This window comes from Triturus cristatus, chromosome 7, assembly GCF_964204655.1.
Source record: "Triturus cristatus chromosome 7, aTriCri1.1, whole genome shotgun sequence".
Classification (NCBI taxonomy): Eukaryota; Metazoa; Chordata; class Amphibia; order Caudata; family Salamandridae; genus Triturus; species Triturus cristatus.
This window is the reverse complement of record NC_140590.1, coordinates 175,722,808-176,011,165: the sequence shown is the minus strand read 5'-3', so window position 1 is coordinate 176,011,165 and position 288,358 is coordinate 175,722,808. Positions and strand designations below refer to the sequence as shown.

The window sequence follows — 288,358 nt, the reverse complement described above, 5'->3', positions numbered from 1 at the left end:
ATAATCAATCACTTATTGTCAAAGGTGCTTTACCGTGATCCTGATTTATCCCATATTCCAATTGTCAAACCTTGAATGAAATAATTGTTTAATTTCTCTAAAATGTCATCACCTTCCATAGTGGATAATTTGTCGTAGTCATTTGATTTAAATCATGTTTTACTTCAAAACGATATAATTCAATGACCGATGCAATTTTGTCCAGTATGTTTTCACTTTCTATTATCGTAATGTTTCTTTAAAAATACACTCTGGACACTGAGACTCTATGGTCCAGTCGAAGGCCGAGTGCCGAAACGCGTCGACCGTCTCTTGTGCGTGTTTACTCATGTTTATTTGAAAATAAACACTAATCGAGTGTTACCTGTGGTGCTGTGTTTCTTGATGCGATGAACCTCCGGACTCGAGGGTGAAGCGAGAGAAGTTTCGTTACATATATATATATATATATATATATGTATATATGTTTCCACAAGTTTTCCTTTAAGCTTGAAGGCGCACTCGACTGCAGGCATAATAAAACCAAACCGGCAGAAAGTTCGTCAGATTTCATTTATTTTCCTCCTTACGCGTTTCGAGGCCGCAAGCCTCTTGTTCACAGGATTTATTCAGTCCGAGCAAAAGCACTGCAGGCAACACGTGTAACTATTCCTCATTAGCAATTTATAGCCCCCTGGTGGGCAAATCCATCAGTATGCATTCTGGGACACGTAGTTACTCACAGTTCAATTTAACCCTCTGGTGGGGTCCCTCTGGTGGGTTCTGCGCAGACCGAATTTAATTAATTGATTTTGTACCCTCCGGTGGGCCTCCAATTAAACCACTGTCGGCACCTTTAGATTCACTTCTGCAGTCCCGTGTCAGGTTTCAGGAGCAGTTCCAAACCTTCGGACTCATTTCATTTAATTCCGAGTGGTGCAACCTTCCCCGACAAAGGAGGCCGGGTATAATTGTTTCCACAAGATTTCCTTTAAGCTTGAAGGCGCACTCGACTGCAGGCATAATAAAACCAAACCGGCAGAAAGTTCGTCAGATTTCATTTATTTTCCTCCTTACGCGTTTCGAGGCTGCAAGCCTCTTGTTCACAGGATTTATTCAGTCCGAGCAAAAGCACTGCAGGCAAAACGTGTAACTATTCCTCATTAGCAATTTATAGCCCCCTGGTGGGCAAATCCATCAGTATGCATTCTGACGGAACCGCTCAGTCACGGCCCCGCCCGCGCAAGAACCCTTCAGCACAGCGCGGTAATCCGTGCAGCGCTGAAGGGGTTAAACAATGGCAAGTGGAAGCAGTACAAAGATTCATAAAAAGAGGTTATGACAGCAACATTTAAATATAGTATTATTGAAGGTGCACAACAATGAGGTCCTACCTTTAACAATCAGTCAATTTGACTTTGTTCCCACCAAACGTGATCCGGCCGACAAAACTACGAGCCGCACGCGTGTTTTCCGGCTGACTCGTACAGCTGTACGAGCGAGCAAGTACGATGCGAGCTACATGAAATTCACCGATCGAGTAGTTTCCGGGTCCGAACCGCTCCATACGTCTCAGTCGTAAGCTAACCACAGCGTGCAATGGATGCGATTCACGACCGAGCCAGTACGATGCACGCGTCGGACAGCCTGTGCGATCCGAAGTGTCCGGCTTGCAAATTGTCCGGGTGGTTGCCTTTGGGGGTCCGCGTCAGACCCACTGTCGCCCGCAGCCCTACGACTCGGACACAGGGGGAGACCCATGGTTCTCCCCAACACAGGCATGTACGGTGCGGATGGCACCATCGTGTACCCACTGTAGGGGGCGCACTTGTCCGCGACGTACCCATTCAGTCAATGGGAGCCCATGTACGCGTCGTACGACTGGCTCCCATTGACTTCTATGGGAGTCTGACCGAACCGAGTCCAACAGCATACGGCCGCATCGTACTCGCTCGGACGGACTGCAGGACTCCGGCTCGGTCGGAAAACACTCCGGATCCGGCTCGGTTGGAGTGCTTTCCGACCCAGATCGGAATCGGCCCCATAATGTAACGTTACAAATACATGTAGTACCAACACCATTAGGCTTATAATTACTTTTAGTGACCAAGAAAACAATTTAGGTAGGTTATACAAAACAATTGGCATATTGTAAAAACATATCTAACATATTTAGTTAGAACTGGTTTTGAAGTTATTACACCTACTACATGGTTGTCTTATGGAACAGGTTTTTACAAATGTAATGTTTGTTGAGCCTGTAATGTTTGTTGAGGCAGTAAGTACTTTTGTAATACATACTGTAACATATATTGCTACAAATAAATAAGTTGTTTAGCATTTAAAAAAGAACATATTTATTAGTTGTATAAGCATAAGGTTATTGTATCACTCTGTTTAGGTATTATTGGCAAAAGTAACATTAGGCAAGAAATGCATAAAAAACATTAAGGTATTTAACTTACCTCTGTGATGGACCCGGAAACACTTAATAGTGTCTTTATGCTCGATTCTCTCACTGCCTTTATTGGAGACAATGGTGGAGTGGGTGGCTGTAAAATATATTCAGCTTCCTGAATTGTAGATTGGGGTACAGTAATTGGTGGCATTCTTGATATTTTCATTTGTTTTGTCATAATTATAACATTGTTTTTGAAGAGATAATTGCGAATCAGCAGTCCATTTTGTTCTTTTGTTTGGTTATAAAAGTCATCATTATAACAAGTTGCTTTTATGGAGCCACTTTCATCTGCTAAAGCCATATGATACAATATCTTATTTTCTTGCTTTGCATTCCGATCATTGGTTTTTGTTGAGCACTTTATGATATTCACTCATATAGCCTTTTGGTATGGCTTTGTCTCTTCATGCTTCAATTCTTTTAGTTCTTGAATGGAAATCATCTGAAAAGAGAAATACATTGGTTAAATACATAATTTATTTAAATAGCTATCCATATTGGTTTGTGATCACTGTAATCTGATTCTAATGTTCCATAATGTGAGACATCTTCATTTGTGTATATATGGTCTAGCAAAGAATTGTAGTCTGTTGTAAATGAGTCTATTTTTTGCGTACAGTTAAAGTGTGATTTCATGACTTCTAATAAGACTGAAGTAGATGGTGTTGTTGTATGTAAGTCTATGTTAAAATCTCCCATTATTACATAGGTATAGTCAGGATATTCATTTATTATTGTTGCTATTTTTTCTAATAATGTTTGTATTGGTTCATTTGGTGGTTTGTATAGATTTATTATCAAGTACTTTTTGTTATTGATATGCTTTGTAAATTGTAAAATGTCAAGTTATTGGTGTGCTGTATATAATGGTTGTAAGAGGTGTTTTTGTTGTAATATATTGCAATGACATGGTTTGTATGTTCATTGTGGAATTTGTCAAATATTTTTAAATGATAATGATCAATGAGAAAGCTGTTAATATGTGCTTTGCGTGTTGTGTTTTTTCTTTTAGGCATAAAATATCAGCATTTAATATAATAGTGTCAGCTAATATAGATTTGTAATTTTTCTGTAAGGATCTAACATTATGTACTATAACTGTAAAATATTTTTTACATTGTGAAATTTGTGGTAATGTTATTTCTAATTACATATATGTTTGTAAGTGTATCATTTCTTCATGCACTTTGGGATGTACTAATATTTTTGTTTCATCAAAGCTTTTATATATGTTTTGTAAGGATGTTGCTATACTTATAGCTACATAATGTAAATTATGTATTTTGCTATTGTTAAAATGTATATATGGGGGCTCAATCGTCTTGTGTTCTATGTATAGTTTGTGCAGATGATTGCCTTAATGGGAATTGTTTTTGTATTATTTTGATACATTGTTTTGTAAATTGAAAATGTCTTGATATAGGTAGTATTGGTGTCCAATCCTTTGAAATGCTTACATGATACAAGTGGTTCTTTTGTTGTCTAGTACATTTACCTACATTGGAATTATCAAATTGTATCCATACTATAATAAGTGTGTTGTTTGTATGCTCAACATATTCTACTATTCCTGTAGCGCCATTAAGTTAATCCATCATTGACATTGATATTAGAAGTTAAATCATAACGCAGGTTTATTGCAATATGTATGAAAGGCCCATTGTTTTTGTGGGATATGTTGGCAATTTGCATAAGATTGTTTCTTTTACTTCTTCACTTAAATCTGAAGCAACTGTATCATTTGCTATTGCTGTGAAAACAGGATTTTGTTGTATGTGATGCATTAATACTTCATTATTTAGTGAGTTTACTTCTTTGTAGACATTATATATGGTATAGTTTTGCTAATACTGGGTGTGGTTCTATTTCACGTAACTTAATGTTTGCTATATCATCATGTGTATGTTCACCTATTCTTAATCTATTTAGCATTTGTGCAAAAGGTAGGTCATTTAGCTGTCTCATAAGTTTTGTGAGTTCATATTATTCAAAATGTGTTTGCCAAAAGTTTGTACTTAATGGTCCATATAAATGTTTGGAATTGTCAAATATATATATGTCAAAAACTGGTTTCAATTGATAACAAATCTCCAATGGCTAAAATAGATATTCCTCTAAAGGGCTGGTTTGATGCTTTTATTTCTTGCAAGATATTATGTATGAAATTGAACTACCATTGATATTTCATCTATTATTAGTACCTTCAGATGCATTAGTTGTGTTTGAAGTGTACCTCTGTTTTCATGAGTTAGCTGTTTATATGTTAATGTTTGTGAAACTGGAATTTTGAATGTACTATGAAGTGTTTTTCCATTTATATTATGTGCTTCTTTTCCTGTTGGTGCTGTAAGTAATATATAAATGTTGTTAGGATTTTCTCCCGCTTTAGTATTGTAGTATCGTAATAGTGTTTGATAAAGTGCAGTTATAAGGAAGCTTTTTCCTACTCCTGCACCACCAGTACAAAAAGTATAGCATGGTGTTTCTTTTGTTTTTATCCAATTTAAGTGGTGATGTATAAAGTTAAGCTGTTCAGGTGTTACATTTTGCATGATACCATTGTATTTGTCTTGTGGTAGTATATATTTATTTATTATTTCTTCTTCAGTAGTGCTTCTAATACATCATTGTTTGTATTATCAATTGTTACAACTGTTAATGGTGATACTGGAGGTGTAAGCATTGGGTCATCGTTTGTAGATATATTAGCATGAGCAAGTATTTCAATTTGTTTATTGTATGTAATATGATTTGTATCAACTATGTTTTTAACATGCAGGTATCTTTCATAGTATGTGTCTTCAGTATTAAGTATATTAGTTTCTGTTCTCCATGGATAATAAAACATTAATCATTTTCTGTAATAGTTCTCAGAGTCATTAATTTTGTTAAATTTACAATATCATATTATTTTTGTTTGCTTTCGTTTTTTATATATGGTGGTAGTTTTGTCATTAAGTAATTTTTTTATTTGAATTTCTTCTTCATCTGAACTATAAAAGTCAGTTTCTAAAAGTAAATTGTCATAGGTGTTTTGTATATTTGTGGTTTGTTTTTATTGGTTATATTGTAATTAGAAGCATAGTCAGCTAAAGTACATTTTTCTAATGTTTTTGGGCGACGGCTGTATTTGACAATTATATTGTCAAAATGTACATCGCTTGAAGTGTCTGGCAATCAATTTATTGTATTCATGTCTTTCATTAAGTATATGCGCTTATCTGGTGTGTTTGTATTAATGAATACAAATGATCTTGAACTTTTGCGCAATGGAATTTGCAAAATGAGGTAAGCTGCTTCTTGTGCGCCTATTTCAGTGCAGTTTACGAATTTGTTGCCTATGTGCTTTAATTGTTCCTTTATATTTGGATTATGATATACTTCTTTAGTAGCCTGTGCAATTAGTTAATTGATCCACGTTGTGATTTGCTAATATATGAAACAATATATACAGCACAAGCATAAGCATCTAATATATACTGTAAGTCTATGTTTGCTTGCCATGCTTGTAAAATTATTGGAATAGTTATTGATAAAACATTCAGCAGGTGTTCTTTGTAAAATTATTGTTGTTTTTTGCATAACATATTGTATGTATTTTATATATTAGTCTTCAGTTAATTGCATATATTGTACAAACTCATCAAAAGTATAAGTATTAAAATGTTGACTATTCATAGTTGTATGTATTAATTCTATATGTCTCTTTAACATTTTATCTGTTTTGTCTAGCTGTAATGGTTCTAGTATAATAGTATGCCGCATAGGATACTTTGGATATTGATATTTACATGTTTTCTTATGTTTTATGTGACAATTTTTAGTATGCTCATGTCTTTGTAATGTAGTAAAGATTCTATGTGTGTGTCTTGTGTTTTTGTACATGTTATGTGTGTGTTTATAAATTGTATTACTTCGTTATCTTCTGATTTGTTATATTGTGGAGCATTTTCTACCCATAATAAAGCATGTATTTGTGGTGATCCTCGTTGTTGAAATTCTACTCTGTAAAAGTAATCTGTTATGTTGCCTATGGGGTTACTTTTGTGTAATAAAATACAATTAAACAATTTTCTTACTTGATAGTCAAAATGACGTGCACATGTAATAGGGTTTTGTTGAGTGTGCATTTAGTTTAATAACAATGCCCTTAGAAGAATAGGGTCTAAGGGATATTTTAACGACCTGCCCTAGTTCTAATCCCCAAAACTAACTATATAAACCACAAAAAGAACTGGGTGTCCAATGTTAATAGAAAGAAGCACATGAAAAAGATAGGAGTGTGTATAGAGAATCAAGACATGGAATTCTAGAGCAGAGGCTGGATTCCCATCAATCTTTTGTTGTGATTAGTATTACCATTTAGTTATCCACCCGATTGAAGAATATATCTCTTGATCATAGAGACTACCTTCACGGGGAGCTTTCTTGCTCAGGTAGACTAAGTGATTGTTGTGTTTGTTGTTGCACTTGTGGAGCTATTAGTTTTTATTGCTTGCTGGTAATACATTCTGTAGAGTATTACTTTTGGGTACTATTTTGTGAGTATGTGTAATAGTGTTTTTGGTATGTGTGTATGTGAAATTGTATTACTAGATTGTGTATTATTTATTGTTGTACTGAAGTGATATGTGTCTGCTAAGTTATTAATAGTTGTTAATGGTATATTGTGTACTTGTGCAGGTAATGCTTGTGTATTTTGAAGGCTATATGTATGTGTTGCATTACTTTGTATAGTACTTAATAGCAACTTTTCATCTAGTGTTTTTGTTTGTTTGCTTCTTTTGGGTGTACTAACATTTGCTGTGTGTGTAATTTGTCGTTTCCTAACTGTGTTTTCATGCATTGTTGTTTTATGTGTGGTATTTAATTGTGAACTTGTTAGTTGTATATATTTTTTAGTATTAGTATCTGGTTTTTGTAGCTGTGTTGGAGATGTTTGTTTACTACAGTGAGCATAGGCTTTAGTTTTATGTACATAAAGTTTGTTTATTGTTGTAAACATTGTTTTGTGTTCCTATGTTGTGCTTTTTGTAGGGAGCCTTTCCTAATAGTGTTTATAGTAATTGAAGTTAATTCAAATGGAATATCATCTGCATGATGTTCTTTTAATATTTTACCTAAATATACATGTTCCATTTGGGTGCGGCATCCCATTGCTGTCTCGACTGTGTGAGTCAAAAATAAGATATGTATTGTTATTGCTTATAACAGAAATAACATAGGCACCCATACAAAGTAAAGTTCCTGAATGAGAAGGTAAAGACATAGGGCCCAATTCACAGAATTAACTTATGACAAAATCCTAAACTTACTACTTTTGGTATTCACAGAATGGATTTACGACTACTAACTTTACGTCCGCACTCGGGCCGGAAATTCTGGCCCAGAGGCGGAGCTTCTGGCCCAGAGGTGGGGATTCCGGCCGGTGGCAGAGATTTAGCCATGGCCGAAATCTCCACCTCCAGGCCGGAAGCTCCGCCTCTGGGCTGGAAGCTCCGCCTTGTCACAAGAAAAGGTGTGGCAGCTACAGTGTGAGGTGAGGAGGATATGAGGAAGTGGAGTGAAGTGCGGTAGGTAAAGGAAAGAGAAGGTTGGGAAAGGCGAGGGTAGCTGTGGGGTTATGTGTTAGTGTATATTACATATTTTGTGCGTGGTGTATGTAGTCCCGAAGTTTTTGGGTGAGACGTTTGTGAAAGCAGGGGAATTTTGTTTAAGGGAAGACGTGCGGTGGCTAAAGAGTGAGGTGAGGAGGGTATGAGTAGGTGGACTGAAGTGCGGTGAGTAAAGAATAGAAAATGTTGGTGAAAGGCGAGTAGCAGCTGGCAGGTTATGTGTTAGTGCGTATTAGGTATGTAATGCGCGGTGGATATAGTTTAGCAGTTTTGGGAGAGATGCTTGTAAAAGCAAGGGAATTTTGTTACGGGAAAATGTGCGGCGGCTACAGAGTGAGGTGAGGAGGGTATGAGGAGGTGGACTGATGTGCGGTAGGTAAACAAGAGAAAACGTTGGGGAAAGGCGCGGGGCGGCTGGCGGGTTATGTGCTAGTGCATATTAGATATTTTGTGCGTGGTGGATGTACTCTAGCAGTTTTACATGAGACGTTTATGAAAGCAAGAGAATTTTGTTATGAAAAGAGGTGCGGCGGCAACAGAGTGAAGTGAGGAGGGTATGAGGAGGTGGACCAAAGTGCGGTGGGTAACGGAGAGAGAAGGTTGGGTAAAAGCGCGGGGAAGCTGGCAGGGTAGGTATTGGGGACCGGTAGTGCGGAGATTGCAGAATAAACTGTAAGTTTCCCTGAACAATATTTATTAAGTATTTGTTTTTTATTTAGGAAACGGATGTTAAATAATATAGCGCGTGACGTTATGTAGTTTATTATAAAAAAAGATTTAAGGAGTATGCACATATGTAATTATGTTATGTTCGTAGCGCGTGCTGCATCGCAAAATGCGATGCAGCGCGTGCTACGAAATTCGTTTTATTTATTTAATTGTTTACTTACCTGCAACTATCCATATTCCGGATTTTAGAACCCCCCACCCTGCCCCTCCCCCGCCCCGCCTTACCGCCCCACGGAGCTCCCTCCATGGGCCGCGGCTGGTTATGTATGAGCAGTAACTTTAGAGTGTGGTGTTGGGAGGCAACGTGTAGAGTGAAAGTGGTTAGTTTGGGGGGTGCAGGCAATAAATAATAAGTTAAGGTTGCTTTATACGGAGGAAACATATAGTAAATAAATAGCATTTTATTGAACGTAGCGTATTGTATTTGTAAATGCACTATATGCTAAGAAATGTTTGAAGTGCTGCTACTAAGTGGAATAGGTAGAGAAAAGTTAAGTGAGCAGGAAGGAGGAGAGTAGTAAATAATGGTTAGGAATTAAGTAATGTGGAGGGGGAAAAGGCAAGTGAGGTAAGGATATATGTTAGTATAAAATGGCTAAGAATCGTATTGTAAAAAAACGTAACATAAATAAAATGTATTGCATTGTTGTGTTAAGTGATGTTAAGCGGCGGCTTGTACAGAAAAAGAAACAATTAAGAAAGAGAAAAGAGGTCGCAAATAATAGGTGTATATTGTTTGTATGAAGGAAATACACTGTAAATAAAATGCATCTTGTTGCTAGCGCATGCTATTTATAAATGCAGTATTTGTTTAAAATGTTGCTCTAAGTGTTGCTAGGCAATTACATGGATAGTATTAGTAGTAAGTATATAGGGAGGGGGGATTAGCAAATTGCGGCTAAAGGCGTTCGCGAACATTTGACCTGGAAAATACCTTGCTTTTAATGAAAACTTGTAAAGCAGCACATACACGTGCAAAACTTTATTGAAAAGTATTGTGTGCACAAAAGGAGTATTGTGCATACAGTAAGAAATAGAAAGGGAAACAAAAGGCATGTGTTATGTTACTTAAGTACTGCTGGGCAATAAGTAAAGTAAGTATGTTAAACATTGTATACAAAAAAGGTATTTTATGTAGTGTGGGTAAGTGTAAAGATTAGGTTTGAAGGACTAGGGGCCTCATGTAGGAAGCCAAATACCGGTCGGTAACGGCCGAAATTCGGTAAATATCCCGTTACCGACCGGTATTTAGGCATTTGCGATGTAGGTGGCAGATTTTCTGGATTCGGTATTTACCGATTCGGAAATTAAGAAATAGGTAAAATACCGATTCGGTAAATACCGAATCCAGAAATGCTATGTAGGGGGCACTCAAGTGAGTGCATCATTGGTGTCTGGATTCGTTATTTACTACCAACTACTAGTTGATGGTAAATGACAAATACCTTTCAAAAATCATTTTTGTGCTATTTGAAAAGTGCAATGTGGCAGACATACATGCCCTTAGGGCATGTATGTGCGCCACATGTGCACACATGCACAAATCAGGGGTGCAACAGGGTGTCACTGTGACACCCTGCCACCCATGATAATGCCTCCCCTATTACCGATTCGGTATTTACCGAATCGGTAATGGTAACATGCTTCCCATTCTTTCCTATGGGCCTCCAGGCCCATAGGAATGAATGGGAAGGGATGCATTATTACCGATTCGGTAAATACCGATTCTTAAATACCGATATTTACCGAATCGGTAATAATTACCGATTGGTTACCTACATTACATTTAGCGATTCATAAATACCGAATCGGTAAAATTCGGTATTTATGAATCGGTAAATGTGATGCTACCTACATATGGCCCTAAAAGTACAAAACGGATGCGTCCTTGTGAGTTGTATTACGAGCTGTTGGGAATGCGAGTGTTGTGAGGTAATGATGTGTGTGGGAGAATGACAAGGTGCCGCTGCGTCCTTTACCTTATTTCTGCTCTCTGTGCTGGCTGATCTGCTGCTGACCTAGGAGGGGCTCCGCTGCTGCCCGTTGCTGAGTGGAACGACACTGACGCGGGGAGAAGGCACTACACGGGACTCCAGTTACCAGGAGCCCGTGCGTTGCTGCACCTGTGCCTCGCCACGCCCACCCGCTACAGTCTTGTGACGCCCCATAAAGTTTTAACGGCATCCGCTACGCGGTACGCGTGCGGTACGCGTGCGGTACGCGCCGGACGAAGCCCGGACAAAGGGCGGGCCGTCTACGGCTGTCAGAGGCCGAAGGAGGCTGGGCTGAGCCACGGATCTTGTTTTCCTGCACTGGATTTCATCCCTGTTCGTAAGACATTATTATTGTTGTTATCGGAGTACTTTTATTATTGGTCATTCTCTGTATTATGCTTGTTGGCTCAATTGATATTACAGTCCTAAAAACTTATCTAGAGAAGCTACTGTTGTTCCATCTAGTTTGTAGCTATTAATTGATAGTCTGACCATGTCCAAACTTAGGTCCTCAAAATCAGTGCCAAGAAATGAAATGATGACATTGGATAACTACCTCGTTAAGGTTGTCAGTAAGATAAATAAGGACAGGAGACTATCATTAACCAGGGCTAGCCCAGAAAGGTCACCTACAAGGGCAGACATGTCCACCACACTGTCACCCAATAATGGCTTGGTTAACTTGGGTAATGTTGAAACTTACAACGACGTATCCATGGAACAGCGGGAAATCTTATCTGATTCTATTTTAAGTCAGACACCGACAGCCCCCCTAACGCTCTCATCTACTCAGTCTCCAGTACGGAGAATGGTGCGTGCATGCAGGAAGGCCCCTGTCAAGAGGGCTGTTGGACGGAAGACCAAAAAGACAGCCATAACATCGGCTAGCAAGGGAGACACCCCTGAGTCCACAGATAAGGCTGAGGGTAGTATCCTGCACTGTTCCCAGATTGATCTCCTGACAACTATCTTTGAGTCTAAATTAGAGGTATTGATTAGACCCTTGGTTACAAAGTTAGAATTAGTTGCCTAAAAGGTTACAAGACTGGAAGGTTTATTACAATCCCATATGACAAAGCCCTTTAACGGGATCAGCCCCCAATCAGGTCTATCGGGGGTTGTGGGTAATGGTACAGAGGAACTGGCAGTACATGCTCCAGCTAATACCATGGTTATTCATACTAAGGCCACTGCCCAGTCTCCATCAGTTATAAATACTTTAAATACCTTACCATTGAATATATCAACAGTAGGTCCTGTGAATGTACAAACACCAGAACAATCAATTTGTACAAATAAACACTCAGAATAATGTAGCAGGGAGAGAACTTGTCGGTAGAAACACTCTTAAGTGGAAGAATTGTGTTAATCTCCCACCAGACTGTGTTCCTTACACCGTTGTATTAACGAATGTTCCGGAGATCGATCCCTGTCGCTCAGATCCCAGGCTAGAAACCTATGCTGCCTTAAAAAATAAAACGCTTGCCTGGTTGAATAAGAATTGTGGTTTTCTGTGCTCCATGGCAGAAGATATATTATTTACCCGTAGAGTGAGTTGGATTGGAAATGGCAGAAAAAACATAAAAGGGGATTGTATTATCATAAATTTTAAATACCCACAACATGTGGCAACAGTCCTCCTTAGAGCTGCCTCTTTACCAACTCTGGAAAATTCGGTCTGTGTTAGACCCCTTGGTTTCTTTTATAATCATTTAGACAATACCCAATACCGATTGACTGCTCAGCAAAGGTACCCTGTAAACGACCATGGATGGGGGTTACCTGGTCATGTTTCGAACGTAGTTGTGAATACACCTTCCTTTGAAAATAACAGGGTCCTATATCGTCATCAGATACCTATTAGATATTTGGACAACACTTTACCGCTTCATAATCGTTATACTGTCTTATCATCTCTGGAGGAAAATGACTGACTGTCTGTTGCTCCGGAGAACCTCATCCAGTCATCAGTACCGTCTCTTAAAATTGCTACATGGAACATTGCGGGCATAAAGAATAAAAGTGGGATTGCGGAATGGCTAATGTTTTTAAAATCTTTTGATATTATTGCCCTAGAAGAAACCTGGGACCAGACGAACAGTTTCTCTTTGGATGGCTATTGCCATTTCTGCATCCCAGCAATTAGTAGTGTGGCAGGTAGGCCTAGGGGGGGCCTGCTAAGTTTATTTAAATTGGATATTAAAGGTACATTAACCCAGTGCCTGTCGGGATCGGAAAATTGCCTGATTGTCGAACTTTTAGCCCTAGACAAGGCTATAATTCTCTTTGTTAATTTTTATAACGCACATGCTAATGAAAGCACCAGTCAAAATTTGGAAGTACTGGAAAAATTTTTGTCAGTCTACAGTGTCAATGTAAGCACTTTTGAATTAATATTACTAGGGGACTTTAATATACACCCATGTACCTTTCCTTGTATCAGTCAGGAGGACGAAAGTCCCTCTCTCTCCACGCCTGTTCATTTGGAACATACTAGATGTGGGGAGTATCTTGAAACTTTTCTTGCAAGATGGAATTTGTATGAATCAGGATGCGGGGAGGGGAAAAATAGATCCCCTACGTTTAAGGGAAAAGACACGGGCACTATCATAGACTATATTTTTGTGTCTTCTTTTTTGTTGAATAATGTGTTGAATTCTTATACAGAGGTATCAGTTTTTAGCGATCATAATCCCGTTCTACTTGTTGTGAGGCAATCAGACTTAATTTCTTTAAACACATTAAAAGCTAGATGGGGTGTAAATATCAAGGTAAAAGACCAGAATCGTAGGCTGCAATGGGCAAAAATTGTCCCGGAAAACCTTTCTTAAAGATGTTTTGTCAAGAGGAGAGGAAGAAGTTACACTATGTTTAGCGAGTAGCTCACAACCCAATGATGTATTAATGGCATTTGATAATATCTGCAGGGAAATTAATCTTGGTCTCCAGAACAAATCCAGGCAGAAGCCCCAAATGGGGAAAAGGTGGTTCGATAAGGACTGTTCAAAAGCACATGGAGTACTACTAAAAGCATTGAAAGCTACTCCTAAAATCCGTGCAGACATACTCAGCGCTAGGACTGTGTATAAAAAAACTATTTTAGAAAGAAAGAGGGTTTATGAAAGATAATGCTCTGGATCAACTCCTTGAACCAGAAACCCTAAAAAATAGTAGTCTCTTTTGGAAAATAATAAATCAGCCACTTTTCTCTGATGATACAAACGCCCCCCTAGAGGCAAATATCCCCGACGAGGGATGGATCAAGCATTTTAGCCAGATATATCTAGAAACTAATAGTGTAGCCGTACATGATGGCATTTTAGAAGCTGATGAAGGGGAATTAGGCACTACCGATGCTGTCGTCACTTTTGATGTAGCAGATGTAGAAAGGTCTATTGGCCTAACCCTGAAAAATAAAGCTCCAGGCCCGGATGGTGTTCCAGGGGATGTTTTTAAAAGTGATCCGAAATTCTGGAGTAAGGTTCTAGCTAATGTTTTTAATGCTCTCCCAAATGCTAAAGTCCCAGATTCCTGGAAAAAATCTATCATCACACCGGTCTTTAAAAAGGGTAACAGGCAAGATCCATCCTGTTACAGACCTATTTCACTGATTGACACTTCGGTGAAAATACTGGGTAGGGTCATTCTAACAAAACTGAATGACTGGTTTGTAGATAAAGGGGTCCTGTCAAACGTTCAGTACGGTTTTAGACCAAAAAGGAGCACAATGGATCAAGGGCTTAATCTGCACCTACTAGTTGAAAAATATACGAGGGCTAAAGAGGGGTTCATGTACCTGGGGTTCATGGACCTCTCGTCAGCTTTTGACCTTGTAAATCTTTCCAAATTATGGAAATTTTGCTTGATATCGGTCTGGATAGGGCCCTCGTTAGTCTTCTAGCAGACTTACACACAGATCTAATAGCCTCGGTTAGAGTAACCCCGGAGGGGCGCTGCACGAGCCACTTTAAGTCAGAAAGGGGAGTTAGGCAGGGGTGCATTTTGGCACCCCTCCTATTTACTGTTTACATAAATGCCTTGGAACCCACCCTAAAAGAGGCAACTCGAGACATCCCACGTGTAGGAGATCTTGGAATTCCAGTTCTCCTATACGCTGATGATGCCGTTCTGCTTTCACGAACCGGGGTAGGCCTTCAAAGATTATTGGATGTATTCGAGAAGTTTATGGGTTCCTTGAACCTAAAGATTAATGTTAAAAAATCTCAAATTATGAGAATGGGTAAGAGTAAAAATAGCAAGCTCTCCAAGACATTCACTTGTGGGAAGCAAGCGTTGTGCAGAGTAGCCATGTTTCCCTATTTGGGGATCACATTTGATGAAAGAGGCACGTGGGGTCCCCAGATAAAAAACAGAAAAATTGCCCTGGCTAGATCATCTTCTGCCCTTCAGGGATTTAGTAAAAAATTAGGAGCAAGGCCAATAGCAACACTAATACAAATTTACAAGGCGAAATGTCTTGCTGTCGCCACATATGGAAGTGCTATCTGGGGCAACTGTCATACGGAAAGTATACAGACCACTGAGAATAAATTCCTAAGATCTGTACTTTCGGTACCACAGTCTTCTCCAACATATCTTATTCATACAGAACTTGGAGTAGGATATATTTCAGACTTGATTAGAGTTGCCCCTGTTTTGGCCTGGATAAAGACCTGGCTGAACAAACAAATCCCCCTGAATCATATTATTTTAAAAGATTGCTTACAGTTGGATAGAGCAAATAAAATACCGTGGCTAGCTTACATCAAAAATTGTTTGGCTAAGATAGGGAGACCAGAACTTTTCTTTTCCCCGGAATTGATAATTGCCAAAGATATTGGTCTGATTAAGGGGATGATGGGAGATCTGCTAAGTTCAGAAAGGGAACAAGTGGAACTCGAGAAACCATCAGTCCAGTATAGTTTTATTCTGAACACTGGTGTGGGCCCTGAACTATATTTAACCATTGTAAATCAACCTTTTCATCGTTTTCTTTTAACCCGTTTTCGGTTTAATATGATCCACTTAATCCTTGGTCATTTTCCTATTTGGAGTACTCTCAAAAATGCTATGCCGTGTAAATGTGATCATTTTGCGATCCAGAACACAACGCACTTTCTGATGTTTTGTGATCATTACACGGCACCAAGGAAGAAATACCTGATTCCAATTTTAAAGGAGACAGGGTTCATACAGGTTAAGCCTGCAATCCTGTTTTTGCAGCTTTTACAGACCCCTAGGATTATGTTTCATGTCGCTAGTTTTCTAGTGGGTGCTGTTAGGATTAAGAAAAGGATGTTGTCTAACAATCACACAAATATGGTCTAAAAATGGTTAAATTGTAAATATTGTTCACAGGAATTGGCTTCACCAGGAATCATTGTTTATAAATGTATATATATGTGATGTTAATAGATTGTTTTATTTCACTGACCTCTTTTTAAATATTTTTAATAATTGAGTCCTCTTTATGAAATGATGTTTGTATGATATTGTTGTGTAGTGCTTTTATGTCTTTTTATGATATTTATTTATCGAAATAAAGTATTTTGACTGACTGACTGACTGACAAGGTGGGTGAATAGGTGGTAGTAAAAACTTTTTAATAAGCCTTAGCATAAGTTAACGCAATATGAAATGAAATGATTTATGTTGCATATTTTGGTGATACATGTAATGCATTGCTCGCAACTTACATTTTAATATGCATTGCATTATAGAAATACATATGTATTGTGTGTGTGTGATATAGAAGGATTCACAATAGTATGCGTGTGCTCTGCAAATAGAAATAGACAGCTATTATGTGGTAGACGTTTGCGTACATATTTCTTGTTATTGGAGTGTTGCTGATGACGCTGTGCATGGCGTGGTAATGCATATTAAGATATTTTGTACGCGGTGGGGGTAGTCCAGCAGTTTTAAGTAAAATGTTTGTGAAAGTATAGTAAATAGTAAGATTCCCCGAACTATATTCAGTAAATAAAGTTTTTTTAGAGTTATATGAGGGTCCTCTTATAAGCAAACATTTAATATAAATAATGACAATTACAATATTACGAGCAAGTACGGAAAGGTTTGCAGGTATACGTAAATAGGTATATCGCAACAAGAGCTGCAGTTTGTACTAAAGAGTTTTAAATGCAGTCGTACATTTAGCATGTCATCTATATTATAACCGTATTAAAAAAAGCATTATTGCGGTACAACGATATAAATAAAAGATTGCGCATGTAAAATATTTGTGTACTTACAGTTGTTTTGATCAAGTTGTAGTTTCCACAGCTAGCACTTCAGATTTTTTTTGCAAAAATTGTTTTCGATGGAAAGATTGCAAGTATTTGTAGATTGTGTGCATAGGAAGCAAAAAAGTGCATTAGTATTTTAAAAAACAACTTGTAATACAAGCAGTAGCCGAGTCAGCATATTGGGCATACTAACTATAGAATACGAAGTGTTGTTTTAATAAAGACAACTAATGTAACGTGAGCTAGATAAGAGTCAGGAAAAGCGTATAAAATACGTAGGATACAAGCTTTTAATAAAGGAGCAAACATAGGCAATATATGTTGTATTGACAGTAACAAACACAAGGTAAGCATGGAAAAAAGTGTATTTAGTCATACTTACTTGTTCGAAAGAAGTTCTCGAAAGGGAGACGTAAGGCTCCAACGATGTATGGGACAGTGTCGCTGAGGAAGTCTGTGAATGTTTACGGCATCGGTGTTAATTAGAAGACTAAGGGCAAAGATAGCGATCTTTAGGAGTAATAAAATAATAAAATACACGTGGCACTTGAAATGCATAGCAATAGTGTGAAAATGGCTGAGTGTTGGTATAGTGTGGGAAACTTTAATGTAAATAAAGGTGCTTGGACAGACTAATTAGGGTAGGTGCATTTGCAGAATGTACGGAAAGAGAAATTTTGTAAAGTTGACATTTAATGCGTATAGGATGAAAAAGTGTTTCGTAGCAAAACGTATTTGTTTGTGTTAGTGAATGAATGAATGAAAGGTGAGCTTATACAGCGCAGCTGTCACTCCAGACGGAGCCTCCTGGCGCTGAAGATAACCGGGTTGACTGTACTGTACTAACTAGATAAGGGCAAGAGAGTGGGCATCGGAAAGGCCAAATATCCAGGTCTTCAGGGCTCGTTTAAACGGATTAAGCTGTTGTATTGCCCTAGTGTGAGACGCAATGCAACGAAAATATTAGTTGCGGCTTAAGTAAAAAAAAAAAGCGTAAATTGTTAGTGTATGGCAAGGCGTTGTATTAAATGTATAGATTTTGCAGTTTGTTTAACGACAAAGAGCTCGCATTGATAAAGCTTGTACGCTTGCGCGTGCATATTAGAATTTTTGGGTGTTTAGAAGAAGCAGAAAGCGTGCCAACATGCCGCCATCTAGGCAATGTGTACGTAAATATGTTGTTTTTTCTTTTGGTAGCATTGGCATATTAGGTGGCATATGTAAGAATAAAGTTACATGTGTGCATATTGTCTGCCTAGGGAAAAAAGCACAACAAGAGTATGTATATAACTTGTAAGTAGTAGTAGTAATAATATTAGGTCCCATAAATAGTGTAGTTCGGATTAGTTTGCATATTGAATTGTAAGCAGCTACATCGAGTAAAGAAAGTACGCCACGAAAAGGTTTCAAAAAGTGCAAACTAAAAAAAAAACCATTGTATTAATGTGTGCCACATCAGGTGCGCACGTATAAATGCTATTAATTTCAAAAGTACAACCATGTCATGCATATATTTGTTCTTTGTTTAACGACAAAGAACATGCATTGAAAAAACATGTAAGCTTGTGCGTGCATATTTAAATTTCTAGTGTTTAGATGAACTTGAAAAAGCGCGATAACATACCACCATGTACACACATGCATATATTTTATGTTGTGAACCACTGTAGCATGTGGGCAATTTCTGGGTGCGACATGTTGAGCAAGAAATAAATAGATGTAAGCATTTAGTGCCAGCTACAAAACTGCTATATACGTTAAAATTGTATAAACCTACGAAAGAGTTGAGGAAAAGGTAACAAAAATGGCATAAGCATCAATAAAAGGTATTTTAAAAAAACACTATATTATTGTGCATTGACTTGTACGCGCGCACAAGTGCTATTATTTATGCTGCAACTGTTGCGTGTAGATTTTAACTTGTTTTGGTGTTTACAGTAAAAAGGAAGCAATGTAAAAACATGGCGACATTTAGAGGCGTCCTCATTTTGTACTTGTGACATAAGGTACTGAGTAAATAAGTAGAGGTGTTATTACAGGCGCCAACAAGATGCACACTTATTCCGTAGCTCTAAGATGCGAAGCTACAAAGCATGAGCAAGGAAGAAGAGGTGCAATGACTTGGCACCAGTTTAACGTATTCGCGTCTCTTGTTTATGAGGCGCTAAAACGAAGGAAAGAAATTGCTAATGTGGCACCAGTTGTACACGCCTACATTGTCTGCCCTAGAAAAAAAGCATAACACCACAAACAATTAGCAACAAAAAACACATTTATTGTGGCAGAAAAGAATATGTAAAAGCCAAAACCTCAAAAGAAAAACATGTCAATGCGTGCACCACAACCGGCACGCACGCAGAAGCGATAGCATATACACACGACTCGACTAATACACGTGCACATAGGCTAACATCATTTTAATGCAGGCGCCACAGCCAGTACGTAAGCACAAGTGCTATTATTTCTACTACTACAAAGACGCAGCAGCAAAGAGTACATTAATTAAGCCGCCTAAACAATATTTGAAATGTTTTATAAATGCTATAAATTCTAAAAGTACCACTATGACATGCATATATGTCGCATTTGTTTAACAATAAACAACATGCATTGGTAAAACTTGTACGCTTGAGCGTGCATATTAGAATTTTTGGTGTTTAGAAGAACTCGAAAAAGAATGCCAACGTCCCCGAACTATATTCAGTAAATAAAGTTTTTTTAGAGTTATATGAAAACACATTGTATAAAAGGGCAGTGTGTGTAAAAGCTGTACACAGGATAGAATGTTGTTAAACTGCTGCTACGGCGTGATGCTACAGTGGTAAAAGCAAGTATAGGTAAGCATATATAAGTAATTATAGACAGATAGTAAGAGATTATGGGTAAATACAAGTGCTTTATGTATAAGCGGTAAGTTGTTAGATTGTTGTTCATTACATACGTAAAGTAAGAAAGGGAAAAGTGAGAGGAGGTAAGGGTAGGAGGGATAGAGGTAGTATATAATAAGGTAGGGTTGCTAAACTGCAGCACGTATGTGGTGAATAAACTGTATTTTTTGTGTTTAGTGCAATGCAGTATATATTGCAGCACACACTATAACGTTTGCTTTAAGTACTGCTGAGCGGCCACATGTAAGAAATAGCATGTTAGAATACTTTTGCGAAGAATATATTACATAAATAAGACATATTATGTTGCCTGTAATGTATTGTATTTGTGAACGTTGCCTGCAGATAAAATGTGCTTTAAATCCTGTAGGGCAGTAAGTTGAGAAAGTGCTGTGTGTTGCCTGCGCGGGAAATGTAAAAGGAAAAGTGAAAAGGTGGGTGGTGGGGGTTAAAGAAAGTGGGGAGAGAGATTGTTATAGTAAGGTAGTGTTAGTAGTATGAAGCAATGCTTATGTAAATAAAAAGTATTTTGTGGTAGTTAGCGAATGTATTTTCAGATGTAGCATGCATTATTAGGTTACCTTTAAGTGCTGCTAGGCAGCAATGCACAGGAAAAAAAAGCAAGTACGTAGTGAGGAAAGTAGTAATAGATTAGTAAATTGGATGTATGAAAATACATTTCATAAAGAAAACGTATGGTATTGCCTATAAGGCATTGTGCTCCTCAAAGCTCTATGCCATTTAAAATGTGCTTTAAGGGCTGCCGGGCGGTAACATAAAAGCGTAAGCAGCAAGTATAAGGAGAACGGAGGTAGCAAATAATTGCTAAGGGTCCTTTTATATGCAAACATTTAATATAAATAATGACAATTACAATATTACGAGCAAGTACGGAAAGGTTTGCAGGTATACGTAAATAGGTATATCGCAACGAGAGCTGCAGTTTGTACTAAAGAGTATTAAATGCAGTCGTACATTTAGCATGTCATCTATATTATAACCGTATTAAAAAAAGCATTATTGCGGTACAATGATATAAATAAAAGATTGCGCATGTAAAATATTTGTGTACTTACAATTGTTTTGATCAAGTTGTAGTTTCCACAGTTGCACTTCAGATTTTTTTGGCAAAAATTGTTTTCGATGGAAAGATTGCAAGTATTTGTAGATTGTGTGCATAGGAAGCAAAAAAGTGCATTAGTATTTTAAAAAACAACTTGTAATACAAGCAGTAGCCGAGTCAGCATATTGGGCATACTAACTATAGCATACGAAGTGTTGTTTTAATAAAGACAACTAATGTAACGTGAGCTAGATAAGAGTCAGGAAAAGCGTATAAAATACGTAGGATACAAGCTTTTAATAAAGGAGCAAACATAGGCAATATATGTTGTATTGACGGTAACAAACACAAGGTAAGCATGGAAAAAAGTGTATTTAGTCATACTTACTTGTTCGAAAGAAGTTCTCGAAAGGGAGATATAAGGCTCAAACGATGTATGGGACAGTGTCGCTGAGAAAGTCTGTGAATGTTTACGGCATCGGTGTTAATTAGAAGACTAAGGGCAAAGATAGCGATCTTTAGGAGTAATAAAATAATAAAATACACGTGGCACAGGAAATGCATGGCAATAGTGTGAAAATGGCTGAGTGTTGGTATAGTGTGGGAAACTTTAATGTAAATAAAGGTGCTTGGACAGACTAATTAGGGTAGGTGTATTTGCAGAATGTACGGAAAGAGAAATTTTGTAAAGTTGACATTTAATGCGTATAGGATGAAAAAGTGTTTCGTAGCAAAACGTATTTGTGTTAGTGTGAGACGCAATGCAACGAAAATATTAGTTGCGGCCTAAGTAAAAAAAAAAAAAGCGTAACTTGTTAGTGTATGGCAAGGCGTTATATTAAATGCATAGATTTTGCAGTTTGTTTAACGACAAAGAACTCGCATTGATAAAGCTTGTACGCTTGCGCGTGCATATTAGAATTTTTGGGTGTTTAGAAGAAGCAGAAAGCGTGCCAACATACCGCCATCTAGGCAATTTGTACGTAAATATGTTGGTTTTTCTTTTGGTAGCATTGGCATATTAGGTGGCATATGTAAGAATAAAGTTACATGTTTGCATATTGTCTGCCTTGGGAAAAAAGTACAACAAGAGTATGTATATAACTTGTAAGAAGTAGTAGTAATAATATTAGGTCCCATAAATAGTGTAGTTCGGATTAGTTTGCATATTAAATTGTAAGCAGCTACATCGAGTAAAGAAGGTACGCCACGAAAAGGGATCAAAAAGTGCAAACTAAAAAAAAAACATTGTATTAATGTGTGCCACAACAGGTGCACACGTATAAATGCTATTAATTTCAAAAGTACAACCATGGCATGCATATATTTGCACTTTGTTTAACGACAAAGAACATGCATTGAAAAAACATGTACACTTGTGCGTGAATATTTACATTTCTAGTGTTTAGATGAACTTGAAAAAGCGTGATAACATACCACCATGTACACACATGCATATATTTTATGTTGTGAACCACTGTAGCATGTGGGCAATTTCTGGGTGCGACATGTTGAGCAAGGAATAAATAGATGTAAGCATTTAATGCCAGCTGAAAAACTGCTATATACGTTACAATTGTATAAACCTATGAAAGAGTTGAGGAAAAGGTAACAAAAATGGCATAAGCATCAATAAAAGGTATTAAAAAAAACACTATATTATTGTGCATTGACTTGTACGCGCGCACAAGTGCTATTATTTATGCTGCAACTGTTGCGTGTAGATATTAACTTGTTTTGGTGTTTACAGTGAAAAGGAAGCAATGTAAAAACATGGCGACATTTAGAGGCGTCCTCATTTTGTACTTGTGACATAAGGTACTGAGCAAATAAGTAGAGGTGTTATTACAGGCGCCAACAAGATGCACACTTACTCCGTAGCTCTAAGATGCTAAGCTACGAAGCATGAGCAAGGAAGAAGAGGTGCAATGACATGGCACCAGTTTAACGTATTCGCGTCTCTTGTTTATGAGGCGCTAAAACGAAGGAAAGAAATTGCTAACGTGGCACCAGTTGTACGCACCTACATTGTCTGCCCTAGAAAAAAAGCGTAACACCACAAACAATTAGCAACAAAAAACACATTTATTGTGGCGGAAAAGAATATGTAAAAGCCAAAACCTCAAAAGAAAAACATGTCAATGCGTGCACCACAACCAGCATGCACGCAGAAGCGATAGCATATACACACGACTCGACTAATACACGTGCACATTGGCTAAAATCATTTTAATGCAGGTGCCACAGCCAGTACGTAAGCACAAGTGCTATTATTTCTACTACTACAAAGATGCAGCAGCAAAGAGTACATTAATTAAGCCGCCTAAACAATATTTGAAATGTTTTATAAATGCTATAAATTCTAAAAGTACCACTATGGCATACATATATGTCGCATTTGTTTAACAGTAAACAACATGCATTGATAAAACTTGTACGCTTGCGCGTGCATATTAGAATTTTTGGTGTTTAGAAGAACTCGAAAAAGCCTGCCAACGTGCCGCCATTCACACACATGCCTATATTTAATTTTCTTAACCACTGTAGCACGTGGGCAATTTCTGTGTGCGACTTGTCGAGCAAGGAAGAAATAGATGTACGCATATAGTGCCAGCAGCAAAAGTGCTATATATGTTAAAATTGTACAAATATACAAAAGAGCTGACAGGAAAAGACAACAAGAATGACATAAGCATAAATAAAAGTTGTTCAGGAAAAACATTATGTTATTGTGCATTGACTTGTACGCACGCACAAGTGCTATTATTCATACTGCAAAAGTGGCGTGTAGAAATTAACTTGTTTTAATGGGTAGCGTACAAAGTAAGGAATGTAAAAACATGGCGCCATTTTGAGGCGTCCTTATTTTGTACTTCTAACGTAAGGTACTGAGCAAAGAAGAATAGGTGTCATGAGATGGCGCCAGCAAGAGAAACACTTATTTCCTAGCTCTAAGATGCTAAGCAACGAAGCATGAGCAAGGAAGAAGAGGTGTGATAACATGGCGCTAGGCTAACGCATTCGCGTCTGTTGTTTATGAGGTGCTAAAAGGAAGGAAAGAAATTGCTAATGTAGTGCCAGTTGTACGCGCCCACATTGTCTGCCCCCACATTGTCTGCCCTAGGGAAAAAAAAGCAAAACACCACAAACAAGCAGCAACAAAAAACAAATGTATTCTGGTGGAAAACAATATAAAAGGGCTAAAACCTGAAAGAAAAACATGTTAATGAGTGCACCAGAACCAACACGCACGCAGAAGTGCTATTAATTAAAATGTTGCATGCATATGTGCGGTGTATGTTAATAAAAAAGCAACGCCAAACGAAACGTGTACATAAGCTACCATATGCATAGATAAACGTTTGTTGTTTAAGCATAATGCAAAAGGCATGTTAAACAAATGAAGTAGGGGGCGTAGCGGGCATAGCGGGCGGCATATCTAAATCTTTTATGCTGCACTGCACAAGGAAGCGAAAAGCGTATCCACACAATGCCAGTAATACGCACGTATATTGTGTAACATAGTTTTAATGCATGCGTCACAGCTGGTACACACGCAAATGTGCTATTATTTATACTATTAGAAACAGGCAGCAGCAAACACTACATTAATTAAGCCGGCAAACAATATTTGAAAGCGCACACCAAAAAGCAAAACTGCATTTTCATGCATGCGCCACAACTGGTACGCATGCACAAGCGCTATTATTAAAGCCCACGCAAGCCTAAACCTGCACAAAAGATACCGTATGCATGATAAATGTTTGCTGTTTAAGCATAACGTAAAAGGCATGTGAAACCAAACAATTAGCACGTGCATATATTAATGGTTTATGCGGCACTGAGCTAGGAAGCAAAAAAGCATATTTAGAAGACGGCAGAAGACAACACTAATACGCATACAAATTTGTATATTTTATGCTGCACTGATCAAGGTAGCGAAAAGCATATTCACACAACACCACTAATATGCATGCGCATAAATAAATACTTTTTATGCATGGGCCACAGCCGGTATGCACACACAAGTGCTAATATTTATAGTATTACAAAAAGGCAGCAGCAAAGACCATATTAATGAAGCCAAGAAACAATATTTTAAATGTTTGCTATTTAAGCACAATGCATGACGCGTGTTAACCAAATGCAAAAGACATGCAAAACCACAAAAAAGCTAACGCGTGCACATATATATGTTATGTGAGGCACTGAGCAACAAAACAACACAAAGCGTATTCATACGGCGCCACTAATATGCGCGCACATCTTCTGTCCTACCTGTCTTTTAAATGCGTGCACAAATTACAGCAACTAAGCAAGAGGCGTGTTAACACGCCACGCACGAGGCGTGTTAACGCGGTATCAATAATACGCATGCACAAGGCCTGTCCTGCAACTTCAGCTAACGCAGCCATAATCATTCACAGCTCAAGTCTTTCTGCCCTGCAACTTCAGCTAACGCCGCCGTACGTGTTCACAGTTCATGTCTTCTAAAGCGCGTGCACCCATCCTGTCCCGAATCGCTAAGGAAGTCGGCAACAATAGATCTCGCTTATGCGAGCAACGCATGTCATTGCATCGCTAGGCGAGACCTAAATATTAGGTCACCCTTTATGACTATGTCATTGGAGACCTTCCAAAAGGGAAAAATATCAACTGAAACTTAATTTTTCGAGGGCCATCCTATTCTAGTATAATTGATAACCTCACGCAAAAGGTCATCTTCACTCATAGCTTTTTCCAACAACTTCTTCATCTGCACACACATCACTGCTAGTCTAAGGAAGTCTGAATAAACAGTCTGCTGTAACATTAATTATCCCCGGAACGTACTCAACTGCAAAACTGTACTCTTGCAATCTGGACATCAGCCTGGCTATGCGGGCAGTGGCATTAACACCCCCTCCAGGCAACAGAATGGACACTAAAGGCTTGTGATCTGATCTCAAAACAAATAGCGTATCCCAAATGTAATTTCGGAAATGTTCCACACCCCAGACACATGCCAACAACTCCCTTTCAATTGCAGCATAACGTCTCTCAGTAAGGCTATGCATGCAAGAGGCAAATGCAACATTCCACTCTGCTCTTCCCGCACGTTGGGATAACACACACCCCAGACCATACAGGCTAGCGTGAACAGTGAGTATACAAGTCTTCCCTATACAATAAGGTTTCAAGGTGGGAGCAGCTATCATTTCTGCTTTGATGTTTTCAAAAGCTTCTTGTTGCTTTTCCCCCCAAAGAAATTCAGCATATTTCCTTATTAGTTCTCTTAAGGGTTCCATTTTGGATGCAGAATTTGCTGTAACATTCACAGAGACCTGAAAAAGAAAGGAGCTTGTCTTTAGAGTCAGGAGCCGATGCCTTTAAAATTGCATCAACAAGGGATATTTTGGGAACTTCCCCCTCTTTGGATAGTGTATATCCAAGGTATTCAACAGACTCTTGAAACAGCTTGCATTTACTCTTCCAAAGAGTTAATCCATGTTCTTTGAGGATAACACATACATTTCTGAGATGTTCCATGTGTTTTTTCATGTCCAGAGAATAAATAAGCATGTCATCTTGGAAGCATTTTACACACAATTGCATGTTCTTGAAAAGATGACACATGGACCTCTGGAACACAGAGGCCACCAATGCTAATCCTAACAGCATCCTTTTGAATTGGAAGAGACCTTGGCGTGTAATGAAGGCAGTCATATGACGTGACTCCTCGGCCAGTTCAATTTGGTGGTATGCAGACCTGAGGTCCAAAGTAGAGAATATTGTGGCACCTCCAAGCATGCTCTCCACCTCATTGATATTAGGCAACGGGTAGCAAACCATTCAGAAGATTCCACCTCTTCAATAACCCTCTCATCTCATCTCTTCCCTCACATTAATAGGAACATTCCTGAGTTTCTGTCTAACAGGGGACGCTCCATGCTTAAGCCTAATTAAATGAGTAAAACCCTTTCACTTTCCTAAGGTTTCAGCAAATACTTCTGGAAAAAAAAATTCAATGACACTAGGGTAAACACCATCTTCTACAACCATGACAGGCTCTTTGCTGCGGGGATTGAGAATGTTCCCTAGTCTCCACTGGTCCCTCCAACCCAATACGTTGACACCATTCTTGGCCACATACAATTTAATGAAAGCAGATCTTTCTTTAAACTTAATGTCTGAAGCAATGTACCCCATAAAGTCAATAGTGGACCCATCAAAACCTTGAGCTATGATGTCAGGGGGCACAGACTGTACATGGACATGGTGCTACCGAACTTTTCATTGATTTTCTCTAATAATCGACCAAGGTGACTCCGAGTCTGCCATAAGTTCTAAATTTTCATTTAAGAATTGAACCGCACACTTTGGTGAACTCAAAGTCTCCACATAGAGGGCACATATATTGACTAAAGGAACTACAAATAGATTGGGAGAAGCGATCTATTAAAATGAACTCAGATTATTGCAAAGAGTCATGTTTTTTAATGAGGAGGATCAAGTGAAGGAGTCCAGTCTGGCCGCCAGCTAATGTGAGAGCGGAGCTGTGCTGGAATAAGCTGCAAAAGAGACTAGGGTGGGGACAGAGAGAACCCAGAACAGGGCACAGGCAGACAGAGTCCAATCTCTGGAGGAGAGACATTTAGCTCTGGAGAAAAACAAACTTTTGTTGGTTCATGAGGTGAGTCTAAAAGAACTGTACCTAAAATTAAAGAATCTTACAGAGTCCAAAGATAATGGTTGCATCAACAACCTAGTGTCAAATTGAGACAGAAGGGTCCACATCCCCAATGACTTGGTGCCTATCTTTGAAGTGTGTGGTGGCATAGATAAGTGGTTTAAGGCATAATAGGTAGCACCGGAGATGCATATGGTCCCTGAGACGGTTGGGGAGCAAGTCCCTGAAGGCATATGTCTACCAAGGGGAGAGTGTCTTTGTTGGCCCGAGGGAGGAGTGACAAGATGAAGTACTAACTAATGAAAGAAGCCCTTTTCATGAGTGCGGTCTCAACTCTGAAAGCTACCGGTTAAGGTTTAGGGAGAGCCCGAAGTTGTCAAGCCAGACCTGGGAGGATTTCACATATTACTCCAAGAGTGCACTAGATGGCTGGGTGAAGGGCAGTATTGTCAAGAGCTGTGCAGTCTGATTTTGGGAGAGCACATGCTCAATAACCTTTTTCCAGGATTGCATCAGACATTTGTTAGATCCCAGGCTCACTGACCCCTGGGAACTTGCAAATGAAGCAGACCTTTGGCTTAGCACCAGAGTTCAAAAGAAGGCACCCGAGAGTGACCCCAAGAATGGTGGTTTCATTCTGCCACAGCATATTGAGTCGGAGGTCAGAGGTGACACAGAAAGCTCAGGCTGCTAGGAGAACTAGACCAAAATGGAGGTTAAAGAGTCCTGGTGAAGGGAAAGGAGGTAGAGAAAGTCCACAGTGGGAGGGCCAGTGGATCAGGGGTTACTAGCTCTAACAAAAGAGCGCCCCCCAGGCAGACCCTGGTGCAGCCACTTCTGACCTAGAAGTGTATCCTGTGCTATCACAGAGACAGAAGACAAGAGACTTGTACCAGACAGCCCCCTGCATGACATACACAGTGTGCCACACTTGAGAGGGGTGGTGGTGGTTTCCTCAAGGAGTCCCGGCTTGTCAGGGACCTTTTCATCATCAGGGTATAGACCCAGGGCTGAGAAGCCAGTCTTATGACATTAACCCTGAGCTGGTGGGTAGGAGAGTGGAAGTAAGGGGGCCTACCACCCAGGGCTGTGCCCCCCCCCACTGTGAAAACCAAAGATGTCAGGGAAACCTCAGAAGCAAGTAGGGAACGCCTTGCCAGCCACATGGCCCCCACTTGGAACCTTCACCTGGCAGTGGACAACCCAGGGCCTGGCTCTTAACATTGCCAACTGCCAGTGGCCTCTGTTGGTTGCTGTACTTATGGGCAGAGTTTCCCTTGGGTTGGGGACAGAAGTCTGATCCAAGGGCGGAATGTGCTACATCACCTTGTTGACTATGGTGGTACTATCTGCCCACTGGAATGAATCTGTAAGCAAATCAAGGTTAGGAGTCTCACACAGGGTGTCTACAGATAAGGAGAAAGGTTGCCCATGGGACAGACTAATAGAGCAGGAGAGTGTTGACAGAGGGATCTAAATTGGTTTAGAAGGGCAGAGAACTGACAAGTGCCTATGCAGAAGAGGGCCCTTGTCTACAATCCATTGCCTGAACAGGGAAGCCCATTAAGGTATTAATTTGTTTACACTAGCTTTTGACTGGAGGGGGTCATTTTGGACTTGCACATCACATCAGATGTTTCCCTTCCTTTGTTGAACCCGTTTAAAAAAAAAACTCTGGTAACACTGACCTACACCTGCTTGGAACATTTAATTTACTTGCAAGTGCCTCGTATATGGTACTACCTGTACCCAGAGCCCGTAAATTAAATGCTACCAGCCGGCTGGAGCGCTCACTGTGCCACTAACTAACGTAGCCTTTTAAAACATCTCTCAGGCCTGCCACTTAAGTCTGTAGTGCAGTTTTAAACTGCTATTTATACCTGGCAAAATATACCTTACTTTTTGATATTTATAAGTCACCCTTAAAGTAGGCCCTGAAAGTTCATGGGGCAAGGTGCGTGATATTTAAAAAGTAGGACCTGTGGGTTTATGTTTTACATGTCCTAACAGTGAAAAATGCCTATAAGTCATATTTCACTGCTGTAAAGTTATCGCTCCGTTTAACTAACAGTCGGTTATTTATTCAATTAATAAGTGCGAACATCAGTTTAGGAACAGATAGAGAAAAGCTGTTTCCTCTCAAATGAATTATAATTTAAAATCTTCCTTAATGATAAAGTTAGATTTCAAGTTACTATTTTGAAAATGCATCCCTTAGAAATCGGGCATTTATCTGCCTTAAACCAAATGTGCCTTGCTGCCAGTGTGCAGAGGTCAAGAAGTAGTACTTGAACGTTAATGATTAGATTGAGGTCATAATAGGACAGTATGCCCACCACTGCGGCACGCTAAGATAAACAAAGAATCAAGTTGATAAAAGTGCAAAATTTGATTACAAAGGAGTGCTCCTCTCCAATTGAAAAAAAGTATTCAGTTTCTGTGCCCTTCAGAGGAAGCACCCAACATGTCATTTGATGCAATTTCAAACCTTACAGAAAATCGGGCCACCACATTGGCCTACACGGCCGAACAAGCATCAGAAATGTATTCCCTCATGCAAGATGTTAAATCCTTCAATGTGCAGGGAAGCACAATTCAACAACAGCTTAAACAGTTATAATTTCTTACCAGAGGACAGTTGAATCAGCGTCTTCATGCATCGAGATTGGTCCAATATCATTGTGCCAAAAGATTCCGCGTGGACCACGACTGTCAATAAAACCAATGCTATTAAGGTTTCATCTTAAAAAGGATTTCATGGAGAATTGGTATGCAGTTTTAAACAAGTGCTCATTAGATCTGATCTTATTGTTAATTGAAGAACTGGCAACGGTGATTCAAGAAATCACAGAAGAGATAACAGTCATCAAAACAGATTTTGAACTACAGGAAGGGAAGCGCCGTAAATATAAAAGAGACACGTTGGACTATAAACAAAATGAGGTTTACACCTGGGTGGAGGTTTATGCCCAAAGAAGAACATATTTCAAGAAAAACATTAACACATCCTCAGAGGAGAGTGTGGCCACAGAAGGAGATACTAACATTAACAGAGCACTGCCACAGATTGAAAAACCAGGAGAAACCGCACAGGAACCAACTCTACAGGCATCTAAATCCAAGACTTGTTTAGCCCAGGTGGCGGACACCAGCCAACCACCAGGGAAACTCACAGGAAAACAAGGAGAAGCAAAAGAAAGAATTCGACAAAATTTGAAGAGCCAGAAAACAACTTAATAGACAGAGCTCACATCACAACAAATGAAGCTTCTTAACAAAGGATTAGGATATGTTCCTACATATCAATCAAATGCATTGGAAAATGAAATATCTTTATTCAAATTCATGAGAGTTTTGCATCTGAAATATTTTTTCTCTACCTTGACATCAGTCAAATCAGAGCGAACGGAACTAGAATTCATCGAATTTAAACCTAGGTCTACATTTCAAGCCCCTACATCACCCAAAGTCTTAGATGCCTTTGAAAATCTAGTGAAGAATGATCTCTTGAAGGTGTGTACCAAGGGGCTAAGAGGCACCAACTTTACAAGACATGATAGAAATACATTAAAGTCTCTTCTTGAGAATCCTAGAATGGTGATTCAGAAAGCAGACAAGGGAGGGGCAATTGTGATTATGGACAAGGCATTTTATGTACAGAAGGTCAAAGAACATATCTCTGACTCCAAAACTTACTTTTTATTGGATCAAGATCCTACTAACCAATTGATTTTGACACTGGACACTATCTTGAAGAACGCGATGGAAATGGGATGGATAACTTCAGTGACATGATCATTTCTAACAGAAACCAACCGTAGGAGAACCAGACTCTACATGCTTCCCAAAATCCATAAGGATCTTTTTAATCCACCTTTGAAACCAATTGTTACAGGCACTATATTTGAACCACTGGGGAAGTACATAGATTATTTTTTACAACCGTTCGTTCAAAATTGGGATTCATATGTGAAAGACACCACACATTTTCTTCAGAAGATTCAAAGCTTGACACCCAAAGAAGATACTATCTTGTGCACTTTGGATGTGAATTCTTTGTATACATCTGTCCCACATTCAGGTGGTATGGAAGCAGTGGAATGGGCGTTACTAAAACAACAAGCTATAGGAGCAGATAAAGTTTTCGTGTTAGAATTGCTGCACTTTTGCCTCCATCATAGTTATTTTCAATGAGATGAAGAATATTATTTTCAACTCACTGGAACATCCATGGGTTTTGCTGGGGCAAACCCAGCATACGCTAATACTTATATGGCAAAATACGAGGAAGAATTAATTTACAGTGACAGAGATTGGACGGACAATCTGTTGATGTATTGTTGATTTATTGATGACATCTTTATTCTGTGGAACAATAGTTTGGATAAATTGGTTGAAAAAATCACACAATTAAACACACACAAAGAGCATATACAGTTTACCAGCACCATACGCATTTCGTCTTTATCATTTTAGAGGTTTTATTGACAAAGAAGAGAAACACCAATCACACTGAGGTGTTCCATAAATTGACAGATTAATGCATTACAATATAACAGTTTTCACCCTCAAAGCCTCATTCAGTACCTTCCGTACTCGCAATTTCTGAGAGCAAAGAAAATATGTTCAGATGATATCACAATGCAGAAGAATTTCAAACTTTTGAGAAAGAGGTTGTTGGACTTGGCCCTTTTTGCAGGGTCATCCCTGACATTTTTACCTTCCTCCTATATTTTTTCTGACCTGTTGTTGGCTGTTCTAGGACTCTGGGCACTTTACCACTGCTGATCAGTGCTACAGTGCATATGCTCTCCCTACTGTAAAATGTATATGTTGGTTGGATTCCATGATTGGCTAATTTGGTTTACTGTCAGACCCCAGTAAAGTGCACCAGGAGTGCCCAGGGCTTGTAAATACAAATGCTGCTGGTGGGCTTGCAGCACTGGTTGTGCCACCCACAGAAGCGGCCTAGTAAAATGTGTCTAAGGTCTGCCATTGCAGAACCTGCGTACAGTCTGGTACTGTCATGCTGACTGGGCAAGTGCACCCACTTCCCAGTCCCTAAACCTTCCCTTAACTTCATATTAGTCACCCCTATTGAGGAACTTCGATTTCCGATCGCGATCGAATCAACCCGCCATTTTGTGCTCCGCCGCCATTTTGTGTTGCAATCACTCAGGCAGCACGGCGAACAAAGTCTATTCTGCTTTTTCTGCAGCTTCATGTCAAAATGGTCCTTCTGCCTCTATTTGCAAAGCTGGTGTTAGGTCTGGCCAAGTACACTAATCCCTGTCTGGTTTTCCTAATCACCGTCTCAACTATCTATTGTTCACATTATTCTTTTCCGACTTTATCTTATCGTCTGGCCTTCACTGTCCTCTGCTAGCATTCTCTCGTTTCACAACTGTCCTCCAACACACACAAACGTATCTCGCCACCTGCAAGTTTGTTACAAATCCGTTAATAAATTAGTTTGAGGGAGGGGTGACAAACACAGTTGGAGGAGAGGTTTCTTCGAGTCATCTGACACTTTTGTTTTCAAATCTCTCCTATTGGTTCTGTCCTGTTTCTCAACTTTCCTTATTGGCTCTTTCTTGTATGTGCTGGGTGTATACTTGGTTAATGTATATGTTACCTATATGGTATAAAAGTTTGTGCGCCACAGAGTGAAGTGGCAGTCTCCTGAGAACCTACCTTGTGTACTTCTGGGATAACTGTACTAGCTGCAGCTAATAAATCTGATCTTCTAACGCCTAACAGAGTGTCCCGTGTCTCTGTGTAACTGAGCAGGAGAACCCAGGAGATTAAGGCGTACTCTGCGCCGCCAGGCCCAAAACGTTCTGGTTCTTCAACTGGCGCCCAATGTGGGGCGGTTTCAGTGGTACCGGTTCTGCCTGAAGGTCGTGAGGAACCCCGCAAGAAAATTCCGGAGGATTCGCGAGCCACATCAAGCGACCCCTGTATGTCGAAAGTGGTCCAAAGGTCTTTTGCAGCGCGGTTACTCCTTCCTGACGGCTACTAACAACCGCTGCCCTTACTGCCGCCCTGCCTTGGCCCTTTCTTTGATGATGTATGGTAAGGCGAGACGATAGACGGGCCTCTGTTGGTGTGAGAAGACGTCCTTAGTTAAGTATCTTCGTGGGTCGCGCCCACAATTTTTGTCCTTTGTCTTTTTAGCATTTGTGGCTCTTAGATTCGACTATTGTAATAGCCGAAGCCGAGGGTAAGTGCATTTGTGCTGCGTAAACTGAGTTTTACTCCCTTGAAGTTTGTGAACAGTCAGGTGAAATCACGAGATGCCTGGTCTGACTAAGGTTGGAAAATTTGGTTGTTTTGGTTGTAATAGGGATTCCCGACTTGAGGACTCTTGTCCGATTCCTTTGGTTGGAACTCCCGCATATGAGCTCTATTCGAAACATGGTATTGGCCCCATGTCCTTTAACGAGGCATGGACCCGATACACGAAGAAAGATGGTGTTCTAAAATGGCCAGAAAATGGTAGCTTTGATCCCGATGTGCTAGATAATTTGGAAGCAGCCCTATTCAAAAGAAAAGCCCGGCCGGCAATGTTTGACTCTCTCCGCCTTTGGCGTAAGGAAGCCAAACAGAAAGAAATTAAGCAAGCAAAACGAGATAGGAAAGCACAGGGTATGACTATTATACAGGCTGCTCAACAATTCAAAAATGATGAAATTGATAACACGACTGAAATTTCATAGAGATAGCATCGAATGGCGATAGATAAATGCTATCCGGTGTTGCCTGTTTCCCCTTCTGAAAACAAGAAAGATATAGAAGAAGATCCCCTAATGTCCCATTTATTGAGGTTGCCTCCGCCCTATGTACAAAGTGCAAATGCACCCCAATTTTTACAGCCTGTTCAGCCGCCAGCGGTACCTCCACCTGTTCCGGCTCTTCCGCATTTGCCTCCTCCAGTATTACCGCCTCTGCCAGTATTACCATTAACTTCAACTTCTTTGCCCTCATCTCCTGATCTTGGATCTCCTTTGCCTTCTGCTCCTCCTGCAATTATCGGTTCTTCTCCTGTCGGTTCTCCTAATACTTTGTCTCCAATTCTTATGTCTAATTCTCCGTCTGTGCGTAAACGTCTCACAGACACTGTCACTGGTATTCTATCTCCTTTCTTTGGAGCTTTAAATGTGTCTCCGGCTTTTGCTCGAAGACAGTCTCGTAGTCAGTTCCCAGATTTGAAGAACGAGAAAGGTTAGACTCTCTCGCACGTAAGTGGATCAAGAAGGGTCCTCAGTACAGTGTGCCCGATATTATGCCTACTTTCTCACAATGGAATGCACCTACGCAAAGATATGTTTTTAATGCAATGTGCAATACTCTCATCAAAGAATGGGAAGATATAAATTCAAGTCCGATCCCACAAGATCTGTTAGATGTTCAGACTGATTTTGATAAAGGACTTGTTGTGGGTTCTAAGGTTGAGAAAGCTGTAAGGACACTTATTTCTTATAGATCCTTATTGTTCTCTTAGGCTTTTCTTGATTCTGATCCGTCGGTTAGGTTGACACTGAAACACTATCCCATGAGAGAGGTTCCTCCAGTATGGAAGGAAGAGGTTGCAGCAGTAGGTAATAATCCACTTATTCCTGCTCATTCTCAGCGTATATGGGTACATGTTCCATGGAAACGATCTGAAGTCTTGGCCCTTAAGCAGACTCTACCAGATCCTCGTAAGAACCCTGCAGGTTATTACAAAGAACTATCACAGACAGTTGATGCTTGCATCATATATTTAGCTGATATCGACATGTTAATGGGAAATGTAGTCCCACAGACAATATGGGCTAAGATTCGTAAAGAGAATCACGTACAGGAATTAGGTGCCACTTGGGATGTTATAACTACCACAGATAGAGACCAAGTGGGTGGTGCAAAGCCTGAAGCTTTGATTTCGGAACTCCCCGGTAGGATTATTACATTAATGAAAACTATGATGCCTGCATTAAGAGTTAACTGGGATAAGTTATCATCATGCAAACAAAAGAAAGATGAAAGTGTCTCTGATTTCTTCACTCGTTTCGAGGAGACATTTATCGACCACAATGGTCAAGATATGGCTACAGAAGGTGGACAGCGATTATTTGTGGACAAATTCGTATTTAATTTGCTTCCCGAGCTGTCACACAAATTGAAAGATTATGAAAGTTCATGGGCTGTTTCTTCTTCTGCCCAGATATTGGCTACTGCACAATATTATGAAAATAGAGATAAAGAAGAGAAGGAAAAGCAAGAGAAAAAGACGAAAGAATTAAAAACGAAGGTTCTCTTGCAACAAGCTTATCCTCCTTGCTATGTTCAGCCTCAGTTTCAACAGCCTCCGCAGTTTCAGAGGTTGTATCAAAAACCTGAATCATACATTCCACGACCTTTGTTAGGACCTAATCAATGTGCCTATTGTAGAAAAGAAGGTCATTTTAAGAATAGTTGTCCGGTTTTATTGCAACGCAATGGAGCATTATCGGCCTCCAGTCAGCAAACAGAGGTAGAGGTTGAGGTGTGTTGACTCAAGAACAGCGTGCCCTTCCTTCTCCCAATTCTGTGAACTATTTTGATCAGCAAAATGTTAGGTCTACGCAATATTATAATGAAGATTGTTATGTTGAAAACGAAAATGAGAGTCTTCATGCCAACTAGGACAGCCATGGACAAAGTAAGGGAGTTGTGCCGATTCCAGTAGATCAGAATGGACCTTATGTTAACGTCACTACAATGGGTGTTTCAGAGCCATTTCTTCTAGATACTGGGGCGATAAGAAGTTCTATCATTCATTCTAAACTCCCTTGGGCACCTTTGTCTGGCTTAACGAATGTTTCTGTAGGATTCTCTGGCGCCCCTGTTCGTAACCCAGTTTCTTGCCCTTTGCCTATTACAATTGGCCCTTATGATTTGGAAGCTCCACTTCTCTTGACAAATGGTTGCGGTGAGAATCTGTTGGGTTTAGACTTATTGAAAAGAATGCATGCTACGATATATTGTTCTCCTTCTGGTGTACATCTTACTTTAGGACAGAAACTGATTTCTCCAATGTATTTGTCCAAAGATCAGTTTCCACCTGAATTGCTTTCTCTTCCAGCAACGCTTTGGGCCACGGGTCCGAACGATGTGGGTTGTCTTGAGATTCCACCTTATGTTGTCACTCTTAAACCCAATGTTGAATTGCCGCGTATCCCACAGTATAGAATTTCTACTGAAGGTGAAAAAGCGCTTTTGAAAATCATTCATGACTTGATTCAGAAAGGTGTGGTTGAAGAAACAAGAGGTAACACATGCAATAGTCCTATTCTTCCTGTTCTTAAACACACTGATCCTTCTCAGCCACCTGTATATCGTTTTGTGATTGATCTCCGGGAGGTAAACAAAATTGTCGTGCCACAGTTTCCCATAGTATCAGATATCACTGCTTTGTTGACAATGATACCTTTTACAGCGACCTGGTTTTCTTTTACCGATCTAAAGAATGCCTTCTTTAGTATTCCCATTGCAGAAGAGAGTAGGGACATTTTTGGCTTCTCTCTTGGAGGCCGAAGCTTCCGGTTTAAGTGCGCACCTCAAGGCTATTGTGAAAGTCCCACTATTTACAGCCAAGCTTTAAAAAGTCATCTTGATACTTTTCATTTGCCGTTTGGTGCTGCTCTTATCCAATATATGGATGACTTGTTAATCGCTGCTGATTCGGAAGAGATTTGCAAAAATGTCACTGTTGCATTGTTACGCCATTTGTTTAATCTGAATCATAAGGTTTCACCCTCTAAACTACAATATGTTCGTCGAGAGGTTACCTACTTGGGTCATCTCCTATCAAAGGAGGGACGACGATTAACCCCAGAACGAATTCAAGCGATTACGCAAATGTCTGTGCCATCCACACAAAGGGAGGTACGTGCCTTTCTGGGTATCCCCTCTTATTGTAGGCAATGGATCCCTAACTTCTCTCTGATAGCCAAACCTTTGTTGGCCCTCACTTTAAAAGATACGCCTCACCCCCTTCCATGGACTGATGAGTGCCAAAAGAGTTTTTCCGATTTACGTACTACTCTGTGTTCCGCTCCTGTATTGGGTACCCCTGATTACAGTAAGCCTTTTACACTCTATGTTCACGAGAGAGAAGGTTGTGCGTTGTCAGTTTTAACACAGCGATTTGGAGACAAGCAGCGACCATGTGCCTATTTTTCGGCTACGTTAGACCCAGTAGCTAAAGCATTGTCCAGTTGCCTCAAAGCGACAGCAGCAGCAGCAATTTCTATTCGACAGTCTGCTGGAGTGGTGTTGGATAACACTCTCATTGTCATGGTACCACATGCAGTGGATACCTTACTAAATAGAACGAAAACGCAGCATCTTACGAGCGCTCGTCTAACTGGATACGAACTGACGCTGTTGGCTAGTCACGTACACATCAAACGATGTAATACCCTAAATCCAGCCACTCTGTTGCCCTTTCCAGATGAGAAAAGTGTTGAAGGGCAACATGATTGTTTCTTTCGTACTGAAGAAGAGACGAAAGGAAGAATTGACTTAAAAGACACACCGTTACAGAATCCGGATGGAACTCTATGGGTAGATGGCTCTTGTTTTAAAATGCCTAATGGAGATACATTTTCAGTCTATGCTGTGACTACTTTGCATACAGTTGTGGAAACAGCACGTATTAGGCATAATTCAGCTCAAGCAGCAGAATTGATAGCTTTAACGAGGGCATGTGTACTGTCAAAAGGGAAGAGAGTGAACGTGTATACCGACAGCCAATATGCCTTTGATGTAGCGTTCAACTTTGGGCGTCTTTAGAAGGAAAGGGGATTTCTCACTTCACATGGCGCTAAAATACAACATGGTCAGTTAGTGAGTGATCTCCTTGAATCACTTGCCTTACCCACCCAAATAGTGATTGTGAAGTGTAGTGCACACAAAAAGATTACAGATGATGTTGGTCAAGGAAATGCATTTGCAGATGAAGTAGCGAAAAAGACAGCGAGAGATGCAACAAGTCGGATGTATGTGGCGGGTCCTGCAAATTGGGTTAGAGAGAGAGGAATGTATGAGGATACAGTGGAAAGTGTACGAGCGATTCAGAAAGAGGCTACAGAGGAAGAGTTGAGCAAGTGGAGAGAAAGTATGGGAATGTTAGATGAGATGGGTTGTTGGGTGGAATTATCTGAATACCAACGTTGGCTGTTACCAGATGCCTATGTGCTCCCAGTGGTTACTATGGCGCATGGTCCAGCCCACTTAATTGCAAAAGGTATATGCAAACTTCTGGCTCCAGTGTGGCAAAATTACAAAATCCCAAAATGTGCAGACAATGTAGTGAAACATTGTATTGTTTGTTTAATGTACAACCCAGGAAAGGGAACCCCAACTCCAGCAGGTCACTTCGCTCCTCCAACATATCCATTTGAGGTGTTGCAGATCGATTCTATTCATATGGAACGATGCAACAACCTCAAATATGTTCTGGTGGTAGTATGCGCCTTTTCAAGATGGATTGAAGCATACCCTCTAAAAGACAACACAGCTTTATCCACAGCTAAAATTCTACTGAAAGAATTTTTCCCTAGGTTTGGTTTGCCGCGCATTGTCTGGAGTGACAATGGGAGCGAATTTGTTGGCCAAGTCATGCAAAAAGTTTGTGCGGGTCTTGGTATCAAGCAAAAGTTCCATGCGGCAAATCATCCACAATCAGCGGGTTTAGTAGAATGCTACAACGGTACATTGAAGTTAAAGTTAGCAAAGGTTCAGGCTAGTACAGGACTCAATTGGCCTGATGCTTTGCCCTTAGCCCTACTGTCCACCAGAACTGCGGTACACTCTCGTTTGGGACTTAGCCCTTACGAAGTGGTTTATGGACGCCCAGCCAACGTATGGGGAGTCCCTCGCCCTAAGAAATACTCAGACTTGCCATATCCAATGTTGATTGACTACTTGCATGATCTTACGACTAAATTGCGTGTTCTCCATCAACAGGTTCAAAGTGCTTTACCAGAGGCTTCCACAGACCCAGGTCATTCCATCCGACCCGGTGACTGGGTCTGCACCAAAATTTCCAAAGAACGAGAAATTTGGAGCCCAGATGGAGGGAGCTTCGTTTAGTGTTGTTGACTACGAGAACCACAGTTAAAGTCGAAGGAAAGAAGAATTGGATTCACGGCGTGCATTGTAAGAAAGTGCCTTTGCCTTTACCCTACGATCAATGGGTGCGCAGGGGCATTGGTGATTCTGAGAGTGAGAAGGTTCCACGATTCGTACCCTTTAGTGATGCACGCCTGAATGGGACATTGTCTGAGAAAGAGGACGACGACATTCTACAGGAAGCAATACCATTGCATCGTCGATTAGATACAACCAATCCACGAACATTGTTTCAAAATGAAAACACTCCTGGAAAGGAACGATACAATTTGAGACCTAGACAAAAGAACACTGAAGATTTCTCCTCTCTTGTGTAGTATTCTGTCCCGGTTGCAGGGTGACGGTAGAAGTCTTGATTGTGACCTGAGTAGTGGCAATAGGCCTGCAGGACTTGCAGTGTCATAGGACGGCAGATAATCATAATTAAGTGATCGAGGAAGATTGCCGTGAGCATCCATTAGAAAGATGGAAACTACACAAGGCAAAAGAGAGAGAAAGGATGAAATTAGGAAAGAATCCTGTAAATTAATGTACAGTCGTTTTAATATAACCTTATGTGTCGTTATACTATTGTGTATTGCTCTGGCGTTTATAGGTTGGATTATTTATGCTCTGCAGCAAAAAGTTGTCTCTCCTTCTTCCTCTTCGTCTTCTTCTACTGTTTCTCCACATCTCTTTTCATACCCTTCCTCAACATGAACTCATTAGAAGAACTGAATACTACAACAATTCCTTTGTCCAGTTGTTACATCAACACCAGTTAGTGGTCAATACGACTGACTGTTAGGTGTGTGGACTTATGCCACATACCACAGATAAAGGAATGCCATATTTAGTTCTCCCGTTCTCTTATGAGGGTTCTGCTTGGGCTTATTTTGTCATTTTCTCCAATGCCTACCAAAGTAAGTTCAAACGCTCCATTAATTCATATATTGGTGGTCCAGATTTTAGTCATAGCTCATTAATTAAGGGAATGGTAGCTATGGCTAAATCATGGAAAATAGTAAGATTTCCATTGATGAAAGAAAAGCGTATACAAACTGGAACGTCACCCATTATATCACTAGTCTTAGTGATAAAGTCAAACAAAGAAAATCTCCGCCAATTTGGACGATTCCTCATCAGGGAAATTTCTGTCTGCAAATTAATGATCACTCTTCCGACACCATACAAAGAAATAACTGTTCTCACACGAACGTTTAATCCTCTCAGAACTCGCCTCCTCTAGTACCGTCTCAAGGCACGTATTTTATCTGCCACAATAGAGTTTACACATGGTTACCCACAGATTTTTCTGGTACCTGCTATATAGCTTTCCTTCTTCCCCCTACATACACCGCTTCTGCAAACTATCATCGAAACAGATATGGCAGATGGATTATTGATTCGAAAGACACAGCAGGACAAGAAGGAGGAGATTTCCTCAAAGGATTTCTTCCTTTTTGGGGTCCAATGGCCAACAGCAGAAATATAATGCAACTAGTCCGTGTCGTAGAGACCACAATAGACATCACTGTAGGAGCCTTAAGTAATATTACGGCAGAACTACAGGCGGACCGTCTTATGACCTTACAAAATTGAGTTGCCTTAGATTTTGTTCTTGCAGATCGTGGTGGAGTGTGCAAATTGATCGGGTCAAGTTGCTGTATTTTCATACCTAATGACGCTCCGACAGTATACCAAGCTATCTCCAAGTTGCATATGAGTCGATTCACCAGGACGAAGGAGATTGGTCCTTTTCGGAGTGGTTTTGGGGACTACTGTCCAAATGGGGTTGGAAAGCATTGACATTTCTCGGAATAATCTTGACCATTATTTTCTCCTGTTGCCTTTGTATGCACTGTGGTCCCGCCATCTGTGACCTATGTGCTACTATGTACATCCCTAAACCCAAATCACCAAGAACAGAAAACATAAAAATGATGTTACAGCAACAGCTCGATGACCTCATGGCTATCAACATTGACTCAGATTAACATGAGTCTACCTTGCCTGAGTTCTGGCAAAAGGAGGGTCTGAGGAACTTCGATTTCCGATCGCGATCGAATCGACCCGCCATTTTGTGCTCCGCCGCCATTTTGTGTTGCCATCACTCAGGCAGCACGGCGAACAAAGTCTATTCTGCTTTTTCTGCAGCTTCATGTCGAAATGGTCCTTCTGCCTCTATTTGCAAAGCTGGTGTTAGGTCTGGCCGAGTACACTAATCCCTGTCTGGTTTTCCTAATCCCCGTCTCAACTATCTGTTGGTTCACACTATTCTTTTCCGACTTTATCTTATCGTCTGGCCTTCACTGTCCTCTGCTAGCATTCTCTCGTTTCACAACTGTCCTCCAACACACACAAACGTATCTGGCCACCTGCAAGTGTGTTACAAATCCGTTAATAAATTAGTTTGAGGGAGGGGTGACAAACACAGTTGGAGGAGAGGTTTCTTCGAGTCATCTGACACTTTTGTTTTCAAATCTCTCCTATTGGTTCTGTCCTGTTTTTCAACTTTCCTTATTGGCTCTTTCTTGTATGTGCTGGGTGTATACTTGGTTAATGTATATGTTACCTATATGGTATAAAAGTTTGTGCGCCACAGAGTGAAGTGGCAGTCTCCTGAGAACCTACCTTGTGTACTTCTGGGATAACTGTACTAGCACCAGCTAATAAATCTGATCTTCTAACGCCTAACAGAGTGTCCCGTGTCTCTGTCTAACTGAGCAGGAGAACCCAGGAGATTAAGGCGTACCCTGCGCCGCCAGGCCCAAAAGGTTCTGGTTCCTCACTATGGTAGGCCCAAGGGCAGGGTGCATTGTAAGCATAAGGTAGGACAAGCCCTGATATGTGTGGCATGTCCTAATAGTGAATTACAGCCATTTTTGTTTTTCACTATTGCAAGGCTACCTGTTCCCATAGGCCAGAATGGGCTGTTAGAATTGTTACATTCTATGATCCTAACAGACCCAGGGAACATGATAGAAATTCGAGTTTAGTATGCCTGAACTCAGAATAATAAAATACATCTTTTAGTAAAGTTTATTTTAATATTCTGTGTTTGCAAATACCACGTTTAGAAAGTTTGTATTTGCGTGCCTAACCATTTCAGCCCGTGTCTGCTATGATGTGTATCTGCCTGTCTGGTTTGTGTGAGTGACAGGGCTGGGGAAACCCAGAGGGGCAGGGCTAGGTAGCCTGGTGGTGAATAGAGAGATTGACATCCAGATGGGTGGGAGGAGTGCACCTGAACTCTGAATAGGACTGTGCTCTGCACCACAATGCTGGCTCCACCTCCTGTGGAGCAGCTGATGTCTCTGCCCTGCACCCTGAATAGAAAGGCAGAGTCATGTCAACAAAGTGCTCAAGAACTGGTTTGGACTGGGCAAAGGCCCCTCTACCCCAGAGGAACAAAGGAATTAGGGGTATAAGTATTGGGACCCTGCTCCCAAGAAATTAGATCCTGCTTGACAAGAAGAACCTCTGCCTGAGGAGAAGGAACCGGGGAAGCTGTAATGAGTAGTACTGTCCCCGACCTGGGGGATTGGCCTTCAGTGGTTGCCTTGCTGCTGAAAGGAGAGGAGAAAGACTACAAAGACTTTATTTCAACTTGTGCTTCAAAAGATCTCCAAGGGCTTGTGCTGAGCTTGCCCCCTGAACGAAGTCCCAGGACCAGTGGACTTCACCTCCCTAGCTCCCCAAAGATCTTTGGAAGTGCCTGCTGCTGTTGTTGGGCCTTCTGAGGGACTGCGTGTCGCAATTAGCTGGAAGCGCGACTCAAGAAGGAGAAGCGTGCCGCCGTCGGAACTGCTGTCGTCGCATCACGTAAAGGGTGTCGCCGCTGCAGCATCGCATCGAGCGGAAGCGTCTCGCATCGTCCAGGAAGTGTCTCACAATGCCGAAGATGCGTGTCGCCATCGCAGCCATCGTAGCTGACGCATAGCACCCAATCAAGAGAAGAGTCTCGCATCGAGGAAGAAGCGTGTCGCCATCGCAGCCATCGTAGCTGTCGCATTGCACCGCATCAAGAAAAGCGCCGCACATCCACAGAGAAGCGTGCCGCCGTCGGAACTGCTGCCGTCGCATCGCGTAAAGGGGTGTCGCCGCTGCAGCATCGCACCGAGCGGAAGTGTCTCGCAAACGTCGGAGAAGAGTGCCGCTACCAAGGCCGCTGTTGTCGCATCGCGTAAAGGGTGACGCCGCTGTAGCTGACGCATCGAGTCAAGTCTTCTCGCAACATCGGAGAAGCGTAACGCATCTGGAAGATCTTCACGTCTTTATTTCTTTGCACCAAAAACTTGATCGCATCAGCATCGTTGCAACACTTTCGTTGCCCTGCGTGTCGCATCTAAGTGTTGCATTTAAGAACTTAAGAGAACTGAGCAAACTTCTACCATCTAAAGTAACAGCATTGTGTATTTTTGTCGTTTAATGGTCTTGTGGTAACTCTATATAAAGAATCCTTATTTTTAATATAAAACCTGTGTGGTGTCCATTTGTAGTGTTGTCACTTGGTTACTGTATGTGTTCACAAATGCTTAACCTATAACGCTCTGAGATAAGCCTTGTCTGCTCGCGCCAAGCTACCTAGAGGGTGAGCAGGGGTTATTTTAGGAGTGTAACCCCTTACCCTGACTAGAGGAAAGTTTCCCTGCTTGTCACAAGTACCTACCTGTGCCAACCAGAGAACCCGGATTCTAACAGAGGTATATTGCCAAGGGATATCCAATTAGTATTATCGACGAAGCTATTGAGAAAACAGAAAGTAAAACACAAGACAATCTCCTTAACCCAGCACCAAAATCTAAGATGTCCTGACAAGTGTTTGTTTCTACAAATTCCACCGGTTCGAAAACACTGTGAAGGATTGTGAATAACAGATGGGAGATTCTGCTAAACGAAAAAGATTTTAAGGACATGTTTAAAGACCAACCGCTATATGCATATAAAAGGTCCAGAAATCTCAAGGAAATGTTGACTCAATCCCCATCAGTCACTAAGGAAGAGTTCAAAGGCACTAGGAGGTGCCAAAACTGCGTACATTGCAACAACGTGATCTGTGGTAACATCTTACAACATCCTTCAACAGGAGAATCAATCAAACTTAGACACAATGCAGACTGCAACTCTAAGAATTGTATTTATAGTATAAAATGTCCATGCGAACTCCTGTATATTTGCAAGACAGAACGTAAAATCAAAATGCGTATTTCTGAACATAAAAGCACCATTCGGAATTCCAACACCAACAGCGGTTTAGCGGTACACTGGATGGAAAATCATCATACCATTGCTCAAATCAAGTTTCAAATTATTGACATTATCAAACCCACACCAGGCAAAGATCTCACTAGATAATTGCTGCAGAGGGAAATATTCTGGATCAGGAGGTTAGATACACAGGACACTAGATGCATAAATGAGAAAGTGGATTTAGGGTGTTTTTTATGAAAAAAAAATTGGGTATTCCTGAAATGGTAAACATTTATGGACAAATAGTAATTGATACACTGTTGATGTTTTTTAGATGCTCATCCATTGTTATTGAGAGGATGATCTCATAGGGTTTATGAGATTTCACACATGACATTAGACCAATACACCAACACTCCTATTTTGGGTTACTTTTGTTTCTTTATTGCACGTTTATTTAATACCACTTTATTTTTTAGGTTTCGTGAGTACGGAGTAGGAGGGCTAATTTTTGTGTTTATTAGATAGTGGTTCATAAGATTGAGTTGGTGATTCGAACAGAGTTGATTTCGACCGTAGATCATGTTAATATCATATTGACACCAGTTGGCGCTTGTGTAAACCCCACAGTAGTATTGTAGCGTGGAGACGAGTTAAAAACTGAGTTGGTTCTGTATGGATTGGATTACACTTTAATAATGAGGGGATGGTGAATGTACAACGCGTAGTTGACCAGATATAACATTACCCTTTTAAGATGGCGTCCATGGTAGTTGCACTAGAACATTGTGAAGAGGCGAGTCCGTTGTCGAGCTCGAGTAGCATGCACGTGATTGGTGATTGCATTCATATATTTGGCGCGTTAGGAGTAAGAAGGATTACCAAGATTTGTGAAGTAGTGGACATGCACATAAAAGATCGCAGGAAACCGGCCGGAAGGTGAGCTGCACAGAGTTTATAGGGATGATTGGTGGTATCGCGCAATACCCGTGGGTGTAACAGAATTGTTGTGGGATGTCATTTCAGATTTTGGGTTTTCATAAATACCCATCTTTTACGCACACAAGGACCTTGAGAAAATTATGGAAAGGGATCTTTTGATGATATTAGTTTCAGTTGTATTATATTTCGCAGGTGTAACTAAGGTGCATTGTGATGTTTTTAAAGGTTCATGGTTCTCTTTTCATCTCATGCACGTTCAGGCTAATTACAGACTGTGACAGGTTAGTTTCCATATAAACTGAGCACTGTATAACCATTTACTAGATTTCTGGTGCCATTACATGGACTATAGACTGTTGTTTTTTTTTATGCCTCAGGATTCCATATAGCTGACATTGAAAAAAGGTATTTTACATTTCACATGTGTCATTCGGTTTCTAAAGTGTGTATGATAGGCACAGGAAAAGGTGGTTTTTGGACTGGACTATCAAGTTTATTCTCACAAGATTGGGATTTTTTTTATTTATTTTCACTTTTTTCTATTTTCTATTTTGTTATTATTCACAACCACACACTGGGTTCGAGTTGTTTCTGGTTCCTTCAAAACAATGGGCAATGTCACAGTGGTTAGGAATCTATATGCATAAAGTCTTTTTTTTGCACACTCATTGAAAGTAATTGTGACAAACTTGTATTTATGTTACTCTCCAGATACAGCCCCCGAAGAGGGGCCAGAAGGGACCGAAATGCATTGGGCACAATCAAGAATTGGTGTCAAGCATACATTGAAATGTCTGTTACATATCATTACATGTTAAGAATGTGATTTCTGTGACGATAACAGATTAAATTCATGTTATATAGGAATAGTTTATGATATGAATATGTTCAAATGCAGTATGATTTCAAAGTGTTATATTTGAATAAATCTATTTAGAAAAATGATAAGTGAATACATGTTGGCATAAGCATGCCAGACACAGTGCGCAGAGGTCAAGTAGTAGTACTTGAATGTTAACGAACAGCTATCGTCTTTACCAAACTTGACTTACAATGCACATACCACATCATCTGTATGAGACGAGGCGACAAATGGAAAAGTACTTTTCAAACTAAGTTTGGGCTTTTTGAGTACCAGGTAAAGCCATTTGGCTTGTGCAATGCCCTGGCCGCCTTCCAGAATTTTGTGAACGGAGCCCAGCATTAATAATTTTATATTTTCATGATAATAATGTACATTTTGATTGTCTCACACTCTCTTACTAAGCATAATAAACATGTACAAAGGTTTTACAGGAACTATGTGAAAACCAATTATTCAAAAAAATCACAAAATTTGTGTTTCTTATCACCACATTACACTTCTTGGGGTACATCATATCACCTAATGGTTTGGGTATGGACCTCAAGAAGGTCCAAACTCGTCTAGAATGTCCAGCTCCAACCTGCATCAAAAAAATCCAAGGTTTTATCAGCTTTACCAACTTTTACCAGCGATTCATCACTAATTTCTTTCAAGTTGTTGCCCCTATTACTTCCCTCTTTTGCCAAGGCCAGAAGTTCATTTAGAATCCAGAAGCAAATCAAGCTTTTCAGCACCTTAAGGAGGCTTTTACATCCACCCCCATTCTCTTACACCCTGACACTAACCAGCCCTTCTATCTAGAATCTGATGCCTTTAACATTGCACTGGGTGTCATTCTGTCCCAGCGACACAAAGACAAGTGTCAGCTTCACCAAGCTACACCCAGCAGCCTTCTACTCCTGTAACCTAGACAAAGCTAAAATGAACTACACCACCTTCAATATAGAACTACTGGCAGTCAAAGCAGCATTGCAGCTTGGCATCATCCTAGACTCCTCCCTCATCATGACCCGCCAGGTTAACACCGTCACCTCCACCTGTTTCAACTCCCTCCGCATCCTCCGCAAGACCCTCAAGTGGATCCCACCGAAACCAGAAAGACCGTCACCCACGCCCTCATCACCAGCAGACTGGACTACAGATGCACCCTTTACGCGGGAATCAACAAATCCCTGCTACACAAACTCCAGACCATCCAAAACACCGCTGCCAGACTCGTCCTCGGCACCCCACAACATAAGCGCATGACCTAACACCTGCAAGACCTCCACTATCTCCCTGTCGGAAAGAGAGTGACCTTCAAGCTACTCACCCATGCCTACAAATCCCTCCACAACATCGGACCCAAATACCTCAATGAAAGAATCTCTTTCCACGCACCCAAAAGAAACCTCCGCTCCGCCGATCTCGCCTTAGCAACGAACCCATGCATCCGCAGAACCAGCAGCCGGGGGAAGAGCTTTTTCCCACGTCGTAGCCAATGCCTGGAACGAACTCCCAGTCAACATCAGACGCTCCCCACCCTGCACACCTTCAGGAAGAGCCTAAAGACCTGGCTATTCGGGCAATCTTGAGCTGCACCCCCCTCCCCTAGCGCCTTGAGACCCTCATAAGTAAGTAGCGTGCTTCACAATCCCCTGATTGATTGATTGATTGAGGAGTGAAGGCACCATCCCATGGACACCAGATATCCTGTCATCGTTTACACGGACCACAAGAATCTGCAGTTTTTAAAATGTAAGCTCACACCTGCACAATTGCGCTGGTTCTCATTTTTCGCAGATTTCTCTTTTGTAATAACCTTTTGACCAAGGAGCAAGTACGGCAAGGCGGATGCCTTATCCCAACCCACTTGGGATGCAGAATGAACCAATTAACCTCCTTTATTGTTAGCCGAGGCAAATTTCATAAACATCAATACGGGAGATGCTACCTGGACTGAGCAATCGTATTGACCTCACAGAATGGGTGAAAGAACACCCACTAAGATCATTTTCAACAAAAGGCCTTAGGTTGGTGTCATGACTCTCTCCTCTCTGGTCACCATGACAATACTAAGACTCTTGAGTTGTTACAATGGAACTACTGTTGGTCAACCATGCGTACTGATTGCCAACAGAACATTAAAACTCGTGAACTTGGCCTGCACCAAACCAGAATGGCAGAAGCCTGCTGGGCTACTCAATCCTCTTCCAACACCACCATCTTCCTGGCATTCCGTATCCATAGATCTAATTGTAGACTTACCTAAAGATCAAGGGTTTAACACTGTAGTGGTCGTAGTCGACCTGTTAGCCAAAATGTATAATTGTTTCCCGGCTAAAGGAATCCCGTATGCTCCTCAACTTGCTAAAATATTTATGCAGCACATAGTACGTACGGCTCCATAGTCTACCATCACACATCATTTCTGATTGCAGCCCACAATTTTTTTTATTTTTTGGGGTGCTTTTTGTAAACTATTCAATATTTCACTGGAACTTTCTTCAGCTTATCATCCTTAATCTTTAGGACAAACCGAAAGGACAAATCAAACATTTGCTACGAAACTATGAAACTGAACAAGAGCTATGAGTTGATCATCTTTAGTTAGCTAAGTTCACCCATAACAACGTGGAAAGCTCATGTACAAGTAGTACGCGGACAATGAGAGACACCCAGCTCCCCCTTACCAGGTGGGCCATCAAGTGTGGTTATCCACCAAACACTTACGGTTAAAAGAGCACTGTCAATTTCAGCCAAGATACATTGGTCCCTTCCCCATACAAAATGTTTATCAGAACTCTGCTGTGTGTTTGGCTTTACCTGTCTACTTTAAACTACAACCTACCTTTCATGTGTCCCTCTTTAAGGCAACATATCCCGACAATCGACTTCTCACCCCATCACCTCCAAGAGATGTTGGTAGCCACTTAAAACATGAGGCAAGCTCCATTGTTTATTTTCGATAATGACCAATGTGACAGGTGTGGAATGGAATAGGCAGACTTTTTTACACCTTGCCTCGAGCTGTAATAGCATAAACCAGTACTGCCAACAAGTGTTTGCAGCATTAACGCAGATGATATCAGAGCCTTTATTAGCATCCCAGACAGTAGCAGAAAATATACGTCACTCGGGCTCCTACTTGCTAAGCACAGAGTGGCATGCAGATGATAATGAAGTAGAGCCCTCAAGTTTAAGGAGTGAATAAGAGACCTACTATTCTGGCAGGAACAAACACTCGCATATGCAGAGCTGCTCCCACATACTTCCCGTCCGAAGGACATATGGGACCCTCTCAAAAATACTTAGTATCCCACCCAATGGAAGTTACGAGTGACCAAGGGTCGCAGTGAGGGAAGAGGCATGAACATGGGATACGGCACCTGATGAGAGGAGACAAGGGCTATAAATAAAGAGGGAAGTCAAGACTATATTTATAGGACATTCACTGCGTGTAGTCGAACTAGGACACATGAAAGAATGGTTTTAGACCTGCGGAAAAAGTATGTGTATACATATAATCAATAGATGACTATACCTGATTATATGACAAAGCATAATATATGGTACTACTATGTATTGAAAGATGGAAACGTAACTGCTTAGTACTGGTTCCAGCAAACGTTTGATTCATATATGTGACATCTGTGTATATTTCTGCCTATGTATCTTTGTTAAAATACATGATCAATGCTTAATAAAAAATAAATTAAATAAAAAGTTTCGCAAGCTGAGAAATACTGAGTGAAAAGCCAAACATTTTAATCTCAGAGGAAGAACATTTCACAAAATCAGAACCAGATATTAGTAGCATCTGTCCCCTATGCAAGATTTCCTACAGTGTGATTCTTCTAGAAGAAAAGGTCTCTTTAGGAAACAAGTACATTTAGTCATGAAAACCACCTTTAACTGAAAGCAGGTGGTTAATAAGGCGAACCTATGGTATATGAGCAAATGTACACCAATCAACATGCAAATCACCAAGTACCTCCCAAAATATCATCCAAACCAAAACCAGAAACACCTGACCACGTTCTAAACTCAGGTGACTAAAACATACAGGTCTGTCTAATCTGTCTCCACTCATACTCACATTGTAGAGCACCATTATAGTCACGCCCATTCTTGGCCATTTCATTTTACTCAACCAGATTACTGTGCTGTTTTGGCATTTCATACAGCAGGAAGAGAACCAGGCTGCCCAGCGTCAAAGATCAATACCAGTCCAAAGACAGGTGAGAAAGGACATGGTCCAAATACATAGCTGAACAACCAATAAACCATTACTGGGGTCTCGGCAATAAACCCTCCACATATTTGATAAACAACATCCTGAATTCCTCTGAAGGCACTTTGGAACATTGGCATACAGTTTCCCATATCCCCAATCCCCAATTTGATTGCTGTGCTGAAACATCTTTCAATTGGCCAAATTTACACACTGGGTTTTGTGAAGACACAAGGAAAGCTCACTGCTATTAAAAGAATTTGATGAACATGGGGATGATATAATACTGTCCAAGAATTACTTCCTGCAGCATGGACATTGGGGCCATTAATTACACAGTAATGCGATGGGCTCCAGGTTTTTCTCCGTCTTATGCCGGCCTCTTTATGGGCTGGTACGAGCAGGAGCATGCGTGGTGGTCGAGAGCCTCCCTCTTGACTGAGGATATAGTCTTTTAGGGGAGGTACAGTGATTAATATTATTGTGTTTTGGACAGATTTGTGGATCAATTACATGAATATTATAGGTATTTTTAGTAGGGGTAGGTCCCTGAAAGATCTACTATGTACTAGCTATGTGACCCCCACACAAAAACATAATACTCTGATGCCATCAAAACCTTTAGGCTTTTTTACATGCAATAATTGTAATGTGTTTGCACTGGGTAAGAATAAGACTACGGGGCACACGCATTAACATCTGATTTTTAAGGAATCGCTATTTGGTAATCGCAAATGCCTATGCTTGTAGGAATCGCAATTAGAATTGTGATTGCTTAACATTAGCTAATAGTGATTCGAAAATTGCGGAGTGCTATTAGCAAATGTGACTCCATTCAATCCTATGGGCCTAGAGGCCCTTAGGAATGAATGGTAATGCATTTGCAAATTGCGATTATCAAATTGGTAATCGTAGATTGCAAATGCAAAGCTAATGTTGCCCGGGTCTTAAGGCCCTCCTGAAGCAACCCCCCACAAAAGTTGCGTGTGCATAATAAAGCATGTGTGCCACATGGCACTTTGAAAAATTCATTTTTGTGCATTTTTGAAAGCATGGACAAATTACGATCAATTTGAAGTGCAGAGTTTGCATTTAGATAAGGCTACATGCATTGGCAGATAGGGATTTGCAAATTGCGATTCCCTAAATGCATTGGCAATTTAGATAATCATAAAAAATTGTGATTACCTACATAGAAATGGAAAAAGGTAGATGCATCACAAAAGTCCTTTTCGCATTTGCAAATGGGCCGATTCTGCAAATCGGTCGGTGTGCCTCCGGAAAAAAAGCTTGATGCATGTGCCCCTAAGAGCTTTACGTATAATACCCTCAACAAGTACAAAATAAAATATTTTATCAATTGCAATATCTGGTTAGTGATATATGTCTACGGTTGTCACTGTAACTTAATATATGTAGGAAGCACAATCCGAACATTAAAATATCGGATCCATGAACATTCTAGGGTATTAAAAATGGTGGTACACAATACCCTATGATAGAGCATTATAATGAAAAACACCTGCATAATCCAATGTTGTGATTCCATGAGATTGATCACATACCACTTAATATATATGGGGTGATGAGGCAAAATGGATCTGCTATTTGAGGGCCATAAAATTGGGCCACAACACACATTGCGAATTTCATTATCTTTTGTGTTAATACTGATGGAGGTAGTGTTGAATTGTGTGGTGTAAAAGTCATAATAAGAATTGCTATATATTGGGCTTGATGGATAACAGGAATAGCATTGCTGAGTAGTAATGGATGTGACAATTTTAATGAAATGAAAGAATTACTTGAGATCCTCCAGTGGTATGCTGCAGTGGCCCGATTACCTTAAAGGAAAGAGAGAGAAGAAGTTAACACAGAAAACTGACTAATTGAAACAAAAGTAAAAGAAAGAAAGGAAGGACTTCTCTTTTTTCAGATTACAAAAATGGGAGATGACATTGAGGACGAATGAAAGAGTGAGAGAGGAGGAGTAATTAGGAGCCGACGGAGGGAAAAACGGGGTCCTATGTGTCCTAGAAACAGAGAGCTGAAGAGCAAAATAGGAGGGATACCAAAAGTTCCGCGAGCAAAACTGAGCCTCTGAAGCCGGGAAGAAGACGTCCCCATTGCACCCATGCAAGGGCAAGGAAAACCAGGTTTCATCGGAATTGTGGTAGCAAAGAAGACTCCCAGCAGTGCGCCGAGATAGTGGGGGGACACAGCACCTATGGAAGCCGATTTCTTGGAGACCCAAGAAGGGGGGATCTGTCAGAGAAGCCCTGGGACCTGTCATGCTCCAGTAGGAGCGTGGCTACACCAGGTGTGAGGGAAAGCACAGGAGTTGGGAGTAGGAAAGGGAAAAGAGGGACAGCAACAGGAAAAATAAAGAGAGCAAAAGGGCCATCAGGCATAATACAATATTTTTCTTTTGACCAGTATAACATTGGAGGGCCAACCTAATGTAGGACAAATAGTCTATGTTTGAAATGGGGTATCTAGTTTGCACCCTGTCAAAGTAGGGACTACCACTCTAGTCAGGGTGAGTCAGATACACACCCTAAATTAACCTGTGCTCACCCTCTGGTAGCTTGGTACCGAGCAGGCAGACTTACTTTAAGAGGCAATGTGTAAAATATTTGTGTAACACTTAAATTACAGTAATTCAATGAAAACCCACAAAATGACTCCATACAGGGTTACAAAAATAGAGAACATTTATCTTAGTAAGAAAAGACCAAAAACAACAAACATAATGAGTAGAAGAAGTAGAAGTCAAAATATACATTTTTAAAGATGGGGGAGGCAGATTTACAACGTCTGGCGCATCTCTGCAAATATGCAGGGATGCGCCAGAACAGATGCGTCACGTAATCCCCCCCTTGCGCCACCACAGATGCGTCGCATTTCCAATGCGGCGCACCATGGTGCAAGGAGGGGAAGATGCGTGACGCATCTTGTGGCGTATGGGCAGCGCATTTCTGGAGTCGCGTCGCAAGGGCGACGCCACTCCTGCAATGCACAGGGACAGCCCATACTTCACGTGGTGCGTCACTCCTTATGCCTGCTTCAAGCAGGCGTAAGAATTTGACGCAGTGGCGTCATAGAAGTGGCGCAGTGATATCTTGAAGATTTCACTGCGTCACTTCTATGAGGCTTTTTTGCGTTGGAACGCCTGTGGTAAATATTTAAATTACCTGTACTATTTTTTATGCGGTAAAGTCTAGTAAGAATAACTCAGTCAAAATAAGAGGCAGAATCCGTGGTATTAGAGGTTCTGAAAAGGGCTTTATTCCTTACAAAGGAATTATAGTTCAAACTAGGCAACCATATTCCATCACCACGAAGGTTCAGGAAGGGATCAGCAATACATTATTGACAAGTAACAATATTTATATGGAAAGCATTGCATTAGGACAGATGCAGGAGGCGTAACAGCTGATAATACAGATAAGAATACACATACGTAATGAAAATAAGGCGTAAATACAGGCGTATACTAGAAACGTCATTAAAAATGATGTCACAAGTGGGTGGATCCATAAGAGAATCCTGCAGTGTCAGCAGAAATATTTGACAGAGATGCGCGCGCAGCCGCATGACGTGTGATTGACGTGCAACTAGAGGGCGAAGGGGAATTGACATTTGGCTCTACATGTGGAGACAGAAGTCTGGGGTGTCAGGACAACCTAGTCCTGAATCATATCTGATATCTTGTGTTTAAGGAACTATATTATCTGGAAGGAAAGGTCTTCTCGGACAGATCCTATTCTATACTGACTGTTAGTGCGTGTACAAGCGTCTATGTGTCTACATGCGATGCGAGGGGGCAGGAATCTTCCATAGTAACAGGGGCTATGAATTATTTACAAAAAAGACAGCGAGGCCGAGCCTTTTGCTCGGTAGCTGGAGGGATGTTTACCTAAACTACTAGACAGGAATGCATTGGATGAGGAGCGGAGCAGATAACTTGAAGGCTGAATACAGTTTTTGGCAGGCAACAGGCCGCGTCAGGCACCGTTAGCCGCGCAGGGAGTAAGACAAAGTTCATGGACACAGATGCAGGTCCAAGCTGGAGCATTTCAGAGGCAGAAACAGAAAAAGGCTTGATGGCAGAATTCAGGGCCTACTCGCCTTAACTATAAAACTAGAAAAGTGAACCACATAAAGTCGGTGGCCTTTCATACTTAGGAATGGAATATTCGACCCATTCATGGCGGATCTGAAAGAGGGCATGTTGACGTTGGACGCACATGTATTTGCGTCTTCATAGCTGGAACTGGAGGGAACATACATGTACTTATAGCATGTACATGGAGCCGTTGGGGTCTAAGATAGGGGACACAATTGACCATAAAAATTCATATTTCCACATTCCCTCCTTGTCCCCTACGGACCCTCATGAAATATCCATCTTCATCAATCCATCAATCTGTTCATATAGCATCATTTGTTCTTCTTTCTTCTTCCGGGATCTTGAATGAAAATTTGAAGGCGGGATACACGATGTGGCACACAGACCACAAATCGCTGGCCCACATTGTAGACACAAGCAGCAACTGAATAGTATGAGAAAGCCAATACCTAGGAAGGATAGGATCCTCCATCCCCAGGCTGACAACACGCTCCAGAACCAACCGGACCAAGTCCAGGTGCCTGGATTCTGGTGTATCTGGCTTACGATCTTATGAAGTCGAGTTATGGCTTTATATACTGATGGCGCGTTTTCTGGTATGAAAACACAGCAACTTGATCCGATGACCCTACAAGCTCCGCCCCTATCGGCCAGAATGACGTCAAGGACAAGACGATTTTGGAGAACAACAATCCGCATCGCAGACTGCTCCTCCGTTAAGTTGCCCAAAGCGGAAGTAGTTTCGTTCACTACTGCTTCAAGGGTTCTAGTCAATCTACGTATCAGCTTACTATTGGTGACTGTACCTATGTAGGGAAAGAAACCTTTATTGAAATCTGTGTATTTCTCCCATGCTGTTTCAGTGTAGTCGACAATCGGGAGGTCTCTCTGCTGTCTATTGTGTACTAAATGGGTGTTCCTATGATAATCAGGTGGGGCTAGGAAAACAGGTGGCAGAAGGAATGCAATGTAACAGGTACCATCCCAATCTAGGGGCAGGCGTATGTATGCGGTGTGACCACAGATGAAGTAGGAGTGACGGGAAGCTCTAAATGTAGATTTGCCTTTATCACTGAATTCTATTACAGTGGTACATTTACTATGGCCCATGTGTATTGAACCATTCTTTCTTACACATAATTCGCCTCTAACTGGAAATACTGACATAGCGGGCAAGATTGGTGTAGCTTCGGATTCAATATTCAGGATCATAAGATTAAGTGTAAAGTTACCTAATCCATATACTTCATTTTCTAGATCAGTTCCTGTTCTTTTGGGAAGTCCCTCCTTGTTAGGGTAGCAGACTTTAAGTAAAACTAGGTTCAGGTTTCCCCATACCCAATTGTCTTGGTAAACTACTGTATTTGAATCTAGGGAATTAATCAAACTAAACCATGCTCCACAGGAGCCATTGTGTGTGAATGGATACGGAAAGAGGGGCAGAACTCCTTTGTATTTCTGATAGGGAGGGAGTCGGCCACATATCCAACAATTTGTAGCATTGCTGGTCTGATGAGAATGATGTAACATACTAATGAATGTGTTGTTGCGCAGCGCAAATCTATAGGACAACTCATGTGGGGGTAATTCACTAAAAGAATGTTCGGCAGTAGCATTGAAAACATGCTTGGAGATAGGGTAATACATGTGTAATAATATACCGGAGATAATAATCAGAAGATTTAGAAAAAACATAATTAACAATGTCACTATGCAGTGACTACGAAGTGATTTACAGTACGCATGTGTCCTGAGCTGTTTCTGTCCATTTTTCTCTCTATTTCGGTCTAGAGGATACATGTCAGAGACAAATTCAACCGATTCACCTTGGAGAGGACTTAAACAATCAAATTGTCTGACTTGCTAGACCTTAGTTTCAGTTTATAGGTTTCACTCTTGGTTTGTTCAATCAGGGGTAACTTTGAATCAGTCTGTGAGGGAATGCAGGGCTGAGGGTTCACGTCGGACGGTAGTCCATAAATTTTTTTGATGTGGCTCGAGTGCAACCACCCTTTACGTCCCTCAATCTTCACGGCTGTCCTTGTGGTCAGCAAGACGAGCCTCGGCGACTGCCACCGAGGCTCCAGCTGGCTCCTCCTGTCAAAATTCCTCACAAACACGAGGTCCCCCGGAACCACGTCGTGGGGCTTCACCTCAGTGTTGTCGGGAAAAGCTGCAGCTACCTGTGAACGACAAGATTGTAGTGCAGACATCAAGGAAGCCAGGTAATCTGTCAGCATATTACAGTCAACATCAGTAATTTTACGAGGTATAGGCGTCCCCCACATATTTGGTGGTCTACCGAAGATCACCTCATACGGGGATAGCCCTGTTCGAGAATGTGCTACCATTCTCATGTAAAAGAGCGCAACTGGTAAAGCTACTATCCAGTCGACACCTTTTTCTCTACATACTTTGGACAGTCTAATTTTCAGAGTTTGATTATGTCGTTCCACGAGACCTGCTGCCTCGGGATGTCGGACACAGTGGAATTTCCATTGGTAGCCTAACAGAAGTGAAACATTTTTCATTAGTTCGGATGAGAACGGCTGGCCATTATCTGAGTACACGATACGGGGCAAACCATACCGTGGGAAGAATTCTCGAACTAACTGCTTGGCAGTGGTCGGGGCAGTGTAATCTGAGACGGGATACGCCTCTGTCCACCGGGAAAGAGCGCATACAACTACGAGGACATATTTGAATCCTCGACAACGTTCCATCTGGATATAATCCATCTGGAGGACTTCAAAAGGGTGATCGGGGGGTTGAAATCCACCCTGGTCTACAGGTACGCCTTTTCCTGGATTGAACTGACAACAAATCATACAGGTACGTACTTTCTGTTTAGCTGCTGCTCGTAAGTGTTTATTAAACCAAATGTGTTGAATACTGTCTAGCATAGCTTTCTCTCCTAGGTGCGCTGGACTATGTATTGTGTTAATGATGACCTGAACCATTGAGTCGGGGAGAAACCATATAGATTTTCCCTTCGTCATCCATCCTTGATCCGTTTGGATCCCTCCTAATTCAGTCCATTTCTTTATTTCTTCTGGTGTAGCATGTGTCTGTATGTCAATTACATCAAGGGCGGGATCCTTAACTGTCATGCAGTGTGTTGGTGTCGGAACTATTGTCTTTGTCGTGTCAATTAGACGAGTCTGATTCTGAGCAGTCTGTTTAGCTGTTCTGTCAGCTAGGTCATTACCCTGAGAAATAATGTCAGTCACTTTTGTATGGGCTTTACACTTCATAATCGATATTGCAGTAGGCAGATGTATTGCATCTAACAGAGCTTGAATAAGGGGACCGTGCTGGATATGGGCACCGTGAGAAGTTAAATAACCTCTCTCTCGCCACAGCACGCCGAAGTCATGGACGACTCCGAATGCATAACGTGAATCTGTGTATATGTTGACTTTCTTATTTTTGGCTTGAATACAGGCTTGTGCCAGAGCGATGAGCTCTGCTGCTTGAGCTGACAAGGTATCGATACAATTTGTTTCAATAATTTCAGTGTCTGTTGTGACTGCATAAGCGGCCACTAATTCTCCTGTACTTGTTCTCATGCATGAACCATCTACATACAATGTCAGGTCTGGGTCTGATAGTGGAATATCTGTCAAGTCTTGTCTGGGTTTCGTTGTAATAGTAATGACTTCAATACAATCATGTGCCAATGGGTCTGTTCCATTTAATGGCAAAAGTGTGGCAGGATTTAATGTACTACAGCGTCTGATTTCTATGTGTGGCTGGAATAATGTTAATTCGTAACCCGTCAGTCTTGCTATAGTCAAGTGTTGTGTTTGGGTCCGGTTCAGGAGAACCTCTACTGCGTGTGGTACTTGTACTGTCAATTGATGTCCTAACACTATGGCGTCGCTTTGTCTGATTGCTAAAGCTGTTGCTGCGACTGATTTCAGGCACGCAGGAAGAGCCTGAGCTACGGGATCTAATGTACTAGAAAAATAAGCACATGGCTTATGTGATCCTGCTTGTTCCTGCGTGAGTACTGACAAAGCAGTACCTTCACGTTCTGTAACAAAAAGTGTAAAACGTTTGCTGTAACATGGCGTTGCTAAAACAGGTGCTTGGCATAAAGCTTTCTTTAAGCTTTCAAAAGCTTGTATATGTTCCTGAGTCCAAGGGAGGACAGTCGGTGTCGCTGCCTCCTGTGTTGTTAACTGAATGAGTGGTTTAGCTAAAAATGCATATTGGGGGATCCACTGCCTACAGTACGAAGTGAGGCCTATGAAGGCCCGTACCTCCTTTTGTGTCTTGGGTGGTGGCATGTTTATAATTAACTGGATGCGATCAGGTGTGAGCTGTCTCCCCCATTTGGACAGCAAGTGCCCTAGGTACACAACTTGCTGGACACAGAATTGTAGTTTCGAAGGGGACACTTTGTGCCCCTTGTCGGCTAAGAAATGTAAAACCGTCAGTGATGCTTTTTCACATTCAGGTTCGCTTCGTGCGGTGATCAGCAGATCATCGACGTATTGAAGCAGGGCAGTGTTAGCTGGCATGTGAATACTGTCAAGTTCTCTTTTCAGTGCTTGGCTATAGATGCTGGGGCTTTCTGTGAATCCTTGAGGTGCGCGTGTGAATTTAAAACTTCGTCCATTTAAACTGAATCCGAACAAATATTGGCTTTCCGGATCGATTGGGACGCTAAAGAAAGCGTTCTTGAGATCAATTACAGTAAAGAACGTTGCTCCTGAATCTATGGCCGTTAATAATGAAGAGATATCTGGGACCACGGGGTATTGTGGTACAATGCATTTATTTAATTCTCGCAGATCAATAACTAGTCGATATACTGGTGGTGCTTTTGGATCGGTTCGTTTAAGAATCGGAATTATCGGGGAATTACATATATTGGAGTCGGTTTCTACAACCACTCCTTGTGCGATGAGCTCGTCAATGATTTGCAGTAAAGCCACAACAGCATCTGGCGGTAATTTGTATTGTCGCATTCGTGGTAGTACTACTCCTGTTTTGAGTGTGACTCGATATGGTGTAATGTGCATACAACCTACATCAGTGGGGCCTTGTGCCCATAAATGTGCAGGTAGATTCTGTAACCGGTGATCCATGTCTCTAGACACGTAGTGACCTTTAAAGTCACGCAAAAATAGTCGTACTCCTTCCGGAGAACAACATATTACAGCTCCTAGAGCCTTCAATGTTTTTATACCTAACAAGTTTTCTGGACATGATTTCGTAAGTAATAGATCTGTAGTCCGTGTTAATGGACCAACTGTAAATGCAAGTGGTTGCGATACTTCGTTAACAGTAGGCTTTCCTGAAAAACCAAGGGAAATATTTTGTGAGCCTGAGAGGGGTACCCCTGGGACTTCGCTGTGACGGATAGTGGTTCTGCTTGCCCCTGTATCGAGTAGAAACTTTCTATCTTTCCCTAATAACTGACTTTGTACATAAGGACCTTCTTGATCTACTGGAACCTCAATAAGGGGTAAGCCAACTTCCCTCTCTAGGCTATTTCATGTGTAGCGCTGATACTCTGGGTAGTCATTTTGTGCATACTGGTACATCTGTTGTGTCGTGTTTTGTGTTGCAGCAATAGGCTGTGGCTGTTGTTGTAATTGTTGTTGTGGTTGTGGTGCGGTCTGTTGTACAGCTGGCATAGGCTGTATATTCTGAGGTACTTGTTGTTGGATCTGATCCTGTCTAGGCGGACGTGGTCTCTCTTTCGTTATACCCGTAGAGATATTATGTTTCAGAACTGCGCAATCGTGTATATAATGACCTGGCTGTTTACAATAGTTGCATGTCCCTCTAACAGGACCTACTGCATCATTGGACTGTGTCATACCCTTTTTATGACCGTCAGCTGGAACTGACTGAGCAACAAGCATTTTCATTTTCGTGTCCTTCATACGTCTTTGTTCATGTTCTTGTTCTTCCCTAATTCTATTGTGATGATATTGTAACATTTGTAACATCTGTGACGGTGTGTTTCCTTGCCAGGTACTCTCGAATTTTAGTACTCTACTCTTGACTTGGGGCAGGGAATTCTCAACTAATTTTGTCACAAACAGATGTGGATACGATTCACTGCTTGCTTTTATGCCACTATTAATACCAAAACATTTTTCAAATCGGGAATAGAAATCACTAGTGTCTTCATCTTGTTTTTGTTTACAGGCTGAGATTGCACCCCAGTCTTCCTTTTTCGTAGTTAATAAACGTGGTAGTACCTGCACTAGTAATCCTGGTAATGCTGTAGTCCTTTCCCCAAGCCCTGAACCTGCAGCTCGGGCCTTTTCTTCATTTTCTAATACTGTCCAATCTATCTTTTGGTCTCCCACCTCCCATTCCTTTTCTTTGAGTTTCTCGTAAATACCGGCGGGTAATAGGACTTTTAATATTTTCATAAGGTCCGGGTAAGTATACTCTCCCAGGAGTAACATGTCTTTTATCTCATGGTGGAAACCTGCTGGGTCTTTGTCATGACTAGGTACTACTTTCTTCATCTCTAATAATTCAATTTTAGTTATGGGCGCGTACACAAACACGCGTTTAAGAATATTGTCCTCACCTTTGACTGGGTGCACTTCGCGTAAGGGATTCTGTCTGTCTATGTGATACGTTTTTCTTTCCAACTTGGGGGGAACTGAAACATGTTCTGGGCATACGAAGACAATGTACTGGTGTCGATATTCTAGAAGTTCCTTAATTAAATCAGTACCTGAACCTCTCCATTTATTCGTGAGTAATTCTGTCAATATATCAGGCAGGGGACCGGGATCGGAGTGTTGGCTTCTATATAATATAACGAGATGTTGTATCATGTATATACCAGCTAAACGCTGTTCGTCTGGGGTAAGATTCAAAAACGTGTGTGCTAGCACATCATCACTGTATTTTTCAGAACTGTCAGCCCATTGTACTGCTGACCTGGCTAATTCTTGTTCATCCATAGAATCGAGCATACGATACCCCCTTTGGTCTCGGAGTAATTTATCAGCAGCCTGGAATAAGTGTTCGGGGGATTTCATATTCAACATAGGGGCTTGAAAATGTCTGTTATATTCTGGACGTATCGGGCGTATCGGGTCATTAAAGTATCGGATATTGTTACAAGGTCTTCCCCTACCTACATAGGCTATCGTTTCTAATTGTCCTGTGGGCATTTCTGATTCTTCCTCCTCCTCTCCCTCTGACTCAGTTTTGTCTGCCTCTAATCTGGCTTTATGTATTTGTTCTACTTCTTTGCGGATCTTTCGGCACATAACTACTATACATGTCTGTTTATCGTGTTTTCCCTCGGATATATTCTGACCCCATCGGGTAAGTACTTGCATTTCATCCTGGTCTACCTCGGACCTATCTCTGTCTCGGATCACGCAGTTTATGAAGAAACGTAACAGTTGTCTCTGTATATCCACTTTCTGGTATTCCATGGCTTCGTCAATACTTTCAGGGCCTTGCCCTGTTTGGACAAAGCGATATATATTGTCTAAATGTTTAATCATTCCTGGTAGCGTCGTTAAATATAGTGAGGCTCGTCGTATACGTAGTGATGATAGCAGCATTCTATCATTTTTACCGGGCACTGGGTCATATCTACAATCTACAAGATGTTCCTTAAACATGTCGGATGTTGCTATTTGGGGTGTTCGTTGGTTTGCTAAATCTCTCAGAGATGATTTACTTCGTGATGGTGGCGTAGCAAAAATTGCTGTCGCACCTTCTGAGGTGCTAGGCACAAAAGGATTTGTGGGGTGTAAGGTAGAGACTGTGGATGCAGGAAAAGCGGTGGAAGCAGATGAACCTGTTGGATTATGCGGAGGAGTTTGTGGTTGCGGAGGTGGGGGCAGATGATCTCGGCGTTGAGCACCATCGACAGGTGGCGTGTGTGGTGGATCATTAACATATTCTGGAGCTACATCGTCTAAATAAGAGGAAAGGAAAATATCTTTTGCGGTCTTGGGATGTGCTTTAGTCGGGAGTAATGGGAGTGGCAAATCTTTCGGTATTTCCGGGGTGGCCTTAGGTAAACCTTCGGCCAAAAGAGGATACATACCATTCATAAGAGTGTTTCGTTGTCTGTCTACTTGTTCTGTTTTTACTCGGATACCTTCCTCAACTAATACATTTTCTCGGGCTCTATTTGAGTTCTCCCTACTTTTCTCTTCCAGTCTGAGCGCTTTCTCTGTGCGCCTATGCGATTCTTTACGCCATAACTCAATAGCATCTTTCTGTGACTGTCTGGCTTTCTTTTTCCATAATTCTTCTTCTACTCTCATGATGCAATCTGCATCCCATGTCCCAGCTGCGGGCCACCTCTGACTTTCTGCTAGATCCTTGGTGTAGTCTACCCATAAGTCAAGATATAATACGGCATCTAGGCCATGTTTATGATACATGAAATACCCTGGAGTGTCCCTAGGTGGAATGGGAACAGCTTCTTCGAGTACTCCTTTTCTAGTTTTGATCTGTCTTAATTTTGAAAAGAACGGCATCTTCAAACCTTGTTACTTGGTTCTTACTCGAACTGGACTTGAACACAATTAATACGATAAACACAATATAGAACACTCATTCATACCACAATTTCTTGGACACAGTAAAACATTTAACATTTAACATTTAACTTTTAACGAACAATGATAATTAGAAGAAAACTAGTTACTGACATAATACTAATACTAGATAATACTGAATTATATACATGAACATACTGGATATACTGCTAAACAGTACAGATACACTGCTAAAACAGTGCAGACCGGATCTGTGTACCCAAACCCGTCAGGACCGGCACAAATTAATGTGCACGTCTAACTGCCTCCCCAGCAACGGTACTCACCGGGTAGCACGGAACGGAAGGCCTCGGAACTGAACTGAACTGGACCGGACTGGACTCGACTCGACTCGGAACTTCGGAACCTGGTGGGCCTCTGTATACCTCGGATCTTGCTCTCTCAGCTAGGCTCTGGTCGGGATACTTCGCACTTCTCACCGCCTCGTCTGGGTGTTGATCGCAGCCTCAGTCACCCCCGCTTGGTCGGAGGGAGATACAGGAAATCCTGCGGGTACGCGTTGTTGTCCGTCCGGCTGTGGCAGGAGACCGGGCCTGCAACGCACCTCCGGCGCGTGAGATGAGAAAGTGTCCCTGTTCGGGCGCCAATTTATGTGGTAAATATTTAAATTACCTGTACTATTTTTTATGCGGTAAAGTCTAGTAAGAATAACTCAGTCAAAATAAGAGGCAGAATCCGTGGTATTAGAGGTTCTGAAAAGGGCTTTATTCCTTACAAAGGAATTATAGTTCGAACTAGGCAACCATATTCCATCACCACGAAGGTTCAGGAAGGGATCAGCAATACATTATTGACAAGTAACAATATTTATATGGAAAGCATTGCATTAGGACAGATGCAGGAGGCGTAACAGCTGATAATACAGATAAGAATACACATACGTAATGAAAATAAGGCGTAAATACAGGCGTATACTAGAAACGTCATTAAAAATGATGTCACAAGTGGGTGGATCCATAAGAGAATCCTGCAGTGTCAGCAGAAATATTTGACAGAGATGCGCGCGCAGCCGCATGACGTGTGATTGACGTGCAACTAGAGGGCGAAGGGGAATTGACATTTGGCTCTACATGTGGAGACAGAAGTCTGGGGTGTCAGGACAACCTAGTCCTGAATCATATCTGATATCTTGTGTTTAAGGAACTATATTATCTGGAAGGAAAGGTCTTCTCGGACAGATCCTATTCTATACTGACTGTTAGTGCGTGTACAAGCGTCTATGTGTCTACATGCGATGCGAGGGGGCAGGAATCTTCCATAGTAACAGGGGCTATGAATTATTTACAAAAAAGACAGCGAGGCCGAGCCTTTTGCTCGGTAGCTGGAGGGATGTTTACCTAAACTACTAGACAGGAATGCATTGGATGAGGAGCGGAGCAGATAACTTGAAGGCTGAATACAGTTTTTGGCAGGCAACAGGCCGCGTCAGGCACCGTTAGCCGCGCAGGGAGTAAGACAAAGTTCATGGACACAGATGCAGGTCCAAGCTGGAGCATTTCAGAGGCAGAAACAGAAAAAGGCTTGATGGCAGAATTCAGGGCCTACTCGCCTTAACTATAAAACTAGAAAAGTGAACCACATAAAGTCGGTGGCCTTTCATACTTAGGAATGGAATATTCGACCCATTCATGGCGGATCTGAAAGAGGGCATGTTGACGTTGGACGCACATGTATTTGCGTCTTCATAGCTGGAACTGGAGGGAACATACATGTACTTATAGCATGTACATGGAGCCGTTGGGGTCTAAGATAGGGGACACAATTGACCATAAAAATTCATATTTCCACACGCCCACCCTGCATACATTATACCTGACGCAGGTATAATGTGACGCAGGGCTTTACAACGCGACGCATCTTCCTAGATGCGTTACGTTGTAAATGGGCCGCATTTTAACACTGCTTCTGCGTCACAAAAAGTGACGCAACTGCGGCGCAAAAATTACGCAAGGGGCTTGTAAATCTGCCCCTAAATATGTAAACAGTGCTTAGAAGTCACTAGTGGTCAAAAGGTTCCATGAGTTCATGAGGGACCGGTGCAAAGTCAAAGTTCAACCAGACCCTGATGATGGCAGGCCGTCTACAGGACCCAGACAAGACTTGCTAAAGAAATACCTTGGATGGAGCTTTCATTGATGTCGCTAGTCTACTCTTTCGTCGTTGCACCACGCAGAGAGGGTTCCACATCATTGTCTGCTCCGTGAAATCAATGGAAAACGACTGCGCCGTCTTTGAGCTGCACAAGCTGTGGATTCTTTGTCCTCAAGCACCCTTTGTGTTTGGCGCAGCAGCCAATGCGTCAAAAATTCTCATGTAGCAGAGGCAATGCACCAATTCTAACAGATATCATCTGCAGAACCCACTACTGAGGCCCAGGACTGGAGGGGAAACCTCAGGCAAGGACAGGACTCACAGATGGCAGAGTCCAGCAGCACCAGCAGAATTGCTGGAAGTCTTTTGTGTCCCTGAGACTTCAGAAAATAACATGAGAAAAGCCTGGCTATCTGTGGGGGGAGGGGGAGTAGGTAGCCCCTTTGAATTAGGACAGGCCATAGCTTATTCAGATGTAAGTGTGAGCCACCTCTCCCCCTTCCTGCCCAGGAAGGCTATTAATATGCAGATGAAAGCTGTTGTATCCCCTGTCACACCCAACCCTTTCTGTGTTGTAGCTGTCTAGAGGGTATGCACAAAGTGTGGTTGCACCAAGCCCAGATGTGTATTGAAGGCAGGCAAAGTTAAGAGCAGAAAATATCCACTTTCTAAAAGTGTCATTTCTAAAATGGGTAATGACAAATTCAACTTTACCATTAAAGAGAACTTATCACCACCATTCCAAAAGATATAAAACATGAAGTAGCTACTCCTTTCCAATCAGGAATTACGGCTTAAAAGTTATTTTAAGGAATCCTCAACTGTTTGTCACTGCCAGGACATATTAAATTCAAAAGTACATGCCCTGCTTTTAGTTACACAATACCCTGCCCTTAGGGTCACTCAGAGCCTAGCGTAGGGGTAACATATGTGTAATAAAAGGAGAGTTTACGCCTTGGCAGGTGGTTTTAAATGCCGAGTAGAAGTGGCAGTAAACTGCACACACAGGTCTTGCAATGGCAGACCTGAGACAGGTTTGAAAGGCTACTTGTGTGAATGGCAAAACCAGTGCTGCAGGAGTCCCACTAGTAGCATTTATATTACAGGCTATGGGTACATGGCATACCACTTTACAAGGTGTATTGCTAGTCGCTTTGTTTTTAAGAAGGGGGAGTATATCGGGGCCAAGTAATAAAAATAATAATAATAATAATATCTTATAAGTAAACAAAATATGCCAATTAAGTATATACCAATGTCAACATGTTTTAGGGGAGACGCACATGCATTTACCACTGGTTAGCAGTGGTAAAGTGCTCAGAGTTCTAAGTCCCTCAAAAACTATGCAGCACAAATGGGAGGCAAAAGGGAAAAGGTTGGGGGTTGATCACCCTAAGGATGACAGGTCCAACAGTTAAGTATATTTAATTGTTTCTTTTCTTTTTTTTCTATTTCTTTCCTCTCAATTATTCTAGTCTAAAAACAGGAAAGAGATTTAACAAAGGGGAGATAAACTTGGGGAGAGCAAACTTCAATAAGACATTAGAGAAGTAATAACAGACCCTTCTAGAGAAAGGATCCAAACTGTCTGAAAGTGAATTATAGACAGAAAAGAAATCAAAGTAAGAAAATACATGGAAGAAAATAAAGAGACAAGAGGTAGATAGACAAACTCTTATCAGTAAAAGGCAGAAGACTTACCTGTAATTTTCTTTTCCAAGGGCTTTGGGAGAAAGTATAGCTCACCACCTAACAGGAAAGGGAAAACAAATGAGACAACACCATCAATGTAGTTATCAAGCATGACCTTCTTTTAAAACTACCTCTGAGAAGCAGGATACTCAGAGGGTTGTCCTTATGGGAGCCTATCATTTTTGGAAGGCAGTTTATTAGTAGAGGTAAGTATGCACCTACAACTAGCAAGATGGCCACCGACACAATATAAGGTCCAGACAAGGTCACAATAAATGATTTCCTTGCTAAACCCTCAGAAGCCCGGAATGAGCAAGCAGGCTTAATTTGAGAGGCAGGTGAGCAAAGTATTTAAAAACACCAATACATTGAATAGGACACAACACGCAATAAAAATCCAACACCAATTTATAAAACTAGAAATAGGTTTAGAAAATATGTTTATCTTTTAAATGACGCCAAAAATCCAATGTAGGGAGCCGGAGATATGAATTTTATATACACTTTCTAGTGCTAAACAAAAACGATAGCACCAAATTGGGACATCTGGTGGCGCTTGACCTGGACAAAGTAAAAGTTTGAGGCTGATCGCGATGGAGCCCAGATTGGATACACAAAGCAGGAGGTCTCTGTCAAAGTTTTACCTACGTACTTAGAAACTTTTCTAGAGGATTCTCTCTCGATGTCAAGAGGGCCTCTCCAGCAGGCCGGATTTGCTGCGGCTTCATCTGCTTGGTTCTGGTCAACTCCTGGAAGTCTTGAGCTCCGGAGGTTTCAGATAGATGAACCTGAAATCCACACCATGTCCTGGTTCAACATGGTGGGCTTGACTCTCAACATTGGGTCAATCACCTTATGGAGCTTTTCCCAAAAGTTCTCCAAACCTCAAGAGGTGTTTCCATGAAGTTTCTCTTGGGGGCTCAAAGTGTCATTCGCACTCGTGAGAGACTGATGACCTCACATTTGGACTTTCTGCTGCACTCAAGCGTTGTCCCTCTAAGATTACACACAACGTGTTTTCTTCCTCAAGTAGGTACTGCACTTACTTTTAGCATTCACCCTATTCTCACAAATAGCTCAGCACCTCACACGCTTTTCCTTACATTTAGGTGCTCTCAATCACATGGTCCTGAAGAAGACCCCCTCGTGAGGACGACAGTTACCCTCTCTATCTGGGGTCGAAACGTAGACTACCTCCACACAAGCTCAATTAACTAAATGTGACAATTAACATGTAAAATTGAGTATTGTTTGGATACTAGGAACTATTGACCTTTATCAGGCTGAAAAAGGTTCCATTTCATGCGCCAAAATGTATATGTCACCGTACCTTTTTCTTGTCCCTCAGTCACTGATTCAACACTCCCCATCCGACTCTTGTCTCCTTTCTTCGAGAGCACTCATTAATATTGTTATCATTCTTAAGAGCAACTGTGTTGCCACCTGAATATTTGACTTTGCATATGATGCTTATTGGATACTTTCTAATTAAATATGACTAAAGCATTTAAGAAAAATGAGTGGTGAATGCCATTTTTCATTAATTCAAATAACAAACTTGTTACCATGACCACATTTTTCATTGTACTGGCCAATCAGGAGAGGCTGCTAGAAGGCTGGATTGTAGCTCACATAAAACAAAGTTCCATAACTTCTTTTCTGTAATAGTTATAAAAAATTCAACCACAGCATGTTGTTAAGAGTTTTCATTTCCAATCTATGAAGTTCTTGAAAAATTATTGTAGCTCACTCTTGTCAATAGTTATACTTTATTAAATTATTCCCATATTAGCCTATGGATCTAAAATGTTACAAAAGGGGAAAACGAGAATGGTAGTATTTCTGTCACCGGGGCATGTAAAACATATTTTAAAATGTCCCCTGCTTATTTTTACATTCCATCCTACCCGCGGGGCACCTAGAGTAGACCTTAGGGGTGACTTATATGTAAAAATAAGGTAGTTTCATAGTTTGGAATTACCTTTAAATCCAAAGTTGAACTTGCCTATAATTTCAATTAAAAAGAAGTTTGTAAAGCATGGCTGACTTTTAAAATGACAGCAGGCAAGACAGCAGTGCACACTTAAGTGCATGACATCTGCTGAGCCTTTAAATCTACATGCCCTACCATGGAATAGGTACTTACAGGTAGGTTGTCAGTACCAATTGTAATTACATCTAATTACGATATACCTTTTAATTAGAGCACTGGTTTTAATCAGAGCACTGGCCCTGGTTAGCAAAGCCCGTGGCACAGTCAGAGTCAGTTCCCACCAGTATCAGTCAAAATGTGGGGGTGATCAGGGCATAAAGGATAACTTTCCCAGAATCACATGTTACGTGGATTTACAAGAAATCTAATCAAAATCTATCCTCCCCTTCTCCGATTATGATTAGTGTCCCCAAACTCTCAACTTCAACTCTCTCCCCAACTGTTTTTAACCTCTATCTGGAACCATTAGCTGAAATACTAAGTATCACCAACATCTCTTTCCACATGTATGCAGACGACACACAGATCTACACCCCCCCAAAATGTTCGGTTCTAGGTATACTATGGTAATCACAAAGGTCCAGGACCACCAGCAGGTCAGTCCCCTTTTCACGCCTGCCCAGTGTCCACATAAAATAACAGGCGAATCACCAGAAATGTTCAACTCCAGGCATCTTGCCCAAAGGTTTCACCTCCCGGCATCCCGGGGTAGGACAAAAAGGTCCAGGATCACCAGCAGGTCAGTCCCCCTCTTGCCTGCCCGTTGACCACACAACTCAACAATGGGTGAGTACAGTAACTCAGTCCAAAATATTTGTGTATCCCCCCCCTTTTTCTGCTGCTAGAAATTCCGCCACAGGGCGAAGAGGTCACTGGCGATCTTGCCCCCACTGCTGCTGGAGGGCTTCGGTAATGGCTCCATAGATTAATCAAATGCGGACCAAAGAGCTTGCGGCTCTCACATGGCAAAATGTACCCCATCACCAATACCCAGTCTCGGCTTTGCCCTTTTGGTATGGGTACACTGGCTGACTGCTAAGGACCTAAAACTGTAGGCCAAATCATTACCCAAAAAGTGTACTATTGGACAACCTTAGGAGCATATTGGTTCAATTTCGTTGGCCATGTTCGCATTCCACCAGATCTCCGCCCCATCTTTAATGCTGTATGCACCCAAAACTGAATATATTTGTTTTGCCACTGCCCCATTTGAAAGCATGTTGTTTGGATTTTCCATGATGTGATCCACATAATAATGACAGGCCTTGAAAAATCCACTCACCCACTTACAATTGCGAGTAGATAGATAGATAATTCTTTATTGTTGAAGTAAATTAAAACCATATCAATATACCAATAAAACTATGTATGTTACATCAAATGTGGTATACATATTGTAAGTTTTCATTTACTAATAATACAGTAAAAAGAAAGGAAGAGGTACGTAGTCAATTTATGCAGCATTTGTCTTAAAGTGCTATTGTGCTTTTCCCATCAATCTGTTTCTTAATAATTTTTCATAAAGAAGTACACATTTTACCAGGTTACAATTAAGCTGAGGTCATTCGGATCAAGAAATTGTAATATTGCAGATCTACAGGTGCGGATGCCCCAAATATTAAAAAGTTTTTTTACTAGTAAAAGCTCATTTCTTTTTAAAAGTGGGCATATGCATATTAGATGCTTTTACGCTCCAAAAAGGCTGCATATCTTTGTCTATTATACTTCCAACTTAATTGGTCTGCATTGGGCGGTAACGAACCAAGATGTATTGCTAGTCGCTTTGTTTTTAAGAAGGGGAAGTATATCAGGGCCAAGTAATAATAATAATAATATCTTTATTACTTGATTATTTAAAATCATTGCAATCAAAACCTCTTCAAAATCACACAATATGTAAAAAGACTGTACCACAGATATTAACCATTTACCAAGCATGTTGCAGTTCCGTGTACGATTGCAAAGACCATCCATGCGTGGGCACGTTTACTTAATATGATTTAGTCTTCCATTAGCGAGTGCCTTCTTGCCACTTTCTTCACAGTTTGTCGAAATGACGAAAACTGTAGATTCTGTTGCCAGAGGCCTCTTGCATTTGGGAGCTTTATAGATGGCTGCAGGTACTTAGTGCAGACAAACTGGGGGTCAACTTCTTGTGCCTTTCAGAGAGCGTTGTTAAGTGGGTTTTGATGGTTAATCCAGATTTTGTACCATGGTTTTATCGATGCACATCTTCTCTCTGAATACTGCTCCAGCAGTCTGAATTCCAACTGGACCTGCGCTGGTGAGGAGTTTCGTGGTAAAGCAAAATACTGTTTTATATGTCTGTATTTGAAGGCTTTCGAGGATTGCTGCGTCTTTCTCATGCTGGTCTTTATTTGCATAGGCCAGGGTCGACAAAACCTTCACTTTAATGACTGCTAATAATGGCATGAACAATGGTCCTTTTAAGCTCTTTGCACTCAGAAGGCAAATATTAGGCCATTTTCTTTTTAGGTCGAGCTAGACAGCGCATGCGCTGTCTCTTCAAGACATGCTGTAATCAGTATGCCTGCATCAAGTCCATCCCCTTTTTTGCTGTTGCTTTTCATTTGTCAGTATCCTTTAAAAATCCCTGCTTGCTAGTGGTCAGTCCTGCCTTTTTTGTCCCTCCTTTCTCCCTTCAGTTTCTACCACAGAGCAGGGACTTAGTACAGTCTCATTCCGCTATGGCTCTTTATTCTGTTCTCTGAGGGACTCATTTTTTCTTGGTTTCCTGCTCTGTAACTGTTTGTGTGTTTAGCTTCAGTGGCCTAGCTGCTCACGTTCAATATAGTATTCTTCCTCCCACCCCTCTAAGCATCACAGTTGTGTTACTGTTGCCTCCCCTGCAATGCCTCCCCTAGGTTGCTTGTTAATAATTGTTGACATGCGGAATCAGCGCTGCACCCCTTTCATGAGCACAGCGCTGGTTAACTTTTAATTGTTGTGTATCTCCTGGCTTCTACGTCTTACTTTCTGTGTTCTCCCTCCCCCTCCCAATAAGTCAGCAAGCTCCGGCCCTGGTCTTCCACACAGCACAGCAGAGCAGGGCAGCCAGCTGGATGGAGAGGGAAGGCTGTGCTGATACCTCCCTCAGAGCAGGGGGCACAGCACGTGCCTGCTCCTCCCAGCTGGCCTGGATTGGTTAACAATGCATGTCACGGGTCTTTTCTTTTCTTGGGCGTGGCTCACCCAACTCAACACTTGTGGCTCTACCGGGTCTACCATGAGCTCTGTATTGAGGCACAGCAGTAAATAATTGAAAACTGCTGTGTCCTAACACAGCGAGACGACACCAGCCTCCCATGCAGGGTGCACATGCTGCACGCTTTTGCAAAATAACGTGGCCCTCTGTCTTGTTCACTGTTGCTGATGTTAACTCTCTGGAAGCACCCTTTGTTACCAGCCTGTTGTGCCAAGGAGATAGTCAAGGCGCCAACAAAGTGAACGCAACAGCCCATCTCCTGCCACAAACCAGCCCCCAGCCCATAATTACGCTTGTGCATTAAACACTGGGTGCAGGCGCACTGTTGCTGTTCCGAAATAACAGTCTACCCGTCGCTGTTCCTTCGTCAAAATAAGAGCTTGAACCGGCAGGAAGCAGGAAGAGACAGCCAAAAAAAGGGGCAGCACAGCAAAAGTTAAATGTAAAGTAAAATAGTTATCAGCACCAACACGCTCCAAGGAGTCGCTCCCGACACTCTGCAAACAGGCAGCCTCTTAAGCACTCCCTACTCATCCTCTTCCCATCCCTTATTTCCTCTCTGGCCGGCTACTTAAACTAATTGGCATTAAAGCAGACGAAACATTCCTCCTCCTTTCAAACGTTTTAAGTAGCTAGAGCACACACCAGCATTTAGTAAATCACCATGCACAAATTTTATTTAATTAACGGCATTCAATAGTAGGAGTACCGGCACACATTAAGTTTGCCGTTATATTTCTTATTACTGCACGTTAAGTTATGACGTGAAGTGCCCATTTTAGCGTGTGGCCAATCAGCCCCCATTTACTAAAGTGGACAGTGTGAGGGATACTGCAGTTACCTGAAGGCTTTTTAATTCTGCGCCCAACGCGGGTAAAATTATTTCATGCAGCACTCACTATTCTTCTTTAAAAGAGTAAGTACAATCAATACTTTTTGGGCACAAGCTCTAACAAATGTAAAGTAAGTAAGTGTCCAGAAGCAATGGAATTTTCAGCCCATTCTTGTAATGCTGAAGACAAAACGACATTTCAAATGCAGTGCGTTGGTTGGCTGAAGGTGTTGCATGAAAAAGGAAGCTCTGCTCCTGTTTAAATTTGAAAAAAGCTGTTATCCCATCACTCATTTCCTCACCCACCAGCTACTTGCACTCATTTGGCATTAAATCAGGAACAGTTAAGTGCATTCTATATGTTTTAAGTAGTAAGTGCACACAATAGCGAACACTCAGCGTTTCGTAAACCATCATGCGTAGCTTTCATTTAATCAACACATTCATTTTATTTCATGCACCAGCATTCCAAACCACCATTCCTGCTGGCATTCACACACTCTCAGTTGCAGCCCTTCCTTCTTACATTATTTAGCAGGGTTTAAAGCCAAATCAAGCTGGAGTTCCATATCCGGATCCTTTGCTGATTACCTGCCCTCCAAACTCAGCCTGCAGCCTCTTGCCAAATTGGGGTCAAATCAATACAAAAGACTCTACCAACTAGAAACTAAGAAACATAAATAAAAATAATTTGCATTTATAACATCAATTGCTCTCGCTGTCACCAATGCAATACCTATTGCCTTGCAAGGGGGGAGCCAGGGCAAACCGGTCTCCCCCTGGGTGTTTCCGCGCAATGAAACGGGCCACAGGTGTGGATAGGTGCTGTTAGAGGTGAGGGCGGGATTTAGTGGAGGTTATAAATAGTGGTGTTTTGGGTGGGAAGACACTCGCGACGGAGGTCGTCGGGAAAGTAAAATCTTCTTGGTTGTCAATTTAGACAGTCAGGTTATCCTTATAATTTTGAGGTTTTGTGAGGGCATTATGGTGGGACATGAGGAAGTTAGGAAAGCTATCAGGGTCCTTTGCAAGGCAGGCAGGGAGGACTTGCTGAAGCTGGGTGTGACTGGTGAGGCTTAGGTGGGGCTGGAGCATCCAAAGCAAAAGGCGGCGTGCGGTGTGGCGGTCGCTGTTGCTGCATGTTTGCCCGCTATGAACAAAGCAGTAAACAGGTCCAACAAGAAGGGTTTCTTGTTCACTCACCGGGCAAAGAGAACCTCCCAGAGTCGTCTTTAAGTCTTTCTGCATCATCACCAGTTGCAGGGCAGGAGGTCAAAGACGCTCAAGGTGCAGAACAGGTTCCGCGCGTTACCGCAGCCAAGCGTAGGGGGCGGTCTGTGGGAGGAGCGGTGAGAGCGAAGGGAGGCGCCGCTAGTGTGGAGTCATCAGCAGCGTTAACAATTAAGAAAGGGAGGCGGGCCAAGAGTGCTAATTCCAGGGAGCCCAAGCCTTGCATGCTGAAGTATGCAGGCCCCTCTCCTGTGGGTCTGAACTTAATAATTTAGGGATAGGTCAGTGGGTATGGGTAAAACAGGATGATAAGCCTGTGACAGAGGGTAGTTTTAGTAAGTTGGCTAAGGAGTGAGGTTTGGGCACAAAGGAACAGTCAGGTCTGAGCGGCTTGAAGAGAAAGGCATCAGTTTGCACGGTAGTGAAGCCGGCTGGCATGAGAGGTTTGTCAACAGAACACAAAGTGGCTCTAGTATGTCGGATCGAAGAAAAAGGAAGATCTAGAGCAGATTTTCCTTCTACGTCAGAACAAGTTCCGTATATGATGAAGCCTTAATGGAGGTTGTATGATGGTGGGGTGGGGAATGGGGAGATTCTAGGTGTGAGTGGGGCTGGTCTGGGCAGTTATGAAGAACAATTTGTTTATGAGGAAGATAGCGATGAACTGGAAGAGGGTGAATTGAGGGATGAGGATTGCAGGGAAGATGAAGAAACGCATATGCAAAGGGATGGAGATATAAGGGGTTTGTCGGGGCAAACCAGTGTTCTTAGTTTATTGTAAAAGTCAAGAGTGGACCGAGCAATTGAGCAAGAAAAATTAAAGGCCGGACAGCATCAAGTTGACCCTCAGGAGTTTCGCAAGCTCTCTTCACAATTTCCAAAAGGCAGAGTGGTGGGCAGCATGGGGGGGGGGGGAAGCAGATCTGTTTAGCCAAAGAGCCAGGTCTTGAGGGTCTTTCTGAAGGTGTTTAGGGTGGGGGCGTGCCTGATTTTTGCCATTAGCTCGTTCCAGGTCTTGGCTGCAATGTGGGAGAAGGATCTTCCACCTGCTCAGACCCTGTAGATGCGCAGGTTTTGAGCCAGAGTGAGGTTGGTGGATCGGAGGTTTCTTTTGGGTACGTAGAAGTTTATTCTGTCGTTGAGGTATTTTAACCCATGTTGTGTAGGCATTTGTAGGCGTGGGTGAGGCTCTTGAAAGTGATTCTTTTCTCCATGGGGAGACAGTGGAGTCTGCGTAGGTGTTGGCTGATGTGTTCGTGCCGGGGGATCGCTAGGACGAGTCTGGCAGTGGAGTTCTGTAATGTCTGGAGTCTGTGGAGTAGGGATTTGTTGATGCCAGCATAGAGGGCATTTCCATAGTTCGGTCTGCTGATGATGAGTGCGTGGGTATCCGTCTTTCTTGACTCGAGGGGATCCATTTCAAGGTCTTGCGGAGGATGCGGAGTGTGTGGAAGCAGCTGGAGGTGACGGCGTTGACCTGTCGGTTCATGGCGAGTGATGCGTCGAGTGCGATGCCGAGGTTTTTGGTGTGGTCTGTGGGGGTGGGTGGGCTTCCGAGGGTGGTGGGCCACCAGGTGTTGTCCCATGCTGTGGGTGTGGTTCCAGGAACGAGGAATTCTGACTACTCAGCGTTGAGCTTCAGGCAGCTGTTGGTCATCCAGACTGCGACGTCTTGCATTCCTTTCTGGAAGTTGAGTTTGGCATTGGTGGGGTTTTTGGTAAGGGAGAGGATGAGCTGGGTGTCGTCGGCGTAGGATACGATGTTGAGGCCATGTTGTCATACGATGGAGGCGAGGGGGGCCATGTAGATGTTGAAGAGGGTCAGGCTCAGAGGTGCACCCTGTGGGACTCCGCATGTGATTTTCGTGGGATCAAAAAGGAAGGGTGGCAGTCTGATCCTTTGGGTTCTTCCAGTGATGAATGATCGGATCCAGTCCAGGGCTGTTCCTTGCATGCCGGTGTCGTGGAGTCTTCCGACTAGTGTGCGGTGGGAGATGGTGTCCAAGGCTGCTGATATGTCAAGTAGGATGAGGGCTGCGGAGTGGCCTTGGCCCAGGAGGATGCCAATGTCATCTCTGGCGGCGTCAATTCCCTTTGGACTGTTCTCTCTTTGGCTGCGAAGGGAAGGAGCAAGAGGGTTCGGTAGTTCTTGAGGTCGGCGGGGTCCGCTGTGAGCCTCTACAACAGGGGCCTGACTTCAGCATGTTTCCAGTCATCTGGTAAGGTGCCTGTTTTGAAGGTGGTGTTGATGGTTCATTGTAGTTTGGGGGCGATGTGGTAGATGTAAGGAGGGCAGGGGTCAGTGGGGGCCCCCGAATGGATGACTTTCATGGTCGAGGCAGTTTCTTCGGTCGTGATTGGTGTTCAGTTGAAGATGGTGGGATGGCTGGTGTCTCTGGGGTGGTGGGGATCCAGCTGTGGCGTCTGAAGTTGTCGTAGATGTTTTTGATTTCTTGGTGGAAGTAGGTTCCAAGTTTATCGCAGAGGTCTTGTGATGGGGTGATGTCTGTGGCTTTGCTGTTTGGGTTGGTGAATTCCTGAATGATACTGAAGAGTTCCCTAAAGTTGGTTGAGTTGTCGAGGATTTTGTTGAGTATAAAATTTCTCTTGGTGGTTCTGATTTGGTTGTGGCAGTCCGTCATGGCGTCCTTGTAGGTGGAGTAGTTTTCGGTTGTCTTGGTGTATCTCGAGTTCTTTTCCAGATGTCTGCAGGTGCGCCTGGCTTCCTGGAGGTCAGAGGTGAACCAGACGGCTCTCCTGGGATGCTGTTTGCCGGGGTTGCGTAGCGGGGCCAGCTCGTCTGCGCAGTTGGAGATCCTCGTGTGGAGTCCTCTGGCTGCGCTGTTGGCATCAGGTGCCCAGGTGTAGTTGCCTCGGGTGAGGGTGGAGTTAAGTTGTTCCTCAGTAACCTTGCTCCAGTCCCTTCATTGTGGGCGTGGGGCAGGTTTGGGTGCCTTGAGTTTGTCGACGGTGAAGTGTACTCATTGGTGGTTGGTCCAAGGTGGTCGTGTGGTGTGGCTGAAGTGAACGTTGTTTCCTGGGGCGAAGATGGGGTCCAGGGTGTGTCCTGCTCTGTGGATTGGTGTGATGATGAGTTGTTTGAGTCCGATGTCGGTGAGGTTGTCTCGGAGGGTGGTGGAGTGGTGGTCCTTGGGGTTGTTGAGGTGGAAGTTTAGGTCTCCAATGAGTATGTAGTTCGGTGAGGCGATGGTGTAGGATGTGATGGTATGCCCTTAGGTTCTCATTTATCGGAAAAGACTATGGGGCTCATTATGATGGTGGAAGGAACGCCACCGCCGACATGAGATTTACCCCCCCCCACCACATTATGATGGCAGAGAGTACCGCGGTGGAGGGAAATTCCGGACGCCGCTTTTCCGCCAGTAGCAATCGTCACAATTGCCTGGCGGAGCGGTAAGCATGCTCACAATGGCGACGGAGCCTAGCAGTCTCAGTTGGCACAATTATGATGCCAGCGGTAGCCAGCCTTTTCATGGCTGTTGACCTGCCATTGAAAGGCTGGTGGAGAATGTCTTACGGGGCCCGTTGCGGGCTCCCCATGTGTTGGGAGAGGTGTGGGTGCACTGGGTGGTACCTATGTTACCCCCCCACATTTCACTGCAACAAGTTGCAGACACAGTGTAATGCCTGCCACGTAATGCAGTGAAATGCACAACATGCTTCTTTCACCATCGCGGCGGTACTGCTGTAAGCAGCCACCGGCGCAATGTTAAAGGTGCAGAATCTGACCGCAGTGGTGGCGTACCCATCATAATTGAATAGGCGGGACCGCCACACGCACCTTCGTAATGAGCCCCAAAGAGTAGAATAGGTAGGTTGTTGATGTCTTTAAATGTTTACATAGGGATATTCAAGCCAAAGATGGCTCCAAGAAGGAAGAGTGGGAATTAGCAAAGAGACCTAGAGTTCCCAAAACAATATAGAATTGGACATCTGCTTTCCTTATTTATGCGAGCATTTATTGTGAACGGCATCAAGATAGAGCAGTGGCTATGTTAAAATACATGGACATATTAAGGAAGGCACAAATGTATTTTGTTGGTTACCCTTGGTTAAGTTATGATGAAGAGTTTAGAGCTAGGATCAGTATTTTCAATGATAAACCATGGGGTGACGTTGACTCAGAGCTGTGGTTACAATGGATGGGGGAAGCATACCCTCACCCAAAGTTTTGCGGGTCAGACGTTTGGTGAGAAAGGGAGCGGGCAGAGGTCAGTCATTTCAATTTGCAGCAAAAGGCCCATACACCAATTAGATTGGAGGTGTTATCAAGCAGGTTGAAACTCCATCAGGATCCAGAGGCAGCATCTAAATTATTTTGGGGATTCAAAGAGGGTTTTAAGATTGGTTATTAAGGACCTAGTCAGAAAAGGTGATTAGATCATTTAAAATCCGCTAAGGAGTTACCACAGGTTGTTCAGCAGAAGCTAAGCTCAGAAGTAGCAGAAGGCAGAGTAGCTGGTCCTTTCTTACATTGCTCCATGGATAATTTGATTGTTTCTCCACTGGGCATTGTGCCTAAGAAGGCTTCTGGGGAATTTTGTTTAATATACCATTTATTATTGCCAGAAGGCTTGTCAGTTAAAGATTTCATTTCCCAAGCAGATTCAAGTGTGTCATATGCATCTATGGATGATGCATTGAAGTTGGTCGGATCAGCTGGGAAAGCAGAAGAGCTGGCTATCAGTGATATTCAGTCAGCTTTTCTACTTCTGCCTATCTATCCTTCTGATTTTGAGCTTTTATGCATGCATTTCAATGATGCACTCTATGTCTTTAAAGGGCTTCCTACGGGCTGTTCAATATCCTGCGCTCTATTTGAGACCTTTAGCACTTTTCTGCATTAGTGCTTTACGCAGCTTAGTGGCCAAGATCTATGTTGTCACTACCTAGACGACTTCATGTTCATTGGTGCAAGGAACACTGATAAGTGCAGAAAGGCTTTGCACAACTTTCAGGTTATGGTTCATGATCTTGGTGTACCGTTGGCACCGGAGAAAACTGAAGGTCCAAGCACAAAACTGACTTTTTTGGGAATCAAAATAGATACAATGGAAATGGTAGACAGGCTACCCTCTGAAAAAGTTAAAGAGATAAGGTCTTTCTTGTTGAAAAGAAATTAGAGCTCAGAAAAGTGCAGAGATTATTGGGTTATCTGAATTTTGCATTTAGAGTGGTTAGGGCAGGCAGAACAATTTGTAGGCATCTGGGCATGTCCATGTCTGGTGCATATCTCCCTCATCACAGAGTGTGGATATCAATGGCTATCAGGGCTGACCTACACATTTGGCTGCAGTTTCTTGCAGATTTTAATGGCGTCTCCTTGTTTTTTGTGGATGAAGACATGATCTGGCAGATACAAATATTCTCTGACGAGTCAGGTGCAAAAGGTTTTGTATTGTTTTGGGTAGGTCGTTGGTGTGCCAAAAGTTGGCCTGTTCAATGGTTGAATCAAGGTCACAGCATAGCTTTCGAAAAGTTCTTTCCGTTGCTGGTGGCATTGTTTGTCTGGGGGTAGGAATTCAGAAATAGATCAGTCCTTTTCAATGTAGACACCTTGGCTGTTGTTGAGTTAATTAACAAACAGAAAGTGAAGGATTTGAGAGTTTTACGTCTTTTATGCTAAAATGTTTGCAACTTAACATTGTATTTAAAGCTAGTCACATTCCTGGAGCCAATAACAGTATAGCAGACGCTCTGTCTCATTTTCAGTGGAAGAAATTTTGAAATCTGGCACCAGGGGCAGAAATCAAAAGACTCAGGTCCCACAGAGCGTTTGGGCCTGGGGGGATTGAGGATAGTAGAACTTGTAGAAAAATCAGTAGCATCATCCACAAGAAGAAGTTATCAGCAAGCATGGAAAGAATTCATAAGTTATGGTAACATTGTTGCCCAGGTGGGGAATGTGGACAATGAAGAGCAGTTTTTATTAGGTTTTGTGCTGCAGTTGATAAATAAAGGTCTCTCACACTCCACTATCTCAGGTAAATTAGCAGGAATATCTTTTTATGGGTAGTTGTGGTGGGGTAGGGACCCGTTGGACGGAATACTGGTGAAGAAAGTCCTAAAAGATCTAAAGAGGGAGCAGAGCAGCAAAAAACGGTTACGAGAACCAGTGATGTTTGATTTGTTACAACCAATGTTATTACAGTTGCGATTTTGCTGCTATGACGAGTTTGAATGTTTCAAATTTAGGTTATGCATGTTGTAGTTGTTTTTGGGGCATTTAGAGCATCTGAGTTGTTGGGTTTAAGAAGCCAGGCGGGCATACGTAGTGATGAAGTATTTCTTGAGCACCAAAGATTAAGGATCTGGTTGAGAGCATCTAAGAAGGATAAATTAGGCAGGGGTAAATGGGTATCCTTTAACAAAAGTGGGGTAGAGGGTTGTTGCCCAGGAGAAGACTGGGATAATTTTCAAACCTCAAGGTTTTTCGAATCAGTGGACATTTTTTGCCATGCTGACGGAAAAAGGATTTCTATTGCACAACTATTGGCAGTAATGAGGAAGGTTATCAGCAGGTTGGGAAAGGATCCTATGTTTTTTGGCACTCATTCATTCCGAATTGGGGCAGCGACGGAGGCTGCAAGATTGGGTTGGTTCTGGTCAGATATACATAGAATTGGGAGTTGGAAATCAAAATGCTGCGAAAAATATGTTAGAAAATAATTGGTTGTATTTCTGTGCTTATTGTTGCTAATATTTGTTTTTCTAACTAGGTTGTGTACAAGGGCCTTTATCTGGAAAAAGAACACTTGGATAGTGGGACATTCCTTCATAAAATGGGCAGCTATATACGCTGAACAGAAAATTTATGGCAGATTTCTTGGACTTCCAAGTGTCAGACACAAGGTGGTATGGAAAGGGAAAGGTGGAATGCGTTAGGGGGTTTAATACATTGACAGAAATGTGCTCCAGTGGGGGGGTTGCCCAGATATGTTGATCATTCATTTAGGTGAAATGTATCAGGTCTGTCCTTATTGAAACAAATGAAGCTGGATTTGGCTGTTCTAACAAAATAATTGAAGTGGTACAACTGTAATTGGGACAGAATTGATAACTCGTCAACATTGGAGAGGAGCAAGAAGTCATGCAGAAATCGAGAAAGCAAGACGTAAACTCAACAGAGCTATGACAGTTTTTTGTGGTGCTATAGGGATTACAGTCCTATCTCATACCAATATCGAAGGATCCGAAGGCCATCTTTTTCAGAGTTTATTTATCTCAAATGGGGCAAGCATATTATTTATTGGAATTAAGAGATCTGATTGCAAAAATATGGAATGAAAATTTATGGTGATCCAGCAGAATTTCATAAAGGCTCTAATTTCATTTCTTTAGGGTGGTGGGGTCAGGAAAACTCTTCGGTTTTCCTGAGTGCGGATTTTTTGGGGAGGTGAACAGTCTCGAGCAGGCTTATCCATCCCTCGGTGGGGGGGAGGTGGAGTACAGGACACGGGGAAGGGGAAGAAAAATGATAGGGTTTTCTTTACCATGAGTACAGCTCTTTCTGAGGATGCTCGATCGCCATGGGGGTTATGTTTTTGAAGCTATGCTAAGCTAATTTGGGGATTGATTTATGAGTTGAGTTGTCAATGTTGTGATACTTAAAGTTATATTATGAACATGTCTTAATAAAGTGGCCTTTGTTGCAAAATAAAAGAAGTAGTGGGACGTGATTTATTGTGCAAATGCTTGTATTTCTTCCTCTGCACCCCAGTGCTTGAGACGCAAACTTCCTTTCTTCCCACCCCAGGGTTTGTGTTTTTTTCAACACCAGCCTCCCCAGGCTCTTCCGCCTCCTCCCCCCACTCCTAAGGTCCTACTGTGTCCAGGGCTCACATTCAAGCTCTGCAAAGATTAACGCTTTCAGCAACTACTCCGACTCTGCTTTATTAGAAGCCACTTCCTCCATCTGCAGTAATCTAATGCAGTAAGTACACTTTGACATGTTCTTACTCCAATCCATGCATTTATTTTTGTATTCAATACTGCTTGGTTTGCGCTACTGTAAAATTATAAATACAGGCCATTTAAAACTCTTATTGTCTACTTCCCATTGTGTTTCATTTGCAGGAATGTTCCATTTAGAAGTAGTGATTCTACTTTAGAGGTACTGTAAAGGCAGTTTGAGTTTCCTTGTATAACTTGTTATTTGTGAGTATAATTTCAAAATGACTGTGTTGGAAAAAATCTTTTTTTGTGGGTAACGCTAAGGGGAACAGTGTGGGCTGTGAAAAGGACTTTTGAAAGGTATTTTAGTAAATGTTAGAAAGGACCAGATGAATTGTGCTTAAAATGTGATTTTATTACACACGCTTCATTATTAATAAATTGAAAGGAATTAAATAGCATGTTATTGAAATGTCCGCAGGGAGGTACATTTCTCATGTTGTTGACCCGTTATTCATGTTGTAGTCAAGATATTTGTTTATAGCAAGAGTAGGGAGGGCAATGCACATTACAGATAGACATACATTGGAAAACATTGCTCTTGTAACGTGTTTGAATTTGCATAGGAAAGCTGAAAATGCAATATTGGCGCCCCTGGATAACAATAGTTGCCAGAGCGTATTACCCATAAAATGCCTTTCTCCCTCTTTTCTCTCTATACCTTCTCTCTCTCTTCACTCACACATTCATTTCTCACCATCTCTCCAACTATCCCATCTCTTTTTCTCTTTCTCTTGTTCATTCGCACTATATACAAATTATTTCTCTCACAAAATATTTGTTCGCTTTAACTAATATACTTAACTCTACATCTCACTTTCTCTCTCTCACTCTTTTCTGTTTATCTATACTTTTTCTCTCATAACTAACTCGCCCTCTCAATTATCTCTCTGCTATGCTCAAACTGCAGTCCTAAGGCTGCAGGAGCTAAACTGTGGTGACTTTTCAACCAACTTGGGGTCTGTCTTGTTTCCACACCAGCCCTCCCACCTCCCCAGACTTGTTAGGCCCTGCTCCGTCTGTCCTGAGCATGGGTTTAAGTTCTGCCGGAAAACTGACGCTCAAAAGCAACATAACATTTTAAAAATCATCCCATTAATTTTTGACACAGGTTAAGCATCTGCTGTAAAGCTTTAAGAGTAAACGCGCACGCACTAACACAAATGCTGGCAGGCCGACCTAAACCTTACAACCACCCCTGGTCAGTGAGAAAAGTGATAGTTTGCAATTCTAACAAAATGTAATAGGTCAACAGGCAATCCTGTTTGTTGTGTTGGGTGTAGAAATAAGCAATATAGCTGTGAAAGCTATCAAATCATTACACCAACAGGTGTAATGTTTTGTGTTTTCCTATTTGCTGAACACGGGGGCTTTCCTAACTAGACCTTCTAATATCACTCCAGCACTTTCTAAAAGCTTACAATCAATCTAAAAAATCTCAAAAAATGTTATGCTGCAATTTCCCTGTGCAAAGACTGATAATACCACCATTAAAGTCAAACAGGTTCTGTCAGTCATTGTCATGGCATTCTGGTGGGACAGGGTAACATTGTGTCTGCCAGAGGCTCTTAAGCACAAACTCCTTATAGATTATGTTTTCATTATTCCTCTAGACAGAGACCTCAGGAGGAAAGGATAAGTCCACCCCTTAAGATAACCGCTAAGCAATTATTATTATTCGACTATCTCTCGCTCTCTCTCTGCCTTTTTTCCACAACACACAATTCGATTTCACATATATTAAACAACACATGCTTTAAATGCACAACATAAATTCCCACTAAACACCACATAAATCCACAACACCCTACATACATACCACCCACACCAAAGCATACTTTCACTCCAGATAATACCGCATAATTCCAACAACACACTCAATTCCACACCACACAAACCAATTCAAATACATACCACATAACACACAACAAAAATCCTGTCCACAAAATTACAATCAAGTCCACATCGTATAAATACTCGCCATACATCCACTATATAACACATACCAACATTCAACATAAAAATACTCAACATTATTCCACTCTACATATTTCCACACACTACCACATATTTCTACACCACACAATTAAACTACACACAATTACATTAAAAACCACATGCATTCCACAAAACACTATTCACTACACACCTCATTTTTACATACCACCACATAACTCCTCTACAAACCACGAACATTTAAACCACAGCACAAAATTAATAATTCAGCCTAAAAAAAACAGTACATAAGTTGACTACACTACATAACACTTTGCAACACACACTACCACGCCACATAATTGTACTATATAACACACATTCACACTACACATTCCACCACTCACTCCGCACAATACACTCTAGACCATAACACATAATTACACTCAATACAGACTTGTTGTCACACATTTTCACACCACACAATTCAACTCAACAGAATTCTATTCTACACCACATATATTCCACAACCCAAACTTCCTCTTAACAACACACTTTTACACTAAACACAAGTCCACTCACCACTCTTTCACTAGTTGCCAAACAATACCACATATTCACTTCATGCCATAACACATAATTACAATCAATATACTTTCATTCGGTGCCACGCATCTTCACACCACACAATTCAACTAAACACAATTCTATTCTATCAATCAATCAACTGTTTGTTAAGTGCGACGACTCACCCGTAAGGTCTAAACCACGTACATTCCACAACACATACTTTCACTTCACAAAACAGGTATCCACTAAACACAACATAATTCCACTACATATAAATCCAATCACCACTTTTTCACTCACTTTAACAACCTCTAGTTCCCTCGTCCCGTGCTTGCAAGCACTCTTTACCACCCTTTCCAGCTACACCACCTTCGTCTTTCCCCAGATCATTGTTATTTTGACAGACTTACAAAATCTGTACAAGGCAAAAGTGTCCCCTGTGTGTATCACCCCAAAAAGGTTTACGTTTCATTCATAAGTACACATGCCACAAAAAAGCTCACATTTCCACAATAATTTTGTCCTACTTTAAAACCGAAGAGAATATACCAACATTGTTCCACCAGTTTTCACACATTTGTATGTTAAGCCTACGCAGCGCATACACTGCTCTGCGAGGCATGCTGTGATCGATATGTGGACTTTAATTCCACCCCACACTGGAGCTTCATTAAAATGTGTGCCCTTCGTAAAAGCTTTGGTTTATGGCCTTTATTTGTCACACATTTTCAGATCTCACTCTTTCCCTGGAGTATTAGCCTATTATATATATCCTTTCTTAAAGGCTTTTTACCTTTGTGTTTGCACACTATTTTATTCTTGTTCAGGCTGCTGCATTTTGTAAAAAAAATTCCTTTTTGGTCAAATTCTAAGTCCTCTAAAGAGTGCTGCAGCTGCTTCTCTGGTCCACTTGGTAATTCCTCGTTCTAAGTCCTCCTGACAGTGCTGCAGCAGATTCTCTAGTCCCAGTGATAATTCCTGATTCTAAGTGCTCTAGGCAGTGCTGCACCTATGTCTCTCTTTTTACTGGTAATTCCTAATTCTTTGTCATCTAGGCTACACTAGCAAAAAAACAACATTATTTACCATGCCAATAGCTCTAACTTTCACAAATGCGAGACCGATTGCATTGCAAATGCTTGTTTTATTAAGTTCTCATTGTGTGTTTGGAAAGTAAGTCAATTTACTATATGTAAGCCTAGTACTTGTAGTTGCTGACCGCCTCCAGATTTGTGTTGATAAGTTTGAATGGTAGTTCTTTCTGGACACGACGACTTATGGTCATAACTTTTGTTTTTGTTGTGTTTATTTCTAGAATATTTGCCTTGGTGAAATGTCTCAGTTTGCTGATTGCCCTTTGAAGGCCTACTCTTGTGTAGCTTAACAGTACTATACTGTCTGCATAGGATAGATGTGTAACAGGTAGTGTACCCAAGTGTAAAGGATGCAAATAAACCTGATCTAGCTTAGGCGAGAGATCAGCCGTAAAAAGGTTGAACAAGTGAGGTGCTAAAACACAGACTTGTTTTAGTCCAGCCTCCGTACAAATTTTCCTCATGAGCCTCCTGCCGTCAGCTATTTTGACTTGCATCCATGTGTTTGTGTACAGTTGCACTATAGCTCTGAAAATTGGTTCTGGGAGACCCCACTGCTTTAGTTTGTTCCATAGGTGTCCTCTGTGAACTCGGTCAAATGTCACCTTAAAAGCTATTAAACATAAATGCAGATATTTTCGCTGCTGCAGACTCTTGTCTGCCGTTAGACCCAAGGCGAGAGTCCCTGCGTAATCCAGACTGGTAATAGGATTTTTTTTTATTATTTTCTGACCAGTCTACCAAATCACTGAAGATCAGTACAGCGTAGTATTTTGCTTCCGAGTCTATTAAGGCGATCATTCTATAGTTCGCTGGATCTGGTCGATCACCTCCTTTGTACACTAGTTTGATTATGGAGCCTCTCCAGCTCTCGGGAAGTGTGTTCATGCTGCCCACGTCGCGGTATACCATTTGGTCCTGGGGCCCCGTCCAGTCTGCCCAATCTTATAACTTTAGTTTTTCTTCTGTATACTGAATCAAAGGCTGCTCTATTGCAGGGGTCGTAATCTTTGGGGTGCTTCCTGATTCTTGAAGCATATTAACTAATGTGTGTGCAGAATTGGCCTGTTCTGTTGAGCCAACCAGTTCTAAAGGTTTTGTATGAGTGCTTCACCTTTTTGGGGTTGATTGTATTGTTATGATGTGATCCATGGCTAAGGAATGGTTGGATGTAACCAGAACTTCGTTACTTTCTGTGCCCGCTATAACGACAGTGGAAGTTAAGTAAAGTATCCAGGCTGTCTCTGTAACGCAGCGGTATTATTTACCTTTTGAGATCTTGTAAGGCTGTTTACTAGCTCCCAGAAGGCTCTAGCATTTGATTGTCTTGCATTAAATAAAAGTTAGGACCAAAAGTTGTCTGACTGCGTTCTTTTGTCTACCCAGACATGCTTTTTGTATTGCTTCTTGAGCTGTTTTAATTTTTTCCCATGTATCGATCCAGCTTATTATCCAAGAGTACATTAAAGTCTCCTCCCATTATCAAAGGGGCCTCAAAATCAGCCAGGGCAAAACACAAATTGTTTAAAGGCCCTGTATCGTCCTCATTCGGACAATAAAAACTGACTATAGTATATTTACTACCCTGAGATTTTATTTCTGCAATAACCCAACGGCTCATTACATCTACCTGAGATTTAATAAGCTCAATCCCTAAATTTGATTTAAGGATAATGGCAACCTGTTAGACTTGGGGGTCTCTAGTTGGCACAGGTATGCACTTGTGACAAATAGGAACCCTCGCCACCAGTCAGGGTAAAGGGGTACAGTCCTAAAATAACCCCTGCTCACCCCCTTGGTAGCTTGGCATGAGCAGGCAGGCTTATCTCAGAGGCAGTGTGTAAAGCATGTGTGAACACATACAGTAATCAAGTGAGAACACTACAGATGGACACCACACAGGTTTTTATATAAAAAATAAGTATTCTTTATATAGATTTACCACAAGACCATTAAATGACAAAAACACACAATATTGTTACTTTAGATGGTAGAATTTTGCTTAGTTCTTTTTAGTTCTTAAATGCAACACTTTAAGTCAATGTACCTTTTAGATGCAACACGCAGGGCACCGAAAGTGTTGCAACGATGTTGATGCGTTGAAGATTTTGGTGCATAGAAATAAAGACGTGAAGATCTTCCAGATGCGGCACGCTTCTCTGATGTTGCGAGAAGACTCGACTCGATGCGTCAGCTGCTGTTGCAGGGATTCTGCTTATGCACAGAACTATGCACAGGAAACCAGGACCTCAGTGAATTGTGGTGTACCAAAAACTCACCTCAGAACCCCTTATCCGACCAGCATCAGTGTCCCATTCGTTATCCGAGTTTTATCTCGGCGGTCCCAATGTATAGACAACCCAGAACATGCGACTTAGGGTATTCTCAGGAATGGTGGGAATCAGAAATACCTGTTCATAATTATTCTCATATCAGTCCACAACAGAATAAACAGAGACACGGTAAATTTTAAAGAGTTTATTTTATAAACCTTGTGTCCTAAGATGCAGTACTTTGGCTAACATAAGCAGACAAATGATTAAGATCAAAACCATCAGCATAGTTACAATATCATAGAAAATGAAAGGAGTAATCATAATAAAATGACAGTGGATGACAACCACCTTCCTTTTGCTAGTAAACTAATATGGTTATTATTAGACTAATAAAAGGTCTCTTAGGCTTGAATGGGGACCCCATACCGTAAAGATCAGCTTAGTGGAATCACATCACAGGATCAGCTAGACTCTGCTCCTGGGAACGCTCTTCTTCCGAATGTGTGTAAAGCATGCTGCCTACAATATTAAAAACACTCGACTTTCAGGTATTTGCAGCTGCGTGCGTGTTATGGCTAAATAGTGGGCTGATCAACCTGAACACAACAACATGCACCGTCTAGCGACCCAGACTGTTTCTTTACACAATGTTCAGACCAAGGTCACTGCTCACTGTTAGGGATGTGAACAACAGACAGTTCTCATGTGAAGCAAAGCCGAGCAAGCATTTCTCAATTAATAACATGTGACTACAGTGTCGTGTGCAAAAGCAGCAAAAGCGGCTTTCCAACATCTAACGCGGTTGTGCTAACTTAGCATTGTACGTATATAGATAGCAATCTTCACTACACCCCCCCTTGATCGGACCACTAACCGGTAGGGGCGCACTTGCAAGAACTCAGAGTTCAAGTTTGATAGAATGGAACCAAGGGCATAAATTGTAAGTCCATATAAGGTAAGTGAAAAAGTTCGAAGAGAAAAAACAGAGAAGAAAAAAAAAAAGGATTGAAAAAAAACCATTTGAAGGGGAAAAAAGTCAATCCATCAAGGTATAAGCACAATAAGTTGCAACAGCTTCCAAGAGGAAATCATTGGAACGTTCTGCAAAATTATCTGCCATCCAGTTCAGCAAGGGGAAGGAACACACACGTTCCTCGACAACTGGAGCCTCCAGCACCACTCGAGGACAACTGGTGTGTTCTTCAAGATAACTTCTTGCTAAGAATTCAGCTGCAGCCGTTCCAATGTCCCAATTTCCTAGGACTCCATGTGCTGCTCCACAGGCCATAATCCTGACGCCAGAACAGTCCAAATCATGAGCCACTAAGGGGCTCATTAGCCGATCATATTCCGGGGCAGGAGACACCGAGTTTGACAGGCACAAATCCAGAGCCTATTGGCATGGACAATCTAGGCAATGAAAGACAGGCTGCACACAAGTAAAGTAGGGAAACCGGAAGGACAATCCATAGGCTATGCTTAAAGTCGCCAGTGGTAAAGTGCCATAGTATTCAAACATCCGGTTACGAAGATGGAGCAGCCGGGACATGCTGTCGTGTGATGCAAGTTGTGCATCCATAGCGTAGTACGCAGATCAACAAAAGCACCCCAGCTACGAGGGCGAGAAGCAAAGGGAGACCTCCAAAGACGCTGAAAAAATAGACTGAAAAAATGCCAGGATCACACCAAAAATAGTTTGAAAGGAGGTCACGAGGCCGGAGCCCACAATTTAAAAAAAATTAGCCAGGCCACTTGTTGACGAGGCATTAAAGATAGTCTGAATCAGGGCCCCAAAATGAAGTGGGAGATCAGTATTCAAAAGCGCTTGCACCTCTGTGCGCGTATTAGCTACGTGAAGCACAAATGTTTCCCGGGACGAAGTCAACGCGACTTCTTTTTGAGACAATAGAGCCCTTATTCTGCTCATCTTGTTGAGCTCTGCTTTCAAGGTTGGAATGGAAGGCCAGATGGATATATCGAGCCGTCCATGCGGGGCTGGGAAATGGATGTTATTACAGCAGACTACTCTCTGTGATACAGTCACTATGTAGGTAATTCCCACTAACATCCCACAGCAATCTTCATTATTTAATAGCAAATAACTACCGTTAGCAAGCAGCGTAAAAGACGCTGTTATAACTGGCACCGGAATCCCTTTCAGGACGCAAGCTAAATTAGGAGCGTGCACATTACATGCACCATGCAATTGAATGTGCCGACACACCACAGAGTAATTTGGAGTGGAAGTGCACTCTTCACCTTTTAAGTAAACCTCTTTTCCGTCCCTCACGCATCTATACGTGAATGGGAGTGACCAAACTTCGTGCAGGAAGGCAGTACCAAGTTTCTCATATCTGCCAAGGGCATAATGTTTCATGCATGAACTGAACTTAAACAGAGGGAATGGTAATGTGATCAACCCGTGGATAAGCCACACAGGGGAGTTTAATTCGGCAACAGAGAAAGGTAAAGGTTCTAATTTTTCAATGTGCAGCAATGAGTATGTTGCATCTTTCATGGACATGAACTGTTGTTTCGTAGTTAAATTAAAAGGGAGGAACAAAGATGAAGTATTCATGTAATCCCAAGGGACTTTCCCAGCCTTTAACGTTTGCAATGTCCATGCAATCTGCATAATGGAACGCAATTGATTCTGACCATGATACAAAACAGACAAATCACCCTGCACAATGTCTACCACAGATGAAACAATATTATATAAGGTATAAATTCTGGAAGACAGGGTGTTAATGCTATTATCTATTACAGCCAATACCTTTTCCATATTGGCTTGGTCAATAGCTCGTAATCTGGATGCAGCTTCAATCTGTGACAGCTTCCAAACTTCGTTGTAAATAGCATATACCCATCTTTTGGACCTGCCAACCGCAGGACACTTAACAAATTCATTCAAATCTATTTTGTCGTTCAATTGTGATAAATGAAGTTTAACAGATGCTAAGGTGGAAAGTTGCAGCCAAGATTGGCATAACTTCCCTACTGAGTAGGTAGTTACAGTGTGAGAAGAATCAAAACGGGGGTCTACACGAACTTGTGTATACCCCGGTGCTAAATCCAGAAACCGATGTTGACAGGAATCGTTTGCCATACTAACCACCCTTCCGGATTCAATGCAGAAATATTGAAGGATGTGTTGGAAATGTATGACTGCAATGTAGCAAGGGACAGATCCATATGATTATCCCAATTAGGATAAGCACCCAGACCCGGAGTGGAGGGAGAATTTAATTTTTTAGAAGTAGTCAATCCAAAACAGGTGGTCTGAAAAATTGACGAATTCAAAAATAACATGTGGTTCGGGATGAGGCAGGCACTATGCAAAGCTTCTGGTCCTTGTACCTGCCATGGTTTAGAACCCCAAACTGATTTAAGATCGATAGTAGCTTTCCACAAATCATATCCTCCGATTGCCAACTCGTCCATAAAGGACTTGGAATATAACAATTTGGTGTGTGTCAGTCTAACTTTAGAAGCAGACTCAGCCGCAACCTTAAAATAAAAGGAGGCCGGATTCGAAACACTGAAATCAGAAAAATATGTGAATTTGTCCACTAACGTGGTTGAGCTGCCCTGCCTAGGGGCTGTTCCCATTGTGGATAATTTACAAAATTTCGAAACGTATTTGCTTTGTGTAGGAAATGTGTGCCATAATGTTGATAGCAGAATAGCTCATCATAATTAGCAGTATCTAAATACAAATCCTCAGCATCAAATGCAGCGTAATATTTCAAATCAGAAAACAGTGCTTCTGTTGCTTGAACATCCCAGTCATCCGATTGGATGTTTTGCTTAACTACATCACCCATAGAAACACGAAATACATTTGGCACATTGATTACTTCAGTGGGGCCATGAATTTGAAATTTTACAGCATCCCAAGCGATCCCATCATGTACAGGCCAGGCAGTAATGTTCACAAAAGTCTGGTCCCTTTTCATAATATGTGATGAGAAGTGGGGGGCCAAAGTTCCATCAATTAGTCCAATTGTAGACCTTTCTTTCAGGTATTGTCCATCGATAGGTCTAAAAAACACTACCACAAAGCCAATGGACATAAACAAAAAAATACATATGAGCACCAGCCAAATGTAAGTCCAAGGGGGAATTAAAAAATGTCTTTTGATCCAGGCAATAAAAATCGAAACTTTTGATGGGGCAATGGAAGTCATTGAATTAGTGTCAAAGGAGTAGCGTGACTGGGTAATTGTGGTGGATTGTAAAACAGGCAACGGGACATCCGCAGGATAAGCATACTCAATATCTTCAGGTAGACCACCAGCTGTCGGTGGCAATAAAGGACCGGTAACTGTATGCATCTCGACGGCAACATCAGGCAAGGTGGTAGAAGCTGGGGCCCCAACAGAATTTCTCAGCATCGAAGGGCAAGAAACTGCTGGTGTAATACTAAGAAGAATCGGCCACTCGCTGTAGCTTGACATTGTCAATAGAGATGTACCTGTTATCCTTGCGAACAGGAAGTGGAGGTAAAATGACTGTACGTGTACCCTGTACTCCAAGCACCGGAACTGGTGCACGATAAGAGGGGCCGAACACCTTCTCACGGACCAGATCACCAACTTGAGGTAGCCAGCCGATTACCGGAATCTGAAGCGCAGCATCAGATGTGGAGGGTACGTGTTCCTTCGCTAGACTGTCTCTGGCTTCTTGAAGATTCTGCAATACAGCACAGTGATCATCTACGTCAAAGGGTGCGGCCGATGCCGCCATGTCTAGACCATCAAGGTCTGGGACAAACATTCGTATGCCAAAGAGCATCATGTATGGGGTCCGCCCACCCAGAGACCTTCTAGAGAGATTATTAAGTGCACGTTGCACGTCATACAAGTGGGCTAGCCAGTTCCGGCCAGTACCTAAAACCCTGGCTGTCAAAGATTGCTTTAAGTCACGGTTCATTCACTCCACCACACTATTACCCTCAGGTCGGAATGGAGACGAAAATTTGACTTGGACCCCCAAATTTCTCATGCCTTCTTTGTACGCCTTAGAGGCGAACGCAGGGCCCTGATCAGAATGAAAGGTACCACATGCAAAACTTCCAACAAAGACACACAAATCCTTGATGACAGTACGGGCATCAGCACTCCTTTGTGGCCACACCCACAGAAAAGGTGTGCACGAATCTACTGCAACCAAGATATATTTGTACGCAGTATCAGAGGTAAATGGACCGCAATGATCTAAATAAACACAACCCAGTGGTTTATTAGATAGGTACAACTGAGTTTGTGGTGGGCGCGCCGCAGTTGAAGGTTTTATCTGCTGGCAAATGTCACAATTAAGAACGTAAGCGCGAGCTTGTTTATATAAACCGCACCACCAGTAACGTTGTTGTAACAGAGATCCAGTAGCTGCAACGCCGGCATGCGCGGACGCCATGCCCTCGTGAGCCGCTAACATCAACGATGGTCTGCAGTCCGCGTTGGGAATCAATCTGTCACCAACGTCGTTAATCCTCACTAATGGGACGTTATCAGGACTTAAGCGATAATGGTAACGAGAAGGGAAACCTCTTGGATATTTTGTTCCCTTCTCTGTAGCAGCAATAGCTGCCAAGATGTCATCATCGATCTTACTTTGTGATCTTGTAACTGCTGCTACTAAGTATGTCGCCACTGCTGTTTTTGCTGCCTCGTCAGCTAGGCTGTTGCCGACAGCATGGACACCAACTCGTTGGTGACCAAGAGTGTGAATAACATTCACGAGAGGCAGATGTTCTTTAAGTGTTGCCACTCAAACCCAAAGCGTTTTATGCTTAATTGTGCTACCTTTGGAATCATTATAGTCATTTCGAGACCAAAAATGTAGATTGTCGTTGTAAGATTGAACACAATAAAACAAGTCGCTCACTATACGAGTAGTGACTCAGGGATCAGCAAACTCCAGTGCAAGCACCAGAGCACGAAGCTCCGCCAACTGTGCGGTACAATCACCCAATGACTGCGTATGCACGACATCGGATTGGAATTAACCATTCACGAAAGTACCGACTACAATTGCGCAGGCCGCTGACTAGGCATGCTTCGATCCAGTAGCCGGTTGCGCAGAACCGTCAGTGTAAATGACACAATGGTAATCCTCGAGCGAGCGCAAAGACAGAGGAGCTGGATGAACAAATTCATATTGCAAGAACTCCTGAGTCTGTAGAGCCGCGTCAAAGATACATGTGACGTCGGGCGATGTCAAGGAAGTGGCCCATTGTATCCACCTTGGATGCAAAGCCTTAGAATTAGGTACACTTGCTTTCGTCACCGCCTCAAGGGCAGGATATGGTGTTACCTCCAACATGTGTTTACCTTGCGATAGCGCTCGTTCTTTCAGAATCGCCATCTGCACTGCCGTCAGAACTTTCTCGACAGCGGAAAATCGCAGTTCAGCCGAAGTGTACAGGTGTGATATGTAGGCAATGGGGACGATGTCGCCCTCATTGAACGTTAAGTATGTGAAACCCACTGCGCCCGACACAATTCTTATGACCAGGTTAGTGTGGGTCTCATGCGTCAGTAAGTATTTTGAAGCAAGAAGGTCAGCTTGCAATGATTGCAATATAGCTGAATGCTCTGGCAGCCAACATGATTTGGAAAAAGTAGGTTGTACCAAGGCATAAAGCGGCTTGATACGCTGGGCATAATCAGGAACGTACGTTTGACCGAAATTCAGAAAGCCCAGCAGAGATTGTAATTTCTTCAGTGTCGTAGGAGCACGTAGGCATGCGCATTTCTCTAGGAAGTGCGGAGCCAATACTCGACCTTTATTGTTGAATTCGTATCCCAAAAACAACACTGTATATTCCGCAATGTGAGACTTCGCAAAGTTGAATTTGTAACCGAAGTCTGCAAACAAAACAGTGATGCGATGAACGCGACGCAGATGCAGCCACAACTCGTCATCTGTGAGATAAATATCATCCACATACGAGTACGCATCAGGGTCTATGCTCTCCAACAGGGAGACTACACGAGCGGCAAAGACACCAGGGCTGTGTATATAGCCCATCGGTAATCTTTTGAAATGTTTTTGTTTGCCACCCGAGATAAATGCCGTCCACTCACTACTAAGAGAGGACAGGTTATGGCTGTAAAAGCCGTTGGAAATGTCAAGTGTGGTTTTAAACCGTTTTCTCATGAGACTATCGACGAGAGCCGAACTGTGGGTATTCTGTACTGCGCATGTCCGGTAATGAGAGTTTAAATGCCGGTAATCCAAAACCAGGCGGTACGACCCATCAGGCTTCGTCACAGTGAATAAAGCATTATTCATTGGTGACACACATGTTTCAATTACACCTTGATATTCCAATTGTTCAAGGATAGCCGCGACGTGAGGTCTTGCTTCGCGACGCATGGGATATTGGGGTTGTGGCTGGGGCGTGGACCGCAACGGAATTTCATGGCTGGGGGACAATTTATCCCAGCCTACCTGATTATGATACAACGCAGGTGCAAGCACCAGAGCCCACTCCTCGGCGAACTTTTTAGCTTGGTCCTTTGGCACTGTGTGCGCAAAGGACCGGAGGATCACCTCCTCCCCTCTAGGAGCATCTAAAACGAAAGCTGGGGGCTCTGCCAATAGAATATCAGCCTCTGCCAATAGAATATCATATGAAGAGGTCAGATTATCCCAAAAAATCCCTTGAATCGTGCGTTGTATGTCACCTTCAATTAAAAGGACTATATTATATAGTCTGTCAGGGGGAGCCACTCTAGTGTCAGCAGTTTCTACAGTTATGAATGTAACAGTTGCTGTCGCCACCAGATATGGACGCAGTGCTTGTCGCACTACTGTAACTTCCGCCGCGCTGTTGAGCAGCGTTAGTGCCCATGTCAGGTTCTGGAGCTGCGTCCGCACCATCTGTGGCATACCTCGCTGTTAGCGCAGCAACTTTCTTCTTTTGAAACGGGGGTCGTTGATGTGCAGACTCGTCCTGCTTGCCTTTGCCGTCAGTCTGACGGGGTTGCTCACGACCCTGGGCCCCCCTTCCTTCCCCACGGTCTCCGCCACCGGATTAGGAAGCCGATGTTTCCTGTTAAGAATGAGGAGAGCGTTGTTCAGAAACCTGAAATCTATCAGGTGACTTAATACGAGATCGATCGCGCAGATCATATGTGCGTTCGCTGGACGACTACACGGGCGAGGCAGGACGATACCCCTGTTTCTGTTGCTGCTTCCCCTGTTTCTTTGCTCGCCAACTTTGTTTAGGAAAATTTGGGCGTTCGTCTTTAGTAGACAAGCTCACCTTAGTTTGCTGTACTATATCAGGAACTACCACGGTTGGTTTAACACCCAAGGCACTACGGCCCACGGTCCTATAGGCTTGCACAATTATTTTAGCGAACTCCTTGGGCATGTCGAGTTCATCCACGTGGTCCAGCTTATTAGCTACTTGGAACTGCATGGTATCGCCTTTGAGGTTGCCCATTACCATGGAAGCCACCACATCGAACACCCCGACAAGCCTCATTCCTAATTCAACAGCAGCCTCCGCTCCGTGATTCTCTTGAACACGTTTAATGACGGAGGTTGTAGTACAGACATAGACGGAGTGCCGAAGCACTTCGAGTAGGTCGCGGCAAAGACCTTGCCCCAGTTTGTGCAATCGGCCATATCTGGGACCATGTCTTTTGGCAAACTAATGGTGAGAATCCTGTGTTTCTCCACAGGAGTGGTATGCGGAAAAACCGCCTCCAGTTGGTCAAATTTCTCAGCAAGCCAATAAGGAAAATCATCCTTATTTTGGGGGCGCTTGCCCATCACCAAATTAACCATAACAGGACTAATAACCACCGCATGGTGGTCTGTTGGTTGTCCCGCAACAGCAGGTGCCCCCACCTGCACGTTGCATGACACGTACTGCACTAAAGCCCTATGAACTGTAATCAGGGCTGTGTGTAGCACCCGCAACTCAGTCACCGCCACCGTGAGATAACGGGGATGAGGCGTAAAGCCGGCTAGCACCGGCCATGTGGCCCCTGCAATAGACAACGGGCCCATTCTAGCCGGTACAACCGCATGGGGAAGGGCGCCATTAAACCAAATGGTATGCTGCCAGGCAGAGATAGGAATTTCTTGTGTCCTATACGGTGTATAGACCGTAGGTAGCTGCGTGGGAGTAAAGGAATCAACGTATCATCGTCATCCACCGCCGGAAAAGTCACCCAAGAGTAAAACAACTCATATGGGTAAGACGCATCAGCGCTCACCACAAAAATAACAGCCATCCCATCGTCTGGCACCCCATACGTCATCAAATGACGGCGCAGAGGTGTACGACTATGCGCGGCTATTTCGACCGCCATAAGGACACACTAAAGAGTATCAACGATATCAACAGTAGCACTGGGGTTCTGTAAAAATAACCTTTTTAATGATCAAGCTTGAAAGAACCTATTAGTCGAAACACAGGTAGGTTAAACCGTCACTCCCGTTAACCGGAAACCAGAGTGAGGGTGTTGTGGACTAATAGAAGCACTACTAAGGCATTTCAAATCAATAGACCAAACATTAGGTGCGCCATGTTGCAGGGATTCTGCTTATGCACAGAACTATGCACAGGAAACCAGGACCTCAGTGAATTGTGGTGTACCAAAAACTCACCTCAGAACCCAGAACCCCTTATCCGACCAGCATCAGTATCCCATTCGTTATCCGAGTTTTATCTCGGCGGTCCCAATGTATAGACAACCCAGAACAAGCGACTTAGGGTATTCTCAGGAATCGTGGGAATCAGAAATACCTGTTCGTAATTATTCTCATATCAGTCCACAACAGAATAAACAGAGACACGGTAAAGTTTAAAGAGTTTATTTTATAAACCTCGTGTCCTAAGATGCAGTACTTTGGCTAACATAAGCAGACAAATGATTAAGATCAAAACCAGCAGCATAGTTACAATACCATAGAAAATAAAAGGAGTAATCATAATAAAATGACAGTGGATGACAACCACCTTCCTTTTGCTAGTAAACTAATATGGTTATTATTAGACTAATAAAAGGTCTCTTAGGCTTGAATGGGGAACCCCATACCATAAAGATCAGCTTAGTGGAATCACATCACAGGATCAGCTAGACTCTGCTCCTGGGAACACTCTTCTTCCGAATGTGTGTAAAGCATGCTGCCTACAATATTAGAAGCACTCGACTTTAAGGTATTTGCAGCTGAGTGCGTGTTATGGCTAAATAGTGGGCCGATCAACCTGAACCCAACAAAATGCACCGTATAGCGACCCAGACTGTTTCTTTACGCAATGTTCAGACCAAGGTCGCTGCTCACTGTTAGGGATGTGAACAGACAGTTCTCATGTGAAGCAAAGTCGAGCAAGCATTTCTCAATTAATAACATGTGACTACAGTGTCGTGTGCAAAAGCAGCAAAAGCGGCAAGATGGCTTTCCAACATCTAACGCGGTTGTGCTAACTTAGCATTGTACGTATATAGATAGCAATCTTTACTACACTGCAGCGGCGACACACTTTACGCGATGCGACGACTGCAGCTTTGGCAGCGACACTCTTCTCCGACGTTTACGAGACGCTTCCGCTCAATGCGACAGCTTGCAGCGGCAACACACTTTACGTGATGCGACGACAACAGATCCGACGGTGGCACGCTTCTCCATGGATGCGAGGTGCTTTTCTTGATGAGGTGCAATGCGACAACTATGATGGCTGCGATGGTGACACGCTTCTTCCTCGATGGGAGACTCATCTCTTGATGCGGTACAATGCGTCAGCTACGATGGCTGCGTTGAAGACACGCTATTTTGGCATTGCGAGGCACTTCCTGGATGATGTGAGACGCTTCCGCTCGATGCTACAGCTGCAGCGATGACACACTTTTACGCGATGCGACGACAACAGCTCCAACGGCTGCACGCTTCTCCGTGGATGCGAGGCGCTTTTCTTGATGCGGTGCAATACGACAACTACGATGGCTGCGATGGCGACACACTTCATCCTCGATGCGAGACTCTTCTATTGATGCGGTGCAATGTGTCAGCTACGATGGCTGCGATGGCGACACGCTTCTTCGGCGTTGCGAGGCACTTCCTGGATGATGCGAGCCGCTTCTGCTCGATGCGACAGCTGCAGCAGCGACACGCTTTAGGCGATGCGACAACAGCTCTGACAGCGGCACACTTCTCCTTCTTGAGTCGCGCTTCCAGCTCCTTGTGACACCAGTCCCTCAGAAGGCCCAAAACAGCAGCAGGCACTTCCAAAGAACTCTGGAGAGCTGGGGGTTGAAGTCTGTTGTTCCTGAGACTTTAGCAGGAGGCACACTCTTTTACAAGCCCTTGGAGATCCTTCACAAGTTGAGCAAAAGTACACACACAGTTCCTTGTTTCTCCCTTTGGCAGTAGGCAACCACTGCAGGCCAATCCCCCAGTTTCAAGGATAGTTCCTCCTCAGTTTCTTCTTGGTTCCTCTCCTCAGCACAGTTTTCTTCTTGTTTCCCAAAGTGATCTAAATTCTTGGGATAAGGGTCCCAATACTTATACCCAAAAATCCTTTGTCCTCTGAGGGCAGAGGGGCCTTTGCCTTGTTCAAACGGGTTCTGGTCAGTCCTGGAGCACTGTGTTTACCTGACTCCTTCTTTCCTTTCAGAGTGCAGGGCAGAGACATCAAACGCACCACAGGGGGTGCAGCCAGCATTGTGGAGGGAAGGGACAGCCCTATTCAGGTCCCAGGTGCAACTCCTCCCTCCCATCTAGATGCAGATCTCTCTATTCACCACTGGGCTACCTCACCCTGTCTCCTGGAATTCCCCAGCCCTGTCACTCAAACTCCAGACAAGGAATACACAGCATAGCAGAGGCAGGTTTGACTGGTTAGACAAGAAAATACCTACTTTCTAAAAGTGGTATTTTCAAATACAGAATGTTAAAACCAACTTCACTAAAAGATGTATTTTATCATTCTGAGTTCAGGCATACTAGATTCGAATTTCTACCATGTTCTCTGAGTCAGTTAAGATTATAAGATGCAATAACCATACTGCCCATTCTGGTCTATGGAGAACAGGTAGCCTTGCAATAGTGAAAAACAAAAATGGCTGTAATTCACTATTAGAACATGCCACACACACCAGGGCATGTCCTACCTTATCCTTACAATGCACCCTGTCCTTGGGCCTTCCATAGGTGTGTCTGATATGAAGAAAAGGGAAGGTTTAGGGACTGGCAAGTGGGTTCACTTGCCCAGTCAGCATGACAGTACCAGACTGCACACAGGCTCTGCAATGGCAGACCTTAGACATACTTTTACAGGCTGCTTCTATGGGTGGCACAACTAGTGCTGCAAGCCCACTAGCAGTATTTGGATTTACAAGCCCTGGGTACCCCTGGTGCACTGTACTAGGGTCTGATAAGTAAACCAAACCAACCAATCATGGACTCACAAATTCATACAACAATTTACAGTAGGGAGCACTTGCACTGTGGCACTGGACAGCAGTGGCACAGTGCCCTGAGCAACTAACACCAGCAAAACATATGAGGCAACAGCAAAAAATGGAAGGGAGACCCACGCCAATGTGCCAGGTCTAACACTACCCCTTTCAAGCGTCGTAACTGATCTGAGGCTATAGTCTTATCCACCCATCTTAGGTTATCAAATATCGCTTTACACTCTGATTGCAAAAGATGGGTCTCCTGAATCATAGGAATACTTGCCGAGCTATTTTCTTAAATACTGAAGAATCATGCGCTGTCTTCTTTTAACTCTCAGACCATTGACATTCCAGCTTAAAAGCCCCAGACTTCGTTTCGCTCCTTGTAAAGATCTATCCACCATCTTTGGCCTGATTCCACCCTCTGCTAAGACTACTGGAGGTTATTATGTCGCATGAGTTTAACGTTACTTTTTTTTCCCCAATGCTCCCCACCAATAAATGTGCAAACCCCCCCCACACCATCCTAACACCCTACAACCATCCCAACCTGCCCCTGGGAACCCTCCCTGTCTAACCATTGGCAATATTTATTGCCTTATGAGTCGTGGCCCTCCCATTTCCTAACAGAAAAAAGAAAGAAAATACGGAGCCGAGTTCTCTTAACCTAAAAGCTAGTTTTTAATTTGTTCCAGGAAGTTATCTACTTCTTCCGGGAATCTGAAATTGTACATCTTATTGGCCCAAAGAACTTTCAGAAAGGCTGGGAATCTCAGCTGCACCTGTGCCCCCTGCTCTCTCAAAGCGTCCATCCGCTTCCCTAGTTCCCACCTCCTATCTTCTGTTACCCTGGAAATATCGGACCGGATTTTATAGGAGATGTCATTGACTTAAATAGATTTAAGTTTAAGGGCTGCCCCCAGAAGTTGCTCCTTTAGGAGATAAGATTGAATGCATACTAAGATCTTCCTTAGTTTGTTCCATGCAGGGTTTAACCTGAAAGGGCCTCTATGGACACGCTGAATTTCGTTCTCCCAAACTGAAGCTGAAGCGAGCCTGGGAAATGCTTTTATCAGGATGTCTATTATATATCCGTTTGAATTATCACCTTCCTGCCCTTCTTTTAAATCTAGTATCCTTATGTTGTTCCTTCTTGAGATATTTTCAAGTCTCTCCAGTCTCTCAGCCAAGTCACTCTCTCTCTCTTTTAACCTGGCCACTTCCTGTGAGTTATCCTTAACCTCCTGGCCAAGTTCCCCCACTTTGTTTTCCAGTGCGTCCAACCGATGCGTTAGTGCTGCCAGATTTTCTTCTAAGCTGGTACAGGTATCTTGTCTCTTCTTCTGATTAGCTCCTGAAGTGGAGAAACGAACTCCAATCTCGGCCGATAACTGTCTTAGCATCCCGTGTATTGAGTCAGTATCTGGACTCTGCTCTACCCCTTCTGGGTCCTGCCCCAGGCCTTCCAAGATCTGCTCTGTAGCTTCTAAAGACGCACCCCCAGATTTTACTTGCCTTACTTGACTAGATCCCCCCGTTGTGGAAACCATAGAGGCTGTCTCGCTAAGTGCAGAGAATCGATTTGAGAGGGGAATGGCAGGGATTTATCTGCAACTGACATAGTCTGTTTACCGTGATCCTTATTGCCCTGGGAATTAACCGTGAAGTAAGACCTAAGTGAAGCCGTTATTTTCGAGAGGGCTTGATTTTTATCTCTCTTCCTTCCTTTCACGGGAGCTAGTTTCCCTCCTCTAGTTGAGGGCTTCTTATACTTGTGACTGTTTATTAGGGCCTCAGTAATCTGGGAGGGTTGTGCAAGTTGTGTATGTTGTATAGATTGAATGGGCTGTTGTACAAGAGGCTCTTTCCCCAGAAAATGTTGTGATCTTAATTTGTACCTTCTTGCCAGTGGGGTCTCAGTAGTGGGTACACCGGGTGTCGGTTTAGTTGAATTTAACACTGCCCCCTTGAGCGACTGTTTATTCAACTGTAACCCTTTTCCTTCAGGCCGTACTGATTGCTGTTCAGATTTCAGCTTATCCTCCATGTGGTGATAGATAAGCTCATGCCTTGGTTTAACCGTTATATTAATCTGGCACCTTCTTATGGCCATAAACAGGTACTTCCTGGGGTGACTTTTGCTTTTATAACTGCCTCTATGCTATAATTAGGACAGATTACCATAGAAAAGGTGATTACACAACCAGCTAATCTTGAGGGGGTCCCTCTATAATGCAACAACTTACAACCAGAGAACTGAGCGTAAGTGAAGCGCCGTGTGCGCCGACAACCAGCTAATGTCCCCGCTGCACTTAAAAAGAAAGTGCCGATCCTGTACACATTCGAACTTTGTGTTAATGGAGTTACATCTCTTATCAGGCTCTTACTGTACTGCACAATGACATGAATGGAGCCCCAGCCCTCAATCAAATCCAGTCACCTCCGCTGCTCCTCTGCTACACAGCTGTTCCAAAGCACATCGAGTATGCCTCGACTCTCCTCTCACTCCAACAACCCAACTCCACTCCAACCACAGATAGCAGGAGGGCCAAAACAACTCACAGGTGAAGGCAAACGAAGCGATCCACCGAACCTGCCGCGCAGGAAGTAGCGTAGAAGGCAGCGTGGAGAACGCGGGGAACGCGGAAAACAGCAGAAATGAAGCTCCAGCTTCAGCTTCAACGGTAAGCGAAGACAGATAAACAGATAAATATCCGAGTGCAGCTACAATACCATAACAATGTCGCCCGGCTATGATCTTTCTCCTTTAACGGGCATACTTTTAACGGGCATACTCGGCTCCGACATCGGAAAACGGAGAACGGCAGAGCTGCCCGCCATGTTCCCTCTCTCAAATCTGATCTTGACTCGGCCAAAGACCTTGGTCTTACTGATCTCGCATCCACCTGTCCCCTAGAGGAGTCTGCAGTGACTGGCAATGGCGTACTCCATTCTGTAGGTCTCAGAGTCTGCTCCATCCCACTCACTGATCCATTTCCCTCAACCACAATCCTTGATCCTGCAGCTGACTGTGCTAGACTACCAACTCTCTCTTGATCTGGATTGTAAACTGAAACAATAGGTCCAATAGTAACCGGTACCTTTAAAGCATCCGGTAACCTCACACCTCTCCCAAATTATGTGCTTGCTACAGACTGAATTTTCATGTGCTCAGTTCCTATCGAGATTTTCCCTACTACTCTCACCTCTAACTGAGTCTGTAACCCACTAGTCCCTTCTGCTGAAGCCAACTTCCCTTCATAGGAATCTGGATTGAATGGAGGTGGTCTCTCGGACAACAAACTCTCCACTAAGCTGTCATCTGTATCACTGTCATCCTCGTCTGCGCTCTCTGCTTTAGCACTGTCTGTTTTCTCTAGTAGTGGGTACAATCTATCTCCCTCTATTGTTTCCACTCCCCACCTCTTCTCTAGTGCATCCCACCTCGCATCCTGGAATGCCCTATTCAACTTCTTCACCCTTTCTTGACTTTTCTCTCTCTTCCTGTCGTATGCTGCTCTGATCCATGCGTGCAATGCCTCAAACTGAGTTGGTCTCTGCAGAGGTCGCAACGAAGACATTACAGATTTCAACTGATACAACACCTCCAACCTGAAAGTACCATATCGTGTAAACGTCAGTTCTCCCTCTCCATGAGTCATTTTATGCGCCGGAGTATCCTCGGGAGGGGCTTCTTCTCCCCCTCGAGTAACCACATGTTCGTCACCTCTACATAGTTCTCGGAAAACCTTAAAACATTTCATAATGAACAAATTTTTGATTGTGCACAATGTTTTCGTCCACTTCCTGATGTCAATCCACCAATAGCAGCGCGACTCACACCAACCAGCCTATCGCAGCGCGGCACCTTCTGACGTCACACTTCCTCCGCTCGCAGCAGTTCCCCTCCTTCACAATTCGCGTCTCACCCTTGCATTCGTCCCATTCACAATCTGAAGTAATTATCTGCCCATGAATGACCGTACAATCACTTCTTTGACTGCCTACAACAGTCTCTCGAAATTGTTGACCTCAAACCTGGCAACTGTCTGTCTGCAACACGTCCGGACAATCGCCTCAACTGATAGGTTTCAATCGCTCACTGTTCCACATGCAACACCCACGACCAGCGTTGGTTACTCACACACTCACACATTCCCTCCCCCTATCTCGGTCTGGGTAATCGATGACGTCTCACGATTCCCATTCAATGGTCAACAAATCTACCTTGGGTGTCTTCTACACCACAACTTCTCAGACTACTCGTCGAATCCTGGGCTGCGCGCGCTCACAGCCTGATCTCACAATCACTCAACTCTCATTCCAACTCCGCAAGACATCACACACTCAAATCAACACTTCAATTTACAAAACACATCACCCTATTCATACTCACTCCTCCACGAACTGCTGCTTTCCGCCGCACCGCTACTTTCCATCAATCTCCATCAACTGCCATCGTCCGCCGCTCACCGTTCAATAGGTCACCATCACTCGATTTCTAAGGGCCTCTAAAATCTCTTATCTTGATCTAGATCTCCCCTCACTATCAGAGATAACCATCTTACTATGCTACCAACTGATGAAGCCGGATTCTTATCTGTCTTACCATCATCAAGAATCCTCTCAGGTCGCCAGGATCTTTTTATCTGCTAAATAGTGTAGAGGGGAGGAAATCAAATTCCTTACACATAATCTATAAATTGAACTTAATCCCTAAAGGACCACTGACTCCGAAGCTCAAATTTGAGAAATTTATTACAAAGCCAAAAATAACTGAACATACAAACACCTCAGCACGAGGTGTAGGAAATAAATGGGCACTAATACAAAAAAGATTCTACGCAGGAGTCTCATCCGACTCAGGATAATAAGAATAGTCAGTTCACGAATCATCAAGCAGGCGATAACAACTCCAATCTAGATGTTAGAAGTCATTAACCTAGAAAGAAATCTGTTAGTCTATCCCTACTCTATCTCTAAGATGACATCCCTACCTAGCATTTCCCCAGGCAAGAGGATAAAAAGGTGTCAGAAGTGAAGACTTCCTTAGAAGTGCACTCACTTAGTCAGAGATCGGTCTAATATGCTCCTTCTAGCTTCCCATCTAACCCTCAACTGCTCAACCCTCGGGGCACTGTCCCTAGAAAACGCCCTCTGGCACAACTCTTCAGCCAGGTCTTCTTCCAGTACTTTTCCAGCAAAATTTGTACTCCATCCAACGACGGTTGGCTTGACCCTGGGTCACAGGCACCTTATCCTTAAATTCCAGTGTACTCCCATATTGGCTTCTCGTACCATCCCAACTCCTAAAACAAAGACCTAGTCTCTCTAACGAGCTAAATGTCCTTGCATCTGCAACAGAAACATGAGAACGAGAAACTTTTCACTTCTCTAAGATTTTCCATCATCCTGAAACCCCAAAGCCTTTACCAAGGGAAATCATTTTCGGCCTACAACATTTAGCTAACATAATAAATAAACAGGCCTTTCTCTTTAAACATATTTGAGATCAGGCCTTTACACTGTTTAAACCTACACTTCTAAAATCACATTACAAACCTTACCTTTGTTACACTTTATACGGGAATATGCGAACTACACGTGCAACTTTAATATGGTGCACGTTAAACCTAATACATTGCATTACATGAAACCAATCATTATGCATTTACTAAAATACATTTGCAGTGAACTACGACATTACTCTTCATAAAAAGCATGGTTACATTTCTAATCACACTTATGTTAAACAGATTGTAGTGATACATTTTTATGCCAAACCAAAATACTACTTCGATTAATACGTGAGTGCGGACTAACAGTGAATATGATGCACCCCTACAAATTTCAGAATAACATGGCGCTCTATCACCAGACACTCACAGCCAAGGCGCTCACTGGAGGCCCTCAGTGAAGGACCAGACAGGAGCTAAAGTACAACTCCAAGAGGCTAGGAGAGATAGAGGCAGGCGGAGTTGGGTTGAAGAGCACAAGAACGAAAGAAAAATCTGACTAAGAAGCAGAGACCAACTGTGAACAAAATGGGGGACCAAGTGCTAAGACAAATGGTGACTGTTCCCACAAATTAGAGTCGGCGCTTTTCAGAGTGGCAAGGACGTTCAGTGCTTCGGTACTAGGATCAACGTACCGACGCTCCCTCCGGAAGAGGAGTGCCACGCAGCAAGGGAACCTGTGACCCTGAAGTGATAGCTTCATTACCGTGACATTAAAACGAGGCCACTCTCTGCAGCGGCCCAGGCAGCAGGAAATGAGACAGCACAATAGACTGCAAGAAAGAGGCAAATGTCTTCTCCTAAAACCCAGGAGCAAATCCATGTTATGTTACATTACATAATTATTAATTGTGCGGCCTCTCCAAAAGTAAGCATGTGTAGAGATACAGTTAAAGGTCAGGCAGGGTATGAGGAAGCATATATTTCTTCCCATGAAAATATGAAGAGCTACATGAAAATGATGGGAATGTGGTTTGTCAGTGCCTTATGTGACTTTTTGCGCGCCCCTTGTGGTAAAGAGTTTAATGAGTGACAGGAGACTGCTTCGAGCAAGACACTTCTCTCGTGCTGGTGTCTCATTTATGCGACGCGCGTGTGATTTTGAAGGTTTCTCTTTCTTTTACTTGGAGTGATTTGTGGTATTTCAGGGCCCTTGTTAAGCAGTTATGACGTTTACAACCCAACAACAGGTGGGTGCAGAGCTTTGAACTCTGGAGTTTTTTTGAAAGAGGCGCTGGTGAGGCCTGCGTGTCCGCTTTTGGAGTAATCCAGGCGTGCATGACCACAGCAACAATCAGGAAAACATTCTTTGAAAATCTGAGGAGTGGCAGAACCCCATTAGCGGACGTACATGGTGAAACACACTTTCGGAGGCTTCATTTAATTGGTGGTAAATGCATGATCGCAGTTAATGACTAATGAGTTTTACCCACGGGGACTGACAGATGCTCCGCTCCTTTGACCAAGATAAAAGGAAAGGGTGGAGTTGATAGGGCTCAGGTACAGAATTACCATTTTATCGCTATTAAGACAAACCCTACTGTCCTATATCCTGAGGTGAGCCAGCGAGAGGCAATGACATGTTGTGGAGCACACCAACTTTATAAGCTTCACATATGTGGACGACGCAGGGTTCCCACTGAAGCTTATAAATGAAGGAAATGAAATTAGACTTTTAGAATTTTAATTTGGATTTCAGATGCCAGCTGAACCTGGGGAGCTAATATTCCTGAATTTGCTTTTTAAAGCGCTTGTTGATTATGAGGATGGATTGATGTGAGTGACTGCATACAGAACAAGCATTGGCATAGCCAATAGGTCTCGCCTTTGGGACCTTAGAAGTATTTAGCCATGCAGCACATTATCTTGGGTGCTACAACATCCACTTACTTCATGAGCTCTGCCCTGTGATGCAGCCAGTGTTCAATGCTGCTTTGTGGTGTTGGGGCAATTCAGATGAGTTTTGTCTTCTAAACATGGTGGCGCGTCGGAGAGCTGCAATACGATGCTCGTGGCAGTGTTTGCTGGCTCAGTTGCTTGTGGGAGTGATGCATGGCATGCCTTCTGTCAGTCTAATATCAGAGCCCTGGTCTATTCTAGGGGGTTGGGGACATTGTACAGCTATCCAGTGAGGCTCTTGATTACAGAGGTATGGTGTAGGCAGGTGCAGTTGGCATTGCAAACCACATGTATGCAGTGGAGAACAAGTTACTAAGCCAATAATTTAAATTATTGCTTTAGGGCCCAGGACGGCTTTGCCAAGCTACTGATAAGGAGCTCACACTGACACTGAGGTATGTGTGAATGGATATGCTTCCCTTGTTGCATGCTCTCTGACTACTCTGTATTCACATGTGTCTCAAAAGAGTAAACTCCCAGTGTGTTTTTTTACAAGACATAACAGTGGTAGTGTCAAACTGCACCCAAGTGCAGGTGCCCAAACAATCAAGTAATCGCACAGAACAGTCAGTAGAGGTACCTTTAAATGTCAAAGTGCTGTTTCATATGGCAGTGTGTCTATAAGAGGAACAACCATATGTTAACCTCAAAACAACAGAGTGAACAACGTAAAAAAAACTATCCCATGCAGGGTTATAATCTTACCGCTATCGGATATGAATGGATTTCGAAATCTAAAAAAAAGAGATACCAATTTGTGCTTTAAAATCATCGTGAACCTTGAATACCGAACACCTAGTGAGCAATCAGAACTCCGAGATCTTACCAGAAAACTGTAACTACGCTATCCAGCTCTGAAAGGAAAATAACGCTTGATTAATCTCTGATGTGCACTACAAAAGGCCTGTGTGTCTAAGTGAGAAGCAGCAAAGCTACCAAAACTCACCGACGTGTGACGTGCAAGTCGTCCAACATCACATGACGTGGTGCAGACGTTGGTTTGTAGCCGCGTCTTTTGCTATTTAAATATGCTACACGATCTGCGGACGTGTGTCTAATTGAAACGAGGAGAAACTGTATTGTTGTATCGTAATGTAACATCATATAGGTGGAATCACAAAAGTATTGTGATCATGATAACAAGGCTGAGTAATACAACAGTGCAAAGAAGGTTGGTGCTGAATGCGCCGAATAACTTAATAACAAACCCTCTCAATGTGGAAAAAAAGAAAAGTGAAGCAAAAGAGAGTCAAGAGAAACAAAGTGGTGCAAGTAATCTCCGGTCGATCAATGTAATCGGCACATCTAGGGAACGCTATGAAACATCTTAAAAGTGACCACTTGATATGTTTGCAGATAAAGGAACAAAGTGGCATTTTGTTACGTCTAATCGCTTATGGTTTTAACAAAGAAAAGTATAGGATTTGTCAAGATGTCACAACTTGGTCAAGTGGAAAAGCTGGGATTAGACTGAAACCAGGATTCCTGGAACCAGATTTAGCTGGACTACACGTCCTTTTAGCCTTGGTGGTCATTATTTTCTGAGTTTATGTAATATAATAATTCAGGGAGATTTAAAAGGACTATTAAAATCACAGAGGTAATTACCAACAATGGATACTCTTTGGCTTCAGACGGAATTGTACGACAACTTTTTCTTGGTGTTTCTGTTACTAAGTAAATCTGGATACTTGTTGCATTAATCAAACAAGCATTGGCCGAGCGGACGCGAAATGAAATAATAAAAAAAAAACAGCGAGTGGTGACGCGAGTTGTGCCAACGTGGGCGCGCGACGGGGAAAAAGTGCTGTGCACTTCGCGCACGCTTGAGCACGTTCTAGCAAGCTGGTGGCCGGCAAGGTAGCGCTTTTTGAAGCAGCTTCTAAATGTCTTGCAAGTGCAGCGCATGCGCTGACTCTAGCGAGACCTAAAAAGGCTTGATTTAGAGTTGGGAGGGAATGGAAAATCCTGTGCTTTTTGGAGAAAATACCATATTTGGAGCAGACTTCCCTAGCAGTCTTCATTTCTCAATGAGGACAGTATGCTGGATGAATATTGCAGTGCATTCTCTTTGGTATAGTATTTACCCTAGAAATCAGAGGGTTACTTTACCGTCCAACCATAGATCGGAACTAAGAAATAAGTAATGTAGAGGAAAGGAGAAAAAGAAAATGGGTCTTTCTATGGGAGCACAGCCACAAAGAAATGGGTTACAAAGAAAACAAGAGAAAAAAAACTATTATATGGTGAGGAAATGGATAGAGAAAATAATCGGTTATATGGTGAGGAAATGTATACCAAAAGTTTAATTGTTTAGTGAAATAGTAGGCAATCACGCTGAGGAAAATGTAGGCAGCAAGAGAAATAAGTAAGCCAGAATTTGAGAGAGAGTGGAGGAGAGGCATTTAGAGGGCAAAGAGCATGGGAGAGAGGGTAAATATTGAACGAGAGTCAGGATAGTAACAGACGTTGAGTGAGTGAGAAGGATGGAAAGAAAGCAAGAAAGAGAAAGGTAGAATGCAATAGAGGGAAAGAGAGGTAAACAAAGAGAACAAAGACAGAGCTTGACACGGAGAAAGTGAGAGAAATAGGAAGAGCAAAGTGAGGAAGTGATCACATACGAGTCAGAGAAGTAAGCTATGGAGAGAAAGAGGGTGAAGAATTGCTGTGGGAGAATGTGAGAACGTATTAACAATGTGTTATAGGAGGAGGAGCCTAGCGCGGAACCAAGATGGCCGCGTAGGTGCGAGGCTCCCGAGGACCTCCGCGACCTCCTGAATTAATCCTGGCGATATCCTGTCCTTGTTGAGGGGACTGTGTCGGTGAACCCGAGCTGAGGCGCCACCCGTTTTTCGGGTTCGAATCGGACCCCGGACACCGGTGGGAGCACCGATCGAAGGTTGCGGCCTTCTCCGCGCCGGCCCCCCGGATTGGAGTAGTGGGGCGATCCGGGGACAAAGTGAACAACAGCGGCGGGCAAGGCTGGGCGACTCGCGTACCCCGCGCTTTCACTTTCGCTTTTGCGCCCTCCTTGCCCTCAAGCGAGGTAGGGCTGCGGAGCGGGGTGCGGTGGTGTGGCCTTGTCCAGGTGCCCGGCTGGCCCGCCGGCTGTGGATCGTCCTGCGGTCCGGTGGTCGCCCCCCCCCCCGCCCCGGAACCCGTGAACTGGTTTATCGGCCCGTTCGAGGAGACTGGCACGACGGTGGGAGAGCAAGCATGTCCACCAAACAAGATGGCGACCGGGCGAAGGTGAAGACGACCCGCCGTGGCCCGGCGCACCAATCCAACAGTATGGACCGCTACACTCTCCAGAAGGGATCTCCGGAGACATCGCGCACATCCCCGGCGGGCCCGACGGAGGCATCTGCTCAGCCGGTGGATCTGACCCTCCGGGACGTCATGGGCGCCATCGCAGAGATGAAGGCCTCGGTGGACCAGCGCTTCGACACCCTAGCGCAAAAAATAGACTCGGTCCTTGTGGATGTGAGCCTCGTGAGGGCTGACTTGTCCAAAACGAACGACCGGGTCGATTCCCTGGCCCACACTACAACGAGCCTCACGACGGATGTGGTGGCCCTCCAGAAGGAGGTGCGCCGGCTCGGCCAGGCGAGCGCCCTGATGGACCGGCGACTGGAGGATTCCGAGGGTCGGGCCCGGAGGAATAATGTTCGTATTGTGGGGGTGCCGGAGGGACGAGAGGCGGAGGCGGCAGATCTCTTTGTGGAAGAATTGATCCTTACCCATCTCCAGCCCCGGGGGCTGAGTAAGCTTTTTGCGGTGGAACGTGCTCACCGGGTCCCTGGGGGCAGACCTAAGGCCGGTGCCCCGCCACGGCCTCTCATTGCCCGGATTTTTAACTTTCGGGACAGAGACGCTATCCTGCAGACCTCCAGGCAACAGGGACCGGTCAAGCTTGATAACATGGATGTGCATTTCTACCCAGACTTTACTCCGGCGGTCCAAAAGCAGAGACTGAGTTTTCTCGGTGTTAAACGTCGCTTACGGGACCTGAACCTTAAGTACTCAATGCTTTTTCCAGCTAAGCTGAGGGTGGAGGTGGATGGTCGCACGCACTTCTTTGACCGGCCCGAGGCGGCTGGGGACTGGTTGGACACTCTGCCTGGAGATCGGGGCCGAGGGGGTGGGGGGGGTGCGGTCAGCGGGGAGGGCCCGCCGGATCAGAATTGAGGGGTGAATAATAGGCCTGGCTCTGGACAACATTCCTTTACCATTTATTGATCGTATATGTTCCCCTCCTATGGAGGTCGTTCGGGGTCTGTTGGGGGCTTCCCTCCTCCTCTGGGGGACTAGTTAGTTTTCATCTATGGGGCGACAGGCACACTGCACTTTGGGGGGGCTGTCTGGGCTCATGCAGGGGTGCAGGGAGGGGGGAGTTCTGTTGGGATGGGGGGGTGGGGGGGGTGTGTTGTTTGTTTGCACCGCAAGGCAAACCCGCTACTGTATGGTTGCTCTCAAGATGCTCTGTGGGGGACGACTAATTGTTTCTACGTACGATGGGGGGTAGGGATTTGACTGTGTTGTCATGGAATGTTAACGGCCTGGGGGATAGGATTAAGCGTGGTGTGGTCCTGCAGTACTTGAAACGTATTTCACCAGATGTTGTCTTCCTGCAGGAGACACACCTTATAGGTAACTCCTTTCATGCTATGAATCGGCGGGGCTATCGTTTGGTGGCCCATTCGGGCTTCACTTCGGGCTCGCGGGGGGTGGGTATCATGATTAAGAACTCGCTCCCGTTGGAGATTGATGAGGTGCGCCATGATGAGAGGGGACGCTACACTGTCCTGGTGGGTAGAATGGAGGGTAGAGTGTTTATTTTTATATCAGTGTACGTCCCGCCTGGGTTACAAGCTACTACATTTGCGGACCTGGGGCGCCTCCTCCTGGACCTTCCGGGTGGCCTGCTGGTGGTTGGGGGGGACTTTAATGCGGTAGCTTCTGGGTCTATGGATCGTCATCCCCCTAGGGACCTCCCCCGGGCACAGGCGTGGCTGTCCGGCCTTTTAGACACACTGGGCCTGGTGGATTGCTGGCGACTAAAGCATCCCGCACAGCTGCAATACACCTTCCGCTCGGGTGCCCATGGTAGCCTCTCGCGGCTTGATTACATCCTTGTCCCGGCGGCCTATGCTGGGAGGGTGGGGGAGGTGTGCCATCTGGCGCGGGGTATTTCAGATCACTCCCCATTGCTGTTACATTTCGATGTCTTCCCGAGGGGGGAGGGCAGGGTGGCTCCAATCAATGCATGGTATTTGCGCGACCCCACCATTCGTGCCGACTTGATCAAATCCTTACAGCGATATTTTGACGAGAATGTGGGGTCTGTCCCTTCGGCCATCTCCCTGTGGGAGGCTTTTAAGGTAGTTCTCAGAGGGGAGGCCCTCTCCTTTATCTCCCATGCCCGGAGGCGCGAGCGGGAGGAGGTGACCCGGGTGGAGGCCGAGATTGCGGAACTGGAGGGTGACCTGGGGAGCGGGGTAACGGATGCCAAGCTGCATGTTCTACACCTCAAGCAGGCGGCCTATGGGGCCCTCGTCACGGAGGCGGCCAGGGGCCTCAGTAGAGAGCAGCAGGGGCGATTGTATGATGTGGGTGATAAGGCTGGCAAATTGATTGCGTGGTTGGATAAGAGGGAGAGAGCGAGTCGTGTGGTTCCTTTGATTGAGAGGATGGATGGTGCGTGTGTCACCGAGCCGGAAGCCATTGTCTCCTGCTTCGCGGATTACTTCCGCGAGGTGTACTCCCCGGTTTCCCCCTGCTCGGAGGAAGATTCCCACGCCCTGCTTCGGGACATCGCGCTGCCCTCCCTTACGGTGGAGGACAGGGATCTGCTGGACGCTCCTCCCACCTCGGACGAAATTGCCCTGGCTATTCGCTCGGTTGCATCCGGCAAGGCCATGGGCCCCAATGGTATCCCCATCGAGCTTTACAAGCTACGCCCGGATGTACTAGCGCCCCACCTGCGCGCGATGTTCCTGGCGGCCCACTCGCAGGGTTCCCTCCCGCCGGACCAGCGTCTGGCCACAATCGTGGTGATCCACAAGGAGGGGAGACCCCGTGAGCGGGTCACATCCTATAGGCCGATCTCGCTCTTGAACGCGGGGCCCAAAATCCTCGCCAAGGTGTTGGCCAACCGGTTGGTCGGCGTGGTGGGCGATTTGGTCCACCAAGACCAATCTGGCTTTATACCCCACCGCAACACGGCTCTTAATCTGCGACGCTTGCACGGGGTGCTCGCGCGTGTCCCGTTTGTGCGGGAGCCGGCCATCTTGGCGTCCTTAGACGCCACCATGGCGTTTGACACGCTTGAATGGCCTTACATCTGGGCGATGCTGGCGAAATTTGGATTTGGACCGGGATTCATTAGCTGGGTCAAATTGTTGTATTCGGGCCCATTGGCGCAGGTGGTGGTGAATGGGCGAGTCTCGGCCCCATTCGCGCTGGGGCGGGGCACGCGTCAGGGTTGCCCCTTGTCGCCGCTCCTGTTTGCACTGGCCTTGGAGCCCTTGGCGGAGTGGCTACGGTGGCACCCTTCTATCCGTGGTCTCCGCTGGACCCCCGAGCATGAGGACCGCGTGTCCCTCTACGCCGATGATATCCTTTTGTATCTCGCCTCCCCGCGTAAATCGCTGATTGTCCTGGTTGATGTTTTGCGCTCCTTCGGTCGTAACTCAGGCCTCGTCATCAACTGGGCGAAATCCTGCGTATATGTGCTTTCCGGGGAGGCTCCGGCCCTACCACGGGACTGCCCGATCCAGATTGCTTCCCAGGGGTTCCGGTACCTGGGTATATATATTACTCTAGACCCGGAGGCCCGCTATGAGCGGAACTTGCTACCCCCCCTCCAGCGCTTGAAGGAGGACGTTGCGTGTTGGCGGCGTCTTCCGCTTTCGCCGCTTGGCCGAGCGGCCTTGTTTAAGATGATGTCCTTGCCGCGCTTTCTGTACGCCCTCCAGAACACTATGGACTTGGTTCCGGCGCGCTACTTCCGTGAGGTGGAGAGCCTCCAGCGGCGCCTGTTCTGGGACGGGAGGCCGCGCATTGCTCTGGCTAAATTGACGCTCCCGTGGTACGATGGGGGGGTCGCCCTCCCGGACATTAAACGGTATTACTGGGCCTCCCAACTAGCTGCAATTAATCATGGCCTTTACGGGCCCGCCTTGAACCCGGCATTTGAAATGGACAAGATGCTCCTGCCCGGTGGCGATTACAATCCAGCGCTCTACTCTGGCGCGCCCGACTCCCGTCTGACGGGATCGACGCGTGTCATGGTGCGTGTCTGGCACGCGGCTAATGCAGCTATGGGGTGGAAGGACCGTTTGACCCGGGCGTCACCGCTATATGCGTCTGAGAGGTTGGGCTCCCTGTGGACATCGAAGGGCTTTGAGAAGTGGGACACGATCGGAATCAGCACGGTGGGAGATCTCTGGACGAGGGGGGGATTCAAAACTTTTGAGACGCTGCAGACGGAGTTTCAGCTGCAAGGCAGTGAGTACTTTCGGTACCTACAAGTCCGCCACGCGCTGGGCTCCGTCTTTCCGGATGTCGCGTCCATCCCGGAGTCTTCCCCCCTGGAGGACAGAGTGCTGGATGGCCATGTTCCAGACAGCACAATCTCCCTTATATATAAAAAACTGATCAACGACAGATCGTGCCTGCTGACTAGTCTCCGCGAGGCCTGGGTTGCCGACGGGCTGGAACTGGACGACGAGGATTGGATTTCCGCGGTGGCCTCTCCGAAGGAGGTGGCCATCCCGGCTCGCCTTCGCTTCGTCCAGCTTAAGATCCTTCACCGGGTTTACGTGACGGGGCCAAGGCTTCTACGTATGGGCTTTGCTGGTGACGGATTGTGTAAGCGTGGCTGTGGTGCTTTGGCAACTTTCATGCATATACTGTGGGAGTGCCCAAAGGTGGAGCGATTCTGGCGTGGTGTGCATGAGGTTCTGCGTGTGGTTACGCGTGTCGCGCTGTTGCCTGAAGCGAGGAGATGCCTGCTGAATGTGTGGGAACCAAATGACTATTCGGTCCCGCAGACGCGGTGGGTGACTCTGGGATACATGATAGCTAAGCGTGACATTGCTCAATTGTGGGGATCCCAGAGGCCCCCGGCGGTGTTGGCCTGGAAAGAACATATGGATTGGTGTATGTTTCATGAAAAGGTGGTGTATGTGGCGAGGGGTAAGCCTGGGGCGTGGGTGAAAATCTGGGGCCCCTGGAACGCCTACCGCGGGGGTATTTGTGAGCCGCCACTGCTACCGGCTGCCTCGCCAGCTCCGTCCCCCTAGCCGACCCCCCTCCCTCAGCCGTGGGCATGTGGTTCCCCAGTCCCTGATCTACTCCCATTCCCCTCTTCAGAGTTTTGCTGCTGGTTGGGATCCCCCACTTACGGAGCACGTGCCGTCACTTTGGATTGCGGGTTGCCTTGCGGGTGTGGTTTTTTGTGTTGTTCTGTTTTGATAAAAGGAAACCGTATTGTGGGCTTGGAGTTATGCGGCCTGCGCTATTGATGTCTCCTGCTTTACCAATCTGCACCGCCAAGAGACTCTTACTGTATGTATGTCATATGCTTTTGTCACTCTAGCGGCCGGCCGGGTGGTTGTAGGCCCATACCTGTAACTTTTTCAAAATGCAATAAACGGTTTCAAAAAAAAAAAAAAAAAAAAAAAACAATGTGTTATAGAAAGAGACCTAGCTGGGAAACGAGGTGTGATGCAACAAAACACTGGAAAGAGTGAAGTGGCTAGAGTGCAAGAATTGAAACTGAAACGTAGCTGGAGTCACAGAAAAAGGCAAGAAGAACATGAAGACGCAGAATACCAAGCATGAAGCCTGAAAAGAGCAGAAAACATTAATACCAAGTGGGTTGCGAACATATCTTAGAAACAACAGATTGTTAACAGAGAGGGGTTTAAGATGCGGCAGATCATAAGTGTGGACATCTTGGGTAGTGGAACTTACGGCAGAAGGAATCGTTTCTCCAGGGCCGGATGGTTATACCGGCAGCCTGGCATGCAGCCACATAACTTTGGATGCTGTGCCTCAGAACATTCTGGTTGCCATTGCCCACACACAGGTCATAAATACAGTTGCTGTAGTATACATCTGGGTTGATGGTGGCGTAGCAGGCGCTTAGAGGACCCCTGGCTAGCTTCAAGAAGCCGCAGTAATTATCCTGCTTGAAGATGTTCTTTTTTGCATGTGGACAGGCAGGGCAGGCATTGCCACAGCCTTCATTGCAGCTGACACCTGCAATGTTAACTCTCCATCCGGTGCCAAACTTGGTGCTATCTGAAGCCAGAGTCTTGGAGGGCAGCATGAACTCATCTTCTATGTTCCCGTTATAATTACCACACAAGCCTTCGAGTTGACCTTTGTAGTTGCCAGGGACAGTGACCCTAACTTGGTAAACCAGGTCATAGCTGACCACTAGGCCAAAGTCAGTTTCCACTATGCTTCGGATTCCATGCTGATAGACCCTAATATTTCCATCATTCAGTGTCAGAGGGAGGTTGCTATTTATTGCGTCAACCTAACAACAAAGAAACAGGCCACGTTATTATCTTTGATATTACTACATTTGAGATCAGTGTTTTGTTTCGTATCTTGACTAGCAGCCAGCAGAACTGCAAGACATCAAGAGCACTTACATCAGAAGCACTTTACTGCAAGATTTGAGGTACTTGGACTTTCACTTGCCATAGGAGTTTGTGTTCTATATGAGGTCAAACTATCCTCTAATAACCCAGATTGAACACCTATAATTTATGATTGAGAGTGTGACAACGGAAGGTAATGATCAGTATGAGGATTTTGATTGCAAGTAAATTGTTCATTTTCATGCACCAAATTTGCTGCCAATTTTTGGACCTCTTGGCAGGGAGAAGCTTTTAAGAAATCCGACATTGCATGTGCTCTGTCACTTCAAATTAGCAATCAGTTGTGAAACAATTATTTATATATTTTCCTTCTATTTAAGTTGATTGATGTAAATGTTTGCGGTCTGTGCAAATGGCTTACAGTCAAAACCCCATTACAGCATGCAGCGTGGCTCTATGCCACACACATACTGGGTTACAAACATGGAAAATTGGATTTGATGGAGCCATCTAACACTGCAAACAAAGCTTCGGGGTTAGAATGCATGCCAGCCTGATTTTACATGTTTAGGGTCAACTATATCATTAAATAAGTCAGTTGTAAGGGGACTTTGAAGTGCACGAGGCCGAGCTGCAGAATGATCATAATGACCTCATGAAGTGTATGTTTGCTTGCATATGTCGGCGGTAACAGGGACGTCAATGAGATTACACTACTTAGGTGTGTGTCAGCTGTCCATGGAAAAGGCTGTTCAGTTCTTAAGAAGCCATCTAAACAGCTAATTGTGTAGCACGAGCTGGGACCCATTATTGCGACATTTTATTAAAGGAAAATCTAACTCATTGGCAACCTTAGATTATAAGTACAAATGTTCGAAGCAGTTTTGGAAACATTGTTAAACTTTGCTCCTCAATAAACCTGCGTCAGAACCAGTTTGCCCCCTATAGCTTCCTGCAGTGACTTTTAATTAGGTTTTTCTCTAACCACCAAGAATAAGATGAGGCATGAAATTTCCCCACCATTATCACTGTGCCAGAGACAATAGGGCTCAATGCTGTAGTAAGGCCATCAGGAAGAATAGGGAGTGTGATTAAGAGGATTTATTGCCAGGCTGCTGAACCCTATACTTAGCAGATAGGCAGAGATGACGTTGTGAGGCCACCCAAAGACAGTGCTGGCTTTGTGTTATCTCACGCATGTTAATGAATGTCATTTCAACAAGGTCTCCCCAGAGACATACTTACTAACACCCTTCGCTAATGGTGAAGAGGAAGGCAACAGAAAAGTGGCCATAGTGGGTGTATGATATGGTGGCCACTCAGCAAACTTTCAGTGACTCTACAGGAACCTCCAAGGGGGTGACTCCTTTGAAGGCTGAGAGATCTTTACAGGGCCTGGGGAGAGCTAAATATATAGTGGGAGGTAGTCCGGTAGAGCCCCCTGACGGACAGCAGGGCCCCTTCTTTACTCAAAATCAGGCCCTAAGTTTTAAATTAAAGCTATTGACCAAGGCGAACCAATAGTCTTCACCCAACCCTTGCTCCCTCATGGTCAGCCTGAAAAGGTGCCCGAGACCTGGTCCCCTTTATCCATAGGATAACATTCACTTTTAATTCTCAGGTTTCCTATTGTTCCTTGTGGACACTTCACTGTTCCTGTACCTTAAGCAAATGTTGTCATTTTGATGTTGTTTTAATCATTATATTTTATACGTTATTACTAAATTGATTTAGTGTTTTGACCTGATTTGTTAGCTTTAATGCTTATTTTTTGTGCAGTGAAATACAACATATGCATTTTCTCAGAGGGAAGCCCGCTACCTGTGCCAAGCTACCAGAGTAACGCCAGGATTCTTACAGAAACATGCTTACCCTTGTAGGTGCAATACTGGGGATTTCTGCCAAAGTTCACATAAAAATGAGACCTCTATACACCAGATACCCATCAGGTCATGGTGTGTCTGCCTTGATGCACAAATTCAATCACTTGTGGCTTCGTCATCTAGCACAGTCTAGCTAATAGCAGAAGAACCCTCTTCCTGCTGGGTGTGTGTGTCCATAGTTGGTTTTTGTGACCACTGAGTTCATAGTTCTTATTAATAGTTTGCAGTTATGTTATTGTTTTTCTTTTCGAAAATCACCCTTAAGAAGAGTGGTTGTTCAATACTTATATATAGGAGCAAGTATTAATCACATTTGAAACCTTCAATGATTTAATGACTGACTGATTGAGTTAAGATTGTACGAGTACTGTGCAAAGGGTAAAGTGTGATAGGATCATAACCTTGGCTTACCCTGACGATGCCTCTCTTGTTCTGCATGAGCATGAGGTTGTATCCATAGACGTCAACCACAACCATCTTCGTCACTGCCACTCTGCCGTTCCCATACTTGTCATTCTCAATGCTGATTTCGAAGGGGAGCAAGTTGTTTTTGAGGGCAGTGGTTCTTGAGAGAGTGTATGTGCAGGTGCTTTGGAAGTCAAACATCAGACCATCAAATCCTCGATAATGAAGACCACCAGTTGCTGCGCACAGAGCAGAGCCAATGGGCTGACACTTCAGGATGCCATTGATTATCTTGCACTCCTCATTGGCATTGCAAGAGAATGCTTTACATTCCACACTTCCACCTGCCTTACAGGTGCACTGCTTGGAACACAGGCCTTCGGGGTCGAAGACCTCTCCAGACTTGAAGTAGATACCGTTGTATTCACATCCACACTGGGAGAGGGAAACACACTGGTCACCGCTGAGTACAAAACTATCATCACACACACAGCCTTCCTTGCAGTTTGCATTACATTCCACTCGGCGAGTGAAGCTAGAGCAGGTGGTGGGGCAGCCACTAGGACACACCTCGTAGTGGCTGTTCTCACCACAGACAGGACCTAAAATTAAGAGAGAGCAAAGAACCCATTAGCAAAGATTGGTACAAGAAACCATGGCTTCCTTACATCGTTGCCTTGTTGCATTTATGTGTGTGGATTTGCAGGCTGACTCAGAAGTGTGGATAGTTGAAAAAAGACAGCTGTTTCATTGAGTGTAAATTGCACAGTTCTGGGTAAGATACTAGTGATTCCAAAAAAGAATTCAAAAGAAAATAACATGCTCCACTCTAATCATCTTACATGAAAAAAAGAATGTGACATATTTTGTCTCCTGATGGTTACCATATCACAACATGACTCCAGGGGCTTCATTTCTACAAGGAAGTAACTTTGTCTTCTAAACATTCGCTTCTTTCATTTACTACAGTTTATATTTCTGTTTGAATTACTGTTTTTACTTTACTCACTCAGTGATTTTTCCAACACTTCCCCCTTTTTCAATCTTTACCTCGCAGTTATAGTATTTTGTCCTTCCTCTTTGCTGTCCCATTACCCTGCATTAACCTAATTTGTCCCCTGTTCTTTTTCTCCATGTTTTATCTCTCTTGTCCCAAATAATTTCTCATACACCTGAGCTCCTGTATCTCATCTTCAGCGTTTATAAGAGGCCCCTTAGAAACTTTATCTCTTGTCCTCTCCTGAGATAGCACCCTAAGGTAATGATTCAGAAACTTTTAGAAAAAAGTAACAGTTTAGATTAAGCTGTGACCACTGTCGTCCTCCATGTGGCAAGTACAAAGGAATATTTATTTTTAGCTGACACAGTGTAAACGTAACAGGCTACAATGTCTGGTCGTGTATTGCAGAAATCTGAAGTGCATAGAAGATGTCTTAAATTTATGAATTTCCCTCAATTCGAGAATTTTGGATTCTACTGTGGACCATTTTTTCTGAGGGAATGTCAATTTCTGTACACTCACTGCCATTTATTGGAACACACCGTCTATTTTGAAAGGCTATCCTAACAATCTTTCTATAAATTGTGAATATACTTACTGCAGAACTTGGCAGCCCTCCAAGCATACACTTTAATTCCAGCATCCTGGCAAGCAGCAGCATAGCTAGCGATGACCTGGCATATAATGTCCTGGCGCCCTTTGTAGAAGCAAGCGTCATACACACAGTCTTTGAAAGCACCCTCTGGATCAATGACAGCTTGGCAATCCCGGAATGGGCCAGTAGGATCCACCAGGACAAAGCACTCTTTTTTCTTCTCTCTCTGACCCTTCTCCACCGACGGCAGATCAGAACAGTGAGCCTTGTCAGCTTTGGAGCAGCCGGGGACATCCCTGACCTTCCAGCTCTTACCAAAGGCGGTTGCATCTGTTGTTAAGACGTTGTTCTTCATGGTCAGCTCCTTGCTTCTGTCTCCATCAAAGTCACCACAGAGACCGCACATGACACCCGCGTATGTGCTAGGGATTTTGACTAAAATGTAGGACTGCCAGTCGTAGGTGACGCGTAGACCAAAGCTAGTTTGCACGTAACATCGATAGCCTTGCCTATGAATTGAGAGCTTGCCGTTGTGGATTCTGTAGGGCAGGTGGATTAACAAACCATTCAGCTGTAAAGAGAAACCAGAATGTACATCGCTGTTAACATCTATTCAAAGTGCCAACAATATACCTAGAGTAGCTGAAAGGATATAGTAGTGCACAGAGACTTCCCCACCTGTTTTCACTTTGCAGTCTGAGTAGCAAAAGGCATTGTGGGATATTCACACCTCTAGAATCCAGCCCATTCTTCCTATCAGAGATGTTCTGTCATGATCTAGGGGCAAATCCTACTTGCACCTATTGCCAGGATAGAAACCTGCTTTCTTGTGTTCAGCAGCAACTCTCTGCTCCCTTCACACCTATATAGTCCTCATTTTTCTTCTGCGCCCTCTCTCATTTGTAATATTTGATAGACTGCTCCCCGGATTCCCAAAACATTTGAAAATGCATTAACAACAAGCATTGTTTTAACATTCTACCATAGTGGATAATAACCCACTCTTCCTGATGCTGTTGGAGGATACACATTATTCAGTAGTGACTGAAGTAGACCACACAACCATTAAACTGTTCCAGAAGTCAGTATGTACCATATAATAATGATTATCTAGATGAAACTGAGCTCACGTGTGATAAAGCACCTTTGACAGTGCTTTCAACAAATTTATCTGACCAGTCCTCAAACTTCCCAAATGCAAGTGGAAGTAAACTTCTCTCAACAGCTACTTTACGGCTAACTGCAAACTGGTGTGGAGGTTCTACTGCTGTTCTCGTTCTCCACCTGGCCTTCTCCTTGCTATAATAATTTTTCAAACCATCCCCTTCCTAGACATCTATAGGCTGAGTTTCATACTTCCATCCCCTTCTACTTCTCGAGAATTCCTCTGTCTTCTCTATTCTCAAGATATCTCTTGTGAGCTCAAATAAATTGTATGAGTCATACCTATGTAAAATCTGCCTCTTGTGTCTCTAAAGTCTGGCGACTATCTTGACGGCCTTAAGGAACCTGCACTTTCATCTTTCAATACCTCATACTACCAAAGGCCCTTCCATTCTTTTTTATGTTGTTACTTTAGGAACTACCACTTTCCTTTGTGTTCTTTGGAGTCTTTAGTTCCTAGGACGGCTTCTAATTTCGTTTTTTTGGTCTGCGCTTTGTCTTGTTACATTGAAGTTTTATGGAGTGATACTATGTCTGATGCTTCTCCTATTTGTATCAGAGTCAGATCGGAGAGTCTAGTACAACTTAGGTGATGATCACAACCTGTCGGATCTGATGCACAAAGGCAGACTGCAAAAATAATATATCTGCTCCAATAGGTTTTCTCCTATATTTTAAGTACATTTCAGATTTTTGGGGATTGAGTTATAGATGTCAATGAATGTTCTTACTTTGCAACATTGACTGTCTTGAATTTTACACTAGATCAAAACATCTGCAAGATGAGAAAATCAGCATTCGCCAATGTATGTATTATTTTTTTTGTGTAGAGAAAGTATTTTCACTTTGAAGACACCACTTCCACTTCATCCTCTAAGAATAATATTCTACAACCACCCATTTCTTTTCATGCAATGGCACTTACTCCAGTCTTTCTCTGAGCATTTTTACATGTATTTGCAGGGTAAGAAATTACCTTCTAAATGTTTATGTATACTTGCAAACCTTCGGATTGGTTGGCATTGGGTGCATTTTTTAGGTCTATCCGCCGCACTGCACCTTTTCATGTCCTTACTCCTTGATTGTTGATGGCAGATAGTCCATCGTACTGGTGGATTTTCTAGAATCATAATTGCAGTTTATGATCATCAATTTCCACAAATCCTGATATTGTGACTGCGGATATAGCACTTAGTCTCAAATTGATTTTTTACGCACTTAAGCACAGTGTAATGTGAAATGTTTCCACTGCTTTTTAGAATTTTCAGTCGTTATCAATTCAAATTTAACATAAGCTACACAATGGAATTGAAAGATTTTCCGATCAGACTTTAATGTCTGTCAAGTTCTATGATTCACATTTTATTTATCAAGTCTCAAATAGCTAGACAGCTTTGGAAGTGCTTATACATACCCAAATTAATAATTGCTTCACGGGGTGGTTCTGAATCTGATACTACTTACTTTTCAGTATCTCGTGAAAGTAGCACCACATTTCATCCTTCATGGGTATTTGATTACTCATAGAATGCTTGTTGATAAATGTCATGGACAGTGATATTTGTCAATATCCTATATAGTAAAACTACCAGAATGTATACATACATACCAGAATTTTTTGGGGGTACTTATTGCTGATGATGATATCAAAATCATACACTTTGACTTGCACAAGGGATGTGTAAGATACTTCTTTCCTTCCCCGATTATCATTCTGGACAAAAACTTGAAAATCCACCAAATCATCGCTCTTCTTGCACAGTCCTGCAAACTGGTAGACACAAGTACCCATAAAGTTGTATCTCATGCCATCAAAGGTGGTATAGTGTGGGTCACCAGAGGCTAAGCAGGTGCCATAGCTTAAAGGATAGCAGTCTTGGATGCCTTTGACCACATCACATTTTTCAGTTGATTTGCAGGTGATCTCTTTGCTTTCAACGTTGTTGGTCTGTGGATTGCATGCCCACTGTTTCGTACACTTTACATTGCCCCAGAACTTCTGACCTGGGGCGTACTGTCGCCCTTCAAAGACACAGCCGCAGGTGCTCTTTGCAATGCACTTGCCCTCTTTGAGGACAAAGCCTGGATTACACTGACATGACTCCACACAAGCCTCAGAGCATTTCTCAGGAAGTGCACCATCGTTGCAAGTTGCAGGGCAGGCACTGCCACATGTCATAAATTGACTGTTCGGTGGGCACTGGACAGCTACAGGAAGAAATGGCATGTTAATGTTACTTGGCTAACTGTCAAATAGTGCTTTGATCTTTTTTTCGTTGCTCTTGAGTGAATTACTCGTGAAAGATTGCAAAGTGATTGCTTACTAGCAAATGTACTCCCTAAATCTGTGTAGCAGCTAACATAATCAGAACCGCATGTTGTGTTTCAATGGGGATACCCGAAAGGCTACCAGACCCGGGTCAGAATTGCAGTACAATAGAAGAGTGGTCACAGTAGCAACAATTTATAAAAACTAAAATTAAGCAGCATTCACAATACTGATTTAAGTTAGACGGCAAAGAATGCAATTTATTTTGAATATGAATTGAGAAAATAATTATAATATTTTTTAACAGGTGCTCAAGTGTGGGGAAAGGAGAAGATGGAGTGTTTGTGGTCAAAGTGAAACCTTGAGGGTGGTGGACAAGGAAAGGGTAGTGTGACATATATCCATCAAATTCACAATGTGAGACTGATCCGGCCTAACATAGGTCAATTGTTCTAATTGTATCACATAGCTTAACATGAACACTGTTAATGAATTACAGTTGTCGAGGCTTGTGAGCTAGTTGTAGTCAACGTTTCGACCCCTAAGCGATGAACAAGGTTATTCCAGCCTTAGGGTAGTGTCTTCATCAGGACTGTATGGATAAACTAGCTCACCAGCCTCGACAACTGTAATTCATTAATAGTGTTCATGTCATGCTATGTGATACATTTGGAACAATTGACCCATGTTAGGCCGGATCAGTCTCACTTTTTGAATTTGATGGATATATGTCACACTACCTTTTCCTTGTCCACCACCCTCATGGTTTCACTTTGACCACAAACACTCCATCTTCTCCTTTCCCCACTCTTGAGCACCTGGTCACAAATATTAGAATTATTTTCTCGATGAAAGAACAATTGCGTTGCCACAATTGAATTGCATATTCATATCCAAAATATATTGCATTCTTTGCAGTCAAACTTAAATCGGTATTGTGAATGCTGCTTAAGTTTTTGTTTTTAAAAATTGTTGCTACTGTGACCACTCTTCTATTGAACTATAATCAGAACCACAGCACATGTGTATATCACTTTGACATTATCAGTGCCTCAACTGTCCTCTGGGTTATTACAACATAGAAAATCATATGAATATTAATATGCATTGCCCCTAAAGTCTATAAAAAGGCTGCTAACTGAGAAACTACTTTGTGTTAACAGTAAATGCTGTCTAAATAACTTAATCCCTTCCCAATCAGACGTGGCCTAACACAGGCGACGTTGGTTTACACACCACTGCCAAATGATAATGATTTTGAGGCTTTGCCTTTGTGGTTTTTAATAAAAGATGTCAAAGAAATTCCTAATGACATTTGCTATGGGTGTATTGGTTAGCGGAATATCTTATTTCCTGATTCTGTTCTAAACGATAGAGCCCTTAAATCCATCAAAATCTTTGCAAAATAAGTGATGGATAGGATCGAATAATGACCCATTTATTTACATTGTGTATGTCCAGTAGTATCACAGATTTAAAAAACCCATTAGTGTCTTCTGTGTTCATAGCACCACATTTTTGTTTTAAGGAAGACCCCAAAATGTACCTATTTGGCCATCTGAAGAAAATGCCCGCTTAATAATCATAAAGGTTCATCATCACCCACCTGTTTTTAGAGTCATTTAAAATTTCAAGATTGATCAGAATTGAAAAGCTTCATGAGGCTCACAGGTTTGACCTAGCCCACGACATTACAGCTCTCAGACTTCCTCTGTCTCCCTAGTGATCATGTCAAGCTTCACAAAACAAATAGCTCTGAGATAGAGGATGGAAGCTACTGTTCATACATTCTTCAGTTTCTCATTATGATCTATGAAACATTGGGGGATAATCACAATTACATTAGTCTTAGACTGCACTAAATATCTTTAGGACACCGCACTCCTTACTTCACGGAGTATTGGATGCTTTTCTGCCTCACGTTTAAGCCTCTATCTAATGCAGTTATGCTCAATAACCTTTGACAGAATGAGGGTTTAGAATTTATCAGATGTGATAAGTAGCACATATTCTGCGTTGCTTCACGGTTACAGTGAATAACATGCAGATTATTATATTTGCATGACAGGTAAATGAAGGTCTGTACTCACGGCATCCAGCTATGCTTCTCCATTCATAGACCTTGATGTTCTTTCTCTGGCAGGTATCAGTGTATGTTTTTAGAGCTTGGCATAACATTAGCTTGAATCCATTGTTAATACACATATCATAGACACAGTTGTCCATGTAAATTTTGGGGTCAATTACTGCATGGCACTCTCTGAAAGGTCCAGTCACCAACTTGGTTATCAGTCCACAAAGAGCCTGGTCTTCATACTTTTTCACCAGGTCTGCGCTGCAGGTCTTGCATACACCATTGCAATTGTGCCGGCAGAAACGGTCACCATCTTCTACCTTCCAGCTTGTCCCAAAGTCAATTGGATTCGGAGCCAGTAATCCTGAGGGCATCTTGAAGTCATCATTGGGGTTTCCATTGTAGTTGCCACACAGGCCACATATATTTTCAAAGAAGCTGCTTGAGATTTTGACCTTTAGAAAGTAGTTCCAGTCATAGTACACTTTGAGAGTGAAAACAGTTCGAATGAGGATGAGTCCTCCGGATTGATAAAGCCGTAGTTTACCATCGTTCAGGATAACAGGAAGACTTAACTTCTCATTGTTAACCTACAAAAGCAAGTACTGGTTATCAACACGATAGGCATTGGCAAAATAGCCTTAATAAAAAGGTCAGATTATCTATACCAAACCTATTATTATTATACTACAGACCTCGCAGCATGGGTGTATGCCTCACCATTAGGTCAGCATCGTTGCCCACACATCAACTTCATCACACTCAACCGTCATCAACATCACTGGTTAAAATTCCCACCCGCAATTTCAGCAGTACTACAATTGATCATACTCATCAACTAACCTCATTAATCTCCATCATTACAATTGACTGCCTTCTCAACCTATTATCTTGACCTGCTGTCAACAGATTCTAAAATAATAATCATCTAAACATAACCACCACACGTGTCAAACACTAAAGGCAAATATTTACATTACTGTAACACTGGTGATAGAACTGGATGCCTTTACTTATCCTCTCACATTATGTCAGAGGATGAGGACTCTTCAGCAATTACATTTCCTATCTGTTAGACCGGATACTCTTCAGGAAGTGTTTCCCTAAACCTTTTGCTTTTTCCTTCTGGGTTTTGCTGATTCTCTTGTTGTGGCCTTAGGGCTCTGGACACTTTCCAACTGTAAATACAATGTGAAAGTGTGCGCACCCTTTCTACAGATTTTAGGAAAGGGTGCTTACCTAATGTTTTAAAACATGTGTCCAGACTGCCATGGCAGGTCTGTGTGTGCACAATTGTGCCTATACTCAGGCTGGCCTTTCTAAATAACTAGTCATCCTTCTGGCGACCTTTCACTGCCACTAGAGCACCTCTAGGGGAAGACTTTAGGCGTGAAGCAAATGGAAGTTGGAAGGCAAGGCATGTACCTATGTGTGTACCCTGCCCACGTAGTAAGGAATACCCATGTGTGTTTTCACTGACTATAACAGTTGCTCTTCCCATAGCTTAAAATTAGAAAATATTCGAAATGACTTCGGACTGAAACAGTGGATTGCAGTGGAGAAGCCTTATAACTTTTTCTATCATTAGATTCACAATGACAACCCCTTTCCTGTGGTAAAGGTGGTTTTGTCATTGCTAGCTTAGAAATGCTATTTCTAGAAAGTGGGCATTTCTCTGCTCTGGAACTCTTTGTGTGCTTTTTAGTTTGACTCCATCCCACACAGAAGGCTGGGGGAGCACATCTGGGCATTCCCTAGCAACAGCTATAAAACAGTGGGCATTCAATTGGATCGACAGACCTCTGCCATTTGAGGGCCTGACTGGATAGAATGGAGGAAGAGGTTTTGACATTGGCCATATGGGAGCCAGATCCTGGCCCCACTAAAGATTAAGATATGCATTCCGAAGCCTCATGGCAGACAGGACTGAAATTTAGGAGACACAACTGTTGTTCAAAGGGAGACCCTCTGAATCACCCCTAACTTCAAAGGCACGCTACAGTATCACTACTGGTGCTATACATCAGAAGAGGAGAGACACACATGTGGGAACATGGGACCGAAGAACCTTGAACTGCGTGGTGCACACTGCCAGACGAATCTGTTGTGCACAAGGAGGATTACTGCCATTGAGAGGGGCTGTGAGTCCTTCCTGAATAGTGGTTGGCCTAGGCGGACTATCTGCTGCTGTGTGGCACCTTGTGCTCTCCAAGGGCTTTTTAGCTTGCCCCCTGTTGTCTTGTGGGGGTCTCAGGGACATCAAAGACCACCAACAAAGGACCGACTCCATCTACTTGTGACACCCAGAGAGCGGTGCCCTCTTAGTGCTCACACCATCTGCTGGATCTCAACTGGTGGCGTGGTATGAGGAGGGAACTAAGAATTGTGCCTTGGACACCAGATTGCCTTGTATAGAGGCCTAAGAGCTCTTGCCCACATCTAAGGCATGTGGTCCCTGCTTCATGGGGACCTTAACATGCATAAGAGCCTTGTTGGTTGTGAGCGGATTCACTGGTTGTGATATATAGTGTGGCCCGCTTTATCGATCGTGCTGCATCTCTCTCATGCAGCATGCCGACTGCATGTTCATTGCGTGCGGTGTCCAATTCTTGTGTTGTCAACCCTCGGAGGTAGAGACATGCCAGTAGTAGTGCCTCATTCTGCCTTGTGTGGTACTGCTGATCTTGCGCCTGTGTATGTGGCGGAATCACCTCGTACGACTAGTATCAATGCACACCAGGCATTGTGCCTCATTTCCAGGGAGATACAGAATCTGCAACTCTTCATTGAATGTTACTGGTATTATCTGGTGCAACCCTTATCACCGCATACCGGACTCTGTGCCTCATTTCCACAGTGGTATGGAATTTGCAACTCTTCATTTTGTGTGACCGGAACTATCTGGTGTGACTCGGAGTGACACACACCAGGCATTGTGCCTCCTTCCAAGGAAGGTACTACGTTTGCAACTCGTCATTGAGTGAGACATTGTGCCCATATTGCCTAAGTGCTACTCTGTACGACATGTGCCCGACAAGGGTGCCTCTTTCTTCCAAGAGGCCCCCTGCTATATTTTTCATTCATCAATTGTTCCCTTTTGAGCCCTCAGTGCGGCAAATCAACTGCCCTTTCACCACTCAGGGTCCCAATAACATTGTGCAGTCAGGTATTATTGCCCGGATCGTGCCTTGATATTGAGAGTGAATGACGGGGTTGAAGGAATGTGTCGGAGAACGATCGGAAGCTGGTCAAGATACTGGATGACCACCCCACGCAGTGCTTCGCCTGGTGCTGGAAGGTCCTTGTGGAACTTGAGAGTGAACTTCCCGTGTGGTAGCCAAACCCTCATTTTACGGCTGCCTCCCAATTAGTCCTGCTAACCTACCCCCACGTTCTTTCCTGGGACTTGAGGATACATGAATCTGTGCAATTCGATTGACTGGCTGCAATTAAAAGTGTTTGTTGCGGTAGCTTTTACGGATACTATGCAGTGGAGTCTGCATATCAGGGCACAAGTAGGAGGGATGAAGCAGCATCCTCTAACTCAAGAGAGGATGTAGTCTTGACTAAAATAATCTGCCATTTCTGCAGTTACCAGCCCCATCGGAATTATGAGACCTGTGGAAACGCCACAGATCTCTTAAATTTCACCTAGCGATTTTAGAAGCTGAAAGCAGCTAAAATCTGCGGGAGAACATTTGGCCCAAAACTAGTAATACTATGGACTTGGGCCTGCAATTACAGATTTTCCCATTATTTTGTCATTTCTTAGTGGACTCTGAGGGATCAATGCTTAATGGGCATGTTTTCCTCACCCTCAAAGTTGCAAGTACCCCTAGTACCGATAACTTCAAGGATTGAGGAAATTCAGACTATTTACTGGGCCACTCATAACGAGGGTCAAAGACTGTTATCACTTTCAAGAACAATATCATCTCAAATTACTTTTAATTCCTTTGCCAGTTTCTCAGCCATTAAGTATTATGTAACCCATCATCATCTCAAGATAAACACTCTCAAAATGGAGATTTTTCTTCCCTATTTATTACTCCATTGCTGTTCAAGCTAGGTTTAATGCAGTTAAAGTGCTACACTACAGCCCCTCCATTGTTGTCTTTAACTTGAATATAAATGTGATTGTCTAAGTGCATTGAATCTTTGACCAAAAGAGAAAAATACAAACTTAGTTTCCTTTGAAGATAAATGTTTCATCCCATAACAAGATTTCAAATTAGGGACCCAATTCCTGTTATTATTTGTGTTGTCCTGATAGAAATTCCAATGTTAACACTATCTCCTCAAAACGCATCCTTCATCCAACTACCGGGATGGCAAATACCTTGCCCATAAACTGGTCATGTCAAGCAGGAAACTCTACCTGAGGAGGTCAGACCGCCTAAGATATCAGACCCCCTTCTTCTTGTAGTTCTTTTCTTTTGGAGGAAAGAAAACTCCAGAGCTATCCTTTTCAAGAAGTGCACCTAAGGGTGGAAACTCACTAGTTATTGAGAAAATTCCATCATGTGAAACCTTCAAAAGGAGATGAAATATGTTTTGGTGCACTGTTTATTACTCTTGTGAATTGTGTTTGATTATATATGGGACTATCTTTAGACTATCATTACTGACATGTGACCCTCTTTAAGAATCCACCAAGCAATAGCCTGTCTTAGAGTCACACTACAACAAAAATCACTTTATTCTTGAAGACTTGAAAAAATACATGCAGCAAATCAATGTGAATCTTGTAAGCAATGGTAAAACAGACTTTTCATATTTCAAGTTGTTACAGACAACATGTGTGTTCATGGTAAAACCGCTTCCTCGAGGCAGAATAGCCAAATACCCATATTTCCGAATTCTTATCCAGTGCCTAACTAGTGTAGGGAGGGAGAGTGAAAAAACATGCATGTTACTTCATAAGGGTCTGTTGTATTCCAGAATTGGCACTTTTAATGTGACGCAGTGTACCCTCTAATGGTTCTATTAGCCCAACCTAATTTGGACATACATTTTACCTGCATGTCACTGAATAATTAATAAAGAGACAAATTGATAAGGTATTTCTAGAGCTCAAAGATAAATAGGACGGGGAATTGTATGCTATCCTCATCATAAGTGTTTGCCCCTTCCATTTATGTTTTATATATTGTATTAACGTTTTGTATATTTCAGCGTGTCTTTGAACAAAGTCTGTTAAATCTCTGTTTTAACCACTCTAAGTGTTATATTAGCTTCATATTGAAAAGAGCACTTTCGCCTCACTGACCACTACCACCGATAACAGCATAGCCATGACTAATTTGCTCACCCTCAGCTGTTAGAGAGAAGAAATTACAGGATTGTAACAGATCTTGAATGTAAATGGTTGAGGTGTAGTCTGCCGTAAGAGTCAACTGCTTCCTTGCATAACGGCCAAGATAGTGTAACAGTATGCATATCACCTCCAAGCGTTTTTGCACATTGTTTGGTAACTTTGAGCCAGATGTATCAAAGGGTTTAACCCATTCTATGCCTATAGGAAAATGATTAAGTTTAATGGTCCTTTGTTTTTCCTTTGAAATCTCTAGAATAGAAATGTACATATTGCTAATGCTACATTAATTTTTTGCACATGCAATACGTCTTTATCCTTTAACGGCACAACTACTTTGTAATTTATTTGACGTCAGATAGTCGGAACCCACGTATAGCTTTCTTGTTTGCTTGGTTTCCTGTACTAGACAAAGTTGCAAAGAGCTCCATACTGTGAAACGTATTGACATCTTACACTAAGATGTGATTGATTTTACTGAATAGTTTTAGGGACATGGAATGTAATTTGGCAATTGTACTGAACTTGTGTATTTTTATACCTAGGATTGTAGTAATTGTCATGACATAATTGATTAAAACAACAAATTTGTGTCTACTTTATAAAAACTATTTTGCGCGATGCTCCAAGTTTGTTACATTTCGACTACCCCCACCCACCCACTCGGATCAGCACATAGGAAACAGGCAGTGTATCCGGAAGTGGTTGTCTTGATGGCTCAGTCTCAATTAATACACTCTCCTGGATTAGGGGATCAGATGTAGACTACAGACAACCTTCAGACTCCAATGTGCACATATGTGTTTTGAACAGCGCCTCCCCGATGGAATCTAACTTCTCTTGCTGTCACAAACTATTCACAGTTAACATCTCTAGTGCACTGAAATGATTACATGCTACTGTAAAGCGCTTTATAAAACTCTTGGATAAATCAGGAAATCAGCTTCAGTCTCCTTACCCTGACTTGACCGTATTCAAATTTGATCAGGGAGATGGTGTAGTTGTAGACTTTGATTGTTACAAAGCTGACGAAGGATACTTTGGTGTTGCCTAGGTTCTCGTTCTTCACCTCAATGTTGAATGCTGGCAGGGTGTTGTCCGCACCACAGGTCTTGGCGATGGTGTAGGTGCAGGTGCCCTGGAAGTCGTAGTTGCGGCCGTCGAATGTGTGGTAATGTGGGTCTCCCCACCCCCAGCATACAGATTCTGACTGTGGAACACACACTGGGCTGTCATTGATGAGCTGGCATGCCTCCTTCTTCCGGCAGGACACTGAGCTGCAGGAGGGCTTGGCTTTTCCTAAACACAAATAAAAAGCAGGCAAACAGGATGTGAAGGATGAACAGTATAACCACTAGTCCGTTTGGTAAACAGCAAATGATGCAACCAAATCACTAAACATTTGTAGACCTATGTTCAGTGTATGTGTACAAATGACTGCAGATATGACAACAACAGACTGTGTTCTTGATTCACAGAATCAGCATTGGTTGGATTTTGCTCTCATAACTATGGGCTGTTACAAGGAAATTCCACCTCCAATTTAGAATTTCGATGAAGAACAAATTTGATTCCAAAACTGTGTTTCTGGGTGCTTCGGTGAATGCCCAAATGTATATGTTGAACACTCAGAAGCTCGCTTGGTTCTATCTGCCCATCTCTTTTCTCTCGTCCTTACTTTTACTTCCATTGATCCTTATTTAGTTTCTGTTGCAAAGTCATCCTGTGTGCCCTGTGCACTAGTGGTAACTGACTCTGACTGTCCCTGGGCTCTGCCTAACCAGGTCCAGGGCTATGTTGAAAACACAGTGAAAATGCCCACATGCATGAGGGCACTCTATGTCTCAAGTGTGAGAGGTCATGTCCTTATAAGGAGAGTCCTCATAAAGAGGTTTTATATGCCCTGGGGACAGAGACATTGCAAATTTCACTTTCCACATTGTAGTAAATTGCTCCCCAAAAATCGACTTTTGTGCTAGAAGCACTGTGGGATAAGGATCTATACTGTTTTTACATATTCAGGACCCTTAAAGTGTCCCAGGGATGGAGTGTCATGTAGATATAAGCAGGGTTCTTATAAAAGATGTTTTACAGGTCCTGGTGCTGGGGAAACTACACATTTCATTTTCTCCATTGTAGATCCCCAGCCACACAGGTTAACATGGCAATAGTTTATTAACGCATAACTATCGCTAGGAATTAACACAAAATAGGACTTAGGAAAATGGTATTGATAAATACAACACTATGCTATTGTTGACCTTATCCTAAAATATAAAGAAAAAAAGTTGTAAGACTTTCTTGTCTGTAAGAGGCTATCTGTTAGGGAAAGCTCTGCAGCGCAGGAATGCCATAGCAGGGGCGAGGGGTCGTAAAGCACTGAAATTCAAATGGAGCTAGGACAGGCAAGGAAAACCAGGCCCATCTTCCCCACAGCCCCACAGCCCCTCTGACCCATCCAGATGGCAGGCTTAAGGCAGGAATTTGCAGATGGTGTGGGAAGAAGAGCTATGGAAATACTGGAGGTTGGCTTAACTAGGTCTTGCTCCTCTGCTCCTCTGCTGAGATTTTAGCCATACAAAAATAGTGCTTTCTGAGTGAAGATTATGCCACATTTTGGAGGAAGTTGTCATGCTCTCGGGTTTTGCCCTGCACCTCATTGGACAGGAGTGCTCTTCTGCTTGCCTCCAGAGAACACTGAATAAATATGTGTGAGGAGCAGAGCCTCTCAGATCTGCTGCTTGAAACTAAGAGAAGAAGAAGTATTGCCAAGCTGGAAACTTGATTTGCACCATCATGCCCTGCATTCTGACTGGCTGAGCCTGCTGCATTATCTAGAACTGCAGCCCTCTGGATGTACCTTGCTTCAAGAGGAATACAGAGTGGACTCCCTGCAAGCTACAGGTTAACAGAGCTCACTTGGATCATCACCACCAAGATTCCCCTGTCTGGAGTCTGTCCAGTAGATTTGTAAGGGTTTTGTCTAGGTGCATTGTGGGATTTGTGGTCCCAAACTTTTAAGGACCATCTAGGAGATTCCAGACCCTTGGATTGTGTTTTGAACACTTTGGACCCTCAAGAGGAACTTCAGGAAGAAGTTCAAGATGTTTGGAGCAACTTTGGAAAAAAGCTCTGTAAGGGGACCGACTCAACCAAGAGAACAAAGCCACCCAGCTTCACCTGACTACATGGTTGCCTCCACTTTTATCCTGGTTTTTTGATCGTTTTTGACTTAGTTTGCTGGGAACCTGCTATTCAGGTCCCAATCCTATCTGCTTTCTCTTATAAATTGATTCCATGTACTTTAGGTACACTCCAGATTAGATTTTGCGGTACCATTGTGAGCAACTAGTATATGATATACTATGTACTCAGGGCATAGGTACCCCTGAGGCCTACCAGGGGCTCGAGCATATATTGTGCCACCCCTGGAAAGCCCTCCAAAATGACACCACAGGTCTGCTACTGCAGCCTGGGTAAGGCGGTGCATGCACCCCTTACTGAGGTATAGGTTCACTATACCTCACCTATCACTGCACATAGAAACCTATCAGTCACACCTATGGCAGGCCTTATCAATCCTGAAGGCAGGGTGCTTGGTTATATGTGAGAGGGTGCCCAGGCATGAGCTGAGACCCTCTGCAGCCTTTGGAATCTCTTCTCCGGGGTTGTCAGTGGTGCAACCTGATCATATACTCCTAAGTGCATTATAACTAAAATGGTTAATGCTAACTTTGGATTGGCTGCACGGAAACATGTCATGTTTGGTGTCAAACACCTTGGAATCATACCCCCACATCAATTCCTGATGTGAGAATATGATCCCACCCTTCTAGAGGGAGAGACATGACAGCACCGGTATAACCGGTACCAATTTAACAGAGCCCTGGAATCACAAAATGGATGCTGCAGCCACTGACACGGGTCTGGCCTCCTGCGGCTGACCGAAACTCTGGCAGGGGAGGCCTGGACCAAAGGTTTCCTGTCACAGGGAGGTGTAACCACCTCCCAGACAAGATGATGTGTATTGGGGCTGGGTGGGAGCACTCTCAGAGAGCTTTGAAGTCCTGCAGTGGGGGAACATTTGGTGTCCCTATACATAGTCCAGCTCAAACCGGTTCAGGGGCTTCCAGCCACTGCTCTGGTGTGAAACTGGACAAAGGAAATGGGTGTAGCCACCCCTCTTTCCAATCCCTCCCATAGATGGGTCCCTAGAGTAAGTGCAACCCCTTTCTTAGGTGTAAGTAAGGAACCCCTGGCAACAGGAATTTAGATATCCCTGGATGAAACTCTGAAGCTGAATCCTGGATCTGCGATGCTCTACTCAGGACTAGAGGACTGAAGAAATCTCCCTTGGGGTCAAGGAGTGACTCCCCTGCTTGGCAGGCACTAACAAAGCATTTTGCTGGTCTGCATCTCCGAAGCTCCCGCCGGACTCTTAAGTATTTGCAGCCCAGGAAAAGGATTTCCAAACATCTTACAGGCCGACCCGAGTCCCCAGCAAAGCTGAGACCCGCAGCCCTTGTGAGTAATGTGGAACTGGAACTCCTGGTCACCGTGCACATTTGCAAGTGCATCGACTTCTCGACGTCTCTTGAAGTCGTGCTTGGGGTTACTTGTAGTCCCTACCTCGAGCACCATCTGCACTGAAGATTGTGGACCTACACTCCACAAGTGTTCCGTGTGCCCGCTTCTTGCATTCCAGCTCGAGGCTACTTCGCGATCCCTGGTCTGTCGACTGGTGGGTTTCTATGAAGGCAACTTTGATTTTCCTTGGGCTTCCCTGATTGCTCCAGACATGCCTCGACTAGCCACCGCGTGGTGAGTCCCCCAGATCTTGCTGGTCTGCACCGAAGTATCTTGCTCCTTTCTGTGTGGGTTGCTGTTGCTAAAACTTGTTGTATTCAATCCGGGCACCGACGCTGCAGCACTCGACATCCTTCGTGGGACAGCTCGAATCCAGCTCCTGGTTGTCCTTGATGCCTCCTGGTCCTCGTGGCTGAAGAGTCAAGCTTCACCTCCTTCACCTGAAATCACCTGACATCGGTGGGCGTCCGCCTATCGTGCCCCTGGTCACTGGCTAGTGACACAGACTCTGTCCCCTCTGCTTTCAGGTTCTTCTCGACTTCCATCCAGGCTTGGATCTCTTCGGACACTTCGCACCTTACCGGCAGCAGCACTTCTTCGCAAGCTCCCATTGAAAACGACAACGCAACCCGACACCATTTGACACCTATGCACCCAGCTTCCCTGGGTGAGGTAACTCAAGTACTCCGGTGCTCCCATGGGTGTTGACCCTAGAACTTTCTAAGTTCAAAATGGTTTGGTCCTAGTTCATCTCTAAGTGTCCCTAATCTTTAAAAATCTAACTGCGACTTTCCATATCGAAGCTAACGGGAGCTCGCTGCTGTGTTCTCACACTGCACACAGCCCCCGTGGGTCCCATGTGTCACTACCTTGGGTTGTTCCTTCGGGTCCCAGAGATTCTACAGGCTCAATGCCTTGTGTCTAATTAAGTTGTGGTTCTTATACCACTATTTTAGTGTATGGTTTGGCTCGCCCCTAGGGCCTAACGTGCATTTCTGCTATTTTACTGTAATATTTGAAGTGAAACTTATGTGTTTGGACCTCTAACCTCATAAAGATACTAGTAGGGTGTGTTTAGAAATAAATACAGATATATCTTATATATATACCTGGTGTGGTTGCCTTTCATTTAGTCATTCAAGAGATTATAGACTGGTAAAACAAGCTGCTTTACATTCCTTCAAGACTTAGCCTGAAGGCTGCTCTCTATAGCTACCACTAGGATAGCTTTCAATAAAGTCTTTAACCTATCATTAATAAATGGTTGTTTGGACTGGTGCAAGGTGCCCACTATAACTATTGGACAACATATACCAGGTCAACTTCTCACACTGGCCTGCAGGTTCATCCAGCTAAAAAGCTCCAGTGGTCCGACTTCCAGAGTTTGACTGGGAGCTCCATGATACCCAAGCTGGCAAACCCTCACTGAACCCGGACTGGTGAAGAGCATCGATTGAACCCGGCAGAAAAAGCTCCAGAAAAGTTTCTAAGTCAGAAGGTAAAATTTGACCAAATCTTACTGCGAGGGGTATCCGAGCAGGGCTGCATCATGGTTGGCCTGAAACTTTGACTTTGTCCCAATCAGGCATGACCAGATGTCCCAAGGAGGTGCCACAGGTGTCTAAATCCTTAGAAATTTATATCTCTAGTTCCTACATTGGATATTTGTTGTTTGGGTGTCATTGTAAAGCTAAACCTATTTCCTATTTTTATAAATTGATGTGCGACTTTAATCGTGTGTTGTGTCCTAATTATTTACTGAATTGGTGTATTTAAATGCTTTTCATACCTTTCTCTTAAGTTAATCCTGCCGGCTCGCAGCTAAGCTACACAGAGTTGAGCATGGGAATAATTTACTGAGACCTTTTCTGAGCCCCAGACTGTTAGAGGCCTTATTGCCAATGGTAGATGCATATTTACCGCTACTAATAACCCAATTTCCAACACTTTCTCTTTCTAGGGAGGCCACTACTTATATATGTAGTTTCCCCAACCCATCCTGAATATGCTTTTACACCTAATCCACATAAGAGTGACAGCAAACGTGTATCCACGTGGAGGACCAGGGAAGAATCACCCACAAAACGATGAGCGTTTAGGGGAAGCCTTTTCTCCACAGGGAAAGTACGGAATATTCATTTGAGTCAAATGTCTTTATTCAGAAATATGTGCTGGTGTACCTCATGCAGGCACACATGATTAAGCAAGTGTGTACTCCCAAGAATTTCCAGCTAGAGTACTTTTGGAATTCCGCTGATTCTCATCAGAGTCAGACTGATGGATTCTCAGACATATTTGCAGATCTGGTCTTGAAGGTGTACATCCTCACCGGTGTACAGAAGTGCGAACAGCAGGAATTAAGAAACATTTGCAAGAGTGCACCAACCGTGTCTGTCTTCCAGAAGTATCTGCAGGAGTACGTCCTTTTCCATGTACGGCTGCTGGTGTATTGTATACAGTTCATTTGGAAATGCCAACAATGCATGTAATTGAGTTGTAATTTATTTTTTCTCCACACTGAAAACAGATTTCAATGTGCAGAACCCCCTTCCTGACACCCTTATGAATTTGTGGGTGTTAGAAGTGTAATGATCGGACTCCTAAAAAAGATTTGAACGTTGACCCTCCGCATGTGACTTGGTCCCCCATGTAGGCATGATCTGATGGCAGTGATCTTCAGGCTTCTGGTCAGACGGTGTTGTGACATAGGCCAGTGTGCGGACTCGCAATCGCAGTGGATTTGTTGCTACTGAATTTATTTGTGAACACATACAGTAACACAGTGAAAACACTACAAATGGACACCACACAGGTTGTATAAAAATAAGTATTCTTTATATAGACTTAACACAAGACAACAAACGACAAAAATCCACAATACTGTGCTCAAAATAGACTTAAAGATGGTAGAAGTTACTTAATTCAAGTTGATGATAAGTGCGACATGCTTCTCACAAAAGTACCTTGGATGCATAACACAAAACACACAAAAGGTTCGCAGGGAGGGTGATGCGTCGGTTCCTTGCTTCGGGGGATGCGATTCGTCACTCTCCAATACTTGCACAGAGTAGGGGATGCGTCTTGTTCCTTACCGGAGAGGAGGTGATGCGTTGATTCTCGTACTGCATTCCGGTTACGATGTGACAAGATGGCGCCTTGATGCGATACAACAATCCGGTGCGATGCGATAAGATGGCGCCCTTGATGCGAGGGGATGACGTGAAGACGATGCGTGCACGCCCGATGGCCATGTGGCGACTCGACAACTTGTGAGCCCCGACAGGCCCCGCGATACACTTCTCTGGTGATGCGACGGTGACCCTTGCTGAGGAGACACGCTTCTCTGGAGATGCGACGGCAAGCAACTGCAGCCAAGACACGCTCCTCTGGCGATAGGATGGTACAGCTGCGACAGCGACACGCTTCTTCTCGTTGAGTCGCGCTGCCAGATCGCAGCATCACGGAGGCTTCTGCAGGCAGAATCCCCAGCAAGGAAATTCAGAGAGGTGCTGGTGGTGAAGTCTTGTAGCCCTGAGACTTCAGCAGGAGGCAAGCCCAAGTTCAAGCCCTTGGAGAAATATTCTGCAAGATGATGAAAGTTCCTTCTCCTATCATTGGCAATAAAGAAACCACGGCAGGCTAACCCAGCAAAACAGCACACTGGCAGAGGGGCAGTCCAAACTCCTGCAGCTTCCTTGGTTCTTCTCCTTGGCAAAGGGTTGTCTTGTTTTCCTAGAAGTGATCTAACGTCCTGAGGTCTGGGCCCCAAAATTTATACTGCAAAATTCTTTGTCCTCTGAAGGCAGAGGGTCCTGTACCTAGTTCAAACCAGTTCTGGGTGCATTCTGCCAGTGTACACCTTCTTCCTTTGTCAGTGTGAGCCAGAGTCATCAGACGGACCACAGGAGGTGGTGTCAGCATTGTGGAAGGCAGGCACAGTCCTATTCAGGCCCGGGTGCTACTCTTCCCACCACTCTACATGCAGATAGGTCTATTCAGCCTTGTGCTGACTCACCCTGTCTCCTAGAGCCACCCCAGCCCCTGTCACTCACAAACCAGACATGGAATACACAAGCTAGCTGGTACAAGGTGCCCACTTTAATCAGTGGTCAGCATATACCAGGCCAACTACATGGAATACACAAGCTAGCAGAGGCAGGCTGGATGGTTAGGTAAGAAAACACCTACTTTCTAAAAGTGGTATTTTCAAACACAGAATGTTAAAACCAACTTCACTAAAACATATATTTTATCATTCGGAGTTCAGGGTTACTAAACTCAAATTTTTACCATGTTCCCTGGGTCAGTTAGGATTATAAGATGTTATAATCAAACTGCCCATTCTGGCCTATGGGAACAGGTAGCCTTGCAATAGTGAAAAATGAAAATGGCTGTAATTCACTATCAGAACATGCCACACACGTCAGGGCATGTCATACCTTATACTTACAATGCACCCTGCCCTTGGGCCTACCTTAGGGGTGGCTAACGTATTAAAGAGAAGGTATAGGGACTGGCAAGTGGGTGCACTTACCCAGTCAATATGGCAGTACTGGACTGCACACAGGCTCTGCAATGGCAGGCCTGAGACACAATTTACCAGCTGCTTCTGTGGGTGGCACAATCAGTGCTGCAAGCACACTAGCAGCATTGGATTTACAGGCTCTGGGCACACATGGTGCACTATACTAAGGTCTGACAAGTAAATCAAATAAGCCAATCATGGAGTCACGAATCAATACATGAATTTAACATAGGGAGCACTTTCACTGTGGCACTGAATAGCAGTGGCACAGTGCCCAAACATCTAAACCAGCAAACAGATCTAAAACAGAGGAGGCAATCAGTGAAAAATGGAAGGGAGACTCACGCCAATGTTACCAGGTCTAACAAGGATTGATTAATTTAGAGAAAACATGTAATTGTGCACATATATAATGACTAATAGGTAAATCAAATGTATTCACTGTTATAAGATTCATCTAAAGGCCTGTATAACGAGTGCATATTAAAGGACGTTCTCAGGTTAGCCAAAATTGTAGGCCTAACTTTCGTTTTTCTTACTGGTTTCATTTCTTCTCGTTTGCTCTTAGGTCAGGAGCTAATTAAAATGTATGTGTGTAGAAAGTTTTCTTTTCACCCCTACTCCAGGTGCAGGAATTTGACCTTGTCATTTTAAATTTAAGAAGATACATGGGAGGAACGGAACGCCTTTGAAGGGCTCGGACAGAGGGAAGGGAGGACATCTTCCGTGCCTGGTGAAACTTGAAAACCAAGGTTGACGGACAAGGCTATGAAATTAATTGGACTTTGTGGAAAGTTACTCAAAGAATGTGTTCACGGAATAATGTAGCATGTGACCCGTTAGGGGTGTAACTTTGTCTTTTTGAATTAGGCACAGGGACAGATTTGCAGCACTTCTGCTTTTGACAGAGGAAGGAGAGCATCTTAGAATGAGCTCTGTGGCTTTACGCTACTTGACCCATTTAACTTGAGTGCCCTTCTTAGGAAGTCACCACCTGCTGACTCCTTTCAGGAAATCCTTCTGGGAAATTAGGAAGAGATGCCACTTTAGAAGTAGAGTAGGGACAGATTACTCTGTAATTTGTAAATACAAATGAAAAGGGATTTGGACGCAGTGTCTATACTTAGCTGTGTTCTGATTTTTTAATTCATTGTTCTGCGCCTATTGTGCCGTATGGAACTATATTCGTAGATTGGGCTCTGTATTAGTTTTCATGTATCTTTATACTTTGATTATGAGGTGTGTCTAAATTCTAATGTTCCTGGCTTTGTAATAAATCTACAAAAGCTAAATTCAGAGTTTGTAGTTATTGGATACAGATGAGAGGGAAAAATAATAATTGGTAAATTGTATTCTTCCCTCCACACTTTTTAGCAGGAAATAAAGAACATCGGCAAGAGATTTCTGAGTAAATTTAGGGTATGGAATCTGGTCCAATCAATTGGTAGCAGACATAGATGGTTGCCTCTAGAAGTGAGGGGAGATTTTAGAAAAATTAGAACATAATTAGGCTTAAAGAGCCCCAAACAGATCTCATGATTGAGGGCAGAGCATGGCGGGCGTTGAAGGAGATCAGTGGAAGCTGATGGTGCGGCGGAGACAGCAGTAGCATGAGTATGAATAGTGTTGTGTGTGCGGTAAATTGATTGTGTGATGTCTTGCGGAGTTGGAATGATATTCGATTGAACTTGAGGTTATTAGTTTACTGGTCTGAACACGTGTGGGTCAGGAGGTTTTTGGAAAATGGACTCAAAAGAAGTTTAAGATCCCAGGATAGTTTTGTAATTGTAATTGTCTGATCATTAATGTGGGTGTTGTGGAGCGCTATTGATGGCTCACTTAGGGTAGGGAATTTTGTGTGAATGATTTCAAAGAGTCGTGTGTGGAAAACCTCAGGCCAGGGGTGAACTACAGCGATTTGAGTGACTGAAGCAGGTTGCGGGTCACGGAGTGTGAATGTTCTTGAGTCGGTGTATAGTATCGATCTTTTAGACGACAGATGATTACTTGGTTTTATGTAACTGAAAGTTGCTGTGGCTGCCTGAAAGGTAGTTACTTGATTTAGTAGCTTTTGGGTAATCAGTTACTTGGTTGTGTGAATGTGAAAGCGAATGTATGAGTTGAAATTGTGAAGGAGGGTGAACCGCCAAAGAGAGGGAACAGTGACGTCAGAGTATGCCGCGCCGTGACAGGCCGGTTGGTGTAACGCCGCGCTGGCATTGGAGGGTTCTCAGCAAAATTTTGGAAAGGGAAATTGTGTTTGGTAACGATTGAGTTAAAAAATTTGATGTTTTAAGGTATTGCGAGACTTATGTAGGGGAGATTCAGGTGTAGTGACTCGGGTTGGGGAAGAAGCTCCGCCAGAGGATACCCCTGCACATTATATGGCAACACAGGTAGGATTGCATACCATAGTGTGGCTCCAAAATTGGCATAAGATTAGGGAAGGAGAATTGGCTTTTAGATTATATGGGTCATTTTGATTGGATGTGCTGTATCAATTGAGAGGGTTGATGTCTTCATTCAAATCTCCACCTAGATCCACACAATTTGAGAAACTAGATGCATGGATGTGGGCAGCACAAGCTAGGTGAAGAGGAAATTCTCAGGGAAGGATGAGAAAGGCAATGAAGTCATATAAGGATGCCTGGGTGGATGTGCAATTGAAGAATTGGAGGGTAAATACCATAGAGGGAGAGAGGTTGTATCCATTGTTGCTATTGGGATCTAGAGCGAGGACGGGAAACACAGGACATGGCAGCGATACAGATGACAGTCTGTTAGACATATTGTTGGCAGAGCATCCTCCAACTTATAACCCTCAGTCTGAATAGGGAAAGCGAGAACTGGTAGACGGAAGCCCAGAAGCAGTGGGATCGGATCCGACAGGTATAGGTTCAAGAGTAGTGGGAAAAATTTTGCTAGGATCGAAAGTTGGAAATGCTGAGATGAGAGGAACTAACTGTGATGTATGGTTGCCAGAAGCCCTTACGGTACTGGTTACCATTGGAAAAGTAGTTATGATATACAATACGAGTACGGGAGAGAGTGGGAGGCAACAGCAAGCGGGAATAAGTGAAGATACTATCTCTGGAGGAAATCTTACTATGGGGACAAGCGTGTCCTTGGGGCCAGTGGAGACTAGTACTTTGGCAGTAACGGCAGACCCTTCAGGATCGGAAGTGAGAAAAACAGGAGCATTGGGAAATTCTAGGTCAAAAATACGAATTTGGGTTCCACCTGTATGGGAAAGTATGAGGAGTGCAGCTGAAATAGGAATGAGACAAGAGGCATTTAGAACACGACCTGGTGTCTCAAATGTTGGATTGGAAAGTTGATTGAGGAGTCAGAGTTGTGAGAGAGAGGGCTGGCGCACCACTCAGGTTGAGGGGCCGAAAGAAGGTTGGAGAAGTCGAAGTTGTGATAGAGAGGGATCATGCAATGTGACAAATCAAGGAAGGATTGAAGTTGCAGTGAAGGCAATATTGCTGGATGTACTGAAATTGATGGCAGAGGTCGATGAGGTGATAGATGGAAATCTGCCATTGTAAAGAGTGGATCTATATGAACCAGATGAATTGCTATTTGTGGCCAAAGATGTCACTAGAAAGGTGAAAAGAGTTCACGAGGCATTGGTTCAGTTGGCGCAGAAGTATGATGAAGATTTGATTAAAACTAAAATGTTGCATGTAAATCACAGCTTAAATTACACAGACCAAGAATTGGAGGAGAAGAGAGTACTAGGGTTGAAAGCACATATTCGAGAACTAGTCATAAAAATGAGGGCATGGAAAGCATCGAATAGATGGGAAGAGAAGTGGTCTAAGAAAAAGACCATCAGGAGAGGAATAGGAGATACCCCGCCTCCTGGAGGGGGGTCGGAGAGAGTAGGAAACTTCCTGCTACAGGAAGTGCAGAATGGAGGGTAGGTTCATGTGCCTTGGAGCAGGGGTGACTTTTTGTCATTACAAATGATTTCCCTTGGCTGAGGGAGAAGCCTGCGGAATGGTACAAACAAATTGATCGGTTTGTGAAAATCTCTAAGGTTTTGTGGATAGATTTGAATACCCTATTTGTCATAGTGGTCCCAGGGGATTTGTGGGCGGCTTGCAAGATGGCAATTGAGTGGCCCACTTCAGAACCAACCATCGGCAGAGGTGATGAAAAAATATGAACAGGCAATTACGTGGCTCCAGTCTAAAGTAGCCCCTCAAACTATTGATTGGCTCAAGATTGATCGTATTACCCAGGAGCCGAAAGAATCAGTGCATGATTATCACGGGAGACTCTTATTGGCCTTTAAACAGCATAGTGGCCTAGATGCTCTTGAACAATAAGATATGAGTCTGTTTGTCTTGAAATTTGTGTCAGGATTGAGAGCTGAGAAAGTTTGATTATTCAGCAACATCTGATATGTTGGTAGAATAAGTCGGTGGACGAAAGTATGCATTATGCTAAATACTGTAGCAATTAACCCTGGGCGCTATGCTCACAGAGTAGTTTGCCCTAATATGCAAAATGCACGTAGCACAGTGCAAAAACTGTGCTAAATCAGGTAGCATAGCAGCAAATACAACAACACCCACAAATGCTTTGATAAAGCACTTTTACATGCTAAAAAGCATACAACCAATTCACAAAAGTGAACTTTGGGAATGAAATTATTAGGCAATGAGAGAGGTGATGATTTTGGGGTCCCCCTAACCTAGGGAGAGGACCAAGCAGATGCCTTAAACACAAAGAGCATATCATGCCGGTGAACGATTCAGTGGTGGTCCCTTCCTCCTAGGACCACCCCAAGCACAGTTATGGGCAAAAATAGAATCCCAACCAAAGGCCCTGCAAAGCATTTTGGGACGAGATTAGCAGTGGGCAGTGAATACTATGGTGTCCAATATCAAAATAATTCTACAAAGAGTTGTAGTTCAACTAGTCGTTCCTAGATGTCCTTCACAAGTCAAATTCAAAAGAATTGAAATTATTATTACATCAAGCTGCAGTTACACTAGTCATTACTAGATGTCCCTCACGAGTCAAATGCAAAAGCATTGAAACCCTTTCATGAAGCTTTTGCATTTGGTTGGGATTGTATTTTTGCCAATAACTGTGCTTGGGGTGGTCCTAAGAGGATGGCACCACCACCAAATCGTTCAACAAGATGTGCTTTTTGTTTTCAAGGCATCTGCTTGGTTCTCTCCCTAGGTTAGTGAGGATCCCAAAATCATCACCTCTCTCACTGCTTGCTAATTTATCATTTTCACTTTTGTGAAATGACTATATGCATTTTAGCATATAGAGACAGGGATACTTATTTTTTTCAGAACTTACATTGTCTAAGATGCTGTTTGCAATTATTGCTCAGAGCAGACAAGCACTCAGTGCCAACAGCTAAAGTGCACAGTTTGCATTAGATCAAAGTGTACTTCACATAGCTACGCGTAGTGCTACTATGCAAACTACGCCCAGGGTTAGAAGCAAGCAGAGTCCACGCATAAGAAAATGAAGGATTAGTTGATGATGGTGCCATTGAGGAATGCTGAAATACTAGACCTTGTGCAGGGGAATGGAGGTACAATGGGTCGCCGAAAAAAAAAAATGACGGCCCAACCAGGACAGGGGAGAGGATGAGGAATGAATGCAGGGACAGGAGCCGATTGGGTTAACCCGAAGAGAAACACTGCTTGTCATTATTGTCACAAACTCGGGCATTGGAAGTGCGAGTGTCGCTCAAATCCTGCCAATCAAATGCAAAATGAGGAAACTGTACAGGTATGTGATGGACTGAACACCTTGACTGTACCTAAGTCCATGTATGGGGAGGCTTGGAACCTCAGGTGCAGGTGCCTCTTCCCCCTAGGATTGCTGCAGGAAACTACGTGTACCAGCAAATGCCTTTCATTGAATTAATCGACAGCTATGATCAGAACTCATCACAAGGAAGGTGTGAGAGGGGGAGGAAGACTGCACCTTGGGAGCAGTCTTAGAGGTGGATCAGGGGGGACCATTTGAGGAGCGTGATGTCATCTAATCACGTTTCTAATTGACACTGGTGCAGCCCGAACTACTGTGAGGTCAGTGGTAGTCCCAAATTCATCATTTTTTGGACAATCGATCCAAGTGGTAGGAGTGACAAATCCGAAGATGACTAACCCCCTAACCAATAAGTTACCAGTGAAAATAGGAACCTTTCAGGACCGACACCAATGTGTAGTGTGTGATTTGAGTCCGGTTTGTCTGTTGGGACGTGATCTCCTGTGCAAGTTAAATTGTACCACTACCGTACTCCGAAGGGGGTGGAATTACAGACTTGTGATGAAGATGCTGCCTTTAAGATGACAAGTCAGAACTTATGTGTGTAAATGTTTATTGTTCTCACTAAAGATGAGTTACCAATGGATTTGAGGGACTCTGAATCCCTTGGTGTGGGATTTTGCAGGAGAAGAGAAAGGTTTGATCCGAGGAGTCGAATCTGTCAAGATACAGGTCAAACCGAATGCAGACTTCCCAAGGATGCCACAGTACAAGTTAACACCGGAGACAGTGGCGGGAATAACACCAGTGATAGACTCTATGATTGCTCAGGGCATAATGAAAGAGATTAGAGGAAGCCCCTGTAATTCACCTATAATGGGGCTGCAGAAACCTAGTGACAAGTATAGAATAGTGCAGGATTTGCGACGGGTAAATGAGATTGTGATTCCATGTTGTTCTGTGGTACCGAATCCGGCTGTAATATTGTTTCAAATACCTTGTAAAGCTGAATGGTTTACGGTCATTGACTTCTGCCAAGCATTCTTCTCAATACCTCTTCATGAGGAGAGCCAAGTTTAATTTGCTTTAGGGTTGGAGAACCGTGTGTTAACATGGTGTTGTTTCCCAAAAGTGTATGCAGAAAGACCGTCTATTTTTTATCAAATTCTAAAAAAGAATCTTGAGGGTCTCACAATGCCAAAGAATTCGGTTCTCATCCAGTATATAGATAAAATTCTGGTCACCTCAGAGACGGAAGATGCTTGCAGGATAGATACTTTGGCTTTGTTGAATCATTTGGCAGAGAATGGACATAAGGTGTCCCCAGGTAATCTTCAGTACTGTTTGTCTGAAGTTCAGTATTTGGGGCATCAAATTGAAAAGGGAAAAAGAAAGTTGTCACCAGATCACATCGAGGAAATTTTGCAAATGGGTAACACAAAAGGATATAAGTGATCCAGTACCGTGGGAGGACAATTGTTTAAGAGCCTTCCAAGAGCTAAGGGAAAGCTTATGTCGCGCTCCAGCTCTTGGAATGCCTGAATATAATAAGGCGTTTTCGTGTTTTGGCATGAGAGGGATGGGTGCGCATTGGCATTATTAACTCAGGCACATGGGGGTGCCCGTAGACCAGTGGCCTAATTTTCAGCCAGCCTAGAACCAGTGGCTTCTGCATTGCCTGGGTGTCTCGGATCCGTTGCTGCAACAGGTGTCAGCACTGAGAGGTGTGAAAGCATTGTGAAGGGTCATTCCCTTACGGTATATGTCCCACACTCAGTGGGACTCCTGATGATGAGAACCAACAGAAAAAACATTTTGCTATCTTATCACAAAGCTCTTGGCTCGCAGTGATGGGAGCGGGGCAGGATATGCTAAGGCGGTAAATGTTTTAAATAGCTCCTTTCTAGAGTTCTTTGTCAAGTTAATTTTGTTAGCAAAGAACTCTTGCTTAGTTTGTATAAGCAGTTGTTTATACTGGGCTAAGCATAGCATGAGTTTAGTTTTGTCAGATTCATTATACTCCCTCCTCCAAACTCTCTTCGTATGCTTGCATGCCAGCTTTTTTTCTCTGAGCTCTTGAGCATACCAAGGTGAAGAAGGTCGTATCCTGTTAGGGCGAACTAGTTTTATCGGAGCTAACTTGTTGCCTGCTGATTCCAGCCAATTATTACAGGAGAGCGTGGCCTTGTATAAGTTACAGGGAAGGAAAGGCAAGGATGAGGTAAGTAGTTTGTGTAATTAGTCTGCCTTAACCTTGTTCTAGGATCTGCATACCGATAGTTTCTTTGCTTATTTCAAGAGACCTCGGCCAGGCTGAGTTACTTCAAACAACAACGCATTGTGTTAAGACCAGGCCACTGGAAGGAGATCTATATAAGTCAGCTGTGTGTTGTTGTAGAAAATGCCGTCCAAGGTGTGACCTGCCTTGTGTGTGGCTCCTGTGAATAGTTGTTTTAGTTCTGCACTGTTCATAAGATCCAGCAGATTGGATGTATCTGGATCCATATGATGTTCCAGATGGAAATAAAAATCTCCTAATATTGTAAAAGATCCTGCACTAAGCTCACATTCCAAGATATTACAGGCTTGAGTTAAAAAGCGGTTCCTAGTGCCAGGGGGCCTGTAAATGAGGGTCCCTTTGAAAGAGTGGTGATGTGAAAGGTAGAAGCAAAAATCCAATGCTTCACATTCCGCTATGGATGAGCAGCTAAAAGATGCATTTAGTGTCGATGGGTATATCACTGCCAGCCCACCTCCTTTCTTAAGAGGCCTGTTTTGCGTGTGCTTAATTTGTAAAATAAGAAGTCCAGGTGCTCAAATGTTTGTTGGAGGCCACACCCACTTTCCTGACTCCACCCACTTCTCCACTGCTCCACCCACTTGTTCTATTGGCTCCACTCATAAACGCAACTGGCACTGCTGAAAGAAAGATGTAATACCGGATCTGAATTTCAGCAAGGGAGCCTTGCTCAAGTAAGTTTTTGATAGGAGTTGCCCCCGCCCAGCGAAAATAAAATCATATAGTACACTTGATTGAGCCATTTATCACTTCCAGTGGCCAAAGGCGTTTGGATCATAAATAGTTCAGTATTCTGTGAAAGCGATTAATTTACCAATTGTGCTTGTTACTATTACTCACTCACCCGGAGCAATATATGTACATTTATTAAAATTAAAATAGTAAAAAACATAGAACTTAACTGGAGTTTCCAAATGTAGATCTGTATCACAGACAAGACAGAGATTACAAAAGAGGCACATATTTTCTATATGCACTGTGTTTCTTAAAATTCACTTGGTCAACAAAATATTGGAGGAAACATTTTTGAACCTCGATGTTCCCAATGTTAGATGTCCCCAGACATTTCTAGATTATCCAGCTCCTCTTGAAATATTTTGACTAAGTTAATGATGATTCGAATCCTGCATCTAAAATCAAGATGCATTCCAGAATTCATAACCTCAGTATAAGGGTCCCTCAACAAAGCACTAGCAGCGCCACTTGTCCAACTGCTCTTTTGCTTATTTCTCACATATGTAATGTAAACCTGCACACATACTACCACTCTTGGACACGTATTCAAAATGTTCCAACATGCCACAAAGCATGCAAATTGCCTTCCCAACTGGAAATTTCGGATCATGCCATATTGAAGGCTTATTTAGATGAAGCAAATGTCTTCACCGCCTTTTCTCTCTGGCAATGAATGCTCTTTGAAAGAGCAACTATTTCCTGGAGTGGCAGATTCATGCATGTTAACAAACAATATGACATCATTTTATATTGTATAATACATCAATGCCATCCTTTGTATGTGGCATAGTAGAATTTTCACACAGGCATTAGTAAATGTTTTAAGCACTAACCACTGTCACACACAAATCTATAGCCTCAGCCAACTGTTGGTTCCTCTAAAATAACTGATAGGTAGGCACACAAATCAAAATATGTTTCTCTGGCCATATTCCTGTGCCCTGATTCTATCACAGCATCATCCAGTGATGAATATTTACAAACATTCCGTTTAATCACATCTAGGAAATGAGTAAGGCATGCTTATTTCCCCTGAGGGATTATATTTTGCACATTGTCACCTATGTTGTGCAAAGGTGCACCACAGCGCAGTGTACTCGGTACATATTACTGGCCCTGGTCAGCGAAAGTGAGTGCCTGAGTCCACCACCACCTACTATCATATGAGCAGTTTCAGGACTGATCATGCCACAAGTTACCTCCAGCTCGCACAGAAATGTGTTGCCATAACACTATAGTTAATGCTTAGAGCTCTGAGTCCACAAATTTAAATAAACACTTCCTGAATCAAGCGTTTGTAAACTAAGGAAGAGAACACTTCCAATTGCAAAGCAAGGATAGCAATAGAAAAATGCACATTAGCTTCTTTAACAAGTGAGAACTGCTCCAGTATGCAAAATACTTCAAATGGAAAAATTTTACTACGATTTTAGAAACAGAGCCAGAGCCGAACTTATCTTTCTGACAAGACCATGATTGATGGCTCCCATTCAGAAGGAGGCTACATACTGAGACGTACAGTGGCGTAACGTAGCTTAAGGGGGCCCCCTGCAAAGTACATGTGGGGCCCACAGTCTAAACACAGTCAGGAGCTCTCAAGCCATGGGTCTGCCGCCCATGCACAGTGCCGGAGGAGGCAGCCCCCGGGGGCTAATGTTATGCCATTGCACAGAGACAGAGGCACGTATTTCAGATCCTCCTTTAATATCATTGATTTTCATAAATGCTTTAGATAAGGGTTTCTTGTAATGGGGTATTTTTGCCACATATTGTTTCTCAAAATCCCTTGGGGCATACCATAAATCTTCTTTGACTTTGTCTTTCAGTCTGATCTAGATTTTACCAATGTTTCTGGTGCAAAGTGCTTCAAAATGCAGTGTTTGATTCTACTTTGCCTCTAACAATCTTGGAAGAACCCCAAACCTTACTTTAAAACATATATTAAATCATATTTCTTTTCACAAATTTCGCAGTTTAATTGTGCACCTAAAAAAGTATTTACGTTTGCCACAGATGTCCCTAGAATGCCACTGAGGGACAGCAGGACAAAAATCGTCTGCAATGTTGTTTAAGCTCCATCCAGTTATGACCAAACACACTGGCCAATTGTGCCATTTCCATAAAATAAGTAAAATATTAACATGACACTATCAAAAATAACAATAAAATGCTTTACATATGTATTATCTTTCTACATGGTTAACTGTTTTCAAAAATCCAGGCTGAGAATCACCCTTCCACCTCCTCCTGACCCCCCTTTTAATTTGAATTTGCTGGCGGCTGTGCTCCCCAAAACCTACAATCCTGGCTAAGGCCATGTACAGAAGCTTGAGGCCTCGGTATTTCACGTGGCCTAACCTGGATTACTGAACCCTCTACTATTGCCATGCTAAAATTCACACTGAGCTCTGTCAATGCACTTCTGTTTAAGGCTTGAAGCCCCCACCCAACTTCTCCAAGCCAGAACCCTCCCACATACAATCCAGAGTGCCCCGCATACCCCATGCTTAACTCCAGGCTAGTCTTTGACTCTGTTCTGCACGTCGCTAGATGTGCTTCCCAATACTACGCAGGTCCCATCGTTACACTGCATAACTTTCTTAAAACAAAGAACATCTGCCTTATTTATACACATCTTATCCAAAACGGGCTCATAATTCTTGGGGCTGCAGTTTACATTTTCATTTCTTGCCCAAGATAAAGGCTGCCTGCTATGGTGTAATTAAGATACTTGAAGCTATGCTGTAATAGGCGTCATGCATTGTAAGTGACTACAAAGCAAATGGAGAGGCGGCGGGGGTGCTTGCGGAGCACAGTACAGGCATGTGCACAGTCGGATGCACAAAACTGAATACACAATAACTGACTATTCATTTCCTCAAACCAGAAAATGCCACCCTCCAATGACTGACACCCATGCCTCATGCAAATCATCCACTACGTCTCATGCAGATTTAACCATCCATTTAACATCAGACGGCTTAATTAGTTGTATGCATGTAAATAATTCTGCATGCTTTTCTATTTACCTTACAGAGGGGCTGGAGAAGGATTTCAAACTGTCCTCATAATATTATATATCCAATACGAAAACTATTTACACAGACCGGCAAAGTGGCCTCTAAAACTGCTAACCTACATGGGCCAGGACATGGAGTTGAAAGAAGGGCTGCGTCGATCAGCCTATATGATGCTTGATATTTAGTTTACAAATGGAACTGACTCAAGCATTGTTGCTCTTTGGGCGGACGGGTTTTAACACCTCCTTTGGCAGTAAAACACCTGAAGTTCCACCGAGTAGTTGGTGTGAAACCCGAGCATTGGTTAATGCAGTGAAGGTGTTCTTTTACTGGGCTCCAAATCTGAGAAGTGGCAGAGATTTTCACGTGTATGCCACGTGTATGCCAGTAAACGGAAAGCTTGCTGGGAGCGATCCATACCCACGAGCGCGGGCATTACCAATAAGCCAATCGTGGGGCTCAGGCTCACAGTAGCAATATCGCAATGGCTCGAGTCTCGCTACCCTGGGGTCTGTAAATACAGCACTCCCCACCGCAAGACGTGATTGTGATATCGTGATGACTTAGTTGATTATACTTGTCTCACCTGTGACCTGCAGCTTCTGTAGTGGGAACAGACTGCTGTCAAATTATGGTCCACCGGCCCTGCACATGTGCAGTTTACATCGAGCATGACACAATATAGTCACAACCTGCGCCCCGCCCTGAAGACCACGCACCGGTGCACACTGTGCAGCTTGCAATGCACCATGTGCAATGGCTCATGTGAATGTCGTGATGCACATCACTGGTACATGTGCGCAGGAGCATAACTGTAAAACGAACTGGTCCCAAATCCAGTCAGTGAGCACAGCACACTATGCTGAGGGGGCCACCTGGAGCACGGAGACCCACCGCACTGCGGGGGCTGCAGCGGTCTTTGTTACGTCCATGGAGATGTACCGGAGTTTAAGAGCGGGAGAGGAAGGACAGAGCATGTACACAGAATACATTTAATTGTGCCTAAATCATTAAGTAAATTGACCTCCGTAAATTTTGCTGCTGAGAAAGCATATCCGTTACACCAAATATGTCAGCTTTCTTATTCTGAAAAGTTGTATCTAACTGTCAGTAAAACTGGACATTGGAGTAATACGTACCCGAGACCTGGTGCTGCACACTTCACGACATGCTCCTGCTACAAATAATAGTGGCGGACTGCCGGTGCGTGTGTGCTTCGTGATCATAAGCCGGCTGGCAGTGTGTATTTGTAAAAAGGTTACGCACTCACGCTGCCGCCGTGCCTGCTGCAGCCACACATGACCAAATCCAGCCAATTAGAGTCCCGGCCACCGGCAACACAAAGTAAAGGCATGTATTTATAATTGTCTCAGCTCTTCACGGGGGAACAACGTGAGAGTGTGGATCTTGTGAACGGTCGATTTTATTAATTTTTTGATGCACGCTGTTGATGTGAGATGGCAGTGGCAATCTGGTCTAGACCCGGCCCTGATAAATAAGTGCCGGTGCTAAGCCCCGGCAAGCACCAGCACAAATTAAGCACTGGACAGATGTAACCTGGCGGCGTAGCTTTAACCAGGACTGGACCGGAAGCATCATCCGTCCAGGACTCTGTAATAAAAGCGATACTAATTTCCTCTTCCTCAATTAGGGTGGCACATTCAATACTATGTTTAACCAAGGACCTAGTATTGAGTAGAGCACATTTATAAACTTTTATGTCTTCGTTTCTTTTTGGGACTCTATGTGGTGTGTGTAAGTCTTTCCTCTGCTGGTAAGTGAGTTCCAGGATTTTAGTGCTGCAACCCGGGCATATTGCCACACCACGTGGGAGCTCAATGCTGGGAAGGATATAAATACAGTTAGGGTTGGGCTTGATATAATTAAGGCTGTGAAGCATGCTCCTAGAGTAAGGCTTCCACCTGGGGCACCCTACGTCCAAACAGGCAGGGGGGCTGGCGCTGTGCGCAGGCCGTGAGCGGATGGGCACAGATGGGCTTGCCGTAGGCGCGCCCGCCAGCTTCCCTTAAATAGTGCGATGGGCGAGCGACTAGCCCGCCGACCCTGCCTCCTCCCAAGATGGCGGTCACACGCTGAAAAGCGGACCCCGGGAGTGTGGCTCTGTTACAGCAATGTGCAAAATCGCAATGAAAGGTTAAAACAGCTTTGCGCTGAGCACAACAATTCAGTAAAAGTTTTTTTAAACGTACTAGATAAAATACCGTGAAACAGTGGCCGTTCCCGGCTCAATCTCATGTATCTCGTAGTGTAAGATGACCTCAGATATACTCGCTGCATCTCGTAGTGTAAGATGCACTCAGATATGCTCACTGCATCCCACAGTATAAGAGACACTCAGATATGAATTTGAATTTGAATTTTTTAAAATTTATAAAGCGCACGTACACTATGCAGTTTCATGGCGCTGGAGGGGATTCCTAAGGCAAAAAGAGTACGGGAGGCTAAGGGCTAAGGGCTGAAAGCTTGCTGAAACAAGAAGGTCTTAAGGGCCTTGCGGATCTCAATATAGGAGGGGGAGAGACGAATGGAGAGCGGGAGGGTATTCCAGAGGGTAGGAGCAAGGACTGAAAATTTCAGGCCTCCCGATCTTTGTTTCTTAAAACGGGGAATGACAAGTAGAGATTTAGTGGAAGAGCGAAGGTCTCTAGAAGGATGGTAATTGGTGATGGCCGAATTGATGAAAACGGGAGCCCTGGCTTAAAAAGTGAGGCAGCCAAGTTTGAAAAGGGCCCGCTGTTTGATAGGGAGCCAGTGAAGGGCAGTAAGGAGGGGAGAGGAATGGTGAGATTTAGAAAGCCTATGTACCAGGCGAGCTGCCTGGTTCTGCACTAGTTGAAGGCGTTGAAGGGCATAGGCGGGTACACCAGGATAAATAATGTTTCCGTAGTCGATCTTGGATAAGACCATATCCATTATAATCAATTTGAGTGCAGGGGGAGAAAAGAACCGGGAGACTTTCCTAATAATGCACAGGGAGAAAAAACAAGAGGAAACCACAGCACTTATGTGGGAATGAAGAGTCAAGTGATGATTAAGTGTGATACCAAGAGTCTTGACTGAGTGAGAGGGGGTGGGAGGTAGGCCAAGAGAGCGAGGCCAGAAAGAGGGAGACCAAGGGTTGCCACTGCCTCCAGTCAGTACCAGCTCTGTCTTATCCGGGTTGCGTTTGAGATGGTTCGCATTCATCCAGTCCCGGATAAACAGCATGACGGACTGGAAGCTAGTGATACCTAGTGAAGGAGAGTAGAAATTAAATATAAGTTGGAGGTCATCGGCGTAATTGTAAACTGTGACCTCCATTTGTTGCAGTGCAGAAATAAGGGGGAAAATGTAGAGATTGAATACGAGAGGGGAAAGGGAAGAGCCCTGAGGGACACCACATTGTACACTACGGGGCGGAGCGGAAAATTCGGCTAGATGGACAGCCTGGGTATGGTCAGCCAGGAAGGAGCCTATCCAGGCCAGCGCCTGTCCCCCTATGCCCGCCGCCCTGACACGGGACAAGAGAATGGAATGGTCCACCGTGTCAAAAGCGGCGGACAGATCCAGGAGGACAAGGGCCTGGGGGGTGTTGGTATCAAGCCCCTCCCTGAGTTGGTCCATGACCGAAATAATCACCTTCTCAGTAGAGTGGCGGGGGCGAAAGCCCACCTGACAGGGTGAAAGATAATTACTGCCCTCTATGAAGGAGCTGAGCGCCTGGGTGACGTGAGACTCAGCTACCTTCCCCAAGTAGGGGAGAAGAGATATAGGGCGGTAATTTGCCAGGGAGGCGGGGTCCGCTCCGGATTTTTTTAATATAGGGAGAATTATAGCGGTCTTAAAAGTGGCAGGGACAAGGCCATGTATAAAACAATCATTCAGGAGAGTGAGGACAGGGGATGGGCACTCAGCAAAGATCTGACGGAGGATGCGTGCCGGGCAGATATCAGCTGGAGAGCCCGACTTAACATGGCTAAGTAGGGGGGGTTAGTGTGGGAATAGAAGTGAAGGACTGGCTGTTACCAGGAGGTTGGGGGTGAGTGAAAGTGGGCGAAGGAGTGGAAATGTTGGCTTTAATGCGAACTATTTTTTCAATGAAAAACTCATTAAGCGAGTCGCATGAGGCCTGGGAAGGGGGAATCTTGGGCAGTGTTCTGTCCGATGAGGCCAGCTCGTGGACGGTGGCAAAAATCACGCGAGACTGGCTTTCTGCGGCAAGAATGCGCCCCGAAAAGTAGTCTGTCTTGGCTGCTAAGATGGCTTGTTTATATTCACTGAGTATGGTGATGTAGTGTAGCCTCTGGGTCGGGCAATATGCTCTTCTCCAGGCTCGTTCAGCCTGCCGTAACTCCAGTTTCTTGGCTTTAAGGCCGGGGCTGAACCACTTTTTGGCGTTGTGGGTGCGGTTGATGGTGATCCGCTTCAGAGGGGCCACTAGGTCGCAGGCGTTAGCAAGCCAGCCATCTAGAGTGGTGGTCTGGAGATGTGGCGCCAAGCCCAATAGATCCAGGTAAGTGGCAGTCAGCGAGTTACACAGAGATGGAGTGTCGACTCGATTCCAATTCCTAGCCCGGGTGATAGTGGGGGAGGAAGGTGTTGTTTTATGGCTCAGGTCTAGGGAGAAATATGCTACTGCATCCCGTAGTGTGAGAGACACCCAGATATAATCTCTGCATCCCGTAGTGTTAGATGCACCCAGATATACTCACTGCATCTCGTAGTGTAAGAGGCACTCAGATATGCTCACTGCATCTCGTAGTGTAAGAGACACTTAGATATACTCACTGTATTTTGTAGTGTAAGATGCACACAGATATACTCACTGCATCCCGTAGTGTAAGAGGCACTCACTTATACTCACTGCATCCCATAGTGTAAAATGCACTCAAATATACTCACTGTATCTCAAGTGCAAGAGGCACTCATGTTAACTCACTGTATCTTGTAGTGTAAGAAGTGTTCAGGTATTCCCACTTCATCTCGTAGTGTAAGATGCACTCAGATATACTCACTGCATCCTGTAGTGTAAGAAGCACTAAGATATGCTCACTGCATCCTGTAGTGTAAGATGCACTCAAATATACTCACTGTGTCTCAACTGCAAGAGGCACTCACGTTAACTCACTGCATCTTGTAGTGTAAGAGACACTCAGATATAATCACTGCATCCCGTAGTGTAAGAGACACTCAGATATACTCACTGTATCTCATAGTGTAAGATGCACTCAGATATACTCACTGTATCTCGTAGTGTAGGAGGCACTCAGATATACTCACTAAATCCTGTAGTGTAAGAGACACTCAGATATAATCACTGCATCCTGTAGTGTAAGAGACACTCTCATCTACTCACTGTAGCTTGTAGTGTAAGATGCACTCACACATACTCATTGTATCTCGTAATGTAAAAAATGCTCAGATTTACTCACTGTACCTCATATTGTAAGAAGCAGCCACGTATACTCACTGCATCCCATAGTGTTAGAGGCACTCACACTTACTGCATTTCGTAGTGTGAGAGACACTAACATATACTCACTGTATCTTGTAGTCTAAGATGCACTCACGCATACTCACTGTATATTGTAGTGTGAAAGTCACTCATATATATACTTAGAGGCAGGATACTTTCTACTGCACACTAACATACTTACTGCCTTATCTTGTCTGTGATTCACTCAGCTGTAAACACTGAGGGCCCGATTCACAGAACTAACTTAAGACAAAATCCTAAACTTACTACCATTTTGGTATTCACAGAAGGCACTTACTCATTTTGGTATTCACAGAAGTTAGGAGTCCTAACTTTAGGACTCCTAAATGCCTTCTGTGAATACCGAAAGTCTTAAAATTAGGATTTTTCTCAGTTTAGTAGTAGTATAGTTAGGACTCCTAACTTTAGGACTCCTAAATGCCTTCTGTGAATATCGTAAGTCTTAAAATTAGGATTTTTCTCAGTTTAGTAGTAGTAAAGTTAGGACTCCTAACTTTAGGACTCCTAAATGCCTTCTGTGAATACCGAAAGCCTTAAAATTAGGATTTTTCTCAGTTTAGTAGTAGTATAGTTAGGACTCCTAACTTTAGGACTCCTAGATGACTTCTGTGAATACCGAAAGTCTTAAAATAAGGATTTTCCTCAGTTTAGTAGTAGTAAAGTTAGGAGTCCTAACTTTAGGACTCCTAAACTGAGAAAAATCCTATTTTTAAGACTTTCGGTATTCACAGAAGGCATTTAGGAGTCCTAAAGTTAGGACTCCTAACTTCTGTGAATACCGAAGTGAGTAAGTGTCTTCTGTGAATAGCAAAATGAGTAAGTGCCTTCTGTGAATACGAAAATGGTAGTAAGTTTAGGATTTTGTCTTAAGTTAGTTCTGTGAATCGGGCCCTGAATCTTGTACTGCATGATGCACTCAGATGTACTTACAGTATCTTGTAGTGTGAGAGGCACTCACATATGCACACTGTATCTTTAGTGTGAGAGGCACTCATATATACTCACTGTATCTTGTATTGTGAAAGGCACTCAGATGTACTTACTGAATCCCGTTGTGTAAGATGCACTAAGACATACTCACTGTATCTCATCATGTGAGAGCAACACATATATACTTACTGGATTAAAGATACTTTCTAATACACACTCAAATACTTACTGCCTTAGCCAGTCTATGATTCACTGAGAAATACACACTATATCTCGTAGTGTAAGATGCACTGACCTATACTCACTGCATGTCATAGCCTGAGAGGCACTCACGTATACTCAATATATCTCATAGTGTAAGAGGCACTCAAATATACTCACTATATCTCGTAGTGTGAGAGTCACACATGTATACTTACAGGATTAAAGATGCTTTCTAATACGCACTCAAATACATACTGTCTAAGCCAGTCTGTGATTCACTCAGCTATCTTGTATTGTAAGATGCGCTCAGATATACTCACTATATCTCGTAGTGTGAGAGGCACTCACATATAACCACTGTATCCCATTGTGTAAGAGCCACTCAGATATACTCACTGTATCTTGTAATGTAGAAGGCACTCAGATATACTCACTGAATCTCATAGTGTAAGAGGCACTCAGATATACTCACTATATCAGGTAGTGTGAGGCACTCACATATACCCACTGTATCCAATTGTGTAAGAGCCACTCAGATATACTCACTGTATCTCGTCATTTAAGATGCACTCATATGTACCCACTGCATCTCATAGTGTAAGAGGCAATCAGATATACTCCCTGCATCCTGTAGTGTAAGAGGCACTCGCGTATACTCACTACATGTCATAATGTAAGAGCCTTTAAGATATACTCTTTGCATCTCGTAGTTCAAGACTGACTGACTGACTGAAAGAATTTATAGAGCGCACTACTGCCGAGGCGTCTTGGCGCTGAGTGAAAGAGCAGAAACAATTACCAACATGTTCAGGGTTGGGAAAAGAGCCATGTTCTAATTTCCGTTCTAAACACAGATCTGCTAGGTTGGAGTCTCAAATGTGTGGGCAGTGAGTTCCATAGTTTGGATGCTAGGAGGGAAAAACGTTTCCCCCCACACCTTACTTTCTTTATTCTTGGAAGTTGTACCAGACCCAGGGAAGACGATCCTAAATATCGTGATGGTACATATCTAGTAAACAAGGATTGCACATCCTTCGCTCCACCACCAAACAGGGCTTTATGCACGAGACAGAGTGTTCTAAAATCAATACGCCGTCACACTGGAAGCCAGTGAAGCTGTTTTATACTGGTGGATGTAGGATAATGTTTAGATAGTTTAAGCAGGACTCTTGCTGCCGCGTTTTGAATTGACTGAGCTGCACCTGCTCCCCGATAAAGGGCATTGCAGTAGTCAATTCTAGCTAAAACCATGGCTCCTACTACTGTTTTTCTCGTAGAGAGAGGGATAAAAGGAAGAATCTTCCGCAAGCCCTTTAACATGAAAAAGCAGGCTGATGAGACTTGGGTGAACTTAGGAGCCCAAGTGAGGTCCTTGTCAAACATAACACCATGGTTCCTAGCCTTGTTGACCGGAGTCAGACAGATGCCAGCCGCAGTGGGCCACCATATTTGGTTCCACACCGAAATTTTCTGTCCAAACTCCACCACCTCAGTTTTATCTGCGTTGAGTTTCAAAAAGTTGGAGCTCATTCAGGCCATCAAGGCAGAGACGCAGCTGCAAAATTGGGCTGCCGTATCACCCACTGACTGTGTTACAGACACTATAAGCTGTGTGTCATCATCATATGACACCAGCGTAAAGCTGTAACTTCTTATCAATCTGGCCAAGGGGGCTACATATATATTGAACAGCGTAGGGGACAAGGCCGACCCCTGTGGCACTCCACCAAGGAGTGTGAATTCCTCAGATTGATAGCCATCCCAGAGAATTATTTGTTCCCTAGATGAAAGGAAAGAGGTGAGGAGAGCGAGAGCTGTACCACTGATACCTATCTCCTGTAGCCTTCAAACTAGTACCGTATGATTTACAGTGTCGAAGGCTGCTGTTAAATCAAGCAGGACCAGTACAGCCCTTCCTCCATCACCCATCAGCTTAAGTATCTCCTCTACTGCCATAATTAGGGCTGACTCAGTAGATCTAAAACCATGTTGAGTAGAGTCCAGAATATCATTGGTCTCTAAATAAGTTGTTAATTCTGAGTTCATAGCCTTCTGAAGAACCTTAGCAGGTAATGGCAAGCAGGAGATGGGACGGTAAATTTTCTCATCTGCGTGATCCAGTTTGGGCTTTTTTTAGAAGAGGGAGAATACAGGCTTTTTTCCAGATGGTGGGAAAGACCCCTGAGACTATAATTTGGTTTAGTAAGGAAGAGAGTGGTATACTTATCTAACCTGAAACCAAATGCAATATATGCAGTGGACAGAGATCTAAAGGGGACCCTGATTTGATCTTCAACAACATTTCAGCCACTTCCTCCTCTCCCAATAGTGGAAATTGCAGTAAGCCACAGTGAGAGACCTTGTTCTCAGGCTGTCCGGGATTATTGCGCCCTACATCCTTGGCTGAAAGAAACCTGCCAGCTTGTCTATAAAGTTTTCGTCAGTTAAGAACATTGCGTCCCGCGGACACTTCATCAGCACCGAGACCGTTTGAAATAATTATTTTGGGGAATTTGAGGCCTCCTGGATTTTGGTGGTAAAGTAGGCTGTTTTAGCTAGTGTAATTGCCGTTTTATATTCATCTAAGGCTACACAATACGCTTTCGTCTGTACGCTACTATATTCCGATCTCCAACAGCGTTTCTTTTGCCTGCATTTAATTTTAGCTGGTTTAAGTTCTGCAGAGTACCAAGGGGATGAAGCTAATTTCCTTTGAGAGTGCTTAGTAACTTCTGATGCCACAATATCGGCTGCCCTATTAAGCCAGTTATAAAAAACTGTCACGGCTTGGTTGGATTCAGGAGGATTTACGGGCTTTTCACATAGTGCTGATATTAGATCCTTTTTACTAACTGACTTCCAGGCGCGATATTTGACGGCCAAGGGTCTGTTCTTCCGACCACCGTTTGAGGTTGCTGGCGTGATGGTAAAATGTACCGCTGAGTGGTCAGACCAGAGTAAGGGACAGACAGTCTTGACTTTTATGAGTGAATTATTGGTGAAAATGCCATCTAGTGTGTGCCCCGCATGGTGTGTTGGCTCGCAAACGATCTGGGTCAAACCAAAGCTAGCCAGTTTGTCTAATAATGAGAATGTGTCAGGATTATTGTTGGCTTCCAAATGAAAGTTAAAATCGCCTAGTATCGTAAACGATTCGGTGTCTAGGCATGCTTCCATATATGTTTGGAGAGACATCGTAAAAGAGGATCTAGGACCTGGAGGTCTATAGATCAAGAGACCTGGAAACAGCTCTATATTATTGAATTTTATACTAAAAGACATAGCTTCAGCGTCTAGGGTAGGTTCTGGAGTGATTGTCACTGTATACTGAGAGCGAGAGATTATCGCTATTCCCCCACCCCTTGCCCTCATTCTATCAAGGTTACTGACAAAATAGCCAACTGGGATTGCCATGTTCCAATCTGGATCATTATTTTCATTTGCCCAGGTTTCTGTGAGAAAAACCAGGTCCGGATTCTCTATTTGGATCAGCTTGACCATTGATCTGGTAATAAGTAAAATACACCGAATAGGTCGAGAGTTCTTGTTGTTAAAATCAGATGTCTGAGCATTAAGATTTGGACTTAGGCCTACCTAGCCACAGATATTGCAGCTTAGGGGGTTTAAGGGGGATTGTTCCAGCTGTAGTTTATGAGTCACACATTTACCAAGATTAAGACACATTAGTTGGTTGTGCGAATGCGTATACCTTACAAAACGGGCAGGGGTTCTGGCGCTAGTCACGTTCCGGGCACTGACGGGCACAGACGGGCTTGCGGTCGCTGCATCTGGCTTAAGTAGGAAGTAGGAGAGCTTGAGGGGGAACAGAAAGATAGAATGCTAACCTATAAGTGGGTCCACTCTTACAGGAGGGCACCGCTGGTAGCATTTAGAATCAGATAAGTAGTTGGTTTAACGGTGCAACAGTGCAACAGCTAGTCACCCCCCACAAATTAGGTAAATAGTTTTTTTTTAAAAGAATGCGAGTTCAAATTCAATTTAAAACAATTCAGTTCAGCTTAAATTTTTTAAATTCAATTCAGCTTCAATAGTTAAAATTCACTACAAGTTCAATTTTAAACAACATGTGAGTGCGAACCCACCACACACAATTAGCGCTATGTGACTGCACGATCACTCTTATATACTTACTGTATCTCGTAGTGTAGGAACCACTCAGATATACTTACTACATGTTGTAGTGTAAGAAGCCCTCTGATATACTCACTGCATCTCCTAGTGTAAGAGGCATTTAGATATATTCACTGCATCTCGTAGTGTAAGAGGCACTCATATACTCACTGTATCTCGTAGTGTAGGAGGCTGTCGGATATACTCACTGTATATCAAGTGTAAGAGGCACTCAGATATACTCACTGCATATCATAGTGTAAGAGGCACTCAGATATACTCACTGCATCTTGTAGTGTAAGGGGCACACACAAACTTGCAGCATCTCATAGTTGAAAAGTGACTCAGATATGCTCACTGTATCTCAAGTGCAAGAGACACTCACATATTTACAGTCTCGGACAGATTACGATCCACTCAGATGTTCTTACAGGCTCAGACTGTCTGATATACTCACAGATGCACCTAATAGTTCAGACAGTGTCTGATACACTCAAATGCACTCCCTTACATAGATCAATGTCATGTAACATACTCACGGGTGATACAGGTTCCTGGTGATCCATACCCGTCCATCGCAGATACTCCGAAACTCAGAACCTCGAATGGAGAGTTGCTGTCTATCATGTTGATGCTGAAATCTTTCCCCAAGCTGAAGCTGCTCCAAGAGAAGTCTGTGCCCTCAATCGGACTCCATTTCAGTCCAGGGATGGAGGCTTTGTTGGAAGTAATTCTCGATGTTGCGGATGTCTTGTCCACCAGGATGGCCTTGTTATCAAAGTCTTTCAATCCAAACGTGTTGTAGGACACACAGTAGCTGTTAACATCTGGTATATTGATTATGAAGGGATCGTATATGGTGCCGTCTTTGGCAGTCCAGCCCGTGAAGTAGAGAACGACCTGGATACCTGCAGTGGCCTTGATGTAGAGAGGGTTTGCCTTCTTAACTTCAAGCTTCATCACTTCTCCCGCTCCCAAGCTCTTCGTCTCTTTTCTGGATCCTGCTTGGTAGTCAAGGCATGTGGTTTTGGATGCTGTGATAAATACGTAATCAGATCCGGTCTGTAAGGGAATTGCAGGCACGATGAATGTGTCTCCCCAGCTGGTGGTGGGCAGGAGCTGCTCATAGACATGATTGCATTTGGTGTTTTTCCATGTGCACGTGTGGCCGGTCATCACAGCCGTGGGTTTGGAGGAAACAATCCTGGTGCCGGACAAGTCTTCCTTACTTTGGATTTGGATGGCCTGCAGAGGCTCGAGCATGACCGAGAGAGTGGTGTGTGGTGGATACGTGTTTTCCTGAAAGGTGACTTTACCTTTGAGGTAGATTTTGACATCGTTTGTCTCTTCATTGTTGATCACTGAGAACTCATTGTATCTATCTGACAGTTCGTCTAGTGGTGTCATAATGTAGTACTCTGTGCCCCAGTCTTGAGTTGGATACACTATGGTGGTGTCAGTGCTCAAACTCTTTTTGTTTACTGAGATGACAGAGATGTCCTTGTCCGCCTGGATGGTGACTGTATTGCAGAATTTGCCTGTCCCGAGGATTTGAGCAATGCTTGGTATCTGCAGAGCCACCGTCTCCCTCTCGTTTACCGTGAGCACTTTAGCAAAGCCTGTCTTCTGGAGGGTCACAGTGACCTTAGTCGAGGCGGTATAGCCTGTGATCAGCACTTGCAAAGTTGGCTCTTCACCGTTGGCTAGATAATTCTGCATGAACACGGTGACAAAGTTCTTTCCTAGGGAGTCTGTTGAGCAGGGACCTGTGGGACAGAAAGATAGAGTCAAGATGTGGCTCTTGTTATTTAGAGATAGCAACAGTCATTGGCCTTACAAAGGGATCCGGTCAGCTGTGCTGGTTATAAACCCAGGCCCAATGAAAGCTCATCACGTGGGTACTGATTGCTCTAACACGAAATGCCTCTTTCCCAATCTTTTGCCATATTAAAGGGAAGCTGGGAGTGTATAGCTTTCATGATGGCGGCTTTACATCAGTCCCAGCTTCATGGTGAAGAGTGATAGGCATGGTGGGACTTGTAGGCTAATACCATCGTTGAGGACAGTAAGAATACATGTTCATGCATAGTTAGTGCTATTGGCTGAAAATAAACCCTCATGACATGAGTCGAGTTGACTGCTGTGAGAGTGGTCTACCTGTCACTTTCCTTAGAGACACCATTATTTTCTATTTCCAGTTACCAGATGCCCATCTCCTGCCAGTGTACATGTCTATCAGAATCATACTCTCATCCCTCATGCTCACACAGGTGGCAGGTTGTTCCCTCGCACTTTGTGGCTGCTAGCTGGTCTTGCCTGCCAAGTCTCCTTTTATCCTTCTCAGAATATCCGTTAGTCTCTTCTGTACCAAGACCTAGCGCTCCTAGCACACAACTTCCTTCCTTTTCCTTCCTACCCCCTCTCGCATGTGCACCTCTCTTTGCTTCCCCTTTTATGTTTATCATAATCTTGCCCATTTACCCTTCAACCTCCCGCTCCTCAAGTTTATAGGCAGTAGTTGTTTTAGTCTGTCTCCTCCTGCTCTGCACCTTTTTGGGGGACTTAAAAACAAGTGGACGTTATTTGAAAGCTTAATGTATGTTTACTTTTTATGTTTGCCTCTTTTACTTTAGTGGTAAGCCTAATACAAATTCTGCACACAATGGTTTGATAAGTTCCCATCAGAGTTCTGATAATACCTTCAGAAGACATCAGACCCTGCCCTTGCATACTTGTTGAGGGAGACATTACTAGCCTAAGTGGGAACTCAAAGGGATACCTCAAATGTTACTCTCAGGGGGTCTTCTTTTGGTGAACAGGGTGGCCTGCTGTAAAACAGTCTGCATAAGCACATTATTTCAGCTTTATTTCAGCTCTATCCCCTGTTTGGAAATGCAGAATGTGCGATATTTAGGACGTTTGTAGCCATGAGAAGGTCAAAGCTTGGATACAGCGATTCTCTTCAGAGGGTTCTCTGCATATACAGAGGATTGGCACCGAGCAGTAGCTTTCCAACAGTTCCCATGAAAGTGGTCAAACAAGGACCTTTAAATGAAATGCAGGGCCACCTCTTCCCTAAGGAAGGACTTAACAAATGTGAATTCTTGAGGTGGGGCTGTGAAATGTAATAAAAAGGTCATAGCATCACGTTTCAACATCACATGCTATCCAAGATACAGCAACATCAAACTGGTTGAGGTCAGGAATAGATATTTAAGGACTGCTGGTTTATTCTTTAAAATGTGAAACCTCACAGGTCACTTTCTGACTTGAGAGGGAAGTGGCGGATCTAAGTACACATGCTTACACTGCTTCCCACTGTCTAAAAGCCAGAATGCTGCTAGAACAGCGAAGGAAAGATGATACTTGCATGAAAGAATTCTTTTGCACTTGGAAGAGTATCATGGAGTGATTGACTTCAGCCCTCCCTTGAGTCTCTACTTCTAAGACATTTACTCAGAGCTAGTGGAGCCAGCATTATAAAAAAAAAGCAAGAGGAAAGTTTTTTTTTGACTATCCAGTAGTGCCTTTTACAGCCCGTTAGCTTTTGGCAGGGTTGCGAAGAAGGGAGAGTTCCAAGGAGCAGAGTCAGTTCTGGCATCTTGGAGAAATTTAGTAGGTCCATTTGGGGAGTTGAGCTGGGCTGTTGTCCTCAACAGAGTAATCAAGTAGGCTGTCTCCCACTGAGGCAGACAAATGTGTTTGAAGTTTTGATAAAGTTGTGATTTAGAATGACTTTACCTTTAGGTGATAGAATAAGGTCACAATTGTACCCAAAAGATGCATTCTCTGCAGCCCCTATTTCCATGTGTGTCCCACTCGTAACTTTTGATAGTAAGTGCACTATTACCACAGGACTACATAAAGGGGGCATATGACCAGGTGGAGCCTTATTCAGCTCCACTAAAGGATTTTGAGCTCAAATGCCCCCGACATCGCAGCTGCCCGCAATCTGGCAGCGCAGCTGTTAAAAAAAAGCAAATGCAAAAACAACAGTTGATGGACAGAATGCAGAACAATGTCATACATTCACCCCAGTACAGAGATCTGGGCCTAAATCCATCGTTTTTTTTCTCACCATGCCATTCCAGTTTGAACGAAGCCATATGCAAATCAGTCTTGACCCTGTGCCTCATGGGAACAGTCCAGCCTGAACTGCCAAGCCAGGTCCTCCCTGGACTGGAACCAAGCATACTAGGACTGGTTTCGGGGTTTCACCCCTCTTCAGCCAGGATAACTTGATTCCAGTGGCACTGACAGCACGGGAATCACGTCTGAGCATACCCGTCCCACTCGGGTGACAAATGCAAAAACAACAGTTGATGGACAGAATGCAGAACAATGTCATACATTCACCCCATTACAGAGATCTGGGCCTAAATCCATCGTTTTTCTGCTCACCATGACATTCCAGTATGAACCCAGCCATATGGAAATCAGTCTTGACCCTGTGCCTCATGGGAACAGTCCAGCCCGAACTGCCAAGCCAGCTCCTCCCTGGACTGGAATCAAGCATCCTAAGACCGGTTTCGGGGTTTCACCCCTCTTCAGTCAAGATAGCTTGATTTCAGTGGCATGGAGAGCATGGGACTCATGTTTGAGCATACCCGTCCCACTCGGGGTGACAAATGCAAAAACAACAGTTGATGGACAGAATGCAGAACAATGTCATACATTCACCCCAGTACAGAGATCTGGGCCTAAATCCATCGTTTTTTTTCTCACCCTGCCATTCCAGTTTGAACCCAGCTATATGCAAATCAGTCTTGACCCTGTGCCTCATGGGAACAGTCCAGCCCGAACTGCCAAGCCAGGTCCTCCAACGGACTGGAACCAAGCATCGAAGGACCGGTTACGAAGTTTCACCCCTCTTCAGCCAGGATAGCTTGATTCCAGTGGCATGGAGAGCACGGGACTCACGTCTGAGCATACCCGTCCCACTCGGGTGACAAATGCAAAAACAACAGTTGATGGACAGAATGCAGAACAATGACATACATTCACCCCAGTACAGAGATCTGGGCCTAAATCCATCGTTTTTTTGCTCATCATGCCATTCCAGTTTGAACCCAGCCATATTGCAATCAGTGTTGACCCTGTGCCTCATGGGAACAATCCAACCCGAACTGCCAAGCCAGGTCCTCCCTGGACTGGAACCAAGCATCCTAGGACCGGTTTCAGGGTTTCACCAATCTTCAGCCAGGATAGATTGATTCCAGTGTCATGGAGAGCACGGGACTCACGTCTGAGCATACCTGTCCCACTCTGGGTGACAAATGCAAAAACAACAGTTGATGGACAGAATGCAGAACAATGTCATACATTCACCCCAGTACAGAGATCTGGGCCTAAATCCATCGTTTTTTTGCTCACCATGCCATTCCAGTTTGAACCCAGCCATATGCAAATCAGTCTTGACCATGTGCCTCATGGGAACAGTCCAGCCCGAACTGCCAAGCCAGGTCCTCCCTTGACTGAAACCAAGCATCCTAGGACCGGTTTCGGGGTTTCACCCCTCTTCAGCCAGGATAGCTTGAATCCAGTGGCATGGAGAGCACGGGACTCACGTCTGAGCATACCCGTCCCACTAGGGGTGACAAATGCAAAAACAACAGTTGATGGACAGAATGCAGAACAATGTCATACATTCACCCCAGTACAGAGATCTGGGTCTAAATCCATCGTTTTTTTGCTCACCATGCCATTCCAGTTTGAACCCAGCCATATGCAAATCAGTCTTGACCCTGTGCCTCATGGGAACAGTCCAGCCCGAAATGCCAAGCCAGGTCCTCCCTGGACTGGAACCAAGCATCCTAGGAACGGTTTCGGGGTTTCACCCCTCTTCAGCCAGGATAGCTTGATTCCAGTGGCATGGAGAGCACGGGACTCATGTCTGAGCATACCCGTCCCACTCGGGGTGACAAATGCAAAAACAACAGTTGATGGACAGAATGCAGAACAATGTCATACATTCACCCCAATACAGAGATCTGGGCATAAATCCATCGTTTTTTTGCTCACCATGCCATTCCAGTTTAAACCCAGCCATATGCAAATCAGCGTTGACCCTGTGCCTCATGGGAACAGTCCAGCCCGAACTGCCAAGCCAGGTCCTCCCTGGACTGGAACCAAGCATCCTAGGACCAGTTTCGGGGTTTCATCCCTCTTCAGTCAGGATAGCTTGATTCCAGTGGCATGGAGAGTACGGGACTCACGTCTGAGCATACCCGTCCCACTCGGGGTGACAAATGCAAAAACAACAGTTGATGGACAGAATGCAAATGATGTTAAAAAAAAGCAGGCCCCAACAGTGTGCCTTGTAAGCCCCACTCACCGGGGCTTCTCTTCGTAGGGCCAATCGGGCCGGATTCTGGGGCTCCCTGTAGCTCCCGCCATAGACCTTTCCTCTTGGGTGAATCCGGGAAACAGGAAGGATGCAGCAGCAGGGAACCCGCTCGACTTCGAGGATTTGTGGTGAATCGCTTGCTGCAGGGGGCCCCGCCCACCGTCAGGCACAGACTTTGCCTGACTTCCGGCGGGTCGTCCCACAACCAGGCAGCACAGATGAATCCCCAGGCCGGCATTCCTTCTGAGGGGAATTCCGCGATGCAGCAGGCTTCGCTGCACAGCGTGTTTTAGCGCAAAAACCCCTGAGGCACTCCTCATGCCTGGGGCAGTGTGGGCCCCCACCTGGGGCTCAGGTCTCCTAGGAGAGGGGGCACTGCCCACGCTACAGGTCACAAAGTGCTCCTCTCTTCACCTGGCACTACGGCAATGAAAATTAAGTGCTCACGAGGCGCTAAGGCCCCAGTTCCTGGGGCTAGAGCTGGGCACGGGCTGGCCAGCACGGATTGACCCCCAGGAACCAGCAGTTGGGTCTTACAGCCATTCCTCCTCGCCCAGCAGTCCTTCGGCTTAAGCAGGTAACCAAAAGTTCCTCTTTTTCATGGGGTCACAGCCCAAATACTTATTCCACTGTTAGTCTTTGTTCACCCCCTGGCATAGGGCTCTGTGCCCAGTTCTTGAGGGCACTTGAAAACACATTTACAGTGCACAACAACCTTCATTATTAGTGTAGGCTCTGGCCCCAGATACACAACGGGGGTGGAGCCAGCATTGTGGAAGGCAGGCCAGTCCCATTCAGGCCCAGGTGCTACTCCTCCCACCACTCCAAATGCAGTTTGGCCTATTCAGCCTAGCGCTGACACACCCAGCCCCCCTGGAGCCACTGCACCTCCCCAGTCTCTGACACTCCAGAGCCAGACATGCAATACACAACAGGCAGGCACAAAAACACATAGCACACAGAAATGTCCACTTCTAAAAGTGGCATTTCTAAAATAGTAATAATAAATCTGCTAACACCATTACGCAGCATTTGTTACCACCATTCCAAACATATCAAACTTGATAATGCTACTCCTTTCATGTCAGGAATTACCACTGAAACTCATATTAGGGAATCCCCAATGCATTCCTATGAGAGGACAGGCTCACAGTAGTGAGAAACCAAAATGACTGTTTGTAACTACCAGGACATGCCACAAAGTTAAGGCGCATGTCCTACCTTTTACCTACAGTGAATCCCTGCTCATAGGGCTAGCTAGGGCCTACCTTAGGGGTGACTGATATGTAGTAAAAGGGGAGTCACAGATGTAGCACTGTAGGAGAGTAGGGTCTGCTATCCTATGGTCACCCCAAATTTTTGCTTTTTGCTTCACTGGTTTTTGACATATTGAGGCTGTGGGCCTGCCAATCAGACCCCCAGCCTGCTGTTCTCTCTACTAAATTAAAACTATGCACCCTAGGTGCATAACCAATTGGAAGTGGATCACCCTGTCAGCCCCTGTACCAGTGTACACTAGGTACCCAGGGCATTGGTGTACCCAAGGCCTGCCAGGGGCTGAAGCATGTATTATGCCACCCCAGGCTTGGCCTAACAATTTGACACAACTGGCTGATCACTCAGCTGGGGTAAGTTGGTGTAACCACCTCTTACTTAGGTGTAGTATACCTATACCTAACCTTAAATGGGACACCCGGTAACCTATAAGTCACTCCTATGGCAGGCCTTAACAATCCTGAAGGCAGAGTGCTTGGTTCCATGTGAGATGGTGCTCTGGCATGAGCTGAGCCTGTCTGCAGTGGTCGGAACAACTTCCTTCTACTGTTTCCAGATATCGTCATACCATATACTCTTAAGTGCATTATGAACCTCGCGGTTAAATGCTATCTTTGGTTTGGCTTTATCAAAACATGTCGAGTAAGGTGTCATACGAATTGGAATACTAACCCCTCGCCAATTCTGGCGACGGGGTTAGCATTCCACCCTTCTAGAGGGACACGACATGTACAGTACCTGAAACCCGGGTAAAATCAGACATAGCCTCAGCTCCACAAAATGGATGCTGCCACCACAGACACAAGTCTGCCCTCCTGCTGCTGGGAGTCCTTCCAGCTTGGGAGGTGTGGACAAAGGGTTTCCTGCCAGGGGAGGTGCATGCACCACCCCAGACAGGATTTTGTGTATTGGTCAGGTAGGGCTTGAAAGAAACCAGACATGCCTGTGGCTCACAAGGAGCCTCGGTGCATATGCCAGTTCAAACCGGTCCTGGGGCACACCAGTCCCGGGCCTGGGGCGAGCTGGACAAAGGATTGGGGGTGTAACCACCCCCCTTCCTGGTCCCACCCATAGGGAGGGACCTAGCAGGTAGTCCGGCCCCTAGAATCCGCTTAAAGGTAGGAGCTGTGTCCTAAGACTTCAGACATCCTGGAATCAACTTGAAACTAAGAAGAAGACGGGAACTTCGACATTCTGCTGCACAGAAGACTGAAGGAAATCTCCCCTGTGGTCAGGGAGTGACCACCTTGCTAACGCAAGCACCATCCAGCGAATCAACGTCTGCTTTGCCGCCGCCTCCCGCCGGAGCCCGAGCCCAGAGACTGACAAGACCTGGACCTCCAGACCTCTCACCGCCCAATCCACAGTCCCTGAAAAGAGGAGACCCGTGGAGGCACCGAGACACGTGGAGCCAGCCATCTTGAAACGACCACGACAAGCTGACAAGTGCAACAACCAAGGCTCCCTCCAAGTTGTGCTTTGGGATCTGAGAAGCCCAACCCTCGAGCAGCATCTGCACCAAAGGTGAGCCCTCCAGCATCTCCACGATCTGCGTGGGGCCCTTCTGCATTTTGCCACTCGACGCGCCTAACCGGTTGCTGGCCCGCTGGCTAGTGGCCATCTTGGCGACGAACTTCACAAAATACACCACTGGTCTGGTTTCTCCAGACTGGCCCTTGCTCCCCTCCAAAGGAGCAGTCCTTCTGACCTTGCTGGTCAGAACCATCAGCTTATTTCATCTCCTACAACAATTGCTTTTGCCAAGGCTTGTTTGCTTCGATCAAGTCGCCGACACCGCCGACAGCGAGAGCCTGCGTGGGACAGCTCGTGAACTGACTCCTGGACGTCGTCGACCTCCAGGGACCACGTGGCTGCAGAGACAAGCTACACCTTTCTTCCTGTTTGCACCCGACATTGCCTGGTACCCACCTGGTGCCACGCTGGTCACTGGCTAGTGACTGTGAACACTGTCCCCTCTGCTTACAGGTCTTCAACATCTCCGATCCACTCTTGGATCCACTGCATCTCTCCCGGACCGACCGCCTGCAGCATCTTTGTCTTCAAGCTCCACGGAACAGATAGAAGAAACCCGACGCACTTCGAGGCCTATGCACCCGCTTCCTGTGGGTGAGGTAAAGCTGGCACACCTGTGCCCAAGTGTAGTATTACATCTCTAGTGCCTGTGTTCCAAATCTTGAGTTCCTAGTCCATCCGGAAGATCCTCTTTGCAGTAACTTTGTACTTTTTACGCACCCATTGAAACCTGTGGGAGCACGCGTGTGACTATTTGCTCTGCACACGCCACTCGTGGACCTCCTGGTCACTAACTGAAGTTAGCTCCTTGTAGGCCTGTGGTAAATAATTTAATTACCGGGACTTAATTTGATACAGAAACATAATAAAATAGCTCAGTAAATAAGAGGCAGAATCCGTGGTATTAGAGGTTCGGAATGGGCTTTATTCCAATGGTCGATTATAATCGGTTGCTCCAAGTTCCATCACCACGAAGGTTCAGGAAGTGAAGTACATACGTTATTGACAATCAATTACTTTTATACAATAGGCATTACAGTGAAGCAGATACAAGAGGCGTAACAATTGATAGTGGTGATAATATATTCGTACGTAGCAAAAATAGGCGTAACTAGGTGTGATTTAAAGAACGTCATCAGATGTGATGTCATAAGAGGGTGGTTACATGAAAGAATTTCGCAATGTCAGCAGAAATACTTGGCAGAAATGCGCGTGCAGCAGCATGACGTGTAATTGACGTGCAACTAGGGGGTGAAGGGGACTTGACATTTAGCTCTACATGTGGCGACAGAAGTCTGGAGGGTCAAGTCAACCTAATCCCAAATCATATCTAACATCCTATGTTTAAAGAACTAAGTTATCCAAAGAGAGGTCTTCTTAGAGTAGAATCTTATTCTATACTGACTATACTGACTGTTAGTGCGTGTACAAGCGTCTAAGTGTCTACACTAGATGCGAGGGCGGAAATCTTCCATAGTAATAGGGCTATGAATTACTTGCATAAAGACAGAGAAGCCGGGCCTTTGCTCGGTAGCTGGAAGAATGTTTACTTAAACTACTAGACAGGAATGCATCGGGCAGGGAACGGAGCAGATAATTTCGAAGGTGAAATACAGTTTTTGGCAGGCAGCAAGCTGATGTCAGGCTTCGTGAGCCGCGCAGGGAATGAGACAAAGTTCATGGTCACAGATGCAGGCTCAGACAGGAGTTTTCAGAGGCAGAAGGCAAGAAGAGTTCGATGACAGAATCAGGGCCTACTTGCCTGGACTGTAAAATGGCATAAGTGAACCATATAAAGCCGGTGGCCTTTCATACTTAAGAATGGAATATCCGGCCTATTCATGGCGGATCTGACAGAGGACATGTTGACGGTGGACGCACATGTGTTTGCGTCTTCATAACTGGAACTGGAGGGAACATACATGTACTTGTGATTCATACATGGAACCGTTGGGGTCCAAGATAGGGGACATAACTGATCAGAAAAATCCATATTTCCACATTCCCTCCTTGTCCCCTACTTGCCCGTTAAGAGATATCAATCTTCATCAATCCATTGATCTGTTCATATAGCATCATTTGTTCTTCTTTCTTCTTCCGTGATGAATGAAATCCTGGTGGTGGAATACACGATGTGGCACACAGACCACAGATCGCTGGTCCACATTGTAGACATAGACAGCAACTGAATAGTATGAGAAGGCCAATACCTAGGAAAGATAGGACCTTCCATCCAAAGGTAGATAATACACTCCAAAACCAACCGGACCAAGTCCAGGTACCTGGATTCTGGTGTATCTGGCTTACAATCTTATGAAGGCGAGTTATGGCTTTATATACAGATGGCGAATTTTCTGGTATGAAAATGCAACAGCTTGATCCGATGACCCTACAAGCTCCGCCCCTATCGGCCAGGATGACGTCAAGGACAAGACGATTTTGAAGCACAACAATCCGCATAGCAGACTGCTCTTCTGTTAAATTGCCTAAGGCGGAAATAGTTTCGTTCACTACTGCTTCAAGGGTTCTAGTTAATCTACGTATCAGCTTACTATTAGTAACGGTACCTATATAGGGAAAGAGACCTTTATTGAAATCTGTGTATTTTTCCCATGCTGTTTCAGTGTAATCGACTATCGGGAGATCTCTCCTTACTCTATTATATACTAAATGAGTATTTCTGTGATAATCAGGAGGAGCTAGGAAAACAGGTGGCAAAAGGAATCCAATGTAGCAAGTACCATCCCAATCTAGAGGCAAACGTACATATGCCGTCTGACCACATATGAAATAAGAATGGCGGGAAGCTCTAAATGTAGACTTGCCTTGATCACTAAATTCTACTACAGTGGTGCATTTGCTATGGCCCATATTTATGGAACCATTCTTTCTTACACATAATTCACCTTTTACTGGAAATATTGACATAGCGGGCAAAATTGGAGTAGTTTCGGATTCGACATTTAGGATCATAAGATTAAGCGTAAAATTACCTAATCCATACACTTCATTTTCTAGATCAGTTCCTGTTCTCTGGGGAAGTCCCTCCTTGTTAGGATAGCAGACTTTAAGCAAAACTAAGTTCAAATTTCCCCATACCCAGTTATCTTGATAAACTGCAGAATTCGAATCTAGAGAATTAATTAGACTAAACCATGCTCCACAGGAGCCGTTGTGTGTGAACGGGTATGGAAAGAGAGGTAGAATTCCTTTATAATTCTGATAGGGAGGGAGTCGGCCACATATCCAACAATTTGTAGCATTGCTAACCTGATGGGAATGATGTAACATACTAATAAAAGTGTTATTGCGCAGCGCAAATCTATAGGACAACTCAAACGGAGGTAATTCACTAAAAGAATGTTCAGCAGTAACATTGTAAACATGTCTAGAAATAGGATAATATATGTGCAACAATATACTTGCAGTAATTATTAAAAGACTTAAGAAAAACAAAATTAATAACGTCACTATGCAATGACTACGCAGTGATTTACAGTACGCCTGTCGTTTCACCATTTTTCGGGTGTTATCTCTATTCAGGTCCAAGGGATACATGTCAGAGACAATTCAACCGCTTCACCTCGGAGAGGACTTAAACAATCAAATTGCTTGACTGATTGGACCTAAGCTTTAGTTTATAATGTTCGGAATTACTCTTTTCAACAAAAGGAAGTTTTGAGTCAATGGGTAAAGACACACGGGGTGTGGTATTCACATCCGCTGATAGTCCATGAAATTTCTTGATATGACTTGAATGAATCCAGCCTTTTCTGCCCTCAATCTTCACGGCTGTCCTTGTGGTGAGCAACACCAGCTGAGGCGACTTCCACCTAGGTTCCAGTTGAGTCTTTCGATCAAAGTTCCTCACGAGGACCAAGTCTCCCGGGACTACGTCATGGGGTTTCACCTCAGTGTTGTCAGGAAAAGCTGCAGCTACCTGTGAACGACAAGATTGTAGTGCAGACATCAAGGAAGCCAAGTAATCTGTCAGCATATTACAGTCAATATCAGTTATTTTGCGTGGTATAGGCGTCCCCCACATATTTGGTGGTCTGCCGAAGATCACTTCATACGGGGATAGCCCTGTTCGAGAGTGTGCTACCATTCTCATGTAAAAGAGTGCAACTGGTAATGCTACTACCCAGTCAACACCTTTCTCTCTGCATATTTTGGACAATCTGATTTTCAGGATCTGATTATGTCTTTCTACGAGACCTGCTGCCTCGGGATGTCGGACACAGTGGAATTTCCACTGATAGCCTAACAAAAGTGAAACGTGTTTCATTAATTCGGATGAGAACGGCTGGCCGTTATCTGAATAGACAACACGTGGTAAACCGTATCGTGGGAAGAATTCTCGAACCAACTGTTTGGCAGTAGTCGGGGCAGTGTAATCTGAAACCGGGTATGCCTCCGTCCAACGGGAAAGAGCACAAACAACTACGAGAACATATTTGAATCCTCGACATCGTTCCATCTGGATATAATCCATCTGGAGGACTTCAAAAGGGTGATCAGGAGGCTGAAATCCACCCTGTTCTACGGGAACGCTTTTTCCTGGGTTGAACTGGCAACAGATCATACAGGTACGAACTTTTTGTTTGGCTGCTGCTCGTAAATGTTTATTGAACCAAATGTGTTGAATGCTATCTAGCATAGCTTTTTCTCCTAGATGTGCGGGACTATGTACAGTGTTAATTATAACTTGGACCATTGAATCAGGAAGGAACCACACAGACTTTTCCTTCATCATCCATCCTTGATCCATTTGGATCCCTCCTAATTCAGTCCATTTCTTTATTTCATCTGGTGTAGCATGTGTCTGTATATCAATTACGTCAAGAGTAGGATCTTTAACCGTCATACAATGTGTTGGCGTCGGGACTATGGTCTTTGTCATGTCGGATGTTTGAGTTTGAGCAGTCTGTTTAGCTGTTCTGTCAGCTAGATCATTGCCTTGAGAAATGATATCAGTAACTTTCGTATGAGCTTTACATTTCATGATTGATATTGCAGTGGGTAGATGTATTGCATCTGATAAGGCATGAATGAGGGGTCCGTGCTGAATGTGGGCACCGTGAGAAGTTAAATAACCTCTCTCTCGCCACAGCACGCCGAAGTCATGTACAACTCCGAATGCATAACGTGAATCAGTGTATATGTTGACTTTTTTATTTGTGGCTTGAATACAGGCTTGTGTCAGAGCGATGAGCTCTGCGGCTTGAGCTGACAAGGTATTTATGCAATTTGTTTCAATAATTTCAGTATCTGTTGTGACTGCGTAAGCGGCCACTAACTCTCCTGTACTTGTTCTCATACATGAACCATCTACATACAACGTAAGGTCTGGGTCTGACAATGGGACATCGGTTAAATCTTGTCTGGGTTTCGTCGTGATTGTAATAACTTCAATACAGTCATGAGCTAGTGGGTCTGTTCCGATTACAGGTAAAAGTGTGGCAGGATTCAATGTGTTACAACGTCTGATTTCTATATGTGGCTGAAACAATGTTAACTCGTACCCAGTGAGTCGCGCAATGGTCAAGTGTTGTGTTTGCGTTCTATTTACAAGAACCTCTACTGCATGTGGTACTTGAACTGTCAACGGATGTCCTAACACTATAGCATCGCTTTGTCTGATTGCTAAAGCTGTTGCTGCCACTGATTCTAGGCATGCAGGCAAAGCCTGAGCTACGGGATCTAATGTACTAGAAAAATAAGCACATGGTTTGTGTGCTCCTGCTTGTTCCTGTGTGAGTACTGACAAGGCAGTACCTTCGCGCTCTGTAACAAAGAGTGTAAACTGTTTACTGTAACATGGTGTTGCTAAAACAGGTGCTTGGCATAAAGCTTTCTTTAAGCTTTCAAAAGCTTGTGTATGTTCCTGAGTCCAAGGGAGAACAGTCGATGTGGCTGCCTCCTGTGTTGTCAATTGAATGAGTGGTTTTGCTAGAAATGCATACTGAGGGATCCACTGCCTACAATATGAAGTGAGGCCTATGAAAGCCCGCACCTCCTTTTGTGTCTTGGGTATTGGCATGTTAGCTATTAACTGAATGCGGTCGGGTGTAAGCTGCCTTCCCTCCTTGGACAGCGAGTGTCCAAGATAAACAACTCGCTGGACACAGAATTGCAGCTTAGAAGGGGACACCTTGTGCCCCTTTTCGGCTAGAAATTGTAAAACTGTCAGTGATGCTTTCTCACATTCGGGTTCGCTTCTCGCGGTGATCAGCAGATCGTCGACATATTGAAGCAAAGCAGTGTTAACTGGCATGTGGATACTGTCGAGTTCTCGTTTCAGTGCTTGGCTATAGATGCTGGGGCTTTCTGTAAATCCTTGAGGTGCGCGTGAGAATTTAAAGCTACGTCCATTTAAACTAAATCCGAACAAATATTGGCTTTCCGGATCTATTGGGACGCTGAAAAAAGCATTCTTGAGATCAATTACAGTAAAGAATGTTGCTTCGGAATCAATAGCTGTCAGTAATGATGAAATATCTGGGACCACAGGGAATTGTGGCACAATGCATTTGTTTAATTCGCGCAGATCAATAACCAATCGATATACTGGCGGGGCCTTCGGATCTGTTCGTTTAAGAATCGGAATTATCGGGGAATTACATACATTGGAGTCTGTTTCCACAACCACTCCTTGGGCAATAAGCTCGTCAATGATTTGCAGTAAAGCCACTACAGCATCTGGTGGTAACTTGTATTGTCGCATTCGTGGTAGTACCACTCCTGCCTTTAGTGTGACTCGATATGGTGTAATATTCATGCAACCAACATCAGTAGGGCCTTGTGCCCATAGATGTGTAGGTAAAGTCTGCAATCGGGGATCCATGTCTCTAGACACATAGGGCCTCATGTAGGTAGCCAAATACCGGTCGGTAACGGCCGATTTTCGGTAATTATACCGTTACCGACCGGTATTTTGGCCATTGGTATGTAGGGGGACATATTTTGCTTTCGGAATTTACCGAATCGGTAAAATTACCGATTCGGTAATAATACCGAATCGGTAATGTTACCGAATCGGTAACTTTTCCGAATCGGTAATTTTACCGATTCGGTAAATTCCGAAAGCAAAATCGAGATGTAGGGGGAGTGTGTGTGTGTGTTTATGAGTCAGTATTTACCACCAACTTATAGTTGGTGGTAAATAATGAATGTATGTGTAAATGCATTTTTACGCGCGTAGCAGTGTGCAATGTGGCATACATACATGCCCTTAGGGCATGTATGTGTGCCACATGTGCACACATGGCCGAATCAGGGGTGCAACAGGGTGTCAATGTGACACCCTGCCACCCTTGTATGTGTTCCCCCCATTACCGAATCGGTATTTACCGATTCGGTAATGAGGCATACCTTCCCATCAATGGGAAGGTATGCCTCATTACCGAATCGGTAAATACCGATTCGGTAATTACCGACTAGTAACGAATCGGTAAAAAATACCGACTCATTACCTACATACCAGTTACCACTTCTAAAATACCGATTCGGTATCGTTCGGTATTTTAGAAGTGGTAACTGGTATGCTACCTACATGAGGCCCATAATGACCCTTGAAATCACATAAAAACAATCTTACTCCTTCCGGAGAACAACATATTATAGCTCCTAGAGCTTTCAGTGTTTTTATTCCTAACAAGTTTTCTGGACATGATTTAGTAAGCAATAAATCTGTAGTTCGGGTCAAAGGTCCTATCGTAAGTGGAAGAGGTTGTGACACTTCATTAACAATAGGTTTTCCTGAAAAACCAAGGGAAATATTCTGTGAGCCTGAGAGGGGTGCCCCTGGAACTTCACTACGTTTTATGGTTGTTCGACTTGCCCCTGTATCGAGTAAAAATTTTCTGTCTTGGCCTAACAATTCACTATGTACATAAGGTCCTTCTTGGTCTACAGGGACCTCGATAAGGGGTAAGTCAACTTCCCTCTCTAGGCTGGTTCATGCGTATCGCTGATAATCAGGATAGTCATACTGTGCGGTCTGGTACAGTTGTCGTGTCGTGGTTTGTGTGGCAGCAACAGGCAGCGTTGGTGCAGCTGGCACAAACTGTATAGACTGTGGTGGAGCTGGCATGGACTGTGCATGCTGCGGGGCTCCTTGTTCATTCTGATCCTGTCTAGGTGGCCGTGGTCTTTCCTTTGTATTACCTATGGCGATATTATGTTTCAAAACTGGACAATCGTGTACGTAATGACCTGGCTTTTTACAATAGTTGCATGTCCCTTTTACAGGTCCGGTTGAATCACCGGAATGTGTCGTACCCTTTTTATGTCCTTCGGCTGGAACTGTCTGGGAGACTAGCATTTTCATTTTCGTGTCTTTCATGCGTCTTTGTTCATGTTCTTGTTCCTCTCTAATTCTATTATGATGGTACTGTAACATTTGTAACATTTGTGATGGAGTGTTACCTTGCCAGGTACTCTCGAATTTTAATACTCTATTCTTCACTTGAGGCAAGGAATTTTCAACTAATTTTGTCACGAACAGATGTGGGTATGATTCGCTACTTGCTTTTATGCCACTATTTATACCAAAACATTTTTCAAATCGGGCATAGAAATCACTAGTGTCTTCATCTTGCTTTTGTTTACAGGCTGAAATTGTACCCCAATCTTCCTTTTTCGTAGTTAATAAGCGTGGCAGTACCTGTACTAGTAGACCTGGTAGTGCTTTAGTTTTATCCCCAAGTCCTGCTCCTGCAGTTCGGGCCTTTTCTTTTGCTTCTAATGCTGACCATTCTATCTTTTGGTCGCCTACCTCCCACTCTTTTTCCCTGAGTTTTTCATAAATGCCAGCAGGCATTAATACCTTTAATATTGTCATAATGTCGGGATAGGTATACTCTCCCATGAGTAACATGTCTTTAATTTCTCGGTGAAAACCTGCAGGGTCTTTGTCATGACTGGGTACCACTTTCTTCATTTCTAACAATTCTATTTTCGATATGGGCGTATATACAAATACACGTTTAAACTCATTGTCCTCGCCTTTTATTGGGTGTACTTCTCGTAAGGGATTCTGTCTGTCCATGTAATACGTGGTTCTTTCCTTGATGGGCAGTGAGACATGTTCTGGGCATACAAAAAGAATGTACTGCTTTCTTGATTCTAGTATTTCTTTAATTAACTTAGTACCTGAACCTCTCCATCTATTCTTGAGTAATTCAGTCAGTATTTCAGGTAAAGGACCAGGATCTGAATGCTGACTCTGATATAGTATAAGGAGTTGTTGAATCATATAAATCCCAGCTAAACGCTGTTCAGCTGGGGTGAGATTCAAAAATGTGTGTGCTACTGTATCATCACCATACATTCCGGGACTATCAACCCATTGAACGGCTGACCTGGCTAATTCTTGTTCATCCCTAGAATCGAGAAAATGATAACCCCTTCGTTCTCGGAGTAATTTGTCAGCGGTTTGAAACGAATGCTCGGGGGACCTTATATTTATTATAGGTGTTTGGAAATTCCTGTTATTTTCTGGACATATCGGACGTATCGGGTCAATAGAACATCTAGTACTATTACAAGATCTTCCTCTACCTACATAGGCTATGGTGCCTGACTGTCCTGCGGGCAGTCCTGATCCTTCCTCCTCGCTTTGTTCGAACTGGTCTACCGCTAATCTTTCTTCGTGTAGGCGTTCTATTTCTTTACGGATCTTTCGGCACATGGCTATTATACAATTTTGCTTATCATGTCTCCCTTCTAATATATTCTGGCTCCATCTGGTAAGAATTTGCATTGCTTCCGGGTCTACCCCCGGTCGGTCTTGATTTCTGATCACACAATTTATGAGGAAACGTAACAGTTCCCCCTGTATCTCCACTTTCTGGTATTCCATAGCTCTGTTAATACATTCTGAATCTCGCCCTGTTTGGACAAAATGGTAAATATTATCTAGATGCGCGGTCATTCCTGGTAACTTCCCTAAATACACTGCGGCTCGTCTGATACGTAATGATGCCATGATCATTTCGTCCTCTTTGCCGGGCACAGGGTCATATCTACAATCTATAAGAAGTTCCTTAAGCGTACGGGCATTTATGAGTTTGGGGGTACGTGAATGTGCTGACTCTTGAAAGGTAAGTTTATTTATTCTGGGTGGCGTAGAAAAAATATTGGTAGCACCTCCGGTAGCCCCGTCTGGGGTATCGGGTGTGAAAGGGTTCGTTGAACGTGATACCGCAACTATAGGTGTGGACACAGCTATAGAAGTAGCTGTAGGAACAGATGCAGAAACAGATGTGCTTGCCGGAACTTGTGTCAGGACTTGTTGCTGTAGAGATACGGATACTGGATCTTGGCGTTGAATATCCCTGGCAGGCGGTCTATGCGGGGCGGGATTAGCATACTCGGGAGCTGCGTCATCTAAATATGAGGAAAGAAAAACATCTTCTGCGGTTCTAGGATGCCCCTTAGGATGTACCTTTATTGGAAATAATGGGGTTGGCAAGTCTTTTGGTATCTCCGGAGTAGCCTTAGGTAATCCTTCGGCCAGAAGGGGATACATACCATTCATAAGGGCATTTCTTTGTCTGTCTACTTGTTCTGACTTTACTCGGGTACCTTCTTCAATTAATAGATTTTCTCGGATTTTATTTGGATTCTCTCTATTTTTCTCTTCCTGTCGGAGTGCTTTTTCTGTACGTCTATGAGATTCTTTACGCCATAGCTCAATGGCGTCTTTCTGTGACTGTCTGACTTTCCTTTTCCATAACTCTTCCTCTACTTTCATGATGCACTCTGCATCCCAGGTCCCAGCTGCGGGCCACCTCTGACTTTCTGGTAGTTCCTTAGTGTAGTCTACCCATAAATCAAGAAATAATATAGCGTCTAAGCCATGTTTATGATACATGAAGTACCCTGGAGTGTCCCTAGGAGGAATAGGAACGGCTTCTTCGAGTACCCCTTTTCTTGTCGTGATCTGTCTTAATTTCGAAAAGAGCGGCATATTGAAAACTGGTCTGATACTTGATTTTGAACAAACTTAATACATTAAACACAATAATGAACAGTCATTCATACCACAATATGCAGAACGTTATTAAAACATTTAACATTTAACATTTAACTGAGCAACGATGATGATGACGATCTAAGGAAAACTTAATCACTAAACATGATACTCGACTTTAACTGAATTATTCTGAATTTATATACTTGATATACTAGATATACTGCTAAACAGTACAGATACACTGCTGAAACAGTGCAGACCGGATTTGTGTACCCAAACCCGTCTTGACCGGCACAACCTATGTGCACGTCAGAACGCCTCCCCAGTAATGGTACTCACCGGGTAGCTCGGAAACGGAAGGCCTCGGAAAACTGAACTGAACTTGAACCGGACTGGACTCGACTCGAACACTTCGGACACTGGACTCGACTTGGGACTTCGGAAACTGGTGGGCCTCTGTATACCTCGGATCTTGCTCTCTCAGCTAGGCTCTGGTCGGGATACTTCGCACTTCTCACCGCCTCGTCTGGGTGTTGATCGCAGCCTCAGTCGCCCCCGCTTGACCGGAGGGAGATACAGGAAATCCTGCTGGTACGCGTTATTGTCCGTCCAGCTGTGGCAGGAGACCGGGCCTGCAACGCACCGACGGCGCGTGAGATGAGAAAGTGTCCCTGTTCGGGCGCCATTCATGTGGTAAATAATTTAATTACCGGGACTTAATTTGATACAGAAACATAATAAAATAGCTCAGTAAATAAGAGGCAGAATCCGTGGTATTAGAGGTTCGGAATGGGCTTTATTCCAATGGTCGATTATAATCGGTTGCTCCAAGTTCCATCACCACGAAGGTTCAGGAAGTGAAGTACATACGTTATTGACAATCAATTACTTTTATACAATAGGCATTACAGTGAAGCAGATACAAGAGGCGTAACAATTGATAGTGGTGATAATATATTCGTACGTAGCAAAAATAGGTGTAACTAGGTGTGATTTAAAGAACGTCATCAGATGTGATGTCATAAGAGGGTGGTTACATGAAAGAATTTCGCAATGTCAGCAGAAATACTTGGCAGAAATGCGCGTGCAGCAGCATGACGTGTAATTGACGTGCAACTAGGGGGTGAAGGGGACTTGACATTTAGCTCTACATGTGGCGACAGAAGTCTGGAGGGTCAAGTCAACCTAATCCCAAATCATATCTAACATCCTATGTTTAAAGAACTAAGTTATCCAAAGAGAGGTCTTCTTAGAGTAGAATCTTATTCTATACTGACTATACTGACTGTTAGTGCGTGTACAAGCGTCTAAGTGTCTACACTAGATGCGAGGGCGGAAATCTTCCATAGTAATAGGGCTATGAATTACTTGCATAAAGACAGAGAAGCCGGGCCTTTGCTCGGTAGCTGGAAGAATGTTTACTTAAACTACTAGACAGGAATGCATCGGGCAGGGAACGGAGCAGATAATTTCGAAGGTGAAATACAGTTTTTGGCAGGCAGCAAGCTGATGTCAGGCTTCGTGAGCCGCGCAGGGAATGAGACAAAGTTCATGGTCACAGATGCAGGCTCAGACTGGAGTTTTCAGAGGCAGAAGGCAAGAAGAGTTCGATGACAGAATCAGGGCCTACTTGCCTGGACTGTAAAATGGCATAAGTGAACCATATAAAGCCGGTGGCCTTTCATACTTAAGAATGGAATATCCGGCCTATTCATGGCGGATCTGACAGAGGACATGTTGACGGTGGACGCACATGTGTTTGCGTCTTCATAACTGGAACTGGAGGGAACATACATGTACTTGCGATTCATACATGGAACCGTCGGGGTCCAAGATAGGGGACATAACTGATCAGAAAAATCCATATTTCCACAGGCCCAGCGATTCTAGAGGCCCTAGGCCTTTTCCCTTTTCTGTTCGTGGTACTTATACCACTATTTTAGTATATGGTTTGAGCGGCCACCAGGGCCTATCCATATAAAGTGCAACTTCTGTGTATTCTACTGTAATCTTGTTTGACGATTTGTGCTCCTGTGCTCATAAAGAGACTAGGGGTTACTTTGAGAAATAAATACATATATATATTTTGAATATATATCTGTGTGGTGTCCTTTCATTGGTATAAAAGGGGGTTGCATTTGGTAAAACAGCTGGCTTAACACGCTTCACGAGTTTAGCCTCAAAGACTGCTTAGCCTACGCTACCACTAGGGCAGCTAGTCCGAAAAGGTTGACTTACAACCACACCATAAGGGTTGCTTGGCATGGTACAAGGTGATCACTTTAACTAGTGAGCATCATATACCAGGCCAACTTCTCACAAGCACCCATTGTATGTGCCACATCACAGCGGCAGTAAACTCCACGCACAGGCCCTGCAATAGCAGAGGCCTGAGACAGTTTTGAAAGGCTACTTTGGTAGGTGGCGCAAGCAGCGCTGCAAGTCCACCAGTAGCATTTAATTTACTGGCCCCGGGTGTATGAGGTACCACTTTACCAGGGACTAAAAGGTAAATTAAATACCCAAATCTTACCAAGGTTATCATAGAGAGCACATGCACTTTACACTAAACAGCAGTGATAAAGTGCTCGGAGTCCTGAAACCACCACCAGGTCAGAAAAAATACCAGGAGGAAGGCAATAAGGTCAGGGATAACCCTGCTACAAGGGTCAAGTCCAACAGTGCCATTGTACATGAAACTGTTTTTTTTTCAATAAATGGTGGAATGCATGGGTGAAAAACATAGGGGGCATTACAGAGGGGGAGAGCAGGACAGATGTGTAGAAGCACATTTAAACTATACATAAAGCCCTGTCATTGTTTCGTGGCAGTTCTTTGATTTTGTTTCAGTTATGTATTGTTTTGTTTTAGGATTTATACTGTGCACAAATTAAACCTTTCACAATGTCAAACACAATGAGAAAGAACACTTGGCTTGCGTGAAATCTTACACATACAGCTCGGATTTAAAGTGCTTTCTGAATGGCAGCATGTTGTGTATGTCTCTTTTTTTTAGCCTGCATGTCTTCTATGTCTCTTTTCAAAAAGACAACATGCCCCAAATGTCATTGTGTACCTCTCACGCATGGTTCCAAAGGAGAAGGTTTGAAAGAACACAGAAGCAACACAATATTGTGAGGGGCTTTTGCAAAAGGAAAACGATTGCAATTTTTTTCTGGAAAGAATTGTGTAGTAAGAGCACCTGGCATTGTTCATTGACCCAAGACTGCTCCATGGCCTTCAAAACTGGTTCTTTGTGATGCCGTATTTCAGTTGTGTGATGGAACCTTGCATGCCATTACCACACATGCTGTTTCAACGCGGTCTTAACCACTCAAGTCCTACCTATGCATAAACCTTTACCACACATGCCTTTACAATGAAATATGTGTTGTTAAGGCATGCATGGCAAAGACATATATGTGGTTAAAACTTACCTACATACCCTGACCCCTGGAACCCGCCACCCGCCCTTAGCCATAAAATTCCCCCAGGGCAAAAATCCAGCCCCACCTTCCTCATAGCGTCCACTCCTGATCCTTCCTGGACCCGCCTATTCTAGACATCTGGACCGTGCATATGCCTTAACCACGCATATGCGTGGTTAAGGCTTATGCGTGCTTAAGGCAAGCGTGGTTGCACTTGCATTGATCGGGCATGCGTGGCTTAGGCCGCAGTGTTCTGAGCGTTTCCTTTTATTTCCAGTGTTGATTCATAGCTTGCTGCTGAGTCAATTAGGATCTAAAAAAATGTTTTTGCACGTGGCAAATTTGTCTCTTGGGCTTATTAGTTTTTAACCAGAATTTAAAGGAAATGCATGATTTAAGGCAAAGTTTGAGGTTTTCAGGGCATTGTGGGAACGAAAACCTTGTGGGATCCATTCAAGGCACCCCACCCTGGAATCCCCTGGTTGTCTAGATTTCAAACATGTCTGTGGTTGGTAGATTTTCATGGGTGGCGGCTGAGCACCGCCCCAAATCTCGCAACTACCCCTATTGTTAATCTCTCCACAAAGCGGTATAGGGCCTTTTGTGTCAAGGGTCTTAGTCCACTCACACAAGTGAGATACCATTTTCTTTGGGAGACTTTGGGGAATGCTGTGTGGTAAGACGTTTGTGGCTCCCAGTAGATTACAGAAGTTTTCCTCACAGCAATGTGAGGAAAATATGTGTATTTAGTCAAAGTTTGAGATGTGCAGGACATTGTGGGTAAGAAATTTATATGGAATTTAAGAGTTGCACACCAGCATGGACTCCCCGGGATGTACAGTTTTCTGAACTGTCTAGCCCTGATTGCATACATGCAGCCATGATGGCACTGGTGGGGTCGGGTCTGGTAGCAGCCGTCAGATACCGCAGGCATGAAAGCTCTCCCAAAAGAAAGCCATGCTTGTGTGCGGCAGCCAAATTGTGGTCGGGTCCATGATTGCCTAGCAGCCAACTTTGAAATGCGCGGCGGCCCACCTTTCCCGCCGCAGGAGCCAGACCCGCCTAGAGGCACTTGTCCGTTAACACTAACACACTCGGTAGCAATTGCCTCAGACCAGTCCTCCTCTGAAGTCAGGAATATCGCAGCGCTGTCAGATGTACTTATTGTAGCACACCACTCTCTGCAGCTGAGCTGAGCTATAGCTGAGCCAGAGAGCCCCCAAGCCTGCCAGCAGCAGTGCGCACCGCTCGCTGCCACTGCAGCTTGCATGGTGCTTTATTATAGCAGCGCTGCCAGCTTGACAGCTGAGGCGCTATAATGCATGACTTTGCATTTCAGTGCGGTGATGCTGATCACCACACTGAAATGAGTTAGTCTAATGCCTGATGCGTGGAACTTAGCAGGGTTGATGGCACCAGTAGTTACACTACAGTGCATCTTTGAAATTGGGGGTGGTTCAAACGGTCTCCCTTTGAAACACAGATTTTCCCCTAAATATTAGTCCTCTCCACCATGAGGCCACGGAATGCAGATCCTAATCCTTAGTGGGGCCACGACCTGGCTCCAGAGGCCAAGGGTCAAAACCTCTTCCTCCAATCTCTCCATCTAGGACCGCAAGTGGAAGAGGTCTGTCATTCCTGTTGCATGCCAAGTGTTTTATAGCTGTCACTGGGGAATGCCCAGATGTGCTCCCCCATCCTCTAGTGTGGACTGGAGCCAAGCACAAAGGCACACAACAAAGTTTTAGAGCAGAGAAACACCCACATTTTAGTAGTGGCATTTCTAAGCAAATCATGACAAAGCCACCTTTACCACTGGAAAGGGGTTGTCACTACAATTCCAGTGATAGAAAACATGCTGCAGCTGCACCACTGCAATCCACTGTTTCAGCCCAAAGTTCCAATGTGCAGTGGCAGGCTGGACACAAATTCAGAGACACCATCAATGCCAGTTCTGGACATGAATTTATCAATACCAGCGATGTCATACTCACACCAGTCCGCAACGAAATGAAATACCAGCATTTGTAAAGCACACAGCTACCTCTGGAGAGGTGTCCCGGCGCTGGTGGCCAATGGGAAGATTAAGCAAGCTATTACCCAGAGTCACATGGTGCTGGACTAACCTGCCGCTGGTACCGGGGATCGAACAGTGAACCCCATGGTCCGGAGTCAGGCACCCTGGCCGCTGCACCACACCTCTTCCACTTGCAATGGCAATGGCAGATGGTCACGTATTCAGATGCATCATCGGTACAAAGCGCACCCCAGCCTGCAGTGGCAGGCTGGACACAAGTTCAGTAACACTAGCGGGGCAACACACACACATCAGTCTGCAATGGCAGGCTGGCCACGCATTTGGAAAACACCATCAGTACCAATGCGCACCCAAGCACACAATGGGGAACTGCACTGATGTTTGGGACACCATCAGTGCCACAGCTCACCTAAACCTGCATTGGCGGGCTTGACACTCATGGAGTGACACCATTGGTGCAAGTGCGCACCCCACCCTGCAATGGTAGTCCGGTCACATAATCAGGGACATCATCGGTGCAAATTTGCCCACTCCAGCCTGCAATGGCAGGCTAGACACAGGTTCTACAACATCGCATGTGCCAGTGCGCACACCGGCCTGCACTGACAGGGCTGGTCAACGGGTTATGACCACCCTAGATGCGAGTGTGCACACACACTGACCTGCACTGGCAGGCCTGACTTATGTTTAGAACCTGTGGCTAAGAACCCATTCCTAACGGGTGTAGGAAGGGAGCTTGCATTTTCATGCTACCTTGACAGTGGGAAAGTGCACCACGCCCTATATCCATAATAAGGGCATCAGCCACACCCTGGAGATGTTTCCAAAGGGGAGAGTTGACTCGCTAGTTAGAGAAAACCCACATGGGGCTCATCTCTACCCGGGAAGAGCACATGCAGATGTACCTACCTGGACCCTCATCTACCCTGATGTTGTGGTAGCGAACAGCCCCCTCAAGGTTGGCCACGGAGTGAGCCAGGCCAACCGCCAACCTGAGCATGAGACATTTTGTATAGGCTCTTTTGGCGGGGGTGGCACAATCAGTGCTGCAGCCCCCCGTTAGCCTGTGTTGCCCCTGCCCTGGGTATGTGGTGTACTCTTTCACCTGGCACTTACAGGTGACACCTAAACCAATTAAGTAAACACCCTGTCCTGGCATGTGTAGGAAGGCTGTGCACACTTTCCCACTGCAGTGCAGGGGAAAGTGCCCAGGGACCTAAGTTCAGGAAAACAAAGTTGGCAAAAACCAGGAGGACAAAAAGCAAAAGGTTTTGGGGAAATCCCCCTAATAAGGACGGCATCCACAAATAGAGGCAAGTTATAATCAAAACCAAAATATTTTGACATTTCCTACTTGAATTGTGCCCAGAAATACAGTGAGATCTTCCTGAAACTGGATTCCTTGTCAAAACTGTCTTCAGTAAAAACTGGTTAGTGATGTAAGCCAAAGTTTTGCACTGCTTCAGCTGATGATGCTGATCATAAGTACATTAGACTAAATTAGGGTCTATCTTATAACTGTGTAGTTCTTGCAAAAGAAATTAAGATGACCTTAATGTAATTTGTGTGTCCTTTTCATTTTACTAAATGGAACAAATAACCACTTTTCCACTGTTCCACATAGTTAGCATATCTTGCATTACATTCTTGTTTTTAGTTTGAATTTTGTTTGAGTAAAACAAATAAGAACATGCAATAAAAATGTAACATCAAGTAACAAAAAGATCAAAATATGGTGTGATGTAAGCAATATGATAAATATTCCATTTAAAATGCTATAATTTATAAAGATGCAGATAAAATATATAAAATATAAGTGAAAAGAAGAAAAATGAAATAAAGGAAACAGAAGGTGAAGTGTCACAAAGAAAAACAATAGGCACTTGAATAATACCAAACAATGATATGTAGGAGAATTAACAAGTTGAAACTGACATAGGGACTATCCATTAGTTATCAAAGGTGGTTGCCAACCTCCTTTTCAAAAACATTAGCAGTAGAAGCATTACAATCAATTTTACATATGCACTCAAGTCAGTTAGTCAGAGATGATCCGTTGATCTATTTCGTTCAATGACATGAACTGTTTGTCTCCCCAGCTCTGCTCATCATCAATATCTTACATTATAGATTGCTATTGCCAAAATTTCTTCGATTTTATATTGATGTTGTATCTCAGTTTCAAGCATTTTATTCTAATCACATTGTAATTGGACTTACAACCTTAAACTGAATGTAAGCCACCCAAAAGAGGCTTTGTGGATCCTGTGTCAGCCTCAAATCTGATGCTTGTGACTTATTTCAGCATTACAGGTACACACAGAGCACATAACAGATGGTGTTTGCTCCCAGGAAAAACAAGCATTTGCAATGCAATAGGTCTCGCATTCACACGAGTTTGGTTACTGGCATTGTAAATGACAATGCCTTTTAATTATGTTATGGGTTTTAAAACATAAATAAAAGGCATTAACATTTACAATAGTAATAGCTTAAACTCTCGCAAATGCAAGACCTTTTGCATTGCAATAAAGGGCCTTCTGGACCCCTTGTGAGATTATAAATATCAGAGGAAGAGACTGGCCTGCGATGTCTTCAAAGTAGTGATAAATAGTGCAGTGAAGAAGATGTGTAAGTGTTGTAAATTACACAGACACAAAGTGTGAAGTGAGAGTTACATATGATCCGAGCTATAAACACTAACAAAGCACTCCAATACCTTTCACTCTGTGATTACACTGTTGCGGCTCAGAAGGAAGAGCAGGAGGGGGGAGCTATTTTCTGCCCCCTCCGTGATTTGAGTTTACAGTGCGGCATTGCGTTATCTCACCTGAAACCAAATGCAATATATGCAGTGGACAGAGATCTAAAGAGGACCCTGATTTGATCTTCAACAACGTTTCAGCCACTTCCTCCTCTCCCAATAGTGGAAATTGCGGTAAGCCACAGTGAAAGACCTTGTTCTCAGGCTGTCCTGGATTATTGCGCCCTACATCCTTGGCTGATTTTAGAAGGTCGTTATATACAGACTGAACCTTGTTTTGAAAGAAACCTGCCAGCTTGTCTATAAAGTTGTCGTCAGGTAAGAACATTGCGTCCCGCGGATACTTCATCAGTACCGAGACCGTTTGAAATAATTATTTTGGGGAATTTGAGGCCTCCTGAATTTTGGTGGTAAAGTAGGCTGTTTTAGCTAGTGTAATTGCCGTTTTATATTCATCTAAGGCTACACAATACGCTTTCGTCTGTACGCTACTATATTCCGATCTCCAACAGCGTTTCTTTTGCCTGCATTTAATTTTAGCTTGTTTAAGTTCTGCAGAGTACCAAGGGGACGAAGCTAATTTCCTTCGAGAGTGCTTAGTAACTTCTGGTGCCACAATATTGGCTGCCCTATTAAGCCAGTTATGAAAAACTGTCGCGGATTGGTTGGAGTCAGGAGGATTTACGGGCTTTTCACATAGTGCTGATATTAGATCCTTTTTACTAACTGACTTCCAGGCGCGATATTTGACGGCCAAGGGTCTGTTCTTCCGAACACCGTTTGAGGTTGCTGGCGTGATGGTAAAATGTACCGCTGAGTGGTCAGACCAGAGTAAGGGACAGACAGTCTTGACTTTTATGAGTGAATTATTGGTGAAAATGCCATCTAGTGTGTGTCCCGCATGGTGTGTTGGCTCGCAAACGATCTGGTTCAAACCAAAGCTAGTCAGTTTGTCTAATAATGAGAATGTGTCAGGATTATTGTTGGCTTCCAAATGAAAGTTAAAATCGCCTAGTATCGTAAATGATTCGGTGTCTAGGCATGCTTCCATATATGTTTGGAGAGACGTCGTAAAAGAGGATCTAGGACCTGGAGGTCTATAGATCAAGAGACCTGGAAACAGCTCTATATTAATGAATTTTATACTAAAAGACATAGCTTCAGCATCTAGGGTAGGTTCTGGAGTGATTGTCACTGTAAACTGAGAGCGAGAGATTATCGCTATTCCCCCACCCCTCGCCCTCATTCTATCAAGGTTACTGACAAAATAGCCAACTGGGATTGCCATGTTCCAATCTGGATCATTATTTTCATTTGCCCAGGTTTCTGTGAGAAAAACCAGGTCCGGATTCTCTATTTGGATCAGGCACTCTAAGTGAAGTTTGTGCTTGACCATTGATCTGGTAATAAGTAAAATACACCGAATAGGTCGAGAGTTCTTGTTGTTAAAATCAGATGTCTGAGCGTTAAGATTTGGACTTAGGCCTACCTAGCCACAGATATTGCAGCGTAGGGGGCTTAAGGGGGATTGTTCCAGCTGTAGTTTATGAGTCACACATTTACCAAGATTAAGACACATAAGTTGGTTGTGCGAATGCGTATACCTTACAAAACGGGCAGGGGTTCTGGCGCTAGTCGCGTTCCGGGCACTGACGGGCACAGACGGGCTTGCGGTCGCTGCATCTGGCTTAAATAGGAAGTAGGAGTGCTTGAGGGGGAACAGAAAGCTAGAACGCTAACCTATAAGTGGGTCCACTCTTACAGGAGGGCACCGCTGGTAGCGTTTAGAATCAGATAAGTAGTTGGTTTAACGGTGCAACAGTGCAACAGTTAGTCACCCCCCACAAATTAGGTAAATCGTTTTTTTAAAAAGAATGCGAGTTCAAATTCAATTTAAAACAATTCAGTTCAGCTTCAATTTTTAAAATTCAATTCAGCTTCAATAGTTAAAATTCACTACAAGTTCAATTTTAAACAACATGTGAGTGCGAACCCACCACACACAATTAGCGCTATTTGACTGCACGATCACTCTTATATACTTACTGTATCTCGTAGTGTAGGAACCACTCAGATATACTTACTGCATGTTGTAGTGTAAGAAGCCCTCTGATATACTCACTGCATCTCCTAGTGTAAGAGGCATTCAGATATATTCACTGCATCTCGTAGTGTAAGAGGAACTCATATACTCACTGTATCTCGTAGTGTAAGAGGCTGTCGGATATACTCACTGTATATCAAGTGTAAGAGGCACTCAGATATACTCACTGCATGTCATAGTGTAAGAGGCACTCAGAGATACTCACTGCATCTTGTAGTGTAAGGGGCACACACAAACTTGCAGCATCTCATAGTTGAAAAGTTACTCAGATATGCTCACTGTATCTCAAGTGCAAGAGACACTCACATATTTACAGTCTCGGACAGATTACGGTCCACTCAGATGTTCTTACAGGCTCAGACTGTCTGATATACTCTCAGATGCACCTAATAGTTCAGACAGTGTCCGATACACTCAAATGCACTCCCTGACATAGACCAATGTCATGTAACATACTCACGGGTGATACAGGTTCCTGGTGATCCATACCCGTCCATCACAGATACTCTGAAACTCAGAACCTCGAATGGAGAGCTGCTTTCTATCATGTTGATGCTGAAATCTTTCCCCAAGCTGAAGCTGCTCCAAGAGAAGTCTGTGCCCTCAATCGGACTCCATTTCAGTCCAGGGATGGAGGCTTTGTTGGAAGTAATTGTCGATGTTGCGGATGTCTTGGCCACCAGGATGGCCTTGTTATCAAAGTCTTTCAATCCAAACGTGTTGTAGGACACGCAGTAGCTGTTAACATCTGGTATATTGATAATGAAGGGATCGTATAGGGTTCCGTCTTCGGCAGTCCAGCCCGTGAAGTAGAGAATGACCTGGATACCTGCAGTGGCCTTGACGTAGAGAGGGTTTGCCTGCTTAACTTCAAGCTTCACCACTTCTCCCGCTCCCAAGCTCTTGGTCTCTTTGCTGGATCCTGCTTGGTAGTCCAGGCGTGTGGTTTTGGATGCTGTGATAAATACGTAATTAGATCCGGTCTGTAAGGGAATTGCAGGCACGATGAATGTGTCCCCCCAGCTGGTGGTGGGCAGGAGCTGCTCATAGACATGATTGCATTTGGTGTTTTTCCATGTGCACGTGTGGCCGGACATCACAGCCGTGGGTTTGGAGGAAACAATCCTGGTGCCGGACAAGTCTTCCTTGCTTTGGATCTGGATGGCCTGCAGAGGCTCGAGCATGACCGAGAGAGTGGTGTGTGGTGGATACGTGTTTTCCTGAAAGGTGACTTCACCTTTGAGGTAGATTTTGACATTGTTTGTCTCTTCATTGTTGATCACTGAGAACTCATTGTATCTAACTGACAGTTCGTCTAGTGGTGTCATAATGTAGTACTCTGTGCCCCAGTCTTGAGTTGGGTACACTATGGTGGTGTCAGTGCTCAAACTCTTTTTGTTTACTGAGATGACAGAGATGTCCTTGTCCGCCTGGATGGTGACTGTATTGCAGAATTTGCCTGTCCAGAGGATTTGAGCAGTGCTTGGTATCTGCAGAGCCACCATCTCCCTCTCGTTCACCGTGAGCACTTTAGCAAAGCTTGTCTTCTGGAGGGTCACAGTGACCATAGTCGAGGCGGTATAGCCTGTGATCAGCACTTGCAAAGTTGGCTCTTCACCGTTGGCTAGATAATTCTTCATGAACACGGTGACAAAGTTCTTTCCTAGGGAGTCTGTTGAGCAGGGACCTGTGGGACAGAAAGATAGAGTCAAGATGTGGCTCTTGTTATTTAGAGATAGCAACAGTCATTGGCCTTACAAAGGGATCCGGTCAGATGTGCTGGTTATAAACCCAGGCCCAATAAAAGCTCATCTCGTGGGTACTGATTGCTCTAACACGAAATGCCTCTTTCCCAATCTTTTGCCATATTAAAGGGAAGCTGGGAGTGTATAGCTTTCATAATGGCGGCTTTACATCAGTCCCAGCTTCATGGCGAAGAGTGATAGGCATGCTGGGACTTGTAGGCTAATACCATCGTTGAGGACAGTAAGAATACATGTTCTTGCATAGTTAGTGCTATTGGCTGAAAATAAACCCTCATGACATGAGTCGAGTTGACTGCTGTGAGAGTGGTCTACCTGTCACTTTCCTTAGAGACACCAATATTTTCTATTTCCAGTTACCAGATGCCCATCTCCTGCCGGTGTACATGTCTATCAGAATCATACTCTCATCCCTCATGCCCACACAGGTGGCAGGTTGTTCCCTCGCACTTTGTGGCTGCCGGCTGGTCTTGCCTGCCAAGTCTCCTTTTATCCTTCTCAGAATATCCGTTAGTCTCTTCTGTACCAAGACCTAGCGCTCCTAGCACACAACTTCCTTCTTTTCCTTCCTACCCCCTCTCGCATGTGCACCTCTCTTTGCTTCCCCTTTTATGTTTATCATAATCTTGCCCATTTACCCTTGGACCTCCCGCTCCTCAAGTGTATAGGCAGTAGTTGTTTTAGTCTGTCTCCTCCTGCTCTGCACCTTTTTGGGGGACTTAAAAACAAGTGGACGTTATTTGAAAGCTTAATGTATGTTTACTTTTTATGTTTGCCTCTTTTACTTCAGTGGTAAGCCTAATACAAATTCTGCACACAATGGTTTGATAAGTTCCCATCAGGGTTCTGATAATACCTTCAGAAGACATCAGACCCTGCCCTTGCATACTTGTTGCGGGAGACATTACTAGCCTAAGTGGGAACTCAAAGGGATACCTCAAATGTTACTCTCAGGGGGTCTTCTTTTGGTGAACACGGTGGCCTGCTGTAAAACAGTCCGCATAAGCACATTATTTCAGCTTTATTTCAGCCCTATCACCTGTTTGGCAATGCAGACTGTGCGACATTTAGGACGTTTGTAGCCATGAGAAGGTCAAAGCTTGGATACAGCGATTCTCTTCAGAGGGTTCTCTGCATATACAGAGGATTGGCACCGAGCAGTAGCTTTCCAACAGTTCCCATGAAAGTGGTCAAACAAGGACCTTTAAATGAAATGCAGGGCCACCTCTTCCGTAAGGAAGGACTTAACAAATGTGAATCCTTGAGGGGGGCTGTGAAATGTAATAAAAAGGTCATAGCATCACGTTTCAACATCACATGCTATCCAAGCTACAGCAACATCAAACTGGTTGATGTCAGGAATAGATATTTAAGGACTGCTGGTTTATTCTGTAAAGTGAAACCTCACAGGTCACTTTCTGACTAGAGAGGGAAGTGGTGGATCCAAGTACACATGCTTACACTGCTTCCCACTGTCTAAAAGCCAGAATGCTGCTAGAACAGCGAAGGAAAGATGATACTTGCATGAAAGAATTATTTTTCACTTGGAAGAGTATCATGGAGTGATTGACTTCAGCACTCCCTTGAGTCTCTACTTCTAAGACATTTACTCAGAGCTAGTGGAGCCAGCATTATAAAAAAAAGCAAGATGAAAGGTTTTTTTTGACTATCCAGTAGTGCCTTTTACAGCCCGTTAGCTTTTGTCAGGGTTGCGAAGAAGGGAGAGTTCCAAGGAGCAGAGTCAGTTCTGGCATCTTGGAGAAATTTAGTAGGTCCATTTGGGGAGTTGAGCTGGGCTGTTGTCCTCAACAGAGTAATCAAGTAGGCTGTCTCCCACTGAGGCAGACAAATGTGTTTGAAGTTTTGATAAAGTTGTGATTTAGAATTTCTTTACCTTTAAGTGATCGAATAAGGTCACAATTGTACCCAAAAGATGCATTTTCTGCAGCCCCTGTTTCCATGTGTGTCCCACTCGGAACTTTTGATAGTAAGTGCACTATTACCACAGGACTACATAAAGGGGGCATATGACCAGGTGGAGCCTTATTCAGCTCCACTAAAGGATTTTGAGTTCAAATGCCCCAGACGTCGCAGCTGCCCGCAATCTGGCAGCGCAGCTGTTAAAAAAAAGCAAATGCAAAAACAACAGTTGATGGACAGAATGCAGAACAATGTCATACATTCACCCCAGTACAGAGATCTGGGCCTAAATCCATCGTTTTTTTTCTCACCATGCCATTCCAGTTTGAACCCAGCCATATGCAAATCAGTCTTGACCCTGTGCCTCATGGGAACAGTCCAGCCTGAACTGCCAAGCCAGGTCCTCCCTGGACTGGAACCAAGCATCCTAGGACCGGTTTCGGGGTTTCACCCCTCTTCAGCCAGGATAGCTCGATTCCAGTGGCATGGAGAGCACGGGACTCACGTCTGAGCATACGTCCCACTCGGGTGACAAATGCAAAAACAACAGTTGATGGACAGAATGCAGAAAAATGTCATACATTCACCCCAGTACAGAGATCTGGGCCTAAATCCATCGTTTTTCTGCTCACCATGACATTCCAGTATGAACCCAGCCATATGGAAATCAGTCTTGACCCTGTGCCTCATGGGAACAGTCCAGCCCGAACTGCCAAGCCAGCTCCTCCCTGGACTTGAATCAAGCATCCTAAGACCAGTTTCTGGGTTTCACCCCTCTTCAGCCAAGATAGCTTGATTCCAGTGGCATGGAGAGCATGGGACTCATGTTTGAGCATACCCGTCCCACTCGGGGTGACAAATGCAAAAACAACAGTTGATGGACAGAATGCAGAACAATGTCATACATTCACCCCAGTACAGAGATCTGGGCCTAAATCCATTGTTTTTTTCCTCACCATGCCATTCCAGTTTGAACCCAGCTATATGCAAATCAGTCTTGACCCTGTGCCTCATGGGAACAGTCCAGCCCGAACTGCCAAACCAGGTCCTCCCTGGACTGGAAACAAGCATCCTGGGACCGGTTTCGGGGTTTCACCTCTCTTCAGCCAAGCTAGCTTGAATCCAGTGGCATGGAGAGCACGGGACTCACGTCTGAGCATACCCGTCCCACTCGGGGTGACAAATGCAAAAACAACAGTTGATGGACAGAATGCAGAACAATGTCATACATTCACCCCAGTACAGAGATCTGGGCCTGAATCCATCGTTTTTTTGCTCAACATGCCATTCCAGTTTGAATCCAGCCATATGCAAATCAGTCTTGACCCTGTGCCTCATGGAAACAGTCCAGCCTGAACAACCAAGCCAGGTCCTCCCTGGACTGGAACCAAGCATCCTAGGACCGGTTTCGGGGTTTCACCCCTCTTCAGCCACGATAGCTTGATTCCAGTGGCATGGAGAGCACGAGACTCACGTTTGAGCATACCCATCCCACTCGGGGTGACAAATGCAAAAACAACAGTTGATGGACAGAATGCAGAACAATGTCATACATTCACCCCAGTGCAGAGATCTGGGCCTAAATCCATCGTTTTTTTGCTCACCTTGCCATTCCAGTTTGAACCCAGCCATATGCAAATCAGTCTTGACCCTGTGTCTCATGGGAACAGTTCAGCCCAAACTGCCAAGCCAGGTCCTCCCTGGACTGGAACCAAGCATCGAAGGACCGGTTACGAAGTTTCACCCCTCTTCAGCCAAGATAGCTTGATTCCAGTGGCATGGAGAGCACGGGACTCACATCTGAGCATACCCGTCCCACTTGAGGTGACAAATGCAAAAACAACAGTTGATGGACAGAATGCAGAACAATGTCATACATTCACCCCAGTACAGAGATCTGGGCCTAAATCCATCGTTTTTTTGCTCACCATGCAATTCCAGTTTGAACCCAGCCATATGCAAATCAGTCTTGACCCTGTGCCTCATGGGAACAGTCCAGCCCAAACTGCCAAGCCAGGTCCTCCATGGACTGGAACCAAGCATCCTAGGACCGGTTTTGAAATTTCACCCCTCTTGAGCCAGGATAGCTTGATTCCAATGGCATGGAGAGCACGGGACTCACGTCTGAGCATACCCGTCGCACTCGGGGTGACAAATGCAAAACAAGCATTGGCATAGCCTATAGGTCTTGCCTTTAGGACCTTCTAAGTATTTAGCCATGCAACACATTATCCCGGGTGCTATAACATCTACTGTTACTTCATGATGCTGCAAAAATGTGTTCGTGTAAGAAGCTTTAGAAAAGCTTGCAGGGCTGGGGCAGAGTGCTTAGCAGAGCAATCTGCAGCTGTAACAACTTTTTAGTCACCACATCGAATTCCAAAGCAAAGGAAAAACTAGAATTTGATGTTCAGGTGTTCGCGTTCCACAACTCATTGGTATTTATTTCACCGACCTAATAAGAATGAAAGGCTGCGTACGCCCCGCTGGTTTTCAAGCCTGTGTCCCACAGATGACCTAAATGCAAGTGCTCCAATACACTGCACAGTTCAAGACTCCTTGCTCACTGGAAGTGTTGGGTGCTCAGAGGAATTACATGGCTCCTGAGAGAGCCCCCCCACCTTAGATGCACCTCTCATTACTGTTATTGATTCTTAAGTGTGCCAAATACAAGAAACTCGTAGCAAGAACACCTCATGTCTAGGGGGCCACCTGATCGGTTTTCTACAGGCCTAATTTTAGTGTTGTGTGTATTGGATTAAAAGCCCCAGCGTGCAGCGCACTCCTGGCTACATAAAACTTACAAATACTCAATAAACGTTAGTATTTTCGTTTTTTAAGAGTCTTGGCATTGGTGCATTTAGTTTAGCACAATTTACATTTTTTAATATTTATGACGAACAAAAAACAAAACGCAGACGGGCGGAGGGTGGTCGGAGAGCTGACGAGGAGGAGTCACCGAGCGATGGGAGCGCGTGCAGGACAAGTGGAGGGTCACACAGGGTGAAGAGACGGGGATAGAGAGGGCAAAACTAACAAGAGAGTGGAGACTCGGGAGAGGCTGAGAGAGTGACACTAGACAAGCCAGGCCGCGATGATAACGAGAGACAAACAGGGAGCCTCTGCAGACAAGGGGGAGGCAGAGACAGCACGGACTGAGGGGTCGAAAGAATCTGGAAATGACAGGCCATAGAAGACAGGCAGGGAGAGCCTGGGACGCATGCGCAAACACAGTAGAAACGAGCACCGCAGCATCGGAGGAGGAAGTCAAAGTCAGGAGTGTGGGGAGATGAAGTGACCGCTGAGAACGTGTTGCAGAGACACACACAGCAAAGCAAAGGCAAGATGAGAGAGATGGGCAAATGTGATATAAACAGCCTGAGGGTTAGAATGCGTGGGGTGTGGGGTGGGTGAGTGAAAGACTAAGGAAGATGATCGATGGTAAAGGGAAAAGGCCAGTGCAGAGGGACACGCGCACATTACGCCACCCTAATATGAGAACAGGGTGTAGCACAACTGGCACAAAGACCGGTTCACTACCACCACTGGGAGGCGGACAACGTTACATTTCTTCCAGCCAGCACAGGCAGCAAAAAAACAGCTGCTCGAAAAAGAGGTCTGGGTTGACAGAATTTCAGCAATTTGTGAAACACAAATTAGAATCTACAATACATTAAGAAAAGCAATGACTACATGATTAAATAAGCGTTGGCCGCGCGCGAGCGGCCGGAGACGCAAAATGTGGTGGGGGAGGGGGAGAAGCGGGAGTTGTGTGTGCGCGTGCGTCATCGCGATCACTCTGAAAGCGAAAGTGATCGCGATGACGCACACGAGTTTTCAAAGTGCTGCTGGCGGCCGGCTGCGCGCGTGCACGATCGTGTGAACGCAAGAGTTAGGCCAGCCAGCAGCACTTTGAAAATCCCACATACAAAATGTCTCTTCGAGCCAGTGCAAGCGCTGGGGCTCAGCGAGACCTTAACAACAGTTGATGGACAGAATGCAGAACAATGTCATACATTCACCCCAGTACAAAGATCTGGGCCTAAATCCATCGTTTTTTTGCTCACCATGCCATTCCAGTTTGAACTCAGCCATATGCAAATCAGTCTTGACCCTGTGCCTCATGGGAACAGTCCAGCCCAAACTGCCAAGCCAGGTCCTCCCTGGACTGGAACCAAGCATCCTTGGACCGGTTTTGGGGTTTCACCCCTCTTCAGCCAGGATAGCGTGATTCCAGTGGCATGAAGAGCACGGGACTCACGTCTGAGCATACCCGTCCCACTCGGGGTGACAGATGCAAAAACAACAGTTGATGGACAGAATGCAGAACAATGTCATACATTCACCCCAATACAGAGATCTGGGCCTAAATCCATCGTTTTTTTGCTCACCATGCCATTCCAGTTTGAACCCAGCCATATGCAAATCAGCGTTGACCCTGTGCCTCATGGGAACAGTCCAGCCCAAACTGCCAAGCCAGGTCCTCCCTGGACTGGAGCCAAGCATCCTAGGACCAGTTTTGGGGTTTCACCCCTCTTCAGTCAGGATAGCTTGATTCCAGTGGCATGGAGAGCACGGGACTCACGTCTGAGCATACCCGTCCCACTCGGGGTGACAAATGCAAAAACAACAGTTGATGGACAGAATGCAAATGATGTTTAAAAAAAGCAGGCCCCAACAGTGTGCCTTGTAAGCCCCACTCACCGGGGCTTCTCTTCGTGGGGCCAATCGGGCCGGATTCTGGAGCTCCCTGTAGCTCCCGCCGTAGACCTCTCCTCTTGGGTGAATCCGGGAAACAGGAAGGATGCAGCAGCAGGGAACCTGCAAGGCTCAGGTCCTCCCTCAGTGTCCGGTGAGCCTGCGAGGCTCTGTCTTGGTCTTGGCTGCAAGCGGGGCTTTCCTCAGCACTACCGGCACAGGGTTGTCTGACTTCTGCTCCGGCGGCGCATCCTCCAGCCGGCCCCCAACCAGGCCACAACCGCCTGACTTCCTCTCGGGCCCTGGAAGCCCACGAACGCAGGGTAGGCTCCCGCTCGACTTCGAGGATTTGTGGTGAATCGCTTGCTGCAGGGGGCCCCGCCCACTGTCAGGCACAGACTTTGCCTGACTTCCGGCGGGTCGTCCCACAACCAGGCAGCACAGATGAATCCCCAGGCCGGCATTCCTTCTGAGGGGAATTCCGCGATGCAGCAGGCTTCGCTGCACAGCGAGTTTCAGCGCAAAAACCCCTGAGGCACTCCTCATGCCTGGGGCAGTGTGGGCCCCCACCTGGGGCCCAGGTCTCCTAGGAGAGGGGGCACTGCCCACGCTACAGGTCACAAAGTGCTCCTCTCTTCACCTGGCACTACGGCCATGAAAATGAAGTGCTCACGAGGCGCTAAGGCCCCAGTTCCTGGGGCTAGAGCTGGGCACGGGCTGGCCAGCACGGATGGACCCCAGGAGCCAGCAGCTGGGTCTTACAGACATTCCTCCTCGCCCAGCAGTCCTTCGGCTTAATCAGGTAACCTTTATTCACCCCCTGGCATAGGGCTCTGTGCCCAGTTCTTGGGGGCACTTGAAAACACATTTACAGTGCACAACAACCTTCATTATTAGTGTAGGCTCTGGCCCCAGACACACAACGGGGGTGGAGCCAGCATTGTGGAAGGCAGGCCAGTCCCATTCAGGCCCAGGTGCTACTCCTCCCACCACTCCAAATGATGATTGGCCTATTCAGCCTAGCGCTGACACACCCAGCCCCCCTGGAGCCACTGCACCTCCCCAGTCTCTGACACTCCAGAGCCAGACATGCAATACACAACAGGCAGGCACAAAAACACATAGCACACAGAAATGTCCACTTCTAAAAGTGGCATTTCTAAAATAGTAATAATAAATCTGCTAACACCATTACGCAGCATTTGTTACCACCATTCCAAACATATCAAACTTGACAATGCTACTCCTTTCATGTCAGGAATTACCACTGAAACTCATATTAGGGAATCCCCAATGCATTCCTATGAGAGGACAGGCTCACAGTAGTGAGAAACCAAAATGACTGTTTGTAACTACCAGGACATGCCACAAAGTTAAGGCGCATGTCCTACCTTTTACCTACAGTGAATCCCTGCTCATAGGGCTAGCTACCTTAGGGGTGACTGATATGTAGTAAAAGGGGAGTCACAGATGTAGCACCCATTGTATGTGCCACATCACAGCGGCAGTAAACTCCGCGCACAGGCCCTGCAATAGCAGAGGCCTGAGACAGTTTTGAAAGGCTACTTTGGTAGGTGGCGCAAGCAGCGCTGCAAGTCCACCAGTAGCATTTCATTTACTGGCCCCGGGTGTATGAGGTACCACTTTACCAGGGACTAATAGGTAAATTGAATACCCAAATCTTACCAAGGTTATCATAGAGAGCTCATGCACTTTACACTAAACAGCAGTGATAAAGTGCCCGGAGTCCTGAAACCACCACAAGGTCAGAAAAAATACCAGGAGGAAGGCAATAAGGTCAGGGATAACCCTGCTAAAAGGGTCAAGTCCAACAGTGCCATTGTACATGAAACTGTTTTTTTTCAATAAATGGTGGAATGCATGGGTGAAAAACATAGGGGGCATTACAGAGGGGGAGAGTAGGACAGATGTGTAGAAGCACATTTAAACTATACATAAAGCCCCATCATTGTTTCGTGGCAGTTCTTTGATTTTGTTTCAGTTATGTATTGTTTTGTTTTAGGATTTATACTGTGCACAAATTAAACCTTTCACAATGTCAAACACAATGAGAAAGAACACTTGGCTTGCGTGAAATCTTACACATACAGCTCGGATTTAAAGTGCTTTCTGAATGGCAGGCATGTTGTGTTAGTCTCTTTTTTTAGCCTGCATGTCTTCTATGTCTCTTTTCAAAAAGACAACATGTCCCAAATGTCATTGTGTACCTCTCACGCATGGTTCCAAAGGAGAAGGTTTGAAAGAACACAGAAGCATCACAATATTGTGAGGGGCTTTTGCAAAAGGAAATGGCACCAGTAGTTACACTACAGTGCATCTTTGAAATTGGGGGTGGTTCAAACAGACTCCCTTTGAAACACAGATTTTCCTCTAAATATTAGTCCTCTCCGCCATTAGGCCACGGAATGCAGATCCTAATCCTTAGTGGGGCCACGACCTGGCTCCAGAGGCCAAGGGTCAAAACCTCTTCCTCCAATCTCTCCATCTAGGACCGCAAGTGGAAGAGATCTGTCATTCCTGTTGCATGCCAAGTGTTTTATAGCTGTCACTGGGGAATGCCCAGATGTGCTCCCCCATCCTCTAGTGTGGACTGGAGCCAAGCACAAAGGCACACAACAAAGTTTTAGAGCAGAGAAACACCCACATTTTAATAGTGGCATTTCTAAGCAAATCATGACAAAGCCACCTTTACCACTGGAAAGGGGTTGTCACTACAATTCCAGTGATAGAAAACATGCTGCATCTGCACCACTGCAATCCACTGTTTCAGCCCAAAGTTCCAATGTGCAGTGGCAGGCTGGACACAAATTCAGAGACACCATCAATGCCAGTTCTGGACATGAATTTATCAATACCAGCGATGTCACACTCACACCAGTCCGCAACGAAATGAAATACCAGCATTTGTAAAGCACACAGCTACCTCTGGAGAGGTGTCCCGGCGCTGGTGGCCAATGGGAAGATTAAGCAAGCTATTACCCAGAGTCACATGGTGCTGGACTAACCTGCCGCTGGTACCGGGGATCGAACAGTGAACCCCATGGTCCGGAGTCAGGCACCCTGGCCGCTGCACCACACCTCTTCCACTTGCAATGGCAATGGCAGATGGTCACGTATTCAGATGCATCATCGGTACAAAGCGCACCCCAGCCTGCAGTGGCAGGCTGGACACATGTTCAGTAACACTAGCGGGGCAACACACACACATCAGTCTGCAATGGCAGGCTGGCCACGCATTTGGAAAACACCATCAGTACCAATGCGCACCCAAGCACACAATGGGGAACTGCACTGATGTTTGGGACACCATCAGTGCCACAGCTTACCTAAACCTGCATTGGCAGACTTGACACTCATGGAGTGACACCATTGGTGCAAGTGCGCACCCCACCCTGCAATGGCAGTCCGGTCACATAATCAGGGACATCATCGGTGCAAATGTGCCCACTCCAGCCTGCAATGGCAGGCTAGACACAGGTTCTACAACATCGCATGTGCCAGTGCGCACACCGGCCTGCACTGACAGGGCTGGTCAACGGGTTATGACCACCCTAGATGCGAGTGTGCACACACACTGACCTGCACTGGCAGGCCTGACTTATGTTTCGAACCTGTGGCTAAGCACCCATTCCTAACGGGTGTAGGAAGGGAGCTTGCATTTTCACGCTACCTTGACAGTGGGAAAGTGCACCACGCCCTATTTCCATAATAAGGGCATCAGCCACACCCTGGAGATGTTTCCAAAGGGGAGAGTTGACTCGCTAGTTAGAGAAAACCCACATGGGGCTCATCTCTACCCGGGAAGAGCACATGCAGATGTACCTACCTGGACCCTCATCTACCCTGATGTGGTGGTAGGGAACAGCCCCCTCAAGGTTGGCCACGGAGTGAGCCAGGCCAACCGCCAACCTGAGCATGAGACATTTTTTATAGGCTCTTCTGGGGGGGGTGGCACAATCAGTGCTGCATCCCCCCATTAGCCTGTGTTGCCCCTGCCCTGGGTATGTGGTGTACTCTTTCACCTGGCACTTACAGGTGACACCTAAACCAATTAAGTAAACACCCTGTCCTGGCATGTGTAGGAAGGCTGTGCACACTTTCCCACTGCAGTGCAGGGGAAAGTGCCCAGGGACCTAAGTTCAGGAAAACAAAGTGGGCAAAAACCAGGAGGACAAAAAGCAAAAGGTTTTGGGGAAATCCCCCTAATAAGGACTGCATCCACAAATAGAGGCAAGTTATAATCAAAACCAAAATATTTTGACATTTCCTACTTGAATTGTGCCCAGAAATACAGTGAGATCTTCCTGAAACTGGCTTCCTTGTCAAAACTGTCTTCAGTAAAAACTGGTTAGTGATGTAAGCCAAAGTTTTGCACTGCTTCAGCTGATGATGCTGATCATAAGTACATTAGACTCAATTAGGGTCTATCTTATAACTGTGTAGTTCTTGCAAAAGAAATTAAGATGACCTTAATGTAATTTATGTGTCCTTTTCATTTTACTAAATGGAACAAATAACCACTTTTCCACTGTTCCACATAGTTAGCATATCTTGCATTACATTCTTGTTTTTAGTTTGAATTTTGTTTGAGTAAAACAAATAAGAACATGCAATAAAAATGTAACATCAAGTAACAAAAAGATCAAAATATGGTGTGATGTAAGTAATATGATAAATATTCCATTTAAAATGCTATAATTTATAAAGATGCAGATAAAATATATAAAATATAAGTGAAAAGAAGAAAAATGAAATAAAGGAAACAGAAGGTGAAGTGTCACAAAGAAAAACAATAGGCACTTGAATAATACCAAACAATGATATGTAGGAGAATTAACAAGTTGAAACTGACATAGGGACTATCCATTAGTTATCAAGGGCGGTTGCCAACCTCCTTTTCAAAAACATTAGCAGTAGAAGCATTACAATCAATTTTACATATGTACTCAAGTCAGTTAGTCAGAGATGATCCGTTGATCTATTTCATTCAATGACATGAACTGTTTGTCTCCCCAGCTCTGCTCATCATCAATATCTTACATTATAGATTGCTATTGCCAAATTTCTTCGATTTTATATTGATGTTGTATCTCAGTTTCAAGCATTTTATTCTAATCACATTGTAATTGGACTTACAACCTTAAACTGAATGTAAGCCACCCAAAAGAGGCTTTGTGGATCCTGTGTCAGCCTCAAATCTGATGCTTGTGACTTATTTCAGCATTACAGGTACACACAGAGCACATAACAGATGGTGTTTGCTCCCAGGAAAAACAAGCATTAGCAATGCAATAGGTCTCGCATTCACACGAGTTTGGCTACTGGCATTGTAAATGACAATGCCTTTTAATTATGTTGTGGGTTTTAAAACATAAATAAAAGGCATTAACATTTACAATAGTAATAGCTTATACTCTCGCAAATGCGAGACCTTTTGCATTGCAATAAAGGGCCTTCTGGACCCCTTGTGAGATTATAAATATCAGAGGAAGAGACTGGCCTGCGATGTCTTCAAAGTAGTGATAAATAGTGCAGTGAAGAAGATGTGCAAGTGTTGTAAATTACACAGACACAAAGTGTGAAGTGAGAGTTACATATGATCCGAGCTATAAACACTAACAAAGCACTCCAATACTGTTGCGGCTCAGAAGGAAGAGCAGGAGGGGGGAGCTATTTTCTGCCCTCTCTGTGATTTGAGTTTACAGTGCGGCATTGCGTTATCTCACCTGAAACCAAATGCAATATATGCAGTGGACAGAGATCTAAAGAGGACCCTGATTTGATCTTCAACAAAGTTTCAGCCACTTCCTCCTCTCCCAATAGTGGAAATTGCGGTAAGCCACAGTGAAAGACCTTGTTCTCAGGCTGTCCTGGATTATTGTGCCCTACATCCTTGGCTGATTTTAGAAGGTCGTTATATACAGACTAAACCTTGTTTTGAAAGAAACCTGCCAGCTTGTCTATAAAGTTTTCGTCAGGTAAGAACATTGCGTCCCGCAGACACTTCATCAGCACCGAGACCGTTTGAAATAATTATTTTGGGGAATTTGAGGCCTCCTGAATTTTGGTGGTAAAGTAGGCTGTTTTAGCTAGTGTAATTGCCGTTTTATATTCATCTAAGGCTACACAATACGCTTTTGTCTGTACGCTACTATATTCCGATCTACAACAGCGTTTCTTTTGCCTGCATTTAATTTTAGCTTGTTTAAGTTCTGCAGAGTACCAAGGGGACGAAGCTAATTTCCTTCGAGAGTGCTTAGTAACTTCTGGTGCCACAATATTGGCTGCCCTATTAAGCCAGTTATGAAAAACTGTCGCGGATTGGTTGGAGTCAGGAGGATTTACGGCCTTTTCACATAGTGCTGATATTAGATCCTTTTTATTAACTGACTTCCAGGCGCGATATTTGACGGTCAAGGGTCTGTTCTTCCGAACACCGTTTGAGGTTGCTGGCGTGATGGTAAAATGTACCGCTGAGTGGTCAGACCAGAGTAAGGGACAGACAGTCTTGACTTTTATGAGTAAATTATTGGTGAAAATGCCATCTAGTGTGTGTCCCGCATGGTGTGTTGGCTCGCAAACGATCTGGTTCAAACCAAAGCTAGTCAGTTTGTCTAATAATGAGAATGTGTCAGGATTATTGTTGGCTTCCAAATGAAAGTTAAAATCGCCTAGTATCGTAAATGATTCGGTGTCTAGGCATGCTTCCATATATGTTTGGAGAGACGTCGTAAAAGAGGATCTAGGACCTGGAGGTCTATAGATCATGAGACCTGGAGACAGCTCTATATTAATGAATTTTATACTAAAAGACATAGCTTCAGCATCTAGGGTAGGTTCTGGAGTGATTGTCACTGTATACTGAGAGCGAGAGATTATCGCTATTCCCCCACCCCTTGCCCTCATTCTATCAAGGTTACTGACAAAATAGCCAACTGGGATTGCCATGTTCCAATCTGGATCATTATTTTCATTTACCTAGGTTTCTGTGAGAAAAACCAGGTCCGGATTCTCTATTTCGATCAGGCACTCTAAGTGAAGTTTGTGCTTGACCATTGATCTGGTAATAAGTAAAATACACCGAATAGGTCGAGAGTTCTTGTTGTTAAAGTCAGATGCGTTAAGATTTGGACTTAGGCCTACCTAGCCACAGATATTGCAGCGTAAGGGGTTTAAGGGGGATTGTTCCAGCTGTAGTTTATGAGTCACACATTTACCAAGATTAAGACACATAAGTTGATTGTGCGAATGCGTATACCTTACAAAACAGGCAGGGGTTCTGGCGCTAGTCGCGTTCCGGGCACTGACGGGCACAGGCGGGCTTGCGGCCGCTGCATCTGGCTTAAGTAGGAAGTAGGAGTGCTTGAGGGGGAACAGAAAGCTAGAACGCTAACCTATAAGTGGGTCCACTCTTACAGGAGGGCACCGCTGGTAGCGTTTAGAATCAGATAAGTAGTTGGTTTAACGGTGCAACATTGCAACAGTTAGTCACCCTCCACAAATTAGGTAAATCGTATTTTTAAAAAGAATGCAAGTTCAAATTCAATTTAAAACAATTCAGTTCAGCTTCAATTTTTAAAATTCAATTCAGCTTCAATAGTTAAAATTCACTACAAGTTCAATTTTAAACAACATGTGAGTGCGAACCCACCACACACAATTAGCGCTATTTGACTGCACGATCGCTCTTATATACTTACCGTATCTCGTAGTGTAGGAACCACTCAGATATACTTACTGCATGTTGTAGTGTAAGAAGCCCTCTGATATACTCACTGCATCTCCTAGTGTAAGAGGCATTCAGATATATTCACTGCATCTCGTAGTGTAAGAGGCACTCATATATTCACTGTATCTCGTAGTGTAAGAGGCTGTCGGATATACTCACTGTATATCAAGTGTAAGAGGCACTCAGATATACTCACTGCATGTCATAGTGTAAGAGGCACTCAGATATACTCACTGCATCTTGTAGTGTAAGGGGCACACACAAACTTGCAGCATCGCATAGTTGAAAAGTTACTCAGATATGCTCACTGTATCTCAAGTGCAAGAGACACTCACATATTTACAGTCTCGGTCAGATTACGATCCACTCAGATGTTCTTACAGGCTCAGACTGTCTGATATACTCTCAGATGCACCAAATAGTTCAGACAGTGTCTGATACACTCAAATGCACGCCCTGACATAGACCAATGTCATGTAACATACTCACGGGTGATACCGGTTCCTGGTGATCCATACCCGTCCATCACAGATACTCTGAAACTCAGAACCTCGAATGGAGAGCTGCTTTCTATCATGTTGATGCTGAAATCTTTCCCCAAGCTGAAGCTGCTCCAAGAGAAGTCTGTGCCCTCAATCGGACTCCATTTCAGTCCAGGGATGGAGGCTTTGTTGGAAGTAATTCTCGATGTTGCGGATGTCTTGGCCACCAGGATGGCCTTGTTATCAAAGTCTTTCAATCCAAACGTGTTGTAGGACACACAGTAGCTGTTAACATCTGGTATATTGATTATGAAGGGATCGTATATGGTGCCGTCTTTGGCAGTCCAGCCCGTGAAGTAGAGAACGACCTGGATACCTGCAGTGGCCTTGATGTAGAGAGGGTTTGCCTGCTTAACTTCAAGCTTCATCACTTCTCCCGCTCCCAAGCTCTTCGTCTCTTTGCTGGATCCTGCTTGATAGTCAAGGCGTGTAGTTTTGGATGCTGTGATAAATACGTAATCAGATCCGGTCTGTAAGGGAATTGCAGGCACGATGAATGTGTCTCCCCAGCTGGTGGTGGGCAGGAGCTGTTCATAGACATGATTGCATTTGGTGTTTTTCCATGTGCACGTGTGGCCGGTCATCACAGCCGTGGGTTTGGAGGAAACAATCCTGGTGCCGGACAAGACTTCCTTGCTTTGGATCTGGATGGCCTGCAGAGGCTCGAGCATGACCGAGAGAGTGGTGTGTGGTGGATACGTGTTTTCCTGAAAGGTGACTTCACCTTTGAGGTAGATTTTGACAATGTTTGTCTCTTCATTGTTGATCACTGAGAACTCATTGTATCTATCTGACAGTTCGTCTAGTGGTGTCATAATGTAGTACTCTGTGCCCCAGTCTTGAGTTGGGTACACTATGGTGGTGTCAGTGCTCAAACTCTTTTTGTTTACTGAGATGACAGAGATGTCCTTGTCCGCCTGGATGGTGACTGTATTGCAGAATTTGCCTGTCCAGAGGATTTGAGCAGTGCTTGGTATCTGCAGAGCCACCATCTCCCTTTCGTTCACCGTGAGCACTTCAGCAAAGCTTGTCTTCTGGAGGGTCACAGTGACCTTAGTCGAGGCGGTATAGCCTGTTATCAGCACTTGCAAAGTTGGCTCGTCACCGTTGGCTAGATAATTCTGCATGAACACGGTGACAAAGTTCTTTCCTAGGGAGTCTGTTGAGCAGGGACCTGTGGGACAGAAAGATAGAGTCAAGATGTGGCTCTTGTTATTTAGAGATAGCAACAGTCATTGGCCTTACAAAGGGATCCGGTCAGATGTGCTGGTTATAAACACAGGCCCAATAAAAGCTAATCTCGTGGGTACTGATTGCTCTAACATGAAATGCCTCTTTCCCAATCTTTTGCCATATTAAAGGGAAGCTGGGAGTGTATAGCTTTCATGATGGCGGCTTTACATCAGTCCCAGCTTCTTGGCGAAGAGTGATAGGCATGCTGGGACTTGTAGGCTAATACCATCGTTGAGGACAGTAAGAATACATGTTCTTGCATAGTTTTTGCTATTGTCTGAAAATAAACCCTCATGACATGAGTCGAGTTGACTGCTGTGAGAGTGGTCTACCTGTCACTTTCCTTAGAGACACCATTATTTTCTATTTCCAGTTACCAGATGCCCATCTCCTGCCAGTGTACATGTCTATCAGAATCATACTCTCATCCCTCATGCCCACACAGGTGGCAGGTTGTTCCCTCGCACTTTGTGGCTGCCGGCTGGTCTTGCCTGCCAAGTCTCCTTTTATCCTTCTCAGAATATCCGTTAGTCTCTTCTGTACCAAGACCTAGCGCTCCTAGCACACATCTTCCTTCTTTTCCTTCCTACCCCCTCTCGCATGTGCACCTCTCTTTGCTTCCCCTTTTATGTTTATCATAATCTTGCCCATTTACCCTTGGACCTCCCGCTCCTCAAGTTTATAGGCAGTAGTTGTTTTAGTCTGTCTCCTCCTGCTCTGCACCTTTTTGGGGGACTTAAAAACAAGTGGACGTTATTTGAAAGCTTAATGTATGTTTACTTTTTATGTTTGCCTCTTTTACTTCAGTGGTAAGCCTAATACAAATTCTGCACACAATGGTTTGATAAGTTCCCATCAGAGTTCTGATAATACCTTCAGAAGACATCAGACCCTGCCCTTGCATACTTGTTGAGGGAGACATTACTAGCCTAAGTGGGAACTCAAAGGGATACCTCAAATGTTACTCTCAGGGGGTCTTCTTTTGGTGAACATGGTGGCCTGCTGTAAAACAGTCCGCATAAGCACATTATTTCAGCTTTATTTCAGCCCTATCCCCTGTTTGGAAATGCAGACTGTGCGACATTTAGGACGTTTGTAGCCATGAGAAGGTCAAAGCTTGGATATAGCGATTCTCTTCAGAGAGTTCTCTACATATACAGAGGATTGGCACCGAGCAGTAGCTTTCCAACAGTTTCCATGAAAGTGGTCAAACAAGGACCTTTAAATGAAATGCAGGGCCACCTCTTCCGTAAGGAAGGACTTAACAAATGTGAATTCTTGAGGTGGGGCTGTGAAATGTAATAAAAAGGTCATAGCATCACGTTTCAACATCGCATGCTATCCAAGATACAGCAACATCAAACTGGTTGAGGTCAGGAATAGATATTTAAGGACTGCTGGTTTATTCTGTAAAGTGAAACCTCACAGGTCACTTTCTGACTAGAGAGGGAAGTGGCGGATCCAAGTACACATTCTTACACTGCTTCCCACTGTCTAAAAGCCAGAATGCTGCTAGAACAGCGAAGGAAAGATGATACTTGCATGAAAGAATTATTTTTCACTTGGAAGAGTATCATGGAGTGATTGACTTCAGCACTCCCTTGAGTCTCTACTTCTAAGACATTTACTCTGAAAGTTTTTTTTTGACTATCCAGTAGTGCCTTTTACAGCCCGTTAGCTTTTGGCAGGGTTGCGAAGAAGGGAGAGTTCCAAGGAGCAGAGTCAGTTCTGGCATCTTGGAGAAATTTAGTAGGTCCATTTGGGGAGTTGAGCTGGGCTGTTGTCCTCAACAGAGTAATCAAGTAGGCTGTCTCCCACTGAGGCAGACAAATGTGTTTGAAGTTTTGATAAAGTTGTGATTTAGAATTTCTTTACCTTTAAGTGATAGAATAAGGTCACAATTGTACCCAAAAGATGCATTTTCTGCAGCCCCTGTTTCCATGTGTGTCCCACTCGGAACTTTTGATAGTAAGTGCACTATTACCACAGGACTACATTATTATTATTATTTATTATTTATGGAGCTTATAGAGCGCGCAGCTACCTCCAAAGGAGGTGTCCCGGCGCTAAGATTACATAACTGTCCCCATGAGGAGTAACCAAGATCATATCTCACAGAGAAAATGGGAAACGGTGAGGAGTTGACAGTTCCAAGTCCTACCGCCTAGTGAACAGCCAGGTCTTGAGTTTGCGGCGAAAGGCTGGCTCAGATTCGCAGAACCTGAGGTCAAGGGGGAGGCTATTCCAGAGCTTGGCGGCAGTGACGGTGAAAGATCTGCCGCCAGTCCGAGAAAGCCTGAATCTAGGAACCAACAGAAGACGAAGGTTATTGGATCTGAGATGTCTGGCTGAAACAGAGATCTTGAGACGCTTTTTCAGATAATGTGGGCCAGTACCATGGATAGCCCGAAATGTCAGGATCAGAATTTTAAAGTCTATGCGTCGTGAAATGGGAAGCCAATGAAGTTCTTCTCGGTAGGCTCTGACTGAAGTACGGGCAGGGATGTTACCGATGAGCCGGGCTGCCGCATTTTGGACTATTTGCAGGCGGTCAATAAGATAGTGCGGGGCACCTGCATATAGACTATTAGCATAGTCTAGATGGGTGATGATAAGGGCCTGGACTGCGGTTTTGCGTGAGGATAGAGGGAGGAAGGGGAAGATTTTTCTGATCATGCGAAGTTTAGAGAAACAGGCCCCTACCACTTTGTTAACTTGGGCATTTCCGGACAAAGAGTTGTCAAAAATGAAGCCCAGGTTACGAGCTGCCTTCACGGGAGAGGGTGGGGGATTCAGAATGGTAGGCCACCAGAGGGTTGCAGGGGGGGGGATTTTTTACTGAAAAAGAGAACCTCGGTTTTGTCGGTGTTAAGGGCAAGGTGATTGGCTGACATCCAGGAGCATATGTTACCAAGGCAGTTTCTAAAGTTGGAGAAGAGGGAGTCAGAATGGTCTCGAAAGGAAAAGATAAGCTGAGTATCGTCAGCGTAGGAGACCACCCTGACGCCCCAGGATTCAACTACCTTGGCCAGAGGAGCCACATAAGCATTAAACAGTAGAGGGCTCAAGGCAGAGCCCTGGGGCACTCCACACAGGAGGGGTTTGTCTTCGGATTCAAAAGGGTGCATCGTAACCCTTTGGGAACGGCTAGACAGGAAAGAAATAATCCAGGCCAGCACTGTCCCACCGACCCCTAGCTGCTGTAGGCGGGAGGTAAGTATTTTGTGGGAGACAGTATCAAAAGCAGCGGATAGGTCGAGGAGGACCAACATGGCCTCCTCGCCCCTATCCACTGATTCCCTGATAATTTCAGAGACTTCAAGCAGCGCAGTCTCGGTGCTATAGCCGGATCTAAAACCGGACTGAGAGTCGTGTAGCAGCTGATTTGACTCTAAGTACAGTGCCACTTGTTTCTGTACCACCTTCTCCAGTATCTTGGCAGGTTTAGGCAGGAGAGAAATAGGTCGATAGTTGCTAAAAAGCAGAGGGTCTGCACCAGGTTTTTTCAGTATGGGGACCAGCCTGGCCTGTTTCCAAACTGAGGGGAATAGACCTTGCGACAAAGAGGCATTCCAGATGGAAAGAAACGGGTTCACAAGGATAGGGGCGAGATTACCCATGATTTTGGCAGGAACTGGGTCCAGGGGGGAACCAGACTTAACGTTGCGTAATAAAGCTAACGCGAGATCAGGAGTTAGCTCGCTAAAAGAGTTGAAAGAACAAGAGGGGAGGCCAGGGCAATCATCAGGGAAATCCGGAGCCATTGCTGCAAAGGAGGAGGAGAGTTTAACTATCTTCTCTTGAAAAAAATCAGACAATCCATTGCAGAGATCTTGAGTGGGAGTAAAGAGGGATTTCAAAGCAGGAGGATATACGAAGTCATTCACTATGGAAAAAAGAGTTTTGGAGGAATTCTGCGCCTGTTGAATCAAATTAGAAAAGTAAGCTCTCATGGACGAGCGTGTTAGTTTGTGGAACTTACTCAGGGCAGATTTGTAGGCCAATTTGGCTACAGGATCATAGTTCAATCTCCATTTACGTTCCAACTGCTTACACTTGCTCTTTTCCTCACGCAACAGAGGGGAGAACCAAGGGGCAGAAGGACGGGATCTGGAGGAAGTGACGGGGACCAGAGGGGAAACCGAGTCAAGTGCATCCGAGAGGGCCGAATTGAATCTCAATGTTTCTAGATTGAGGTCATTTAGCTGGTTAAAATGAAAATGTAGATGAGCTTCCAGGGAGTTACATGTAACTTTGGTCCATTTACGACCTTTAACTCGATTAAGGGGGATAGGGGGAGGAGGGGGGGGGGCTGTGAAAGAAAAAGGGATAAGATAATGATCGGTCCATGTCAAAGGAGTGGGGGGGAGAGTGGAGAGGGAAGGAAGATTGGAAAAAATGAGGTCAAGGGTATGGCCTGCTATATGAGTAGGACCTGTCACTAGTTGAGGCAAGGTGAGTCCTTGTAAGGTTTCTAACAGAGAGGAGGCTAGTGTGCAGGAGGGATTATCAATATGAATATTAAAATCTCCTAAAACAGTAAAATGGGGGTGTTTGAGAGAAAAATCGGCGATGGAGTGAATCAGAGTGATAAGGGAGGAAAAGGTGACGGCCGGGGGATTATAGACCAGTATGCCTGCACAGATGGAACAAGCAGGGTCCATAATTGAAAAGTGAGCGGCTTCGATGATGCCAAGGTTGGGAATTTTCGTGAGGTTTAATTTGAGATGGGATTTAGCAATGATCGCAAGACCCCCTCCGGTCTTAGAGTTGTCTCGATTAATGCCAATGAAATGATAACCAGGGGGAGTAGCAAGAGTGATGTCCGGTTTGGAGGAGTCTTTTAACCAAGTTTCAGTAAGAAACAATAGGTCCCAATTGTGGGTTTCAAGAGATAGCCATATGTCATGAGCATGGGCTGGGAGAGATCTGCAATTGACTAATGCGGCCTTTAAGATGGTGGATGGCTGATCATTGATTTTAGAGGGTAGACGCCGAGGTCTAGGTACTATGGGGAGAAAAAAGTTACAGTGAGGGCAGGAATAAACAGTACATAAAGGGGGCATATGACCAGGTGGAGCCTTATTCAGCTCCACTAAAGGATTTTGAGCTCAAATGCCCCCGACGTCGCAGCTGCCCGCAATCTGGCAGCGCAGCTGTTAAAGCAAATGCAAAAACAACAGTTGATGGACTGAATGCAGAACAATGTTATACATTCACCCCAGTACAGAGATCTGGGCCTAAATCCATCGTTTTTTTCTCACCATGCCATTCCAGTTTGAACCCAGCCATATGCAAATCAGTCTTGACCCTGTGCCTCATGGGAACAGTCCAGCCTGAACTGCCAAGCCAGGTCCTCCCTGGACTGGAACCAAGCATCCTAGGACCGGTTTCGGGGTTTCACCCCTCTTCAGCCAGGATAGCTCGATTCCAGTGGCATGGAGAGCACGGGACTCACGTCTGAGCATACCCGTCCCACTCGGGTGACAAATGCAAAAACAACAGTTGATGGACAGAATGCAGAACAATGTCATACATTCACCCCAGTACAGAGATCTGGGCCTAAATCCATCGTTTTTCTGCTCACCATGACATTCCAGTATGAACCCAGCCATATGGAAATCAGTCTTGACCCTGTGCCTCATGGGAACAGTCCAGTGCGAACTGCCAAGCCAGCTCCTCCCTGGACTGGAATCAAGCATCCTAAGACCGGTTTCGGGGTTTCACCCCTCTTCAGCCAAGATAGCTTGATTCCAGTGGCATGGAGAGCATGGGACTCATGTTTGAGCATACCCGTCCCACTCGGGGTGACAAATGCAAAAACAACAGTTGATGGACAGAATGCAGAACAATGTCATACATTCACCCCAGTACAGAGATCTGGGCCTGAATCCATCGTTTTTTTGCTCAACATGCCATTCCAGTTTGAATCCAGCCATATGCAAATCAGTCTTGACCCTGTGCCTCATGGAAACAGTCCAGCCTGAACAACCAAGCCAGGTCCTCCCTGGACTGGAACCAAGCATCCTAGGACCGGTTTCGGGGTTTCACCCCTCTTCAGCCACGATAGCTTGATTCCAATGGCATGGAGAGCACGGGACTCACGTCTGAGCATACCCGTCCCACTCGGGGTGACAAATGCAAAACAAGCATTGGCATAGCCAATAGGTCTTGCCTTTAGGACCTTCTAAGTATTTAGCCATGCAACACATTATCCCGGGTGCTATAACATCTACTGTTACTTCATGATGCTGCAAAAATGTGTTCGTGTAAGAAGCCTTAGAAAAGCTAGCAGGGCTGGGGCAGAGTGCTTAGCAGAGCAATCTGCAGCTATAACAACTTTTTAGTCACCACATCGAATTCCAAAGCAAAGGAAAATCTAGAATTTGATGTTCAGGTGTTCGCGTTACACAACTCATTGGTATTTATTTCACCGACCTAATAAGATTGAAAGGCTGCGTGCGTCCCGCTGGTTTTCAAGCCTGTGTCCCACAGATGACGTAAATGCAAGTGCTCCAATACACTGCACAGTTCAAGACTCCTTGCTCACTGGAAGTGTTGGGTGCTCAGAGGAATTACATGGCTCCCGAGAGAGTCCCCACCCCCCCCCTTAGATGCACCTCTCATTACTGTTGTTGATTCTTAAGTGTGCTAAATACAAGAAACTCGTGGCAAGAACACCTCATGTCTAGGGGGCCACCTGATCGGTTTTCTACAGGCCTAATTTTAGTGTTGTGTGTATTGGATTAAAAGCCCCAGCGTGCAGCGCACTCCTGGCTACATAAAACTTACAAATTCTCAATAAACGTTAGTATTTTCGTTTTTTAAGAGTCTTGGCATTGGTGCATTTAGTTTAGAACAATTTACATTTTGTAATATTTATGACGAACAAAAAACAAAACGCAGACGGGCGGAGGGTGGTCGGAGAGCTGATGAGGAGGAGTCACCGAGCGATGGGAGCGCGCGCAGGACAAGTGGAGGGTCACATGGGGTGAAGAGACGGGGATAGAGAGGGCAAAACTAACAAGAGAGGGGAGACTCGGGAGAGGCTGAGAGAGTGACACTAAACAAGCCAGGCCGCGATGATAACGAGAGACAAACAGGGAGCCTCTGCAGACAAGGGGGAGGCAGAGACAGCACGGACTGAGGGGTCGAAAGAATCTGGAAATGACAGGCCATAGAAGACAGGCAGGGAGAGCCTGGGACGCATGCGCAAACACAGTAGAAACGAGCACCGCAGCATCGGAGGAGGAAGTCAAAGTCAGGAGTGTGGGGAGATGAAGTGACCGCTGAGAACGTGTTGCAGAGACACACACAGCAAAGCAAAGGCAAGATGAGAGAGATGGGTAAATGTGATATAAACAGCCTGAGGGTTAGAATGCGTGGGGTGTGGGGTGGGTGAGTGAAAGACTAAGGAAGATGATCGATGGTAAAGGGAAAAGGCCAGTGCAGAGGGACACGCGCACATTACGCCACCCTAATATGAGAACAGGGTGTAGCACAACTGGCACAAAGACCGGTTCACTACCACCACTGGGAGGCGGACAACGTTACATTTCTTCCAGCCAGCACAGGCAGCAAAAAAACAGCTGCTCGAAAAAGAGGTCTGGGTTGACAGAATTTCAGCAATTTGTGAAACACGAATTAGAATCTACAATACATTAAGAAAAGCAATGACTACATGATTAAATAAGCGTTGGCCGCGCGCGAGTGGCCGGAGACGCAAAATGTGGTGGGGGAGGGGGAGAAGCGGGAGTTTGTGTGCGCGTGCGTCATCGCGATCACTCTGAAAGCGAAAGTGATCGCGATGACGCACACGAGTTTTCAAAGTGCTGCTGGCGGCCAGCTGCGCGCGTGCACGATCGCGTGAACGCAAGCGTTAGGCCAGCCAGCAGCACTTTGAAAATCCCACATACAAAATGTCTCTTCGAGCCAGCGCAAGCGCTGGGGCTCAGCGAGACCTAAACAACAGTTGATGGACAGAATGCAGAACAATGTCATACATTCACCCCAGTACAAAGATCTGGGCCTAAATCCATCGTTTTTTTGCTCACCATGCCATTCCAGTTTGAACTCAGCCATATGCAAATCAGTCTTGACCCTGTGCCTCATGGGAACAGTCCAGCCCGAACTGCCAAGCCAGGTCCTCCCTGGACTGGAACCAAGCATCCTAGGACCGGTATCGGGGTTTCACCCCTCTTCAGCCAGGATAGCTTGATTCCAGTGGCATGAAGAGCACGGGACTCACGTCTGAGCATACCCGTCCCACTCGGGGTGACAGATGCAAAAACAACTGTTGATGGACAGAATGCAGAACAATGTCATACATTCACCTCAGTACAGTGGTCTGGGCCTAAATCCATCGTTTTTTTGCTCACCATGCCATTCCAGTTTGAACCCAGCCATATGCAAATCAGTCTTGACCCTGTGCCTCATGGGAACAGTCCAGCCCGAACTGCCAAGCCAGGTCCTCCCTGGACTGGAACCAAGCATCCTAGGACCGGTTTCGGGGTTTCACCCCTCTTCAGCCAGGATACCGGCACAGGGTTGTCTGACTTCTGCTCCGACGGTGCATCCTCCAGCCGGCCCCCAACCAGGCCACAACCGCCTGACTTCCTCTCGGGCCCTGGAAGCCCACGAACGCAGGGTAGGCTCCCGCTCGACTTCGAGGATTTGTGGTGAATCGCTTGCTGCAGGGGGCCCCGCCCACTGTCAGGCACAGACTTTGCCTGACTTCCGGAGGGTCGTCCCACAACCAGGCAGCACAGATGAATCCCCAGGCCGGCATTCCTTCTGAGGGGAATTCCGCGATGCAGCAGGCTTCGCTGCACAGCGCGTTTCAGCGCAAAAACCCCTGAGGCACTCCTCATGCCTGGGGCAGTGTGGGCCCCCACCTGGGGCCCAGGTCTCCTAGGAGAGGGGGCACTGCCCACGCTACAGGTCACAAAGTGCTCCTCTCTTCACCTGGCACTACGGCAATGAAAATGAAGTGCTCACGAGGCGCTAAGGCCCCAGTTCCTGGGGCTAGAGCTGGGCACGGGCTGGCCAGCACGGATGGACCCCAGGAGCCAGCAGCTGGGTCTTACAGACATTCCTCCTCGCCCAGCAGTCCTTCGGCTTAATCAGGTAACCTTTGTTCACCCCCTGGCATAGGGCTCTGTGCCCAGTTCTTGGGGGCACTTGAAAACACATTTACAGTGCACAACAACCTTCATTATTAGTGTAGGCTCTGGCCCCAGACACACAACGGGGGTGGAGCCAGCATTGTGGAAGGCAGGCCAGTCCCATTCAGGCCCAGGTGCTACTCCTCCCACCACTCCAAATGCAGATTGGCCTATTCAGCCTAGCGCTGACACACCCAGCCCCCCTGGAGCCACTGCACCTCCCCAGTCTCTGACACTCCAGAGCCAGACATGCAATACACAACAGGCAGGCACAAAAACACATAGCACACAGAAATGTCCACTTCTAAAAGTGGCATTTCTAAAATAGTAATAATAAATCTGCTAACACCATTACGCAGCATTTGTTACCACCATTCCAAACATATCAAACTTGACAATGCTACTCCTTTCATGTCAGGAATTACCACTGAAACTCATATTAGGGAATCCCCAATGCATTCCTATGAGAGGACAGGCTCACAGTAGTGAGAAACCAAAATGACTGTTTGTAACTACCAGGACATGCCACAAAGTTAAGGCGCATGTCCTACCTTTTACCTACAGTGAATCCCTGCTCATAGGGCTAGCTACCTTAGGGGTGACTGATATGTAGTAAAAGGGGAGTCACAGATGTAGCACCCCATTGTATGTGCCACATCACAGCGGCAGTAAACTCCGCGCACAGGCCCTGCAATAGCAGAGGCCTGAGACAGTTTTGAAAGGCTACTTTGGTAGGTGGCGCAAGCAGCGCTGCAAGTCCACCAGTAGCATTTAATTTACTGGCCCCGGGTGTATGAGGTACCACTTTACCAGGGACTAATAGGTAAATTGAATACCCAAATCTTACCAAGGTTATCATAAAGAGCTCATGCACTTTACACTAAACAGCAGTGATAAAGTGCCCGGAGTCCTGAAACCACCACCAGGTCAGAAAAAATACCAGGAGGAAGGCAATAAGGTCAGGGATAACCCTGCTAAAAGGGTCAAGTCCAACAGTGCCATTGTACATGAAACTGTTTTTTTTCAATAAATGGTGGAATGCATGGGTGAAAAACATAGGGGGCATTACAGAGGGGGAGAGTAGGACAGATGTGTAGAAGCACATTTAAACTATACATAAAGCCCCATCATTGTTTCGTGGCAGTTCTTTGATTTTGTTTCAGTTATGTAGTGTTTTGTTTTAGGATTTATACTGTGCACAAATTAAACCTTTCACAATGTCAAACACAATGAGAAAGAACACTTGGCTTGCGTGAAATCTTACACATACAGCTCGGATTTAAAGTGCTTTCTGAATGGCAGCATGTTGTGTATGTCTCTTTTTTTTAGCCTGCATGTCTTCTATGTCTCTTTTCAAAAAGACAACATGTCCCAAATGTCATTGTGTACCTCTCACGCATGGTTCCAAAGGAGAAGGTTTGAAAGAACACAGAAGCATCACAATATTGTGAGGGGCTTTTGCAAAAGGAAAACGATTGCAATTTTTTTTCTGGAAAGAATTGTGTAGTAAGAGCACCTGGCATTGTTCATTGACCCAAGACTGCTCCATGGCCTTCAAAACTGGTTCTTTGTGATGCCGTTTTTCAGTTGTGTGATGGAACCTTGCATGCCATTACCACGCATGCTGTTTCAACGCGGTCTTAACCACTCAAGTCCTACCCATGCATAAACCTTTACCACACATGCCTTTACAATGAAATATGTGTTGTTAAGGCATGCATGGCAAAGACATATACGTGGTTAAAACTTACCTACATACCCTGACCCATGGAACCCGCCACCCGCTCTTAGCCATAAAATTACCCCAGGGCAAAAATCCAGCCCCACCTTCCTCATAGCGTCCACGCCTGATCCTTCCTGGACCCGCCTATTCTAGACATCTGGACCGTGCATATGCCTTAACCACGCATATGCGTGGTTAAGGCTTATGCGTGGTTAAGGCAAGCGTGGTTGCACTTGCATTGATCGGGCATGCGTGGCTTAGGCCGCAGTGTTCTGAGCGTTTCCTTTTATTTCCAGTGTTGATTCATAGCTTGCTGCTGAGTCAATTAGGATCTAAAAAAATGTTTTTGCACGTGGCAAATTTGTCTCTTGGGCTTATTAGTTTTTAACCAGAAATTAAAGGAAATGCATGATTTAAGGCAAAGTTTGAGGTTTTCAGGGCATTGTGGGAACGAAAACCTTGTGGGATCCATTCAAGGCACCCCACCCTGGAATCCCCTGGTTGTGTAGATTTCAAACATGTCTGTGGTTGGTAGATTTTCATGGGTGGCGGCTGAGCACCACCCCAAATCTCGCAACTACCCCTATTGTTAATCTCTCCACATAGCGGTATAGGGCCTTTTGTGTCAAGGGTCTTAGTCCACTCACACAAGTGAGATACCATTTTCTTTGGGAGACTTTGGGGAATGCTGTATGGTAAGACGTTTGTGGCTCCCAGTAGGTTACAGAAGTTTTCCTCCATTTATATGGAATTTAAGAGTTGCACACCAGCATGGACTCCCCGGGATGTACAGTTTTCTGAACTGTCTAGCCCTGATTGCATACATGCAGCTATGATGGCACTGGTGGGGTCGGGTCTGGTAGCAGCCGTCAGATACCGCAGGCATGAAAGCTCTCCCAAAAGAAAGCCATGCTTGTGTGCGGCAGCCAAATTGTGGTCGGGTCCATGATTGCCTAGCAGCCAACTTTGAAATGCGCGGCGGCCCACCTTTCCCGCCGTAGGAGCCAGACCCGCCTAGAGGCACTTGTCCGTTAACACTAACACACTCGGTAGCAATTGCCTCAGACCAGTCCTCCTCTGAAGTCAGGAATATCGCAGCGCTGTCAGATGTACTTCTTGTAGCACACCACTCTCTGCAGCTGAGCTGAGCTATAGCTGAGCCAGAGAGCCCCCAAGCCTGCCAGCAGCAGTGCGCACCGCTCGCTGCCACTGCAGCTTGCATGGTGCTTTATTATAGCAGCACTGCCAGCTTGACAGCTGAGGCGCTATAATGCATGACTTTGCATTTCAGTGCGGTGATGCTGATCACCACACTGAAATGAGTTAGTCTAATGCCTGATGCGTGGAACTTAGCAGGGTTGATGGCACCAGTAGTTACACTACAGTGCATCTTTGAAATTGGGGGTGGTTCAAACAGTCTCCCTTTGAAACACAGATTTTCCTCTAAATATTAGTCCTCTCCGCCATGAGGCCACGGAATGCAGATCCTAATCCTTAGTGGGGCCACGACCTGGCTCCAGAGGCCAAGGGTCAAAACCTCTTCCTCCAATCTCTCCATCTAGGACCGCAAGTGGAAGAGATCTGTCATTCCTGTTGCATGCCAAGTGTTTTATAGCTGTCACTGGGGAATGCCCAGATGTGCTCCCCCATCCTCTAGTGTGGACTGGAGCCAAGCACAAAGGCACACAACAAAGTTTTAGAGCAGAGAAACACCCACATTTTAGTAGTGGCATTTCTAAGCAAATCATGACAAAGCCACCTTTACCACTGGAAAGGGGTTGTCACTACAATTCCAGTGATAGAAAACATGCTGCATCTGCACCACTGCAATCCACTGTTTCAGCCCAAAGTTCCAATGTGCAGTGGCAGGCTGGACACAAATTCAGAGACACCATCAATGCCAGTTCTGGACATGAATTTATCAATACCAGCGATGTCACACTCACACCAGTCCGCAACGAAATGAAATACCAGCATTTGTAAAGCACACAGCTACCTCTGGAGAGGTGTCCCGGCGCTGGGGTTCGTCGGGAAGATTAAGCAAGCTATTACCCAGAGTCACATGGTGCTGGACTAACCTGCCGCTGGTACCGGGGATCGAACAGTGAACCCCATGGTCCGGAGTCAGGCACCCTGGCCGCTGCACCACACCTCTTCCACTTGCAATGGCAATGGCAGATGGTCACGTATTCAGATGCATCATCGGTACAAAGCGCACCCCAGCCTGCAGTGGCAGGCTGGACACATGTTCAGTAACACTAGCGGGGCAACACACACACATCAGTCTGCAATGGCAGGCTGGCCACGCATTTGGAAAACACCATCAGTACCAATGCGCACCCAAGCACACAATGGGGAACTGCACTGATGTTTGGGACACCATCAGTGCCACAGCTCACCTAAACCTGCATTGGCAGACTTGACACTCATGGAGTGACACCATTGGTGCAAGTGCACACCCCACCCTGCAATGGCAGTCCGGTCACATAATCAGGGACATCATCGGTGCAAATGTGCCCACTCCAGCCTGCAATGGCAGGCTAGACACAGGTTCTACAACATCGCATGTGCCAGTGCGCACACCGGCCTGCACTGACAGGGCTGGTCAACGGGTTATGACCACCCTAGATGCGAGTGTGCACACACACTGACCTGCACTGGCAGGCCTGACTTATGTTTCGAACCTGTGGCTAAGCACCCATTCCTAACGGGTGTAGGAAGGGAGCTTGCATTTTCACGCTACCTTGACAGTGGGAAAGTGCACCACGCCCTATTTCCATAATACGGGCATCAGCCACACCCTGGAGATGTTTCCAAAGGAGAGAGTTGACTCGCTAGTTAGAGAAAACCCACATGGGGCTCATCTCTACCCGAGAAGAGCACATGCAGATGTACCTACCTGGACCCTCATCTACCCTGATGTGGTGGTAGGGAACAGCCCCCTCAAGGTTGGCCACGGAGTGAGCCAGGCCAACCGCCAACCTGAGGATGAGACATTTTTTATAGGCTCTTCTGGGGGGGGTGGCACAATCAGTGCTGCATCCCCCCATTAGCCTGTGTTGCCCCTGCCCTGGGTATGTGGTGTACTCTTTCACCTGGCACTTACAGGTGACACCTAAACCAATTAAGTAAACACCCTGTCCTGGCATGTGTAGGAAGGCTGTGCACACTTTCCCACTGCAGTGCAGGGGAAAGTGCCCAGGGACCTAAGTTCAGGAAAACAAAGTGGGCAAAAACCAGGAGGACAAAAAGCAAAAGGTTTTGGGGAAATCCCCCTAATAAGGACTGCATCCACAAATAGAGGCAAGTTATAATCAAAACCAAAATATTTTGACATTTCCTACTTGAATTGTGCCCAGAAATACAGTAAGATCTTCCTGAAACTGGCTTCCTTGTCAAAACTGTCTTCAGTAAAAACTGGTTAGTGATGTAAGCCAAAGTTTTGCACTGCTTTAGCTGATGATGCTGATCATAAGTACATTAGACTAAATTAGGGTCTATCTTATAACTGTGTAGTTCTTGCAAAAGAAATTAAGATGACCTTAATGTAATTTGTGTGTCCTTTTCATTTTACTAAATGGAACAAATAACCACTTTTCCACTGTTCCACATAGTTAGCATATCTTGCATTACATTCTTGTTTTTAGTTTGAATTTTGTTTGAGTAAAACAAATAAGAACATGCAATAAAAATGTAACATCAAGTAACAAAAAGATCAAAATATGGTGTGATGTAAGTAATATGATAAATATTCCATTTAAAATGCTAGAATTTATAAAGATGCAGATAAAATATATAAAATATAAGTGAAAAGAAGAAAAATGAAATAAAGGAAACAGAAGGTGAAGTGTCACAAAGAAAAACAATAGGCACTTGAATAATACCAAACAATGATATGTAGGAGAATTAACAAGTTGAAACTGACATAGGGACTATCCATTAGTTATCAAGGGCGGTTGCCAACCTCCTTTTCAAAAACATTAGCAGTAGAAGCATTACAATCAATTTTACATATTTACTCAAGTCAGTTAGTCAGAGATGATCCGTTGATCTATTTCATTCAATGACATGAACTGTTTGTCTCCCCAGCTCTGCTCATCATCAATATCTTACATTATAGATTGCTATTGCCAAATTTCTTCGATTTTATATTGATGTTGTATCTCAGTTTCAAGCATTTTATTCTAATCACATTGTAATTGGACTTACAACCTTAAACTGAATGTAAGCCACCCAAAAGAGGCTTTGTGGATCCTGTGTCAGCCTCAAATCTGATGCTTGTGACTTATTTCAGCATTACAGGTACACACAGAGCACATAACAGATGGTGTTTGCTCCCAGGAAAAACAAGCATTAGCAATGCAATAGGTCTCGCATTCACACGAGTTTGGCTACTGGCATTGTAAATGACAATGCCTTTTAATTATGTTATGGGTTTTAAAACATAAATAAAAGGCATTAACATTTACAATAGTAATAGCTTATACTCTCGCAAATGCGAGACCTTTTGCATTGCAATAAAGGGCCTTCTGGACCCCTTGTGAGATTATAAATATCAGAGGAAGAGACTGGCCTGCGATGTCTTCAAAGTAGTGATAAATAGTGCAGTGAAGAAGATGTGCAAGTGTTGTAAATTACACAGACACAAAGTGTGAAGTGAGAGTTACATATGATCCGAGCTATAAACACTAACAAAGCACTCCAATACTGTTGCGGCTCAGAAGGAAGAGCAGGAGGGGGGAGCTATTTTCTGCCCTCTCTGTGATTTGAGTTTACAGTGCGGCATTGCGTTATCTCACCTGAAACCAAATGCAATATATGCAGTGGACAGAGATCTAAAGAGGACCCTGATTTGATCTTCAACAAAGTTTCAGCCACTTCCTCCTCTCCCAATAGTGGAAATTGCGGTAAGCCACAGTGAAAGACCTTGTTCTCAGGCTGTCCTGGATTATTGTGCCCTACATCCTTGGCTGATTTTAGAAGGTCGTTGTATACAGACTAAACCTTGTTTTGAAAGAAACCTGCCAGCTTGTCTATAAAGTTTTCGTCAGGTAAGAACATTGCGTCCCGCAGACACTTCATCAGCACCGAGACCGTTTGAAATAATTATTTTGGGGAATTTGAGGCCTCCTGAATTTTGGTGGTAAAGTAGGCTGTTTTAGCTAGTGTAATTGCCGTTTTATATTCATCTAAGGCTACACAATACGCTTTTGTCTGTACGCTACTATATTCCGATCTGCAACAGCGTTTCTTTTGCCTGCATTTAATTTTAGCTTGTTTAAGTTCTGCAGAGTACCAAGGGGACGAAGCTAATTTCCTTCGAGAGTGCTTAGTAACTTCTGGTGCCACAATATTGGCTGCCCTATTAAGCCAGTTATGAAAAACTGTCGCGGATTGGTTGGAGTCAGGAGGATTTACGGCCTTTTCACATAGTGCTGATATTAGATCCTTTTTACTAACTGACTTCCAGGCGCGATATTTGACGGTCAAGGGTCTGTTCTTCCGAACACCGTTTGAGGTTGCTGGCGTGATGGTAAAATGTACCGCTGAGTGGTCAGACCAGAGTAAGGGACAGACAGTCTTGACTTTTATGAGTAAATTATTGGTGAAAATGCCATCTAGTGTGTGTCCCGCATGGTGTGTTGGCTCGCAAACGATCTGGTTCAAACCAAAGCTAGTCAGTTTGTCTAATAATGAGAATGTGTCAGGATTATTGTTGGCTTCCAAATGAAAGTTAAAATCGCCTAGTATCGTAAATGATTCGGTGTCTAGGCATGCTTCCATATATGTTTGGAGAGACGTCGTAAAAGAGGATCTAGGACCTGGAGGTCTATAGATCAAGAGACCTGGAGACAGCTCTACATTAATGAATTTTATACTAAAAGACATAGCTTCAGCATCTAGGGTAGGTTCTGGAGTGATTGTCACTGTATACTGAGAGCGAGAGATTATCGCTATTCCCCCACCCCTTGCCCTCATTCTATCAAGGTTACTGACAAAATAGCCAACTGGGATTGCCATGTTCCAATCTGGATCATTATTTTCATTTACCTAGGTTTCTGTGAGAAAAACCAGGTCCGGATTCTCTATTTCGATCAGGCACTCTAAGTGAAGTTTGTGCTTGACCATTGATCTGGTAATAAGTAAAATACACCGAATAGGTCGAGAGTTCTTGTTGTTAAAGTCAGATGCGTTAAGATTTGGACTTAGGCCTACCTAGCCACAGATATTGCAGCGTAAGGGGTTTAAGGGGGATTGTTCCAGCTGTAGTTTATGAGTCACACATTTACCAAGATTAAGACACATAAGTTGATTGTGCGAATGCGTATACCTTACAAAACAGGCAGGGGTTCTGGCGCTAGTCGCGTTCCGGGCACTGACGGGCACAGACGGGCTTGCGGCCGCTGCATCTGGCTTAAGTAGGAAGTAGGAGTGCTTGAGGGGGAACAGAAAGCTAGAACGCTAACCTATAAGTGGGTCCACTCTTACAGGAGGGCACCGCTGGTAGCGTTTAGAATCAGATAAGTAGTTGGTTTAACGGTGCAACATTGCAACAGTTAGTCACCCTCCACAAATTAGGTAAATCGTATTTTTAAAAAGAATGCGAGTTCAAATTCAATTTAAAACAATTCAGTTCAGCTTCAATTTTTAAAATTCAATTCAGCTTCAATAGTTAAAATTCACTACAAGTTCAATTTTAAACAACATGTGAGTGCGAACCCACCACACACAATTAGCGCTATTTGACTGCACGATCGCTCTTATATACTTACTGTATCTCGTAGTGTAGGAACCACTCAGATATACTTACTGCATGTTGTAGTGTAAGAAGCCCTCTGATATACTCACTGCATCTCCTAGTGTAAGAGGCATTCAGATATATTCGCTGCATCTCGTAGTGTAAGAGGCACTCATATATTCACTGTATCTCGTAGTGTAAGAGGCTGTCGGATATACTCACTGTATATCAAGTGTAAGAGGCACTCAGATATACTCACTGCATGTCATAGTGTAAGAGGCACTCAGATATACTCACTGCATCTTGTAGTGTAAGGGGCACACACAAACTTGCAGCATCGCATAGTTGAAAAGTTACTCAGATATGCTCACTGTATCTCAAGTGCAAGAGACACTCACATATTTACAGTCTCGGACAGATTACGATCCACTCAGATGTTCTTACAGGCTCAGACTGTCTGATATACTTTCAGATGCACCTAATAGTTCAGACAGTGTCTGATACACTCAAATGCACGCCCTGACATAGACCAATGTCATGTAACATACTCACGGGTGATACCGGTTCCTGGTGATCCGTACCCGTCCATCACAGATACTCTGAAACTCAGAACCTCGAATGGAGAGCTGCTTTCTATCATGTTGATGCTGAAATCTTTCCCCAAGCTGAAGCTGCTCCAAGAGAAGTCTGTGCCCTCAATCGGACTCCATTTCAGTCCAGGGATGGAGGCTTTGTTGGAAGTAATTGTCGATGTTGCGGATGTCTTGGCCACCAGGATGGCCTTGTTATCAAAGTCTTTCAATCCAAACGTGTTGTAGGACACGCAGTAGCTGTTAACATCTGGTATATTGATTATGAAGGGATCGTATATGGTGCCGTCTTTGGCAGTCCAGCCCGTGAAGTAGAGAACGACCTGGATACCTGTAGTGGCCTTGATGTAGAGAGGGTTTGCCTGCTTAACTTCAAGCTTCATCACTTCTCCCGCTCCCAAGCTCTTCGTCTCTTTGCTGGATCCTGCTTGGTAGTCAAGGCGTGTAGTTTTGGATGCTGTGATAAATACGTAATCAGATCCGGTCTGTAAGGGAATTGCAGGCACGATGAATGTGTCTCCCCAGCTGGTGGTGGGCAGGAGCTGTTCATAGACATGATTGCATTTGGTGTTTTTCCATGTGCACGTGTGGCCGGTCATCACAGCCGTGGGTTTGGAGGAAACAATCCTGGTGCCGGACAAGTCTTCCTTGCTTTGGATCTGGATGGCCTGCAGAGGCTCGAGCATGACCGAGAGAGTGGTGTGTGGTGGATACGTGTTTTCCTGAAAGGTGACTTCACCTTTGAGGTAGATTTTGACATTGTTTGTCTCTTCATTGTTGATCACTGAGAACTCATTGTATCTATCTGACAGTTCGTCTAGTGGTGTCATAATGTAGTACTCTGTGCCCCAGTCTTGAGTTGGGTACACTATGGTGGTGTCAGTGCTCAAACTCTTTTTGTTTACTGAGATGACAGAGATGTCCTTGTCCGCCTGGATGGTGACTGTATTGCAGAATTTGCCTGTCCAGAGGATTTGAGCAGTGCTTGGTATCTGCAGAGCCACCATCTCCCTTTCGTTCACCGTGAGCACTTCAGCAAAGCTTGTCTTCTGGAGGGTCACAGTGACCTTAGTCGAGGCGGTATAGCCTGTGATCAGCACTTGCAAAGTTGGCTCTTCACCGTTGGCTAGATAATTCTGCATGAACACGGTGACAAAGTTCTTTCCTAGGGAGTCTGTTGAGCAGGGACCTGTGGGACAGAAAGATAGAGTCAAGATGTGGCTCTTGTTATTTAGAGATAGCAACAGTCATTGGCCTTACAAAGGGATCCGGTCAGATGTGCTGGTTATAAACCCAGGCCCAATAAAAGCTAATCTCGTGGGTACTGATTGCTCTAACATGAAATGCCTCTTTCCCAATCTTTTGCCATATTAAAGGGAAGCTGGGAGTGTATAGCTTTCATGATGGCGGCTTTACATCAGTCCCAGCTTCATGGCGAAGAGGGATAGGCATGCTGGGACTTGTAGGCTAATACCATCGTTGAGGACAGTAAGAATACATGTTCTTGCATAGTTTTTGCTATTGTCTGAAAATAAACCCTCATGACATGAGTCGAGTTGACTGTTGTGAGAGTGGTCTACCTGTCACTTTCCTTAGAGACACCATTATTTTCTATTTCCAGTTACCAGATGCCCATCTCCTGCCAGTGTACATGTCTATCAGAATCATACTCTCATCCCTCATGCCCACACAGGTGGCAGGTTGTTCCCTCGCACTTTGTGGCTGCCGGCTGGTCTTGCCTGCCAAGTCTCCTTTTATCCTTCTCAGAATATCCGTTAGTCTCTTCTGTACCAAGACCTAGCGCTCCTAGCACACAGCTTCCTTCTTTTCCTTCCTACCCCCTCTCGCATGTGCACCTCTCTTTGCTTCCCCTTTTATGTTTATCATAATCTTGCCCATTTACCCTTGGACCTCCCGCTCCTCAAGTTTATAGGCAGTAGTTGTTTTAGTCTGTCTCCTCCTGCTCTGCTCCTTTTTGGGGGACTTAAAAACAAGTGGACGTTATTTGAAAGCTTAATGTATGTTTACTTTTTATGTTTGCCTCTTTTACTTCAGTGGTAAGCCTAATACAAATTCTGCACACAATGGTTTGATAAGTTCCCATCAGAGTTCTGATAATACCTTCAGAAGACATCAGACCCTGCCCTTGCATACTTGTTGAGGGAGACATTACTAGCCTAAGTGGGAACTCAAAGGGATACCTCAAATGTTACTCTCAGGGGGTCTTCTTTTGGTGAACAGGGTGGCCTGCTGTAAAACAGTCCGCATAAGCACATTATTTCAGCTTTATTTCAGCCCTATCCCCTGTTTGGAAATGCAGACTGTGCGACATTTAGGACGTTTGTAGCCACGAGAAGGTCAAAGCTTGGATACAGCGATTCTCTTCAGAGAGTTCTCTACATATACAGAGGATTGGCACCGAGCAGTAGCTTTCCAACAGTTTCCATGAAAGTGGTCAAACAAGGACCTTTAAATGAAATGCAGGGCCACCTCTTCCGTAAGGAAGGACTTAACAAATGTGAATTCTTGAGGTGGGGCTGTGAAATGTAATAAAAAGGTCATAGCATCACGTTTCAACATCGCATGCTATCCAAGATACAGCAACATCAAACTGGTTGAGGTCAGGAATAGATATTTAAGGACTGCTGGTTTATTCTGTAAAGTGAAACCTCACAGGTCACTTTCTGACTAGAGAGGGAAGTGGCGGATCCAAGTACACATGCTTACACTGCTTCCCACTGTCTAAAAGCCAGAATGCTGCTAGAACAGCGAAGGAAAGATGATACTTGCATGAAAGAATTATTTTTCACTTGGAAGAGTATCATGGAGTGATTGACTTCAGCACTCCCTTGAGTCTCAACTTCTAAGACATTTACTCTGAAAGTTTTTTTTTGACTATCCAGTAGTGCCTTTTACAGCCCGTTAGCTTTTGGCAGGGTTGCGAAGAAGGGAGAGTTCCAAGGAGCAGAGTCAGTTCTGGCATCTTGGAGAAATTTAGTAGGTCCATTTGGGGAGTTGAGCTGGGCTGTTGTCCTCAACAGAGTAATCAAGTAGGCTGTCTCCCACTGAGGCAGACAAATGTGTTTGAAGTTTTGATAAAGTTGTGATTTAGAATTTCTTTACCTTTAAGTGATAGAATAAGGTCACAATTGTACCCAAAAGATGCATTTTCTGCAGCCCCTGTTTCCATGTGTGTCCCACTCGGAACTTTTGATAGTAAGTGCACTATTACCACAGGACTACATAAAGGGGGCATATGACCAGGTGGAGCCTTATTCAGCTCCACTAAAGGATTTTGAGCTCAAATGCCCCCGACGTCGCAGCTGCCCGCAATCTGGCAGCACAGCTGTTAAAAAAAAGCAAATGCAAAAACAACAGTTGATGGACTGAATGCAGAACAATGTTATACATTCACCCCAGTACAGAGATCTGGGCCTAAATCCATCGTTTTTTTCTCACCATGCCATTCCAGTTTGAACCCAGCCATATGCAAATCAGTCTTGACCCTGTGCCTCATGGGAACAGTCCAGCCTGAACTGCCAAGCCAGGTCCGCCCTGGACTGGAACCAAGCATCCTAGGACCGGTTTCGGGGTTTCACCCCTCTTCAGCCAGGATAGCTCGATTCCAGTGGCATGGAGAGCACGGGACTCACGTCTGAGCATACCCGTCCCACTCGGGTGACAAATGCAAAAACAACAGTTGATGGACAGAATGCAGAACAATGTCATACATTCACCCCAGTACAGAGATCTGGGCCTAAATCCATCGTTTTTCTGCTCACCATGACATTCCAGTGTGAACCCAGCCATATGGAAATCAGTCTTGACCCTGTGCCTCATGGGAACAGTCCAGTCCGAACTGCCAAGCCAGCTCCTCCCTGGACTGGAATCAAGCATCCTAAGACCGGTTTCGGGGTTTCACCCCTCTTCAGCCAAGATAGCTTGATTCCAGTGGCATGGAGAGCATGGGACTCATGTTTGAGCATACCCGTCCCACTCGGGGTGACAAATGCAAAAACAACAGTTGATGGACAGAATGCAGAACAATGTCATACATTCACCCCAGTACAGAGATCTGGGCCTAAATCCATTGTTTTTTTTCTCACCATGCCATTCCAGTTTGAACCCAGCTATATGCAAATCAGTCTTGACCCTGTGCCTCATGGGAACAGTCCAGCCCGAACTGCCAAACCAGGTCCTCCATGGACTGGAAACAAGCATCCTAGGACCGGTTTCGGGGTTTCACCTCTCTTCAGCCAGGCTAGCTTGAATCCAGTGGCATGGAGAGCACGGGACTCACGTCTGAGCATACCCGTCCCACTCGGGGTGACAAATGCAAAAACAACAGTTGATGGACAGAATGCAGAACAATGTCATACATTCACCCCAGTACAGAGATCTGGGCCTGAATCCATCGTTTTCTTGCTCAACATGCCATTCCAGTTTGAATCCAGCCATATGCAAATCAGTCTTGACCCTGTGCCTCATGGAAACAGTCCAGCCTGAACAACCAAGCCAGGTCCTCCCTGGACTGGAACCAAGCATCCTAGGACCGGTTTCGGGGTTTCACCCCTCTTCAGCCACGATAGCTTGATTCCAATGGCATGGAGAGCACGGGACTCACGTCTGAGCATACCCGTCCCACTCGGGGTGACAAATGCAAAACAAGCATTGGCATAGCCAATAGGTCTTGCCTTTAGGACCTTCTAAGTATTTAGCCATGCAACACATTATCCCGGGTGCTATAACATCTACTGTTACTTCATGATGCTGCAAAAATGTGTTCGTGTAAGAAGCCTTAGAAAAGCTAGCAGGGCTGGGGCAGAGTGCTTAGCAGAGCAATCTGCAGCTGTAACAACTTTTTAGTCACCACATCGAATTCCAAAGCAAAGGAAAAACTAGAATTTGATGTTCAGGTGTTCGCGTTACACAACTCATTGGTATTTATTTCACCGACCTAATAAGAATGAAAGGCTGCGTACGTCCCGCTGGTTTTCAAGCCTGTGTCCCACAGATGACGTAAATACAAGTGCTCCAATACACTGCACAGTTCAAGACTCCTTGCTCACTGGAAGTGTTGCGTGCTCAGAGGAATTACATGGCTCCCGAGAGAGTCCCCCCCCCCCCCCCTTAGATGCACCTCTCATTACTGTTGTTGATTCTTAAGTGTGCCAAATACAAGAAACTCGTAGCAAGAACACCTCATGTCTAGGGGGCCACCTGATCGGTTTTCTACAGGCCTAATTTTAGTGTTGTGTGTATTGGATTAAAAGCCCCAGCGTGCAGCGCACTCCTGGCTACATAAAACTTACAAATACTCAATAAACGTTAGTATTTTCGTTTTTTAAGAGTTTTGGCATTGGTGCATTTAGTTTAGAACAATTTACATTTTGTAATATTTATGACGAACAAAAAACAAAACGCAGACGGGCGGAGGGTGGTCGGAGAGCTGACGAGGAGGAGTCACCGAGCGATGGGAGCGCGCGCAGGACAAGTGGAGGGTCACATGGGGTGAAGAGACGGGGATAGAGAGGGCAAAACTAACAAGAGAGGGGAGACTCGGGAGAGGCTGAGAGAGTGACACTAAACAAGCCAGGCCGCGATGATAACGAGAGACAAACAGGGAGCCTCTGCAGACAAGGGGGAGGCAGAGACAGCACGGACTGAGGGGTCGAAAGAATCTGGAAATGACAGGCCATAGAAGACAGGCAGGGAGAGCCTGGGACGCATGCGCAAACACAGCAGAAACGAGCACCGCAGCATCGGAGGAGGAAGTCAAAGTCAGGAGTGTGGGGAGATGAAGTGACCGCTGAGAACGTGTTGCAGAGACACACACAGCAAAGCAAAGGCAAGATGAGAGAGATGGGCAAATGTGATATAAACAGCCTGAGGGTTAGAATGCGTGGGGTGTGGGGTGGGTGAGTGAAAGACTAAGGAAGATGATCGATGGTAAAGGGAAAAGGCCAGTGCAGAGGGACACGCGCACATTACGCCACCCTAATATGAGAACAGGGTGTAGCACAACTGGCACAAAGACCGGTTCACTACCACCACTGGGAGGCGGACAACGTTACATTTCTTCCAGCCAGCACAGGCAGCAAAAAAATAGCTGCTCGAAAAAGAGGTCTGGGTTGACAGAATTTCAGCAATTTGTGAAACACGAATTAGAATCTACAATACATTAAGAAAAGCAATGACTACATGATTAAATAAGCGTTGGCCGCGCGCGAGTGGCCGGAGACGCAAAATGTGGTGGGGGAGGGGGAGAAGCGGGAGTTTGTGTGCGCGTGCGTCATCGCGATCACTCTGAAAGCGAAAGTGATCGCGATGACGCACACGAGTTTTCAAAGTGCTGCTGGCGGCCAGCTGCGCGCGTGCACGATCGCGTGAACGCAAGCGTTAGGCCAGCCAGCAGCACTTTGAAAATCCCACATACAAAATGTCTCTTCGAGCCAGCGCAAGCGCTGGGGCTCAGCGAGACCTAAACAACAGTTGATGGACAGAATGCAGAACAATGTCATACATTCACCCCAGTACAAAGATCTGGGCCTAAATCCATCGTTTTTTTGCTCACCATGCCATTCCAGTTTGAACTCAGCCATATGCAAATCAGTCTTGACCCTGTGCCTCATGGGAACAGTCCAGCCCGAACTGCCAAGCCAGGTCCTCCCTGGACTGGAACCAAGCATCCTAGGACCGGTTTCGGGGTTTCACCCCTCTTCAGCCAGGATAGATTGATTCCAGTGGCATGGAGAGCACGGGACTCATGTCTGAGCATACCTGTCCCACTCGGGGTGACAAATGCAAAACAACAGTTGATGGACAGAATGCAGAACAATGTCATACATTCACCCCAGTACAGAGATCTGGGCCTAAATCCATCGTTTTTTTGCTCACCATGCCATTCCAGATTGAACCCAGCCATATGCAAATCAGTCTTGACCCTGTGCCTCATGGGAACAGTCCAGCCCGAATTGCCAAGCCAGGTCCTCCCTGGACTGGATCCAAGCATCCTAGGACCGGTTTTGGGGTTTCACCCCTCTTCAGCCAGGATAGCTTGATTCCAGTGGCATGAAGAGCACGGGACTCACGTCTGAGCATACCCGTCCCACTCGGGGTGACAGATGCAAAAACAACTGTTGATGGACAGAATGCAGAACAATGTCATACATTCACCCCAGTACAGTGGTCTGGGCCTAAATCCATCGTTTTTTTGCTCACCATGCCATTCCAGTTTGAACCCAGCCATATGCAAATCAGTCTTGACCCTGTGCCTCATGGGAACAGTCCAGCCCGAACTGCCAAGCCAGGTCCTCCCTGGACTGGAACCAAGCATCCTAGGACCGGTTTCGGGGTTTCACCCCTCTTCAGCCAGGATAGCTTGATTCCAGTGGCATGGAGAGCACGGGACTCACGTCTGAGCATACCCATCCCACTCGGGGTGACAAATGCAAAAACAACAGTTGATGGACAGAATGCAAATGATGTTTAAAAAAAAGCAGACCCCAACAGTGTGCCTTGTAAGCCCCACTCACCGGGGCTTCTCCTCTTCGTAGGGCCAATCGGGTCGGATTCTGGAGCTCCCTGTAGCTCCCGCCGTAGACCTCTTCTCGTGGGTGAATCCGGGAAACAGGAAGGATGCAGCAGCAGGGAGCCTGCAAGGCTCAGGTCCTCCGTCAGTGTCCAGTGAGCCTGCGAGGCTCTGTCTTGGTCTTGGCTGCAAGCGGGGCTTTCCTCAGCACTACCGGCACAGGGTTGTCTGACTTCTGCTCCGGCGGCGCGTCCTCCAGCCGGCCCCCAACCAGGCCACAACCGCCTGACTTCCTCTCGGGCCCTGGAAGCCCACGAACGCAGGGTAGGCTCCCGCTCGACTTCGAGGATTTGTGGTGAATCGCTTGCTGCACAGACTCTGCCTGACTTCCGGCGGCTCGTCCCACAACCAGGCAGCACAGATGAATCCCCAGGCCGGCATTCCTTCTGAGGGGAATTCCGCGATGCAGCAGGCTTCGCTGCACAGCGCGTTTCAGCACTTGAAAACACATTTACAGTGCACAACAACCTTCATTATTAGTGTAGGCTCCGGCCCCAGACACACAACGGGGGTGGAGCCAGCATTGTTGAAGGCAGGCCAGTCCCATTCAGGCCCAGGTGCTACTCCTCCCACCACTCCAAATGCAGATTGGCCTATTCAGCCTAGCGCTGACTCACCCAGCCCCCTTGGAGCCACTGCACCTCCCCAGTCTCTGACACTTCAGAGCCAGACATGCAATAACCGGAGCAGGCAGGCACAAAAACACATAGCACACAGAAATGTCCACTTCTAAAAGGGGCATTTCTAAAATAGTAATAATAAATCTGCTAACACCATTACGCAGCATTTGTTACCACCATTCCAAACATATCAAACTTGATAATGCTACTCCTTTCATGTCAGGAATTACCACTGAAACTCATATTAGGGAATCCCCAATGCATTCCTATGAGAGGACAGGCTCTCAGTAGTGAGAAACCAAAATGACTGTTTGTAACTACCAGGACATGCCACAAAGTTAAGGCGCATGTCCTACCTTTTACCTACAGTGAATCCCTGCTCATAGGGCTAGCTAGGGACTACCTAAGGGGTGACTGATATGTAGTAAAAGGGGAGTCACAGATGTAGCACCCATTGTATGTGCCACATCACAGCGGCAGTAAACTCCGCGCACCGGCCCTGCAATAGCAGAGGCCTGAGACAGTTTTGAAAGGCTACTTTGGTAGGTGGCGCAAGCTGCGCTGCAAGTCCACCAGTAGCATTTAATTTACTGGCCCCGGGTGTATGAGGTACCACTTTACCAGGGACTAATAGGTAAATTAAATACCCAAATCTTACCAAGGTTATCATAGAGAGCACATGCACTTTACACTAAACAGCAGTGATAAAGTGCCCGGAGTCCTGAAACCACCACCAGGTCAGAAAAAATACCAGGAGGAAGGCAATAAGGTCAGGGATAACCCTGCTAAAAGGGTCAAGTCCAACAGTGCCATTGTACATGAAACGTTTTTTTTTCAATAAATGGTGGAATGCATGGGTGAAAAACATAGGGGGCATTACAGAGGGGGAGAGCAGGACAGATGTGTAGAAGCACATTTTAACTATACATAAAGCCCCGTCATTGTTTCGTGGCAGTTCTTTGATTTTGTTTCAGTTATGTATTGTTTTGTTTTAGGATTTATACTGTGCACAAATTAAACCTTTCACAATGTCAAACACAATGAGAAAGAACACTTGGCTTGGGTGAAATCTTACACATACAGCTCGGATTTAAAGTGCTTTCTGAATGGCAGGCATGTTGTGTTAGTCTCTTTTTTTAGCCTGCATGTCTTCTATGTCTCTTTTCAAAAAGACAACATGTCCCAAATGTCATTGTGTACCTCTCACGCATGGTTCCAAAGGAGAAGGTTTGAAAGAACACAGAAGCATCACAATATTGTGAGGGGCTTTTGCAAAAGGAAAACGATTGCAATTTTTTTCTGGAAAGAATTGTGTAGTAAGAGCACCTGGCATTGTTCATTGACCCAAGACTGCTCCATGGCCTTCAAAACTGGTTCTTTGTGATGCCGTATTTCAGTTGTGTGATGGAACCTTGCATGCCATTACCACGCATGCTGTTTCAACGCGGTCTTAACCACTCAAGTCCTACCCATGCATAAACCTTTACCACACATGCCTTTACAATGAAATATGTGTTGTTAAGGCATGCATGGCAAAGACATATACGTGGTTAAAACTTACCTACATACCCTGACCCCTGCCACCCGCCACCCGCCCTTAGCCATAAAATTCCCCCAGGGCAAAAATCCAGCCCCACCTTCCTCATAGCGTCCACTCCTGATCCTTCCTGGACCTGCCTATTCTAGACATCTGGACCGTGCATATGCCTTAACCACGCATATGCGTGGTTAAGGCTTATGCGTGGTTAAGGCAAGCGTGGTTGCGCTTGCATTGATCGGGCATGTGTGGCTTAGTCCGCAGTGTTCTGAGCGTTTCCTTTTATTTCCAATGTTGATTCATAGCTTGCTGCTGAGTCAATTAGGATCTAAAAAAATGTTTTTGCACGTGGCAAATTTGTCTCTTGGGCTTATTAGTTTTTAACCAGAAATTAAAGGAAATGCATGATTTAAGGCAAAGTTTGAGGTTTTCAGTGAATTGTGGGAACGAAAACCTCACCCCACACTGGAATCCCCTGGTTGTCTAGATTTCAAACATGTCTGTGGTTGGTAGATTTTCATGGGTGGCGGCTGAGCACCGCCCCAAATCTCGCAACTACCCCTATTGTTAATCTCTCCACATAGCGCTATAGGGCCTTTTGTGTCAAGGGTCTTAGTCCACTCACACAAGTAAGATACCATTTTCTTTGGGAGACTTTGGGGAATGCTGTATGGTAAGACATTTGAGGCTCCCAGTAGATTACAGAAGTTTTCCTCACAGCAATGTGAGGAAAATGTGTGTATTTAGTCAAAGTTTTAGGTGTGCAGGACATTGTGGGTAAGAAAATTATATGGAATTTAAGAGTTGCACACCAGCATGGATTTCCCGGGATGTACAGTTTTCTGAACTGTCTAGCCCTGATTGCATACATGCAGCCATGATGGCACTGGTGGGGTCGGGTCTGGTAGCAGCCGTCAGATACCGCAGGCATGAAAGCTCTCCCAAAAGAAAGCCATGCTTGTGTGCGGCAGCCAAATTGTGGTCGGGTCCATGATTGCCTAGCAGCCAACTTTGAAATGTGCGGCAACCCACCATTCCTGCCGCAGGAGCCAGACTCGCCTAGAGGCATTTGTCCGTTAACACTAACACACTCGGTAGCAATTGGCTCAGACCAGTCCTCCTCTGAAGTCAGGAATATCGCAGCGCTGTCAGATGTACTTATTGTAGCACACCACTCTCTGCAGCTGAGCTGAGCTATAGCTGTGCCAGAGAGCCCCCAAGCCTGCCAGCAGCAGTGCGCACCGCTCGCTGCCACTGCAGCTTGCATGGTGCTTTATTATAGCAGCGCTGCCAGCTTGACAGCTGAGGCGCTATAACGCATGATTTTGCATTTCAGTGCGGTGATGCTGATCACCACACTGAAATGAGTTAGTCTAATGCCTGATGCGTGGAACTTAGCAGGGTTGATGGCACCAGTAGTTACACTACAGTGCATCTTTGAAATTGGGGGTGGTTCAAACGGTCTCCCTTTGAAACACAGATTTTCCCCTAAATATCAGTCCTCTCCGCCATGAGGCCACAGAATGCAGATCCTAATCCTTAGTGGGGCCACGACCTGGTTCCCGAGGCCAAGGGTCAAAACCTCTTCCTCCAATCTCTCCATCTAGGACCGCAAGTGGAAGAGGTCTGTCATTCCTGTTGCATGCCAAGTGTTTTATAGCTGTCACTGGGGAATGCCCAGATGTGCTCCCCCATCCTCTAGTGTGGACTGGAGCCAAGCACAAAGGCACACAACAAAGTTTTAGAGCAGAGAAACACCCACATTTTAGTAGTGGCATTTCTAAGCAAATCATGACAAAGCCACCTTTACCACTGGAAAGGGGTTGTCACTACAAGTCCAGTGATAGAAAACATGCTGCAGCTGCACCACTGCAATCCACTGTTTCAGCCCAAAGATCCAATGTGCAGTGGCAGGCTGGACACAAATTCAGAGACACCATCAATGCCAGTTCTGGACATGAATTTATCAATACCAGCGATGTTAGAAACGAGAGTCTCTAGTTGGCACAGGTATGCACTTGCGACAAGCAGGGACTCTCAATTCTAAGTCAGGGTAAGGGGATCACCCTTTCAAATAACCCCTGCTCACCCTTTAGGTAGTGTGGCGCAAGCAGTCAAGACTATTCTCAGGGCGTCATAGGTTAAGCACTTGTGAACACATACAGTAATGCAATGCCACACCACAAATGGACACCAGTCAAGGTTGTATCAAAAATAGGTTTCTTTATATAAGGCTTAGCACAAGACCAGAATAACGATTAAAATTCTGTACGGTTCGTACCTGGGTGTACGGCTCGTCCGCATTAAAAGCAAAGAAAGTACGAGTCAAACACTCGGTGCGGACTCCGGGGTCCGGGACGTGCACACGGCGGTGCGAACAGAACAAAGTACCTTAAGTTCGTGGGGTCTGCGACGGACAGTGCGGGACAAGTTGATGGGTCCGGGTCGTAGTTCGGCAGCGTATTCGGTCTGGTCCGGTCGCGGCGTCGAGACGTGGCGTTGGTACGGGACCTTCAGGGATACGTGCGGATGGCCCGGATCAGCTTGCAGAGTCCGTGGCGTCGGCGTTCGGGCCGTACCTTCGGTGCAGATAGGCGGCGACACTTCTCGGCGCCGTACAGCGTACGGGGAGGATCAGCGTACTGCGGCTTCTCGGCTCTGAGTACGGCACGGTGCAGTACGTTAGCAGCGTACGGACCGTACCTGTGGGACGATGGAGCTTGGGGCCGGCGTACAGGGTTCGGCAGCCAGTGTTGTACGTCTCGAATCGGCAGGGAAGGTTAGGTGCAATGCAGCCGGGAGGGATACGGCGCGTACTAACGCTTTTGGGTCAGCGTAGACGCACGGTGCCCGGCGGCAAAGACACGGCTTCGCGGCGGATGTAGTACGAGGCGTACTGGGGCCAAATCCAACGGGAAACAAGGACAGATCGTCCAGGCAACTCAATTTTGGAAGGCAGATGAGTCCAATGGTCCTGGGACTCAGTTCAGGGGGCAAGCTCTTCTTCCAAGCCCTTGGAGAAAAACAAAGTACAAAGTCTCTTTTAGTCTTTTCCTCTCCTTTCTCAGCAAGGCACCAACTGCAGGCCAACCCCCCAGGTCAGGGAAAGTTACTCCTCCTTCAGCTTTCTAGTCAGGCAGAGTTCCTTCGTGGTTCAATCAGGATCTGATTTCTTAGGAGCAGGGCTCCTACATTTATACTAAGTTTCTTTTGTCTTTACAGGCCAGGTGGGCCTTTGCATAATCCCAGTCCAGTTCCTTTCAGTGAGGAGCACTTTGTTGTTGAGACTCTGGCTTCTTCTTTCAGCAGGCAGGGCAGAGACATCAGGCGCTCCCCAGGGGGTGGAGCCAGCATTGTGGAGGCAGAGCACTGTCCTATTCAGAGTCAAGGTGCACTCCTCCCACCCATCCTAGTGTAATCTTTCTATTCACCACCTGGCAGCCCCAGCCTGTCTCCTGGAACTTCCCAGCCCTGTCACTCAAGCTACCCACAAAGAAGATAGCCCTCCCCTCCAGAGGCGGACTGAAATGGTTAAGCAAGCAAATGCTAACTTTCTAAAAGTAGCATTTGCAAACCCAGGATATTAAAATAACCTTTGTTAAAAGATGTATTTTATTATTCTGAGTTCAGGCATACTAAACATGAATTTCTACCATGCTTCCTCAGCCTGCTAGGATTATAGAGTGTTATAACCTAGCAGCCCGTTCTGGCCTATGGAGAGCAGGTAGCCTTGCAATAGTGAAAAACAAAAATGGCTGTAATTCACTATTAGGATATGCCACACCTCAGGGCATGTCCTACCTTATCCTTACAATGCACCCTGCCCTAGGGCCTACCATAGGGGTGACTAATATGAAGGTAAGGGAAGTTTTTAGGGACTGGCAAGTGGGGACACTTGCCCAGTCAGCATGACAGTACCAGACTGCATGCAGGTTCTGCAATGGCAGACCTTAGACTCATTTTACCAGGCTGCTTCTGTGGGTGGCACAACCAGTGCTGCAAGCCCACTAGCAGCATTTGGATATACAAGCCCTGGGCACCCCTGGTGCACTCTACTAGGGACTGATAGTAAACCAAATAAGCCAAACATGGAAGTCAATTCACATAATACATTTTACCATAGGGAGCACTTGCCCTGTGGCACTGGATGGCAGTCTCACAGGGCCCTGAGCAGCTAACACCAGCACAAAAAGACATTGAGGCACAGACAAAAATGGAAGGGTGACCCACGCCAACGGTGCCAGGTCTAACACGTGTCCCCTCCAGCTGAAATGTGGGGAGAACTACCCTACCCCAGGAAGTTCTTCATCACTAAGGCGGAAAATCTGGAAAGACCATCAGCGTTGGCGTGGTCTGTACCGGGGCGATGTTCCACCGTGAAATCCATCCCCTGTAGGGAAATGGACCAACTCAACAACTTAGGATTCTCACCCCTCATCTGCATCAACCATCTGAGGGGCCTGTGGTCTGTTTGAACCCGGAAGTGAGACCCAAACAAGTAGGGTCTTAGCTTCTTCAATGCCCAGACCACAGCAAATGCTTCTCGCTCAATCGCACTCCACTTTTGTTCCCGGGGAAGTAACCTCCTACTTATGAAGGCTACAGGTTGGTCCCAGCCCTCCTCAGTCATCTGTGAGAGAACAGCCCCTACACCATGCTCTGATGCATCTGTCTGCACAAGGAATTCTTTGGAGAAGTCAGGAGCCAAGAGCACGGGCGCCGTGCACATGGCAGTTTTCAGGGTGTCAAAGGCCTTCTGACAGGCGTCAGTCCATATCACTTTTCTGGGCTGCTTCTTCGAAGTCAGCTCTGTCAAGGGGGCAACGATGCTGCCATACCCCTTGACAAACCTCCTGTAGTACCCTGTGAGTCCTAAGAAGGCCCTCACCTCCGTCTGGGTCTTTGGGGGCTCCCAAGCCAGGATGGTTTTGATCTTGGGTTGTAGGGGCGCCACCTAGCCGCTCCCTACTTGGTGTCCCAAGTACACCACTGATCCCTGCCCGATCTGACACTTGCTTGCCTTGATCGTGAGGCCTGCCTTGCGCAGTGCCATCAACACTTCCCAGAGATGTTGCAGGTGTTCTTCCCATGTGCCACTGAACACCGCAATGTCATCCAGGTATGCGGCGCTGAACTCGGTCAGCCCAACCAACACCTGGTTGACCAACCTCTGGAAGGTGGCAGGGGCATTCTTCATCCCAAATGGCATAACCCGGAACTGGAAATGCCCATCTGGTGTGGAGAATGCGGACCTCTCCTTGGCCCCACCAGTCAAGGCGATCTGCCAGTACCCAGACGTTAGGTCAAATGTGCTGAGGGACCGTGCAGCCCCTAACCGATCAATGAGCTCATCAGCTCTGGGGATGGGGTGCACGTCAGTCTTCGTGACTGAGTTGAGTCCTCTGTAGTCCACACAGAACCGGAGTTCGGGTGTGGCACCCGGCGAGGCAGCCTTTGGGACCAAGACCACTGGGCTGGCCCAAGGACTGCTGGAGGACTCAACCACCCCTAGAGCAAGCATCTTTGAGACCTCCTCTTTGATGCAGGCTCTTACCCTGTCAGTTACCCTGTAAGCTTTGTGCTTCACAGGTAAGCTGTCTCCTGTATCCACATCATGGACACACCAATCTGTGATACCAGGAACCAGGGAGAACAGGTCAGGAAATTGCCCCAGCAGCTGGCGTCAGTTATCCTGTTGCTCAGGGGTCAGGGTGGGTGAGAGGTTAACTCCATCCACTGACCCGTCTTGCTCTGAGGCTACCAAGAGGTCAGGAAGAGGCTCAGACTCCTCCTCCGTCCCATCATCGGTAGCCAAGAGCATGCCCACTTCGGACCTCTCCAAGTGGGGCTTCAGTCGATTGACATGTAGGACCCTTAAGGGGTTCCTAGGAGACTGCAAGTCCACCAAGTAGGTGACAGAACTCTTGCGCTCCACAATCTCAAAGGGTCCTGTCCACTTGTCCTGGAGTGCACAAGGCTCCACAGGGGCCAGGACCCATACCTTCTGGCCAGGTTGAAGCTCAACCAGAGTGGCATTCTGATCGTACCACCGCTTCATTTCCTCCTGGCTGGCTTCCAGGTTTGCCTCAGCAAGTTGCCTGAAACGCCTATTCTGGTTCCGAAAGGCCAGCATGTAACTGTATACATTCTGGGGAGGTTTCCTGGGAGATTGCTCCCAGCCTTCCTTGACCAGACTAAGAGGTCCTCGCACTGGGTGGCCATACAGGAGCTCAAAGGGACTGAACCCCAGAGACTTCTGTGGCACCTTACGGTACGCAAAGAGAAGGCATGGTAAGAGGACGTCCCACTTAAGCCTCATAGGCTTCTCAAGGCCCATAATCATGCCCTTTAGGGTTCGGTTGAATCTCTCAACCAACCCGTTTCCTTGGGGATGGTAAGGGGCGGTGAATTTGTATGTCACACCACACTCTTGCCAAAGGGACTTCATATATTTCGATATGAAGTTGGTCCCCCTGTCAGACACCACCTCTAGAGGGAATCCTACTCGTGAGAAGATTTCCATCAGTGCCCGTCCCACCACGGGGGGCGTCACTGTCCTTAGAGGGATGGCTTCAGGGTAACGGGTGGCATGGTCCACCAAGACCAGGATAAACCTGTTGCCCATGGCTGTCTTGGGGTCCAGTGGCCCCACAATGTCAATCCCCACTCGCTGAAATGGGGTACTGATCACAGGGAAAGGTTGAAGTGGAGCTCTCAGCTTCCTTCCACTCTTACCACTTGCCTGGCAAGTCTGGCATGTCCTGCAGTGAGTGTCAGAACTCCTGCGCATTTGAGGCCAATAAAAGTGGGTGACAAGCCTTTCGAAGGTCTTGTCCTGCCCCAAATGCCTGGCTAACGGAACGTCATGAGCCAGCCCCAGTAGGAAGGCTCTGAACTTCTGGGGTACCACCAGCGCACGGGCTGACCCAGGTTCAGCAACCTTAGGCTCTGAGTATAGGAGGTTGTTCTCCCAGTAGATCAAGTGAGTACCGGACTGATCACCATTGGCCTGGGCTGCAGCCTGCTGCCGCATACCCACTAGAGAGGGGCACTCCTTCTGCTCCCTGCAGAACTCCTCCCTGGTGGGGCCTCCTTCTTGCTGCCAATGGGTCAGCTCAGGCAGGTCCCCCAGTTCGGCTATCTGTTCCCCGGTAGGCTCCAGGGCATCCCCCTCAAGATCTGCTTCCTCCTGGGCCGTGGGAACTTCAGGAGCCGGTTTCCCGTGCCTCCTGCGCCCTCTCCCTAAGGCCGGTTCCTGGGCCTCTCCTTCAGGCTCCAGGGTCCCTTCAACACCCCTACTGGCTGCCATTGACCGGGTGGTCACGCACGCCCAATCAGGTAAACCCACCATCCGCAGGTGAGTTGTCTTCTCCACCTTTTCCCAAAGGGAGCTCTCCAAATCATTTCCTAGGAGACAATCAACAGGCATGGCAGTTCTCAAAGCGACTTGCAGAGTACCAGAGACCCCCCCCCACTCAAAGGGAACTTGAGCCATTGGACACTGACTCTCTGTGTTGTCAGCGTTGACAACACAGCAGAATGTGTGTGGGACCACCTGCTCTTGAGACACCAGGTGTTGCTTGACAGCAGTCACACTGGCTCTAGTATCTCTAAGAGCCACCACCCTCTTGCCATTTATGGTCACCCACTGCCCATACTTTTGAGTATTGGGGGGCAGTTGGGCCTCCGGGACCATCTCACTGTCTCCTAATGAGACTAGGGTCATCTGTACGGGAACCCCCTCCCTATGGACATCTACCTCCCTCCCAAAGGCTACACTAGCCACCTGCTTGGGGGGTGGAGCACCAGAGGGTGCTGGTTTACCATACATGGGGCACTTGGTATCCATGGAATAGTGCCCCAGATTGTTACACTTGTAACATCTGGGGGGCCCTCTTTGAACAGGGTTACCTGTCGGGCCCCGGTCTGCTTCGGGGGTGGGGGTGGCTGAGCACCTTTCCCTTGGTTCCCCTGGGAATTACTTTGGGGCCCTCTGTAGAACTCCCTCTGTTTACCCTTGTCCCCCCCACTCTTCTGCTGGGGACCCTGACCACCTTTGACAGGGCCTCCCACGGGACCCTTGTGAACCCTGGTACTGATCTAGCGGTCCTCCTCCTCAGCAAGCTTCCTAGGGTTAGTCAGCTTGCTATCGATCAGGTGCTGGCGTAGCTCAGGAAAACAATTATCAGACAAGTGCTCCCATGCAATTAAATCAAACAGCCCTTGGTAATCATTCACTTTGCTACCCTTCACCCAACCATCTAGCGCTCTGGAAAAAAAACGTCACATATTCTACATAAGTGGTACCAGGTTTCTTGGTGCAATCCCTAAATCTCTGCCTGTACAACTCAGGAGTTAACCCATACCTTGTCATTAGAGCTTCCTTCATGTGTGGATAGGATGTGTGGACATCAGAGGGGAGATCCAGCAATGTGTCCCGCCCCGCACTCAGGAATCTTCCCCACAACCCCGCTCCCCAATCTCTCTCAGGGACCCGGTGGGAGGACATGGCTACTTCATAGGCCCTGAACCACTGCCCAATATCATACTGTTTATAATACTCTTTTACTACATCTTTAGGAATATGCACCCTTGACTCTGTTGAATTGCTGCCACCAGAGGGAGAGTGGTCTAAACTATTGGCCTTGATATCCAACTCCCTCATTTTTACCTCATGCTCCATGGCCAGCCTTTGTCTTTCCATTTCCATTTGAAGTTATGCCATCTCCACTTCATGTGCTCTTGCAGCAATCCTGTCGGCCATCTCCTCTGGCGACAGGCCTCTGCCAGGCTCAGAAACACCTTCTGGGAGTATCACCTCCCGTGCATTCTCTGGGAACTTTGATTCGTGCCAGGCCCTCAGCGCCTTTATGTACTGATCTTTGTTTGTTAATCCAGCTTGTTTAATTCTGTACTTGGAGAGATATCCTTTCAAGACTTCATTTGTGCAATTCCTCAGTGCCTCCTATTCCCAATCTATGTCATCAACTCCAGAGAATATAGAGGACGCTCCGCCTCCATTGACTGAGCTAGGCATGGCTTCTTAAAGTGGAGATTCGTCAGCAGAACAAAAATCAATACTGTGTGGCTGCGTTATCGGTCTGAACTCACTACGTGGCGTTCACTCAATCACTGTACATGAATCACAAATGCAAATTCAAATCCTCACCGCTAACCACCAATGTTAGAAACGGGAGTCTCTAGTTGGCACAGGTATGCACTTGCGACAAGCAGGGACTCTCAATTCTAAGTCAGGGTAAGGGGATCACCCTTTCAAATAACCCCTGCTCACCCTTTAGGTAGTGTGGCGCAAGCAGTCAAGACTATTCTCAGGGCGTCATAGGTTAAGCACTTGTGAACACACACTGTAATGCAATGACACACCACAAATGAACACCAGTCAAGGTTATATCAAAAATAGGTTTCTTTATATAAGGCTTAGCACAAGACCAGAATAACGATTAAAATGACCACAGTATTATTTTAAAGTTCAATGTTCTTGCAAAAAGGCTTAAAATACAAAAATAGGCTTCTTTTACTCAATTCTTTTCAGGCTTTGTACGGTTCGTACCTGGGTGTACGGCTCGTCCGCATTAAAAACAAAGAAAGTACGAGTCAAATAATCGGTGCGGACTCCGGGGTCCGGGACGTGCACACGGCGGTGCGAACAGAACAAAGTACCTTAAGTTCGTGGGGTCCGCGACGGACAGTGCGGGACAAGTTGATGGGTCCGGGTCGTAGTTTGGCAGCATATGCGGTCAGGTCCGGTCGCGGTGTCGGGACGCGGCATTGGTACGGGACCTTCAGGGATACGTGCGGATGGCCCGGATCAGCTTGCAGAGTCCGTGGCGTCGGCGTTCGGGCCGTACCTTCGGTGCGGATAGGCGGCGACACTTCTCGGCGCCGTACAGCGTACAGGGAGGATCAGCGTACTGCGGCTTCTCGGCTCTGAGTACGGCACGGTGCAGTACGTTAGCAGCGTACGGACCGTACCTGCGGGACGATGGAGCTCGGGTCCGGCGTACAGGGTTCGGCAGCCAGTGTTGTACGCCTCGAATTGGCGGGGAAGGTTAGGTGCAATGCAGCCGGGAAGGATACGGCGCGTACTAACGCTTTTGGGTCAGCGTAGACGCACGGTGCCGGGCGGCAAAGACACGGCTTCGCAGCGGATGTAGTACGAGGCGTACTGGGGCCAAATCCAGCGAGAAACAAGCACAGATCGTCCAGGCAACTCAATTTTGGAAGGCAGATGATTTCAATGGTCCTGGGACTCAGGGGGCAAGCTCTTCTTCCAAGCCCTTGGAGATAGTTGAAAAACAAAGTACAAAGTCCCTTTCAGTCTTTTCCTCTCCTTTCTCAGCAAGGCACCAACTGCAGGCCAATCCCCCAGGTCATGGAAAGTTACTCCTCCTTCATCTTCTTCCAGGTCCTTCTAGTCAGGCAGAGTTCCTTCGTGGTTCAATCAGGATCTGATTTCTTAGGAGCAGGGCTCCTACATTTATGCTAAGTTTCTTTTGTCTTTACAGGCCAGGGGGGCCTTTGCATAATCCCAGTCCAGTTCCTTTCAGTGAGGAGCACTTTGTTGTTGAGACTCTGGCTTCTTCTTTCAGCAGGCAGGGCAGAGACATCAGACGCTCCCCAGGGGGTGGAGCCAGCATTGTGGAGGCAGAGCACTGTCCTATTCAGAGTCAAGGTGCACTCCTCCCACCCATCCTGGTGTAATCTTTCTATTCACCACCTGGCAGCCCCAGCCTGTCTCCTGGAACTTCCCAGCCCTGTCACTCAAGCTACACACAAAGAAGATAGCCCTCCCCTCCAGAGGCAAACTGAAATGGTTAGGCACGCAAAGGCTAACTTTCTAAAAGTAGCATTTGCAAACCCAGGATATTAAAATAACCTTTGCTAAAAGATGTATTTTATTATTCTGAGTTCAGGCATACTAAACATGAATTTCTACCATGCTTCCTGAGCCTGCTAGGATTATAGAGTGTTATAACCTAGCAGCCCATTCTGGCCTATGGAGAGCAGGTAGCCTTGCAATAGTGAAAAACGAAAATGGCTGTAATTCACTATCAGGACATGCCACACACCTCAGGGCATGTCCTACCTTATCCTTACAATGCACCCTGCCCTAGGGCCTACCATAGGGGTGACTAATATGAAGGTAAGGGAAGTTTTTAGGGACTGGCAAGTGGGGACACTTGCCCAGTCAGCATGACAGTAAAAGACTGCATGCAGGTTCTGCAATGGCAGACCTTAGACACATTTTACCAGGCTGCTTCTGTGGGTGGCACAACCAGTGCTGCAAGCCCACTAGCAGCATTTGGATATACAAGCCCTGGGCACCCCTGGTGCACTCTACTAGGGACTGATAGTAAACCAAATAAGCCAAACATGGAAGTCAATTCACATAATACATTTTACCATAGGGAGCACTTTCCCTGTGGCACTGGATGGCAGTGTCACAGGGCCCTGAGTAGCTAACACCAGCACAAAAATACATTAAGGCACAGACAAAAATGGAAGGGTGACCCACTCCAACGGTGCCAGGTCTAACACGCGATGTCACACTCACACCAGTCCGCAACGAAATGAAAGGAAATGAAATACCAGCATTTGTAAAGCACACAGCTACCTCTGGGGTGGTGTCCTGGCGCTGGCGGCCAATGGGAAGATTAAGCAAGCTATTACCCAGAGTCACACAGTGCTGGACTAACCTGCTGCTGGTACCGGGGATCGAACAGTGAACTCCATGGTCCGGAGTCAGGCACCCTGGCCGCTGCACCACACCTCTTCCACTTGCAATGTCAATGGCAGATGGTCACGTATTCAGATGCATCATCGGTACAAAGCGCACCCCAGCCTGCAGTGGCAGGCTGGACACATGTTCAGCAACACTAGCGGGGCAACACACACACATCAGTCTGCAATGGCAGGCTGGCCACGCATGTGGTAAACACCATCAGTACCAATGCGCACCCAAGCACACAATGGGGAACTGCACTGATGTTTGGGACACCATCAGTGCCACAGCTCACCTAAACCTGCATTGGCGGGTTTGGCACTCATGGAGTGACACCATTGGTGCAAGTGCGCACCCCACCCTGCAATGGCAGTCCGGTCACATAATCAGGGACATCATCGGTGCAAATGTGCCCACTCCAGCCTGCAATGGCAGGCTAGACACAGGTTCTACAACATCGCATGTGCCAGTGCGCACACCGGCCTGCACTGACAGGGCTGGTCAACGGGTTACGACCACCCTAGATGCGAGTGTGCACACACACTGACCTGCACTGGCAGGCCTGACTTATGTTTAGAACCTGTGGCTAAGCACCCCTTCCTAACGGGTGTAGAAAGGGAGCTTGCATTTTCACGCTACCTTGACAGTGGGAAAGTGCACCACGCCCTATTTCCATAATAAGGGCATCAGCCACACCCTGGAGATGTTTCCAAAGGGGAGAGCCGACTCGCTAGTTAGAGAAAACCCACATGGGGCTCATCTCTACCCGGGCAGAGCACATGTAGATGTACCTACCTGGACCCTCATCTACCCTGATGTGGTGGTAGGGAACAGCCCCCTCAAGGTGGGCCACGGAGTGAGTCAGGCCAACCGCCAACCTGAGCATGAGACATTTTTTGTAGGCTCTTTTGGCGGGGGTGGCACAATCAGTGCTGCATCCCCCCGTTAGCCTGTGTTGCCCCTGCCCTGGGTATGTGTTGTACTCTTTCACCTGGCACTTACAGGTGACACCTAAACCAATTAAGTAAACACCCTGTCCTGGCATGTGTAGGAAGGCTGTGCACACTTTCCCACTGCAGTGCAGGGGAAAGTGCCCAGGGACCTAAGTTCAGGAAAACAAAGTGGGCAAAAACCAGGAGGACAAAAAGCAAAAGGTTTTGGGGAAATCCCCCTAAGAAGTATTGCATCCACAAATAGAGGCAAGTTATAATCAAAACCAAAATATTTTGACATTTCCTACTTGAATTGTGCCCATAAATACAGTGAGATCTTCCTGAAACTGACTTCCTTGACAAAACTGTCTTCAGTAAAAACTGGTTAGTGATGTAAGCCAAAGTTTTGCACTGCTTCAGCTGATGATGCTGATCATAAGTACATTAGACTAAATTAGGGTCTATCTTATAACTGTGTAGTTCTTGCAAAAGAAATTAAGATGACCTTAATGTAATTTATGTGTCCTTTTCATTTTACTAAATGGAACCAATAACCACTTTTCCACTGTTCCACATAGTTAGCATATCTTGCATTACATTCTTGTTTTTAGTTTGAATTTTGTTTGAGTAAAATAAATAAGAACATGCAATAAAAATGTAACATCAAGTAACAAAAAAATCAAAATATGGTGGGATGTAAGCAATATGATAAATATTCCATTTAAAATGCTATAATTTATAAAGATACAGATAAAATATATAAAATATAAGTGGAAAGAAGAAAAATGAAATAAAGGAAACAGAAGGTGAAGTGTCACAAAGAAAAACAATAGGCACTTGAATAATACCAAACAATGATATGTAGGAGAATTAACACGTTGAAACTGACATAGGGACTATCCATTAGTTATCAAGGGGGGTTGGCAAACTCCTTTTCAAAAACATTAACAGTAGAAGCATTACAATCAATTTTACATATGTACTCAAGTCAGTTAGTCAGAGATGATCCGTTGATCTATTTCATTCAATGACATGAACTGTTTGTCTCCCCAGCTCTGCTCATCATCAATATCTTACATTATAGATTTCTATTGCCAATGTCTTCGATTTTATATTGATGTTGTATCTCAGTTTCAAGCATTTTATTCTAATCACATTGTAATTGGACTTACAACCTTAAACTGAATGTAAGCCACCCAAAAGAGGCTTTGTGGATCCTGTGTCAGCCTCAAATCTGATGCGTGTGACTTATTTCAGCATTACAGGTACACACAGAGCACATAACAGATGGTGTTTGCTCCCAGGAAAAACAAGCATTTGCAATGCAATAGGTCTCGCATTCACACGAGTTTGAGCTACTGGCATTGTAAATGACAATGCCTTTTAATTATGTTTTGGGTTTTAAAACATAAATAAAAGGCATTAACATTTACAATAGTAATAGCTTAAACTCTCGCAAATGCGAGACCTTTTGCATTGCAATTAAGGGCCTTCTGGACCGCTTGTGAGATTATAAATATCAGAGGAAGAGACTGGCCTGCGATGTCTTCAAAGTAGTGATAAATAGTGCAGTGAAGAAGATGTGTAAGTGTTGTAAATTACACAGACACAAAGTGTGAAGTGAGAGTTACATATGATCCGAGCTATAAACACTAACAAAGCACTCCAATACCTTTCACTCTGTGATTACACTGTTGCGGCTCAGAAGGAAGAGCAGGAGGGGGGAGCTATTTTCTGCCCTCTCCGTGATTTGAGTTTACAGTGTGGCATTGCGTTATCTCACCTGAAACCAAATGCATTATATGCAGTGGACAGAGATCTAAAGGGGACCCTGATTTGATCTTCAACAGCATTTCAGCCACTTCCTCCTCTCCCAATAGTGGAAATTGCGGTAAGCCACAGTGAGAGACCTTGTTCTCAGGCTGTCCTGGATTATTGCGCCCTACATCCTTGGCTGATTTTAGAAGGTCGTTATATACAGACTGAACCTTGTTTTGAAAGAAACCTGCCAGCTTGTCTATAAAGTTTTCGTCAGGTAAGAACATTGCGTCCCGCGGACACTTCATCAGCACCGAGACCGTTTTAAATAATTATTTTGGGGAATTTGAGGCCTCCTGGATTTTGGTGGTAAAGTAGGCTGTTTTAGCTAGTGTAATTGCCGTTTTATATTCATCTAAGGCTACACAATACGCTTTCGTCTGTACGCTACTATATTCCGATCTCCAACAGTGTTTCTTTTGCCTGCATTTAATTTTAGCTTGTTTAAGTTCTGCAGAGTACCAAGGGGACGAAGCTAATTTCCTTCGAGAGTGCTTAGTAACTTCTGGTGCCACAATATTGGCTGCCCTATTAAGCCAGTTATGAAAAACTGTCGCGGCTTGGTTGGAGTCAGGAGGATTTATGGCCTTTTCACATAGTGCTGATATTAGATCCTTTTTACTAACTGACTTCCAGGCGCGATATTTGACGGCCAAGGGTCTGTTCTTCCGACCACCGTTTGAGGTTGCTGGCGTGATGGTAAAATGTACCGCTGAGTGGTCAGACCAGAGTAAGGGACAGACAGTCTTGACTTTTATGAGTGAATTATTGGTGAAAATGCCATCTAGTGTGTGTCCCGCATGGTGTGTTGGCTCGCAAACGATCTGGGTCAAACCAAAGCTAGCCAGTTTGTCTAATAATGAGAATGTGTCAGGATTATTGTTGGCTTCCAAATGAAAGTTAAAATCGCCTAGTATCGTAAACGATTCGGTGTCTAGGCATGCTTCCATATATGTTTGGAGAGACATCGTAAAAGAGGATCTAGGACCTGGAGGTCTATAGATCAAGAGACCTGGAAACAGCTCTATATTATTGAATTTTATACTAAAAGACATAGCTTCAGCGTCTAGGGTAGGTTCTGGAGTGATTGTCACTGTATACTGAGAGCGAGAGATTATCGCTATTTCCCCACCCCTTGCCCTCATTCTATCAAGGTTACTGACAAAATAGCCAACTGGGATTGCCATGTTCCAATCTGGATCATTATTTTCATTTGCCCAGGTTTCTCTGAGAAAAACCAGGTCCGGATTCTCTATTTGGATCAGGCACTCTAAGTGAAGTTTGTGCTTGACCATTGATCTGGTAATAAGTAAAATACAACGAATAGGTCGAGAGTTCTTGTTGTTAAAATCAGATGTCTGAGCGTTAAGATTTGGACTTAGGCCTACCTAGCCACAGATATTGCAGCGTAGGGGGTTTAAGGGGGATTGTTCCATCTGTAGTTTATGAGTCACAGATTTACCAAGATTAAGACACATAAGTTGGTTGTGCGAATGCGTATACCTTACAAAACGGGAGTGCTTGAGGGGGAACAGAAAGCTAGAACGCTAACCTATAAGTGGATCCACTCTTACAGGAGGGCACCGCTGGTAGCGTTTAGAATCAGATAAGTAGTTGGTTTAACAGTGCAACAGTTAGTCACCCCCCACAAATTAGGTAAATAGTTTTTTAAAAAGAATGAGAGTTCAAATTCAATTTAAAACAATTCAGTTCAGCTTCAATTTTTAAAATTCAATTCAGCTTCAATAGTTAAAATTCACTACAAGTTCAATTTTAAACAACATGTGAGTTCGAACCCACCACACACAATTAGTGCTATGTGACTGCACGATCACTCTTATATACTTACTGTATCTCGTAGTGTAGGAACCACTCAGATATACTTACTGCATGTTGTAGTGTAAGAAGCTCTCTGATATACTCACTGCATCTCCTAGTGTAAGAGGCATTCAGATATATTCACTGCATCTCGTAGTGTAAGAGGAACTCATATACTCACTGTATCTCGTAGTGTAAGAGGCTGTCGGATATACTCACTGTATATCAAGTGTAAGAGGCACTCAGATATACTCACTGCATGTCATAGTGTAAGAGGCACTCAGATATACTCACTGCATCTTGTAGTGTAAGGGGCACTCACACAAACTTGCAGCATCTCATAATTGAAGAGTTACTCAGATATGCTCACTGTATCTCAAGTGCAAGAGACACTCACATATTTACAGTCTCGGACAGATTACGATCCACTCAGATGTTCTTAAAGGCTCAGACTGTCTGATATACTCTCAGATGCACCTAATAGTTCAGACAGTGTCTGATACACTCAAATGCACTCCCTGACATAGACCAATGTCATGTAACATACTCACGGGTGATACAGGTTCCTGGTGATCCATACCCGTCCATCGCAGATACTCCGAAACTCAGAACCTCGAATGGAGAGCTGCTGTCTATCATGTTGATGCTGAAATCTTTCCCCAAGCTGAAGCTGCTCCAAGAGAAGTCTGTGCCCTCAATCGGACTCCATTTCAGTCCAGGGATGGAGGCTTTGTTGGAAGTAATTCTCGATGTTGCGGATGTCTTGGCCACCAGGACGGCCTTGTTATCATAGTCTTTCAATCCAAACGTGTTGTAGGACACACAGTAGCTGTTAACATCTGGTATATTGATTATGAAGGGATCGTATATGGTGCCGTCTTTGGCAGTCCAGCCCGTGAAGTAGAGAACGACCTGGATACCTGCAGTGGCCTTGATGTAGAGAGGGTTTGCCTGCTTAACTTCAATCTTCATCACTTCTCCCGCTCCCAAGCTCTTCGTCTCTTTGCTGGATCCTGCTTGGTAGTCAAGGCGTGTGGTTTTGGATGCTGTGATAAATACGTAATCAGATCCAGTCTGCAAGGGAATTGCAGGCACGATGAATGTGTCTCCCCAGCTGGTGGTGGGCAGGAGCTGCTCATAGACATGATTGCATTTGGTGTTTTTCCATGTGCACGTGTGGCCGGTCATCACAGCCGTGGGTTTGGAGGAAACAATCCTGGTGCCGGACAAGTCTTGCTTGCTTTGGATCTGGATGGCCTGCAGAGGCTCGAGCATGACCGAGAGAGTGGTGTGTGGTGGATACGTGTTTTCCTGAAAGGTGACTTCACCTTTGAGGTAGATTTTGACATTGTTTGTCTCTTCATTGCTGATCACTGAGAACTCATTGTATCTATCTGACAGTTCGTCTAGTGGTGTCATAATGTAGTACTCTGTGCCCCAGTCTTGAGTTGGGTACACTATGGTGGTGTCAGTGCTCAAACTCTTTTTGTTTACTGAGATGACAGAGATGTCCTTGTCCGCCTGGATGGTGACTGTATTGCAGAATTTGCCTGTCCCGAGGATTTGAGCAGTGCTTGGTATCTGCAGAGTCACCGTCTCCCTCTCGTTCACTGTGAGCACTTTAGCAAAGCCTGTCTTCTGGAGGGTCACAGTGACCTTAGTCGAGGCGGTATAGCCTGTGATCAGCACTTGCAAAGTTGGCTCTTCACCGTTGGCTAGATAATTCTGCATGAACACGGTGACAAAGTTCTTTCCTAGGGAGTCTGTTGAGCAGGGACCTGTGGGACAGAAAGATAGAGTCAAGATGTGGCTCTTGTTATTTAGAGATAGCAACAGTCATTGGCCTTACAAAGGGATCCGGTCAGATGTGCTGGTTATAAACCCAGGCCCAATAAAAGCTTATCTCGTGGGTACTGATTGCTCTAACACGAAATGCCTCTTTCCCAATCTTTTGCCATATTAAAGGGAAGCTGGGAGTGTATAGCTTTCATGATGGCGGCTTTACATCAGTCCCAGCTTCATGGCGAAGAGTGATAGGCATGCTGTGACTTGTAGGCTAATACCATCGTTGAGGACAGTAAGAATACATGTTCTTGCATATTTAGTGCTATTGGCTGAAAATAAACCCTCATGACATGAGTCGAGTTGACTGCTGTGAGAGTGGTCTACCTGTCACTTTCCTTAGAGACACCATTATTTTCTATTTCCAGTTACCAGATGCCCATCTCCTGCCGGTGTACATGTCTATCAGAATCATACTCTCATCCCTCATGCCCACACAGGTGGCAGGTTGTTCCCTCGCACTTTGTGGCTGCCGGCTGGTCTTGCCTGCCAAGTCTCCTTTTATCCTTCTCAGAATATCCGTTAGTCTCTTCTGTACCAAGACCTAGCACTCCTAGTACACAACTTCATTCCTTTTCCTTCCTACCCCCTCTCGCATGTGCACCTCTCTTTGCTTCCCCTTTTATGTTTATCATAATCTTGCCCATTTACCCTTGAACCTCCCGCTCCTCAAGTTTATAGGCAGTAGTTGTTTTAGTCTGTCTCCTCCTGCTCTGCACCTTTTTGGGGGACTTAAAAACAAGTGGATGTTATTTGAAAACTTAATGTATGTTTACTTTTTATGTTTGCCTCTTTTACTTCAGTGGTAAGCCTAATACAAATTCTGCACACAATGGTTTGATAAGTTCCCATCAGGGTTCTGATAATACCTTCAGAAGACATCAGACCCTGCCCTTGCATACTTGTTGAGGGAGACATTACTAGCCTAAGTGGGAACTCAAAGGGATACCTCAAATGTTACTCTCAGGGGGTCTTCTTTTGGTGAACAGGGTGGCCTGCTGCAAAACAGTCTGCATAAGCACCTTATTTCAGCTTTATTTCAGCCCTATCCCCTGTTTGGAAATTCAGACTGTGCGACATTTAGGACGTTTGTAGCCATGAGAAGGTCAAAGCTTGGATACAGCGATTCTCTTCAGAGGGTTCTCTACATATACAGAGGATTGGCACCGAGCAGTAGCTTTCCAACAGTTTCCATGAAAGTGGTCAAACAAGGACCTTTAAAGGAAATGCAGGGCCACCTCTTCCGTAAGGAAGGACTTAACAAATGTGAATTCTTGAGGTGGGGCTGTGAAATGTAATAAAAAGGTCATAGCATCACGTTTCAACATCACATGCTATCCAAGGTACAGCAACATCAAACTGGTTGAGGTCAGGAATAGATATTTCAGGACTGCTGGTTTATTCTGTAAAGTCAAACCTCACAGGTCACTTTCTGACTTGAGAGGGAAGTGGCGGATCCAAGTACACATGCTTACACTGCTTCCCACTGTCTAAAAGCCAGAATGCTGCTAGAACAGCGAAGGAAAGATGATACTTGCATGAAAGAATTCTTTTGCACTTGGAAGAGTATCATGGAGTGATTGACTTCAGCCCTCCCTTGAGTCTCTACTTCTAAGACATCTACTCAGAGCTAGTGGAGGTATCATTATAAAAAAAGAGCAAGATGAAAGTTTTTTTTTGACTATCCAGTAGCCCGATAGCTTTTGGCAGGGTTGCGAAGAAGGGAGAGTTCCAAGGAGCAGAGTCAGTTCTGGCATCTTGGAGAAATTTAGTAGGTCCATTTGGGGAGTTGAGCTGGGCTGTTGTCCTCAACAGAGTAATCAAGTAGGCTGTCTCCCACTGAGGCAGACAAATGTGTTTGAAGTTTTGATAAAGTTTTGATTTAGAATTTCTTTACCTTTAAGTGATAGAATAAGGTCACAATTGTACCCAAAAGATGCATTCTCTGCAGCCCCTATTTCCATGTGTGTCCCACACGGAACTTTTGATAGTAAGTGCACTATTACCACAGGACTAAATTAAGGGGTCATATGACCAGGTGGAGCCTTATTCAGCTCCACTAAAGGATTTTGAGCTCAAATGCCCCCGACGTCGCAGCTGCCCGCAATCTGGCAGCGCAGCTGTTAAAAAAAAGCAAATGCAAAAACAACAGTTGATGGACAGAATGCAGAACAATGTCATACATACACCCCAGTACAGAGATCTGGGCCTAAATCCATCGTTTTTTTTCTCACCATGCCATTCCAGTTTGAACCCAGCCATATGCAAATCAGTCTTGACCCTGTGCTTCATGGGAACAGTCCAGCCTGAACTGACAAGCCAGGTCCTCCCTGGACTGGAACCAAGCATCCTAGGACTGGTTTCGGGGTTTCACCCCTCTTCAGCCAGGATAACTTGATTCCAGTGGCATGGAGAGCACGGGACTCACGTTTGAGCATACCCGTCCCACTCGGGTGACAAATGCAAAAACAACAGTTGATGGACAGAATGGAGAACAATGTCATACATTCACCCCAGTACAGAGATCTGGGCCTAAATCCATCGTTTTTCTGCTCACCATGACACTCCAGTATGAACCCAGCCATATGGAAATCAGTCTTGACCCTGTGCCTCATGGGAACAGTCCAGCCCGAACTGCCAAGCCAGCTCCTCCCTGGACTGGAATCAAGCATCCTAAGACCGATTTCGGGGTTTCACCCCTCTTCCGCCAGGATAGCTTGATTCCAGTGGCATGGAGAGCACGGGACTCACGTCTGAGCATACCCGTCCCACTCGGGTGACAAATGCAAAAACAACAGTTGATGGACAGAATGCAGAACAATGTCATACCTTTAAGTGATAGAATAAGGTCACAATTGTACCCAAAAGATGCATTCTCTGCAGCCCCTGGTCCATGTGTGTCCCACTCGGAACTTTTGATAGTAAGTGCACTATTACCACAGGACTACATAAAGGGGGCATATGACCAGGTGGAGCCTTATTCACAGTATTTCGAGCTCAAATGCCCCCGACGTCGCAGCTGCCCACAATCTGGCAGCGCAGCTGTTAAAAAAAAGCAAATGCAAAAACAACAGTTGATGGACAGAATGCAGAACAATGTCATACATTCACCCCAGTACAGAGATCTGGGCCTAAATCCATCGTTTTTTTGCTCACCGTGCCATTCCAGTTTGAACCCAGCCATATGCAAATCAGTCTTGACCCTGTGCCTCATGGGAACAGGCCAGCCCGAACTGCCAAGCCAGGTCCTCCCTGGACTGGAACCAAGCATCCTAGGACCGGTTTCGGAGTTTCACCCCTCTTCAGCCAGGATAGCTTGATTCCAGTGGCATGGAGAGCACGGGACTCACGTCTGAGCATTCCCGTCCCACTCGGGGTGACAAATGCAAAAACAACAGTTGATGGACAGAATGCAGAACAATGTCATACATTCACCCCAATACAGAGATCTGGGCCTAAATCCATCATTTTTTTGCTCACCATGCCATTCCAGTTTGACCGCAGCCATATGCAAATCATTCTTGACCCTGTGCCTCATGGGAACAGTCTAGCCCGAACTGCCAATCCAGGTCCTCCCTGGACTGGAACCAAGCATCCTAGGACCAGTTTCGGGGTTTCACCCCTCTTCAGTCAGGATAGCTTGATTCCAGTGGCATGGAGAGCACGGGACTCATGTCTGAGCATACCTGTCCCATTTGGGATGACAAATGCAAAAACAACAGTTGATGGACAGAATGCAAATGATGTTAAAAAAAGCAGGCCCCAACAGTGTGCCTTGTAAGCCCCACTCACCGGGGCTTCTCCTCTTCGTAGGGCCAATCGGGCCGGATTCTGGAGCTCCCTGTAGCTTCCACCGTAGACCTCTCCTCTTGGGTGAATCCGGGAAACAGGAAGGATGCAGCAGCAGGGAGCCTGCAAGGCTCAGGTCCTCCACCAGTGTCCGGTGAGCCTGTGAGGCTCTGTTTTGGTCTTGGCTGCAAGCGGGGCTTTCCTCAGCACTACCGGCACAGGGTTGTCTGACTTCTGCTCCGGCGGCGCGTCCTCCAGCCAGCCCCCAACCAGGCCACAACCGCCTGACTTCCTCTCGGGCCCTGGAAGCCCACGAACGAAGGGTAGGCTCCCGCTCGACTTCGAGGATTTGTGGTGAATCGCTTGCTGCAGGGGGCCCGCCCACCGTCAGTCACAGACTCTGCCTGACTTCCGGTGGGTCGTCCCACAACCAGGCAGTACAGATGAATCCCCAGGCCGGCATTCCTTCTGAGGGGAATTCCGCGATGCAGCAGGCTTCGCTGCACAGCGCGTTTCAGCGCTAAAACCCCTGAGGCACTCCTCATGCCTGGGGCAGTGTGGGCCCTCACCTGGGGCTCAGGTCTCCTAGGAGAGGGGGCACTGCCCACGCTGCAGGTCACAAAGCGCTCCTCTCTTCACCTGGCACTACGGCAATGAAAATGAAGTGCTCACGAGGCGCTAAGGCCCCACTTCCTGGGGCTAGAGCTGGGCACGGGCTGGCCAGCACGGATGGACCCCCAGGAGCCAGCAGCTGGGTCTTACAGCCATTCCTCCTCGCCCAGCAGTCCTTCGGCTTAAGCAGGTAACCAAAAGTTCCTCTTTTTCATGGGGTCACAGCCTAAATACTTATTCCACTGTTAGTCTTTGTTCTCCCCCTGGCATAGGGCTCTGTGCCCAGTTCTTGGGGGGCACTTGAAAACACATTTACAGTGCACAACAACCTTCATTATTAGTGTAGGCTCTGGCCCCAGACACACAACGGGGGTGGAGCCAGCATTGTGGAAGGCAGGCCAGTCCAATTTAGGCCCAGGTGCTACTCCTCCCACCACTCCAAATGCAGATTGGCCTATTCAGCCTAGCGCTGACTCACCCAGCCCCCCTGGAGCCACTACACCTCCCCAGTCTCTGACACTCCAGAGCCAGACATGCAATACACAACAGGCAGGCACAAAAACACATAGCACACAGAAATGTCCACTTCAAAAAGTGGCATTTCTAAAATAGTAATAATAAATCTGCTAACACCATTACACAGCATTTGTTACCACCATTCCAAACATATCAAACTTGACAATGCCACTCCTTTCATGTCAGGAATTACCACTGAAATTCATATTAGGGAATCCCCAATGCATTCCTATGAGAGGACAGGCTCACAGTAGTGAGAAACCAAAATGACTGTTTGTAACTACCAGGACATGCCACAAAGTTAAGGCACATGTCCTACTTTTTACCTACAGTAAATCCCTGCTCATAGGGCTAGCTAGGGCCTACCTTAGGGTTGACTGATATGTAGTAAAAGGGGAGTCAGAGATGTAGCACCCATTGTATGTGCCACATCGCAGCGTCAGAAAACTCCGCGCACAGGCCCTGCAAAAGCAGAGACCTGAGACAGTTTTGAAAGGCTACTTTGGTAGGTGGCGCAAGCAGCGCTGCAAGTCCACCAGTAGCATTTAATTTACTGGCCCCGGGTGTATGAGGTACCACTTTACAAGGGACTAATAGGTAAACTAAATACCCAAATCTTACCAAGGTTATCATAGAGAGCACATGTACTTTACACTAAACAGCAGTGATAAAGTGCCCGGAGTCCTGAAACCACCACCAGGTCAGAAAAAATACCAGGAGGAAGGCAAAAAGGTCAGGGATAACCCTGCTAAAAGGGTCAAGTCCAACAGTGCCATTGTACATGAAACTGTTTTTTTTCAATAAATGGTGGAATGCATGGGTGAAAAACATAGGGGCATTACAGAGGGGGAGAGCAGGACAGATGTGTAGAAGCACATTTAAACTATACATAAAGCCCTGTCATTGTTTCGTGGCAGTTCTTTGATTTTGTTTCAGTTATGTATTGTTTTGTTTTCAAGATTTATACTGTGCACAAATTAAACCTTTCACAATGTCAATCACAATGAGAAAGAACACTTGGCTTGGGTGAAATCTTACACATACAGCTCGGATTTAAAGTGCTTTCTGAATGGCAGCATGTTGTGTGTGTCTCTTTTTTTTAGCCTGTGTGTCTTCTATGTCTCTTTTCAAAAAGACAACATGTCCCAAATGTCATTGTGTACCTCTCAGGCATGGTTCCAAAGTAGAAGGTTTGAAAGAACACAGAAGCATCACAATATTGTGAGGGGCTTTTGCAAAAGGAAAACGATTGCAATTTTTTTCTGGAAAGAATTGTGTAGTAAGAGCACCTGGCATTGTTCATTGACCCAAGACTGCTCCATGGCCTTCAAAACTGGTTCTTTGTGATGCCGTATTTCAGTTGTGTGATGAATCCTTGCATGCCATTACCACGCATGCTGTTTCAACGCGGTCTTAACCACTCAAGTCCTACCCATGCATAAACCTTTACCACACATGCCTTTACAATGAAATATGTGTTGTTAAGGCATGCATGGCAAAGACATATACGTGGTTAAAACTTACCTACATACCCTGACACCTGCCACCCGCCACCCGCCCTTAGCCATAAAATTCCCCCAGGGCAAAAATCTTGCCCCACCTTCCTCATAGCATCCACTCCTGATCCTTCCTGGACCCACCTATTCTAGACATCTGGACTCTGCATATGCCTTAACCACGCATATGCGTGGTTAAGGCTTATGCGTGGTTAAGGCAAGAGTGGTTGCGCTTGCATTGTTCGGGCATGCGTGCCTTAGGCCGCAGTGTTCTCCTTGGAATTGTTGGTGGTGGTGCTATTGGTGGTGGTATTAGTGGTGGTGGTTGTGGTGGTATAGGTGGTGGTGGTATTGGTGGTGGTGGTATTGGTTGTGGTGGTGGTATTGGTGGTGGTGGTGATATTGATGGTACTGGTGGTGGTATTTGTGGTGGTATTGGTGGTGGTGGTATTGGTGGTGGTGGAGGTGGTGATATTGATGGTACTGGTGGTGGTGGTGGTGGTATTAATGGTGGTATTAGTGGTGGTGGTTGTGGTGGTATAGGTGGTGGTGGTATTGGTGGTGGTGGTATTGTTGGTGGTGGTATTGGTAGTGGTGGTGGTATTGGTGGTGGTGGTATTGGTGGTGGTGGAGGTGGTGATTTTGATGGTACTGGTGGTGGTATTTGTGGTGACATTGATGGTGGTGGTATTGATGGTGGTGGTGCTATTGGTGGTGGTGGTATTGATGATAGTGGTATTGGAGGTGGTGGTGGTATTGGTGGTGGAAATTGTGTTGGTAGAACTGGTGGTGGTGGCATTGGTGGTGGTGGTATTGGTGGTGGTGGTTTTGGTGGAGGTGGTGTTATTGGTGGTGGTATTGGTGGTGGCAGTATTGGTATTGGTATTGGTGGTGGTGGTACTTGTATTGGTGGTGGTACTGGTATTGGTGGTGGTACTGGTATTTGTGGTGGCAGTATTGGTATTGGCGGTGGTGGTATTGATGGTGTTATTGGTGGGTGGTGGTATTGGTGAAGGTGGTATTAGTTGTGGTATTGGTGGTATTGGTGGTGGTGGTATTGGTGGTGGTATTGGTAGTGGTATTGGTGGTGGTGGTGGTATTGGTGGTGGCCTTGATGGGAGCGGTACTGATGGTGGTGGTATTGGTGGTGGTGGTCTTGATGGTGGTAGTGGTGGTATTCATGTTGGTGGTGGAATTGTTGCTGGTGGTGATATTGGTGATGGTATTAGTGGTGGTGGTTGTGGTGGTATAAGTGGTGGTGGTATTGGTGGTGGTGGTCATGTTGGTGGTGGTATTGGTAGTGGTATTGGTGGTGGTGGAGGTGGTGATATTGATGGTACTGGTGGTGGCATTTGTGGTGGTATTGGTGGTGGTGGTATTGGTGGTGGTGGAGGTGGTGATATTGATGGTACTGGTGGTGGTGGTGGTGGTGGTGGTATTGGTGGTGGTATTAGTGGTGGTGGTTGTGGTGGTATAGGTGGTGGGGGTATTGGTGGTGGTGGTATTGTTGGTGGTGGTATTGGTAGTGGTGGTGGTATTGGAGGTAGTATTGGTGGTGGTGGAGGTGGTGATATTGATGGTACTGGTGGTGGTATTTGTGGTGACATTGCTGGTGGTGGTATTGATGGTGGTGGTGCTATTGGTGGTGGTGGTATTGATGATGGTGGTATTGGTGGTGGTGGTGGTATTGGTGGTAGAAATGGTGTTGGTGGAACTGGTGATGGTGGCATTGGTGGTGGTGGTATTGGTGGTGGTGGTTTTGGTGGTGGTGGTGGTGGGATTGGTGGTGGTTTTGGTAGTGGTATTGGTGGTGTTAGAGGTATTGGTAGTGGTATTGGTGGTGGTATTGGTGATGGTAGAACCAATTTCAAAAAGCAGAGCACTGCATGTCTAGCAGTCACAGTTAAAGGTTTATTAATCACGCAAAAAGTCCATATGTCACAGTCTTGATTATTCGTAGACTGTTTTGATAAATTGTTGACACGTAGAACTATTGGGTATTGGTGGTGGTATTGGTGGTGGTATTGTCAGTGGTATTGGTGGTGGTGGTATTGGTGGAGATGGTGGTATTGATGTTGGTGGTGGTATTGGTGGTGGTGGTGGTATTGGTGGTGGTGGTACTGGTGTTGCTAATAAAACAGGGTTTTGAAAACAACCTATCAGGTGGTTTAGTGCAGATGACATGTAACACAGATGTGCTGTTGTCAGCTTTAGCCCATTAGTGTACATGTAGCACCTTTGCATTTTTTCTAAAGATAAATATTGTAACTATTAATAATCCTCATGCCCATTCTTTATGGTCCCCCATTCATTATACATTTAGATTTTTTTTATCAATTCAAACAATTACTTTCTCCCTTTAGTTTGTAGATATGGTTAAACCTGTATCGCTTTTGTCTACTTCTTAAGATTAAAATGGATTCAAAACAAAGGTCAGTTTCAGCGATAACTATTTCTGTTTACGAGAAATGTTTAGTGACCAATGGTTGCATCATAACACCTTTCGCTGCCTCCGAATTCCCTTTGTTTAAAAATAGACCACTCTCCAGTAAATATGAATGATTAATGCAACAATTTAGCAAAGTGATGTGTATTTTCTTGCTACAACTGAATTCCTCTAAATAGAGTCAGTTATCTTGTTTGTCAATGTGATCTGCAGGGAACAGCAGAGAAAGCAGCAAGCATATAGTAATATCTAGCACATAGCCCAACTTTAAGAAGTAAAATACCCTCAAACTCATATATATATATATATATATATATATACGTATATATATATATATATATCCCACGTTGAAGGCTCGCTTCGTCGGAAAGGAATGGCGCTGCACACCAGTGCGGTATCCTACGGTCGAGCCCAGACTGTTAAAATATATATGGAACAATCACACACAAATAATTGGAAACTCCTTAAATTTTATGGAATTGAATCTATACCATTGTCCATCAGAGGTGGCAATAGAGAGAAAATTTTACGCCAAAAAGAATCTCGCTACATCATCAAACTCAGAACATTAACACCTTATGGTCTTAATCAAAGTGAGGAATTATACAGCCACCTTTGAAGTTAATGGACTTTCATTGATTTAAACTTTCAATCTGTTGTAATCTTCTAGGGTTCTTTTACATTTCTTAATGCTTGGAACATAATTATGAATTTCATTGATTATTCAATTGGTTAATTTTAGACATGCCCATGGTTACCTTTATTGCTGACCCGTTAGAATAATATGGGTGCCATTTTATCAATCTATTAGGAGACACAAGTATGATTGAAATACATGAATGTCACACCCCACTGGAGGGGCTCTAATGTAAAAAGCCAAATTGGCATCACATTAATTGTGTACTAATGTTAATTGAAATACATTTATTGTGGCACTAAGGTTTGCAGAACATTGATTCACATAGATTATATTGGATTAGGATTTCCTTTTACATTGTTAATGATTTCAACCATGCTGAAAAGGCAAAAGCTGATGTTAATTTGATTTCGGGAACCACAACTCCCATAATGCACTCAGAATCACATGACAGGAAGTGCTTTTGGTTTTTGAAAAAAGCTATGAAATGTGTGAATAAACCGAGCCACAGTATCGTGAGCAAGGTCTTGAGGCAAGACCGAAACGCATCGATTTGCTTTGGATTTGTTTGAAACATTATATGGGCTGAAATAAAAGAACAGAACCTGTCTTTTGCGGAGTGCGACCCTATTTTCTCTTGTATAAGAGAGTTGGATATATATATATATATATATATATATATATATATAACTGTATTTTGCCTCACACCAAAAAAGAGGAAAATGCACTCTCTTGTAGATAGAAGTTATTGCGGTTTTATGTCAAGGTCTTGCCATGCCCAACGCGTTTCGCCTTCACATAAGGCTTGATCGCGGGATGTTTCACACATGAAAAGGGGCATCTTTTATTTCAATTAACACACAGTTACATCCTGTTTCCTTTTTGTACATTGTAGATGGTGTAATTTCGTTTTTTTCAAAACTTGTTGACTACAAGTTTTATCAATAATACCAAGGTGCTCTTTTTTGTGTGATTTAGAACATATTCATTTTTTCCGTTATGGCAATATATGCTTTATGTCCTTTGATGTTAATTGCTCTCTAGTGAGCTCTTTTTTGAACAAGGTTTTAGTTTTTTCTTTTAATGATGATTCTTTGTTCGCAGCTCATGTTACTTTATTTTATCTCATTATTTTCTTCACTACTCTCCGGTGAGTGTTTAATTTGTTGAGAGATGGCTACGAGTGTCCATGCATGGTTTCTTAAAGCTGTACATAAAGTTCTTCATTTTGGTTGAGACCCCTCGGATCTTTACCTCTAAAAAATAATAGAAAAAAGCTACAAAGAGCTTCAAAACAACAACGGGAGGATTTACTCAAGAAGACACAAACAGAAATTGAATCAGACATATCTACAACCATAACACTGATAACAACTTACAGTGCAGAAAATAGGAGTCTGATAAGAATTATCAAAAAACACTGGGGAATTCTTCAACTGGATCCAACTTTAACAGCAATAATTGGTGATCATCCAAATGTAACATACCGCCGGGCAAGAAACATAGGAGATAAAATTGTCCACAGCCATTTCCAACAAACACTAGTCACGACATGGTTACAAAGAGAAGGCTTCTGGCCATGTAAACACTGTAAAGTGTGCTAAAATCGCGATACACAAACAAAAAGTTAACATCAGAAATGGGACTAAATTGAAAATCAAACAACATCTCACATGCAAAAGTAACCATGTAATTTACATGGAAGAGTGTCCCTGTAAACTGCGATATATCGGAAGCACAATCTTCAAAGTCAAGAAGAGAATTCTTAAGCATGTCACAGCCACAAATCACATGGATCGTACAAATGCCATAGCAAAACACATGGAAACACACCATGATGGCAAATGGGAATCCTTAAAATACAGTGCTCTGGAACAAATCCCATTAACAGAAAGAGGTGGAGATCGCAAGAAAATCCTACGACAAAAGGAATCTAAACATATACTCTCATTCAGAACCGTAGATCCGAGCTTAATTCTAATTGGCTGTCAACACTCCAAACCAGGAAGTGTTGTCAGCCATCTTGTACCTCAGTAACCAACCCCCTAGGCCTGCTCCGCGCTTCGTTGTATTGAAGCCCCTGGGTGGGCCAGGTCCCGGGGGCAGTGAAAAAAAAGTGTGGGGTGGCCCAATCTCCCCACACTGCCCAAGGGACTGCCACCTCCCCGGGGCAAGATTATTGATATGCGGGGGGCATGTAGCCCCCCGCAGCCCCAGGGACCGCCACCCCCCTGGGCTTCTTTTTTAATATGTGGGGGGCCTCCAACGCCCCCCCCAAGCCCCGGGGTTTTCATTAATTATTTGCGGGGGCACACTGCCCCCCGCAGCCCCGGGGACCGCGGTGCATCTGTTTTTTAAAACAAAATAGACCTGTGGGGGGGGGGCTCAAGAACCCCCACATGCCCCAGGGACCACCACCTCCCTGGTGCACTTATATTTCAATTTGGGGGTCCGTAACGGACCCCTGAGCCCCGGGGACCATCACCCCCAGGGCTTTCTATTATGTGGGAGGGGGGCCACGCGCCCCCCCATGGAGCCAGTGATGGCCCTGGGGACCGCCACCCCCCAGGGCCAGCTCCTGCAGTGTCCCGGATTGCCCACCCCGAGACACTGCTGTTTGCTATGGCAGGGCGGGAGCCGTGCGGCCACAGGGCCCCCTTCCCCTGTGTATTTTTTTTTTTTAAAGGAGAGGCCAGGCCCCGGGGATGGGGTCCCAAGGCCATATTTGGCCTGAGGATGGGGGCCACGTGACCCCCTAACAAAAAAAAGGATAGCCAGGCCCCGGGGGACGGGGTCCCCAGGGCCAGGAGTGGCCCAGGAGGGGGGCCACGTGGCCCCCCACCCTCCAAAAATGTAAAATAAATAAAAGCGGGCCCCGGGGATGGGATCCCAGGGGCCAATAGAGGCCTTAGAAGGGGGGCCATGCAGCCCCCCTGTAGGATGGATTAAGCCACGCCCTATTTACAACACTAAGTTAGCATAAACGAGATAATTGTTAGCAAGCCAGCATGTCGTTTCTACTGCGCTGCACACGACACTGTTGTTATGTGTTATTCATTTTAGAAATGCTGACTCGACTTTGCCTTACAGGATAACAAACTGTTGTTTCACATTCTTAACAGTGAAATGTGCCCTTGGTCTGTACATCATGCAAAGAACGAGTCTGGGTCACTAGAAGGTACAGAGTGTTGTAATTAGATTGATCGTACCACTTCTTAGACATATCATACATGCAGCTGCCAATATCTGAAGGACAAGCGTCTTTAATATTGCAGAACAGTTTGGGTTTGCAGACATTCGAACAGAAGAGCTGATGCATGAGAGAGCTAGCTGATCCTTTGATGTGATTCTACTAAGCTGATCTATACGGTATGGGGTCCCCCCTGTTAACCTAAGAGACCTTCTAATAGTCTAATAATAATGTATTAGATTCTAGAGAAAGGAGTGTGGCTGTACAACACTGTCATTATTAGTATGATTGCTCCTTTCATTTTACATGGTATTGTAACAATGCTTATGGTTCTGATCTGTACTGTTAGTCTGCTAGTGTTAGCCAAAGTACTGCATCTTAGGACGCGAGGTTTATAAAATAAACTCTTTAAACTTTACCGTGTCTGTATTATTCTGTTGTGGACTAACAAATAGATACGAACAGGTATTTCGGATTCCCACCACTCCTGAGAAATATCTAAGTCGCTTGTTCTGGTTTGTCTATACATTGGGACCGCCTAGCTAGATCTAGGCTAACGAATGGGACACTAAGCTAGTCGGATAAGGGGTTCTGGGTTCTGAGGGGAGTTTTCTGGTACACCACAATTCTCTGAGGTCCAGTCCTGCGCATAGTTCTGTGCATAAGCAGAATCCCTGCAACATGGCGCCCCTAACGTTTGGTCTTATGATCTGAGACGCTTTAGTAGTACTTTTGTTAGTCCACAACCACCCTCACTCTCGTTTCCGGATAACTGGAGTGACGGTTTAACCTACCTAGGTTTTGACTAATGGTTCATTCAAGCTTGATAATTATAAAGGTTACAACTTTTTGAGCCCAAGTGCTACTGTGAATATTGTTGTTGCTCTTTAGTGTGTCCTTATGGCGGTTAATTTCCCGCTCATAGTAGGGTTCCTCTGCGCACTCATTTGAGGGCGTATGGGGTACCTGATGACGGGATGGCCGTGGTCTTTGTGGTGAGTGCTGATACCACCTACCCTTATGAGTTGTTTTACTCTTGGGTGACCTTTGCGGAGGTGGATACGGACGATAATTTGTTCCACGAATATACAGCCACGCCTGTGCCTGCGGTTTATGCCCCATATAGGACGCTAGAAATTCCTATTTCTGCCTGGCAGCATACAATTTGGTTTAATGGCGCCCTGCCCCATGAGGTCGTATCGGCGAGAATGGGCCCGTTGTCAATTGCAGGGGCCACTTGGCCGGTACTGGCCGGATATACTCCACACCCACGCTACCTGACGGTGGGAGTGGGTGATTTACGAACACTACACACAGCCCTGATTACGGTCCATAGGGCTTTAGTGCAGTATGTGTCACGCACAGTTCAGGTGGGAGCACCTGCGGTTGCTGGGAACGGGTCGGATCACGTGGTGGTGATTAGCCCTGTTATGGTTTATGCGGTTGTCGGCAAGCGCCCCCTCAGTAAGGATGAATTTCCTTACTGGCTTGCCGAAAAATTTGATCAATTGGAAGCCATGTTTCCAAACACTACACCTGTGGATAAACACAGGATACTCACCATTACTTTGCCGAAGGACCTAGTCCCTGAACTTGTTGATTGTGACAATTGGGGTAAGGTCTTTGCTGCGACCTATTCGAAGTGCTACGGCACTCCGTCTATGTCTGTACTACCCTCCGTCATCAAGAAAGTCCAAGAAAGTCATGGTGCGGAGGCAGCTATTGAGTTAGGACTAAGGCTTGTCGACAGTTTCGATGTGGTTTGTTCCATGGTGATGGGCAACCTCAAAGGAGATGCCATGCAGTTCCAAGTTGGTAATATGCTGGAACTTGTGGCTGATGCCGATAAACCAAGGGAGTTTGCAAAAATTATTGCAAAAGCCTACAGGATGGTTGGACGTAGTGCCTTAGGCGTGAAACCCACCATCAAAATTCCTGATGTAGTACAGCAAACTAAGGTGAGTTCGTCAACAAAAGACGAAAAGCCCAACTTTCCTAAACAAAGTTGGCGAGCCAAAAAACAAGAGAAGCAGCAACAGAAACAGGTTTCTCGTCCTGCCTCACCCGTACAGTCGTATAGTGAACGCACTTATGATTTGCGCGATCGTACACGTATTAAGTCGCCTGATAGGTTTCAGGTTTCTGAACAACGCTCTCCTCGTTCTTCACAGGAAACATCGACTACACATACTGGTGGTGGAGAGCGTGGGAGAGGACGGGGTATTCAAGGTGGAGACCAGCCCCGCCAGACTGACGGTAAAAGCAAGCAGGAAGACGCTGCCAGACAACGTCCACCGTTGCAGAAAAAGAAAGTTGCTGCTATCTCAGCGAGATATGCCTCAGATGGTGCGGACACAGCTTCGGAACCTGACATGGGCACCAACGCTGCTAGACAGCGCGGTGGAAGTTACGGTAGTGCGGGAAGCATTGCGTCCATTTCTGGAGGCGACAGCAACTGACATTTATGTGACAGTTGAGACTGCTGATACTCGCGTAGCTCCCCCAGAAAGACTATTTGAAATAGTCCTTAATATTGAAGGTGACATACAACGTAAAATTAAAGTGGTTTTTTGGGACAATCTTACAACCACCTATGATATTCTTTTGGCGGAAAAAGATTGGCCTCCGGCTTTCATTTTGGACGCTCCAAGGGGAGAGGAAGTCATTCTTCCTTCCTTTGGGCACGTAGTGCCCACGGATGAGTCTACTAGGTTGGCCGGGGAGTGGGCACAGGTGCTTGCACCTGCGTTATATCGTAATCAGGTTGGCTGGGATAAATGTTCTCCCAATCATGAGATTCCATTGCGGTCCGATCCCCAGCCTCAACCCCAATACCCCATGCGTCGCGAGGCAAGATCCCACGTCGCGTCCATCCTTGAACAATTGGAATATCAAGGAGTGATTGAGACGTGTGTGTCACCCATGAATAATCCTTTATTCACTGTGACGAAGCCTGACGGGTCGTACCGCCTAGTTTTGGATTACCGGCATTTAAACTCGCATTGCCGGACGTGTGCGGTACAAAATACTCATAGTTCGGCTCTCGTCGATAGTCTTGTGAGAAAATGTTTCAAAACCACGCTCGACTTATCAAATGGCTTTTATTGCCATAACATAGCCCCTCATAGTTATGAGTGGACAGCATTCACCTCGGGTGGCAAACAAAAATTGTTCAAACGGCTCCCGATGGGCTATAAAAACAGCCCTGGAGTTTTTGCCACTCGCGTGGTCTCTGTCTTGGAGATGGTAGACCCGGAGGCATACTCGTATGTTGATGACATCTATCTGACAGATGACGAGTTGCTTCCACACCTTGCTCGTGTGGATAACATAGTGACTATGTTTGCAGACTTCGGTTGCAAGTTTAACTTTAAGAAGTCCCACATTGCTGAGTTCACAGTGTTGTTCTTGGGGTACGAACTCAATAATGAGGGTCGAGGCTTGGCACCGCACTTCCTTGAGAAATGCGCACGCCTTCGTATCCCTACGACACTGAAAAAACTACAATCATTACTGGGCTTTCTGAATTTCGGTCGTTCCTACATTCCTGATTATGCCCAGCGTATCAAAACGCTATATGCTTTGGTACAACCAACTTTTACCAGATCTTGCTGGCTGCCAGAGCATTCGTCTGCATTGTATTCTTTGCAGACTGATCTTCTTACTGCTACATTTTTACAAACTCGTGATAATCACACCAACCTGGTCATTAGAATTGTTCCTGGCGCGGAAGGTTTCACGTACTTAACATTCAACTAGGGCGACACAGTCCCCATTGCTTACAAATCTCATCTGTACACTTCGGCTGAGCTGCGATTTTCCACTGTTGAAAAAGTTTTGACAGCAGTTCAGATGGCGATCCTGAAAGAACGAGCGCTATCACAAGGAAAGCGCATGCTGGTGGTAACACCGTTTCCTGCTCTCGAAGCAGTCACTAAAGCTAGTGTACCGAAATCTAAGGCTTTGCATCCAAGGTGGATACAATGGGCGACCTCCTTAGCTTCGCCTGACGTCGAATACATCTTTGACGCAGCTTTGCAGACTCAGGAGAGTTTAGAGTATGAATTCGTTCATCCTGCTCCTCTGTCATTGCGCCCTATCGAGGAATACCATTGTGTCATATACACTGACGGGTCGGTGCAACCCGCAACTGGATCACGGCACGCTTATTCAGCGGCTTGCACAATTGTAGTCGGTACTTTCGTAAATGGAGAGTTCTAATCTGATGCAGTGCATACGCAGTCATTGGGTGATTGTACCGCGCAGTTGGCGGAGCTTCGTGCTCTGGTGCTTGCACTTGAGTTTGCTGATCACAGGGTCACTACTCTTATAGTGAGTGATTCTTACTATTGTGTTCAATCTTACAATGACAATTTGCTTTTTTGGATTATGAATGGTTTTCGTGATTCCAAAGGTGGCACAGTAAAGCATAAAACGCTTTGGGCTCGAGTGGCGGAACTTAAAGGGAGTCTGCCACTTGTGAATGTAATTCACACTCTTGGTCACCAACGAGTTGGTGTCCATGCTGTCGGTAACAGTTTGGCTGACGAGGCAGCTAAAACAGCAGTGGCAACATACTTAGTAGCAGCAGTTACAAGATCAAAATCTAAGATTGATGCTGACATCTTGGCAGCTATTGCTGCTTCTGAGACAGAGACAAACTTCCCTAGAGGTTTCCCTTCTCGATACCATTATCACTTAAGTCCTGATAACGTCCCGTTAGTGAGGATTAACGACGTTGGTGATAGATTGATTCCCAACGCGGACTGCAGACCAAAATTGATAACGGCTGCTGACGAAGGTGTTGCGTCTGCGCATGCTGGAGTATCAGCAACTGTGTCTCTTTTACAGCAACGTTACTGGTGGTACGGTTTGTATAAACAAGCGCGGGCTTATGTACTTAGTTGTGACATTTGCCAACAGATTAAACCTTCTTCTGTTGCGCGTCCACCTCCAACGCAGCTGCATATATCTAATCAACCACTTGCTTGTGTTTATTTAGATCACTGCGGTCCTTTTACCTCTGATACTGCGTACAAGTACATCTTGGTTGCAGTGGATTCGTGCACACGTTTTCTGTGGGTGTGGCCACAAAGGAGTGCTGATGCCAGGACTGTCATCAAAGCATTGCGTGTCTTTGTAGGGAGTTTTGCATGTGGTACCCTTCACTCTGATCAGGGCCCGGCGTTCGCCTCTAAGGCGTACAAAGAAGCAATGAAAAGTTTGGGAGTCCAAGTCAAATTTTCGTCTCCATACCGGCCTGAGGGCAATAGTGTTGTGGAACGGATGAACCGTGACCTAAAGCAATCGTTGACAGCCAAGGTATTAGGTACAGGCCGGAACTGGCTTGCCCACTTGTATGACGTCCAACGTGCACTTAATAACCTCCCTAGAAGGTCTCTGGGTGGGAGGACCCCTTACATGATGCTCTTTGGAGTGAGAATTTTTGTTCCGGACCTTGACGGTCTAGACATGGCGGCGGCTGCCGCGCCTTTTGACCTAAATGACCACTGTGCTGTATTGCAGAATCTACAAGAAGCAAGAGACACTCTGGCAAAAGAACACGTGCCCTCTACATCTGAAGAAGCGCTCCTGATTCCAGTAGTCGGCTGGCTACCTTGTGTTGGTGACCTGGTCCGTGAGAAGGTGGAGAACAAGAAGGAGTTTGGCCCCTCTTATTGTGCACCAGTCCCGGTGCTTGGAGTATTGGGTACACGTACAGTTGTTTTACCCCCACTTCCTGGTCGCAAGGGTAACAGGTACATTTCAATTGAGAATGTCAAGCTACACAGGGTGGCCGATTCTCCATAGTATGACACTTTCGGTTTCCTGCCCTTCGATGCTGAGAAACTCTGTTGTGATGCCACCCTCTATCATCGTGCCTGAGGTTTCCATTGAGATGCTTACAGTTACTGATCCGCCTGTGCCACCTACTGCTGGTGGTTTGCCTAGTGATCCTGAGTATGCTTATCCTGCAGAAGTCCCTTTGCCCCTATTACATACAACAACACTTACCCAGTACCATTCTTCCTTTGAAACTGAATCATTGACTTCCACTGCCCCTTCCAAAATTTCTATATTTTTTACCTGGTTCAAGAGACATTTTTTGGTTGCACCTTGGACTTACATCTAGTTGGTGCTGATTTGTATTTTTTTATTCATGACAATTGGCTTTGTGGTAGTGTTTTTTAGACTTATCAATGGACACTACCTGAATGAGCGTTCTACAATTCAATTAATTGATGGAACTTTGGCCCCCCATTCCTCATCACACATCATGAAAAGAGACCAGACGTTTGTGAACATCACCGCCTGGCCTGTACGTGATGGGATTGCTTGGGATGCAGTGAACTTTCAAATTCATGGTCCCACCGAAGTTATTAATGTGCCAACTGTTTTTCGTGTTTCTATGGGTGATGTAGTTAAACAAAACATCCGCTCAGATGATTGGGATGTACAAGCAATAGAAGCACTGTTTTCTGATTTAAAATATTATGCTGCATTTGATACTGAAGACCTGTATTTAAATACTGCAAACTACGATGAGCAATTTTGTTTTCAACATTATGGCACACATTTCCTACACAGCGCAAATACTTTTCGAAATGTTGTTAATTTCACTCAGTGGGAACATTGTCCTGTCCCTATGCCTGGCAGCTCTGCCACTTTATTGAAAAAATTCACATACTTTTCGGATTTTAGTGTGTCAAACCCTGATTCTTTTTATTTTAAGGTGGCAGTAGAACCCACTTCTAAGGTCAGATTGACACACACAAAATTATTATATTCCAAATCCTTTATGGATGAATTGGCTATTGGCGGTTATGACGTATGGAAAGCTACTATCGATCTTAAATCGGTTTGGGGAACTCAACCGTGGCAGGTACAAGGAACAGAAGCGTTGCATCGTGCCTGTCTTATCCCAAACCATATATTGTTTTTGAATTCATCTATGTTGGACTTGGCCCTTCTGGCAGGTTCACCCCTGAAACTTTTTGCTTTTATTGGTGACTTGGTGATAGTGCTTTTTGGTTTCTGCACACTTTCCCTGTGTCCCAGGGTAAAGTGCGTGTGCACTCTGAGTGCATGTGGTGAGATAGGCCTGCCCTCCCATAGGAATGCATGGGGAATGTATGTGTCCCTGGTAGTTCCTGATGCGTGGGGTGTGCAGGCTCAAGTTTGGTATGTGAGGACTCGTGTGACCGAATGCTTCGCAATGATGTATAATGCGTGATTATGTCATGTGCGGAAGTGCCACTTCTAGGAGTTGGCATATTAGTGTAAGATGTGCAGTGACTGCCTGTCGCGTGATTGGCTGAGTGAGGTCATGTGACGGGCTAGGGAAATCCCCAGAGTCAGGAGGAGTCCCCCGGTGGTGAATAGGGAGATTAGCACGCTGATGGCTGGGGAGGAGTGCAACTTGGACCTGAATAGGGCAGGGCTTTCCCCACACAATGCTGGCTCCGCCCCCTGTGGTGCGACTGATGACCCTGGCCTGCATTCTGAATAGGGAGAGGGGCTGAGCAAAACAAAGTGCTCAGGAACCAGTTGTAACTGGTTCGCCCCTTCCCTGCACCTTGAGACAAAGGGTTTTACTGTATAAAAATGGGGCTGTGTCCCCACAGAAACTGTTCTCTTGCTGATCCAACTTGAGGGGGGCCTGCTGCTGCTGGGCCCCAGGAGAGACCGCCACTGGGGACTGCCTCCCTGCTGGAGGGCCTTGTGAGCTGGCCCTGGGCCCAGTCTGTGCCCCCCTGCTTTTGAAGACTTTTTGGTTGCTGGACTTTTACTTGCAGCGCCTGGGAGAGCTTTTATCATTGATAGCGTGAGGAGCGCTTTATTTGTGGCCGGCAGCACGAAGCTGCATCCTAGGGATTCCCCCGCTTTGCGATCCTCACGGGTGCCTACCCCGCTTATTTTAAATTTCTCCATAGCGGGAGCCCACCCCGCATTAGTGTGCCCGATAGCGGGTGCCTACCCCGCTTGCTGCTGCAGATTTTAACCCTAAGACGAAGGCGGGAGCCCACCCCGCGCTTCGGTGAAAGCCGGAGGAAAATCACCACTGCAGCCCGGACCGGAAGTCAGGCACCCCCTGGGGGCGGGCCGTGCGACGGAAGCTGTGCAAGAAAAAAGCAGAAAGCAGGCGGGAGCCTACCCCGCGCTCCTGCGTAGGCCCCGGGTGAGGTGAGGTGTGCTGCAGCAGGGGACTCCCCTCCGTACGGAGAGTCCCGCAGGTGCCAGTGAAGCAGAGGGGGGCTCGAGGCACATTGCCGGTGCCTGCCCCCGCCGCAAGGGAAGAGGCCCCGTGTACAGCCCGGCAGCCGATTCCCCCGCGAGAAGCCGAGGAGGAGCATCGTGCACGACAAAGAGCCCGGTGAGTGGGGACAGCCTTTGTTGTAGGAGAGTCCCCCGAGTGGGACTCCATCGTACGGGGGCATTCGTTGGCAGGGAGAGTGGCCCCGGAAGGCAGTGGGCCACTCCCGCAGACGGGGGGCATTATTCTCTTCGAGCCCCGTGAGGCTCCCAGGTGGAAGGGGGCATTTCTGCAGTGATTGAGTGGCCCCAGATGGCAGCGGGCCACTCCCACCTTGCCCCACAGAGTTGTGCAGAGCCCCGGAGGCTCTAGGGGGTATTTCTAGTGTATTGAGCCCACGTGGCTCCTACGTTGCTTCGTGGGCATCAGTCAGGCCCAGAGCCCGGTGAGGCTCCAACGTTGGCTCCAGTAACATTGTTTTACAGCTGCCCAGCACTTAGTGGGCAGCTGCAATGTTTAGGTTGTACATTGGGCGCCTGGCTTGCACAATCTTGCCCTGACTGTGGGACACAGGGCGTCCTAGCCCCTGCAAGGCCAGTTGGCCTAGGGACTGCCACAGGTAGTGGCTAATGTGAGTTTTGTGCTATTGTTCTTAACCTGCACCTCTGAATGTGTTTATGCGTCATGTGCCTTGTTTTACACCGCTGAATGTATTTTATGCATCATGTGTTTTCCTTCCCTACACCTCTGAATGTGTTGCGATGCATCATGTGTAATGTGCGTTTACCCCTACAGGTATTGTGATACTTAGGTGGTTGTTTTCTCCTAGTACAGGTGGTGCTAGTGAGGTCCTGATTCCCTGCGTGACATTTTCCTAAGGTGGTTAGGGTTGCGTAGGTGGTACTTACCTGTTACCAGTAGTTACTGGTTGTGTGCTATGTTCTAAAGTATTATTCCTATATTCTAAGTGCTATTTCTACAAAGTGCTAATTCCTGACAGTGGTCCATGTGGCCCTGTCCCCTGTACATATAATCCCTTGTAAACTCTGCCCGTGCCTGTTGGCACATTGTAAAGTGTGTGTTCTTATCTAATGTGTTTTGGTAATACAAAGGCTATTTTTATATAATACCTTGTGTGGAGTTTCTTTGGTGGTGGGCCTTGGGTGTTGTTGCTGGGTGCGTGCGCAAACGCTTTACACATCGCCTCAGAGATAAGCCTGACTGCTCGTGCCAAGCTACCAAGGGGGTGAGCAGGGGTTATCTTTGGCGTGTAACTCCCCAGCCCTGACTAGAGTGGTGGTTTCTGCCTGACTTTGGCGCAAGCCTTAGCCAACCAGAAATCGCCATTTCTAACAATCTATTTTTCAGACCACCTGTTTTGGATTGGCTATGTCTAAAAAATTAAATTCCCCCTCAGTACCGAATCTGGGTGCTTACCCTGGTTGGGAGAATCACTCAGATCTGTCCCTTACTATCTTGCAGTCCCTTGTTTCCAACGACACGTTCAATATTTCAACATTGAATCCTGAGGGTTGGTTGGTTTGGCAAACAAGCTCAGATTCCTGTCAACGTCGGTTTCTGGATTTGGATCCGGGGTATACACAACTTAGGGTTGACCCTCGTTTTACATCTTCGCACACTGTGACTACCTACTCTGTAGGTAAGTTATGTCAGTCGTGGCTACAACATTCCACGTTAACTTCAGTTAAGCTACATTTATCACGATTAAATGACAAGATAGATTTGAATGATTTTATTAAGGGTCCTGCAAATGGAAGGTCCAAACAATGAGTTTACGCTATTTACAATGAAATTTGGAAATTGTCGCAAATTGAAGCTGCTTCAAGATTACGTGCTATTGACCAAGCCAATATGGAAAAAGTATTGGCTGCAATAGATAATAGTATTAATACTTTGTCTTCTAGAATTTATACACTAGATAATATTGTTTCTTCAGTCGTAGACATTGTGCAGGATGATGTATCTGTGTTATATCATGGCCAAAATCAGTTGCGTTCAATTATGCAGTTTGCATGGACATTGCAAACGTTAAAGGCGGGGAAAGTCCCTTGGGATTACATGAATATTTCATCGTTGTTCCTTCCTTTTAATTTGACAGAAAACAGCAGTTCATGTCCATGAAAGATGCAACTTATGCATTGCTGCACATTGAAAAATTAGAACCTTTACCTTTTTCTGTTGCTGAGTTGAATTCAGCTGTGTGGCTTATACACGGATTGGTCACTTTAGCTTTTAGTTTGTTTAAATTTAGTTCGTGCATGAAGCATTATGCCATTGGTAGACATGAACAACTTGGTGATGCGTTTTTGCACGAAGTTTGGTCACTTCCGTTCACTTACAGATGCGTAAGGGATGGCAAGGAGGTTTACTTAAAGGGTGAAGAATGCACTTCCGCTCCTGATCATTCTGTGGTTTGTAGACATATACAATTACATGGCGCGTGCAATATATACGCACCAAATTTGGCTTGTGTCCTAAAGGGGATTCCAATGCCAGTTATAACGTCTTCTTTTAAGCTGCTTGCCAACGGTAGTTATTTGCTTTTAAATAGTGAAGCTTGCTGTGGGATGCTAGTGGGTATTCCTTACATAGTCACTGTTTCGCAAAAGGTGGTTTGCTGTAATAACGTCCTTTTCCCTCCCCCGCAAGGCCGACTCGATATATCCATCTGGCTGGCGATTCCGACCTTGAATGCAGAGTTCAATAGGATGAGCAGAATAAGAGCTCTTTTGTCTAAACAAGAAGTTGCGTTGACTTCGTCCCGTGAAACATTTCTTCTTGATGTGGCGAACACACGCACTGAGGTACAAGCTCTTTAAATACTGACCTCCCCCTCCATTTTGGAACCTTGATTCAAACGATCTTTAATGCCTCGTCTATGACTGGCCTTGTTAATTTTTTAAAAATTGTGGGCTCGGGCCTCGTGACATCTTTCCAGACTGTTTTTGGTGTAATCCCCGCATTTTTGCATTCTATTTTTTCGAGTCTCTTCGGAGGGTTCCCCTTGCTCCTCGCTTTGGTGGCCGGGATCCTCTTGTTGATTTGCGCACTTCGATATGGCTGCACACCAGGAGTTGCAAGAAAGCATGCTCCGCCTGCTCCATCTTCGTAGCCGGATGCTTGATTATTACGGCACTTTCCCTTTGGCGGTCTTAAGCGTCAAGTATGGATTGTCTTTCCGGTTTCCCTTTTTTACCTGTGTGCAACCTGTATTTCATTGCCTAGATTGTCCCTTCCAGTGGGCTCTGGACTTGTGCCTGTCAACCTTGGCGTCACCTGACCCGGATTTTGATGAACTAATATGTCCCTTAGTGGCTCATGATTTTGATTGTTCTGGTGTTGGGTTTATGGCTTTGGGTGCTGCACAAGGAGTCCTTGCTGACTGGGATATCGGAGAGGCGGCTATTGAATTCCTTGTAAGGAGTTATATCGAAGATGCTGACAGTTGCTCTATTTTGGTGCTGGATGCTCCGATATTTGATGAACACGTGTGTTCCTTTCCCTTGCTAAATTGGATGGCAGATACTTTTGCGGAACGCTCCAATGATTTCCTCTTGGAAGCTGTTGCAACTTATGGTGCATATACCTTTATGGCTTGACTGGTTGACATTGTCAAGACATCATTTTTATTTTTTTAAAGGAATTTTTCTTCCTTTTTCTTCTCGGACTTTAGACTTACCTTATATGGCCTTATAGTTCATGCCCTTGGTTCCGTTCTATATCACTTGAACTCTGCGTTCTTGATAAGTGTATCCCTATTGGTTTGTGCTCCGATCATGGGGGGGTGTAGGATGGATTAAGCCACGCCCTATTTACAACACTAAGTTAGCATAAATGAGATAATTGTTAGCAAGCCAGCATGTCGTTTCTGCTGCGCTGCACACAACACTGTTGTTATGTGTTATTCATTTTAGAAATGCTGACTCGACTTTGCCTTACAGGATAACAAACTGTTGTTTCACATTCTTAACAGTGAAATGTGCCCTTGGTCTGTACATCATGCAAAGAACGAGTCTGGGTCACTAGAAGGTACAGAGTGTTGTGATTAGATTGATCGTACCACTTCTTAGACATATCATACATGCAGCTGCCAATATCTGAAGGACAAGCGTCTTTAATATTGCAGAACAGTTTGGGTTTGCAGACATTCGAACAGAAGAGCTGATGCATGAGAGAGCTAGCTGATCCTTTGATGTGATTCTACTAAGCTGATCTATACGGAATGGGGTCCCCCCTGTTAACCTAAGAGACCTTCTAATAGTCTAATAATAATGTATTAGATTCTAGAGAAAGGAGTGTGGCTGTACAACACTGTCATTATTAGTATGATTGCTCCTTTCATTTTATATGGTATTGTAACAATGCTTATGGTTCTGATCTGTACTGTTAGTCTGCTAGTGTTAGCCAAAGTACTGCATCTTAGGACGCGAGGTTTATAAAATAAACTCTTTAAACTTTACCGTGTCTGTATTATTCTGTTGTGGATTAACAAATAGATACGAACAGGTATTTCGGATTCCCACCACTCCTGAGAAATATCTAAGTCGCTTGTTCTGGTTTGTCTATACATTGGGACCGCCTAGCTAGATCTAGGCTAACGAATGGGACACTAAGCTAGTCGGATAAGGGGTTCTGGGTTCTGAGGGGAGTTTTCTGGTACACCACAATTCTCTGAGGTCCTGGTCTCCTGCGCATAGTTCTGTGCATAAGCAGAATCCCTGCAACACCCCTTCCTATAAAAAAACAATATATTTGGCCATGCCCCGGGGGATGGGGTCCCCGGGGCCGGAATTGTCCATGGGAGGGGACCCACGCTGCCCCCCTCCCATTTACATTTTTTTTTTTAATGAGGGCCAGGCCCTGGGGAATGGGGTCCCCAGGGCACAAAAAAAGGCAAGAGAAGTGGGGCCACACAGCCCCCCTTCTTACATTTTTTTTTTTAAAGCCGACATGGTGGCTAGACCCCGCCCCCTCCCTGCAACACTCAGCAAACGCGTCCCCTGGCATGTTTAAAGTTAGGGAATTAATTCCCCTTGAATTCTGTGGATCCCTGGGGGACAACTAGCCCACCAGGAACCTCCAGTATGCGCCAGGGAGCTGCGTTGCAGAGAGGTGTTCAGAGGCCCCGCCCCTTTTTACACCTCTCTGCAATGCAGCTCTGTGACGCTTACTAGAGGTACCTAGTGGGCTAGTTGGACCCCAGGGACCCTCAGGATTTGAGGGGACTTAATCCCCCAACTTAAAACGCGCCACATGGCGCATTTACACAGTGGTGATGGAAGGGGGCGGGACCTGAGGTGACATGTGTGCAAACTCGGCCTTTGGGGCATTTTAAGTTGTGGAATTAATTCCTCTTCAATTATGAGGGTCCCTGGGGGCCAACTAGCCCACCAGGTACCTCCAGTAAGCACCACAGAGCTGGTGGTACCGAGTGGGCTACTTTGACCCTAGAGACCTTCAGGATTCAAGGGGACTTAATCTCCCAACTTTAAACGGACACAGGGCGTGTTTACAAAGTGGGGAAGGGAGGGGACGGGGCCTGAGGTGACATGTGCAAACACGCCCTGTTGCATGTTTTAAGTTGGGGAAATAATTCCCCTTCAACCCTGAGAGCCCCAGGGGGCCAACTAGCCCACCAGGTGCTTCCAGTAAGCGCCACTGCACTGTGTTTCAGAGGTGGTCCAGGCCGTGCCCCTTTTTACACCTCTGCAACGCAGCTCTGTGGCGCTTACTGGAGGTACCTAGTGGGCTAGTTTGCTAGTTGGACCGCAGGGACACTCAGGATTCAAGGGGACTTAATCTCCCACATTAAAACGGCCACAGGGCACGTTTACACAGTGGTGAAGGGAGGGGATGGGGCCTGAGGTGACGTGTGAAAACACGCCCTGTGGCGCGTTTTAAGTTGGGGAAATAATTCCCCTTCAATTCTGAGGGTCCCTGGGGGCTAACTGCGCTGTGTTTCAGAAAGGTGGCCCAGGCCGTGCCCCTTTTTACACCTCTCTGCAACGCAGCTCTGTGGCGCTTACTGGAGGTACCTAGTGGGCTACTTGGACCCTAGGGACACTCAGGATTCAAGGGGAATTAATCTCCCAAATTAAAGCGGACACAGGGCACATTTACACAGTGGTGAAGGTGTAGGAAAGTGGCTCTCTATATACTGGACCAAAGTACAATCAGCCGAACTACGAATTCCAATTTACTCACCTGTTATCAGGAGAGACCTCAGTGCTGCACCTTTGAGCCCAGTACTGATCCTGAAAAGTAATTCTATCTGTACTTACCAGTAACTTGAATTTCCTTCCATAGGATATCATTGCCTGCTTTTTGCTGAAAAAGTTTCTAAGTGTCGATTTTTGAAACTTACAAATATTCCTCTAAAATCAGCCAAACTACGAGACCTCAGTGCTGCATCTTTGAGCCCTGTACTGATCCTGAAAAGTAATTCTAACACTTATAACTCACCCAGGCACTCTCCTTGCAGTACTCTAATCATTCAGTCAGTACCCAAGTACTCATGCACTGAGCCAGGCCTTAGCACATGGACTGCTTCAAACCCCTATCCTCTATGCATGCAGTCCCCTAACTAACCAACACACTCATAGTTCTGCACTTATACATTCAACAAAAGAAACAATATTTCAGTTTCAATATTTTAAAAAACATTTTTATTTTCATTGATATAAAAAATATATAATGTAATTTAAAAAATAAAATATGTAAAAATTAGCAGTTAAAAGAGCTGTAGAAAATCAGTATCAAAAAAATACATATAACTATTATTACATTTAAAAATTATCATTTAAAAAACCTTCCAAATTCACTGAAAAAACTATAGGTTTCAGACTTGTTATAGTTAGAAATTAGCATTTAAAAAACCTTAGAAATTCATTGAAAAAACCATAGGTTTTATAGTTAGCTGGACATTTCACTTGTACGAAACAATTGAAATTCCTCTGTTATAGTTAGTTCTGCTATCTATAACTCGCGCTCCCGCAATCCACTGCTGATGATGTCACATATTACATAATTCATGACATGGTCACATCTTCCAGTGACTGAGTGTTTTAAACAAAGTTTAAGAAATATATATATATATATATATATATATATATTGACACCAAATCCGACCTTCTCCAAAATCAGACACCGACACTCAGGATACTTTCAGCCGTCCGGCTTGGGTTTTATTTTCTCTCGTAACGCGTTTCGGGACGTATATATATATGGTTTTTTTTTTCACTGAAAAAACCATAGGTTTCAGGGCTGTTACAGTTAGCTGGACATTTCACTCGTACAGAACCATTAAAATTCCTGTCATTTGAGATGTCATCAGTGATGTCATCAGTGCTGTACATGTTCTACCTTTGTAGGCATAGTTTTAAATTAGCATTTAAAAAACCTTAGCAATTGACTGCAACAACCACAGGTTTCAGGGATGTTATAGTTAGTAATTAATATTGAAAAAACCTTAGAAATTCACTGAAAAAAACTGAGGTTTTAGGGACTTTATAGGTAGGAATTAGCTTTAAAAAACCTTAGAAATTCACTGAAAAAACCACAGGTTTCAGGGACGTTATAGTTAGGCTGACATTTCACTCATACAAAAAAAATTCAGCTGTTGTAGTTAGCTGAGCTAACTATAACTAGCGCCCCTGCAATTCACTGCTTATGACGTCACATAATATATCACTCATGACATAGTCAGTGACATCACTGATGACATCCTTGATATCTCATTTGACATCACTGATGTACAGAAAGAGGAAGAACGGCTCAGAAAGAAGAAAGAGGAGTGCAGAAAGAGGGAAGAGAGGTGCAGAAAGAGGAAGAAAGGTGCAGAAAAATGCAAGAAAAATGCAGAAAAAAGCAACATAAGTCCTGAAAGGGGAAGAAAGGTGGAGAAAAAATCAAGAGAAGTTCAGAAAGAAGCAACAGAGGTACGGAAAAAGGCCTACCTTGACTGTACCTTTCCACAGACGCATACAAATTAGCCTAATCACAAATCGTTCTCCAAAGATGTCTTATACTTCACTTTTCTTCTGAAGGTTCACTATTCATTGATTGCTCAGAATGTTAGGCCTACCAAATTGAAAAAAGTAATCCTAACCATATCACTGTTGTAAGTCTCACCAAGTTTGTGAAGGTATGCATGCGTGTGTCTCTTTTTTTTTTTTTTTGTTAAATTCTTTTATTGGTGTTTTTGTGTTAACAAACATCAGCATCATCAGCAACTTCACAGAGATACAAAATGCAGTGGTCATACATCTACAGCTTCATCTAAAGCATAGTCTTCAGATATATTTACATCATCAACACATGGCATACATTACAAGAGTCTCTCGAGGGCCAGTTAGAATGCCTTCTGTGGTACAGGTCAACATCATCACAACCCTCCTTAATTATTACCCAGCAGGTCAGTCACTCGATACTCCACATGATATACAATCCAGCC

The 288,358-nt window shown here is 44.8% G+C and overlaps 1 protein-coding gene across 1 annotated transcript; it reads right to left on the bottom strand.

Annotated features, from left to right (window-relative positions):
* Positions 1-117,214: 117,214 nt before the first annotated feature.
* Positions 117,215-252,546, bottom strand: LOC146809159 (IgGFc-binding protein-like). The gene is made up of 12 exons (XM_085614836.1): positions 252,510-252,546; positions 231,007-232,233; positions 211,543-212,769; positions 195,383-196,609; positions 164,993-166,219; positions 133,733-134,073; positions 127,477-128,050; positions 124,727-125,325; positions 121,957-122,524; positions 120,365-120,960; positions 117,433-118,003; positions 117,215-117,303 (listed from the first exon to the last, which is right to left on the bottom strand). Exons 1-12 carry the CDS (start codon positions 252,544-252,546, stop codon positions 117,215-117,217), a joined length of 8,283 nt encoding a protein of 2,760 aa, XP_085470962.1.
* Positions 252,547-288,358: the final 35,812 nt, after the last annotated feature.

Coding starts and splice junctions, on each gene's coding strand:
- LOC146809159 (XM_085614836.1), bottom strand. CDS start 252,546: ATGGAGTTCACTGTTCGATCCCCGGTACCAGCAGCAG. Junction 196,610..211,542: donor ACCAGGAACCGGTATCACCC/GTGAGTATGTTA, acceptor TCTGTCCCACAG/GTCCCTGCTCAACAGACTCC. Junction 134,074..164,992: donor ACCAGGAACCTGTATCACCC/GTGAGTATGTTA, acceptor ATTTGTGTTTAG/GAAAAGCCAAGCCCTCCTGC.